Below are 288,358 nucleotides of genomic sequence, written 5' to 3'. Positions count from 1 at the left end.
GTGTAGTTGAGGAGGTTTCGATGAATTTTTTTATATCCTCGTCGAGTTTTTTATTGAGATTTTTTGATGTATCGTCTAGTTTTTTAAGATCGTTAGTTAGCTTGGTAAATCTTTTTATCATTCTGTCCTGAAGATCGTCGTGTAATGCTTTATCGGCCTTTAGAAGTATCGCCGCTGATAGCTCTTTGTCGGATTTTTCTACATCCGCGATATTGGCCTTTAGTGGTAATACAGCTAATAGATCAGTAATATCAGCAATAGATTTTAATACCATCTCCGATTGACGAGTAAATTGACTAATATGATCGCGGTATTCGTCTCGCTTGATTATATCAGTTATTTTGACATTGCTGGTTTGTAATCTTCCTTCGGTATTTTGAAAAACAGCAACTTCGCCAGGGTCCACCTCTGACAGCGATAGAAGATTGTTAATATCGCTCTTGGTTGCGAACTTTGATAGATCGACGTCAGTCACTTCTGCCTTTTCCTTCCTGTAGATAAATCTACCGTAAATATCAACCATGATATTTATCTACGGCGTATTCAAATACAATTTTGTGATACGGACCGGATGATTTTGAAATTGCGTCAAGAACATTAATTGACTCTGGACCGCATATTGGTGGATCGGCTAATGTTTGTGTTGGAAGAGTCGAATACCAAATTGGAAGATTTAGTTTTGACACATAGCTGATAAATTCGTTTGGTGGTGCTAATCCGTACGAGTCAAAGTAAATAACTTCGCGAGGATTAATCGCGTAGGCAACCCAGTGCGTGCCAGGGCCGGTATTTTCATCAAGATTTATTATTCCTGTCTCGGTAGGGTTCGGTTTGTCTGGTAGTTGATCTCGCATAAATACGCCTCTGAAAAATTTTTTTTTTTTTTTCTTTACTTCGCTGATTAGATCTAAATTTGATAGGGGCGTGTTAATCTTAGGCCGGATCCGTACAAAGGGGGTCGTCCTAGCCTTAGGCCGGATCCGCGATGATATTTTTTTTTACCGTATCGTCCTCCTGTAACTTTTTCTATTAATTTTTTAGCCCCGAATCCACCCAAGGCAGATACTGCGCCTGTTATTAATGGAGCCAGTAAAGGAAGAAGAAAGGGAAGAAATCCGCCTATTTTGACCATATCTTTGATTGCGCCTATTGAGAGATTCAGATGAACACCGGAATTCGCTGATTTGGCCTTGGTAAATCTTTCACGTTGACCTCTAGTTAGCGATAGTTTGTTAGGTCCACCGTGAAGTTGATTGTTTTTCAAGGTTAATTTCAAACCGCGTCGCGCTGCTGTTGCTGCTTGGAGCTTTTTTATCTGACCTGGGGTCAGAGTTACACTGACGTGTTCGTATGGCATATTAATAATCTCTTAATCTAAATTTAGAAATCTTTGATTTTAAAGTTACATTTTCTCGACAGGAGCTTCGATGACTCTCATTCTGCCGCTGATGCCTTCCAGGATCATTGTTCTATCGCTGAGGATCACCGCGATGACTCTATATAAATTATTTCCTGTGGTAATTCTGGCTTTGAAATGGATATCAACAACGGATTGCTTTATCAGGTCGAGATGCTCCAGGGAAAAGTAATAGATAGGATAGCGAGTATTAAAATCTAGCTGTGATATTTGCAATCCGGTATCGATATTTTGATCGCGACCCATAAAACTTAGCAATCGATAATACGCGCGAGCTGTCGAATAGTTGGTAAAATTAATTGATATTTCCTCTGATGGTTCTTGTTGGCCATTTACTCTCAGTGACACGTTTGTTGCGTTGATACTATCGAATATCATATGGCTGTATAATTGATGATATCTTCGCGTGTGCAAAAAAGCGATAAAGATATGCCTAGGTGCGGAGGTACCTTGCTGCGATGCAATACGCCAAGTAAAATCACCATCAATATCGGTAGTTATGGAATCTGTTGTTGTTGTTAGCCATGACATGATAGATTTACCGCCTTGGTTCATAAATGACAATAATTTTTCTTCTTCGATTATTGATGGAGTTATCGCTGGCATCCACAAGGTAAATTTGAGTAATTTTACCTGGCCGGTATTTCCCGCATCGAGAGCATTTATCACGTTAGTAGCGTAATCGATATTACCTTCTCGCCAGATAGCATCATCGCTGTTTCCTTTTCTGATAAGTGTTATGGTATGTTTCGCCCCGTAGATAATTTTTCTGAAATGCCTGCAAAATCCGAATATATGGGATAACGGAATAGCACAAGAGAATCTTCTGCGAGCTCCTTGCAGCATAGATTTTCGCGTGGCAAATCCGAGATTATAATCATTATTAGTGCCAACAGGAAGATCTTGGATAACATTTGAAGGGGCTGGATTGGGAGCGGCGCGATCGTTAGGTTGTCTGATGTCAAGTGGCCTACTATCGGGACGATCAGAATTATCTTTGGCAAACATCATACTAGGACCAGCTGATCTAGTAAAATCATCCGAGTATCTAGCTAGGCCTATTATCGTCGTTGCTAAGTCAACATCATTAGTAATTGACTCAATTTCTCTTCCATCAATCATGTAAGTTGCGCTCTTGAATAACGCCATAATACCGTTGTTAACAAATCCGACTCTAAAATCTGCTGCATAGGCGGTATTATCCGCTTTAACAACTTCCCCGGTAACTTCGATATATGCCTCAGATGGAAGAAAATATCTTGTTGTATCGTGAACTTGAATTTCCAAGCGATTAGATGTATTTGGTTCAACTGCATCGTACGAGAAATACTGGAAATCTCGCACGGATGTGTCTCTACCTAGAGGCTCGTCCATGTCAAACACTTCATTTGACACTTGTGCGAACATTTATTATTAAGAATATCATCTAAAACGAAGACCACTGCCTGAAATAAAACTTGTATTAGCAACTTCATTTGCGAGATTTGTCTTAGCAACTTCCTGCGCTATATTTGTCTTAGCAACTTCCTTTGCTAGATCGTTTATTTTTTTATTTGCTGCGTCGTTTATGACTTTGCTGACGTCGGGTGGCATTTCTCTGGTGATAGGTAATTTGACGGGTTGTTTTTTGCGCACTAAATTTAATATTTTACTTTTGACAACATTGAAGCCCTTACTGGCCAAATTACCGATACCAGAAATGGCAGTCTCGCCGATCTTTCCTATTGCTTTTGACGCGAACTGTTTGATCGTGGGTCCGATTTTAGGTATTATTCGCGTAACGAGACTTCCAATGATATCACCGAATCCATTGCCGTGGATATATTTGTACACGGGCAATCGAGAGTTTACTATGCGGACCTGTTGAGGTCTGCGCTGATGTTTGTGAACAATCATGTTATTTCAATTGTGTTGTTTTAATCGATGAGCTCATCGACAAGTTCCTTGTAAATGTGAGAATTGATGATGCCACCGCGGAATAACCGCTGACAAATATCTGAAGCTTCGTTAATTACTTCGCGAGAGTTATTTCCGGCTCGTTTTCCTCCGATTAATACCTCGAGGCGAGATACATCGTTGACAACACTGTCAGGGCAAACGGTATATCCGCTTCCTGTTTTTGGTTCTGAAAATGACGATGGCGATAACGCTTCCTCGAATACTTCTCCTGACGATGTCCCTGACGACGTTAGTGGTGATTCTAAGGGGAGTTGAAAGGAAGGGGCGGGAAAACCCGGGATTAATATATCACTCTTCATTGTAGATGATAGACTTTCCTTTAGCTTCATTAATTTGTAATCACCAACATCCGATATAAATTTTTTAAATTTTTTATCAGAATAGTCTATTGGTTTTCCTAAAGTGCCAAAATAAATTATCGCCAGCCAATCAACTTCTTCGACTTTATCAGCAATAAATCTTCTCAAAATAAATCTTATATTTTCAATAGAATCATCCGCAGCCATCTGAATTTTTGAATCATAGTTTTTAAGTAAATGCAATATGTTCGTGTTCAAATAATTATCAGCGGTTACACTAGTATCAAGTTGTATTGGATGAAGTTCATATTCTTCCTTCATCCTTATATCTTCGGAAAGTTGTGCCTTAGGTTGTGCTGGTTTAACTATCGGTGCCTTAGGTTGTGCTGGTTTAACTATCGGTGCCTGTGGTTGAACTATCGGTTCCTGTGGTTGAACTATCGGTTCCTGTGGTTGAATATCCTCTTCCTGTGGTATTACTTTTCTCTTCCGTGTTTTAGTTTTTTCTCCCTTCTCCTGTTGTTTTCTTTCCTTCGCTTGCTGTTTTATATCTTCCGCTAGTTGCTTATTATAATTATATCTATCGTCTGCTGCTTCTAAAAATCTTCTAAAAAATGGATCCCTTTCACTCGATTGTGTTTTTTCCGCATAAACTTTATATAACATACCATACCAACTATTACGGGTTTTATATTTATCCTTTCCTATTTCAGTCAAATATTCATTTCGAATACTAAACATATCTTCCGCAAATTGACCAATTCGATCTATGGTATACAGTGTCGAGAGCGGTCGTGATATTATTTCCCATCCCTCATCGGTGAATTTTTCTCTTAAATTCTCGATACTAAACTTCCCTTTTTTTACTCCCGGTTTTCCTAATACGGTTTTTCCCTTACTTGTTCCAGAATCAATTGCAGGTTGTTGCCCTTGTGCTGCTGCTGCTATTGCTAATCGATCGGGTAATGTTCGTGATTGTTCCTCAATACCTTTCAACATGGGAAAAATTCCCTTTTTCCTGGTATCTGGATCTTTTTCGTCGCCAAATACAACTTGCTCGATTGTTCCGGTAACTGGCTTCAACCATTTCGATGATTCCTCGGCAATTCCATGTTGTACATCTTCGTAACCACGAACATTTCTCTTGAATAATTGTTTTGTCGGGATAAGCTTCTTTAATGCCGCTAATTGCTCTCGCGCTAATCTGGCAGAATGAGGCTCTCCAACTCTACTAGCTTTCCGACTCATATTATTTTCAACTATATTGTTTTAATGCGAGGTAAAATTAGGATCAGCAGCCAAACTTTTCAAACTTCGTCGACACCAGAATAAATTTCCCCCCCCCCTAAAATCTTTGTCCAGAATCATTGATTTTGTTCACAAAAAATTGCAATCGGTGACGAATTTACGCAAATTATTTTTCGTAGGAAGGCTTATTTTTGAAATCTGAGGCTTCTACGGAGAAAGTTCTCGTAGGAAGCTTTATTTTGGTCTGACAGTCTGGTCTGTAGAACTTCCCTGCTGCTGTAGGCGTGTCGACTAATTAGGGATGAGAGAAGTGAGATCTTCCGCTGGGAGGGACTAATACTTTGGGCGGGAATATGCTTCCTTCTTAGTCATACACGCGCAGAGACCCGTCAGTGAGCTGCAAATTCTCGGGGAAGAGAGACGTATTGTCTAGTAAAGCAGGAAGCTTTCTTATACTCCTTCTTGAGAAGTACAGTCCGTTGTTTTATCGTCCGAGAATGGCAAGGACAAAGCAATAGGGAAAAAAATCTTTAAATTCCCTAAAGATCTAAACTATGATGTATTGTTTATACAAGAGACGCATAACGGTTTTAAAGACAATATAAAAATAATAATGGAAAGTCACCTAAATGGAATCTTATTAATTAGTGATTACGAACACACAGATGTTAAAGGAGGGGTGGCAATTTTAATCAAAAATAAAAAAGGTTTGACATGGGAAAGAATAGAAGTAGATAAGGTTTTTAACGGTAGGATGATACATATTACAATAGAGGATGTGCACATAATTAATATATACATGCCAGCAAATAGGGAACATAAAAACTATTCTTAGAGAATTTAAATAAATATATAGAGAAATATGCAACAGGAAATGTAATTATAGGGGGCGATTTTAACTGGGTGGGAGAAAATATAGATAGGGAGGGAGATCTAGCACCAAACGACATTAGGATCAAACCGGATATTGACTTTTTTATCAAAAAATATAAATTAACGGATGTATACCGAGTGCAGAACTTATTAAGGAAAGAATATACTTATAATTATAAAATAAATAAAGGAAGCCGCTTAGACAAATTTTACTGTAACAACTATGATGAAAATGTATACAAAGAAACGAATATCACAGATTTTAAAATATCCGATCATAAACTTATTAATATGACTGTAATTTTTAAAAATAGAATACAATGGGGGCATGGAAGATGGATGATAAATAATTTAATTTTAAAAGATACAGACTTTATACAAAGGGTAAAGAAAGAGATAGAAGTTTTTAAGAATACGGAATATATTGATATAATATTAGAATGAGAAAAACTTAAAGTCAAACTAAAAAAACTAGCGATTGAACACTGTAATTTAAAAAATAGGAAACTGAAAACAGAAAGAGAAGCGATCATATACCAACTACAAAAAACAAATGCTAAGGATATAGAGACCAATTTAAAAAACAGATTGGAAGAAATAAATAAAATAGAAAGTAGGGTTAGAGAAATTAGGGCAGGGAAATTTACGGGGATATATAAAAAAGCAGAGGGATTATATAAAAGAGAAGAGAAAAGAATGGGGGGAGATAAATTTATGGAGAAGGTCAAAATCAACACAACAACAACAACAACAACAATAATGGAAAAACAGGAAGTTATGGATCATATTAAAAACTATTATGCAACACTGTATACGTCTCAAAAAATATCAGAGAATGAAATAGATGAATACTTACAAGATATACCATGTGAAAAAATTAATGATAATTTTAAACAAATATGTGATGATTTTATATCACAAGAAGAAATTTTAGACAGTATAAATGCAATGAATAAGGGAAAATCTCCAAGGGGAGATGGACTCTCTGCAGAATTCTATATGACATTTAGCGGAGAGCTGTTGCCCATTCTTGAATGGTTATATAACAATATATTTTTAAGAAATAATGAAATGTCGGAAACGATGAAAGAAGGGGTCATCATTTTAATATATAAAGGAAAAGGCGATAGGGAAGAACTAAAAAATTGGAGGCCCATCTCCCTCCTTAATACGGATTACAAAATGTTAAGTAGAATCTTAAGCAATAGGCTAAAAAAGGGGATAGGTGAAATAATAAATGTAAACCAAACGTGTGGGCCCAAAAATAGGGACATACAAAATAACATATTAAGTATAACTGCAATTTTAGAACATGTACAAAATAAGGGACAGAAAGTTGCTATGGTACTTTTTGATCAAGGAAAAGCCTTTGATAGAATAGAGCATAACTATATACAGAAAGTCCTGGAAAAATTTGGCTTCGGAGAACCTTTCCGGAAATGGACAAAAATTTTATATAATAACATAACTTCAAGAGTTCAAAATAACGGAGCCATGACAGAACAATTTGACATTAAAAGATCGGTGCGGCAAGGATGCCCACTATCAATGCTATTATACGTGATAGCAATCGAAATGCTCAGTATCAGTGTAAAACTAAATAAAGGAATTAAAGGTATAAATGTTCCAAATATCAAAGAGGAAGTGAAAATGTTACAACATGCAGAGGTGGCGCTCACCAGATAATATGTACTTTTGAGAGAATGACGTATGTAAGGTGAAGTAGTTCGCATTTAAAACATGCACAGTGGAGAGAATGTTTGCATACCTCTATGCTACATTAATTTAATGTGGATGATATTTCTTTTGGATATTGTACTTTTGGAAATTTTACATGATTTAAGCACACTGCTAACTAAAATGACTGCTCCCTTGTGTTAAAAAATCAGTCTGAATTAGTCTAAAGTACACTATACATAGCAGCTATTAAAATAGGGAAAATGAATTTTGCCAGACTAGACAATACCAGCTTCTAAAAGTGCAATGAATGAATTACCAAATATATAAAATGTAAAAAAAGTTATCGGCTCTTTTTTATACAATTGACCTCTGAAGTTCAGGAAGTGAAAATGACCAAGTAGAGCTAGCACTTTTTTGAAAGGTGCACATTTGAAGTAAGGCCAAGCTGTATACTCTATAACCCATAGTACACCCATCAATCATACACCAAAATAAAGGGAATTAAAGGTTCTTTGCATTATACCTAAGATATACAAGGTCTTTTTTAAATAGCCAGTATAACCAGTGAGGAAAGCCGGGGACATTCTTTTTCTTTAAATTCCTAACCCTATGCAAAATGCGAAACTGTATAGCGCCAACTTAAAGAAAATAAAAAAATGTTTGCAATTATTTTTTTTATTTTCATATAATTATGTATGATGTTCTGAATAAAATGGTACATTCATATTGCATTTAAGCATGAAAATAAGCTAATTATGATCATTTTTCTCTTGCTTACATAATTTGCCATGAGATATGTTTGTGTGAGTAGTGACCTTAATTATGGGGAAATTAGAAGACTTAGAATATAGGAATAGAGTCAACTTAAATTTAAAACTGTTGCAATAAGGGACAGAAATATATATTGAAAATGTTTCTTTTCATTTATTTGCAATGAAATAAAAAAATAAATGAAGAGAAAGTGAATTCGCTTCTTCCATATTAAACAATAGGCAAATATTTTACACTTTGACCTTTGACCTTTATGAAGCTGATGAGTAACCTCCCTTTTCTAACTGTAAATTCATTGTTGATATCTCAGAAATAATTCTGGCTAGTTTCATGTTCCTGTCATTCAGCATAAGATTGGTTGCTATGTTTACAAAATGTAATGTGCTTTCTTAAAATAGTTCACTTTTATCATGGGGGGGGGGGGAGGCTGGACTTGTTAGAGACTCTGACACTCATAAATACTGTTCTGTGGGGAAAAATGCAGGAGAATTATTCATAAGGATTGTTTTAATGCTTGCGACTTAAATGTTTCAGCCATATAAAAACATAATTAAATCATACAAAAATAATACCTACATCTTCTTTATGGTGGCTCTCACCAGATAATATGTACTTTTGAGAGAATGACGTATGTAAGGTGAAGTAGTTCGCATTTAAAACATGCACAGTGGAGAGAATGTTTGCATACCTTTATGCTACATTAATTTAATGTGGATGATATTTCTTTTGGATATTGTACTTTTGGAAATTTTACATGATTTAAGCACACTGCTAACTAAAATGACTGCTCCCTTGTGTTAAAAAATCAGTCTGAATTAGTCTAAAGTACACTATACATAGCAGCTATTAAAATAGGGAAAATGAATTTTGCCAGACTAGACAATGCCAGCTTCTAAAAGTGCAATGAATGAATTACCAAATATATAAAATGTAAAAAAAGTTATCGGCTCTTTTTTATACAATTGACCTCTGAAGTTCAGGAAGTGAAAATGACCAAGTAGAGCTAGCACATTTTTGAAAGGTGTACATTTGAAGTAAGGCCAAGCTGTATACTCTATAACCCATAGTACACCCATCAATCATACACCAAAATAAAGGGAATTAAAGGTTCTTTGCATTATACCTAAGATATACAAGGTCTTTTTTAAATAGCCAGTATAACCAGTGAGGAAAGCCGGGGACATTCTTTTTCTTTAAATTCCTAACCCTATGCAAAATGCGAAACTGTATAGCGCCACCAGATGATTGCACTAACTTTTTAGAGGACCCGAAATCCTTTGAGAACCTTATAAAGGAATATGAAAAATTTGGAAGAGCATCGGGGTCAAAAATAAATCATGATAAAACAGAAATTTTAGAGATAGGCAACTGGCGCGGTAGGCTTTCCAGCATACCAGCCCATATGTTTAAAGATAATGTTAAAGCACTTGGTGTGTACTTTGGCAAAAATGAAGAAAAAGAAAACTGTAAAAAAATGGAAGGTGAGATAAAAAGAAATATCGATATCTGGGCACTTATGCCGTTATGTTTAATGGAACGGGCACAGGTGGCCAAAACATATATGTATACAAATTTGAATTATATTATGAAGTCTACTAACATAAGTAACATAATTTTAAATAATATAGATAAACTTATAATTAAATATATATGGGATTTTAAATTACATTATGTTATAAAAGAAACATTATACAAGGCGAAAGAATCAGGGGGAATAGGGTTACCAAGCCCCATAATTTTAAAAGTTACCAATATTTTAAATAGATTTAAACGACTGAGTGACGAACCTAAATTACCATGGGAGGGGATATATATATATTGGTTTGGTTTCGTTTTGCGGAACAGGGAGGGAATATATAAAAATAATAAATTAATTAAACTTTTAGAAACACCTAGAAAATATAAGAGTATAAGAGATCTATTAATGAAATATAGGGACACAAAAGAATTTTGGGACCAGGACGAAAAACTCTCATATAAATGGATTCGGAATGACATAACCAAAAATATACAAAGTAAAGTTGAACGTGAAAATTTATATGTGAACTGGAAAAAGGCATGGGGGCACTGGTCACAATTAGGATCTTTAAAAATACAAAGCCTCGCCTTCAAATACATGCATGATGCGTGGTTGACGGGAGAGGTTGCAGCGAGACGGCACATGGTCGGAGTACCGCCTAAATGTCCGCTGTGTAAAATAGGAATGTACAATAAAAAACACGTAATGTTATATTGTAAGGAAACAGAAGTTGATAGGAAAAAAATAACTGATGAAATTAACTTAAAGAGTAAATTTAAACCACAATGTATATTATATCTTGATGGTGATTTGAGCAAAGCAACTTTATATAAAATTTCAAGTTTTATTGTTAATAATATTAAGAAATGTGGCCCAATCAAATTTTAACCTAGGGAATACCTCAAGAGGGAAAGTACAGGTAATGATGCCTTGGGGCTGTGTCACACGGCGCTACGCGAAGTGAACAGGCCCATGGCAGAATCTGGAAAAGAAACCCCTCTTGAAAAAAAAAAAAAATAAATTTTAACTGAATTTCTATCTCTTCTATCACTAACAGCAACAAAAAATCTATGTGAATTGAAATTGGATTTTAAACTTAAATTTAGATTTAAAACTAATCTAAAATTTAAAAAAAAGGAAATGTATAAAATCAGAATTTTGGTTTGCAACTCAAATCAATATTAGGGAAAAAAAATTTTTTTTTTTTTAAAAAATAATTTTTTTTTTTCTCTCTCTACGATTGAACCAATTTTGAGATATTTCTAATTAAAAGATAGACCTGTTCCATGGGGGAGAAGCATAATAATTAAAAAAAATGTGAACCCTTCATGGAGCTCAGCCTAATCTTATTAAGAAAGGTGATTTAACACATACATAAGAATCAATAAGATTCAAAAAATAAGGGGATATCACCGTTCTTCAAAATTCAAAACGTATAAAAAGAATTTCCGTTGTATATGAATACGGAATATAATAGGAAAACTTATGCACTACAAGAATTTGATCCAACAAGCTATCCCAACAAAAACACATTATAGCATACATAAACCATAGCACAAACATACAACAAACATGGGATGTAGGAGACCCTAGCAAGGTCACAGAGAAAACGAAAAAGAGGAAGTTTAACCGAGAGGATAATCTAAATCACTCTCGGAGATACTCCTCTATAGATACACTAGGAATTGAATAAATACCCTAACTCCTAAATTCACGTTACAAAAACGATGAAATAATACATTACAACATATCTGGGGGAATACAAAAACACATAAATAATTTATGTAATTAGGAAAGTGGGGGGGGGGCATCTGTCTGGTGCCCCCCCCCAAAAAAAAAAGGACAAAGCAAATGGATTGTATATAGCAGAGAGAGGTAGAAAGGGTTTTTGATACTAATATCTTTGTAATTTTTCATTTAGTAATTGTAACACTTTAACTTATTCCGTCCTGCTGCATAAGATTAATCCTGGCTGGGATTAAGGTGCATCAGAACAGAGTGAACTGTACTTAACATATATATAGACAGTAGCAAACGTTGTTTTTGCCTGTTTATACTTTTGTATCACAGTAAATTAGGATATTCTATAAAACCATTATATATTTTGAGAGCATTGTTCGGCTCCAAAGCCTTAAAAACCAAATTTAAGATTAGGTATAGTAGCATTAGTAGTGTGCGACCCACTTTCGGTTGTACAAATTCAAAACAGAATGGAAATGGATCGGGAGGAGGGACAAGCGGGCCCAGGTGGATCCAAGATCAAACAGTACTTCCGGACCACCATAGAAGAATCCAGAATGATTGTGAACCACCCGGCCGTGTGTCAGACAATAGATTTTGAAGGGGCAACGAATATACCAAGACAAAGTGAGGTACTGATGGCTCTGCACACCGCGGGTGTTGACATTGGGAAGATCGAATCATTGCAGAACGGGGGCCTAAACAAATACGTATCACATCCTAAAGGAAATGAAGCGTTGCTAGAAGGGGAGGAAATAACCATAAAAGGGATGGTGGCGAAAGTATCCAGAACCGCGCCATTAATCAGAAATGTAGAACCACGAGCAACGGAGGTTCATGTGATGAACCTGCCACTGGAAGTCAGCAGCCAAGATCTGATTGCAAAGCTACAGAAAAAATGGGGGTAAAAATCATCACACACAAAATGGCAACCATATGGGGATTTGCCCCAATCAAGTCTGGAAACCGACTTATTTATGTTAGCAGAGAGAACGCTAGGAAAATACTCATATTTTTCTACGTCCTAGGGTTCAGACTAAAAACCTGGTACAGAGGGAGCGAAGAGGAAAGACTGTGCCACCAGACCGGTCACGGACCCAGGGACTGCCCAAGGGGAAATGAACCAATAAGACCGCAAGCTGCAACCTATGCAAGTAAAACAGCGGGTCATGCAACCCCGCAAGGGACACAGCAACAACAACAACAACAACAAAAACTTGCTGAGGAGATATTGAACCTCATCAAACAGGTTAAGGAGGGGAAAGAAGAAGAAGCAACACAGACCCTCCCAGAACTTGATATCACGAAGATCGAGGGTCATAGGACCCTGGAATGGGAGGGGTACTTAAGCCCCAACAAAACCGGCAGAGCCGAGACACAAATAGAAGAAGGCATACCCATGAGAAATCGCTTTGAAATTTTAGAGTAGGAGGAAAAGGAAAACGGAAGCAATTTCACCCCAGGAGAGATCGACATCAAGAAGAAAGCAGAACAAAGAGAGAACAAATATGGAAATAGAGTCTCGTGAAGAAGGAACAGACCCAGGCAGCCAAAGTGAGGATGAAGAAAAGGGGCCAATGGATTCAGAGAATGGACAAGAAACGGAATATGACACTGGAACGGAGGATGAAACAGAGACAAATAAAGAGACAACAGAATCTATCCCGTCATGTATTACGGAATCCAACAGCACAATACAAACAACAGTAACAAGCACAGCTGAAAGTGAAAACACAATAATTTCATCTGATGGGGGTGGGGAAACAAGTGCCCCCCCCCCCCCCACAACTCAATACTTAGTATATAAGTATAAAATTATCTAATAACAATCTGTAAAGTAAATATAAACAAAAAAAAGCAACACCCTGGTAAGAGACAGGAATGGGTGGAAAAAACTTGCAGCTCCTGTCTATAAATGTAAATGGGATAAATAGGGAAAAACATTTTAAATTTCCAAAGGACCTAATATATGACGTTATCTTTATACAAGAAACACATAATGGTTTTAAAAATGGTATGAAAGCCACTTTTGAAAGTTACTTAGACGGAATTTTATTAATAAGTAATTATGAACATACAGATATAAAGGGGGGTGGGTAGCAACACTAATTAGAAATAAACGGGGATTAATGTGGGAAAGAGTAGAAGAAGACTCCTTCTTTAAATGTAGGATGTTACACATTATAATCGAAGAAATACATCTAATCAACATATATATGCCAGCAAATAGAGAACAAAAGAAAGATTTTTTAGAACATTTAACTAAATACATGGAAAAATATGCTACAGAGAATGTAATTATAGGGGATGATTTTAATTGGGTGGGAGAAAATATAGATAGGGAGGGAAATTTGGCACCAAATGATATTAGAATAAAACCGGAAATGGATTTTGTTATTAAAAAGTACAAACTAACAGATATATATAGAGTACAAAATTTGCTAAGAAAACAGCATACCTATGACTATAAAATAAATAAAGGAAGTCGCCTGGATAAAATTTATTGTAACAATTAAAATGAAAATATGCACAGGAAAACAAACATAACTGATTTTAAAATATCTGACCATAAGCTTATAAATATGACTGTAAAAATTAAATGCAGGATTAAATGGGGGCAAGGAAGATGGATGCTGAATAATTCTATTTTAAAAGATGTAAATTTTATACAAGATGTTAAACAGGAGATAGAAAATTTTAAAAGTAGTGAAAATATAGATGTAATGATGGAACGGGAAAAAACTAAAAGTTAAATTTAAAGAAATAGCCATAAAACACTAACTTAAAAAGTAAGAAACTAATAATGGAAAGGGAAGCAATTAGACACCAACTTCAAAAACCAAATACTAATGATCTAGAAACCAAATTAAAAAACTTCTCCGTATTGCTTGTGTATTGATATAACTGGATGAATTCGATAGGAATATGATTTATTTTCACTTCAATCCAGGGCATATGTCAGCAGCGATGTGCTTCCTTCTCGTCTGCCAGCCGTGCCAGCGGATTAAAGACATGCTGAATGCTAAGCTCAAGAGTTTTGAGACAATAAATCATATTCTTATCGATTTCATGCAGGTACGTCTTGATGAAAAGTCGTTCAAGATTGCCGGCTAGAAAGTGGATACACTATGCAGGCACCAAATATTGTCGGCGAATTCCAACTCTTCAATACGACTTATAGTGTGACCCTACACCCAAACATAGATATCCATATATGAAAAATGGGGTGTTAGAGGGAAGTCGGAATAGTAAGGGAAGAGATTACATTAGAAATAATTGTTCACTCTACGATTAGAATAACGATCTTACTCATCACTTCTCAATCGTAAACACTTCACATTCATATGCTCTTTAAGAATAAAAATTCTTTTAACACACTTCATTCATAACCATATACGCACCTCAAAAGTTTCACGATCATAAGCGCAGATTGAATTAACTCCTTTGCCACACTGTTGAATCATAAAGCAATTATCACATGAAATATTGTTGGCCACACATCACATTCATAGCGAATCTTGAATAGCATAAACTGACCACACTACTGAATGACGTACGACGGTCAGAGAAGCTTGACCAAATGTAGCCGCACATCCTAATGCTAAAAGCACTTCACAAATTTCACTTTCCATGAAAGCTGGAATATCAAAAGCCTCACTGAATCATAAAGCACTGCTGGAACTTCTATGGCAGGCACCACTTCCCACTTATCTGTACATATTAAATAACAATCTTGGACGTACTTCCCAATCATAAAGAACTGATGAAGTAACACTAGTTGATGATGATTCACGTCACAGGAGCACATGAAATCAAACTTTTCTCGACCACACTTCACATTGTTAAACATCTCCCAAATATAAAACATCTGGAATTACAATCGCTGAGCACACTTCACATTTATCAAGCACTGTAGTAATACGAATCGTTGACCACACTTGCGAATCACAAAGCACAGCTGGAATTATACTTTTTGCACTTCACTTCACACTGAGATAGATGTACAACATATGGTTGTCCTCAATGATGATCCTTGAATGATTGTTGAAAGTCCAAGCGACACGAGTCCAATAATATTCCTTGAATGAAACTCACTGAAACACATGATTCAGAATGAAAACTGATGTGGAAAAGAACATTGATCACACTTGTTTGCGGAAAGAAATTTTCCATTTACACAAAAACCAAATCTGGGAAGCGGATAGGTGATTTAGCAATACAGTAATACAGTAATATACCTACTACGGTTCAATATACATTGTGAGACATCCGGCGTTTTTGGTATTTCTATTACCACTACGGATAATAAAATGAATACCACTGATACTAGTTTTATTAACAACTACAAGTAATGAAACGAGTACCCTTAATACTATTATTATCACAAACACAAAAAATAATAAAAATGCCAATATTATTATAATAATAACGTTATTAATGCTATGAAAAACAACGCTAATGTTAACTACAATTAAAATGAAAATAATTATGAAACTACTTATAGCAATAATAATAATAATAATAGTAAAATTAATGGTAATAATTGCCATTATTAGTACATTATTGCCATTATTAACATCAATTAATTTTAATAACATTAATTATTAATAATAACATTAACTAAATATTAATAGTAATCATAAATATTGCAATTATTTATTATTGTTATTATTATGTTTATTATTATTATTATTATTATCTAAAGAATTTCTTTAACAAATTGCATGCCCCCTATTAAATAAATAAGCATAACTATGTCGACAGATATATGGACTCATATAGGTACGTTTATCTTTACCAACTGCTCCGTATTGATTGTGTGTTGACATAGTTTGCAATGTAAGCGAGAAGTCCGAGTTTCCTCTAACCCTTGTCACGCCATTTTTTACATTTAGACATATCTGTTGGCTTGTAGTGTCAGAGCATACTGTCTGTCAAAAAGTTGCAATTCGCCGATACCATTTGGTGTCGGCATAAGGTAGCCACTTTCTAGCCGGCCTAGAAAACTTGAACGTGCTTTTATCGCGATATGCCTGCATGATATCGATAGGAATATGAATTATTTTCTCAGAAATTGCGAGCATAGCTATCTTGATAAATGTATGTTGCGAGATTTGTATAGTCATGTGTCTCGGGATGCAAATGGTGAGATCCAGGTCAAATTTCAGCAGGGATGTCCTTCTGTCTCGTCTTTCAGCAGTGTTATCGGAGTAAAGATATTCTGAATGCTATGCGCACAAGTTTTGAGACAACAAATCATATTCTTATTGATTTCATACTGGTAAATCTTGATGAAAATGCGATCAAGTTTGCTAGACCTGCTAGAATATGGCCACCCTATGCCGACGTTGGCGTGTAGGGTCAGAGTCCACTGCCTGTCAAAAAAGTTTGAATTCGCCGATACCATTTGGTGTCGGCATAGGTTAGCTTCTTTCTAGCCGCCGTATGTGGCTAAGGACATCGATCACTCTTGTTTGAGGAAAGACTGCTGGAATGATACTTTCACACTTCACTTCACAACGAGATAGATGTAGAACACAGGATTATTCTCAAAGACGACCTTTGAATGATTGGTGAAAGTCCAAGCTACCCGAATCCAAGAATATTTCTTGAATGACACTCACTGAAACACATGCTTCAGAATGAAAACTGGCTAAGAACATTGATCACACTTGCCTGAGGATAGTCCACTTTGCATTTACACCAAAAACTGGAAAATGGTAAGCGGATAGGTGATTTAGCATTACTGTAATACAGTAACATACCTACTACGATTAAATGTATATTGTTAGACATATGGATTTGATAGGATTATCGCCTGGTAAAATATTAAAGATAAAGATAATGAATGCAGTCATTAAGACCATATGATTCAATCACTATCAAATGGAATGAGAACTAAAGAAGCAGCAATATATACTGTATTATTTTTCAATGGGGCCTGTTGAAGCCAAAGTGGATACAAATGTATTATTTATTTAGGAAAGCTGAACTGAGGTGGTGACGAGATAGTGTATAGCTAGGCAGTTTTCAATTGGGTCAATTTGTTGAGTAGAAACTGTTTCTGCTCTAACAATCAGTCATATTAAACAAAATGGGTTGATTGAATTCCATATTCAAGAAATACGAAGTTTTTTTTTTTTTGGTAGGTACCTCGATTGGATAGGATTATCGCCTGATAAAATATTAATTAGAGATAATGAATACAGCAATTAAGACCATTTTCTTTTCAACTTTGCCAGGCGCAGATCAAAGAATTCCGTGTGTTGGTGTTATTATTTTCTACCAAAATGTTAAAAATACGATCGGTTTTATTCTCTGGGTGGTATCATGTTTAGAAGGATGTCATGTTTACCCCGACCCAGAGTAGCCCAGTTGAAACATATATAATCAAGGTAATTCGGACAGGCCATTATTTGATGTCAAACATTGCCGAAGGCTAGCACTAATCCGTTACGTTAGATTGCCGTAGCTAGACGGGGAAAGCCAGTCATCGGAGTTGCGAAGTCACGATAGCCAATTATCACCTAGGTGTCGAAATGTTTTCCAAGATCAAAAGAAGTTGCCTGAAGAAGTGGGAGTGTCTTAACTTCTTTCCCTGCAAACAGACAGACAGGTTGAACTGGCCGCTAAGACGATTGGACAGGGGCACAGCGCCACCCAATCAGAATCGAGATAGGGGGAGACCTTGATTTGGGTAGAATGATATCCCCGCGTTTTCCGGCAAAAGTTAGTTCGCTGAGAGAAATTACCCAGAGAAGAGGTTAGCGTAACTCCGTATAGCCATTCGTTATTGGCGGGAAAAATCTTAGAGCAGGAAATTCTAAGTAGAAAGCTTCAAATAAGGAAGCTTTGAGGGACAGACCAGTTAAAGTTTGGTCCCTTAGTCTCGGATAGAGAGACGGAGGAAATGAGAAGAAAGGAGAAGAAGGTGAAGTTGAAGTCTGGGAGTGAAATTGGAGGAGATAATAGAGAGGGAAAGGAGAAGAAAGGAGAAGTTGAAGTCTGGGAGCGAAGTTGAAGGAGGAGATAGTAGAGAGGGAAACAGAGACAAAGGAGGAGTTAGAGGAACGGAAAGAAGGAAGAATCAGCGGGAAGAAATAGATGAGTAGATGCAAGGACAGGGGGAAAATCGAACTCACACTGTAAATCACGGGATGAATTAGGCTGTCACTTGGTCGAGGGAAAGACGAGTGATTGGAAGTTATCATTTTAAATTATCACATTTATTAAATTCTTATTGATTTAATTTCATCTTCGTGTTCTCTATAATTTAACCGTCGGCATTGCTGACTGGGGGCTCACAGCTGTAAATCTATCTCGTCACTAATTTAACTTTCTAACCTAACGAGCCAGGGTGGAACTTTCATCATAATTTAATTAAATTATATTGGAAGAACCCCACCCCAATACGTGCAAACGTCACAAAGGAGAATGATATAGTATCTCGTGCTGCAAGAAGGAATCTTTAATTAAAATGTATGTCAACGTGGATATCTATGTGTATTTGCACAGTTTAAATTAAATATTAATTGTTCTTCTAACTGTTCTGTAAGAAAACGCCTTGAAAGTTGTGTAATCAAATTGTAAAAATTTACCCGATTTGCGAACTAATCGGTACTGACAATCTAAATGACCTGTACAGAATAACTAAATGACATGTACTACTTGTCCTTTAACTAAATAATAAAATACAAACATACCAAGATTTAAAAAAAAATATTAATTATTATGCCTGCAAAACGTACCTAATGGAAATATAAATTTCAAGAGTTAGCACTGAGTTTCCTGTTGAATCTGCCATAGCCATAGCTGGGATACAGGTCCATAAATAAAGCAGTATAATTGCTGGAATCAAGTGTTCAGTCAACCAGATGAAATGATCAGTTTAGTTGGGAGCCTACGTTTATATACCAAATATTTTTGGAAAATATGCTAATTTTAGCTAACCAATGCTTGCAAATGTTACGGTTCATTGACTTTGGCGTCTGCGGTTGGCATTTCTTGAGTATGTTAAGTAAGCTACCTTCATCTGATTGCTGCTATTATTGTGACACGTCACTAATTGGAGATCTGAATTCTTAAAAAAAAAAATGATATTTTCCTAATTGAATAGCTTCAGCTCTTTGTTCGATGTTTTGATTTAAGTTTCAAAACTGTATCTGAGATAAGCTCTAAATGTTTTTAATCCTTTGTTCCAAACAGGAAATACAATAATGGAACGTAATTATAGCCCAAAGCAATGTGCTATTGCCGTTTGTGCATTTACGCCAAATATAAATTCACAGATTATTTGTGTTTGCATGTCAAAGTGGTCACTACACATGTGAACCGATTTAAGAACCCATAGGTCACGTCGGTATGTTAAGATGAACAAAATAGTTCCAAACACTTAGCTTCATATTTGTTGATTGTTATTTAAGCTTATTTCATTTCTTCGTAAACAAAAGAAATGTGTTACCGTGTCCTTTTATATAACATAAAATTGACTGTTTGTTAGAACATTTGTTTTGTCACGTTTTCAATTTCTGTAGAACACAGTTTTGCACGTTGCTCATCTTCAATTTTGGAGTTAATTATATTTTGCATATAGTTCTCAATCCCATGATGCCTAAAGAGAAGTGATCGGGTTTCGAAGAACACCGGAACGTAAAGAGGAAATAACAAAATAGACCCAAGTGACCATGAGCAGAAAACAGACTCCCAGTGAGTTCTTGAAGCAGATCATTGGCAGACCTGTGGTGGTAAAACTCAACTCTGGTGTACTTGCCACTTTGGATAACTACATGAACATAGCACTGGAACAGACTGAGGAGTATGTAAATGGACAATTGAAGAACAAATATGGAGATGCATTTATTAGAGGAAATAATGTATTATATATCAGCACACAGAAGAGGAGACTATGATACAGTTAAAAATAAACCTTGTTGGAGAAGACCAAGCATAATATCAGTAAGTCAGTATGCAGTCCGAAAGTCAGTTCCTACCGTATGAAGCATGAGTGACCAAAATGATCTATCACTTGGGAAATGAGAAATTACAGGACAAATACAACATCTTTGAGAATGGGTTGCTTTTACGTGCCATTCCTTCGTTTTCCATATATAAATATGGAGTTGAAACATGTTTCTGTATATATTTTAGATATCAGAGGGAGAATTTTCCATTTGGACTGTAAATTGTGATACTCAGTATTGTGTAAAACATTTGTACAAAGTTTTTAACATTTTCTCTTACCAGCTTTCATGTAAACGATACTTTTCAACAACAGAAGATAGGCTATTGTGAATACATACCACCATTAACACCTTTTGTGACTGAAGGGACAGATGTACATCAATATAATATGTTTTAGTTTTGTAAATTATAATTTGCATATTATTCTTTCAGTAAAATTATGCATATATAAAATTACAACACAATGTTTGTGGTGATTCACCAATTAAATAAGTGAATAAAAAATTGTTCAAAAAAAAAAAAAAAAGATTTGATAATATACATAAGATTATTACAGTAGAATATTACGTGTATGAAAACGTTCATATGTAGGATAAATTCTTTTTATATTAATCTTATTCTACGTCGATTTCTAGTGGTACCGCAATTCACTTTTATCAATGTGCGACTTCGTATCTAAAGAATACGAAGGTATCTTTCCAGTATAGAAGTGCAATTTCCATAGACTAAGAGATCTATTGAGCAATTATTCCACACACACACACACACACACATTTAGTGTATGAATGAACATAACAAATTTCACGATTATGTTGCACGCACGACTGGATCTTTGGTAAATAGAGAACTCATTTGTTGTGTTTGATGCAATAAAAGTTTTGATATGAAGTTGTCTTTTCATAAGCTAAATCTAATTCACAAATAATATTTACAAAGTCCTCTGTCTGTCTGTCTGTCTGTCTCTCTAGTACGTTATATGCCGATACTTGTAGGCCGGGTTCCTTATGGACTGACTATGTGATGGGTCGAGTAGTCCTGGAATCCTTCAGCATACTTAGTAGTTTATAAGCATTTATACGCACATAACAATACAACTCTAATGCCAGTGTGTAATGACATGATTACTGATAAACAGAAAAGGATGTATTATATATTATGACGCACACAAATACAAAAAGTTATTAAATAGCGAAATCAGTTAAGCTGATTCAATAGCAGATTTAAAATTGATTACGGACCTACTCGGCCCATAGCAGAGTTGGCCCATTAACGAACTCGGCCTAATCAAATCAGGCCATTATATGCTTGGTTAGCCTATTGGTCCAAAATTTATATAATACTAATGTGTATGTAATGTTCTTTTTGTTCAATGGCTATTTCATATTTCGCATTCCTTGTATCTTTCTTTCAACGGTCGTTTATGGTGCAACAGAAATACAGTGGAGAAAAAATCATAATCCCAGATTAATTAAATTCGATACTGCGTAATCAACATTTTGAAACTGTCCTTGTCCTGCCGCTGTTAATTATTGATTGAATTTTACGATAGCAATGATCTCGTCTACTATATGTATTAGTAAACATGTGTTGACATGTGTGAATCTAATTACTTCCCATGAATATACCGTAAATTTTGTACCAACAGTAAATATTTTCCATCATACTAAGTTTGTCCTTCTAAGGCCGTAATGTTAAATGACTTAAATATATATTATTTTTTAAAAAAAGATAACCATACAGATAAAGCTATCATGTAAAATTCATATACAATTATTTTTCTAGTATGAACTTTTGTAGCTGCCAGTCTTTGCCCTGTCGTATTCCTTATCGCGACATGAACAGTAATTAAATGTAGTGTTTATATTTATTTATGATCAGCAGTGAATATTCGATGTCATCTTGTCTTGACACATTTGAGTACCCAAAAAGTCCATAGGATGCATCATTTTCCTCTGGACTTTTTTGATGTCATTTAAGGTGCCGAACATATAACAATCAGGATTAGATTGATTTGATTAAGAATATTAATATTTATATGTAAAACAACAAGTTAATATTTAATTTAATCTGAGCATATCAGCCTGCATGACTACAATGATGTATACTTTAAGGTCCGTACGCATAAATCGGTTGACTATTTACAAAAGAATGTATCTCCTCACGGTTAATCAATCCTCAAAGCTTGCATACTAGCAATGCTTGCATTAATTTTAACTAATTAGTTAGCAAATAATAAATAACATGTTTTGATTGCATATTTCTTATCTGATAGCAGCAGGTGTGACAAACCTTACAAGATCTCCAGAAAGATAAACTTTGGTCCAAAACTAACGGTATTGTCTATTGTTCAATAACAACATGTTTTATGAAGCTATACAAGGTCAAGGGTCAGGCTGACTTTGTTGTGTGCCGACTCTATAATGGACCGAGTATGTTATGGGGACATTTCTTAATTAACTTTGCATGGGCCGAATCTGTAATGGACCGACTTTGTTCTGGGAAGACTCCGTTATAGCCCGACATCGTTATGGGTCGAGATCTCCTGCGATCGTTTAAACTATATTTCAGTTGCAAACTACATTGCCACATGATCAGTATAACGCTGATAGGTACAGATTAGTATTAACAAATATTAATAACTAAGTATGAAGTACTTTTATTGGTCTGAGTGCAAAACAGATTGTTGGTATGTACGGGGAGACTTATCGTTTTAATATGGTATACGTTTATCTCTCTAACTCATGCTTCTATCTCATATTATCGTGCCAATAAGTATTTCACGAGATGTAGAAGATTTTAGGATTAAATCACTATCAATATATAAGCTGCACAATCTTTATGGGGAAAGCAGACTTCAAGTGGGGGCGAGTTTAAGCCAAAGCGGGGGCAAGTTAGCAAAAATGCATTATTTGTATGAGGCAAGCTGAATGGAAGTGGGGACGAGTTAACAAGAAAGTGGGGAAGAGTTGGTGTAAAGTGGTGAAAGCTGGTGGGGGGCGAGTTGACTAGAAACAGTTGCAGGTATATAAATGCAAGTAAGAATGTATTATGCGTGATAAAAATATTACAAAGCAATTAAATTGTGTAAATTGGACTTACCAATGCCACGATTCGGAATTTATTTATATCAATAAGTGACACAAATATTATAAAGCCATTACCGCATGCAAATTGGACTTACCAATGCCACGAATCTGACTTTGTCTATATCAATGCGCATCGCTAATAATTGTAAAAAATCATCCCTGAATGACTTCACAATGTTCAGATACACAAATCTAAGAAACCTTTTCAATTCAGTATGGCTAGAACATTTTATACACAACAAACTTAGTTAAATATTGAAGTCTAACTTCATAACGCATATAACTATTCTCCATGACGATCCTTGAATTGTTTGCAAATTTTCAACTGCATACATCCAAGAATGACTACTGAATGATAAACGTTTGAATATAGAACTGAAAAGTGAAGTGCCTTTTAAAGAACTTTTAAGTCACCCTTGCACTTCCTTTCAAACAAAAGTTACCAATGGGGAGCGAGTGCATTCCAAATACTAATGATCACTCAATATTGTCCAAGGTGTATCTCGTAATAATCCCACTACATTGTTAGACATCCGGCAAAACCTGGCAGACTCCAAATTGGTCAAATAACATGTGCAAAATTATAAAACCATTAAAAATTAAAACTAGCACAATTACTACTATTACAACTACTACTGCTAATACTACTACCACTAATAATGTATGTATCTATGCATGTATGTATGTCTGTTTGTATGTATGTATGCATGCATGCATGCATGTATGTATGTATGTATGTATGCATGTATGCATGTATGTATGTATGTATGCATGTATGTATGTATGTATGTGTATGTATATGTGTATGTGTATGCATGTGTGTATGTATGTGTATGCATGTGTGTAGGTGTCTGTATGTATGAGTATGTGTCTGTATATATGTATGTGTGAGTATGTGTCTGTATGTATGCGTGTGAGTATGTGTCTGTATGTATGCATGTGTGTGTGCATCTGTATGTGTGCATGTATGTATGCGTCTGTATGTATATAAATATGTATGTATGTATGTATGCATGTGCGTGCGTGGGTGCGTGCGTGTATGTATGATGCGCATTAGAATCCAAGGTGCAATTGGACCATATTAATTTCTACTCACCACCATAAAGAAACGCAAACTAAGATAGCATGGTCACTTCTCACGCTCAGCTGGTCTGTCAAAGACAATCATACAGGGCGCAGTGAGAGGAAAGAGAAAACGAGGCAAACATAAGAAGAGATGTGAATTAAACATCAAAGAGTGGACAGGCAAGGACTTGGCAATGTCCCAAAAGAGTAGTGTAGACCAGGGCAAAATGGATGGAGGTTGTCGAAAAGTCTTACGACCAGTCAGGTTACAGGAGAAATGAAAAACAAAAAGAAAAAATGAATGTATTACTGCGTGTGTTTGTATGTATGTATGTATGTATGTATGTATGTATGTATGTATGTGTATGTATGTGTGTATGTGTATGCATGTGTGTATGTAAGTGTATGCATGTGTGTAGGTGTCTGTATGTATGAGTATGTGTCTGTATATATGTATGTGTGAGTATGTGTCTGTATGTATGCGTGTGAGTATGTGTCTGTATGTATGCATGTTTGTATGCGTCTGTATGTGTGCATGTATGTATGCGTCTATATGAGCAGCAGAGAGGGCGATCAGACCACTTATGGGGTTGGTCACCCTTGTGTTTGGACCCCAAAAAAATAGTGACCCTTCATAGAGGTCAATACCACGTCTACGATTATTGTTTGTCCTAAACAGAATTGTAGACGCCCCCTCTCTCCTGCTATTCACGTTGTAAAAGAAAATTTTACCACCATATCAAGTTTGATGAATATTTTTCTTTTCATCTGAATCATGGGAATCTTCGGAATCTTCATCTGAATCATGGGAATTTGTTCTATGTTTCATGTAATATTCAAGTACTGATGGTGGTTTTTCTATTTTTGGATTTATGTTCTTTCTGTGTTTATAATATATCATCAAACTTCTGTATCGATCTCCACCGCAATTTTTGCAAATCTGATATAATCCTCTAACGCCGTTGTTACATCTAACACAACTTCGTGGACCAGCATAAGGATTTTTCTTTATAAGATAATTATGTTTTTTACAATATTCTCCACGGCATTTTTTATCACATTTGTTAGTGGTTCCTTGACGCAGCCACGCACAGTTGTTCATTATATGAATGATATCTTTTTAATTAAATTTACACCCCTTCTGCTGATATTAATTAAATCATTATGTTATAATAAAATGGTACATTCGGAATCTGATACTGCAAGAATAGCTCGAGAACGATTAGAAGCAATTAAAAAATTTCTTCCTGTCAGAGACTCATTCAGAAAAAAATCTGCAAGCGCAGCAAGAAGCACAAGTTGAGTATGAAGAAGAAACTAAAAAACTGTTTAAGCCCGTCACTGCAGCTACTGAGAAAGTTACAACTGTCATCAAAGAAGATCTTCTTCCGGTATCAAAACAAACTGCGGCACAAACTAAAAAAATAGCAAGAAGAACTAGACAGACAAGGAAGATTTTACAAGATCTTCCAACTGATATAGCTGCAGCTCAACCTCCACCTGTTGGTGAGGAAATACTTGAAGAAATTGGAAAACTTCGTACTGATCTCGCCGACGTTCAAAAAGAACATGTATCTAAACCCAAACCAGCAGGAGAAAACTTAGAATTAATTGCAAGATTTAACGAAGGAGTTGTTGATGTTATTAGAAATACTGAAAGAGAAAAATTACCTGAGATGATATTAAATAATATATTTGATAAATCTAGTATTTTAAAACCCCGTCATGAGAAAATAAATGATGATAATTTCATTAAAGGGATATATCGCGTATATTACAACAAAAAACAAGCTAGAGGTCTAGAATACGAAAGTCTTGATAGAGAAGTAAAAAGACTTTATAGAGAGAGAGACTGAGACAACTAGAACAAGAAGAATCCTTCCAGTATCAGCTTCCTCCACCTCTGCAACAAATAGAACACCAGGAATCTTCTTCGCCGCAGCAAAGGTTGAAGTCGGAACTTAAAAGGTCTGAAGAGCTACTTAAAAAATCAGCAGAAAAAAGATCACCCTTAAGACTATTTAAGAAAACAACAGAAAAAAGAGAACAGATGTTGGCAGAAAGGGATGATGATGATGATCCTCCGAGCGCTGTTGGAAGTGGTTTTCTGACTACATCGGAAGAAAACAATTTTGTTTGTCCTGATAATATTATCAATGACGTGTCACGGTTAGAAGTTCTCATATGAGGAAAACGTGCCGGAAATAATTCACCAGAAATAATTAATGAAGCAGCTGATATTTGCCAGCGATTATTTCGCGGCGGCATCATGGATATCGGAGTTTACCGAGAACTTATCGATGAATTTGTTGATGACTAGTTGTTAGATAAATGGTAAATAAAAATAAGATGATAATACATAATAATCATCGCAAACCTGTACAGGTCAGAGCGGTAAACTCACGATTACCAATCTATAGAGCTACTTACGGAGATGGACTTGGTGATGTTATTCAGGGATTATTTACAAGGATAGCTCCAAAAGTAGCACCTGTTGCAAAACAATTATCGATGAAGGCCATTGATATTGTTCGTGATAAAGCTCCTGGTGCAATTGTCAATGTTGCTGGTAAGGCGTTCTCGGCGATCAAAGAAAGACTAGCACGATTATTGCGACGAAAACGACAACCACCAGTAAAATTACCAAGTACTGAGGTGATGCCTGCAGATGTCAGTAAAATAATAAATCAAGCTGCAAATCAAAAACTAGCAGCGTTAGCAGATCAAGGACTCGGTGAATCTGGAAATAATATCTCAAGTTTGATATCCGGAAGTGGAATTTCCCGAACGCGGTAATCAACGTGTTAGACGAAAATAATTATAATAAAATGTTCAAGCGCGTATCCGACACAGCATTTGACATGGAAGCACCCGTCCTTAAGGATGAATCGGTACGTGATTATCAGTTTTATTCTTATGACGCACGAGAACCAGATCGACGTGGAAGAATTGATTACAAGTTCATGACACAAGTAGATACTTTTTACCCGCTGATGCTTTTCTTGAGGTAGAAGGTACAATTGTAAAAACGGATGATACTAATTACTTAAATCCAGTAAAAATTGGTTTTGTCAACAACGGGATCATGGCATTATTTAGTAGCCTCCACGTATATGATCGATGGAAAAAATATCGAATCGATTGAGAAAGATGTAGACGTTGCTACAACAATAATAGGGTTGGCAAGATATTCTGATGATTATACAAGATCAGCAGGTCCCACAGTGATGTTTGTGAAAGATAACTCCAATCACCCTGAAAGCGATCTGTATAATATAAGACGACCAAGAAACGATTCCGATACCGCTGATGCTGCTGTGTGGCCGGTGGTTCATGGTTCTAATGAAAATTTCAACTTGGGATTTGCAGAAATATGTTGCTAGAAGGCAATAGAGGTTTTTCATGTACAATTCCACTATCGCATATTTTTGGATTTTGCAGGAATGTTAAAAAGGTTATTTTTGGAGCTAGACACACGGTTGTTCTTGTAAGAAAGAATGATGATAATGATGCTCTGTGGAGACCCGCTGGTGATGCTGGTAAAGTAATATTATCGAAACTTTCACTGTGGATGCCGGTAATGACTCCAACGATTGCAGAAGAACAAAAATTTGATTTCTTTCATGGATGCAGGTGGTAAATCATTGTTGTCATGGTTAACAACAAGCACGGATAGCATGCAAACTAACGTTAACGGTCAGTTTACATGGCATATAGCATCACAACAGGGTGTTTCTGCACCACGACATATTTTTATTGCTTTTCAGGAAACTAATCGTTTAAACTCACAAACTCACTCTGATATTTGACCAACTAGGTCTCACAAATATTTCCTTACGGATAAACGGACAACAGGAACCAACAGAGAATATACAACTAAATTATGCACAAAACCATATAGGACGTGCATATCATCGTTTAATGTCATTTATGGGACGTGATCAAAATGTTGATACTGGGTTGCAAATATTACAATATGATTTCAAAAAATTATATCCGATTTATTATTTTTCATTAGAACATCTTGATCTATCAAAACAATCTGTCGTTGATATACATCTCAAAGCAACATTAAATCAGGTGGTGTTGATTACAGAGCAATCGCGGTCATACTTAGCGATAAAGCCATGTTACTTGAAGGTGGTAGTGGTCGAATGAGAGTCGTTGATGCACCAGTGGAAAATCTTTAATTATTCAGAAAAAATATTATTTATATAAAAATGTCGTATAGTCATGTTAATGTTACTCTGACTCCTGGTCAGGTAAAAACCGCCAACAAATGCGGAACTAAAATATCACTAAAACGAGATCAGATTAGTGGTGGTCCAAACAAATTATCGTTGACAAATAATCAGATTAAACATTTCAATAAAGCCCTGGAATCAAAAACTGGAGTTCAATTTCATCTTTCTCCGAGCGCCATCAAAGACATGGTTAAAATAGGTGGTATATTTCCACTTCTTGCGGCTATTCCAGCGTTAATAGCTGCTGCTGCTCCAGCCGTAGCAAAAGCAGCCGCGTTAGGTGCTGTTGGAACAGCTGCTGGAATGGCACTAAAGAAAGCAACAGGAAATGGATACAAAAAAGGGACGCGGCTTAAGATTACCGGGATCTCGTTGGGGGATAGGCCTAAGGCTTCCACGTTAGACGTTCCAGCATCAAATTTTGATTTACTTGATGCTGCTAAAAAATTAAAAATAAAAGCCTTTAGAGGTGTTTTTATGCGAGATCAATTACCGAAACAACCAAACAAACTCGAAACAGGTATTATTAATCTCGACGAACGTTCCGGACCCGGTACTCATTGGGTATCATACGCGGTTGATCCACGTGGAATCGTTTATTTTGATTCGTACGGGTTAGCTCCACCCGTTGAATTTATCAAGTATGTCGCACCACTTCACGCAAGAACCAGAGTTTGGTATTCAACGCTACCCACACAAACAATGACAGATCCGCCAATATGTGGCCGTGAAGTAATTAATGTACTCGACGCTATATCAAAATCTTCCAAACCACCACATAAAGTTGTGCATGATTACACAAGTAACCGATTCGTTGCGCGTAAAGCGTTTTAAAAAACAGGTCTTATTATAATGGTTGATATTTACGGAAGATCTTCTACCAGTAAGAAAATAAAATCTGACGTTGATCTGTCGAAGTATGCGACTAAAGATGACCTCGCTGATATCATGAACTTGGCTGGAGTTGACCCAGATGAAGTTGTTATTTTTCAAGATCGATATGGTAAACTAAAAACGAGCAATATCAAATGGAATGATATAGTTCGACGAGTACTCGGTGCGGTCACGGATAATATTCCCGTGTTTACTGACAGCGGCAAAATCAGAGATTCAAGTATATCATTTGCAACAATTAGAAATGAAATTGCAAGAAGCGTTGCTAATCGCGTGAGAAACACCGGCAACATAATGACGGGTGAACTCAGCATGAACGGAAATAAAATAGTAGTTTTAAGAGATCCAACATCTGACGAAGACGCAGCAACAAAAAAATACATCGACAACGTGGATGGAAAACTATCCACGCTGCGGGCCGAGTATGATGTTCACGTGGGCGCTTTTGCAAGATTTCGAAGAAATTTTCAAAAAACTGCAGAAGAATTCTTCGGCACTCCGCACACCATTGATATAAAACTCGTTGATATCAAAAGTAACCTAGACACGATCAAACAAACACAGCAAAACATCGTAGCGGGAATTCCTGAGATTGTCAATAAAACCAATTTGATTAAAATTCCAGCTGGAATAACTCCCGGACATATCACAAACATCGTATACACGGTATCATCGGGTTTTGCCACATGGTCACAGCAAAATAAAACTATCAAATATACCGCAACAGTCACTGGCGTGTACAGGCTGTCTGTGTTCAGTGCTGCAAAATTTGAAATATTTACAAGGTTTCCATGGCGTCATTCCACCGACAGGTTTTCCGGGGTTGTATCTGTTATATTAAATAGCAGAACCGAAGAAATATTTATTCTAGAAGCAGCTGATGAGAAATTAACCGCAACATCTTACTGGTGGTGTTTGGAATTTGTGGCTGAAACACCTCAATTGGTTACTGCATAAAAATATATGGACGGTGCACAATACAGGTACAATCAAGCGCGTGAATGGCAGGCGGCGCTAAAAGATCAAGTCGATCAATATACAGTAAAAGTAAAAAAATATCGACGACGATTAGTTATCGTTGACGTGATTGTTTATTCAGTATCCACTGTTGTTGCTGGAACCGGTGTCATATTATCAGCGTTGACAATGATGGCACCAGCAGCTGTAACTATTTGTATTTCAGCAGCAACAACTATTGCAGGTGTGCTTAATATCATCGCAAAAAAAATATGTACTTGCACGAACGAAAAATTATCCGATTACATAATAAAATTACACACAGCGACGGTAGCATACTCGAAATTATCCTCGTTGTTATCAGCGAGTCTTAGTGATGGAATTATATCTGATTTCGAGTTTTCAATGATGACTAAAATATACGACGAGGGTATCGGTATTAAAGATACAAGTATTAATAATGACAGAACTACTCCAGCAGATCGTGACCAACACAACTCCGCCAAAGATAACGATGATCTCGGTAAGTTCGTCTAATCCTGAATTTAGTGTCAACTTTCCTACTGCAATTCCAGTAAAAGAAATAGCACTAGCGCAATTACGGGTATATTACAGCTGGCCAAATATCAGATCAAAATAATTTCATGGTACACCAGCAAATAATTCGCTTGTATTTGCTAGTAAAAATAAACCCGATGGAACACCTGACTGGGTTGTTGTTGGAATACCAACTGGCAGTTATGACATCGAACAAATCAATGAGGAATTTCAGCGTAGAATAAAATCAATAACCGGAAAAGAAGCAAAATTATCAATTAATGTTCATGAACCGACCCTGTCCTCGACGGTTGAAATACATTCTCCCGATTACGTCATTGATATTTATCAATCTTCAATCAGATACGTACTAGGTTGGCCTGAAATTCCCCCGGTGTATGAAGGACCACCGGAACCAACGAGGGGTGATTTTACGTCAAAGAACAGTCTTCGTCATGATATTAAAATGAATTCAGATTGGTTAGATTACATAGAAGAAAAACCAGATTGGTTAGATTACATAGAAAAAAAAAAAAAACAGAATGGAGGGGGAGGATACCTGTATATGATCCTAGAGCTCCTTTTTATAATCTTAATAAACGTATTATTGCTTTGAATATTGATTCTATATTTGCTTCAATAAACTCAGACCATGAAATACAGGTAAATAATTTACGTGATAGTTTTCAAGAGTATTTATCTGATTTGACATCTGCGCGCGATAATATTATTAGGTACATAGAAGTTTTAAATTGTATAGTTAATTCTTCTGAAGTTATCTATAATAGAATTAGAGATACGGTTCTTAAGTCATCAAGCGATTATAAAAAATCCTTCGCAGCCAAATACAAAATACCCGAAGCTGACATTGCAACGTTTAAGTTTCCTGATTATAATCCAGATAAATTAAGAAAATCTGTCAATGATGTCATTGATGAGTTTTTTCCTAAAATACTCGATGCGTGGAAAAAACTAGCACCACCTCCAACTGTTCTTAGATATGATAATCATCCACATGGCGGCGGAAGACACGTATCTCCGGGAATCGTTAATATAACGTCGACGGTCGCGGTTAATCTAGTTTGTGACGTAATCGATGGCAGCTATCAAATAGATCTCGGAAGATCAAATCAGGCTCAACAAGGATACATCCTATACACATTTACACCACAAGTTCCCCCCCTGAAGTTTAATCGTGCAAGAACCAACTAATCCTGTGTATCTACGGTGTCACAATAATATGTTAACACGAATAAATTTTAAGCTCACAGACCACCTTAATCGCTTAATTGACATACGTGGAGAAGAACTTGTGATAAATCTGCATGTGAAATCTTAAATATTATGTAATGGAGTGTTTTTATACACTAAACACGGACACGAGGATTTCTTAACAGTTAGAAGAACATTTGTAACAGAGATCAGACTTACTGCTATATTAAATTCGATCAACTTAAAAAAAAATAATATTTCAAAATAAATAAAAATATTTTTTTTATTACTGATATGGTGATTGGTACAAATTAATCAGATTGTGTGTTTGATACAAATTAATCAGCCTTGCAAAAAAAATTATTCAGAAATATGTTTTTATTTATTTTTTCTGCAAATTTGATCATTTTACATAATTCTAGCCCATCAAAGATCTGCACGTGGTTAGCGTTGACAAGGACCCCAGTTACCAAAACTTTCATTTTCATTATTACTTTGGATCGTTTCACCAGTAACGGGGTTACTTTGGATCGTTTCACGATCTGACATAATTTTTCTTAATTGTCTTATACGAGTACTAATCGTTTTCTTTGCCTCGTACTTCTGGGATAACAGCGATCTAATTCTTTCTACGGCGGCAGAGAGAGGAACGAATTCCTTCACCTGGTTATCTTCTATGGTAGCTAGCGACTGAAACATTGCCGCCTGAATCCGTTTCATGAGCTTGTATTCAGATGATAGTGTGTGTGTTCCCTGGTTTTTACGTTCTTGTAAAATCTAAAAATCAGAAACTATTATTTCAGGATTTAGTTCATCGGATATATTAATTCCATCTTTTTTCAATTTTTTAATAGCAACAATTACATCATTGATATTTTCATGGTTCATTATGTAATATATAAATTTTTAAAATAAAAAAAATTATCCCTATAGAACCCCTATCGAGTCTTTAGCGAGTTCGTCGGGATGTTTCAAGGACAGCACAACATATGCAATGAATGAAGAGCCCTTATCGAGTGTATTAGCGAGCTCAGATTATGCATTGGACGGCACAAACATATAACTTAATTAAGGAAATGTATATATACAATGAAATGGATATATACAATGAATATATGCAAGGACAGTACAAACATACACGCTCAGCAAAATCCCACCCACAATAATTAATCCCGTGGGTGATACGAAAATATGTATCAACCACCGGTCAATATGATGGTTGAATTTTGCTGAGCGGGGGGTTTTGCGGTTCCCCCATTATTATAAAAATCGCAATTATGCGCACCACCGACAAATTGTCAGCCATGGGGATTCGATCCTGGACCGCGAGCGTCACAGTCCAATACCATACTGATTGAGCCATCGAACCTTGTTACAAACATATGTTTCGGAAGTTAATATATAGCTAAGGAACCAATACTTACACTAAAACAGCGGTTTCTGAATAATAACTACTTCTGCATTAAAATAACGGTTTCTGTATTATAACAACAGTTTCTGAATATATAAACAGCGTTTTTCCTAAGCAGACTGCAAATACAACCTGCGAATCAATAACAGCGGTCCTAAGCGGCATGAATACACCTGCAGATCGATTTATACCATAACAACGGTTTCTGTTCTGTGCCTATATTACAGCTTCCTTGCGGATCAATAATAACGGTTGTACATTGTCCTGATTTCTCGTAATGTTGTATGATGGGAAAATATTTAAAAACCATAAATATACTTCTACGAGTAATTAATTACGACGTAATTAGTTAAACTGACTAATTACGATCATGAAAAATAAAAAATCTACGAAGAAAACTATATATTACAAAGTAATCTCCCTTTTATATAATCAAAAATTCAGTAGTATACGATCAGACAGTACTGGGTCCCCTCAAATAATAAATGGTTTTGATAGTTTATCTCGTTAACAATATTGAAAGGTGATTTTCTGTTTATATTTTTTCGAGAAAGCGGTTTTATATATATTTTTTGCCACTTTTTGTACTGAAGACGGGTGAATATCAAAATATTTAGCAGCAGAATATATCGAACGAAATATTATTTCTTCACCAGTTTCTATATTTGTAGCCTTGATCACCCTTCTAGAAACTGTCTTACATCTTCCTGTATTACCACATGGAGAGTTCACGCTTTGCGTGACAACACGAAGGTTGGATAAATTATTGTTTTGAGGATTCCCATCAATATGATCAATAACAAGACCGTCATTGATCATCCCATTATGACATTCATACGTGAATCTATGACACAAATAATGTTTTCTTCCCCAACAGTAAACATTAGATAACCAGCATTAGTAATATAACCAACTGTTTTTTTTTAACCTGCAGTGTCTGATGATACCATTAATATTTGATTCATAGTTTGTTATGGCAGGATGTGGGACAAATTTATTTTGCTCTATTATAATAATATTATTTGTTTAAATCATTGTTTGTCTGAAATGTTGATATATAATCCTCCACGGATTTTATAGCGTTTTCACCATTATTATTTTTTTTGTCATAATATCTTTTAAGTTCTCTGAACCGTTTTCCACCGCACTTTCCACATAATCCTGTTTTTCCTCGCACTCCAATACCACACCGCAGACATGGTATTGGTCCTAGACTTCCTCGTCGTATGTTTTGTGAGTGCATCCAACAAAATTCCTTTCTGCAGGATTTGTTGCATCGATTTACTGAGCCGATCATCAACCATTTGCATTGAGACATTGTATATATATAATTTTCTTTATTTAAATATTTGTTTTAATTATATGAATGAGTTTGAGAGATTATCCCAAACTAGGCCTGTTAAATATAAATTCAACCTCGACAGATTATGTCCAGACTTGCCAGTGCAAGATTTGGTTGATCCGAAAAATAAAAGTCTGATCTCGAAAATTCACGACGCCAAGAAAGAATTTTACACGGATGGTGCATCTCATGCATTGTCAACGTTCAAGATTATACGCCTTGACTCCGTCAAGGAAGCTGTCACGGACGCTACAATGAATGACAAGCGAGCGGCAACTATCATTAACTACATCGCTGAATACGAGGGCAATCAAAAATATTTCTTCAGAGTAAAATTTATTGTATTAACAGAAACAAGTAGTTGGATTATCCGTGACAAATATGATCCTGTCCTTGGTAATAATAAAACTGTCATATTAAGTAAAAATTCCAGACCGGGTCTACTGACGGGTATTGACAAACCGTATTATGAGCGAGCGTATCCTGTAACAGCGGTTATTTATGGAATCTATGAGATAAATAAAAAACCCAACGTTGATAAACTAGCGCCGATGAAATTTTCAAGGTTAAATTGTGTAGCCGAACGAGTAATAGAACACTTTACAAACGCGATGCGTGGAAATGGATTAACTGATTTAAGGCGTGAAAAAATAAACTCGTGGGCTGATTCAGTTAAGGATACCGGTGCTACAATAAAAGATGTTGCTGAACTAGGAAAACTATTAAAATTTCCAATAACCGTAGCGACAATAACGGGAGAGGTACTGTACGAATCGAAATATAAATCGAAAGGAGCTCCAATAAATATTATTGACCATAACGCGCACGCATGGACTAGCGAGGTAACAATATTTCCACGTGATCGAACTGTTAGATTTTACCCCCCAGATAATTCTGGGGCAGATATGAGTATGTCTGACTTTATTAACGAAATAAGTAAAAACGATCCTGTATCGGTATGGTTATTTGAAAGTAATGAGGAAGGTGAATTTGATCAGTTTGTCAGACCAAATGGTGAAATATATTGAACAGAATCCCTCCATGACGAGATGAAAAATCTCGCGGAGAAGTTTTTAGAGTGCAAGCACGCGGAAAATACTGACAAATTACTAACTAATTGTTTTACCGTTCCATCTGTTGCGGCTCATTTCGAGAGAGAAAAAAATTCATGGAAACCAACACGATTTGATTTACTCGAGGACGTACGCGCAAGTTGCGTCGAATACGGACACGGCGGATTATGGAATACCAAATACAATTACAATGATGTTATTTCGGTTGATATGGTTGCATGTTATCCGGGAAGTTTTCTAGGATACGGAGATTGTTCTGTATACTTTAAAAGATTTGGTCACCCTACAAACGAGATGACGCGAGTGGCAATTAATGGACCATTACCTGATTTTGATCTGACTGGATTCGCCTGTATTGAATCATTCGAGTTTAACGAAAATCTTCACAAGATTTGTTATGTTTGGTTTGGTAGACATTTTTGTGAAAAACGTTGGGCACCTATAGTTTTATTACGATATATGCTAGATTGTGCGATACTGACATCGTTGGTGGTCAGTGAGGCGATTATATCATATCATGCACAGACGAAAGTTTGGTTGCCCATGTCAGATTCTGAAGTTATTAGCGAGTGTAAGGAAAAATATCCTTATGTTTCCGAAGATGATATTCCTAAAATTCTCGAGAATAAACTCAAAACCGCAAAAGATCTCGGTAGAAAAATTATAGGTAAATTTACTCAAGGTGGTGCATATGATCATAAAAGACATCACGCACGATTAATTTTAGATGATGCCGAGTACGATTTTATAATCGCTGATACAACAGCGAGAAATGTATTTGTAAATCGAGAAAGTGTTTATTTATCCGACGGAACAAAATTGGGTACGATCGTTAGTTACATAAATGACGTCTCCCCACAGTATGCTCATCTAAGATCTTCCATGTTGGCTTATGTTTCTATAAGTTTATTATCGATGATTAATAGATTTCCTGAGACTGCAGTCAGAGTCGCAACAGATTCGTTTTATATTTCAAGTAAATATTTAGAATCTGTTATGAAATTTACAAGTAATAATGAACGATGGGGTTCGTGGAGAATAAAAAAGGAACTATTACACAATTATACAGAATCAGCAGATGTTCCAATGAGAGATTTTTATCGTAAGGGTAATAAAATATCAGAAATGTCGAAAGCGCCATCATTGAGTGATCCAATAACTAGATATAAGACAGTATATCTCAATGGACCTGGTGGATGCGGCAAAACGACTCGAGCGATTAATGTTTTTAGAAATTCAGATATGATCGTGCTGACACCCACACATAGACTTGCACGCGAGATAAAACAGCGGCAAGTACAATCGTGCACGTATCATAGTTTCTTTCGGTGGCGCGGGGATACATGGACTCCTGAACGAATGGGAGAAAAATATATACCTAGAATAATTATTTGGGACGAGATATGTACGGTGTCATTGGATACATTAAAAACGTTTCTTGATTGGTTGTTGACGAAAAATACCGCTATAACAATGTGTGGCGATCATGGTCAACCGCTGCCTTTTGTTGGACCATCTCCACATGATTGGTTAAAAAATTTCGTTGATTATTACGAGGAAATAGATGATGATCATAGAGCTCTCGATGCAAATTTAAAGGAGTTTAAAAAATTAATCAGATTACAATCAAACAAAATTCAGTGTGAAATAATACGTGGAGTGATCTCAGAGACCTCAATGAGTGATTTTTTAAATTTATGGAGACCCACCGATTTGATCGTAGCAAGCAGAAAAATAATCAGAGACGATTTACAACAGCAGTTATTTCAACTACATAAAGAAAAATACTCAGAATTACCCATACCATTGTGTTATAGACCATCAGATACACGAAAACAGAATATTAATGTTGATATTCCAGGACAGACTGAAAAACAGAATCTCGTATTAAATGATATTGTCGCCGTTGATATCAGTGTGGTCGAAGATGCATTACGCGCTGACAAATCTCCATGGGTGTTGGGATACGCTATGACGATCCACTCGTCTCAGGGATTAACTATTTCTGACACACGAGTCTGGATTGAAGACGATCGCATCGAGTGGTCAAATTTAGTTTATTTAGCGGTATCGAGGGTCAGAAAAATATCTCAATTACGTAGAATTATAATTCCTGAAATCGTTGATAAATTTAACATCATCGATGATGATATAATAAGAAAAAAATTAATCGGATACAAACAATCTGATAAAAAAATAAACGTGACTTTGATCTTGATGTTGAATTTATTATTGAGTTAAAACATCAGCAGAATAATCATTGCACAAGTTGTAATTGTATAATGCTGTGGAAGTATTCGAGTAATGATTCAAGACAATTTACCGTAGATAGAAAAGATAATAGTCGCGGTCATACACGAGAAAATACCATGTTGACCTGTCTTGAGTGTAATCGACGTCGCGGCGCTAGTGCTAGTTAAGTGATCGCGGTGGTAGTTGTGTATCCGCGGGGATTATTTGTAGTTATTCACGTGTAAATCCACGTTGAGGAGCAGCCGAATCTAATCTGTAGATTGCAGGTCTACCTGAGGATCTTGTCACTGTGGATATTTTGTGTGTGGTAACACTCCAAATAGGATCAGTCGCTCTCGCTTTACCATCTTCAAGTTCACCAGGCTCATATAAATATCTAACTGTAACATCACCCAATATTTTTTGTTTTTCAACATCTTTTCGTTGTGTTGGTATATTTTTTTTTTGTAATTGCATTAATGGGTTTCATGTTGGTTGTTCGTGTAATCTCATTATTTAATGCAGCTATCACGCTTGGTAATCTTGCAACCCACTCGCGAGATCTTTTATCCTGAATAAATTCCCTCGCGTATTGATATCCAAATAACCGCTCAGCGAGTGTTCGATTAAATCGCTCAACAATTGCCTGATCACGGTGAATTGCAGTATGACCTCGTCGTATTTTGGTATTATGTTGTTTCATCAACGATGATACTGGACCAAGAAATTCATTACCAGGATCAACCTGTAGTAGCTGTGGCCATCGTAATGGTCCTCGTTGATAAATTCGTTCAAACGCATCGGCTACTTCAGATGATGTTTTCGCTGATAGCGGCTCTGCTTCTTTATATCTACTTGCAACATCAACTACGGTTAACGCGTATTTGTACGTTTTTCTACGCACAGTATCATGCGGTAAAAACAGAATATCAGCTTGATGAACTTCATTAAGAACACTGACATCGAAATACGCGTACTGAATTCGTTTCGGTGGTGGTAGATAAATTTCCATATTGCTTGTTTGGATAACCACGTTTTAGCAGTAGAATGTTTAACCGCTGCTGCATCAGCAAGTTTACCAATTGCTGCTTTGCCCCTCCAGTATCCTCTTGGTGAATAATAAATCGATTCCATTATTAATTACCAGCCCCAAGCGCTAATTTACCTTTCATCAAGGATCTTACTAACCAATTAGCTAATGATTCTCTAATATTTTTATTTTTTATAGAATTTAATGCATGAATTAATTTCACATCTGCAATATGTCTATCTTGTAGATTTTTACTTTTATAAGCTACATCATGAGCGTAACAAGCTCGATCAATAGCGTTTATTGGTTCCTCGCCTAGTTTTGGTTGATCTTGATTATCGAGCCTGATATCAAGTCTGGTACCAGGACCGCAATAATTATATCCTGGTAGATGTTTTTCTCCGCTGTATTTAGCCCATGGAGCACCTGGAAACTTTGACATCAAATTAGCAATATCACCATCCCGCTTATTAGGTAAAAACGAAAATTTCTTTCTACCGCATACAGAACATGTTCCACCATACGCTATTTTTTTATTTTTGTTGTAACCGTAGCTAAATCAGTAGTTGGAGTTTTAACTCTACAACGTAAGCAATATAAATTCATGACATAATATATATATGGATATAATTGATTTCTCAGCAACAAGAAAACGAGAGCCAGTTAAACACCACCCTGCGTTACCAAATTCCATCAGAATGATTATCATAGGACCATCTGGATCGGGTAATACGCAGTTATTACTTAATCTGATAATGAGATGGTTGAAATGGGATAAATTGTATTTAGTAGCACCATCCGCTGATGATCAACGATGTTATGATGTACTTAAAGATTTCAATGAAAACGCGCGATTACTGGATGAGGGTAATGATGTTATAGAGTTTATAACCGATATTGATGAAGCACCATCCGTAGATTCCATAGACGGATTTATTAATAATTTAGTTGTATGCGACGATGTGATGCTAGATAAACAATCAAATCCAGCCAGAATATTTTCCCGAGGTAGACATAAAAATACAGACGTGATCTATGTTACTCAACGATATACACAAATTCCGAAGGTGATTAGAGACAACTGCAACATTTTAGTTGTGTTTAATGGCGTAGACACACACACACTTAGAAATATTCATCAAACTTGGTGTGGTGGTGACATGGATATAATTAAATTAAAAAATTTCTTCTCACGAGCGCAAGCTACTCCACATGGATTTATAACAATAAATTTGCATGATCCAAGAACAAGATATCGTGTGGGTCTTGATAAAATATTTGGATAATAAAATTAAATTTAATTAAAAAGATATCATTCATATAATGAACAATTGTGCGTGGCTGCGTCAAGGAACCACTAACAAATGTGATAAAAAATGCCGTGGAGAATATTGTAAAAAACATAATTATCTTATAGAGAAAAATCCTCATGCTGGTCCACGAAGTTGTGTTGGATGTAACAACGGCGTTAGAGGATTATATCAGATTTGCAAAAATTGCGGTGGAGATCGATACAGAAGTTTAATGATATATTATAAACACAGAAAGAACATAAATCCAAAAATAGAAAAACCACCATCAGAACTTGAATATTACATGAAACATAGAACAAATTCCCATGATTCAGATGAAGATTCCGAAGATTCCCATGATTCAGATGAAAAGAAAAATATTCATCAGACTTGATATGGTGGTAAAATTTTCTTTTACAACATGAATAGCAGCAGAGAGGGGGCGTCTACAATTCTGTTTAGGACAAACAATAATCGTAGACGTGGTATTGACCTCTATGAAGGGTCACTACTTTTTTTTGGTCCAAACACAAGGGTGACCACTCCCTTAAGTGGTCTGATCGGCCTCTCTGCTGCTGCATGTATATAAATATGTATGTATGTATGCATGTATGTATGTATGTATGTATGTATGTATGTATGTATGTATGTATGTATGTATGCATGTATGTATGCATGTGCGTGCGTGGGTGCGTGCGTGTATGTATGATGCGCATTAGAATCCAAGGTGCAATTGGACCATATTAAGTTCTACTCACCACTATAAAGAAACGCAAACTAAGATAGCATGGTCACTTCTCACGCTCAGCTGGTCTGTCAAAGACAATCATACAGGGCGCAGTAAGAGGAAAGAGAAAACGAGGCAAACATAAGAAGAGATGTGAATTAAACATCAAAGAGTGGACAGGCAAGGACTTGGCAATGTCCCAAAAGAGTAGTGTAGACCAGGGCAAAATGGATGGAGGTTGTCGAAAAGTCTTACGACCAGCCAGGTTACAGGAGAAATGAAAAACAAAAAGAAAAAATGAATGTATTTCTGCGTGTGTTTGTGTATGTATGTATGTATGTATGTATGTATGTATGTATGTGTGTGTGTATGTGTGTGTGTGTGTGTGTGTGTGTGTGTGTGTGTGCGTGCGTGCGTGCGTATGTATGTCGCTTATACGAGTACATCTCATCTCATCACAACCATACTTTTGTAACTTCAAAGTCAGGGTTGTACGTTCAAAGCAGAAAGAAAATCGTAGAGTCTCTCACCTCTCGAGTCAGTAATTTGTCAAAGAAACCAAGAACAAGACGGAATGATACAACGGCATTGTATACAACACCTTGTCCCCAGTGAAGGTTAATATGAGCAGAACAAGACAGTGGTCTTTTTGTTTGAATCCATTTGGCTCATCATACTTTTGTTGACCCAACACATATACATAAATAAATACATCATGCATTTGGAACGATCACAAAAACTAACAGACCGCTAACAATTACTATTATGTACTAGATGCGAGTGGTAATGCAGTCTCTACCACACTTGAAAATTACAGATATTAAGGTCTGAAAACGCTGACACATCGAAGTACATTCTAATCAACAACTATGATGCTTTAAATAATACTACATCAGATCTGAACCAAATTATATACAATTATATGAATCGATCATGACATCCCAATACAAAATATGTTTGCTAAGATGCAGATGAAGATGTCTCCACTCTTTTGATTGGTAGTGGTCGAGAACAGATCAAGCTATCCACTCTATTTATATGATATTACTGATATCTCCAGAATGAGTATAGGTTAGTGCTTGAGAACAGGTGGAACTATCTTCACACTGGTGATAATTCGGTCCTGGTGAATATAAGGTGAATATATTATCATGTTAGGATAGTATTGGTTACTATATGGATTTCCACTCTGATAATGGTTTAGCATTCCAGAATAGGTGAAAATATTTACGTTTTGATATGTTAATGCTGAATAGGCACTGTTTCTTAGTTTTGATGGTAAATCAGTGCAGGAGAATAGGTCAAGGCATACCCACTCCGATGGTAAATCAGCGCAGGAGAATAGATGAAGGCATATCCACTCTGATGGTAAATCAGTGCAGGAGAATAGATGAAGGCATAGCACATGGTACATAAATGCAGGAGAATATGTCAAGGTATACCCACTCTGATGGTAAGTCAGTGCAGGAGAATAGGACCATGTATACCCACTCTGATGGTAAATCAGTGAAGGATAATATATTTAGGCATACCCACCCTGATGGTAAATCAGTGAAGGAGAATATATGAAGGGTATACCCACTCGGATGGTAAATCAGTGCAGGAGAATAGGTGAAGGCATACCCAGTCTGATGGTAAGTCAGTGCAGGAGAAACGGACCATGTATACCCCCTCTCATGGTAAATCAGTGAAGGAGAATATATATAGGCATACCCACTCTGATGGTAAATCAGTGCAGGAGAATAGGTGATTGCATACCCACTCTGATGGTAAAACAGTGCAGGAGAATAGATGAAGGCATACCCACTCTGATGGTAAGTCAGTGCAGGAGAAAAGGACTATTTATACTCACTCTGATGGTAAATCAGTGAAGGAGAATATATTTAAGTATACCCACTCTGATGGTAAAACAGTGCAGGAGAATATATGAAGGTATACCCACTCTGATAGTAAGTCACTGCAGGAGAATAGGACCATGCATACCCACTCTGATGGAAAGTCAGTGCAGGAGAATAGGCTAAGCTATCTTCAGGAAAGCTTAGGTTACTTTTGATTAATATGTCAAGCTATCTCCAGTCTGATGATAAGCAGGTGCTTGTTTGATAGATGAAGCTACCTCCACTCTAATGACATTTGGTGCTGAAGAATAGGTCAAGCTATCTCCTCTATGTTGGTAGGTTAGTACAGGAGAATATAAGGTGAAAATAATTCCACTCCGATGTTAGGTATGTACGGAAGAATAAGTGAACATCCACATTTTTCAGATATGGGAAGTATTAGTCCCAAACCCTTCTAACCTGTTATATTGTACTATATTTAGAGACAGGATATACTTTAGTTCCAGACTCGACGTCTTATACTTTGCTATATTAAATTGTACTGTATTTAGAGATAGGATTTACTTCAGTTCCAGACTCGACGTGTCATATTGTACAACATTTAATTGTACTGTATTTAGAGATAGGATTTACTTTAGTTCGAGACTCGACGTGTCATATTGTACTATATTTAACTGTACTATATTTAAAGATAGGATTAACATTAGTTCAGTTCCAGACTCGACGTGTATTATTGTACTATATTTAATTGTACTATATCTAGAGATTTACTTTAGTTCAGTTCCAGATTCGACGTGTCATATTGTATTATATTTAACTGTACTATATTTAGAGATAATATTTCCTTTAGTTCAGTTCAAGACTCGACGTGTCATATTGTACCATATTTAATTGTACTATATTCAGAGATAGGATTTACTTTAGTTCAGTTCCAGATTCGACGTGTCATATTGTATGATATTTAAATGCACTATATGTAGAGATATGATTTACTTTAGTTCATTTCCAGACACGACGTGTCATATTGTACTATATTTAATTGTACTATATTTAGAGATAGGATTAACTTTAGTTCAGTTCCAGATTCGACGTGTCATATTGTGCATATTTAGAGATAGAGTTTACTTCAGCTCAGTTCCAGACTTGACGTGTCATATTGTGCTATACTTAGAGACAGGGTATACTTCAGTTCAGTTCCCGACTCAACGGGTCATATTGTGCTATATTTAGAGATAGGATATACTTCATTCCAGTTCCAGACTCAACGTGTCATATTGTGCTATATTTAGAGATAGGATTTACTTTAGTTCAGTTTCAGACTTGACGTGTCATATTGTACTATATTTAATTGTACCATATTTAGAGATAGGATTTACTTTACTTCAGTTCCAGACTCGACGTGTCATATAGTATTATATTTAATTGTACTATATTTAGAGATAGGGTATACTTTAGTTTAGTTCCAGACTCGACGTATCGTATTGTGCTATATTTATAGATAGGGTATACTTCAGTTCAGTTCCAGACTCGTGGTGTGATATTGTGCTATATTTAGCGATAGGGCATACTTCACTTCATTTCCAGACTCAACGTACCATATTGTGCTTAGAGATAGGATATACGTCAGTTCATTTCCAGACTCAAACTGTCATATTGTACTATATTTAGAGATAGGATTTACTTTAGTTTAGTTCCAGACTCGACGTGTCATATTGTACTATATTTAATTGTACTATATTTAGAGATAGGATCTACCTTAGTTCAGTTCCAGACTCGACGTGTCATATTGTACTATATATAATTGTACTATATTTAGAGATAGGATTTACTTTAGTTCAGTTCCTGACTCGACGTGTCATATTGTACTATATTTAATTGTACTATATTTAGAGAAAAAATTTACTTTAGTTCATTTCCAGACTCGACGTACCATATTGTACTATATTTAATTGTGCTATATTTAGAGATAGGGTATACTTTACTTCAGTTCCAGTCTCGACGTGTCATATTGTACTATATTTAATTGTACTATATTTAGAGATAGGGTATAGTTTAGTTCAGTTCCAGACTCGACGTGTCATATTGTGCTACATTTAGAGATAGGATGTACTTCAGTTCAGTTCCAGACTCAACGTGTCATATTGTGCTACATTTAGATATAGGATATACTTCAGTTCAGATCCAGACTCAACATGTCATATTGTACTACATTTAGAGATAGGATATATTTCAGTTCAGTTCCAGACTCAACGTGCCATATTGTACTACATTTAGAGATAGGATATACTTCAGTTCAGTTCCAGACTCAACGTTTCATATTGTACTACATTTAGAGATAGGATATACTTCAGTTCAGTTCCAGACTCAACGTGTCATATTGTGCTACATTTAGATATAGGATATACTTCAGTTCAGATCCAGACTCAACATGTCATATTGTACTACATTTAGAGATAGGATATATTTCAGTTCAGTTCCAGACTCAACGTGTCATATTGTACTACATTTAGAGATAGGATATACTTCAGTTCAGTTCCAGACTCAACGTGTCATACTGTGCTACATTTAGAGATAGGATATAATTCATTTCAGTTCCTGACTCAACGTGTTATACTGTATTACATTTAGAGATATCATATTATACCTTAGTTCAGCTGCAGACTCAACGTGTCATATTTTACTATAATCAGATATAGGATATACTCGAGTCTCAGACTCCTGTAACATGGCATATTGTACTATAATTCTGTTTTTTTTTCGTTGCTGGTGCAAATGCAGATTTGCATTAAGTACATACAAAAATCGGATAACAACCTATTGCGCAGTTTTCAGACTTTCGTACAAAATATTCATTAAAATGTAAGGAAAGAGATAGTTATAAACATCTTTTATATTTAATGGATAAAGGTTTCTAGAGCCTCTATCTAAATTTGAAATATTTGAAACTTATTATTTTTTCTTGCTCAAGTTATTTTATCTTGATATTTGCCATCATCGTCAATGTTTCCTGCTTAAAATAATCGTCTTCCTATTTAAAAGATGTTCCTTAAAGAGGCCTAGGGATTGAGGGAATTGTGAGCGTGTGTACAGCTGCGGAGAGAATAATCCTCAACATTAAGAACAATTTGATTAGATTTTTATTAAAGTGTCCTTACGATTTTAAAAGTGCGATTTTCGTCTGTCACGGGTTTGTGCGTGCGTGCATGTGTTTGCCGACTATTTTCGAACATAAATAGGCACTTCAAGTTCTTCTAGTCAGAGTCTAATTCAGTTATTCTTACAAACTCTGGAGCTGATATAAATCTTCAATTTTTGGCTTGAAAAACGTGCCAGAGATATTGAGCAAGAGGATCGTCAGCGGGATAAGGAAAAATGCTAAACGTTTTTTTTGAAAAACAATGGAGTCCAAGACAGAGTACAGACTTTGGGTTTGGCCATCATCGCCTGAGTAAAATATGTGCTTGTCGTAGGATTCATTATTCTTTGCTAACCTTCCGGCATTAAAATACCCTTAAACAACCGTCAATGATGCACAAAACTATTTACTGTTTCCGTTTTTGTTCATCTGTACAATGGCACTTAACGTCTAAGCGCAAGCAGACTTGGTTCCAGGCTTTGGTCCTACGTCTCGATCACTTAATTCGTTCCCTCCAGCGGACGCCTGACTTATGGATATCTTTCTTGCTTTTTGTGATTTGTTTATGTCGTACTTGCGGAACTGGAGCGGACATTGGATTTTAGAGTTGATCTTGCCTTCGACGGATCTTTGGATGGGGCGTGCATGATAGAGGTTGAAGTCAGAGGGTACAACGGTACTGAAACTTCCTACCGAAGTGACTTTCTCAGACTCTACTTCATCAAACACCAGTGACTGCAGATTTGCATATCAGTACCCCATCACAATTATAAGGTTGTATGAACCCCAGTTAACGGCTGTATTTGCTATAACTCATACAGGTGGGAAACAGTTCAGGCCGCTTTGAAGGCCAAAATAACATTTCATGAATTCCATTATATCTGTCCAAGGAAAATGCCCCATGTTAAACAATGCGTGATAATTAATTGAACATTCCTTATTCTAGTTTAAATTGCGACACATTGGTTTCTCCCCCTCTAACAACATGCCCGAACATTAGGTACATAAACACCATCACAGTTTGCGCAGGTGAAAGATCTAAACAACAGCATGCTGTCGCGCAACCTTTCCACGATGATTTCATCCTTCTGTAAAAAAGAACTGATCATAAATCCAAGAATGTTTGAGAACCTAAGTGCTCGACAAAACGTCCTCGATGCGTGCTTCTAATCGTCCGTCTCTAGTACGCCTATATCTTCTGTCGCTTATTTTAGGAATGGTCATTTAAAATATGCACATCCATGCAGCACATTAGCCATGTTATGCACGTGCTTATCCGTGTTTCGTTTAGAACTATGTGCTAGTGTTACGAGTCTATGCTCTTAAAAATAGCAGAAAAGAGTGAAGACAACAAGCTTTATAAAATTTAACGAAATTTTTATTTCACTGACTACACAGAAACAAAGATAAGAAAAAAGAACTTACAGTATTTTGAATTAAATCCAAATTGTAATCCAAGAATTAAAACGCAAGTCCTAGCAATGAAAATTGAATCACAGTACAAATCCTGATGAAAATCCAAAATGGAGGGCGTTGACGTATGCAATAGTCAGCGTAGTTCTTACGTGTCAACAGTCTCCTGTTGAATCACAAAAAATATTATTCCAGTTTTTATATTCCGTATAAATTCCGGTAAATATCTTTGTCCAATAATTAATTTAGAGCACTTTTGTATTTCCAGGGAAAACAATTACTTGAAGCATTTGAATTTCAATAATTTGAAGAAAATAAAAATTCAACCCCAAACTGGATACAACATAAAACAAAATGATTTCTCAAGTAATAAGGCACGACTTATAGAATTCTTATCATAACATCAGCTATAAGACTAACTAAAACGCAAACCTGATTCAATTTTCTGGAAATAAAAGAAGCTTTTTTTTACGAATTAACACGCGCCTCAGGTCACGTGGTCCAGATGTAACCTTGAATCAACTTAATGATTCTTGCCCCGAGACAGATACAAACAAAAAAAAAAGTTGTTTACCAAAACTGTCACTGATTGTGAATGTCAGCAACTAGATACAATGTTTCTATTATTATGTATTTACATCAACGAAATAAATTAAAAAAAATAAATAAATCAAGTCAGACAGAACTGAACATCATTCTGACAAAAATCCATAAACAATATTACATTACAATAACATGTAATTGAATAATTTTTTAAAAAAATCTAACAAACAAACAATTGAATTAAATAAACATAACACTATATCTAGTGGTTTACCTATAATGCACATCTTAAAACTCCTAGTGTTGACAACCTCCAAGTGTGGACAACCTCCAACGCGCGAAAATACGGATATGAAATCCTCCTTTTCGATGACCCACTGACTAAACCCTTTTTGCGATAAAACCTCCAATTTTAGTAAGAAAAACCTCCCTAACCCCCCCCCCCCAAAAAAAAAGAAACCATAAGTAGTAGCCAGATTTAATCCGCCTCTATTAATATTGTAATGAGACAAACCACGGACAGTAATTTTATTTTTGTATAAGGTAATTTTCCTTTCGTTAAAGTTTATGTTTGATTTTAAATGTTAGCAAGCTTTGTAACACGGTCTAGGGTCTTAGTTTTTGGGTCATGTGATTCCACCTGGGTATATATACGTGCCAAGAGTGGTTGCAATGGTGGTGTGTTAGGATGTCCCCTTGCAAGCAGTATAACCACCCGCCGGAGCAATCACATTTGGGCGTAGTTCGCCAGACAGGAAAGGGCCAGGCTGGGGAATTTAGAAAGTGAAGGGACAAGGCCTTTCGTCAACAAGGATATTGGCGCTACAAGGCTCGTCCAAGAAACGCGGAAATCTTGCGACAATACACATTTTAATTCTGAAGATATTTCTTCTCTCATCATATCGCACTGTTGGTCTCTGCCTGTGTCTGTCTGTCTGTCTCTCGATAGGGATGCGCGACCAGAACCTTGTCGGCGACACAGTCGACAACTCTGCGACCCAGTCGGCGACTATGGCCAAGTGTACGACCCAGTCGGCGACTCTGCGACACCGTCAGCAATATAGTCGACGAATCTGCGACACCTTCAGCGACACAGTCGGCGATTCTGCGACCAATTCTAAGACTCAGTCGGGGACTCTATGACCAAGTCAGCGACACAGTCGACGATTTTGGGACCCACTCGGCGACTGCGACACAGTCGACGATTTTGGGACCCACTCGGCGACTGCGTCTCAGTCGGCGTCTTTGCGACCAAGTCGGCGACTCAGCGACCCAGTCGGCGACCCGCCAACCCTGACGACGATCATGTCAATGACCCAGCAACACAGTCGACGAAACAGTCGGCGACCACAAGACACCCAGTCGTCGACTAAACGATCCAGCGGCTCAGTCGGCGACAAGAAGCCTCGAATAAGACGGTATCTCGCTGGGGTAGAAATCTGTCGCACTCTGGAGCGCCAGTCCTCAGACAGATTCAGCGGGATATCATTCCAGCTACGAAAGACCTATCATAAAGAGCCCGAGTTAGCGAGACTCGGGATAGTTTAGCCAATTTAGTTTTCGCTACAATATATACCTATTTTTATTTTTACTTATTCTTATTTTTAGAACTTTACCACAAAAATGCCAAGCCTAATTTGTATAGAGACTGTTCCTCAAAGAAACCCTTTTCCGGGAATATCTGTGCTGAATATAAGTTTGTCTGTACAGAGAGAATGTTCTATATATGTAATCGCTATATTTTCCCCGTGTGATATTTAACTTCTCTCTATATATCTACTAAATATACCCCTCCTTTTCTAATACTGTTACAACTCTATGGTCTTAAAATATATAACCGAAAGGAGCGAGAACAAACAAGTTGTGAAATTCAACGAATGATTTATTTCCCTACAGTACAAAGAGAAAATTTTAAAAACTTACATTATTGTGAATTAAATCGCAAATAGTCCTAAACGTTCTATCACGAGTCTAAGTGTATTGAATTCTAATTGAATCACTGTTGTATTCCAAATAAATTCTAATACTGGATGTGCTAATGTGATGTAGTATCACATGTCTTCGTGTGCAAATGGCCTGGAATGTGGAGCAAGGTCAATTTCAAAAGTATAAAACCCACACAAAGGTAAGATATAATCATGGATAAAAGACAAACAATACAAATTAAATATACGAAATATAAATATTACTATCTTACAAACTCCCCGAATAAACCCCTTTCCTGTGAAAATCTTGCATTTTAGTGGACTGATGTTCGTTCTAACAGAAGGTTCTATATAGGTAATCGCTCCCAATTTATTCCTCCTCTGAATATGGCTGCCACTTTCTTCCAGGCTTAATGTTAGGACCTTCATCACACAAGATACCAAGCTTCATATTTTATCTGGACTGTCCCCCAAAGAAATCCATTCCCCGGGGAAAAACCTTCCCTTTGAGTGCGCTTTAAAATAAGTATATGCAAAACGAACGTTCTATATAAGTGGTCGCTAATTTTCCCTAAGGTGAGATATTTAGCGACTACCCATATAAACGTCAAAATTAGCCCGCCTTTTTCAATACCCTTATTGCTTTCTTCCAATCTCTTACTTTTAGAACCTCACGTCCACTTTCTTGTTCAACCATTAGGATTAATCCGTTTGTATTTACGAGAAATGCATGATATTTTATTAACTTGACTGTATGACCTTTAAGTCATTATTATGTACTTTAATGCAAAATAAAAATATTTAAAAAATAGTAAAAAGAAATTTACTAATTATAACCTATGCTTATTTACTTCGTATTTATCAAAGTTTTTATGAAATATAAATAAATTTCAATTTGATGGAATAAACCTCGTTGGCATAATCATATAACTTATTCCGTAAACAGTAAATAAAACCACTGGGCTCTTTCCAAAAAAAAAACACATGTATGAAATGGAAATCCCATCTTGGAAGGAATAACGTACACTATTATCCAGGATGGGCATATACTATTTGAGCTTTATTCCGTATAAGAAGACATGTTTTGATTAATCGCAATAATTTCCATGGATATTTGTACAAATTCTACTGACTATACAAGAATGTTCTTAAAACAATGAGACGTATTCCGTATAAGTAAAGCTTTCTTATACATCGCAATGTTGTCTATTTTAATATTTATACTACTCGTATTTATTCGGTCTTAGAAAAACTACAGTGATTCCTTGCAATCATTTCCACTTGTAAATTACGGTGGAGGGGATAAACGTAATTATTATGGAGAAAATCATGAGGTGTATTATGTTAAGGAAAACTACTTTTCCGTTGCATACATATGGAGATACATTTAGTTTATTGCGTTCGACGTAAATACTTTATACCGCCTTCAGAGTGATTTATTTTCAGAACGTGTATGTGACTCGAAATCATGACGGACCTTTCCGGTATCCTAGTGGTTACTGCGTCCGAGTCATACCAAAGACTTACAAAAATGGTACTAACAGCTGCCTCGCATGGCGCTCAGCATTAAGAGGTTAATGTTAGGACTGGCCGGCCTGGTGTCAGGATAATGTGACTGGGTGGGACATCATGTTACATGTCTGCGGCATGATGCCCCAGTGCTGGACATCACTATAAACTGCCACACTGCAGACATAGTAGCGATATGACTGAAAAATTGTTAAAGCTACGTTAAAATCCTAATCACACACACACACACGAATCATGACGGAGATAATTTAAATAAGGGGACGGGTGTCGTAAATGAATGATCTTTTTTTCAAGAACTGTTTTATGACAACTTTAATGCTTCATTCACCGGCTTAGTGTAAAAATATCATGAAAAATAAAATACACAGGTGAGGTCATAAAAGTCCATATTTTTAATAGCTGTATTAAAACAAAGCATAAAATAGTATTTACTTGGCCAGAGACGTAAGTGTCAGTTCATAGCAAAATAAGTTTATACACCCCACCCAAACATTTATACTGGTAATTTTCACGTCCGAAGGTCATTTTTGTCACCATGTGATGCTCACAGTGCAAACACAAGGCCTTATCCTAGGTGATAATTCTCCAAAACAGTGTACTGATGTAAGTAAAAATAGCTGCCATCCAAGCCGTTTTTGAGATATTCTACTTGCCCCGAACCCACGTGTTTACTGCTATTGGGGGGAGGGGGCTAGCTTTTATTCATAGCTGGCTATTGGTATTTCACTATCTACATACTGCAGAGTAACTATGGGAGGTGTACATGCGTCACATCAGTTTCAAGAATAACACAAGCCCGAAACACCTTATTCACAAGTATATCCATATCTTTAAATAGTAAACAATAATAGCTGCAAAAGTCACAGCATAGTCTCAAATTAAGAAATTTCACAGGGGTCAACCTGCCACCTCAATGTGTGCGACCATTTGGCCATATACATGTACTAGCTGAGTCGTAATGGAGCCACCACTCAGCATGATTTTACCCATATTGTGGGAGTATTAAAATGATCGGGGATTCGGCGTGTCTTGTGCTTTTGGTCCTCGTATTTATACACAGATATAAGTGTAAATTGCTTGATTTTGATTGGTCAGTAATTCTGCCTTGCCCGATGAACGCAGGCACAAAATTCCGACTTTCTAAAAATAGATTAAAAGGCGGTAAGAGTTCAGGACAGCCGTCGCTCTCTAGTCTTTCGTTGTTCCGAAATGGTTCAAGGGGCGCTCAACAGTTAATAGTACTTTTGAGAGAGTGACGTATGTAAGGTGAAGTAGTTCGCATTTAAAACATGCACAATGGAGATAATGTTGGCATACCTCTATGCTACATTAATGTAATGTGGATAATATTTCTTTGGATATTGTACTTTTGGAAATTTTACATGATTTAAGCACACTGCTAACTAAAATGACTGCTCTCTTGTGTTAAAAAATCAGCCTGAATTAGTCTAAAGTACACTATACATAGCAGTTATTAAAATAGGGAAAATGAATTTTGCCAGACTAGACAATACCAGCTACTGAACGTGCAATGAATGAGTTACCTAATATATAAAATGTAAAAAAAAAGTTATCGGCTCTTTTTTATACAATTAACCTCTGAAGTTCAGGAAGTGAAAATGACCAAGTGGAGCTAGCACGTTTTTGAAAGGAGCACATCTGGAGTAAGGCCAAGCTGTATAGTATTTAACCCATGTTACACCCATCAATCATACACCAAAATAAAATGAATTCAAGGTTCTTTGAATTATACCTAAGATATACAAGGTCTTGTTTAAATAGCCAGTATAACCAGTGAGGAAAGCCGGAGAAATACGTTTTCTTTAAAATCCTAACCCTTATGCAAAATACGTAACTGTAGAGCGCTACATTAAAGTAGTTTCACGAACAATTTATACAAACTGAAACGATGCTCTGTCTGGTCACATGATCAAGGTTCCAATAATAGAAATCCTCACTACCAAATGATGCATATGTATGTCTGTATGTATGTATAGGTAGGTACGTACGTATGCATGCACGCACGCACGTATGTACTGTCTGTTGTGTATGTATGTATGTATGTATGTATGCATGTTATTGCTATTGTTTACAATACCTACTTAATCGTTCTCCCCTCCTTCCAGCATTCCCATAACCCTACTTATTCATCAGCACATGCGTGCATAATTACCCTTGTGTGTGTATTTTTATAAATGTGTGTGTGGGGTGGGGTGGGGGTGGTGGTGTGTGCTTAAATGCTTCTAACTACATGCTCACACAAATATACGAAGGTGGGTTGACGGGACAACATAATTCCGCATAATACATAATGTAACTCCTTTCAAATCCTTCAGCAAAAAGACGAAATTTTAACATATATTTTTATTGTGTTTTATCAATGCGACAGGTAAAAACCCATACCCTTTCAAACGGTCTTTCTGTCTGATGTTTTGGTGGAATAACAATACCTGCTGTTTACCCATATTAAATAAAAGTCTGTGAATAATACATACTCCTGCATACTATGAACTCAGTGTGTGTGTGTGTGTGTGTGTGTGTGTGTGTGTGTGTGTGTGTGTGTGATTTGGATTTTTAATGTAGCTCTAACAATGTTTCAGTCATATATCTCTACGATGTCTGCAATGTACCAGTTTATAGTGGTGTCTAGCGCAGGGGCATCATGCCGCAGACATGTAGCATGATGTCCCACCCATTCACATTATCCTCACGCTAGGCCGACCAGTCCTAAAACTAACCTCTTAATGATGAGCGCCAAGCGAGGTAGTTGTTAGTACCATATTTATGGTACTTTGGAATGACTCGACCTGGGTTTGAATCCACCACCACACGCATCCGAGGCGGACGCTCTAACCACTAGGCCACCGGATGTAGTATGTGTATATCGGTAATTATAATTCACGTAAACCAAACGTCATCATAACATTATATTATAACACAGCCCACCAAGTGATGTGTATGTATTGTCATGGATACCAAGTGGTCTAAGACCCAGGGTGCCTGAGTGGATAACAACGGGTGCCTTAGTGGTCTAAGGCCCAGGGTGGCCGAGTAGTCTAAGGCCCAGGGTGACCGAGTGGTCTGAGGCCCAGGGTAACTGAGTGGTCTAAGGTCCAGGGTGCCTGAGTGGTTAATAACGGGTGCCTTAGTGGTCTACGGCCCAGGGTGGCCGATTGGTCTAAGGCCCAGGGTGCCCAAGTAGTCTAATGCCCTAAGTGGCCGAGTGGTTAAACAACGGGTGCCTTTGTGGTCTAAGTGCCATTGGTATTATGAATTGATCTAACGGATGGGTGTATATGGTATGGTCAAATAGCACGCACAGTACGTAATGTGTTCAAAGTTATGTATTATTAACTTAAAAAGTGTCATTTAGATGTTCATTTAGATGTTCATGAGCAATATGTTTTTACAGGAAAATTATTTATATGAGCTAAACTAGACAATTTAATATTGTTTTTACGCTCAATAAATCACGGCATTGAGATAGTATTGGGCTATTACATTGTAAAGATCTTACTGCATCAAGACAAAACAATCGTTTTACATATATATCGGGTCTTACATAAAATGCACTTGGGAAACATCACGATGCCAGGTAATGGGGGATGCCATATTGGTCTTCTTCCAGTCAACCCGGTCTGACGTAGAGTCATATTACACCCATGCCTGTAACCCGACGGCTGTCAAATTTTCAATATGAAAGTATAGTTGTGGTCGGTACTAAAACAGCATAGAGAATTATAAAACATTCATGAAATACATACTATAAAATTACTTATTTACTTGTTTAGATTTTACTTCTTTTCATCTCAACTTTCACCTCATGTACCGCCCAAGTCTATAATTTGGGGTATTGTAAGTCGTTCATTCTTAAAACACGTATACAAATGATGATAAGGACTTGTCGTTAGCTACTTATACAAAATATACGTTACATGAATGCATTCAAAAATATACCAAAGTCGCATACTTTACAAGATGGTACCTCGTACATGTAGATGTCACGATTGTCACTAATCCATATATGTGCTACGATTAATGATTTCCAGGCGTTTCCTCAGAAGGAAAAAATTTCTGCATGTTACTTTTGATAAAACACCGTGATTAACGAGAGAGAGAGAGAGAGAGAGAGAGAGAGAGAGAGCTTGCTGTTGTTGTGTGTTTAACTCTCATTTTAAACACACGATAGCCTGTACATCGTGGCCAGTATAGCGGGTGAAGGAAGAACCTGGGAAAACCCGGTAAGAATCACAAGCTTTTTTACAACCCACATAGGCCGAGCCCAAGACTCGAACCCACACTGACAGAAGTCACACTAGAGATGGAGAGAGATTGCATGTTTTGTGTAATGATTTATGTTAGCTTCGTGACGTGATAAATGGCTCACTGTTCACTACGATAGACAGATAGATAGATAGATAGATAGATAGATGTGTAATGACTTATATTTCATAGTGGAGAGAGAGAGAGAGAGAGAGAGAGAGAGAGAGAGTTGTTGTTATTGGTATAACGCAGTTTGTTTTATTGTTTTATGTTTAACGTCATTTTTTAGCACACAACAGGCTATACATGGCCGCATGTATAAATGGTGGTGGAAGAACCCGGAAATCTCCATTATAAACCGCCAACCCGTGGGAATCTACAGGCAAGCTTTCTCACATGCAAACGTAGGCCCAGTTCGAGACTCGAATAGGTGCGGACAGAGGTGAGATCGGAAAAGGAGAGATATTATGTTCTGTGTAATAATTTATTCTAACTCCATAACTTGATAAATGGCTTCCCGTTGATTGAGAGATACACAAAAAGCGAAATAGATAGCTAGTAGTGTTGTGTAATGATTTCCTCTTACTTCATAACTCGATAAATGGTATACTACTGTTGGCTGTTTTTAACGAGAGACAAAGAGGAATATTACATGTTGTAATGTGTAATGATTAACGATTTATGCTGACACTGCATAACTTGAGAAAGGGCTCATCGTCATAACTTAATAAATGGCTTACTACTGACTAGGAGATATTCCTTTGTCCTCTGGTCACTGTAGCCATTTATTTACTTTAGGATCAGGATGTCATTAAGTGGTCAGAATATATCTGTATACTTCATTACTTTGTCTAAACTTTTAACGTTACACATTGACTATATTTATTGCAAATAGTTTCTAGGATGGACACAACATTGTTGAATTTTTAAGCTTATTTATTTATTTATCTTGCACTTAAAATTAACTTTTTAATCCTTTTCTAGGAGGGGACTAAGTTTATTTTCTTTTTTTCACTCAACTTTCTGTCAGACTAGATTTCGTTTAAAATAACTCGGAATTCAGCTGTTGCCTAACTTTTTGTCGGAATCGTTACAGAACATGTACATAACCTAAAGCAGAATACACCTTAGATGCACATGTATTGTTCTTTTTATTATTATTTATTATTATTACTATAAGAATTAAAATTAATTATATTCTGTAAGCAGCACATGTATCGGAGATGTGTACAATGTACATCTCTGTACATATAACCACTCTTCGATTTTAAATTTGTACATTCAAACACCAGAATTGTGTCATGAAGTGCACAATTTCCCTTAAAGAAATCGTTAGCAAAACAGTGTTATTTATATATCTCACTGCATGTCTATAACTTTATTTCAATTTTCCAAATGCTTTATCTATCTATATATCTATATATCTATCTATCTATTTATATATCGATAAATATGTCCGTGGAACACTATATGCCTGTATGTTTGTCTATGTTATGTGATGTGATGTGATTTGGATTTTTAACGTAGCTTTAACAATTTTTCAGTCATATCGCTACGATGTCTGCAATGTGGCAGTTTATAGTGATGTCTAGCACTGGGGCATCATGCCGCAGACATGTAGCATGATGTCCCACCCAGTCACATTATCCTTATACCGGGCCGACCAGTCCTAACATTAACCTCTTAATGCTGAGCGAGGCAGCTGTTAGTACCGTTTTTGTAAGTCTTTGGTATGAATCGGCCGGGGATCGAACCCACGACCTCCCGCATCGGAGGCGGACGCTCTAACCACTAGGCCACCGGAGCGGTATATGTATGTCTGTACACATGTATGTCTGGTATATATCATAATATGTACATCTTCAGTTAACGTTCGAGATGTATTCATAAACAGGATGCTTGTATCACTACAATATAGGGAAAGCAAGCCTAACGTTCCACGAATCGTGAATCCCAAATTGTACAATGTTTTAATTTTTAGAAATTCTTGGCTGAATACATCTGCTTGTTAGATTTTTACATTGCGAACTGTTCGTGTTGAACAGTATTTCGTTTTAATTCGTTCATAACAGGGTGAGATCAGTTATATTTGTATGTACTTGGAACTGTTGCATAAAATTTTCTCGACGCGAAACTGTTAGCTGTTTGGATTTGCCTAATATTCTTAGCATAAATGGCAGATGTACACACACACACACACACACACACACACACACATTTTTCAAGAAGAGTAAAGGTTTTCAAAAAATTGCCTATGTTCTCTAATGTCCAATACTTTTCCGACAGTAAACCAACGTTCAACAGTTTTTCAGCTAAACGTTCAACGGTTTTTCAGCTAAATTCCAACTATACGGTATTTAAGGAAAGGAAAAGCTGTAACCGGAATCCAACAAGCCGGACCACAAGAACGAGACAACAGATTCCTTGGGTATGTAAAACATCATGTAATAGTAAGGTTTTAAGAGTAAGTATAGCAAAATACATAGGTGTCTACTTTAATTTAGGTTGAAGTTTCTTCTGTAATTTATTTAGTGTTTATTCTAGAATTATTTGTATCGCATTCACAATTTCATTTGTTATCGAATTTTAAGACACGTATAGCTAATACTGTAATTCCAGAATTTAAATGTGGAACTTCAGTTTCTCGTATTATTCTAACATTAGTAATTATTTTCCTTCTGTAACATCATCTAGAATTCCTTTTCATGAGTTTTTGATATGCTTATTTATTCGACATTAGCTCCTGTCATCTGAGAAGATTTGTTTGCAATTCCCAGTTGTATAAATGTAAATGAGTTCGCCTAGACGTCAGGATACATTGCAGTTAAACAATTTCCTTTGTGTTGGGTGATCATTGCTGACCATTTCTCACCACATATCGCATCTTTCTTATTAATTTGTGTGTGTGATCATTGCATGATTCTATTTTCTCTTCACATACCATGATTTTACTAATAATTGTGTGTGGTCATTGGATGAGAACAATTCTCTCTTTATGTCATACCTATTCCATTCTATAAATGTATGTGTGATCATTTGCCTTCAAATATCACACGTTTTGAGACTCGAACTCTCAATCTGATGATTTGGGCTAACATAATTTTCTTCCTGATTCCACACCAAACTTAAGTAATAATGATTCAGGACGTGGTTCAAGGGAGACAACTCTTTTCCGGATTGAAAACATTCACGGTTTTTCTCCCCTGATAAATGTTAACCCGAGCTAAAATTACTGTTATCTGCTTTAATTTTAACTGATCAAGTAGTTTACTGCCCTAGATTGCCCAATACTGTCAATTATAGGAATACAGAGAATCTTATCAATAGTATCACCCCTATCCAAGTATTCACTGAAGAATGATAAATTGAGTATTACGCAAGTCGCACAGATACGGAAAGATGGTGGTATTTTCCACACTGAACATCAGTGATTGCAAACAAATATACAAATCGACCGTACAAGAAATTGTATATTGTCCGACCCAAAGTCATAGTTCACATCTTTTGTTGCTGTATATGTTATTTTAAGTTTGCATCCTGAACAAATGTACATAGTAGGCATACATTGAATGTGCATAGTATGCATACATAGAATGTACATTGTATGCATGCATATATGTACATAATATGCATACATAGAATTTACATAGTATGTATACATAGAATGTGCGTAGTATGCATACATTGAATGTGCGTAGTATGCATACATTGAATGTGCGTAGTATGCATACATAGAATGTGTATAGTATGCAAACATAGAATGTGCGTAGTATGCATACATAAAATGTGCCTAGTATGCATACATAGAATGTACATAGTATGTACACATATAATGTGCGTAGTATGCATACATAGAACGTGCATAGTATGCATACATAGAATGTGCATAGTATGCAAACATAGAATGTGCGTAGTATGCATACATAGAATGTGCATAGTATGCATACATAGAATGTGCATAGTATGTACACATATAATGTGCATAGTATGCATACATCGAATGTGCGTAGTATGCATACATAGGTCGGACTCGCATACTTTTAATCTAGTCGATTGCATAAGGCATCTTTAACAAATAAAGTGGCAGTAGTGTTTGGCGCTGTTGTATTAAAAGGTGTCAGAGAAATAAAGTACCATATTGTCCAAAAGAAGAAAGATAATCAACCTAGCTTTAAAATAGTTGAATTTAATGGATCGGCTTAAGGGCTAGTGGAAGTTCTTCAATGACAAAATAGTTGATTTAAGATGGAAGAATAGTATCACCTCACAAAGTTTCAAAGGTCGGAAAAGTAATACAGGCATAAAAGAGAAGAACCGCACTCTATGAACTTTAAATGTGAAAGAGGTGAAAAATCTTTAATTTTGATTGATTACATGGACAGGAATGACAGTAACACCTTTTTCATGTGATTTTATTCGCATCCTCTCTTGCTACTTTTCCAAGATACCAATGCTATTCTTGTAACGGTATGGCGGCTTTCTGGATTCATGTGACCTCTATTATCACATCATGACGTCACGTCGTCATTGCCTCACTCTGCTGGCGTGTTTTCATGCAGTGTTTTCACAGCTACGCCATGTTGCTCGCGTAAAGTTGTTTTCTTCATACATATGGCCAGTGACTCTTGATCTGGGATCTCAGACGAATATGTCAAGGGAACAAATGTTCTACTGATATCAGAACTTCCTTTTTCTCAGGGAATGAGGTTAGTTATACCATTCATTCAAATCAAAATTCGTTCCACACATCATCGCGGATTTTATTGTATATGTAACTTAGTACATTTTCAAGTCAGCGTCATTAAATGTGGCTTAAAGTAATTAATTCATTTTAAATAATTCTTGTGAAGTGAATTCGCAACTTTGCGCTACATTTAATGACGCTGACCTAAAAATTAGTTGAGTTGAATGTAAGATCAAATTTACCACGCTATGTGGTACGAACTATAGTCAGTATCTAAATATGAGAGTGTTATGTTTTTATTTATAATGTTCCTTTTCCCGAGTGTTTGAAAATCAAATTGAACTGATATGTTCATTTTCCAGAGTGTTTGGAAATTAAATTGACCTGATATGTTCATTTCCTCAGGTTTTTAGAAATGCAGATTGCCTTAGATAAGAAAATATACTACGGCATCTTTATCCTTTGATAGCAAGGAACTACAAACACATTTCTGGGTCATAGGTGATCATGCCATAATTTAATAAAACTGCCTTAAATTGAAATCTGTATTTACGATATTTAATTGGTCAAGTTTAATTCAGACTGGATTTGTATGCAGTCTTTATTTTACAAACATATCTACATATTAACATTAATCTGACAGACTGAAATCTGAGTTTGACTTCAGCATGATAAATCAAACTTTTTTAAAAAAAAGTCCATACCTACATTTTAAGAACAGCAGTGCAATTATGGTGTCTGGTTTGCTCATTTCTGGATAAAAACAGAAACTTCATATGTTTACATATTTTAACGTGAAAGAAGTGAAAAATTACAGGAATAGAAAACACAGCAATACACGGCTTAACTCACGAGCATTCGTGGTATTTGCCCATAGTACCAATGCTATTCTTATAACAATATGAGTTCAGAATCTGGATGTGTATTTAAATATGACTTGAATCAGACCAGTTGAATGCCATAAGCCTTGTCTTAACCACGAAGACGAACGGCCAATTGAATGTCGTAAGTCCAATCATAACCATGATGATGAAAGACAAATCCAATGTCATCAACCTAGTCTTAAACATGAAGACAAAAGACCTATTGAATGTCTTAAACCTCGCTTTAACCACTGAGACGAAAGATCAATTAAATGTCGTAAGTCTAGTCTTAAACATGAAGACGAAAGATCAATTAAATGTCGTAAGCCTAATCAGAACCATGAAGACGAAAGACAAATCCAATGTCATCAACCTAGTCTTAAACATGAAGACAAAAGACCTATTGAATGTCTTAAACCTCGCTTTAACCACTGAGACGAAAGATCAATTAAATGTCGTAAGTCTAGTCTTAAACATGAAGACGAAAGACCAATTAAATGTCGTAAGCCTAATCAGAACCATGAAGACGAAAGACAAATCCAATGTCATCAACCTAGTCTTAAACATGAAGACAAAAGACCTATTGAATGTCTTAAACCTCGCTTTAACCACTGAGACGAAAGATCAATTAAATGTCGTAAGTCTAGTCTTGAACATGAAGACGAAAGACCAATTAAATGTCGTAAGCCTAATCAGAACCATGAAGACGAAAGAGTAAGAATGAGTTCAAGTTCCTCAAGTGTCATTTTAGCATAATAAAGCGAACTATGACTTACAATAGGTCGCACTTATCCTATATTAATTTCCGAACCGTAACCAAAATGTATTTACTGTGCGATATTGGCACTAGTTATAGACTTGACACAGTTTGGAAAATATAAAGATAGGACACAGTTTGAAAAGGTCAATGTTTGCTGAACAGAGCGTTGAATACGAAGGTGATTTCCTTTACTTGTACTCTTCCGTTTTATCCGAATTCCATTACCTCCAGCGCATGGCATCTTTATTTCAGCTTCAGATTTGCTGTGAAATATTCCAGATATTGGGTGCTGGGTGTTTAAACCTTCACGGTACAGTAACAAAAGTAGATTATTTAGTGCACAGACAATTGGAGTAAAAGTCCTGGCCCAAGGATACACCACGGTAGCTGAAACGACCTGTTTTAATTGTATCATTCGAACACTCGTCCCTTAAGTAGCGAGTTTGTCACACTAACCAATGAAGTACCATGACTCCTGACTATATTAGTTGCGTCTTACGACATGCATTTACCGTCTACGGGCATATCCTACATCTAAAAACTCGGAAGAATTTGCACAAAAGTTAAAATATTCTTGCCCCATGTTGCAGAATTAAATTATTAGGTATTATTTAATATTTCGGAATTCCATCATTTACATCCTCACTTTATGGGACAGGTACAACTTCATTTACTGAATCGGTACCTAGGCTATCGCTACCAAATTACCCATGTAACATATTTCTATGACAAAGGTGTTCCTGTTTCCACCTTCTTGGAGTGTTATTGATATAATTTAAGTCACTTACGTTTTGCAGTTTCATAAGGACCATATAATTTAGCCCTAAGAGTATACTGAGATATGAACAGGAGATCCAGACAGAAAACTCGTTTGTATTTCTATTATACCTTTATTTCAGTTTTGGCTAAGTAAAATGAAGAAAAGTTCCTGCTACTGTACAAGCTTCTGACAACTTATATTTGAAATCAGAACATAGCCAAGAAAACTCATCTTGAAATTTTCATTGATCTAAATTTATTTTTCTTTAATAACTTCAAATGGCTACAACTCAAATTATCTTGAACTGAGTAAGTAGCAGCAAATATCAGCTAACAAACACCTTCGCCCCCATTATGTCATGTACCAAAGCAATCATATTCTTCAACGTTTGACAAAATCTTACCAAAGCCTTTTGACTTTCAAGGCGATAGACAGATTTAAACTGCTAGATCCATAACATGCTGGAAAATTCCTGCTCAGAGTGGGTAGTTAGGGGAAGGCCAAAATGTTATAAAAAAAACAAAAAACAAAAACTTTTTCTATGGTCTTAGTTTTAATATTCGTCAAGGAAGTTACTTTTGGAAATAGTGTGGACTCATAGGTGTAGAGAGGTGCATTTCTGATGTGAAATCATGGATGACATGTAACAAGCTGCAGATGAATGATGATAAAACTGAGGCCATTCTGATCACAACACAAAGACTTTCTCATTCACATCCTTTACCTCAAACAATAATTATCAGCAACACTAACATTAAATTCACACAATCAGTACGGAAACTAGGTGTTACTCTGGACAGTACTCTCACATTGCACCAACATGTCATGAACACATGCAATGCTGCATATTTTGAACCGATACGCATCAACTCAATTCGCAAATATCTTTCAGTTGATGCCCCTAAAGCACTTGTGTGTTCATTAGTACTTTCAAGACTGGACTATTGTAACTCAATTATGTCTTGTTCATCTCAATATCTGCTCCAAAAACTTCAAAAAGTTCAAAACACAGCCGCACGGATCATATTTAGAGTACCACGATCAGAGCACACCTCACCGCTGCTCTGTACCCTACACTGGCTATCCATTCGATCCAGAATCAAACACAAAATTTGTTCTCTGTGCTACATTTCACTGTCAGACTCTAGTCCAACATAGCTATTTGACCTCACCCATGTATACACACCAGCAAGATACATACGCTCCGCTTCTGATAATCGTATTCTCGTTATTCCCTCTATGAAAACAAAGTCATATGGACAGCGTTATTTTGCATACCAGGGCCCAGCAACGTGGAATAAATTGCCCACTGAACTTAGACACAAAGACACAGTGATCACATTCAAGAGGGCTCTCAAAGCTCTCTTTATTCGCCTGCAAGAACAAACTTAAAGACCTAATAATGTTTCCTACCTTAAATATTCTCAGCGTGTTTGTTTTTAATATTTTCTAATTTTATGGTGTTTGTTTTTGTAATCATATCATTATATGTTGTTTTTTATCTTATAGGTGTTGTCTAATGTTGTAAAGCGCTCAGAGCTTCTAACAATTAGGCGCTATACAAAGTCCTCATTATTATTGTTATTATTATTATTATTATTATAATTATTATTATTATTATTATTATTATTATACAGGATGATTAAAACATATTGGTTGCCTTGCATGGTCTTGTGTAAGAGACTGACACAGGCTACCATTATCCTGTTAAGTGGTTCATCAAATGCAGGAATAGGTTGCAGATGAGCCTTAGGTATCTTCTAATTAGGATTTCCTACCATTTGACAAGTGTGACAAGACTTACGGTATTTAGAATCATGAATTAGAATTTTCGTTCAAATAAAATTGATTCAAAGTCTTGTGATCAATCTTATTGACTTTTAAATAACAAGCCAAGGGAGTTTCATCGACTAGAAGAAGAATTTAATGTTGACATGAATTCGAAACAACAATTTCATGCTTTTAGTCCACTAGCTGTGGTTATCTCAGGTGGCCTCATTTACTCATAAGGATGACATTTTGCACAAAATAACAAAGTGGAATTTCTGTTGCTTCAATTTAATAACTCTTTGAAACAAACAAGAGATCTCAAGATCTTATTTCTTGTCTACAATGATTGATTGTCTTTTTTCACCCTGATTAGAATCGTGAAAAAAACTCAACAATAGATGCGTCAGCTAAAGTAATAATTTCCAGATCAACTTCATTCTCAGCATCTCTTTTTGCCATTGCTGTGGTAACTGCACTAGCAGGATATAAATCATGGATTACAGTCTCAATATGATCAACTTTCTAATCAACACATTAGTTACAAGCTGATTAACCACAACCTTATGTCCAGCTAGGTAATTGCCTAGTAATAAATGAATAACCACAATAGGAAAATAATTCACTGTTCTATAGTCATGGGTCCTGAGACCAAGTCTGATGCCAGATTGACAAATTAGAGAGGAACATTAACAGAGTCGCACTCTGCTTCCTGAATAAGAATACTTTCTCTAGAAGAAGACTTCTCAGACGAAGGCAAAACACCTGCTAATAAAAGACTAGAAGAGGTTCATGTGTCCCTTAATATATTAATAGGGATAAATTTGACAGAATCACCAACAAGTAATATGGAAAGTTTCGACATAAATAGTTGATTATTCTTCATAGTAAAATTAGACAGGATTACGTTTGACGCAATGAATGTATTGTTTTCAATACAAAACCGTGATCTTGACCTGTCAGAAATAAGACCATTTGGAATAGCTCTGTATGTCTCCTCTTGATGATTTTTCAATCTATAGCAACCATAAATAACGTGCCCTTTCATTTTACAATACGTGCACGTAGGAAGAGATAAGGACTTTCAGATCAGACTTATCACAGTTTTGAGTTCTAAATGTTGTGCCAGATTGTGATTTGGAACAACTCGTATGAGACAGATGATTTTCTTTTCTCACCCAAACCTGCTTAGGGGAAGACATACAGATAAGTGAAACTTTGTGAGTCATGGAATAATCATCATCTGTTTGAGAAGTATTTGTCAAAGTTTCTACCTCTGGCTTATCATTATTTAACTCCTGTAATAATATAAGCTGTCAGAGATTATCGTTGTTTTGATCAGTAGTCTTAAGCTGAAGTTCAAACACTGTTTCTTTATTCCATAGCAAATTCGGCAATGGTTTGACTGGTTTCTTTTCTACAACTCCTGACCGTTTGTCGATATGCCTCAGGTAACAACTCATAGCTCTTCGAGATATATTCTGTAACCAAATACTAATCAACGCTTTGTTGTGTTGACAGTGTGAAATGTCGATATCTAGAACTTTCCCAAGAAGTACACTTTGCAATAACAACGTCCAGTGCTCTCTTGGTCATTTCAAGTTTTCAGCAATTTTTTCAAAGTCAAGAAAATATTCAGTAACAGTCTTTTTCCTGAAAAGGAGGTACTAAATAGACATTCTGATACCATGTAAACTTGAACTTGTGTGTAGGTGGTGGAGAGTTTGCTCCATTTGCCAGCTCGAATGAATTTAATCTATATTGTCCTCTCTCTCTCTCTCTGCAATTGTATTGTCCTCTCTTACTGTTCTCTATGGCTCTCTCATTCCTCTCTCTCTCTCTGTTTGTATTTATTTCTCTTCTTTCTGCATATGCCTCTATTCTCTCTGAATTTGTATATCTCTCTCTCTCTCTTTGCATTTTCATTTGTTTTTCTTTCTTAAATCTTTCTACGTTTGCATTTCCATCTTATCTGAAGGTTTGCTAATTATAATTCTACCTAGGTGTTTAAACTGTAATTCTTTTTATTTTGAATGAAAACTAGATGCATACTTTGTAATTGAACCCAAAACACCTGATTCCAAACGATTGTTTTCCACCAAATAATGAACGAAAATATTTTTTCCCGCGTTTGTTTTTAATAAAAGATCCTTCGCTTTGAATAATAATAAATCCTGGCAAGCTCAATCAACGAGTCCTCTGTCAAAGTCTCTAACCCTTAGGATTTAAACAAAGTTCTCCACCTTTGATGACATTGTGAACGCTTGTTGGTCTCACTAAATACTTCTGAAATATGTTAAATTAAAATTTTTCCCAGGTTCAAAGAGATTTCTGAAGCGATGTCGAATTATATTTAAACGAAAATTTTTAATTTAGCTTAAATTTTTGTTAAAAAATACCTCAGACCTCGGATGACCCCCTAGTTCTGCTATTACTCTGCAGATTTCAACTAGGTAACAGAAATAACAAAAACCAACAAGCTTAGTAAAAACAAGAAACAAAATTATATTTCTAAGATAAAAAGCGAAACGTTTTGTTAATTAAATCCTAAAATAATCATAAATGTTCTGAAACAAGTCAAAAAGTAGTGTTCCGAATTAATTCCAATATTGAATGCTTTGATGTATCAATGGCCTTGATTGAGCTGACGTGCCAACAGTCTTGATGTATCACACTCATTCCAAATCAGAGATTTTGTTCAAAATGTTAGTGTGCACTTTGCAATTCCAAGGAATATGTTTTTAAACAATGATTCCTCTTAAATCGTCTCGTGTGTCGGTGGTTCTTTCCGTGGTATTCCCGGGTTCTTCCTCTACCATTAATACCGGCCGCCATGTATAGCCTATCGTGTGCTGAAAAATGGCGTTAAACCCTACAAAAACAACATAAAAAAATCCTCTCAAATCTTATTTGAACACAATCCTATACGAAATCCAGAAACCGAACGTAAAGGAGGAATGAAATAATCATATTTATTAGAACCTTATTAAAAAATCTAAGATGCAATAAAATGACTAGGATGTTGGTCATATGTCCGCTTCCAAAACCATCTAAATTTCTAAAAACAAAGATTAGACTTTGAACTCAAACATGAATACACAACCTATTTGTGACTTACAAAAAAGAGAAAATAAAACAAGTACGAAACAATAATGGACATATGTCGAGCACACAAAACAAATTTATAAAGGAGATTGTCCCAACTTATGACTAAATAGTTTGCGACTTACTCTACATTGAAAACGAATAAAAAAATTTGTAAGATAACACAAGAACAACAATAAACAAAATACGTATGAGATTTTTTCAGGGATAAAATCTGATCGTATATTGGCTTACATAGTTCACCGGAGTCATTGTCCAAATGCTAAAATTAGTGTAGTGAACCACACATGGTTAGCATTAGAGGACACAATCCTGTACAAGATCCTTTTTGTCAACATATTTTGGACATCACTTTCAACGCCATATTGACAACATTTACTGATATTGTCTATATTGTTTGACTTTTGTTACAACACATATTGTCTTGACCCTGAAGAATATTGTGTCGTGCAGCATGAACAGCATTTATCGATTTATATTATGTAAATATTACATTAATTGCCCATGTTGTTGGTAGATTAAAATTTCATGAAATATGACAAAAGTATTATATATCAAAAACTAAGAGCAGCATGTTTTCCCATTTATCATTGGATCTGAATTTTCTGTGTTGCATTTGCTTTAACAAAGAAACAGACAATAGTATGTATTGACCAATATCCCACGCAGACAATCCAAGACGCTGTACTAATCAGTATTCCAAACTTAGTGTCGATCACGCCATGCGTAATGACCAGTATCTGACGCATATGATCCAACATGCCGTCTGTCGCGACTAATACCCAATATAGACTACCCAACAGGATGTGTGTAATGACCAATACTGCACACTTACTACCCAGCAAGAAGTGAGATATAACACTACCCAATCATACAATATGAAACACATATTGGTCTATTATTCATCGGACAGCTCCGGTGGCCTAGTGGGAAGAGAGTCCGTACCGGATGCGGGAGGTTGCGAGTTCTAACGGCTAGGCGCTCAACATTAGGAGGTTAGTGTTAGGACTGGTCGGCATGGTGTCAGGGTAATATGACTGGGTGGGACATCACGCTACATGTCTGCGGCTTGATACTCCAGTGGTTGACATTACTATAAGCTGCCACTGCAGACATCCTAGCGATAGGATTGAAACATTGTTAAAGCTATGTTAAAAATTCAAATCACACACATATATCATCCATCACCCCCATGTATATTTTCTAACACCTAATTTATTTACATTTTACACACACACACACACACATGAGCACGTAACCAGCATTAGGGCGACATATGTCACAGAGCAGCATTAGGGTGACAGGATGACATCATGTTGTGTTATGAAACAGTAACACATATTTGTATATGAATTCATTAAAATAAATTATAATTTCTATTATCAAGCTTCAATATTCATGTTTAAAACAACAAAATTTATTTTTAAATATAAACACATATTTGTCGCCTTAATACTGCGTCGCTGTAATGCCTACACACAACTGTGATAGTCAAAACATCCTTATGGCGACAAACGTTTCACACACATATTATGTCTAGTTCAGCAATAAGGCGACAGCGTTTCTAATGTCCTTATTGCCATACCAAACACAACAGAAAACTAAAATTATATTTTAAGATCATCAGAATCTTAAATATATGCATTTTAAAACTGTATTACGTATGTGCATCCACATCCTTGTGCCGAGATAATTTTCACATACATATTTTGTCTAACCCAGCATTAAGGCGACAGTGTTTCTAAGGGCCCTATTGCCATGCCAAACAAAACAAAGAAATAAACTTATATTTTTAAGGTGATCAAAATCATAAATATATGCCCTTTAAAACTGTATTACAACGTCTGCTTATCCATTTGCAAACGTTTTTATGTTTAACTTTTTTTTAAAATTGCCCCCCCCCCCCCCTTGCCGAAATATAAGAAAAAGCTTGTATGTGTGAGTTACCCATGCTGGTTCCTCTAGCTAATGGGGATGTTCAACCGACCAAAGACCATTGCCTATGGCGGATCCCCTTCCTCCTGTTGTTTATGTGATTGCCTATGTCCTATGTTTGCTATATGTATATTTGCTATAGTGTTTGTATGCTATAGATGTTACTGTAAGGACGGCATTATGTGATATCATTCCCCTGGTTTTATACTTGTTTTCTTTCTACAATAGGACCATTTTCATTTCTGGAGTTCTTTTTGGTTCTTTATTGCTTTTAAATGACTTTAAGAATGAGAGACGTTTATGTATTCAATCAAAAGGTACAAAATACAAAGAACACCCTAAACTGTATTTTTCTGTTTGCATGTTAAGTTTCTCTCTCATTCTTTTAATATTATTCGAGGGCAATTTGCCTAGCCTGATATAAGGGGTTACACTAACTTTATTTGATAATTGTGCTGCTCCTTATTTTAGGACATGGTCTTGTGGTGCCTCTAGTTTTCATAAAGCTGAAAAAGAAGTCTATAGAAAAAAGGCCGAAAATCAAAATTAAAATAAAAAATAAAAGGGGAGAAATTTCTCCCTTTGCGTCTGTATGTTTATTTGTGTATGTGTTTGTTATTTGTTAGTGTTGTGTTCGTGTATCCCTTATGTTTTTATGTGTTTGTCCATGTGCTGCGTCCGAGGTTTTCATGAACTACTACAAAGCCCTGTTCATTTCATGCTATGTAAGCTCATTACTTCCTCCGGTACGCAGGTTCCATGTTCCCCGTCTGAAAGGCCTGGTGAACCTCTCTAAAGAGATTGTTAATGTTGTGTTAGATTGATGGGTTTCCCTTTTTGTTTTGTAATCTGCGTTTCGAGGTTAGATTACGCTTAGGGAGATACCGTTAAAAAGGAAAGAAAATCAAAGATTTAAAAATTCCATTCTCGCATCCCTGTGTACTTGTGAAATGTGAGAGAGGAGCCTCAGCCGGCGCACGGGCTGGAACCACCCCCTAAGCCGGGCGATGAACTGAGGCCATTCCCCCACAGTGGTCTTCCACAAGGGTGCAGGGAAAATGTTATTTTAGTCAAGCACTTATTTGTTTAATCCTAACTACATGACCATACTTCAACATTGTTTTAACAATATACTCAGTTATATTTTGTATACTTTATCAGATATTTTGTCTAGATATAATAAATTATTTCTTCGGTATCTCCCTTACTTGCATATCTGCATTATGAAGTTAATTCGTTCTACTTTATTATTCGCACATTGAGCTATTGAATGGTATTTTGTTGGGCATTTGGGTATTTCTTTACTATGTGGCGTTTGAAAGTCATTTCGCCCGTAAACCATACATCCTGTACAAATTTAAATATCATACTTTGAACTTGTAAGGACTTTAATTCCCGCCCATGACTTTCACACATTTTCCCAGTTAATCCTCTAGTGTTTTGTTATACTACATATCTTCAGTTTTCAGTGTTTTCACCCGATCCATTCGAATGTTTCTCTCTGTCTCTGTCTGTCTGCCTGTTTGTCTCTCTGTGTTCCTCATAGTTCCTTTTTATCTATATATTTTAAAACTATTTCAAGTATTTTAGTAAAAGGTTGTTTCTATATATATATATATATATATATATATATATATATATATATATATATATATATATATATATATATATATATATATCATGGCGGTTTTCTAAGATAAAACCCAGCCAGTATGTATACAAAGCTTCCAATGCTAATGCTGGATTTTTTAATTCTTTTTTTACAAATCTATTTAAAATATTAGCTAATTAACTATAATTGAATTGGGAAGACTTAATCACCCCTTAGTATTCGTCCTATCTAACATTTCCGTGGGTAGATTTTGCGTTTTGCTGTTCAATATATAATTTTCCAATTGTTTTGTCTAATTCATTCAGTTTTTTATTTCCAGGTCAACGGATTTTATGATATAATTCGTATTACTATAGGCCTATATGTATGTCTTGGTCGCATTATACATAGTGGCGTAAGCATCCATATATCTATATTATCTTTTATCTTTGATACTATATATTTGTAGTTGTCTATTTTTTGCTTTATGGCCAAGGGTCACTCCTAAAGCCTTGACTTTATCTTTTATTAGGTGAGGTGGTAGTCCCGGGTGATTCCCATCCAGTTTCCTATCTTTACAATTTCTGTTTGTCGTGGTTGATCTTGTGGTCTGAATATTTTCAGAAAGTTTCAAATTCGTTTTGCAGGTGCTTAAAGATTTTGCATCCTTGAGAAAGTTCGTGAAATCATCTGCGTATTTGAGCATCTTATACTCATGTTTCAAATTTGGAATGTATATACCTTCTATTTTCGAGTTTTTTCTTATTTTGTGACCCCAGATCTCAATTGCTATTACGTATAATAGCATGGACAGTGGGTATCCCTGCCTCACTGACCTTTGAATTTCAAATTCTTCCGTGATTGCTGTTTATCTGTGCTGTCGCTTTTATTCCAGTGTACAAGATTTCGGCCCATTCCTGATTTTCTTTTCCGAAGCCATAGTTTGTAGTACCTGCTGTATGTTGTTGTGTTCTAATCTGTCGAAAGCTTTTTCTTGTTCAAAGAGTATCATGGCACCCTTTTGACCAGATTAAGGTCTTCCCTATCTCCCTTTCCCTTGTATAATATCGTGATCATTCCCTCCCTCATGGAGTTAGAAAATTTTCCCTTTCCTAAAAATATGTTATTATATAGTGATTCTAATGACATTGTGTTCTGATGACATTACCTCATGTACATATTGATAGTATTTGTATACACTTCAATATATCATCTTTTGGTGAATAAATATTATTTAAATCCCTTATACTTTCCAGATCCTACTCTCCCCCTCCCTTTCTCAATTCTTCCCTCTTATATAACCCCTTTGCCTTTTTGTAAAGTATTGCAAAATTTCCCCTCTCTTATTATCCTCCATCATTTTGCTACATCTAAAATCTCATTTAGAAGTTTCTGTGCTATTTGTTTTTCCTGATCTATCTCTGTCAAGTCTTAAAAAAATTTAAGTTCTTGTTGCTCATTTATTTATTTTCTCTCTCCTGTTTTACAATAATTTAGAGTTTTCTTTTTAATTTTCCATTTTTAGATATCCCATTCATTTTCAATATCTTGGTTGCCTTTATAAAACCCCTCAATCCTTCTGTTATAATGTATTCATATTCCTTTTCCCCTAATATTTTCTTATTTAATTTCCATTGCCTCGCCTCTCCCCACGTTTTCCTTTTCTCTATTATTATTTCTTTATTAACCATTTTATGGTCTTATATTTTACATTCAGTTACTCTAAACTCTTTTATGTATCCCAAGCCTACTATCTTGGTATACACCATATTCATACGTAAATTCTTTCTTTAAAATGTTTAATCTTCTATATGCATCAAACAGTTTGTGGGGTTTTTTTTAATCTTTCATATCCTCCCAAAGTAATTTATCGTTTGGTGCTAAATATGTTTTCCTATCTACATCGTCTTCCACCCAGTTAAAATTCCCTCACATTATAACATTCACCATTGTAATGTCCTGTAAATATGTGATGAGGTTTTTTCCAAAATAAATATATTTTCTTAATTCTTTGTGCGGGAAAGTAAACGTCGACAAAATGCTAGTCTTTAATTTTTATAAGGATTAAACGTTCTGAAAAACCCCTACATGTAGTTGCTGTCATGATACACCTTTATTGTTTCGAATTAGTGTTGCTACCCCACCCCTAGTATCGTCTTGATTATCACAAGTGATTAAAATTACATCCATTTGTTACTCAAATTTCGCTTTTATTTCCTTTGTTATATTATTTTGCGTTTCTTGTATCATTATTATTTCATAGTCCTTAGTTTCCTCTAATAATTTCCCTAATTTTTCTTCGTTAACCCCATTTATATTAATGGTCGCAATCCGGAAGTTTGTTCTTCCTTTCTTCTCCCAGTTTAGTTTGTCTGCCGGTTATAACTTGCTTACTTTTTAAAATGTATTTCTTATTTTATTAATTCAAATGACAGTTGTTAACATCTTGTTGAGATGTTTAATTTGATTTGTCAGTCTCCATGTTTGTTTTCTCCGTTGTATCCGTCACCAAGATATACTGTAATTTTAGTAATAGCTGTTATTTTGATGGTCAGTGGCGCAGGCACTCGTCTATATTGATGTCATAAAAACTATTTTGAGGACCAGTGGCTATGAGTTTTCAATAAAATTTTGAGGATAACAGCAGCAGGGAAGCTGAACAGACCAGAGTTTCCAGCCAAAATAAACCTTCCTACGCGAACTTTCTCTGTAGAAGCCTCGGATTTCATTTTTACGGCCTTCTACGGGAGCTAATTTTCGTGCATTTCAGACCGGATGCATCGGGTGGTCGCGCCGTGTGTGTTAGTAAATATAGCGTTCGAGACAGGAAAAATAAATTATCGGGAATAATTTTTTGTGTTATATTTTTTGTTGCATGGTGGGGCTGCTTTTTCATGAATAAATTTGATCAAGACCAATTCGATACCGACTTCGTGGATCATGAAGATTTATCGTGATGAAACCATGCGGCGTTGCCTGAGCGCGGCTGAACAAATTTTTAAATTTATTTATATCCATGTCGCCGTTGCACCAGGTCTGATGGATATTTCTCAACGTGTGCGTGTCTACGCCATTGAACACAGATAAAATATTGCAATTGTCCCTGATCACCTTTGGAATCTGCGTATATCTCTGTGTCACGTAAATAGCATCGGTGTTCTTGTGTCTGCCACACGAGAATATCCTAGCCGGGTTAGTTTGCTTGTCCAGCATAACATCGTCGAAAACAACAAGATTATTAATATCGCCGTCCAAATTCTCCACGGATGGAGCTTCATTGATGTCTGTGATGAATTCGATTGTGCCTTCGTCGGTATTGTCGCTAAATTCTTTTAACACTTGATAACAACGTTGATCGTCCACGGATGGTGCAACCAAATACAACTTGTCCCATTTCAGCCATCGCATTATCAAATTCAATAACAATTGTGTCTTACCAGATCCAGATGGACCAATGATTATCATTCTGATCGAATTCGGTAATACCGCATGATGTTTCACTTGCTCGCGTCGTTTCGTGGCTGAAAAATCAATTACATTCATGTTACTAGAATACATGGATCTATATTGTGTGAAGTGCCGCAAGCACACAGCTACGATAAATCCGAACGAAATCATTACACGCAACAACAGAAACGCAATTGCAGGGGAATGCGAAGTTTGTAAGACGCGCAAGTTCAGATTCGTAAAAAAAAGAGTAGAAGAACCGGAGGAGACATTGCCGCCTCCTTGACAAATCTACCTGGGACCCCCTGGGCAAAATATCCCGGAGAAAAGCATCTACCAGGATATAATTATTGTGGGCCCGGAACGAGACTCGATATCAGACTTGACGATAATAACCAACCAAATCAAGGCGAAAATCCGGTAAACGCCATCGATGAAGCTTGTTACTATCACGATCTCGCATATCGCAGCGGAGATTTACAACAAAGGCATCTCGCTGATATCAAGCTAATTCACGTACTAGACGCGATTCCTGATAAAAGTTTCAAAGAGAAATTGGCATCCTGGTTGATAAAAGGCGCAATGAAAGGCAAATTAGTATTCGGCGCTGGTAAATAATATGGAGCAGATATATTATTCTCCGCGAGGATTCTGGCGAGGAAAATCAGCAATTGCCAAACTCGCCAAAGCCGCTAAAGTAAAACAATCTGTCGCTGAATCGTGGCTATCAAAACAGGCAATTTGGCAAATATATCTTCCTCCACCTAAAAAAATACCATACGCGAGTTTCATCGTCAGTGTCCCTAATGAGGTCCATCAAGCGGATCTGATGTTTCTTCCTCACGATACCGTCGACGGAGTCACATATAAATACGTTTTGACCATCGTTGATATCGCTAGCAGGTATAAAGAAGCAGAGCCATTATCGAATAAAACAGCAACGGAGATCGCTAAGGCGTTTAGCGAAATTTATTCCCGATCCCCGTTAACATGGCCGAATCTTCTCCAGGTTGATCCAGGTCGAGAATTTCTTGGCGCGGTTACTTCACTGATGAAAAAGAATAACGTTAAAATCCGTCGCGGTATTGTAGGTGTTCATCACAATCAAGCTATCGTCGAAAGATTCAACAAAACGCTCGCAGAACGATTATTTGGATACCAATACGCGCGTGAATTTATTCAGGATAATCGATCTCACGATTGGGTATCAAGATTGCCTCATGTAATTAACGCGCTAAATAACGAGACGACTCGAACAATATCAATGAAGCCTGCAATTGCAATTACAAAATCGAATATACCCCTAAAACGAGATTCCACAATTCAGCCTGTACTAGGTAGCGTCACAGTCAGATATTTATATAAAGAAGGCGAGGCCGAAGGAGGCAGAAAAAGAGCAACCGACCCAACCTGGAGCGTTACAACACACAAAATATCCACCGTAACAAGATCATCAGGAAGACCAGCGATTTATATCCTAAATTCGTTAGCGCCACAACGCGGATTTACCAAAGAAGAATTACAGATAGTCCCCGAAGATACTCAACTACCGCCAGCGTCACTAATGTAGTTTACTCGAATTCGTCCTAGCTGAGATAATTTTCTTACTCTCGACACGGCCAAATATACCAAATTTGACCAAGAAATTCTATCATCGACGATCCAAACTTGACCATCTACGGTTAATCCCTGTGATGAATGTATCGTTGTTGCGTAGCCTAATTTCCACGGTGATTTTTCTGCATTTAGCGCTTCGTTAACAAGGTTAATATCAACAAAGATAATATCGTTCAGGACCAAGTTTTTTTCCTTTCCACATGGCAGAGTAACGTTGATATTTTGTCGCCTAGTATTAGCGGGCCTGTAGCATAATGGTACCTGCATTGTTGGAAATTTCTCACAATGCAGCTTGAATAACATTTCCTGAATAATATCACGAACAATTTTTCTACTAGCAACGATCAGATGATCAGGACGCCACAAATTTAGAAAATCGTTCATCGGAGTTTCATCGATTATTTTCCTCATGACGTCACACTGAATCTTGTTAGGTTGTAATCGAATTAATTTTTTAAACTCGGTCAACAAAATATCCGTCGATCTATAATCAGCGTCAATTTCCTCATAATAATCAACGAAGTTTCTGAGCCATTAGTGAGGAGATTAGCCATCGATCGGAACAGGTTGGCCATGATCGCCGCACATTATCACAGCGGTATTTTTCCCTTCCAACCAAGTCAAGATCGATTTTAGTATACCTAAATTCACCGTGCAAATCTCATCGAAGATTATAATCTTGTTGACATATTTGTCTCCCATACGCACCGAGTCCCATGATCCACCGCTGTATTTGAAATAGCTATGGTATGTGCAAGAATCAACGCCACGCTGCTTTATTTCTCGCGCTAATCTGTGTGTCGGAGTCAATACGATCATATCGGAATTTGCAAATAACTTTATTACTCGCGTTGTTTTACCGCTACCTCCAGGCCCATTTAGGTAACGAATTTGCTGCGTGAAATTGGATCGAGCGCATCTGCGGCTGTCGAAGATTCTATCGAAGATTCTCCAAATCTACCTTGGTGAAATTCATCATGATCTTCAACATCAGCGTCTTCACAATAATCTAGGATATCCTCGTTTTTTATCCTCCAGGTTCCCCATGAGCTACCATCGGTAATTAAATTTTCCAGCCTATCTTGGTATTTTTTATCGATATAGAACGAATCCGTCGCAACCCTTACTGCGATATCAGAAAATTTGTTTATCATCGACAGCAAATTTATACTAACATAGGCGAGCATCGACGATCGTAGATGTGTATATTGCGCTGATTCTCCATCAAGATAGCTAATCACGGTACCTAACTTTGCTCCATCAATGATAATATTCTCTCTGTTGCAAAATATTCCTCGTGATACCGTATCGGCGATTATAAAATCCATCTCCGCATCGTTGATAAACAACCTAGCGTGTCGATGTTTATGATCAACGGATCCGCCCTGAGTAAATTTACCGATTATTTTTCTTCCTATATCTTTCGCGTTATCGCAATCTGTTGGCAGCCACACATCGATCTGTTTCCTGTAAGATATAATCGCCTCGCTCACTGTCAACGACACTAACATCGACGAATCCAGCATATATCTCAATAACACTGTAGGGACCCAGCGACGCTGAGAGAAATGCCTACCGAACCAAATATAACAAATTTTATGTAAATTTTCAGCAAACTCGAACGACGTTACATAAGCGAATCCGGTCATGACAAAATCAGGCAACGGTCCGTTAATTGCTACCCTTGTCATCTCGCTGATAGGATGACCGAATTTAGCAAAATAATCGGCACAATCGCCATATCCAAGAAAACTTCCAGGATAACACGCGCTCATGTCAACGGAAATCATATCCTCGAAATCGTACCTGGTATTCCACAATCCGCCATGACCGTACTCGATACAACTAAGTTGAATATTAGCAAGATATTCGTTCCTTGTAGGCTTCCACGAGTTTCTCTCTCTAGCGGCGTGAGCAGCCACAGACGGAACTGTAAAGCAATTCGTTAGTAATTGGTCGGGATTCGACGAATATTTCACCGCATGATTTCTCATCGACTCGTGTAATATTTCATCCCTGTAAATATCACCGCATGGCAAAATAAATTGATCGTATCTTTCTTCGCTCGAGAATAACCATATCGATATTGGATCAGATGCGCTTATTTTTTTTGATAAATCTAAACATATCATCGGAATTATCCTTCGCAACATCCACCGTGGAAAATTCCACAGGATAAAATTTGACCATACGATCCCGTGGAAATATCATTACCGATTGCGACCACGCGTGAGAATTGTGATCGACAATCTCGATTGGTGCTCCTCGGGATCTATACGGCGACGAGTATAATATTTCTCCAGATAACGTTTTCACCGTGATAGGAAATTTAAGTTTTTTACTCAACGCAGCTACATCGTCCACTGATGCACCATCAGCAACGGTACTTGCCCACGCGTTAATTTTATCCAACCTTAATTGTGTCAAACCAGATCCACGTCGAGCGTTTTTCATGTGCTCGATAACACGTTCAGCCACGCAATTTATCATCGGTGATTCTTTCATCGCAGGTAGGTTTTTCACATCCGGGTTGTTATTTAGCCGATAAATTCCATAAACGACTGCGCTGGCTGGATAAGATCTAGCATAATAAGGGCCATCGATTCCCAATAATAATCCGGGTTTGGAATTTTTGTCAAGAACAACGTTTTTCTTACTGCCACGCACTGGATCTCGTTTATCGCGAATAATCCAGGTATCATCGGGCATTTGTGCGATAAATTTTATCCCGAAGATAAATCGCTCTTCTTTGTGTTCGGTTTTTACATGTTCGATTATTTTCTTAGCTCGCTCCAGGTTCATCGTAGCATCAATGGAATTTGTTTTCCAGGTCGACCAAGTGTGAACCGCTCCATCATCGAAAAATTCTTTCTTCGCTCGATCAACCTCAGGTATAATATATTCTGCCTCATCAAGATCAAATGCGTCCATGATTATATTTTAGACATATGTTTAAATTATAATGAATCAATGCAAGTGGATATTAATCGGTTCAACAAATTTCTGTGACAAATCCTGCAGAGGTGATTATTGCGGCGCTCATACACATGCGATTCGGCGTGGCAGTAAAGGACCACAGCGTTGCTTAGTTTGCCAAGTTGGCACGCGAGGGAAAACTCGATTGTGTCTGGCATGTGGAGGAAAGAATTACCGGGAATTACGGCGATGTTATGAAAAAAGATCCTCGTCCGTTATAACATGCGAAGAAGATTATATTAATCGATTCAAAGCAAATAACGATTTAGACATATAGATTATCATATATGAATCCAAAATCAGCGATTCCAGAATCAACAATGACACACGAGTTCAAATCTCACCCAACGATCGAGGGATACGAGGCGTCGTCCGATGGTATTGTCAGAAATACCAGAACGAAGTATCATGTCGGTAATGTTGATCAAAATGGATATCTCAAATTTACCATCAACAAGAACAAAAAACAAAGATGCATGAATTATTTCTGTCACAGGTTTGTATTTGAATGTTTCAACGGACCAATAAAAATCGGTCTTGTTATCGACCATATTGACGGAAATAAAGCTAATAATAAATTATTTAATCTTCGAGCGGTAACTCCGAGTGAAAATTCTAAATTTGGTAACGGCGGCGGACGACCAGCTAAGGCGGTCAAATCAGTAAATCAAGAAACAAATGAGGAAATTGTATTCACGTCGATGAGTGCCGCGGGAAAATATTTTAGTATTCATCCATCATCGGTGCAACGTGCGGCAGAAAAAATGATCAACGCAGCATTTTCCTACAAAATTGGCGTGTGGATCAAATTTTATTATATTCCGATAATATCCGATTAAAATTAATTAAATATTAAAAATTTATATAATGAACGAGGAGAATATAAACAACATCATCGAGGCCATCGAGGATCTGAAAAATAAAAATGTAAATTTATCTTCAGATTTGGACGCAGGTAAAATCCGGTCCGAATTTGAGACGATCGTCCAAGGAAAGCTCGAATACAGGTACACGCTACCATCTGAATACAAGTTCATAAAGAAAATCCAGATTGCGATGTACCAATCACTTGCGACTGTCAGCGATGATCAAATCGAGGATTTCGTTAAATTATCGACGCTGATAGAAAAAGTAAGGTCGAGTTTATCAGACGAGTACGAGTCGAGAAAAATTACCAGCTCGCGCGTCAGGCAGCTAAAAAAAAGCTGGTCGATGAAAGTAAAATTAAAATCGAAGATTCCTAAAATCGAAAGATTCTGAAGATTCTTGCCACAAAAAAAAAACAAAATTTCAAGAATCTTCGATTCTAATTTTTATTATTTTTTTTATTATTTTACTGAAATTGTGCAATTTTCTTAATTTTGACGGGTATTTACCCCACCAAAAACATAAAATTATATAAATTGCGCAATTTGACGGGTATTTACCCCAGCAGATTCACGAAATTATATAAATTTCTTAATTTGACGGGTATTTACCCCATCAAAAACATAAAATTACACAAATTTCTTAATTTCCCTGATTTTTATTAATTTTTTTTTATTATTTACTGAATTATTTTATTTACCGAAATTGTGCAATTTTCTTGTTTCTGACTACCATTTACCCCAGCAGATTTACGAAATTATATAAATTGCACAATTTGACGGGTATTTACCCCAGCAGATTTAAGAAATTATATAAATTGCACAATTTGACGGGTATTTACCCCATCAAAATTAAGAAATTTTACTAATTTTGAAAATTTCCCTGATTTTTATTTATTTTTTTGGCCATTTTTTTTTGGCGGGCAGATTTTGAAAATCTTAAGAATCTTCGATTCTATTTTCTACGATCTCACCACAAGTTGATACTCAATGTTTCCCCGCGTATATCAAGCAAATTTCCATTCTATTCCGTCAACTTGAAATTTATCCTCGACAATAATCGATTGTGACATCGCAGGTAAAACGGATTCACCGGTTCTTTTATTATCAAATATCCCGGAGATGCGCTAGGTGAAAACGAATATAAGATAAATCCCTGCTGTGCCTGCTCTGACACAGACGAATCCACATTGTAGCTACCTTCAACAACGTCCGCGTGAAGATAAATTGCGATAACTTCCGTTATATTAACGATACCCGGCGAGATATGCCGCCCTTGTCCGGCAGGATCATTATTGTGTCTGAGAATCGATTCTGATTGTATTTTTTTAGTCCACGCGGCATGTAATTTCGGAAATAAATCATCGATGGTATCAACGACGGATTTTCTCATTTTATCAACATCATAATCAGGAAATTTGAAATTTGGTAATGTTTCCTCGGTTAATCCGAATGCTGTCATAAATTTTTGTTTTTCTCCTGAATTTTTGATCAACTTGAAGCTGCTAATAGGAAGAACGTAATCGGCAATTGATATATCGTCGGTTATCGCCCGAATGAACATGCCGTGATAATATTCAACATCATTCGCGAGTTGATTTAAAAACTTCACGTGATAGATAATTTCGCTGCATGAGCCTGATTTATTTAAGATACATTCATGAAAGAATCCCCGCAATAAATTTAAATGTACTTTATGTTCTTGATTAAAATCGTCGATGGTTCTTCTTATCAAGATACCGTCTATGGGGGCTATTATCCTGTTAATGTTGGTAGCGTCGAAGATTTCCACGCCGGGGGGAATTTTAGGAAGAGGCAACCACGAGAGAATTTTGTTGTCCCTGAAAGTAAAAGCGAACACTACCAGGTTAAATTTGTGGTTGTTCATGAGGTTGATGGCATTGTGGATCGTAGTCCTGTGTCTATAATCTCCGTACCATCCTTCGTCGGTGGTAAAATCTGATTTTTTTGGCTCCGGTAGCTCTGGAGGAGCTTCTTCGTGCCAACCTGGAATAATAAAATCTGGTTTTTCTGGTTTTACCAGAGGTGTGATTTCGGGCCAACCTAGAACTGTCCTAATCGATGATTGGTAAATATCGACGATATATGGCGATTTTACCTCGATTATCGATGACAACGTTGGTTCGTGCGCGGATATTTTTATTCCTGGCTTAGCATCGCCGGTTATATTTGATATTCTACTGGTAAGTTCCTTGTCGATTTGCTCAATTTCGTAACTGCCTGTTGGTATGCCAACGACGATCCAATCGGGAGTTCCATCGGGGCGGTTTTTATTGGCAAAAACAAGCGAATTATTCGACGATAATCTACCAAATGATTTCGATCTAACATTGGGCCAGCTGTTATAGACGCGTAACTGTGACAGCGCAATTTCTTTAACGCTAATTGGTGTTGGAAAATCGATACTAAATTCTGGCCTGGTTGAGCTTGCCGATATCAGCGTTGTTATCGGCGGCGTTGTGTTTGTCACGATTTGAGCTAGTTCCGACATTATTGATATTCATTTGTTCAATCTCAGAATAGATATTTACCATCATGGAAAATTCTAGATCAGGTATAACGCCGTCGTTGAGACTCTCAGAAAGCAGCGATGATAATTTCGAATACGCCTCGTTGACCTGGGATAGTTTGCTCGTGTACAAGGACAATTTTTCATTCGTGCATGATGATATTTTTTTTGCGATAATATTGAGAACACCGGCAATTGTTGTTGTCGATGATATTACTATCGTTGCTACGATTGGTGCGATTGTTGTCACCGCGGATAAGATTATACCTGCGCCGGCGATAATTGCACTTACCGCGTACACGGCGACATCGATGGCAATTAATCTGCGTTGATATTTTTTTATTTTTATCTGATGTTCGTCGAGGAGCTTTTTTAACGAATCCTGCCATGAACGCGCCTGATTGTATCGGCAATCCGATGCGGTCATTTATTAGTTAGTTATCTCAACAATTATAGTCGATTCGGATTGATCAATTGTAGTCCATATTGATAAATATTCGAAAATTGCAAAATATACAACTGGTCCTGTGGTGGTTCTATCTGGTGGTGATAGCGTAAATGTTTCCGTGACATTTTCATCTATAGAAATAATAAAAAAATCCGGGATAGTATTCATAAATTTTATGAGCACCTGCTGTTACATTGAAATTTATCCCCGAGATAAGATACACTCGATATACACCAACAATTGGCGCTGTAAAGCTAAATGTGGTATTCTCGGGTGTCCAGGTAAGATTCTGTGTCTTTACCACAAATGTTAAATTACAAGGGAGATTTTTTGTTGCCACCTGATCTGGCGCGTAAAAACGTGTCAATTTTGGAAGATTCAATGGCGATATTTTTGTGTTAATATCGCTAATTTTTGTAGATGCGTCGAGAAGTTTCGTGTTAAAATCTCGAATTTCTCCGTCATATAACGATATATCAACCTTTTGACGCGCCAAATCGCGCACCACGTTAATTTCATCGTTGATTTTAGTAATATCCTCGTTGATTTTTTCTATTTTCTTGTTGAGATCGTCGTGTGATGTTTTATCGACCTTTTGACGCGCCAAATCGCGTACCACGTTAATTTCATCGTTAAGTTTAGTAATATCCTCGTTGATTTTTTTCGTTTTCTCGCTGAGATCGTCGTGTGATGTTTTATCGCTTTTCTGACTCATTACGGTATTTATTTCGGTAACATCGGTGAAAATTTTAGTAATATCTTCGCTGATTTTTCTTACTCTCTCGTTGAGATCATCGTGCGATGCTTGATCGGCTTTTTTCTTTGCTAGCTCGTGTGCGGCGGAGGAATTATCGCCGGATGTTTTTATGTCCTCGTCAATTTTTTACTAAATTTAGCTAAGCCATCGTCGAGTTTTTTAAGATCGTTATTTAGCCTGTTAAGTCTTTTTGTCACTTTGTCCTGAAGATCGTCGTGTAGTGTTTTATCGGCCTTCAGAAGCAACATTGCTGATAATTCGCTATCTCTTCGTTCCACATCCGCGATATTGGCCTTCAGTGGCAACTTCGCTACAGTATCGGCGATATCAGCGATGGATTTTGATACCGACTCTGATAAGCGAGTAAATTGATCAATACGATCGTTATACTCGTCTCGTTTGATTATATCGGTTATTTTCACGTTGCTTGTTTGTAATCTTCCTTCACGGCTCTGAAAAATAGCAACTTCGCCAGGATCTACTTCTGACAGCGACAAAAGATTATTAATATCATCCCTCGTGGCGAACTTTGATAGATCGACGTCGGCTACTTCCTTCTTCCTGTAGAGGAATCTTCCGTAAATATCAACCATGATACTTATCTGCGGCGTATTCAAATACGATTCTATGATACGGACCGGATGATTTTGTAATTGCATCAAGGACATTAATTGATTCAGGACCGCATATCGGTGGATCCATTAACGTCTGCGTCCGAAGTGTCGAATACCAAATTGGAATATTTAACTTTGACACGTAATTGATAAATTCTTTTGGTGGCGCTAGTCCGTACGAGTCAAAGTAAACAACTTCGCGAGGATTAATCGCGTAGGCGACCCAGTGTGTGCCAGGGCCGGTATTTGAATCGAGATTTATTATTCCTGTCTCGGTGGGGTTTGGTTTTTCTGGTAGTTGATCCCGCATAAATACGCCTCTGAAAAACTTTATTTTTTTTTTCTTTGCTTCGCTGAATAAATCTAAATTTGAATAGGGCGCGCTAATCTTAGGCCGGATCCGTACGGAGGAGGGCGTCTTAGATAAAGGCCGCTTCCCTTTTTTTTACCGTATCGCCCTCCCATTATGCTTTTTGCTAGTTTGTCGCCTGCGGCTCGGGCCGCACCTAATCCTATCGCTTTTGCAATTGCCGGAAGAGCCCCGGATAATAATCCAGGAATAGCGGCTAGGAAAGGGAAAATTCCGCCCGTTTTGACCATGTCTCTGATGGCACCTATACTAAGATTCACGTGAACGCCAGAATTCGCTGATTTGGCTTTGGTAAAGCGTTCGCGTTGATTCTTAGTTAACGATAGTTTGTTAGGCCCACCCTGAATTTGATCGTTTTTCAGGGTTAATTTCACACCGCATCGCTTTGCTGTTGCTGTTTGAAGTTTTTTCATCTGACCCGGGGTCAGAGTTACGCTGACGTGTTCGTATGGCATATTAATAATCGTTTAATCTAAATTTAGAAATCTTAAAAATCTTCGATTTTAAAGTTACATTTTTTCGACAGGAGCGTCGATGACTCTCATTCTGCCACTGATGCCTTCCAAGATCATTGTTCTATCGCTGAGAATCACCACAACTGCTTTATATAAATTATTTCCCGTGCGAATTCTGGCTTTGAAATGGATATCGACAACAGATTGTTTTACCAAATCGAGATGCTCCAGGGAAAAGTAATAGATAGGATAAAGTTTATTAAAATCTAGCTGCGATATTTGCAATCCGGTATCGATATTTTGATCACGACCCATGAAACTTAGCAATCGATGATACGCGCGAGCCGTCGAATAATTGGCAAAATCAATCGATATTTCCTCGGATGGTTTTTGTTGCCCGTTTATCCTCAGTGATACGTTTGTTGCGCCGATACTATCAAATATCATGTGGCTGTACAATTGACTATATCTTCGCTTGTGCAAAAAAGCGATAAAGATATGCCTAGGTGCAGAGGTACCTTGCTGCGATGCAATACGCCAGGTAAAATCACCATCAATATCGGTATTTATGGAATCTGTTGTTGTTGTCAGCCATGACATGACAGATTTACCGCCTTGGTTCATAAATGATAATAATTTTTCTTCCTCGATTATTGATGGGGTTATCGTTGGCATCCACAAGGTAAATTTGAGTAATTTTACCATACCGACATTTACGGCATCATTAGCAGCATTTATCGTGTTAGTAACGTAATTGATATCACCTTCTCGCCAGATAGCATCATCGCTATTTCCCTTTCTGACGAACGTTACGGTATGTTTTGCTCCGTAGATAATTTTCCTGAAATGCCTGCAAAATCCAAATATATGGGATAGCGGAATAGCACAAGAGAATCTTCTGCGACCTCCTTCTAGCATGGCTCTTCGCGAGGTAAATCCAAGATTATAATCAGAATTAGTACTAATTATCATATCTTCGATACCTGCAACGGGAGCGGGATTAGCGGCGCGATCGTTGGGTTGTCTGATAAGAAACGGCCTACTATCAGGACGATCAAAATTATCTTTAGCAAACATCATGCTAGGGCCAGCTGATCTAGTAAAATCATCCGAATATCTGGCTAGGCCTATTATCGTCGTTGCTAAATCAACATCATTGGTAATCGATTCAATTTCTCTTCCGTCGATCATATAAGTGGCGTTTTTGAATAATGCCATAATGCCGTTGTTAACAAACCCGACTCTAAAATTTGCTCCATAGGCGGTATTATCCGCCTTAAGAATTTCCCCAACAACTTCGATATATGCCTCAGATGGAAGAAAATATCTTGTCGTATCGTGAACTTGAATTTCCAAGCGATTAGATGTATTTGGTTCAACTGCGTCGTACGAGAAATACTGGAAATCACGCACGGATGTGTCTCTACCTACAGGCTCGTCCATGTCGAACACTTCGTTTGACACTTGTGCGAACATTTATTATTAAGAATTTCATCTAAAACGAAGACCGCTACCCGATATGAAACTTGTGTTCGCAACTTCCTTTGCTAGGTTATTTGCGAAACTTGTATTTGCAACTTCCTGTGCTAGGTCATTTATTTTTTTATTTGCTGCGTCGTTTATAGCTTTACTGACCTCGGCGGGCATTTCGCTGGTGCTAGGTAATTTGACGGGCTGCTTTTTTTTACGCATTAAATTTGATATTTTGCTTTTGACAAAATCGAAGCCTTTACTGGCCAAATTACCAACACCAGAGATGACAGTCTCGCCAATCTTTCCTATTGCCTTTGATGCAATTTGTTTAGCTGCGGGTCCGATTTTAGGGACTACCCGCGTGACGAGGCTTCCAACGATATCGCCTATCCGTTACCGTAAATATATTTATATACGGGCAATCGAGAGTTAACTATGCGGACCTGTCTAGGTCTGCGTTGATGTTTGTGAACGATCATGTTATCTAAATGTGATTGTTTTAATCGATGAGTTCGTCAACGAGCTCTTTGTAAATGTGGGAATTGATGACACCGCCGCGGAATAATCGCTGGCAAATATCTGAGGCCTCGTTGATTATTTCAGAAGAGTTATTTCCGGCTCGCTTTCCTCCTATTAATATTTCGAGGCGAGATACATCGTTGACGACGCTGTCAGGGCAAATGGTATATCCGCTTCCTGTTTTTGGTTCTGGTGTTGTTGGCAATGATAATCGTTTCCTTTGCATCTCTTTATATTCATCGACCTCCCTTAGAAATTTTAAATATTCGTGATCGTATAAATTTATCGGCTTTCTTAAACTACCAAAATAAATTATCGCCGGCCAATCTCCTGATCTGATTATATCAACGAAATTTTCTCGCAAGAATAATCTTCTATTTTCTGGAGTATAACTCGCAGCAACATATAATCTTGCAAAATTATCATTGAGCTCATCGATATTGTCTTCTCTCAAATAATCATCAGCAGGTTTACTGTAATCAATTGATCTTCCTAAACGAGATGCAATTTCTTCCTCAGTTAATGCTCGAACTCTCTCATCCCCAGGTGGTTTGTAATCGCTTGGTTGAACTTTTTCTTCTGGTATTGGTTCCTGGTCGCTCTTATCTTTTTTCGTTTTTGGTTTTTTCTTTTTTTTCTGAGGCTGACTTCTTTCCTTTGGTCTGGCCCCTAATTCCTGTGGTTGAATATCTTCTTCCAATTCCTGTGGTTGAATATCTTCTTTCAACTCCTGTGGTTGAAATTCAAACTCCTGTGGTTGAATTTCTTCTTCCTGTGGTTGAACTTTTTCTTTTGGTTTTGTTTTTCTTCTTCGTGAGGATTTAGGTGTTGTTCTTAGCAATTCCGCCTGTTCCATATTATAATTATACGTTTCCTGTGCAGCCCTAAGAAATCTTCTGTAATATGGATCAGTATCCCTTGCCTGTGATTTTCCCGAGTAAACTTTATATAACATATTATACCAATTTTTACGATTTGCGTATCTTTTTTTCCCTTCATTAGTCAGATATTCTCCTCGACCATTAAAATAATCTTCCGCAAATTTACCAAATTTATCTATATTATAAAGTGTCGAGAGCGGCTGTGATATCATTTGCCATCCCTCCTCGGTAAAATTTCCTCTTATGTCATCGGGATTAAACGGTTTTCCTCCTCCAGGTTTTCTTCCTCCAGGTTTTCCTTTTTTTATTTTAAAACCAATTGCTTTTGTTGGTTGTGCTTGATCATGTTGTTGTGCTAGTATTGCTAGTCGTTCCGGTAATACTCGTGAATGTTCCTCAATTCCTCTCAACACAGGAAGAATTCCACGTTTCCTGATGTCCGGATCTTTTACGTCACCCAAAAAGACTCTTTCGGTTGTTTCGGTAACTGGTTTTAATAATTTCGACGATAAATCGGTAAATTCATACTTCGCGTCTTCGTAATCACGAACTTTTTCTTGAATAATTCCTTTACTGGGATAAGTTTCTTTAGTGCCGCCAATTGTTCTCGCGCTAATCTGGCAGAATGAGGCTCTCCAACTGTACTAGTTTTCGAACTCATATTATTTTCAAGTATATCATTTTAATGCGACGTAAAATGGACCAAAGCAGCCCCGCCATGCAACAAAAAATATAACACAAAAAATTATTCCCGATAATTTATTTTTCCTGTCTCGAACGCTATATTTACTAACACACACGGCGCGACCACCCGATGCATCCGGTCTGAAATGCATGAAAATTAGCTCCCGTAGAAGGCCGTAAAAATGAAATCCGAGGCTTCTACGGAGAAAGTTCGCGTAGGAAGGTTTATTTTGGCTGGAAACTGTGGTCTGTTCAGCTTCCCTGCTGCTGGATAACAAAGGGATTGATCATCGGAAACTGTCTTGAGTAGATGAGAATATATTGCCTGATTTGAACTGAATAAGACAGATGAAATGGCCCAGGGCCCAGGTTTTTTATATTACGTAGGTTTGCAATGTCCATACAGACTTTATTAGGTATCGGGAAGCAGCAATGATTGATATTTCCATACAGGCTGCATTAGGTTCCACGTGAGGGCATTGTTTCACATGTCAATCAAGCTGCATTAAGTGTCGCGTAGCAGCAAGTTTTGGCTTGTCAAACAACAGTTCAGAGATAGAGGTTCGGAAAAATATGAGAATATATACCTGTGAAGCTATTTATGTAAAGAAAATTCGTGGCGCTTTTTTGTGAAACTTTGTTGTTAAGATTTGTGTCATGATTAGTTGTAATAATAATGATAATATTAATGATATATATATATATATATATATATATATATATATATATATATATATATATATAATTGTAATGCAATGACTTCAAGAAAGTTTTTCAAATCCTGCAGTAATTATTAAATGAGTAAAGAGAAAAGTAAAACAAAAACAGAACAAAACCATATGTTGATCAAATCGACAGAGATTTAGCAGGCAAGTAGATGCGTATAAACTTTCAATGCAAAATAGTTTTATTGTGGGAAAAAATTAACATTTTTTTTTTTGTTCAAATATCCGATTGACATTTTAGTATCAAATGCTGAGCTTTTTCTTCGTTCAATAGGAACTGCTTTTTGAGAAGTTATACAACTTCTACAAAAATGAATTATACATTTCCTTTTTCTTCATATAAGAGTACTTTCAACTTAATCTTGTATAGAGTAATAAACCACTTAAAACGTGGTTGTTATAGGACGAGTAAACATTACAAGTACGCAGCATCGTTTTTAAAAATGACCGTCTTTACTTGAATCGCAAAGTGTCGATGATTTGTAGACGTCTGTCAGCTATAAATAGCAATGTAAAATGTATAGTATGCTCTTACTTTAAGATTTATGTGTGCTGAGTCGGCATGAAGTATTAATTTACTGCTGTACAACTGGGTCGTGTTCAAATAATTTGGACCTCTAACAGAGTAGGATATTGCCTGCAACTTTATTTAATGTGTATTTTAGTATAATGGTCCATGTTTTTTTTTGCATATAAAACTCTTTACATCAGTTTAATCTCATACGACGGAATGCAAATATCGGACAAAGTTTGCACAGACTTGAGAGACCGTAAATTTTTCAGCTCAAATATGTCGCCGGAGAATCATGAATATAAAATTCCAGTTATAAATACGCCAAAGTCCTTATCCTTCCGTTCTGATAATGTTATATATATATATATATATATATATATATATATATATTCAACTTTACAAAGTAACATGACAGTGCATCCTTTTCATACAAATCAAGTAAATAATATTGATAACCGGTCCTTTCGTCCTCCACTGTACACCTTTAGTAGGTACATTTTGCACACACACACACACACACACACACACACAGATTTAGTAGGTACATTTTACAAGGTGATCTAGATCTAATTGAAAAATACCATATTTCTGTTAAATCTTATACATGGCTACACTCACAAAATAAAACATAACACAATTTTCGTAAATATTTTCAGTGTTTCTCATTGTTCACTGATCAAGCATGTCACATTATTTGTAATGTAAAATAAAAAGTTTATTACTCTTGCTAAGTTAAATTCTCGAATATTTCTCTTTCTTTCTTTTATTTTTCTTTCTATCTTTTCATTTCTCTTTCGTCGTAATTGAGTTTAGCCGGTAAGTATTACTTCCTGTACATTTTCATTCATTCTCTCTTGTTTCTTTCTAGCTTACTTATATTCTTTACAAGCAATGCAGAAAACAATAGTACACCTCTTTGAACGATTTGATCACAACTTAGATATTTGTTCTTCAAACTTTTAATCCCTTTTGCTCTGTTAATAATTTATCATACACTCTTAATACATCAAATTTAATTCTACCACTGGAAACTTTATAAATGTATTCTTTCTCTTATTATTTAATGTCTGAAAAATTTTAACATGCATAGGCTTTCTATCCTCAGATGTGTTGGTCTCTAATTACCATACTGATGGAGACTCATGTTTATATTAGCATCCGTGTATAATCCATTGACATAGCAATAATTACAGACTATTACATAGGACTAGACAAGTACGGTCTTCGTCAATCACTTTTGTCATCCAATGTTTGAGGGGGATCGACAGGTTTGTGGATGCGCAGGTAGCTTAAGAGGTCGATGTGCGCCCTGAATGTTCTATGGCAGTGTGGACAAAAGATGGCAGCAATGCAGATCGTGGGGTCGTTGGTTAGGGCTTGCCTAGTCTGCCTCCCTTGTTCTGCTGCGGTGTTATGTTCACCTCGCAAGCTGCAGAGAGCCTTTTCCTATGAAGGAGCGCCACAAGCCCTTGTCCTGAGCAGTCGGCTCCCATGTGTCATTGCTTATGCCAAAATCCTTTAATGATTTCTTCAAGGTGTCCTGGTAGCGTTTCCTCTGGCCTCTTTTGGAGTGTTTTCCTTGTTCTAGCTCGCCATACAAAATAACTTCTCGGAAGCTGGCGGTCTGACACGTGGGCTACGTGGTCTGCTCATCGCATATGTGACTCCATGCTACTACTACAATAAATGTCTGTGGTAGAAATGACCAGTTTTCCTCCTTGCATCAAGTAAATAAATATGAGTCAGCTGATGAGAATGACGCTCTACTGTTAAAGAATAAAAGCATTATAAATATATATATATATATATATATATATATATATATATATATATATATATATATATATATATATATATATATATAGATAGATAGATAGATAGATAGATAGAGAGAGAGAGAGAGAGAGAGAGAGAGAGAGAGAGAGAGGAGCAGGAGGGAGAAAGAGGTAGAGATATTGACAGAGTGAAAATTAAATTGTCCTTTTTATGTTTTATCTGTTTGACTGCTCTGGTGGCCTAGTAGTTAGAGCGTCCGCCTCGGATGTGGGAGGTCGTGGGTTCGATCCTCGGCCGAGTCATACCAAAGACTTACAAAAATGATACTTACAGCTACCTCGCTTGGCGCTCAGCATTAAGAGGTTAGTGTTAGGACTGGTCGGACTGGTGTCAGGATAATGTGTCTGCGTGGGACATCATGCTACATGTATGTGGCATGATACCCCAGTGCTAGACATCAGTATAAACTGTCCCACTGCAGACATCGTAGCGATATAACTGATTTCTTTTTAAAGCTACGGTAAAAATCCAAATCACACACACACTGTTTACACAGATATCTTGCTTTCTGTATACATACATAAACTGAAATGACTGGCTTCCTACTGGCGCAAACAATTTCCAGACAATACCATTTCTTTTAACTCTTGAATATGTCAACTTAGCCACTCCAGCAACAATACCAGGCATAAAATTGGCACCATTTTCATTCAGGAGAAAACAGCCACCATTAGAATTTTTTGTAGGAGCTGCAGCGAGAAGAAGAAATCAAGATGGTAGTCACAGGGGCTCGTATCGTTGCTTACAATTTACCTGTCATACATGCACTATACAATAACTACACAGTGTATGTATGACAGGTAGATTGTAAGCAACGATACGAACCCCTGTCTTGGCACTACAGTGGTCAGAGAAATATGAAAGTGAGCTTATATAGTAAAGTTATGCCACAATCGTCTAATTTAAGCTGTCTTCCCCCCCCCCCCCCCCCATTTGCCCCCCCGGCGGCAAACTGAAGGTTTCGTATACGCGTGATTCCATGGAAAAAACTCGTGGCCTATAAAAACACGCGAACGTAATTACGTCCTAAAAGTTTCGTATACGCTCGATTTTCACTCCTTCAATTTGCTTGTTCCGGTCAGCCTGGTGTTTCGGTCAGACTGAATCTACCCGATTATTTGTCCCTGTATGAAATAAACCAGGATGAAAAACGACCCTCAATAAAACTGAAATTTATTTGTTTATTTTTCAAAACTGTCGTTGATTTGGAGAAATGCGCCTCCTGAAATCAGCGCCCTAGGCGGCTGCCTAGTTTGCCTATATGGTAGCGCCGGCCCTGGGTGTGGGGTGTCCTGATTCCTCCCCCCACCCGCTAAAAAAGCGTACATACACATACAGTCACTTGACACTTTAAATTTGATCATCGTTTTCTTCTTGCGCACATTTATTGGGTATTATGCACACTTTCAGCAAACAGACTTTTGCTATGGTGCCGTTTCGAGGAATGTCAAAGCCCTTTTGAAATTTTGGAAACCCTCCTCCCCCAAACACTTGACCTGATCTGGCCCTGAAATGTATGTTAATATAGAGCAAAGAACACCAAACAGACATATAATATCTTGAAGGTCAATGTCTTTATTTACGTATTCACCAATCGCTAAATTTAAGATCTGTGATACCGTAGCACTCTGGTAGAATTATTATGAACTTTTATGATCAACTTCCAGTTTCAAACCTTGCCTTTGATTACTTAAGTTAGCGACTCTTTTCAATAATTTAGGCATATTTTTTTTACGTTAAAAGTTTCAACGAGCTATTTATTATAAGTCTTCATCTCATGAGTAAAACAAAGTTATTTATTACACAAATAATATATAACAATACTAACCAGCGTTCTCTACATGTATGTCCTTCGTACTTTCTAGGTCCTAGTGGTCAACGGATTTACATTTTACGGAAAGAGAAACATTGGTTGTTATATAAATTAAAAACAAAATAAAATATTTGACTGTGTAAAACATTGATAAATATTTTATAAATCTATTGATCTATAATACTTTTTTATATTATTTTTATGATTTATTTATTAAGTTTGTTCCGTTTATGCATTCTTTACCAAACACAAATTTAAGATAACGCTATTTTTAACTACAGCTCGATTTTGTTTCGAACCCGTTTCGAAAAGTTGAGTGTGTTATGTCTTAACAAGGAATTTGATTCGAGATAAAAGAAATGAAAATAGTATATTTTTTTCTTAAATCAATTCAATATATCTGCTCAAAATTTTTCATTAACTTTGAAAAAATAGGAAGCAATTTTAGAAATGTCGCCTTAATAGTTATTTACTGACGGTGGGAGAAAACACAACCTTAACACACAGCTAAATTTTTGCATAACAATATTTAATAAAATCGTGTATATCTTGCATCAAAATTTCTAAATACTAGTTACCGATGATATTGTGATACATGTATACAATTCTGTAAGTGAATCAGTCAGCAAGCTAAGCTACATAAGAATAGCACACATTAGGGTGACACCGATTTTGTCACCCTAATGCTACTGTCGCCACAATGACCACCCAGTGACAATGAACTGTCGCCGTAATGACGGTTTCGCTGTAACACACACACACACACACACACACACACACACACACATAAGATCCAAAACGCCATGTGTAGTGCACAATACCAAAAATATAGAATTTAACTCTTTGATAAGTTTCCTGGATGAGATTAGAGCCTGGTGATAAGTTCCTTGAATACGAATAGACAAGTGGGCCAAAGTCAGTTACCCATTTGAATTCGTTTATAGGCGCCGAGTATATGCATTTACGGTTATAGGGAGGTGATTTCACTAGTTTCTAAGGTGAGAGCCAGGGGAAATAACTGCATGCCTTAGACAATGACAGAGGAACCTCATTATAAATCTCCATCTGACTTGTGTTGAGACGTGGGTTCATGATCACATACATTGATTCTCAGACATGTTGGTCTGATAATTTGGGAGTTTTAATTTCTGTTTTTGAACGTTAGTCCCCTCGCCATCTGGAATGGGTTACGTCAATGATTCAAAGCTATTCTTTACGTCTGGAGATGATACGAATTTAATAAAATGGTTTTAAGTCTTATATTGAAGTATATAGAAGGAGTAGCCTTTTCGATAACAATGCACTTTTTATACTACTCAAGTGCGTCTACGTTATTAGATCGTTTCCTAATCTACAGGTATTTTGGGGCTGATCTTATTACTTGAAGTAAAAGTGTACGTCTATTTGTTATCTTTATAACTGAAGTGCTTGATTTGTCAAAACTAAAACATTTGGCAGCGAAATTGTTCCAAGGTGCATGAATAATTTTACCTTTTAACACATTTATACTAGAAATTTTACTAAGTTTGAAGCACAGTCAAGACATATATATTGTTCTTAGGAAGTCATGAAAGGTGCCGTGTGTTCAGCGACATTTGCACGTGTATGCGAAGCTGATAAATGTGGAGATAATATCAAAATGGTATCTGTAAATTGCTAGATTGTAAGGAGCGTAATTGGCCGCAACGGTGCAGAATGTGTACACGACAGAGATGTATGTATACTGATGAAATGATGTCTCTTTCCCTATTCCTTTTAATGCACTGATGGGAGAACAAGACATCAGCAGTTTTAAACCCAATTTCAGTTTTTGAAAGGAAACCTGAAATAATGTGTTTGAAATAGATTATCTGTGAAAATAAGTGGTCCATTATTTAAGGTTGGCACAAAATAGATCTGTGCCAAAGTTGCATCATTACTGTTGTCAGCACAAAATTATTGACGACAGTGAAAACTGCACTGCTTTATATAGTATCATATCTTATAATGCCTTATTTTCTTTTGACTTCTTTTTTATTTTTAATTCAAAAATGTGGCAAAATCGACAACTTGAGATTGTTTCAAAGGTGAAAATAGAAACGGCTGAAAATTACGTTTAAAGAAGGTCAAATGTAGACATACGTAAGTTATCCCATCCAAAAATCGCATATATATATGACATTTGTTCTTTCTCAATATTTTCAGTAATAACGTTATTCATTCACCTCCACACACACCTCCCATTATAATACGTTAGTATATCTATGATATTTGTCGTTCTCAGTAATTTAAAAATTCAAAACAAATTGTAACACTTACACAATTATTTACAGGCAGCAAGGTGCAATATGTGGTACTAAAATTGTATCCATCTGTCAATTATGTTGAATAAAGTTAGAAAAATGTATCAGATATAAAATTATACGTTTGTTCGCTGTGTGCGCTTTATGCGTTTAAACTATTGTAGCAATGTAGGAATATTACATTTCATAATTATATCATACTAGCTTCATATTATCAGTGAACGTATTCTAGCAGGAAGGAACGAAATACACGTGTACGGTCTTCATGTTTTAAAAATCGTGTTTTTTAGTAACCCCCTTCCCCTTAAGAATAACAAAGCAAGCTCAAGCTTTCCGGAATGTTACCCATCAACTAATAGAAATAAACTGAATAGTTTCCAGATATAATAATCCGAAACACTTCCTGTATATGAGTGGTATATTTTATCACTGAAATAGCTAAACTAATAGCATACATCGAAATATACTTCACAAATGGTTTGTAATTGCTTAATGACACCTTCAGTCATTAAATCAGTGTCAATGGTTAAAGGGAAAATCATTATCAGTCTTTAAAGGATAATTATCAATGTCAATCATTAAAGGTAAATTCAACGTCAATCGTTAAATGGAAAATCAGTGTCAATCTTTAAAGGGAAAATCATTATTAGTCTTAAAAGGATAATTATCAATGTCAATCTTTAAAGGGAAAATCAATGTCAATCTTTAAAGGGAAAATCACTATCAGTCTTTAAAGGATAATTATCAGTGTCAACCATTAAAGGGAAAATCATCATCAATCTTTAAAGGGAAAACCATTATCAGTCTTTAAAGGATAATTATCAATGTCAATCTTTAAAGGGAAACTCATTATCAATCTTTAATGGATAATTATCAATGTCAATCATGAAAGGGAAAATCATTATTAATCTTTAAAGGGATAATCATTATCAGTCTTTAAATGATAATTATCAATGTCAATCATTAAAGGGAAAATCAACCTGAATCGTTGAAGGGAAAATCATTATCACTCTTTAAGGTATAATTAACAAAGTCAATCGTTAAAGGGAAAATCAATGTCAATCGTTAAAGGGAAAATCATTATCAGTCTTTAAGGTATAATTATCAATGTCAATCTTTAAAGGGAAAATCAATGTTAATCTTTAAAGGATAATTATCAATGTCAATTGTTACAGGGAAATCAATGTCAATCGTTAAAGGAACATTCAAAGACCGAGAGTACTAATGTATTGAGCATTAATCCAAATACTTAGTCTTTGGCCGGCCGGGGGTGGGGTTAGGGTGCTTTTTGATACACTCCACGATACAAATTTGATATACATTACCTACTGCTACTGCTCAAACTATGGAAAAAGGAGAAAGCTTACAACTTCTCCTCCACCATCTACGATGTCTTTGGTGTTATATGTGCGTCGTTTGGTGTATCAGCAGCGCATCTAATCCCGCTTAGTTCCCTCTCAATGCACCCTTGACAGATGCAAGCTCCTGTGGTTGTGGACCCCATTTGTCAACGCTTCGACTTTTTCAACGGCCAGTGGGGTCCAGAGGATACAAGTCTCCATATCGACCTCTTTGTGATGAAAGCTATCATCCAGCATTTTCAATTTTGGAGCGACCGTCTTCAAAGTATGGTCGTACTCAAAATGTCAGACAACTCGGTGGTAGTGACTTACCTCCGCAGTCAGGGCGGTACCGAATCACCCAACTCAAAAACTTCTCAAGTACTCTCTGACCCAAGTGTTCCATCCATGCCACGCACATTATTTTCCTTCAAGCTTGACTCTTCTCAGGAGAGCCGTGCAGCATACACCATTAAACAGTTCGATCTGGGAAAGAATTACACGAGCTAAACGGTTCTGTACCTTCATGGCTTACGAAAGACTGTGGCGCGTTTTCAGGAACTGGTGCAAAGTCAATAACATCGTCCGGCTGAGTGTCTCTGTCACGCAAGTAGCTGACGTGTTTCTCTGGCTGTTCGAAGTGAAATAGTTAGCAACGATTATTGTTCAAGGCTGCCCACTCTATGATATCAGACGCGTTCTGTCATCATAGATCTTGGTCATAACAGATACATCACCCACTTGTTGAACAACTTTGATTTGCACTGGCATACACACACATATTTTAAAGAAAGACAAGGGGGGTGCGAAAATTGATGGGGGGGGGGGGCAAAACTTTACTGGCTTGTTAATTGTCGTATTTAGGTTACATCAATTTCACAGCACATGCAAATTCGGGGTGGGTGGGCAAATGCCCCCTGCCCCCCCCCCATGACGTCTCTCCCTCCAATCCTCCATGCAATGCGAGTATCTAGTTACACGATGTTCCGTTTTGCTTAAAAATAGATCCATCTGTCGGCGGCAAGGAGCGGTATTAGATAAGAGTTATTTCCCTTTGTCTATGCAATATGGACAGAAAAGAAAAATTTTCATCTTTTGAGATGGCTGGATTCGGAAGGTAGTGGGACTTACATTCCTAACGTTTGAGTGATCGGGTAAATATTCCAGGAGAAATATAATTTGCTGAAAAAAAATGCTTTTTAAAGAATGAATGAGTTATAATTTCTTCTTCAGAATTCCACATAAAATGTATAGCTTATTGCCTCAGTTCACGTTCCTTTGTTAAATTGTCCCTATACTTGGTCTTGTCTTTTTCATATTGAGAAACTATGTCGTTCATTGCTAAACGGAGACTTAGCACGGGCTCTGGTTAAACTCCCTGAGCACTTTGCACTTTCCTTAGCATTAGTTCATTTGTGTCCATTTTTATCTTCTCCCTCCATTACGGCTAGAGAAAGAAACCATGTTCGTTTTTTTTTTCCTCCTGAACATCAATACTTTTCAATAATATATAATCGACATAAGTATATTCAATTTATTTCCAAAGTGCATTACTTTTTGGTACACAAGACGGTACGAACGTCAAAATAAAATACTAAACTTGAAGATTGGATGCAGAATAAAACCGGGCTTTCACCTCAATGGAATAAGATATCATTTGAAAAAGCTTGGATTTGGAAACTTGTCTTATGGTAATCACACCGCTTGAGGGATCTCTATCGCTGTATAACTTGCATAAAAGAGATAACGTGCGAGGTTCAGTGTTTGTGTTTTCTCGATTTTTAATTCAGCTTCATAGTCCCAATGCCGCCGTTTATCTTAAGCGGCATCATTCTTTCAATCTAACTGATGTTTGGAAGGAAGAAAATAATTTGTTTAAAAAAATAAGCTATCGGATATAAACCATTCTTTGAAATAAACAAGATGTTGGATTTATACGACGTTCAGATATTCAGTTTAGAATTAAAATGGGCCGAACCTTTCATTTAATCAAGGAAGTCTCTCGTAATTCTGGTCTTTTCCGGCGTGCTCCAAAAGTAGTGATGTGACACATTGACTAAGTTCTGCTGCAAAACGTTTGCGAAAATGTCCATTTAATACATAAAACAACCACTATGAACCCTTACAAATTATAAGGAACGCCGAAAATAATAGTATCATTGCACGTAGTCAGAATATGGAATAGTCATAAAATGGCAAATTTAGCATAATTATGCACTGTGGTTTAAGGTAATTATGAGCGTGGGACCGAAGATATCACAACATTTTTATACTATTTTAACAAACATGACAGTAATATAAAAATAAAAATGTGTCCTTGTTGTACAAGTGCACTAAAAGAAATCTCATCCCTGATTGCTCCTGTTGTAAAGCTTTCTTTACAACGTCTTTGTTTTCCAAGGCAGCAAAAAGGTTAAAATAAATGTCAACATATAATGGAGATGTACAGCAACAAAATGAGATACTTTCTGATACCACCAATAATAAAACTGATAAAATAATAATAATAATTGATAAACATTCCAACATTCCCAAAAGAAGTGTTCGACAAAACGTCCGTAATGCTTTGAAGATGCCCTCTCTAGTACGCCTATCTCTTCTGTCGCTCATTTTATAATGGTCATTGAAAGTATGCGCATTCGAGCGACACGTCCGGCAGGTTGTACACGTGCTTACCTGTGTTTCATGAAGGACTATATGCTAGCTCATCCTGTACTTATATTTTGTGTATTCTAAATGTTGGCAACCTTCAAAACAATAAAATACTAATCTCAGATATCCCTATATAATGTCCCTCCCCAACCCTTTTTGCTATAAAATTTCCAATTTCAGCCAACATAAAACTCTTTAATGCCTCCTCCCTCCTTTTTAATATGCCTATTACTTTCTTCCAGACTCTTATTTTCGGAACCTTCATCTCCACCCCACCCCACTCCAAAAGAAATACCAAGCCCCATTTTTTATGTGAACTGCCCCCAAAGAAAAGCTTTTCCCGGAAAACCTTCCCTTTCGTTCGCTCGTTCATACTAAAGGAACCTTCTATGTTGGGGTATATATATCGACTGTAATTAGCACTGCAAAACCGGTATTGTGTTGACGTGTCAAATATTCCCTATGCATAGATACATACCGTTACCAATGTTATTTCGTCACTTCCACACACCACACCGTTAACAATATGTTGATATATCTGATCTGTATCATTCTCAATATTTTCACTAGGAATTCGTACAGGTTTTATACATTTTTTACAATTCTCTCTCAACAGCCTGGTGCAATATTGGGTACTAGAATTTTATCCATTTGTGAAGCATGTTCAATAAAATCGGCCAAATTTATTAGTGCTTAAAGATACGTTTGTTCGTTGTGAATGACATATAGAAAATGATACAGTAACCTGGTACGTTGTCTTTAGCAACGTCATGACGTTGGATATTTATGATGCTAAGTCATGCTTATCGTAACGTAATATTTAGGATAACTGTCGTTGCTATCACACGTTCTTGGAAAGACATTTCACACAATTAGTCGTTGCTTTTGTTCTCAATGATGATGTTTCGAGTTGATATTTATTTTCTAACGCTGGTACATGATACAGGTATCCGTGGTTTTTATTCTCAGCTATTATGATATATATATATATATATATATATATATATATATATATATATATATATATATATATATATATATAAGAATGAAATAAACAATAAATTCACCAGGAGTTGATATTGCTTGTACTTCAGCAAGGAAGAAGGAAACCAACGATAACTCCGCTGCGTTAAAACAGAAACAAAGAATAATTACAACCACCACTACAATGGATACCAATATTAATATTACTACGACTACCAACAACATGATACTTATCAACAGCATCAACATCTACAGTATCACCGCCATTTCAACAACAACAATAAGGACAACAACATTAACAATAATAATTATTATTATTATTATTATTATCATTATTATTACTTTCATTATTAATTGCAGAATTTTGTAGAGTAACATTATTTCCCAGTAATTGTTGTAATTGTTGTAGGGTTTAACGCTATTTTTCAGCACAAGATATGCTATATATGGCGGCCAGTATTAATGGTGGAGGAAGAACTCGGGAAAATCCCGGAAACAACCACTGACCCACGAGAGGCTACTGGTAAGCTTTCTCACATATCAATATTGGCCATACCTGAGACTCAAACCCACGCAGACAAAAGTGAGATGCCAATGATCCGTAACGGTGAGCGCTTTAGACCACTCGGCCACTCGGGGTCACGCCCAGTAATTGTAACGATGAGTAGGGACAGTTGCTTTAATGGGCATTCATCACGGCAAAAAGACCATTTAAAACTAGAGTGTTTGTAAAACATCTCTCTCTCTCTCTCTCTCTCTCTCTCTTTAGTGATATCCAGCAATTATATTTACTTTGGCAATGTAAACCATAAATCCTTTATCGTTTTTAGCTTAGTTTCCTAGACAGTATTAGATGTATGGTTATGCAGTTTCATATGTGAATTCACGCAATGTTATATCATTTGTTAACGCCCAGAAAACTTAAATCGTGGTTGCAATGATCCATTTTTCTTAACATACCTGCTATGTCAAGTCGGAGTATGTTTTGTACTCTTATGATGGCTCGTTCTTACCACATACCATCAAATTTGTATCCAATTATAATCGTAACAGAATAAATGGGAAACACAGCATCGTACTCGTGTCCTCTTGGCTGCTTTTCAATATGATTTTTAAAAATTATATTCTTGTATCAGAATGGTTCAAATTTGTATTGGATTTTTTATGGGCAACAACACGTAATTCTTCACTTTCAGTTTGTAGTGGACGATTAAACCAGCATGCCAATTTTACTAAATTCTAATACATAACATGTTTACGGGTGGTGGTGGTGGTGGTTGTGATCTTGATTGAAATGGTATACTAAGGATGAAATGCGAAAGATGTCCTGAAAATGTGTTCGCAATTAGCTTGGAAAAAATTGGCACGTCAGATAATTGCTTGTATAAAGTAACGTTCATTAGTACCAATATTAATTATAGTAATCTTTGTTGCGATGATGATTACGATGAGAATGACGACGATGCTAATTATGACAAAGATGAAATATCAGTGAGGTCAATTATGATGACGGAAATATGGTAATGTTTAGGGGTTGCATAGTCTTACGTCTGTTGTTTTGTTGACAGTGCTGTTGGTCTAGTCTCGACATAAAATTGCGTAAAGAAGCAGGTAGACCCAATGTCGGCTATCAATCAGGTACTTCATCACATTATTCAGTCACACATACCACATTACTAAATGATCCTGACAGGATCCTGACAAGCTAGATATGTTAGTAACTAATCTCGTAATTCTTCGAGTACTATTATTCTGCCTTGCATATGACGTAGTCCTTTATCTCATCCATATCAAGCATTACACGTGGTGCGTCGCTTGACAGTCAAGCCAGTCAAAGATCCGTACTAGTATAGCTGGTCAATAAGTAGCCTTATATACTCTTGACAGCTACACACAAAAACACAAAAAAACAGAAAACAAACAAATAAAAAAACAGATAATGAATATCTTGAATCTACATGCATCTTCACATCGTCAGTAAACTTTCATCCTGTGAAGATCTTTATCCACAGCTACACTATAACATTGTTTGCGTGTAGGAGGCCGAAATATTGCCCTGGTCCTCATATTAATGTCACTATAAAGTGCACGTGCAGTGGTCACAAATATGTAATAATCCATCAACAGTTATAAGTCTATACTAATGTCCATAGAATTCACGATAATTCCAAAATAGTGACTCAGTCCCAAAGACAACGAGCATTTTCTAATTCCAATGAATAATTTTAATAAATAAATTCCTCTAAGATTATAACTGAACACAACTAATACTGATTCCATAAGATACCGATTTTAAAATAAGAATTAGTAATTCTGACGTAAAGAACTTTATATACATCCCTACTTGACCTATGTCGAAATGATCAATGTGAACAAAAACGTTTGCTTTCATGGGGATCTACATTATTTGTATAGAACTGTCAAAATATCAATATACAATATATGGAATTTGTTACTGCTGGTGATATTTTTTGAATGTCTGAATCGTGTCTTTAATAGGCAATATATATATATATATATATATATATATATATATATATATATATATATATATATATATATATATATAAACTTGTCTTCACATAGCCTTTGGTGTTCGGGGGTTTTAGTTACTTAGAAATTTAATCTAGGTATGACCCTGCGTCCGTCGTGCATTGTATCTTCTATAATTGCTATTTTTAAGTTCTTCAAAACCACATACCTTATTGTGATCCAATTTGATACAGATCATCCTGACACGAAGGGCAATATTGTACAAATGGCAACTGTCTGACTTTACTATAAAAAAAAATTTAAAGCCTTTGAATTAATTCTTCTCAAAATCTGTTCGACAAATTTTGACAGAAAGCATCGTAGCATAAGTATCTTTGGATTTCATACAAACGTTGCCGACCCATCCTAAATATGGAAGCTTTTACAAAATTGGAAGGCCCTTGTTGCTAAATAATACAAGAAGCAATCTTTTTATAGGACAAACATGTCCGAGTTCTCTCTAAACCGATCACTTCTTTCTATTTTGGAATTATGGGATTTCGGACTACATGCAAGATTTAGTTACCTTTAAAATTTAAGCGCTTGACTTGCCAAATCTGAAGATTTTGGCAGCGGAGGTGTTCTGAAAAACATGTGCTCACACATTTCTCAAATTGAAAAACATAAAAGCCTTTTTCTCAAAACCGCTCAACAGAGTTTGACAAAACATGACAGGAGCATTATGGCAATAAGGGATTTTATTTTTACGCAACTCTTGCTCACCAGTCATGATTTTATTATTAACTCGCTCTCAGCTCTGTAGTAACTGGTATTTATGTTGCCTCTTATTATTACCTTTTAACATTACTGAATTTAAATGAAAATGCACAAAGGAGGGGTGGGATTGCATATTCTAAATGATATTGAAATTTTTATGCTTAGAAACTTTCCCAAACTGCTATATTTTAAGGATTTTATTATTTGGACCCTTATTCTTTATTTGATATACCCTTTAAACAATTGTAATCTTTTAACCTATTTACTTATTATCTTGATTACATGTTCACATTGTTTACAGGTTTTCATTTACATGGAAGTGTGGTTGATTGATTGATTGATTGATTGATTGATTGGATTTACGTCGCGTGCGCTCAGAAGTGCATGTGCGACAGGTTTATTCCCGCACAGCGGGATGCTAAATTTTCCTGGGGGAAGGAATTAGCGCCATATCCCCCAGGCGTTTATGTGGTCAAGGAGCACTGCTAATTTAGCCGTCAGGTCGTAGGACTATATGTCTCTAACGACCTGAATGAAGGGCGTTCGTGAGTGGGAATGGGCCCAACACACACTCATGTTAGCAATGAGATGATTTATGTCCATATTTTCTGTACTAGGTGTCGACCCAAGCAGTATGTAACGCCCGTTGCGATTGGTCGCAACGATGACGTCACATCGGGACACCTAGCTTTAGGCGGGTGGAAATTGTTCCACATCTCCGCCGTTATACGATGTCCGAGAGAGGCAAGAGAGCAAGGAACTCGGCAAGCCAGCCATCAGTCCGTACTTAGTCAAATTTAGTCTAGTTGTACTAATGGACAATAACAAAATGCCAATAATGTGTTAGCCACCTGTGCAATTGGGTCAAATCAAAACAAGTTGTAAAATTTTCCTACGTCCTAACAATCGTAAAAATTCTAGTACATAGTGTACGTTGTAGATGCCCTACACATTTTTAATAACTAATATGTCTGAGCGACATATAAAAAGTTTGGTCTCTGTTAGGTCATAAAAGGTTTCAATTTTGAACCGGTGGATTGACGGATCAAGTTAGTGTACATAATAGTTTTATCGAAACGGGATACCAAGTAAAATGGTTCCCTGGATAAGAGGCAGTATTGGTAGCCCTTAGAAGGGCTTTTTTTGTAGCAGAAGTTTCCCATTTTTCTTCTGCTTCTTTACATTTCTCCACAGTCCTTTTTCCTCTCAGGAAATTTCCGGGAAATGGTAGCTGTGTAGCGTAAAAATGTTGTTAACTGCTTCTACTAGCTACTGGACTGGGTAGTTCTTGTAGGCCTCTTGATAGAATTTTGTAAGGATTCTGACACCATAGAATCTCGCTACTCATTTATTTTTGCTTTTATTAATGTTAAGTGTTTCATGCGCGCGTTGCACGCTTGTGTCCGACTGAGGCAAAGGAGGTAGTGACCAGGAAGACAGACGACCATTTGCAGGCAGGAGTCCGCTTATTCCAGGGTACTGGTCTAAATGGATGTATTTGCATGAATTTTGATTTTTGGTTCTTGTGTATTAAATTGTTCTAAAGAGGAGCTAGATTACACTGGATGGAAAACTCTGTGATGCTTTAGTGTTAGTATGGTCTGTATCACAGAATTAGGCCGCAGTATTGCCTTGGCTGTCTTTCTTGTTAGGGCTAGGAAGATAGCAGAGTTTTTTTTTAAATAATATTATTTTTGTTAATTTTTTAAGAATATATTTGGGATTTAAGAACACGGGAACCTTTGCTGAGTTCTGAGGTCCCTGGGACGTATAAAAAGCGCCCGTCTGTCTATAGATATTAATCTGGTTTTAGAGAGTATTTAGGTGGGTTATGTATGTTTTACAGTTTGTTTTTATTTAAGCTAGAGGGACACCCTTGCTGAGTACTCAGGTCCCGGAGGACCTGTCTAAGATGCCCATCTGCGAGTGGAAATTTATTTTTAAGTGAGGTCGGTCTTCCAAAATTTATATAACTATTCTTTATCTATGCCTATTTAACATAAACATTAATCATTAATATATACCCAGTACTGTGATGGCATGTGAACCCTCTAAATAGTTGCATGCCCTTACCAACGCTATTTCGTTAAGATTCTACACGTTCCTCCATTACAGTAAGCTAGTTTAATATGATAATTTGTCTTTCTTGGTTATTGTGAATATTGTTTTCAAAAGAAATTGAAACAAGCGTCAAAAATCTTACACAATTATCTCCTAGCAGCGTGGTATAATATTAGGTAACATAACTGTATCCACTTATGAAGTATGTTCAATTAAATTGGCAAAATTTATCAGAGCTAAAAATGCACATTTGATGGCTGGAAATGATATAGGAAATGATAACGGTTACTAGAGACGACATGCTTATCAACGTCATGACGTCTGATGTTTATGACGTTGATCATTCTCATGGTAATGTAATGGTAAGAGTTACTGTTCCTTATATCAAGGAATTCAACACAATTAACCCTTGTCTTTATTCCTAATGATGCTTATTTATAAAGGAAGAGACCAAACAGGAAATTCCATGCATATGTATTCCTTGGCAGCATTTACAACAAAATACATGCAGCAACGGCAAAACAAAACGAAGATAAGATTCTGCTCCAGATATTACCACCACTACTAATATGTATGACATCACTACAAATATAATTATCAACAACAGCTCTACCACTATTATCAATATTATACAACAACAAAAACCAATAATAATAATAATAACAATAATAATAATAATAATAATAGTAATCCATGATTATGTGGAGAATATCAAAGACTATCCTTGTTTTCGAGTAATGGCAAAATAAAGTAATCAATCCTAATTATGGGTGCTCGCCACGACACAAACTCATTTAAACTCGAATGTTTGTAGTTAGCTTTTCTACTTGAGCCCCCACTTCCCTCAAATAAAAACATCAAACATAAAATGAAAGTAAAATCTGTGTACTTGAGTTCGTGTTCACGATGGCTAAGAGAAGACCAGGGAACAATTTTAGTTGCATATCTGATTTCGTCTTTTCCTGATTACCTCTGTCTGCGTCGGTTCGAGTCTCGGATTCGGCTAATGTGGTTATGTGAGAAAGCTTGCCAGTAGCTTCTCGTGGGTCAGTGGTTCTTTCCGGGGGTTTTCCGGGTTCTTCCTCCATCATTAATACTGGCCGCCATGTATAGCCTATCTTGTGCTGAAAAATGGCGTTAAACCATGCAACAACAACAACTTTTCCTGATTAGCAAGAATATATAATGTTGATGGATGCGTATGTCAACTGTTTGTGTGCTATATTCATGACGTGTATATAAAGTTATATTGAGAGGGTCTTGTGAACGACAGTGCGTGACAATTTCCCTTTGAAATAATGATATGTGGACATAAGTTACTGCCAAGCGGTTAGAGTTGGTAGCTCAAATGTTTACTTTATAAGGACCGTGTCAATTTTAATAAGTCGGAATTCTATCCCTTTGAAGTTTACACCGAGATGGGGGGGGGGGGGAGATGAACGAAGAAAGGTCGAAGTGTTCCGTCACAAAAACTTTTCTGGCCTAAATGTGATAACATTTTAATGCTCAATGCATCCAACTTTAAAGTTCGCTGCAATTCGAAATTCGACACTTCACAGTCGCTGATTAAGGCATTAAATTTGTACATAAAAACTGGCCCCTGCCCCCGTAATCATAATAAGAGCAAGTTATTCCCTTATTAATGCAGTTAGATTAGTGTTAATGACTATACGAGTGATTTATAATCCTCAATAATGCCGTTCAATTAGTTTTCTTAATTATAAGAGTGATAAATAATTTTTACTAATGCAATCAAAATAGTGTTCATGATTGGTTCCAGCGATTTATAATCCTTATTAAAAAATGCAGTTATAATAGTGTTCATGAATGTTAGAGCGATTGTCGTCCTCACTAATGCCGTTAAAACAATGTTCATGATAAATTTAACGATTGAGAATATGCACTACGTTGGAGGTATATATTAAAGGGAATTAATAGCTACGGTAATAGATCTAACTTAATTTACTATTTCAAAGTATACCTAAAAATGCTAAGCTACGGCAAGAGATCTGATTAATTTACTATTTCACAATATTCTTATTTTGGGAAGATAACTATCCTTCATTTAATTGAATTGAAGTATACTAAAAAGCTTAAGAGAAATATAAATAAAAAATTAAAAAACTTATTGCATTTTTATTATTTTGCATTTTTTAAGATACCATATACGGTTTGTCGTTCATCTACATCCCAACTCTGAATACATTCCTATTACATTATCTTTATCTTCCCGGGGTTCGCATTCATACGTCCCGGTACCAGCTACCGCGACAGAGAAAGCTGATAAAGCAATCATAACCCAGATAGTAGTTATACCAGGTTCTTTTATATCATCAATTTAACCTACACGATATGGACGTCCACCGATACATTGCATGTTACCTTGATGCGAGTACCCGTAATGGGGTTCCACGTGTACATAGTATGTTCCTATGTTCCTATGATGCGAGTACACGATCGTGCATTCCAGATCCTGCGTATTTTTTGTTTATATTTGCTTTTGCAATATATTTTACAAGGGGCCAAAAAATGAGAAAAGTATAACTGATTTCTGAGGGTTCTATACACGTATATATTAATGGTATAATTGTCTACCAACATATGATTGGAAGTTGGGTTCCATTGCGATGGTTATACTTGTGTAACTTTTTCCATATTTTCTTTAACGTTTGACTATACTGGAATAAGGAAGTATTACCAAAGTGGCATACTTTTCAACTTTCTGACAGCTCTTTTCAAATAAGTGGCGACCTTCCACTAGGGATCCACCGTAGCTCAGGTGATCGAGAGTCGTATGTCTGATGCTCCCCCAGCCAAGCCTACACGACTCGTGTTCCGAGCAACCGCACTTAACTCCCCTTTCCTTGGCACGATATAGACAATAAATCACATTCGAAAAGACCGTTTATACCAACAAACTAACAGTCTGTTGTGCGGAGTAGAGGGAGTAGAATTGCGAATTGCATAGGAAAACTCGGTTGAAAATGTGGGCGTGAAATCGAAACGCACTTCTTTTGAGAATGGGGTTAATTTTACGTGATACAGAATTAGAAACACTAGTATTTTATCTGGCAACATTCACTAGCACAACTAAATAGCAAACCAATAATCACTAGTAGTCCTCGAGAGCCAGTACACCAAGGGTTGTTAAATACATACAAAGTCATGTTATAACTCGAGTATCTGCTCCATCAGATCACGTCCTACAATTCCACCTCTATACACACGACCTATCCATTTGAACTATGATAACTGATTGAGCAAGAACTTGAACTAACGTTTATCAGTTTACATGTCTGCATTACTCTGTATTGACTGTGTAAGTAGACTTAGGACATCTAATATATCCATCAATTTGTGCGAACTTTGTAGATAGTGTTACCACTCCATAGTTTAAACTAAGTAACATAAAGAGAAGAAAATCCAATATGTTTAGTAAAATTCAACAAATTGTTTGTTTCCTTTTGAATTCAAAGTGACAATTTAGAAGAAAGTTACAGTGCTTTGAATTAAATCCTAAATAATCCTGAAAGTTCTATCACAACTCCAAACGTATAGAGTGTTCATAATTAATTACAGTATGGAATGTGCTGATGTGTCAATAGTCTTGGTTGAGTTATGGTACAAACAGTTTTGATGTATCACATTGATATAAGCCAGAATGTCGCAGACTGTATTCACAATAATCGGAAAATAGTGATTTAGTCAGAAATGTCAATGAGCACTTTGTAATTGCTATGAATAATCTCTAAACAAATTATGTTTGAACACAACTAACAACTATTTTAGAGACTGAACTTAAATTGTGAATGAACAGTTGTTTTCTTTGTTTTCCTCATATGCAGACTATCAACTAACTTATGACACAAAATTTCCTGAACATGGGTCATTTCCAATGGAAATTTTCATCAAAGTCGTAAGTAAGGTGAGGCCTGTTTATTTCCAAGGAGAAAACCAATGTCCTGGAATCAAGTCCAAGTAAACATGCTATGTACAAAAAAATCATTATCTTAAAGTATAATTTACAATCATGGATAAATGATAGCTATGTAAAATATTATTTACAAATAACCCTTACAAAATACAATCATGGATAAAATATAAATTTAAACATATATATATCGTTTGGTATGTACCGAAGTTTATGACACCTTTCAAGCTTTCTCCTCGGGCATAAGTCTTTATTTGCAAATGTAAGCAGGCAAGCTAAGAATTGGAACATTGAATAGTGTTCGATTGTGGCCACGTTTAGTTACCACGTATCTTGGTGACTTATGGACGGGAAAAATGTGTAAAATGTGTAAATTCATGGAGCCAAACTGTGTAATGATATTTGAAACAGTGTACAAGAGGATGACTTCGGATGAGTTCTCACTGTAGAGCAATGATATAATTGCACAATTAAGATAGCTGAATAACAGGACTTGAATCAGTTCTGTTTATTTTATTTCATTTAACACCACGAGAGATGGTGTTAGTGAGGATGTGTGGGTGTGTGCATTATTAGAGTTAAATGTCAATAAATTTAATAGTATTTGTGTATTTTCTGCTGTATGTCTTCCTTGTTTTGAGTGAATATCGCCTGTCCTAAACATTCACCCTTCCCTCTCTTAAGTATCTAAGTGTACAAGACGCATTGACTGGGGGACAGAGACTAATTTACCCATTACATTAAATCGACTGTGTAATTTGAATTAGGACAAAGAAATGAACGCATCCATCAATTTATATCTTAGATATGATCTCATGTAATGCTTTTGCTACCTTTTAATTCTAGATTTGAAGCGAGGTCAATTTGAAAACGAATTTGTAATCTCACCTACCGCTGAGATATTAGTTTATTCACGTCATGTTAGTATTTCCCGTGTGAAATTTCATTCATTCCCTCATGCGAGTTATTGATTAAAATATTGTGTTGTCAAAATTACGCAAGACAAATACTTATAGTTAGGGTTCCACTACTTTAGCTAAGGCCATAACCCCAAGATACACAAAACATCCGGCATCTTAATGAAATAATGCAAAATTTATTAAATCAATTTCATAAAAGAGGGATATGAAACGAAGACGAGAATTCAAGTTAAAGTATTATGGCTATGACATGAAAATTAAATAAATTCAAATGCACAGGAATACATAACAATGTTATATACAAATGTAAATATGTAATGTGACCGCTCCGGTGGTCTAGTGTTTAGCGCTTCAGCCTCGGATGCGGGACGTCTTGGGTTCGATCCCCGGTCAAGTCATACCAAATACTTACAATAGATGGTACTAACAGCTGCCTCGCTTGGCGCTCAGCATTAAGAGGTTAGTGTTAGGACTGGTCGGCCTGGTATCAGAATAATGTGACTGGGTGGGACATCATGCTACATATGTGCAGCATAATGCCCCAGTGTTAGACATCACTATAAACTCTTACACTGCAGACATCGTAGCGATATAACTGATAAATAGTTAAAGGTATGTTAAAAATCCAAATCACACACACACACACACACACACACGCACACACACACACACATGTAATGTAATGCATACCAATGTTATATACAAATGTACATATGTAATGAATAACATACCAATGTTTTACACAAATGTACATATATAAAATAATACATATCAATGTTATTTACAAATGTACATTAAAGTATTGTGGCAATGATATATAACGTAAGTACATTCAAATGTACATATGTAAAGTAATACATAACAATGTTATATAGAAACGTACATATGTAATGTGACCGCTCCGGTGGCCTAGTGTTTAGAGTTTCCGCCTCGGATGCGGGAAAAAGAAGATGTTCTATCGTCAAGAAGATGCCATGAAGTAACACATACTAATGTTATATACAAATGTACATATGTAATATAACAGACACCAATGCTATATACAAATGTGCATATGTAATGCAATACATACCAATGTTATACACAAAGGTACATATGTAATGTAATAAATGCATACGAATGTATGTATACAAATAAATACATACTAATATTTTGTGCACGCATGCTAATCGTACTTAGCTAGATTTGATAATTCTATAGAAATCAAGAGTGTTATTTTTATTATTCCTTTAATGTGAGACAGTACCATGCTGGGTTGACATTGATATGATTACAGAACCATATTTAGGACAGAACAATTATTTATAAGCATAGCGTGAGAAAGAAACACTGGATATGTTCCATCACCGATATTTGGACTGGCAAAATTATTTATATTCGCGCAAGCTTTCTAACCCCCGTTCGATACTTATTTATTTTCAGTACTGGAATTAGTAGCATTATGTGCGATATTTATTATTCGACTTATTCAATAACTTTCTGGATTTTTTTTTTTTTAATGCAGAATCTGTTCAGGTCTTTATCTTTATTTGACTCAGGTTTTACTAAAACTTAACTAGCGGATTGGTGTGTTAAAGTGAGACATGGACATATTTTATTGATTACACTTCTACTATGGACCATATTTTTGGGAGAACTTCTTCGCTGTCTAGGTATCGTACGAAATCAAAACGACCAAGCAAATATACAGCAATTAGTTTCTGACCTAGGCCCTTATCTGCATATAGATACCCCATTTGGTTCAGTAAATTTAAATCAACACACATGACGCTCTCACCATTCGTCTCGCTTGTTTATGAAGCCAAGAACACTTTAATACATTGCAGTCAGCAACTTACGTTATTCTCTTCTATTGCTGATCAGTTTGTAAGGTAAGATCTTAAATGTTGACGATAACCTTTTCTTTAAACATACAAGTTTTTATTTTTTATCTTTTGCAAAGTATTATGCCAGACCACAAGAAGTCATAGACAGTAATTTATGGTAGACTGCGCGTAGTGTTAGGGACAGTAATGTATGGCAGTCCAGGAGAAGTCTTAGAGACAGTAATGTATGGCAGACTACGTGTAGTCTTATAGACGATATTGTATAACAGACAACGTGAAGTCATACAGAGAGTAATGTATAGCAGACTACGCGTAGTCTTAGAGACAATATTGTATGGCAGACTACGCGTAGTCCTACAGACAGTATTGCATGGCAGACTACGCGTAGTCTTAGAGACAGTATTGTATGGCAGTCTACATGTAGTCGTAGAGATAGACTTGATTGGTGGCTGTATTTGTATTTCGTCGTATCCACTTTCCGTGCATACCCTCAAAGTAACCCCTATAATAAATAAGGCACATTCTAAGTCCAATTGTCCAGTTACTATATTCTATTTCGTGTCCACGTCCACTATGTTGTGAACACACTAGGAAACTGGAATTCTACCACATGAACTTATAAAGAACTGATAAAGAATTTTGTCTTACAGCACTATAATATGTATGTATGTATGTATGTATGTATGAAGATACATCTGGCTATTGTCATTGCTTATATTTTTTAGTTCCCAAACACTAAAGTACACTTATTAATATTTATTCTTTTATTCATTTATTTTTTATCCATGAATTTATTTATTGTATCTTACACTATATTAAATGAATGGTCACTGGCATTAAAAGATTGTCCAAATTCAACAACGACAACAGCAGGAAAAAAAACCCCAAAACAAAACAAATAATCAAACCAAACGGAAAAACAAAATTCAATTTACCAATGAACATTGAAAGGACTTATTAATAACGCACTCTACCGCATATGTATTTCTGCATCTAACTGTGATTCCCTCTAATTACTCCCACACCCACACCCTCAATAGGTCTATATTGAGTACGCCGTAATTCTTTAGTGTTGTCTTCAGTTGAATTGATACACATGATCTCGTGTGTGTGTGTGTGTGTGTGGTTGTGTGTGTGTGTGTGTGTGTGTGTATAAATCGAAAAGAAAACATGTACATTTATAGCAAGGATACTTTACACTAGGAACTGATAATCCAAGATGCGCACATATCTGCATTGAATTTCTACATGTATATAAGATAATGTGAATATGCGATGAATGCCGTCATACGACTGCAATGTTTACCTGATACTAGAATTAGAAATAAACGTATTTTATTCATATTGTGCATTTATACAAATTTCATGTCAGCATAGTAGACTGTATATTTCTGATTAAATAGTTGTATAGGGGCGGATCCCGAATACCACTTAGGGAGAGCCGTAGACATATAGGCGGTTGGTCTGAGGAACGGATCAATCAAGGAGAAAGACCCCATGACGCTCCTGCGTTTTAATTGTTTTCAGAATATAATTATATTCACGTAACTGTAAACAAAAATTTACAATATAAAATGTTGCATGTTTCGCGTCTGTTTTTAATGGTGTGGTGCATTCGTTTGATCTCCCTTCGCTGTACTATGATAAACGCAATGTAATTTTAAAAGAAGAAAGAAAGAAGAAGGGAAAGAAAACAAATCAATGCCAACATCAAAATTATTTTCTTATCATGTGGTAAAATGGAAACCTACAAAATCAATTTTTTATATAATCTTATAATTTTTTTAATTTGTTATATAAACCTTATAATCTTATATATATATATATATATATATATATATATATATATATATATATATATATACACACACACACACACACACATATATATCCTCAGCCTTTGAATAACAAATGAACACCTAGACTTGATCATAAAGTTTTTGTTCTTGGCTTTAGAAAACTATCTTGGTTCTTACTCTAGCAAGACATTTATTTTAAAAATTAAATGTAAGAAATATTACAGATCTGTTAACTAAGTACCATGGGCAGTCTGTTTCTGTCCAAATTGTTTCACAGCAACACGGACTTCAATAAAAGGATAAATACTATTTTTGAAATAGGAACTTGAATAAAGAATTGAGGTGATCAAAATATCGTTGTGATGCTTGTAAAAAGATTCACCAACCCACCAATCTCTTCACGCCGAATATGGCAGGAGCAAATAAGAAGATACGTGGCACGTTTGAATAATTATGCCGACTGTCGAAAATTACTTTTAATAGATACCTTTAAACTGAGTCCCATCCTAATGAATGAATAGTTGATTATGTTGACCTTCTCTAAAGGCAAAAGAAAAATTCCTTCTAAAGGACGTAACCAAGAAGTTCACACATTGTCATATTTGCCCTAAATATTAAGTTTATTACTTTCTTTCTTTAAATAAAGTTGTAGACTGTTGTTCTTTTTGTAAAACACATCGTGGCATTACACTATTGTTTATTCTAGGAGGATTTGCACGAATTGATTTATATAGTAGAACACGTATTGAATATCAATGCCAAACTTGCAACCTACAAAACCCTCATACATATAAATTGTTGATATGTACTGATATATAAAATATATAGCAGAGAGGTTTTGAGTCTTGGGTTATACTTTCATGCAGATTTTAAAATATTACTCGGCATTAGATTAACGCTCAATATACAAAAATGGTAGCAAAAGCGGAGTAGCAGTACCTTTATTAATGTAGTTGTCGTCACAGTCATCTCCATTAGCATCACCGCAACACATTACCACAACTACCATCGTTTGGAAAGGTACAAGTCTACAACGCTGTTATGGTACGTTAGCAAAGGTACAGTTGCATTAGTAGTGGTGATTACACTGTTTGATGATATGTTGAGAGGCGATTTGATTATAGCTATAGCAAAAGCAGGAGTGGTAGCACTAGCAGTTGTTGCTATGCTATGGTGGTGAAGAAGAAATGTCAGAAAGAGGACTTCAACTCAAAATAGTTGTATCTGCTGAAATGGCCAAATAGAGAACAAGAAAAGATAGATGCAAGTTCTTGGCTTACTGTCTGAAATAGATGACTGAACGGCATGTATGCAAACTTCGTAGTTTTCCGGTGATAACTGGACATTTAGTCATTCTACCCATTTTTTCTATGTCCTGTTCATTATATACCTGCATTTGTTTGAACAAAGCACATGAAAGAGGTGCACATATTGCAATCGAAAAATACATTAGTCGGGTAAGGAAATATATTCATGACCTAGCTCGTTGCTGTATACTTATGACATTGTCTGCAGTGTTTGGTTGGTTTATAACAGTGTGATTTTGCACAGACGTATAAACGAAACAGACGGTCTAAACTCAAGAAAGGATATAATTTGAAGGATTTATATAAATGTTTTAAGCATCTGTCTTCTTCATATGATAAAACATTGCAAATATACACATTTATATTACCTGTGCTGACAAAGGGGGACTACTATCTAGTCATTGGTTTTGCTGGTTTCAGTCTAACGAAACACATTCATATTCACATCACCTGTGTTCACAACTACCGGAATTCGTATCTAGTCAGTTTATGGAGTTACATTAATTGTGGAAGGCATTTATTTTCCGTTAATAATACAGATGGATAGCATGGTTAAGCTCCGGTAATGATACAGATGCATATCATGGTTGTGTCCCGTTAATAATACAGATGGATAGCATGGTTAAGCTCCGGTAATGATACAGATGCATATCATGGTTGTGTCCCGTTAATGATACAGATGAATGGCATGGTTGAGTTCTGGTAATGATACAGATGCATGGGATGGTTGAGTTCTGGTAATGATACAGTTGCATGGCATGGTTGAGTTCTGATAATGATACATATGCAAAGCATTGTTGAGTTCTGGTAATGATACAGATGCATGGCATGGTAGAGTTCTGGTAATGATACATACGCATGGGATGGTGGCATGGTAGAGTTCTGGTAATGATACATATGCATGGGATGGTGGCATGGTTGAGTTCTGGTAATGACACATATGCATGGGATGGTGGCATGGTAGAGTTCCGGTAATAATACAGATGCATGGGATGGTGGCATGGTAGAGTTCCGGTAATAATACAGATGCATGGGATGGTGGCATAAGTAGAGTTCAGGTAATGATACATATGCATGGGATGGTGGCATGGTTGAGTTCTGGTAATGATACATATGCATGGGATGGTGGCATGGTTGAGTTCTGGTAATGATACATATGCATGGGATGGTGGCATGGTAGAGTTCCGGTAATAATACAGATGCATGGGATGGTGGCATGGTAGAGTTCCGGTAATAATACAGATGCATGGGATGGTGGCATGGTAGAGTTCAGGTAATGATACAGATGCATGGGATGGTGGCATGGTTGAGTTCTGGTAATGATACATATGCATGGGATGGTGGCATGGTTGAGTTCTGGTAATGATACAGATGCATGGGATGGTGGCATGGTTGAGTTCTGGTAATGATACATATGCATGGGATGGTGGCATGGTTGAGTTCTTGTAATGATACATATGCATGGGATGGTGGCATGGTAGAGTTCCGGTAATAATACAAATGCATGGGATGGTGGCATGGTAGAGTTCCGGTAATAATACAGATGCATGGGATGGTGGCATGGTAGAGTTCCGGTAATAATACAGATGCATGGGATGGTGGCATGGTAGAGTTCAGGTAATGATACAGATGCATGGGATGGTGGCATGGTTGAGTTCTGGTAATGATACATATGCATGGGATGGTGGCATGGTTGAGTTCTGGTAATGATACAGATGCATGGGATGGTGGCATGGTTGAGTTCTGGTAATGATACATATGCATGGGATGGTGGCATGGTTGAGTTCTTGTAATGATACATATGCATGGGATGGTGGCATGGTAGAGTTCCGGTAATAATACAAATGCATGGGATGGTGGCATGGTAGAGTTCCAGTAATAATACAGATGCATGGGATGGTGGCATGGTAGAGTTCCGGTAATGATACAGATGCATGGGATGTTTGAGTTCTGGTAATGATACAGTTGCATGGCATGGTTGAGTTCTGATAATGATACATATGCAAAGCATTGCTGAGTTCTGGTAATGATACAGATGCATGGGATGGTTGAGTTCTGGTAATGATACATATGCATATCATGGTTAACTTCTGGACCATCGTCGTAACTCTGATTCCTGGTAATGATACAGATGCATGGCATGGTTGAGTTCCGGTAATAATACAGATGCATGGGATGGTTGAGTTCCGGTAATGATACAGTGCATGGGATGGTTAAGTTCAGGCTTGATGCAGATGTGGAAACTACCAATTGTTTTAGTAAATCCTTGCGTGTAGGATGGTCGTAACTCTCATAAGCACTCTGGTTTATCAATATGTTGAAATGAAAATATTGTTAAGGTTTAAATTTTTTTGGGACAACAAGGAGTAACAGGGTTAGGAACCCTCTATAAATACCAGTCTGAAAATAAAGCCTCTCATGTTTGTACGTTCAGCCATTTACACACAAGGATGTTCCAGTCATCGTCCATAACCAAATTCATCATACCTCTGGATGATATAAGATATGCACCAAGATAGATCACGTCCTGTCATAACTGAACCCTCTAGACTGACTGACAAACAGCACTTAGGACGACGAAAAAACTCGGGAAAACCCCGTTAAGACCTGCCGACCTACGGGAAGCTATTAGCAGCTTTCTCTCATACCCACATTGGCCAGATAAAGACTGGAAACCACGCGAACAGAGGAGAGATGGTGGTGATCTGTAAAGGCTATTGTTTTTGACCACTCCGCCGCTCGGGCCTCAAACAATTTTGATATTTTATACCAGTACATATTTATTTGACATTGTTCTTTTGCACACAAGCTGATATTCCTTGAATAGTTCCTAAATTTAGAAGTAGTTATATACATTGATTTCATCTGGACATTTGCTCTCTACCTTTTGCAGCCCAGGCCTAACATCGCCACTGTATTAGGTTGACAACTCACTTCGTCTTAGAGTCCAAACGATGGTATCCACAGTTCATTTGAAAAGTCACGATGACCACTGCAAGATCACAAGAAGCTATTTGTAGTCTAGTCGAAGATAGGATTCTGGAACTAGAAACGAGAGGTATGTAATAGATAAGTCATATATTACACGCATGATGGTTTTTTTTCTTCTAACACTTTGTTAAATAGACATGGTGTTTCATAATGTCATAAATACAGTTGGTGGAAAGTATATACAGTCGTCAGTATTTCAATAAGTCTAAATCTAAATGACATAGTTATATTTGCTTTATTATTTAAGGTATAATATACGTAATGAAATCTTACAACAAATTTCCACTAGGGCAACATTATAGCATTACCGATATAAACTCAAAGAGTGCGGGGTAGAGCAACAACCGTTCACAACAGTGGTCTGATTTTGTGAATGGATGTAAAGTGATAAATATATTCAGTATAACGACAGTATATATCTAATTATTGTTTTAGCTGTATTATATTAAACGTCATTATTGAAAGCAAATTTGAATACCATTTGGCAATGAAAAACTAATAAAAACACTGCTTTTTACTATGTCGGATTTTCATCATTAGTATTATTGTCAGGTTTTCCCTCTGATGATCATAACGTTACGGTATTAGTATGTTCTTTTAATGTACTGCATTAGTTATATAAAAATAACATGTATTTTCAATGATGATACTTTTGTTAAAGAATAAATTGTGACAGTTTCTACATTGTCGATCAAATCAATGACGGATTTCCATTTACACAAGTAAACTCGGCAAGAAAGCGATTATATTTGTGTCGGAATTTCGCTTCATTTATTTAGCATCACCAGAAATACAAAGTTAAAACCGGACCGATATTAGCTTTATTTCAGCTCTCAAAAACCGAATACAGTGTCCTAGTCCCATCATGTCCTTGTCTTTCCAGTCAAGCAACGTGCCAATGGGGTTTGTTGGCGTGACATGATATGCCATTGTTGTATTGGCCGCTGTTACATGTTTTCATGGGGAACGTGCGTACCCTTGTATAAACTGACTTATTATGCATAGCTGTTAACATGATAGTAGTTAAAGGGGACGATATAGCCTCAATGGAAAATACTTTACAGAATCCCCTGGGACGATATAGCCTCAAGATGTATAGCCTCACGTAGACTTCTATGTTAAAAATTGTCCTAGCACTATTGTCTCAAGGGGGATTGAATATTGGGTCTGTTTACGGACAAAGGAAAGTGGAGTCTGTATAGCATCTGACGTCATGGCATGGAAGATTGGTAACAATGTTGCAACCATGTGAGGTGACGTCACATTACTGAGCAAAGAGCGAATGTACAGGTGTGCACCGGTCTGACCTTCACCTGGAAGAAAGAGGGGAACTTAGATTTATATAACACATACAATAGACAACATACAACAGACAAACACTTATACAAATGACTAAATAATAAAAAACTGAGGCAAGAAAGCAAATCTTTTCGTGGCATATGAGTGGCCCTGAATAGAGGCTTTGGAATTATGTTAACATTGTTTCGTTAACATAGAGGGCATCGCATAGGCTTTCTTCTCTTCGTCAAATTTCTTCTTTTCACTTCTGGTCCGTAGATAAGAACCCTTTTAAAACAACCTTGTCTCTCCACATAAATTCTTCTTTTCCAAACGCTTGTATCCGTGATCCTGATAATTGTCCATGATGATTTCACATACATGGGTAAGTCAGTACGGAACAGAATTGTCGATACGAGAGTAGATGATTCTATGTTGGTCCACATCTTGCGACGAGAACAGGTGAAGGGAATGAACTGAACGGGTTATTTATAGGGGAAGTGAGGATCGAAACGGATTGAGCCAATTCAGCAATCCAAACACGTGTTACAGAATTAAGTCACAACACGGAGTTAGTCTTCCAATCCGAAGAGAGCAGTCTGTGACGTCACATTCCCTATATAGATGAGCTAGCGTATGTGCGCAATCAATCCATGCGACATAGTTTTCAATCATGACGGAACCTAAGAAGACGATGTATTTGGGTGCACCGGCTGTGGAGAAGACAAGTAGACCATGGTCGTGGCAAAGTCTTAAGGCAGTTAAAGATGATTACGTACCTTTCGTGAGTTTGTTTTTTAAACAAACAAATACCTGTAAGTCCTTTTCAGAGCCACTCACTCCTTTCGAAAAGAGATAGTATTTCAATTGCCAAAATGAATTAAAACTCAAAAAACACTTTTTACCTATATTGTATTTGTTTGAGTGCGTGAGTGTAGGTTCCTATTCTAAAAATCAAAAACCAAGAAACACTTACGTTTCATGCCTGGTCTATTCTGGTACAAATTTAAAATCCAATTCACAGCACAACACAACACTTTAAAAAGTTCATAGTCGTCTTCTGTGTCTGTGTTCACTCTCTCTGTTTTTCAAATTTCGTCTCTTTCACAGGTTTTTCATCCACTTTTTCCTCATTTTCTCCTCGTCTTCTTTTCTTCTCGTGTTTCTTTTACTTTCTGAACTTGTCTGGGTTCTTCCATTGGGGTGGATACCTCTTCTTCCTGTTCTGAACCCCTTTCTTTTTCTTGCTCATGTTGTTTTTCTAGGGCAATCTGAAGACCAATGTTCTTTTTCTTGACAATGATAACAGGTATCTTGACTTTTGTCTCTTCTAGCACCCGTATTGCTTTTTTGACGGTCTGGACACTATGAAGACCAATGCCCATTCTTTTTAAAGATATAGCAAGTATCTTGGCTTTTATTTCGAAAGGAGGGTAAGTCGTCCGTCGGTTTGTCTGAAGAAAATTTTCTTATGACACCTCGCAATGCTCTGATCAAAAGTTCGATCTCTGTGGGCTCTTCCATCGTTCTGAGTGAAATGAATATTGGAAGGAAAGTCACACACCCTTGGTCTGCCATGGATATAAAGTGACCCATGCTGTTTAAGTTGTAGTCATTTGACTTTTTGCAGTCAAGATGAAACGATCGCATAAATTAGTGAAGAAAGAGAAAGAAAGTAAGAGGCAGAAACGCGATTTATCGCCTCGTACAAGTAGTTGAAGTCTTGGCACAAATTCATGTCAGTGATTTTGCAGATGACACGAGTGAAACAGAATCCAGACCCACAGAGTCTACACCCAGTCAAAATTCAACACCATTAGTAAACCCTGACAATTGCTATCACATTAGAGAGACGGAAACGCGCCCCTCTAGAAAGATTTCCAAGACGGAAAATACATTCACGTCTATCATCATAATGAGCATTTGGATGTCATTACCAGCATCGCCGCATTCTTGGGATACGGTTATTACTGCGGGAAATGTGACTATGGCTATAACAATCGATATAAACACAAACATTGTGGATCGAAATGCTCAGGATATTTGGCCTCTCAACCTTCTCTGGACGAAGGACAAGATCGAGTGCATTGCCCTACTTATCAGCGCACTTTGTCAGTCCAGCCTGTTACCAACAATATCTAAAGGTACAAGGTTCACAGCAGAACAGTGCTTGTCAACTGCTGAGATTGTATACTACGTGTGGACAAGGCATACGTTCCAATAGTGCCAATTTACTCTTATGTTCAGGAAAGAAACCATGTCACATTTTTCACCAAATAGTGGACTTTGAACACGAATGTTACATTCAAAAATTCCAACCACAACAAGAAGAAGATAACCAGAAGAAAGGGAATTTCATCTTTTTCGATTTCGAATGTATGCAAGAGACTGGCATTCACATTTCAAATTTCTGCGTGGCTCATCGAGCGTGCGAAACATGCATCCAAGAACCTATCCTTAGTCATTACCCTCACTGCAGCAAGATTCCTGGAGGACGCGAAAAAATGTTTCGGGTACCGAACACGCTGGCTGATTTCACCCAATGGACCTTAGACCCCATTGAAGATACGTTAAGCCAAGAGGACATCGAACGTTACGGAGACTGTCATCGCCATGCCATAGTGATGGCTCACAATTTCTCTGGATACGATGGACAGTTTTTTTTAGATACTATACGGTACAAGGCACCGAACGTCCTAAAGTCACTTTGAACGGGGCCAAAATCATATCCATGCCAGTGGGTCAAGTACAGTTTAAAGATTCAATAAGTTACATGTACATGCCTTGAGCCGAATGCCTAAAACGTTTGGAATGACAGAAATGGCCAAAGGTTATTTCCGCACTTTTTCAATACCGATGCCAATCAACGCGCCGTTCTACCCCATTTGCCTGAGGCTCACGATTACGACCCCGACAAGATGCGTACCGAACAACGAGAAGCTTTCTACGCTTGGTACCAGGCTCACGCCTCAGACCCCTTCGACTTTCAGGAGAAATGTTAAAACATTGTCTTTCCGACGTGGACATTTTACGGAGGTGTTGTGGAAATATTCGAGAACTGTTCATGGAACACGGAGGGATTGATCCTTTGAAAGAAGCCTGCACCATTGACAAAGCATGTTCCTTTGTGTACCGTCAGCGATTCATGCCCGAAAACACGCTTGCTGTTATCAGCCCTCAAACGACCAACTTTGTCAAACGTCAAAACTAGTCAAAGCCCTACGCTCGTTACATTACTTGTGCGACAAGGAATACAAATGGATTCAGCATGCCGCAACGGAGGAGGCGAAAAGATCATCAGAAGGTATTCATTGGATGGCTGGGACTTAGAAAACCCAAGAATGGGTACGAGTTTAACGGTTGCTTATTTCACGGATGTCCCCTCTGATACCCAGAACGTAACACTACAAATCAGTTTTTACAACGAACCATGGTATAGGCCACTTGTCAGAGGCGCTTGAAGTTAGAACAGCAAGGATACCAAGTGGTGCAAATGTGGGAACATGAGTATGATCACCGTTTGAAAACCGATCCCGAGTTTGAACACATCGTGGAAAGTTAATTGTTGATGGACCCACTGAACCCGAGGAGAAGTTTGTACGGTGGAAGGACAAATGCCACATGTTTGTTGTACCAAGCCGACGAGGACAAAGGAGAAGAAATCAAATACATGGACGTGTGTTCACTGTATCCTTACGTGTGCAAATATTGTCACTTTCCTGCAGGGCACTCACGGCTGTTAACGGAACACATCGATCTGGCAACATTCGACAATACAAAGGATTGATTAAGTGCAAAGTTTGCCTCCCACAGACTTGCACCATCCCGTGTTACATCACTATTGCCAAGAAAAACTGTTTCCCTTGTGTCGCACTTGTGCCGAAACGTGCAACCCAGACCAACCTTGTCAGCACACCCAAGAAGAATGCGCCTTGACGGGAACGTGGGTCAGCGTGGAATTGTTCAAAGCTCTGGACACGGGATACCAACTGTTAGAAGTGTACGAAATTTACCACTTTCCCAAGACACAAAAATGCCACAAGGTTGACGAGACTCAGAAAAGCATTTTCGCAGACTACGTGGATGCCTTTTTGAAACTGAAACAAGAAGCTAGCGGATATCCTTCCTGGTGCCAGACTCCCGAAGACCAAAACAAATTCAAAGAAAAATACTGGGAGCAGGAAGGCATCACTTTAGACAACATCGAGGAAAAACAAAGGTGGGTGATCGTTTGCCAAAGTGATCTTAAATTGCTTGAGGGGCAAAATGGCACAACGACCGTGTTTCTCCAAGACGGAGTATTTGACGGAACCTTCCCGCTACTTCCAGATGATTAACGACAAAACCAAATACATGAAACACGTGGACGTCGTTCGTGAGGATTTGATCTTAGTCAATTACGAAGAAGATCTGGACTTTGTACAAGCCGACGAATTTGGAAATGTCATCATTGTGGCTTACGTGACAACCCATACTCGCTTAAAATTTACGAAGCTTTAGAACTGTTATCTGATCGCATCCTGTACTTTGACACGGACAGTTGCATCTACATCGATCGCCCGGGTCAGCAACATCCTGACATCGAAGGAGACCGTTTAGGAGCCTATACAGACGAACACTTCGACGAGAAGATTGTAAGTTTTGCTAGTGGCTGTCCTAAAAAATTACAGCTACGAATATCGGGGCAAACAATGGGAATTGCACACCGAGTGTAAAGAGAAAGGATTGCCTCTCAATTATCGCACCAGTCGAGTGGTAAACTTTGGAGTATTGAAAGCAGCCTTTCAGTCTGGAGAGGATGAAAATTCTAAAGTGACTACCTAGGAACCGCACAAAATTGTGCGTTTACCCATTCACCAAATCGTCAGTTGACCCTTGGAAAAGCTGTATCAAATCGAGTACCAGAAGCGAGTGCGGCTTCCCAACCACTTCACTTTGCCATACAGTCACGTCATTTTTTGTCAGCATATAAAAATGGATACTATGCAAGATTGATAGTTCATTGTGTCTACCAAGTCCAAGCGAGAAAGATGAATCCTTTGAAGCAGACATCGTTCAAGTGCAGTGCGATGATGTGCCTTGCGGTGAGAGTGATGCTGTAAAGCATAATGGGAACTTTGTTATCACTACTAATACTACCACTACATCTACCATAGAAAGTGATGTTGTGCGTGTCAAACCTGACGGATGCGAAAGCAATACCATTTGTTATCGAGGACTTTTTACTGCTTTTCAATGTCAGTGTCATATTTCACATGAGGCCATGCGTCTACCACCGTACGAATGCCCTCCAACACTAAGCAAACTCCTGTTGATGGCACCCTGCCTTCATGAACTCGAACCTGTGAAATACGATTATTTGATCCCTGTGTGTTTGCCTGGATACTGTGACTTTGAAAATCGTCTTCAAACCTTCCAAGGAAAATGGCCTAAATATCTGGGGGGACCTGATCCCCGAAGAATTAGCCAGAGCCGGATATTTCTAATTGGGCGAAGGGGATAAAGTCAAGTGCCTCAGTTGCGGTGTGTCACTTCACAAGTGGGAGCAAGAAGATTCGGCATACCTGGAACATGCTCGATGGTCCCCAAATTGTCCCCAAATTGTCACTACCTACCTTTAGTGGGACCGAGTTATTCAAGTGACATACCATGCCCTTTAAGAAACCAGACTGGTTGGGAGTCAAACGTTGGACACCACAGGGACCAGTATTTAAACCCCATTAAAAATAATAATAATCAAGCATTACAAAGCGAACTAACGGTTACTTGTCAGACAAATTCAAAGAAAAAGTCAGGATTGAATTGATCACTTATCATTACCTGTGAAGAAAAACAACACAAAAATGGATACCTGAGACCTTTATTACCTTTGGAACCACAGTTCGTACACTACTTCTTGGAATCATGTCGTGTGTGCTAAAGATGAACTACCTCATCGCAAACCTCAAGACCATCAACCTTATGTCATCAACACGGACGACAGTGATCTCCCAGGAACTCACTAGGTAGACGTGTACTTTTCCCGTGATGGTTGTGTAGAGTATTTTGATTCGTATGGATTGCCCTCTTTGGAAGATGATATCATTGACTTTATGCGAAGAAATGCTCAGACAACACGATTCAATAATGTGAAATTACAAGGCATACATTCCATAGTGTGTGGAAAATATTGTGTATATTTCCTTCATCATCGCAGTCTTGGATATTCTTTAGAACATTTAGTGACTTATTTTGAACGCCACTTTTCTAGAAACGATGAGAAAGTGGATAAATGGTTTTGTGACCATTATGGTTTTCTTTGTCTTTAGCTAGGAAACGTAGTGTACATCAATGGCCCAACGGCTTCCAACTGTGGAAGTCTAACTTCATTTCACAACGTTGTCAACCTTGTCCAAAATAGATTGTTATTAGAAAAAATGTTTGTTGTCCATTAAATTGTTAAGTTAATTTTTTTCTTCAAAATTGTTAATGGTTAGTTATTTGAATAAAAAATGTCATGTTTTGAAAAAAATGCGTTTGTCGTTTGTTTGCCGTTTGTATCATTAACCATGCTCTCTGACTTCTCTATATCCCTTATATCAAACTATTTGAGCGTTCCGACTTTAAACAGTGTATGAATGTTTTCTATCGAGTCCGCGCTTGAACCACATAAAGTGGGGTAGTCTCCAGTCTGACCATCCATTGCTGACTCATCCTCCTATGAAGATGTGCTCAAGATTAGCCAAGCTGAACGGGGCTTACGTGAATTTGCATCGTGTAAGGTAAAGCCTGATACCGAAGCCTGAAAAGATACAGAATGTCAGAATGTTGAAAGTAACTGAAGACCTGATAGAAGAGCTCTTCAGAGAGGAAATAAAAAAGGAGAAAGAAGAATGGACGGGGAAGTGCAGACTTCAGAAACAGCAAAGAGAGCATCAGCAGCAGCAGGAACCTGACAGAGGTTTTGTCGACTGCCGTGTCGACACCAAAGAGTTCTCTTTCCGTAGAAACAGACCCTATGATGTGGGAAAGCCTGCCGCCAGACGAGGGCGCAATCTCAGATCATAAAAGATTACCATAGCTCCTCGTTCACAAAAGAAAAACTTTTCAGGGCTACCCAATACTCTAGAAAAGAAATACGAATTAAATTGCCAATGGTATGTTAGTCAGTTAGAAAAAAATAGAAGTGTGTCTATAAGCACTTCATTCCTTTATCTTTGTTAGAAAGTGTGACTATAAACACTTCGTTTTCGTAGCTTGTCAAATTTGTAATTAATGTTTGTCAGTAAAAAGGTGAGTGAGTGTTTCTTTTAAGACCGCGAGTTCCATGTTTATTTGGGGTAATTATATAGGTAATGTTAGTGTTGGTAACAGAGATGATGTCCTTCAGGTCTGTGCTTGTCCAATATAAAGGGAACGCTTGTCAGTATGTTTACCCTTGTTGATTCATGAACGACAATAAAATGAGTAGCAGAATCGCTAAGTTAATTGAACTTCAGATGCATCTGGAGTATGCCAGGAGAATATGAACTGGCTATATAGGAAATAGCACAGGAAGCCAACATAGAAGAAGAGGAGAAGGAAAAGAAGAAAGAAGAAGAGGAAAAGAGAAGCGAGGTCACCTCCACAGACAGTACCACAACAACCACACCGTATTCAACCAGTGCAATGACCAATATCATTAGAGGTAAATATAGACATTATAAGGCGGCGACAGCATCCTCGCGTATGGCATAGGAGAAGGGGGAAGTTTTAACAAGACAGAAGATTGGGAGAGTGAAGCAAATCAACCTCCCTCAGCGCTCCCAACCACAAGGGTGAATTGGGAGAATGCTTGGAGTAGGAGATATGTCTTTGGTGCCAGGCTGGGAAGATGTCGCCATTAGTCAGATGCATCTAGAGATCCAAAAACACCCCTTTTCAGGGCTAACCAAAGCTCTAGAAAAGAGACACTATTCAAGTTGTCAATTTGTGTGAATGTGGAGCAGTGTGAATATAAACACTCACTCCTTTACTGATGCTAATGTGTGTGTATGGGGTGTGTGTGTTTGTATGAGATCACGTACGTTTGTGTCGATTGTAGATTGTTGGGATTCGTAAGCTCTAACGTACCTTTATGTGGACAGTGGAGTGTGTGGTATTTTACCTTTCCTTCTGTGTGGATGGTATAATTAGGTTTGTTTTTTCTCCTCGTGTGTGGATAGTATATTTTGGTTATGTTTTTGTTCTTCGCGTGTGTGGATATTATATTTGTGGTTAGTTTTTGTTTCTTTGCGTGTGTGGATAGTATATTTTGGTTTTGTTTTTGGCTTCTTCCGTGTGTGGATAGTATATTTCTAGTTAGTTTTCGCTTCTTCGTGTGTGTGGATAGTATATTTTGGTTTTTGATAGTATAATAATGGTTTGTTTTTTGCTTCTTCGCGTGTGTGGATATTATATTTGTGTTTGTTTTTGCTTCTTTGCGTGTGTGGATAGTATATTAGTGGTTAGTTATGGCACTTTTCCGTGAGTGGATAGTAGATAATATATGAAGAGAGAAGCAGGGGATGTTTTCCTTCACGTCCGTGCTTGACAAATATAACGTGAATGTGTTCGTCGTTTGCGTCATTCTATGGAATAACTAAAGAAGATGGCAGCGGCCTCAATTTTATTCAACAGCTTGACGCAGAGTCTGTATTGGATAGAGGATGGCTCGTATGTAGTGGAAAGGCTTGAGAAAGAATGGAGGCATCCAGTTACAAAAGACTTTGTCACAAGGCAAGTAACAAACCTCAAAGTATCCATGGATCTTGTGAAAGACATGACAGAGGAAAAAGTATGTAAAAGTTGGTAACTTGAAAGAAGCCCTAGACATTGTCATGAAAGGAAGGTGTTTCTTGGAAGAAATACTACATTTCTTGGAAGAAATACTACAATGGACAGAGTGGTCTTTTGTAAAATTGGGAATGGACCAGCTCAATAAAGCAAAAGAACTGATGAGAAATGTGTTAACAGAAGAAGTGAAGAAAATAAAAAGGTGGTCAAAGGAGATAAAGGAAGACAATAGAAAGAAAAAAGAGGAATTTGATAAACTAAACAACTGGATCAAAAGTCCAGGAGAAATTCAGAGCCATAGGCCATCCTGACTGGATGCCATAGAATGATGAGAAGAAGAATCAGAAGAAAGGAATATTTGGAAAAGTCAGGAGATGGTGGAGGAAGTGAAGGAAATAGAAGAAGAAGAACCCAAAGGCCCTTTTCAGGGCCACTCATATGCTTCTAACAGATTTGTTTTCTCGCCTCAAAATATTTTTTTAAGTCATTTGTATAAGTGTTTGTCTGTTGTATTTTGTCTATTGTATGTGTTCTATAAATGTAAGTTCCCCTCTTTCTTCCCGATGGAGGTCAGTCCAGTGCACACCTGTTCAATCGCTCTTTGCCCAGTACTGCGACGTCACCTCACATGGTTGCAACATTGTTACCAATCTCCCATACCATGACGCTATAGAAACTCCACTTTCTCTTGACCGTATACAGACCCAATATTCCCCATGTACAATTCCCCTTGAGGCTATAGTTCCGGGACCCTTTTTCACATAGAAGTCTACGTGAGGCTATAAATCTTGAGGCTATATCGTCCCAGGCGAGTCTGTATTGTATTTTACCATTGAGGCTATATCGTCCCTTTTAACTACTCATTACCAACCCTAATAATTAAACATATATTAAACTATCCATCCTAATGATTAGGCATATATAGCATGATCCACCCTAGTGGTTAGACAGATATAACACGAACAACCCTAATGAGTCAATCTTTTGTCCATATTTTCCATAACCACTTGGAATCCGTGTTTAAAAAAGACTGTGCTGTCTGATGTTTCCAAAAATGAGTGAAAATTACTGTGCGCAGTATCAAGACTGTAGTCCAATATTTATAAACAAATAAGCAATACTTGCAGTGTCCTGTTTAAAATGTTATGTTATGTGATGTTTCCAAATATGAATGAAAATGAATGCGTCCTACGTACAAGACCTTGTTGTCTTATGTTTCTATAAATTGGTGAAAATTACTGTGTGCCTAGCTTTTAAAAACCGTGTTTCCAAACTCATGTGAAAATTATATTGTACACGGTGTTGGCTGATGTTCAAAGTGAATTTGAGTGAAGTACGAGTTCGTTGTGTGAGATATCTTCTTTGAACATGATCGTGTATTTGACTTATTAAATATGACATTCTTAATGACTGTGGATACCAAAAATGCAAAGTCGGTAATTTATGTCATACTCTTTAAGTGTGATAAGATAATATCTCTACAGTTTTGTTCAAATGAGTTGACTTTAAAATCAAAACCTAATTTAAAAGACACGAAAGTCAAAAGATTTTGTTCAACCATTTATGACTAACATTTACTTTCTGCAAGTGCATTTTATAAACTGCCTTGCTATGCATACGCAGTCTGTGACATGTACATTAGAACTGTGCAGTGTCCGTGACATTTACTTTAGAACTGTTCATAGTATACGTGACATTGGTTTTATAACTGTGCACAGTGTCCGTGATAGGGGGTTTATAACTTGCTTATTGTTCGTGATATGGACTTCAGAAATGTGCATAGTGTCCGTGACATTGGCTTTATAACTGTGCGCAGTGTCCGTGACATGGGCTTTATAATTGCATAGTGTCCATGACATGGGCTCTAGAACTGTGCACAGTGTCCGTTACATGGGCTTTATAACTGTGCACAGTGTCTGTGACATGGGCTTAATTACTGTGCACAGTGTCCGTGACATAGACTTTAGGCACTTGTCAGCCACATATCTAAATCTGTCACGCAACCCTCACCCGTTCGCATTATACCTCCCATTACATTGTATGCAGGAATAAGTGCTCATATTGATGCCTTGTAAAATATTCAAGAATATTTATGAGTATATTTGTATCATTAGCATATCCCCATCCGATAATAACCATTAGTTAATATTTCGTTACATTGTTTTCACAATCAGGGTTATTAAGTCTTTGACGCGTTATAACAACTAATTTTTTGTGATTAGAACCTCCCCCCCCCACAAGCAAAAAATGTACTGACGGTATTAGTGCACATGGATCCAGCCTTTTTACACACACACACACACACACACACACACACACACACACACACGTTAATACGATATTTAAACTATGTGATGAGAAGAAAGCTTTCTGACAGATATAGTCTGGGTTTTGTGAACTTATTCTGAAGCGACCTAGTTTAAAAATTACAAAATGATCATATCAACATTAAGCAGACGGCAACAAAAAAGAACGCAAGAAGGAATACAAAATAGTCGACTTGTATGGTTGCTCAAGTGAAAGCTTAAAGCCATAAAAGTGAGTAAAGTACTAAAACCATGCTGCAAGATATAAAAGGATGATGATGGTGGTGGTGTTGATTTTTGAAGTTACACTTGTCATTATTATTATTATTATTGCGAGGTATAAAAATTAGTTCAAATTCCAGTTACCACATTTAATTTACTTAATAGATCATGTTATACACATAAAAAAACACCAAACGATCTAAAATGCTAAAGGATCGAATTACTGTGCTAAAATTCACAGTTCATATTTTTAGAAACAGCTTGAATCTGAAATTTATGCAGACTTGTAACTGAATTTCGTAACCATGGATTAGGATAGATATAAGTACAGTAAGGGTTTGTAATCAAATTTTAATGTTGGATGCAAATACACGAAAACGATTAAACAGTCAAAGAAACCCTGAAGAAACACTTTATTACATAACCGATCATTCTCACCATTAATTCAAATGCTAGACAATCTGACATATAACCTATCTATTTTTTATTTGAATTTCTTAATACCATACATACTATTGATTTTATTGTTGCAGTGTATTATATATTTAATTCAATTTCATGACATTACAACTAGCACTAAATTTATATCACACATCAATTCTAACTTTTACCTTCTCCTTCATAAGTGCCTCAGCGAAAGTGGAGAGAACGTTTTCTTTCTATTATTCAAAGGTCTTAACGTCCTGAATGGATAATGAGTATACATAGGAAACTCCAATGTAAAACCATAAATGTATTCCATTATGATATTGTACATTTCATTTTTAACAGTTCCGACATTAAGCTTCTCCTTTGTAAGAGGTGGGAAGTGTGAGGCATATCAGAATTCAGTCACATTTACATTTACTGTAAAAAAAAATAAACTATACGCAGAAGAAGTACTTGCAGCTAAATTTAATTAAAACAATCTAAAATATTTCAAAAATATTAATGACTGTTTTACTGCCTATCCATTGCATAATATCCCCATTAGGCGCTGGATTAGAGCAAAGAGCTTCATGAATTAGCCTGAGTTTCCTGTTTGTTTTAAATCGTTTAATTATTTGTCTACTGCTTGCCACCCCCACCCCCCACGCACACACAATAATCGCGATGCACATAAAATACTTGCTGAAAACAAGCTAACAATGTTCAATGCTTTTTTAGTTAGTTAACATCGATCTTTGTCAACACTTTCCGAAAATATTGTTCTACTCCTTAGTGACGTTTTGACCAAATCGTTTTGTTTAGTCAACTACGGAAACCGTTCTCAAAAATTTAACTCTGTTCCAAATCTTTCACTTCACATTCTGAAACCCTAAACTTATTCCATATATGGTACCCCTGTATTCAATTGTTTACCTGGACCTAGTTTTCAAGCTTTGTGAGAAGGTAATATTTGAGAGCACGAGAACACCAGTGAAAGTTAAAAATAGAACACATAGCAAATTAAATGAAAGTATTCAGTAACTAATTCAAATGCTACGTGTCTGATGCATTACAAACTGTATGCTGGATCTCTTCTCTTCAACTAGTGATATGATCGTCTCGCCGACTTCAAAAGCTAGTTCTCCGGAATGGAGATCCCAGTTGAAATAGTTTTCTTTGGAAGACTTATCATGATGTCAAGTTGGTCTCAAGTGAAAATATAGCAATCTGATGACACATATGGCCGAGCTAGCTGCCATTTTAAAATTATTGGTATCAGCATTCCTCCGAACGGATGGTCATATTAACAAGGGGTTTTCACTAGAAGACTTCTAGTGTCTAGTCGGTCCTAAATAAAGATGATACTGGTTTGATGTTCAACATGTCTTTTGATTGCCACTTGATCTCTGTTAAGAAAACTTTGTACTGTCTTGCTGGTCCTGAACGCAAACGGTTTCGGATGCACACAGAATGGCCACCACAGGGGCCATCTTAATAATATTGATATTGCTAGTCCTTCTTAACATGGCCCATGGTGGCCGAGTGGTCTAAGGCACTCGCATTTTTAGATAATTCATATCTCACCTCTGTTCGCGTGGATTCGATTTTCGGACAGGCACACGTGGGTACATGAGAAGGTTTGCCTGTACCTTCCTTTGGGTCGGTTGTTCTTCCCTGGGTCTTCTTGGGTTCTTCCTCTACCAAATAATAGTGGCAACCATATATAGCCTATTATGTGTTGAAGAAAAGAATATTCAAACCCATGATAATCCAAACTCCTCCTTAACAGGTGGTCATATCCACAGTGGGATTCTTACAAGCAACTTGTTATAATGTTTATTTGGTCTTTACTAAAATATGGTGCCGACCAGAATTTTAATATGACTACCACAATGCTCATCTTTAATAGTTTGTGATTGTCATTCGACCAGGAGGCATATTACATTATCTTGTTGGTCCCAAATGAGCATGGTGCCAATTCGACATCCAGTATGTCCGCCAAGCAGCCAATTCAAAATCTTGTTATGGCTAAGGAATATCAAAGCTGTTCTTAGTATACAGCCGTTAAAGGAAGAAACGGTGATTTAATAACTGGAGATTATTTTAAGCTAGTAGAGCGCCTGCCTTTCTTGCTTTCTGCAAATTATTCTTTAACACAACAACTTAAAACAGAAAATTCCATGAGTACCATCACTTAGGCCTCCAAAACCTGCATGTCTCAATATTGGCTTTGTATATAATCCCCACCCACCATCCATCCGTATGGGAGGAATATAGTTCATATTTCTCTTGTTGAATATTAAGGCAATCACATGGTACACTGTAGTATTCAACTCAGATGCAATAGCATCGTACACTGTAGCATTAAATTCAGATGCCATAGCATTGCACACCGTAGCATTCAACTGAGATGCAACTGCATTGCACACTGCAGCATTCAACTCAGATGCAATATCCTGGTACAATGCAGTATTCAAATCAGATACCATAACATCGTACACAGCAGCATTAAACTCAGAGGTAATAACACCGTACACTTTAGCATTAAACTCAGATGCAATAGAATGGTACACTGTAGCATTCATCGCAGACGTATTAGCATCGTACACTGCATTATTTAACTCAGATACCATAACATCGTACACAGCAGCATTAAATTTAGATGTAATAAGATCGTACACTTTAGCATTAAACAAAGATGTAATATAATGATACACTATAACATTCATTGCAGACGTATTAGCATCGTACACTTTAGCATTATACTTAGATGTAATATCGCACACTGCAGCAATCAACTAGGACGCAATATCACTGTATTCTGTATCATTCAACTGAGATGCATTAGCATGATACACTGTATCATTCAACTGAGATGCATTAGCATGGCACACGTTAGCATTCATTCAACTGAGATGCAGAAGTACTGTACACAGTATCATTCAATTGAGATGCATTAGCATGACACATTTTAACATTCAACTGAGAGCAGTTTATAATCTTGTCATCAGGGTTGACACTTGTAATGCAATCCCGTTATTGGGGATGGAGCTGCTAATTTCAATGCAATATCGTAATCAGGTTTGACAATGCTAACTTATTTCAATTTTAGCAATCTTTATTCAGGGTTGATTCTGCTTATTTCATTATTAACAATCGTGCTATCAAGGTTTATACTGTTCTTTTCAATATTTGCTATCTTACTATCAGGGTTGACGTCGCTTATTTCAATATTAACTATCTGACGCTGCTTATTTCAATGCAATCTCGCTATACTAGTTTGCCGCTGCTTATTTGAATGCCAAAAGTCTTGGTATCAGGGTTGATGCTTATTTCAATGTTAGCAATCTTTTTTCAGGTTGACTCTGCTTATTTCAATATTAAAAATCGTGTTATAAGTGTTGACACTGTACTTTTCAATATTAGCAATCTCACTGTCAGGGTTGAAGCTGCTCATTTCAATGTTAGCAATCTTGTTATCAGGGTTGAAGCTGCCTATTTCAAAGGCAGCAATCTTGCTACTAGGTAGGCTTGCGCTACTTATTTCAATGTTAACAATCTTGCTATCGGGGTTGACGCAGCTAATCTCTACGTTAACAATCTTGTTATTATGGTTGACGCAGCTTATTTCAACATTAAAACAATCTTACTATCGGCGTTGACGCAGCTTATTTTAACGTTAACAATCTTACTTTATGGGTTGACGCAGATTTTTTCAACGTTAACACTCTTGCTATTAGGGTTTTGACGCAGCTTATCTCAGTGTTAACAATCTTGCTATCATAACTGATGCTGTTCATTTCATTATTAGAAATCTTGCTATCATGGCAGATCCCTCAAATAAGGGAGAGAAGTCTTGCATGTGTTTCTCAATCAATCCCATCTTATCCCAACCAATCTTATAACACAACTAGCCTTGACCAAACTCTTATCCCATCCAAACTCTCGTAACACAGGTAGCTTTGACCAAACTCTTATCCCATCTAAACTCTCATAACACATGTAGCTTTGACCAAACTCTTATCCCATCTAAACTCTCGTAACACAGGTAGCTTTGACCAAACTCTTATCCCATCTAAACTCTCGTAACACAGGTAGCTTTGACCAAGCTCTTATCCCATCTAAACTCTCGTAACACAGGTAGCTTTGACCAAACTCTTGTCCCATCAAAACTCTCGTAACACAGGTAGCTTTGACCAAACTCTTATCCCATCTAAACTCTCGTAACACAGGAAGCTTTGACCAAACTCTTATCCCATCTAAACTCACGTAACACAGGTAGCTTTGACCAAACTCTTATCCCATCTAAACTCTCGTAACACATGTAGTTTTGACCAAACTCTTATCCCATCTAAACTCTCGTAACACAGGTAGCTTTGACCAAACTCTTATCCCATCTAAACTCTCGTAACACAGGTAGCTTTGACCAAACTCTTATCCCATCTAAACTCTCGTAACACAGGTAGCTTTGACCAAACTCTTGTCCCATCCAAGCTCTCGTAACACAGGTAGCTTTGACCAAACTCTTATCCCATCTAAACTCTCGTAACACATGTAGCTTTGACCAAACTCTTATCCCATCCAAACTCTCGTAACACAGGTAGCTTTGACCAAACTCTTATCCCATCTAAACTCTCGTAACACAGGTAGCTTTGACCAAACTCTTATCCCATCCAAACTCTCGTAACACAGGTAGCTTTGACCATACTCTTGTCCCATCTAAACTCTCGTAACACAGGTAGCTTTGACCAAACTCTTATCCCATCCAAACTCTCGTAACACATGTAGCTTTGACCAAACTCTTATCCCATCTAAACTCTCGTAACACAGGTAGCTTTGACCAAACTCTTATCCCATCCAAACTCTCGTAACACATGTAGCTTTGACCAAACTCTTATCCCATCCAAACTCTCGTAACACAGGTAGCTTTGACCAAACTCTTATCCCATCCAAACTCTCGTAACACAGGTAGCTTTGACCAAACTCTTATCCCATCCAAACTCTCGTAACACAGGTAGCTTTGACCAAACTCTTATCCCATCCAAACTCTCGTAACACAGGTAGCTTTGACCATACTCTTGTCCCATCTAAACTCTCGTAACACAGGTAGCTTTGACCAAACTCTTATCCCATCCAAACTCTCGTAACACATGTAGCTTTGACCAAACTCTTATCCCATCTAAACTCTCGTAACACAGGTAGCTTTGACCAAACTCTTATCCCATCCAAACTCTCGTAACACAGGTAGCTTTGACCATACTCTTGTCCCATCTAAACTCTCGTAACACAGGTAGCTTTGACCAAACTCTTATCCCATCCAAACTCTCGTAACACATGTAGCTTTGACCAAACTCTTATCCCATCTAAACTCTCGTAACACAGGTAGCTTTGACCAAACTCTTATCCCATCCAAACTCTCGTAACACATGTAGCTTTGACCAAACTCTTATCCCATCCAAACTCTCGTAACACAGGTAGCTTTGACCAAACTCTTATCCCATCCAAACTCTCGTAACACAGGTAGCTTTGACCAAACTCTTATCCCATCCAAACTCTCGTAACACATGTAGCTTTGACCAAACTCTTATCCCATCCAAACTCTCGTAACACAGGTAGCTTTGACCAAACTCTTATCCCATCTAAACTCTCGTAACACAGGTAGCTTTGACCAAACTCTTGTCCCATCAAAACTCTCGTAACACAGGTAGCTTTGACCAAACTCTTATCCCATCTAAACTCTCGTAACACAGGAAGCTTTGACCAAACTCTTATCCCATCTAAACTCTCGTAACACAGGAAGCTTTGACCAAACTCTTATCCCATCTAAACTCTCGTAACACAGGTAGCTTTGACCAAACTCTTATCCCATCTAAACTCTCGTAACACATGTAGTTTTGACCAAACTCTTATCCCATCTAAACTCTCGTAACACGGGTAGCTTTGACCAAACTCTTATCCCATCTAAACTCTCGTAACACGGGTAGCTTTGACCAAACTCTTATCCCATCTAAACTCTCGTAACACAGGTAGCTTTGACCAAACTCTTGTCCCATCCAAGCTCTCGTAACACAGGTAGCTTTAACCAAACTCTTATCCCATCTAAACTCTCGTAACACATGTAGCTTTGACCAAACTCTTATCCCATCTAAACTCTCGTAACACAGGTAGCTTTGACCAAACTCTTGTCCCATCCAAACTCTCGTAACACAGTTAGCTTTGACCAAACTCTTATCCCATCTAAACTCTCGTAACACAGGTAGCTTTGACCAAACTCTTATCCCATCCAAACTCTCGTAACACAGGTAGCTTTGACCAAACTCTTGTCCCATCCAAACTCTCGTAACACAGGTAGCTTTGACCAAACTCTTATCCCATCTAAACTCTCGTAACACAACTAGCCTTGACCAAACTCTTATCCCATCTAAACACTCGTAACACATGTAGCTTTGACCAAACTCTTATCCCATCCAAACTCTCGTAACACATGTAGCTTTGACCAAACTCTTATCCCATCCAAACTCTCGTAACACAACTGGCCTTGGCCATACTCTTATCCCATTCAAACGTGCAAGCAAATACGCAGTATCACTTTCTAAATTTGAATATATGACAACATAGTTTGTAGTCATTATTATAATGTGCGTGATATTTCACCCTATTTGCTACATAATGCAAAATGATGGTTATATTTGGCGTCTAGGAACTATAGTGTCTTCTTGTAAAAAGGAAGTATCGCTATGGTTACGTGACATAGTATGGATTTATGGTTTTATTTTTGTCTTGTTTTTGAAAATTATGTGATTCAGAAATTCCCCTGATACTGAAGGGAGTTCCACAACTTTTAAAAACTGTTAAGTTCTCTAGGAAATTGTGGCTTTTCTTTCACAAAGGAGTGATCCATGATTCGAGCCTATTTTGAGTAGGGAACTTCTAGACAATACATCAACGCATTTTAAATTTACCTATGGATTAAATCTCGCGTCAAGAGACAAACACAACAAGCAAAAAAGAAGACCCGTATTATTTATTATTCAAAAATCTTAAACGGACAATCAATTTGCTGCATATTACTTTCTACTCCATGCTTAATATCCGGCGGAACTCTGGATGACGACAACGATTTAGATGAACATATTTTGGGAACTGCAATCTTCACGAGGTTCCAGGTACAATCCTTTTAATATGAAAATGGGGGCGTTTAGCACCTTTAAATCAAACGAACAGGTCAATGTGCTCTTCACATGCAAAACATCTACGGTTACACATATTAACAATTTAATCGGCGTACCTATATTTTCTAGGTTAGGTGTAATTATCGAAATTACATATGTCATTAGTGAAAATATTTTATAGCAAATAATGCTGAATATAAGAAAAATATATTTTCTAAGTTAGGTGTAAATATAAAATATCATTATTAGTAAAAATATTTTATATCTAAATAATGCTGAATGTAAGAAAATAATTCCAATTTGTGGTATCATTAATATGTTTCAATTTGTGATAATATAAATTAAATTTGCATGCATATCTGATGACTGGTAAATGAAAGCAAATGGCATATAGACTGTAACTAGCACAACGAAATGACAAAAAACGTTTCCAATTATTTGCAACCTCACCATATATTTTAATAATTAGGGAGAAGATTATAATATCTTGTTTTTAAGTGAAAATAAAAGGAAAAAAGAAAAATTGCATTCTGTCGGAAACGAAACAAAATGAGAAAAAGTGTGCTTGGCAGAAATATCGTCAATTATGGAATGTTAAGAACGTATATGGAGTATCCAATTGTTGTACGATATGATGTAATGAGTTCTGTAGCCACATACATTAGGCCATTTCACCATCATTTCACATATCAGCGCAAGTTTGCGCACAAAATGTTGGCAAGTTTCAAGCGGAAGAAAACCTTTCGCGTTCCAAAAATATATCTCTTAGAAAATTTCATAAGTCTGAGAGAAGAATTTGCGTAATATACTCTTTTGTCTGGAGACTAAGGAAATAAGTATACGCACGGGACAGTTTTTTTCATTTCTTTCTTTCTTCTGTAACTCATAACTCATATTACTCCTCCACATTCAATTACAATATATCTGATTGTTCTTGCGCAAGACACGCTACTCAAGTTATCTGAGGATTAAATAACCACAATCAGTAGGTGTATTTGGAATTTACATTACATACCCACCCCCATCATCTCTTAACAATTTTATGAAATTAGGTTACAATAAAAAGCGACTTAATATCGATCACAATACATCCGATGGTTTCCTTTACTTGTATATAATGTGCCTTATAGCTATATAACACCAAATCAACCTAAACCAAGTATTTAGCAAAATGTACAGATGGTTTTGTAAACAGAAAGTATTCTGACGTTTAATTCGCTACATAATATTGTTTTCTATAGACAAACAAATATGCTTGATATAATAAAGAAAAATGAGAGGAACATTGCTTTTCACGCATATTTTTATATTTAACAGAGTTAAGGTAATAGAAAAAGCCCTCTCCCTTCCCAAAAGTAGAAAGGAGAGACAGGAAGGGTACGACTAACCGTAACAACAACAACAACAACAAAAATAAAATCTGCAAGAAAAAGACCTGAACTATTGTCCACATCATCATCACAACAGCAACATTTCGAAAATATCACAACTAACGATCATCGTACATGACTGAGATAACAATGATGATGATGATGATGATGATGATGATGCGTCGGTGGCAATGACCATATGTCGTGCCGTTTGTTACGATTATGTTAATGATTATCTTGATGATGATGAAAATAACGATGATGATGGCATTTTTTAAAAAGGATCCTCAACTATTATTTCATTACCCACACGTAAATCTAAAATTCCAGTTATTTGTTCCTGTTAAAATCTACAATCCAACCTATGAAAAAACAGTCACTGTAAGTTACACCTGACGACCCAATGGCCTTGGCCTTGGCCTTCGATTGTACTGAGAATAACAGTCACAGTAAAGCAGTAATATGCCACTAGACAAAATCACGCCTTTGATAAACGCAACAAACTTAGTTTAGAACTTTAGATCGCGTTTAGTGGATACCGTGGCGTCCTTTTGTAAACGGAAGATTTTTCACAATACGCTGCTTGAAAAAAGCACGAATTATTTTCTTGCGGCGATGGAACACAGGCCTTTAGATGTTATAAGGTTGAACGCTCACACGTCACTCTTAACCGATGACGTCACAATGCAGCCAAACCATAGAATGGTCCCCTTTCGTACATTTACATTATGTTACGAACGCAACAAAATCGTGACCTTTCCTAATTCAAACGGTCACGGATACTGTAAATAATGTAAACAAAATGGCCGATGTGCCCAATTCTATCAGATATTTTATGTACATACTGATTTAAATCAAATATTTATTTGTTATTAGAAAAATAATAAGAGAGACTTTAATTGTAATATTGCACAGTTCAATGTTTTACCTGTTTGACTTAGGGAATGTGTTTAAAAAGGCATGCATCTTTGGAACACTTGATAAATAAATGACGTTCGGGTTTGAAATAAATGGTTAGGTGACAACTATCAAGTGACAATAGCTTGTTAACACATTGGAAGTGCCACGTTTATACTGTTATGTATTGTAGCACAGAAAATGTTTTACCTAATAACTTCCTTTTGTTTCATCCAACCACCTACCCCCAAATCTGCTAGAAATGAACATATGCAATAAGTTTTACGAAGAGACGCATAATTTTCAAAAATCGCTTGGAGTCACAAGATCAAGGGAAAAAGAAAGGATGCTTTACACATTTTGTTGTTGTTGTGCACATAAGATAATATTCCAAAGTTGCCCTGACACAGTTTTAATTTATAAAATGATATTTAAGTGTAAAAGTCCATATTGCCGTTGCTATGTTTAGCTATGCAAAGAGACATTGATACTAATTTGCATGAATTATTCTGATATGGATTTCAAGATGAAGGCTTAATCATTTTATTTCTTAAATCATGTGCAAAATTTGACTAATAAATAAATGGAAGCTTTAAATAATCACAAATTATGAAAAGTAACTCCAAGTGTTTAACTTGTTTTTATTGACTGTAAGCAGACATCGGACCACCTTAATGAGATACAGCTAGCACCAAAAGATAGACAAACATGGCACACGAAATGTAGACCCTAGTGATCGATCGGTTATATTACCTGTCAAGGGGGAAGCATACCAATAAATCAGAGCTCCATACAAACCATGGAAAATCACTTGCGCATTAAAATTCAATGCAAGGTTAATTTGATATAAACAGGGTTTTGGTTAAAATATTCAAGCTATATTTTGAAAAATGGAACAGATTGCTTTAATGGCCTGAATTCTAATCTGATCCTCCATATATTACAAACAAGTCTACAAAATTTGAATTGTCTACTTCAAGTGATTTTAGCTTAAATCTTCATTACTATGTTTATGTCAAAGAATTCCAGATCCCAAATGTTTAGAAATGTGTCAGCAATGCAAACCTACCAAATCGACATGAAAGTCTAACAAGGTTATTTCAATATAATAATAATATGCCTATCAAATTCCATTCGTCAGTCTGAAGTGATTTTCTTCATGTTGCTTGCAAGGTTTTAGCAAAAATAGGCAAAATAGTTGTTGTTGTTGTGGGGTTTAACGCCATATTTCAGCACACGATAGGCTATGCATGGCGGCCAGTTTTAATGGTGGAGGAGTAACCCGGGAAAATCTCGGAAAGAACCACTGACCCACGAGAAGCTACTGGTGAGATTTCTCACATAGCCACGTTAGCCGAATCCTGGACTAGAACCCACGCAGACACAGGTGAGATGGCAGTGATCCGTAATGGAGACTGCTTTAGACCAATCAGCCACTCGGGGCCCCTGACAAAATAGTAAAAATCATTTGCAAATAAGTCAAAAATAAGGTCAGTTACCTATCCCAAATATAATCCTTGAAACTAAGTGTTCAGTTTATGGGGAGAATAAAAGCAAACAACTAGCATTGTTAAAAAGTATACAAGTTCTTTAATGTCAATGTATCAAAATAGGAACATAAGCTATCCCCCTTCAATTATAATTATTTTTAACAAGCATGTTACATATTTCCTGGAATGGGAAGGTGATGATTGTAATTATAGTATGTTAAACAAATTTCTTTGTTTTGGACAAAGGAAAGTGGGAAAAAACTTTTAATGAATAGTCTAAGAATAAGATAAGAAAAATTCATTTATGAAAGGAGCATGTATTTAGATTAAAGCTGGCAATGAAATTGTATTGAACATGTGTTATCTGGAACTGTCATATACTTTTAAAACAGTATGGACATTGGGTGGGGTCTTTAGAACGTCCCCATCTTTGCTAAAATATGTTGAAATATAGTCCAATATGGTAAACAAAACGAGATGTTGTTGTGGATTTAACATCAGGAATATTAAAATACTTTAAGTGCTTTCATTTTATCAAGACTGTATAGCTCCTCTGGAACACAATCTAACAAATGCACAGTATAATATTGGCAAGGGTTGTAAAAAGGAACCATTTAGCACAGGGGTTCGTACAATTATCAGAACATAGCACATGGCTTGAAGATATTGCCACAGTTGTGCTCATGCTAGTCAATAAATTGCTAAAGAAATTTAATACATGGAAAAATGTCAAATAGTTATACAAATCTAAGCCCATCTATGCAATAAACAAATGTAAAATTACTGACAAATGAAATAATGTTATCACACAAGATGCTGCCCACTTTACACTGATCTACTGATATAAGCAGTCTAAATGCATGCTTATATGCATATTATTTTGTCATTTTTTGATTATTTACATGTCAAGAAGCATTACAATATTTTATCTAGATGGTGCAGTTTCACAATTCAAGAGACATACTTTTGTTCAAAGAAATTCCACAAAATAAACAAAACAATGCTTGAAAATCATTTTAAAATTTACTCTTTCTTATATATATATATATATATATATATATATATATATATATATCCCCTTAATTTTCTTGTGCCATGGAGAAGCGGTGTCTTGTCTTGCATCAAATATAAGGGATACTACCTTTTCCCTCGATTCTTGTTTTCAGCCTTGGTCCATTGGATGGGTTTCTTAACATATGACTCCACTGTCAAACAGTTGCTAGAATTTTATAACCAGAGGTAAATCTGTAACTACTCAAGGCATTTCAACAAATTGTTGGACATGCTCAACACTACTTCCCAGTCCTCAAAATATGCAAATTTTACTATTATTGTTTCTGTCCTTGTTCCTAGCAGGGTATTCTATCAGCAAGTACAAAACACTTATTTTCAATGTATTCATGCTCTAAATAGATTGATTACAAAGAGAAAGATTGAACAACTTTGTAAATAATTATATTCTCAGAGCCCTGTGGAGTTCCTTCATAAAATAAAATATTCACCATTTTGCTGTGCTTTTTTAATTTCATTAGCCTCTCTTAAAGTTTTTCTCTTTCATCTGAGACTTGTATTTCTTCTACTTGATTTACTATTTGCTCTCAGTGTGAATCTAAAACAGATATATACTTTCTAGCTGGTGTATGGTATGTGAATCTAAAACAGATACATACTTTCTAGCTAGTGTATGGTATGTGAATTTAAAACGGATACATACTTCCTAGTTGGTGTATGGTATGTGAATCTAAAACAGATACTGTATATACTTTCTATCTGGTGTATGGTTTCACAATGAAACTACATGATATACCTCATTAATTCTAATTTTCATGTCATCAATATTGGATGTTACTTTGACATATTCTAGCTCATCTTTTGTGTCAGCAATCAGATTCAGGAATTGTTGGTATCATATCTAACTTCCCATTCAGTGATACTTTAAAATGTTGATTTTTTCGGGGGGGGGGGGCAATGTCAACAAGCATTCCTTTTATTTGTCTTATGTCAAGATTGATTTATTATTCCCCATTGGGGACCTCCGAAGTCTCGCTGTCGGTTGGCTGACTTACCATGGAAGGATCTGTATTATTATGACCACTTTCACTAAGGCATGTACGACTGGTCATTATTATATTGCCTCTGCTTGACAGTACTAATCACCCATCGATCAGCTGATCAACAAAGAGCGAAACCCCCAGAACATGTCCACTAGACAACAGTAAAATGGTATCACACTATATCCGTATCAGTTATTATCTTGTAATCTGCTAGATTTAGCGTGTCTACCATTGACAACTGCATTTATCATCACTTTCAAACCGAAGACACTGAATGTATAGGACACACGGTACTAATTAAAAGGAAGAATTGTGAACCAGTCTAGAAATGAGTGAACGAATAATAGAGTATTTACGGGTTTGGTGGTCCATAGTAGGTTAATAATGAAAATTAAAATGTTGGTAAAAATATCTTTTGGGAGCTTATCCTATATGTAATTAACAAATTTTTACTGATGCAATTTTAGCATTCTTACAGGCTTGACTCAGGAGTACTCAATAATGAAAGTAGCACCTGATTCATTTGGTGCAGAATCAATAAAATGTGTCTCATGCACATGTATGTAAACAAAATGGCGCGGGTCATATGGTGTTCTCCACACATAAGCTTGCACAAATGTTAGATGTGCACGGAGAATTATAGGTCTCATCATCAGCACCCAAAATTTTAAGTTATTGAATTTTGAATATGATGGTGTTTCCATATGTTAACTATTGGAGTTGAATTAGTACCGTGAGTCCTATATGTGACCTATACTATAATAGTAGCTTGTTGTTTCTATTTTTACCACGTGCATCCAGGGTATCAGTTTGGTGGTTTTTACATATGACAATCATAATGAAGTCTTTTATCATGGTTTGCATGTGATTTTGGAGACAAATTCTGTACAAACGACAGATGGGGATGGTTTTATACACTGGAGAGTGGAAGTAGATAACTCAGGCTATGGGGAAAAGAGCATAGTATGGCCTAATGGCAGAATTTCATATGATGGTGCCCATAGATTGGTCTATATGGTTAAATACCATCTAACACATGTAACAATTCCCCAAAAGGGGGTGGGGGAACATTTGATATGTAAGCCACTTATGTCACAATCACTTATGTAGCTGTACTGATCATTTAATTTTAGAGACACACTCAGCAGATCAAAGCAGAGAACATTGTAAAAATAAGGACTGTCCACAAAACTGCACATGCTGCATTGCCTCAACATTTAAATTGAATTATTATATGTCGAGTCACACTGAATATCAATTATACCTGTCTTATTTCTTATCCTAGAATTAAACTCCTTGACACCTATTCTATGTTCAGCATGTTTCTCATATTGGTACATTACATTTTTGGGCAAACAGTACTGGAACTTGTCTGCATCCCTTTTGTTGAAGAAGCACGGTTGGACATTTTCACTTAAAACAATAGCTTTCAACCATTCGTTCCCAATATAAGTCTGCAAAAGTCCTGTCTGTATTGCATTATTTACACTGGCAGTTTTTCTTCCCCAACCTCTCTTCATACAGCTGAAACATTCTTGATGTATAACTGCATGGTGAAAATACTGCTCTCTCGCACCAAACCATATCTCTTTTTTCTTCATGTACCAAGTCCCATGATAGAAAACCTTTATAGTCAGGGTGTTGCAACTGGTGCTCTCAGAACACATTAATCCAAATCTCGGCATTTCTTTACTGTGCGCATTAAGCGATATGTGTTTTGTTCACCATATATGTTGTTGTGAATAAATGAAAACAAGCTTCATGTCAGAAATATGGTTTTATATTTGAAACAAAAGCTATTTATAAAGCCTACATTGCTCTGTTATTACTATCAGGTAATAGTAAGGAATCATTTAGCTGTAAATTAGAGCTTCCTATTTGGTTTGCCTAATCAAGGTGTATTACCTCTCCTTTGACTGTAATTAAGTGATTGCAAGGTTTGCTTTGTTTCTCTTTTGTTCAATAATGTATGTATTTTTTTAGTTTTATATTAAAAGTAAATAATTTAACACTGCTTATAGTGGAAATTAGCCACATTAATGATTTTGAGTTTTTCTTAACTTTTTATGAGCTTTGGGTAAATGTAGGTATATATTTATATATTAGACAGCTTAAATATGCAATTCAATTATATTACTTAAATGTAACAAGTAGTTTATGCAGTGACATGTTTTATCAGTGTCTGCATATTGCATAGAGACAGTGACTTGTCTTGGCATAACAAAGTTTTTCACACATTTCTCCACCTCCAGCATACTTAATAGCTTGAGTCATAACAGTTTGTGCATACACTTTCTGTCTCCAACATCAATGTCAATATTATAGGAACTTTGGAGCTTTTTCAAATTTGTCTCTTGTTGTCCTTGTGTAACATACCTCATGTTGATGTGTCTTCTGGGTTGATACACATCCCCCCCCCCTTGTTGTTGGGAACATTACCAGGCTTGAAGAAATTACTCTGTCTATTCTTTGCTTCCTCACCCTTCTACATAGTTTTATAATAAAAATTAGCACTATGTTATTTAATTATTCAGTAAAATAAAGCTTATGGAACTTTTCCTTGGGTTTTGTACCATTTTATTAACATTTCGGGGTCATGAATCACATGTGACGATACTTTAAATAAGTTTGGAATGTCAACATCTCTTGATGCTTCATGGGTGTGTGTTTTTGTTTTAGTCACAAAAGGGCAATGGCCTCTTATCATTTTGACCTGTCATGTGGCACACTTATATGTTTTGTTTGGTTGATGTGCATAGGGATGCACTGCATCTTATTTATGTGAGAGTCAGCAAGAAAAGAAATGCAATTTTGAAATTTAAAATATTTAAAACTTGTCTTTTGGCCAGTGAGAGATGAAAATACAATGCGTCATGTAATTTGATACCCTGTGATGTCATACTTGCTGATGTCAGCATACTTGTGTTTCTTTTGTGTAGCATGCATGCCATAGAAAGATATCATGAAGATACAAAGGCAGAAAACAATCATTTTAATAACAAGAATAAGCTGCTAATAAGTACAATACAACACAACAACATGTAATGCGGATGCAATTTAACTATATATATTGGTATCACATAAAATGCTATTGCACTATTATCCATGCACAAGCATGGCAAATTCTTTCTTACAATTATGCTCTAATATGAAGGAGTAAAATACAACTTTTTCTAAAAAATTTAAATCTGGTTATAGGACACACGGTACTAATTATACGGAAGAACTGTGAACCAGTCTAGAAATGCGTGAAGAAATAAAAGAGTATTTACGGGTTTGGTGGTCCATAATTGGTTAATAATTAAAATTCAAATTTTAGGAAAAATATCTTTTGAGAGCTTATCCTATATGTAATGTAAAGAAATATTGACAAATTTCTACTGATGCAATTTTAGAATTTGTACAGGCTTGACTCAGGAGTACTCAATACTGAAAGTAGAACCTGTTTCATTTGGTGCAGAATCAATAACACATGTTTCATGCACATGTATGTAAACAAAATGGCGCGGGTCATATGGTGTTCTCCACACATAAGCTTGCACCAAGATTAGAGGTGCATCAAGAATTATAGATCTCATAATCAGCACCCAGAAATTTTAAGTTATTGAATTTTGAATATGATGGTGTTTCCATATGTTTACCATTGGAGTTGAATTAGTACCGTGAGTCCTATAATAAAGTTTTGCTACCCCAATAGAGCACCTTCGGACAAAACGGAAGTAAATAGAATGGTTCTTGGTTATTGATCTTATTGAACAGGTCTCAAGGTTACAACTGAACGCGGGCGTGTATTAATGCGCCATGACTCTCTATCGTATTCCGAATGAGTCTGAATAACTTGTAACCGGCGTTTGCAGTAGCAGACGACAAAACCTAGAGAGTGCAGAAGTTTACATGGACAAAGGACTTTCATTAAAATCATCAGGGTAGTGCATACATGTAATTTTGAATATCAGATGCAAAATATTGGATGACGATATACCTCGTTATCGTTCTTTTAAAAACATTTATTTTTAAATGTCAAAGGTATAGTAAGCATGCTTGTCTCCGTTAGTGAAATGAAAAACTTGGCAACATCCACTCCACTTCTAATCTTAAAACAGTACAAATTCTCCATAAATTTTAGAAGGAGAGGGGATATTTTAAATAATCGTCTTTTTACTGAGAGAAATGAGTGCTCGTAAAGAATACTGATTGTGTAGACTTTATGTTCTATCTTTTTCTCCATCCATGTTTGTGTCACCACTGTAATGTAACTTTTTTAATCATTTGTTTTTTCAAAAGGAAATTTTCACGATTTTGTCTTCATAGAATTAGAAAACGAATTTACATTTAATGTCTTACCATGTGTACCATCTGAACTGATTATTTTTACTTGAATTATGTGTCTGATTATTTTTACTTGAATTATGTCTGATTATTTTTGCTTAATTTATGTGCATGTAAAACATCTATCTCCGTGTCTTCTCGTTTAGACTGAACACCTGAAATCTGAGCCTAATTTGGGTATGTCCCGGTCCAGTCTTAAAGGACTGTCTTAGAGTAAAAAATCAGCTGTTATTTGTTCATTTATCTGTTGTTATTGTCACCTAGCAAGTATGTCAGAAGTACTTAGTTAAAGGGAGTGAAAATCGATCGTTTTCTATGAATGACTCACGAGCTTGATTCATTTCGTCTAAAAATGAACCCCAGAGCCTATTTGGGTTGAATATATTAATTTGTCTTTTCAAGCACAATAGGCGTTTATGTGGTTATATGGCTGGGACCTCAATGATTTCCGAGGTAGTAAGCAGGGTCCAAAAAGTTCATTGGCGTTGGGGTGGTTCCTGTGGTGATAATAAGTTGCATACATTAATTAATTTGTCTTTTCGTGCCAACAGCTGTTGATATGGTTATAGACTGATCATCTCAAAAGTTTCAAAATTTTGATACATGGGTAGGGACTAAATACCTTGTAAGTGCCAGTTATATATGTAAATTTGTCTTTGCATGTCGAGAAGGTCTGTGGTATGGTTGTTAGTTGGTGATCTCAATAATTCCTACGATGTAATCTAGGGGATAAGTTTTTTGAGGGAGGGATAGACATCGGGCTATTACCTAACGTGGTTTGTATTAATATTTGGTCCACATATCTCATTGGCAATTCTCGTGATTTACTTGAAATTTATGTAAAATCACCGCTACCCCATTAGCCCTACTTTACCCTGACAAATTTAGTTTTATTAAATTTTTCAAACGTATTAGTTAGCAGTAACAGTAATAGTTGCAATATATTACAAAGTAGCATCTATACTATACAAGAAAATAACATTACTTTAATACTATTTTATATTATTCTTATTAGTAGTAGTTAAGAAACATTATGAAATAGCAACTGTCCCAGGAGTAATAATAATAATAATAATAATAATAATAATAATTACAACCATGGTGTCGGTTGCTAAATTTCGACAATGGATTATTGTTTTAGGTTAGAAAGTGATCTACAGATGTTTTGAATTGTTTACTAAAAGTCTATATTTCTGTATTTTGTTTATTCCGTATCCTGATGTAAGTCATTTTTATCCACAGCCGGCCATATACCCGACTACAATGGCGTTGTGGTGATTGAGGACACGTTGCTTGTCACAGACTATAATGCGAGGAATCTCCAGCTTTACAGTCGTCGTGACGGCAAACCTCTGTCTACTTCACCCACACTGGAGTCCCGTCCCTGTGGTGTCTGTCTTATTAGCAAGACGGAAGTAGCTGTGTGTCTGCAGTACAGTAGTAAGATTGTAATCATGTCATTCAAATCTGTAGATGACGTAAAACTGGTCAAAACATTAGATGTAAGCACAGAATTGGATGGATGTGATTCAGTGGTAAAATTGAATTCAGACAAACTCATTGTCAGCGGTTGGAATTTATACTTAGGTGCGTATAAAGACGAGGGCGATAGGATATTGTGTTGGGGCGTTGTATCGATTAAAGATGGACACCTTGACTCAACTCACAATATCTGTAAAGGGGATGGTAGTCACTTGGCCATAAAAGACAACACAGTCTACATCTCGTATCAGACTGATGACTCCACTACCAGAGGTGGTGTGTATGCATATGATATTTTTAATCCAGACACACACAAGTTTCTGTATCAACACCAGGAATTAAAAATACCGTGGTCGATAATGGCTTACAGGGATTGTGTGTACGTGTGTGACTTTAACTCGAACAGAATTCATCAGCTGACAGACAGCGGTCAACTAGTGACCATACACACAGTGTCATCAAGTCTCTATGGAATATTCTATGATGACCATCATGGAGTTCTATACACTACAAACTGGGACAGTAACGTGATTACAGTCTACAGACTGGAGTATACACATCAATCAGGTAATTCCATTTTATTTCCCACTTTGTCCTCACCCGACAACAAAAACTACATACTTCATTTATTTACATTTCCTAATTCCCTTTCATGCTTCAAAATATGAATTATGAATATTACAGTCATAACCCTATTGTAACAAATACATGTATGATAGATGCAAAATAAAATAAAAGTGGAATAAATATAGTTTATATTCTCCCGAGTGTCCGTAAATGTTGTCATTTTCATCGTGCATGAACATATTTATTAATTTTAAGTTTAAATATAAAAGTAGTGTTTTTTTAAAAATTCAATGCAAATATTGCTATAACCATTTCTATTCATTACTGATTGATAAATTGTCTGCACTTTGATTCTCACTACCCAATTTTCATATAAAAATATTAAATCTCTATGGACTATCACAATGGCGGCTGGCTACAAGACTCTCATCTTCACCAGTTCAGACAAATACACATTTTTTCCAGAAGGTGGCGCTTTCACTGATAATTCTTTGCACACGACATGGCACGCTCGCGACATGCACGCGACCGGATCTCATTCATGGTTTAGTAGCATCTAAAATTCCCACGGTTTTTGTATTGATAACACATTCACGTTTATGGAACTGTTAATTGTTGATATTGCATTGTGGAATTATCAAAGAACAAAACACTAATCAGATAACAAGATATTAACGGTAATTAGCTTGACAAATAAGATAGTTTTTTTTAATACAATGTTGGATATTCTACGATATGTTGTTATTCAATGCGCGCCATATTTACTACAACCAGTTTCCAGTTTACGTTTCCATTGAAGCACAGGAGTTTGACGTTTTATCAATAAAGTTAAATGAAATCTCTGACAACACGAAATCATATCGGTACTATAATGGTGATTTTGTGTTGTCAGAGATTTCATATTATTTTATTGATAAAACGTCAGACTCCTGTTATTGACTGATGCAATGTCCTTACATGGCAAATCGAAAAGACGAGGCTGAAAATGAAGATAGTTCTTAGATGTACGAATTCGGCGGAAGATTATATAAATAATATTGTAAAGTAATATCGTAAGATAAGGCCAATATTGTTATTATAATTTTAAAATTAAGAAGTTAGATGTTGAAATAATAGCAGTTATTTATATTGTTTGTCACACATTTACATGTATACATGGCAGTTATTTACATATATTTGAAATACAGTAATAATGTCTACATTACATTTTCATTATTAAATTGATGTCATGATATAGGTCATTGAAATATGAGTTAATTTGTTGTTTTTTTAATGGTGAAGACACTTCTGTATCTGATAAATACATATAGGAACATTTCAGAACGCTGCTCGCAAAGCAGGGGCACTGCCATAGGGCTTCATCTAGTTGCTTAAAATTTGTCCATAAATTATAGATGTACGGTATAATATTATTACAGCATAATATTAATATATATATTGTGATTTATAGGTAAATTATAAGCAACAATATGAACCCCTGTGGTATCTGGATAGAACTAATTTCATACATTTTTAATTGAGATCTAACTGTATATAAGTTGGGAATAGAGTTCAGAATAGTTGGAGACTATCCATAGTTTTAAGCTTTATGTAACAATTGATATCGCCAAACTATAAATAATAGATTTGTATGGTTGATCAGTGTAAAACAGAACAGTTTAGAAAGTTTACAAATTCTTTCTGTGTAAAAACAATTATGGACTGGAATCACTTGAGTGACAGCATTGTGTGTGTGCAATCAGTGGAGAGTTTCAAGACAGTTCTTGAACATTGCTACTAACTTTCTAGTTGGCTCTCTCTTCCGGTGCAAATTCATACTGTAACTGGCCTTGTATACATTCAGATTCCGGTGCAAATTCAAGCCGTAACTGGCCTTGTATACATTCAGGTTCTGGTGCAAATTCATGCCGTAACTGGACTTGTATATATTCAGATTCCGGTGCAAATTCATGCCGTAACTGGCCTTGTATACATTCAGATTCCGGTGCAAATTCATGCCGTAACTGGCCTTGTATACATTCAGATTGAGATTCAGATATAAATGTTTCTAGTGCATGACATATCCAGACCTAATTTGACACTTTTGTTTTATCCGTGCTTTAACTGGGATTTTGCTGTTGCAGTCAATAGTCTGCATGTCTGTCCATCCGTCTGTGACAGAACCAGTCATTACTTTTCGTTCACAATACTTGAAGAATTTAAATGAATTTTTTATATGTAAAGGGTAAATATGTGCTTCTTATTGATTTGAGGCAAAGTTTAACTTGGGGACTGACTCATGGATAATTTAATTTTATGAGGAGGGCCTAAACAATAATCTCACCCCCCATAAATGATCAGCTTTTAATTCCTTTTGACCGTTTGGGAGGAAATGTATGGAAAATTAAATGAAGATAAAGATGTATCACATTTTTTTAATTGATCTGCAGAGGACATTCTTAGAGTTCCTGTTCCAAATATGAGACTATTAGATTAGATTATGTAGGTTTGCTTTCAAAAAAAAAATTAACCTATTAAGATCAGGATGTTATAGGTGTAGGGATATGCATGCATGTGACCATTTGCAACAAATATTTTATATATTATAAATTGTTATGTACTATTGATTTGACTCACATACTTAAGAAAGAAATGTAAAGTTTGTAATCTCTGCAAACTGACAGTAATATTTTACATGGTTACTTTAACTCAGTGTTGCATTTACAGTTATATGCATCTGACAGACATTGATATGAGGCCATGTTCTGTTGCCTTTTGAATTAACAAATCAGTACTTTCAAATCTATGGGAGTGAAAAAGTTAATTTGGAATGGCAACATAAATTTCTTTCATATAGGACGCTTTGCATATTCTGATAGTTTACTATAAACAGATGGGAGAGACCTGTATATTCTAACTGTTGGCAGACCAGGAACTTTTATTGGTGCCTGTCTGGTCTATATGTTAGTTAAACTAGAATGGACCAAGAATTCCAAACTTGGGCAGAAACAGAAATTTTCAGGTTTGGTTCTTCAGTTTTGTAATGTGTGCAGAGTTTGATGTTGTAGAAAATGTAATCCTAGCTATTAGGAATTATTTAATCAAGCTTTAAGTTATTTAAATACATTTTAATTCCCTTTATTTTGATATGGGAGTCATGGGTATAATTTGTGATGGACAAGATACAGATTGGCTGTGCTTGTACTGCTTTGTCATGTTCACTTCTTAGGCAGCAAAGGTAATTTGGAAATTAGAAAAAAACATAAATTTGTTTTAACAATAGTTTATATATATATACACTTTCAGACACTTGTACTGTATAGCCTACTGTGACAAATTTCGCTGTCCCTATTTTAAAACTAGTCAAGTTAAGTCCAGTTAGGTCTATGTGTACATTTTTTGATCGGCTGTTGCCTTAGCTGGTGCCTGATTTTCAGTATTACCACGTGTACATTAAATATAGCCAGAGGAAAGTAGAACAAAGGTATGCCAACATTTATCACCATTATGCATGTTGGAAATGCAAATAATTTCGCTTTAATACCTGCTCCTTTTTCAGAAGCACATATTACCGTAACTTTAGAGCAGAAATCTTATTAGTGCCTGTCTAGTCTACTTCAGTCTACATATCAGTAGATAGTTAAGTATATTTGATTTAAATATATTGATTTAATATATACTAATTTCAATTTAATTGTCAGTTTTAAAAAATTCTATTGTTTTATTACATGCAATTGGAATGTAAATTTATTCACTAGAGCTGATACTTTTTTTGAGAAAATAGTTTTACATTGACTTCGTTTTATAAACACCAGGTGTTGATCTAGATCCTGACCTTAATTCAAAATTAGTAGCAACCATATAAACGAGTTTTATTTTTATTTTAAAATGATTGGTTGTTGTCAATGTCATGATGGGACCATGTGTTTAAGATATAAACAGTTTTTGTTTTATTTCTTAGAGTAAAATGATTGGTTTTTGTCAGGGCCACACTGGGTGTACATGTATTTTAACAAGTACCTAATGTCTATGACGTTCTGGAACATGATCACGTGGCCCACTTTTAGTGGTTTATAAGACGATATAACCTTTGTTTTGGAGAGGTAATCGAAGTAGAAGTTGGGTTGTTACACATGAAGTTGTATGTTGTGCTGTTTGGAGTTATTTCCGATTACTTGGAGTGGAGTTATTTCAAATTACTTGGATTCAAAAGGATTAATTCTGTTATTTTTCTGGAAAATATGCGTGCTGTTGTGAACTGTTGAATAAGGACTGCTTTTATATATAAAAGACTCACCTTTCAAAAACCGGAGTGATAAATCTTGTTTCTAGAAGGAACAGTAGACTTCAACACTAGAGATTGCAGCAAACGTCAGCGTCTTACATCATGGATTCTTCGTCGGGATTCGAACTTGAAATCAGTTGAACATTTTGTTATTAAGACTTCAGAAATTTTATTTATAGATTATTCTTGGATTATCTTTGGATTTGATTCTTGAAAAGATAAGCTCATATTTTTTTATTTTTACAGAATTTTCCAAGGAAATAAATTATTCTTCATTTTTCAAAGCTTGTTGTTTTCACTCTTGTGTTACTGTTTATTCGTGTCTAAACACATAACAAGAACTCTATTGAGATTTAACATTTGTGGTTTTTTCATTTGTGCACAATTGAACACTTATAAATTGCATATGGTGAGTTTTATTGCCAAAGGATTTATAAGTGTTGAGCCATCTAATAACATGAATAAAAATGATACAGATGGAAAAATCAATTAAGCTTAATTTTCAACTTCATACTTTTTAAAATCTGCTTTATTATTGAATATATACATACATACATACATACATACATACATACATACATACATACATACATATATATATATATATATGTATACATATATATATATATATATATATATATATATATATATATATATATATATATATATATATATATATAGGTGTTCCAATAGAAATTCTAAAAATGGATGACAGTTCTATCCAACTTTTTGAAGAAGCTCTAAAGGATGGAAACGAAACTGTACACAGCATACGTGTCATGGTTGTTGGACACATGGGTGTAGGCAAAACAACCTTGGTCAAGCGTTTTCTAGGAGAGGAGGTAAACATTTCCCAGAGACGTAGTACGGAAGGCATAGATGTCTATGTCAATTGCTGTGATGTTTCTTTGTCAACCCATGAATGGACAAGGCGAACAAAAGGTAAGTGGGCATAAATAATAAAAATCATACAAGATTTACCTCTCGGTATTTATACAAATGCCATGTATTTAAAGGTATCATGTTATACTGTTATCTGTTTATCCATCTCTATTTCACTTCCTCACAACGACAAAGGATACCACACTTTGTAAATATGTTGCATTTGGGGCAAGGAACAGACCTAGATGTATCAGTTTCTGGCTTACAAGGTCTGGCATCAGGGTCAAGGTCACTGTGGCTAATGGAGGGAAACTTCACATACAATTAGCAAAAACAGATTTTCAAAATATTGTGTACTTGAAGTAACTGTTCTTTTTCATCTACTGCTTTTAGATATACACAGACAAGGGGGGAATTTTAAGTCTTGATATTTACCTTTTACTACAGGTATTTAGTATTGAATGTTAGTGCATTGCCTTTGTTGTTTGTATAATTATTATACTGTTAAAATTTGCATTTTCCTCCTACATTATTTGTGTGAATGTATATGCTGCTTGCATCCTGTATGCACCTTTTGGCTTTTAGTCACCCTCTGTTGCATGCTAACCTGCTTTGTAACATAGCTACACGGTGAGTGATATCTGTACTAACACCATATAAGCCATTAACCAGGCAGTCTTGGTAGAAGTGCCTGGGGGTTCAGGTTAGAAGAATGACTATTCCACAGCATAGAAATGGCAACAATTTGATCATGAAAAGGGGATGTTTGTGTGCCAGTGATGGGTTGATGATTAGCACCCATTTTTGGGGGCACAGTAGGATTTTTATAAATATTTTGAATAACATCAAAGAACGTGTGAATTTTTAAGCAGCACTCACACCCGTATAGAAAATCGTTAATCAAGCTTACTGCATTTTAATTTTGCTTATAGATATATACATGTATATGTTTATTCTGGTTATGTACAGAATCATACACACTATATAATATTGTAAGAATAACAAAGGCATGTATCATTGCTTAAAATTCAATTATCTATTATACAGGTAGATATAATAATATTTATTACAATAGTACATGTATGACATGTACACTGTAAGTAACAATATGAGCCCCTGTGTATGAATAAAATCTAGTATTACAAAATGGCAATGGTCAGCATGCCATCACAGGGGCTCATATCGTTGTTTACAATTTAACTATCAATCATACATATATTATAAAATAATGCAAAGGAGGACACCTCTCTCCTTTCTCATATGACCTGTTTAAGAATCAATGCCGGCATTTCAAGCTACATTTTGCATAGTGTAATTTGATACTGATGTTTAGCTCAGGCGATTGACTTTGTATGCCATCCAAATTTTGGCTTACTATCATATCTTTAAGGAATGCCAGACCATTTTTGCACGCTACAGCTTGACATGACCATGATTATGCCCGCTTAATATGCAAGTGATATGCTGCTAAATGGAATACTGTCCTCTTATTGGTTAAAAGAAGATTATATCCTGCATTTATTTATAACTTATCTTCAATTGACCAATGAGAAAACACGTAGCAGGCGTTTGATAGTTCTGCAAGTTCATCCTAAAGTGAAAGTTTATGGATATGAGATGGGGTTTTCTTTTTAAATACTTGGAGAGATCTTGTGTTTCGGAATATTGATATGAATAAAGGCATTTATCAAATACCCTTAATTATTACTTTATAAGCAATACAATGTAATAACAATTGAACAATATAAAAATTTAAAGGTCACCCTTTTTTTGTTAAAAAAACTTGAAAGCCATTATTGACTGCCATGGATCCCTCTATTAATTGTAACACCTCATAAAACATCCCACATTTGGTCTTAAAATGTCCAGGTTACATAATAATAAACTCTGTCTCTCCACTTTTTCAATCACTTTATATATCTGGCTATTATCACATATGGGTGTGGGTTTTGGAGTAGGATCGCCACTTACAATCTCACCCAAGCTTCTAATTCCTGTATCGTTGCTTGATACTTTGGATAGTGCTGAACATGCTGTTCCAGGTCACTTTGTTTTGAACAGGTAAACAAAAAAAAAAAAAATAAGCAATAAAATGGTACTGAATCCAGGGCAAATATATTTAATATAAATGTGTTCAATAATTCTGATGTGTTCTCCTATGTGATTTTGACATCTCAGACACTGGTAGTCCCTTCCCTTTGTATTAATGAAATGTGACACTTCAGTCTATTTGGCAGCCACGCTGCATTTGTATTAATAGAAAAATGTAAAGTATTTTGTAATAAATGGATATTTTGCATTACTCTTACATCACTGTACCAGTCAATTGACTCTTGACAGCTACAATGGAGAGAGAGAGGACTGTTTACTGAAAATCTAGCACAGCTTTGACCCATTCAAGAGGGTAGTTTCCTCTACATAGTTTCATTTTGTCATGAGGAATGACCTCTTTGCCATGAACATGAAACTGGATCAGATAATCTTCACCACTAATCTTCTTATTGACCAAAAATGGTCCACAATATGATTTCTGTAACTTTGGACAAACTGCTTCACTTCTTGTTGTGGAGATACCACACCAAATCACCAGGCTGGTAATCTTGGAGTGTTTGTTTCACATCATAATTGTCCTTATGTCACTTGTCTGGAACCAGAAGGTGGTCACGAGCTAGGCTGTGACCTCTCTGTATCTTCTCCTTCATCAGTTCCATATAGACTCCATAGGAAGATAGAGTTTCATTGAAACGGTTTACGCAACTCTCAAATACGATATCTGCAGGTAATCTTACTTCACGGTTCAACATCAACGATTTCGGAGTCATCCCAGTACTCCCTTTTGGTGATGCCCTATATGCACCAGAAATGCAGCCTAGGTTAAAATCCCATTCATTTTGCTCTTTGGAAAGATATGCCCTTATCATCTGGACTAGCATCTTGTTAAATCGCTCCACTTGACCGTTGCCATGGGGATTTCTTGGTGTTGTCTTGGTCTTCAGAAAGATCACAAAGTTCTCAAAAAGTCCTACTTTACTAATTTGGACCCTGGTCACTGGGTATATTAGCAGGACAGCCATAACGACTTATAACTTCGTTCAGAATAACTTGGGTTGTAGTCTCAGCTGTTTGATCAGGCACAGGAAATACCTCCACCCATTTGATAAAATGGTCTGTGACAACTGATATGAATTTGTTTCCTCCTGGTGTTCTAGGAAATGGTCCAATAATTTTCATCATCACATTATCGGGCTAAATTTAGTTATTTCAGGTGCTATGGCATTTATATAAGTTTTGGAAGAGAAGATATTTTTGTGTATAAATGTTCTAAATTTTCTCCATAAAATTAATAACAGTATGTCTATGATAGAGAAGTAATTCTACAGTCTGCTGTTGGATTAGAGGCATATATTTGGGGTCAATGCTATTCAAATGCTATGGTGTCAAGTTACAGTCTTAAGATATGGAAACAATGGACAGTTGGATTATGTGTTTGTAAAGCTAATTAAAATCATTTATAGTAAGTTTGCCTTAATACTTAAACATTAAAATTAGTTACCATTTGAAGGGAAATTTGAACCTCTTTTATTAGGTATAAAGCCCTTAAAATGGAGTTGGGTAGTTATACTTTAATTTTGAATTAATTTGCTCAAAGAGGATAAAGTTGCAATTCATTTCCTACTCAAAAATATATTTTGGGAAATTCTGACATACAGTATGAGTGGGAAAAAGTGTGTATGGAGAGTACATATATTGCTTTATTTTGGATTCTTTGCATTTTGATATGTAGATTAGAGTTAGATAAAGGGTCTGCACCACCTAACACAATCAGATTAGAAGTTTAGCTTTAGAATAGGTCTTGAGGGAATGTTCTCTCTGAAGTCGCTAGGATTGTTTAAAAAGCCAGAACAAACATAGTGCAGGGAGCCAGCATGAAGAACTAGAGGTAACATAATTTCATTAAATGTAGAAAAGAAGAATCCCTCTTGCTTGTGACTAATTCCCCATAGTGCAGTTACATCAAAAAGGTGCTACTAAATCAGCCTATCCATAGGTACACCTACCATCATTAACCCTAATGGTGCTCTTGGACTAGTGGTTGAATGTTTATTTGCTCCACAAACCTCGCACTGTGAAACCCAATTGTCTACATCTTCTCTCACTCCATACCAATATTACCTCTGTAAATTCTTCTCTTTAATTTTCTCTTTCCAAAAATGCCAGTGAGTAACCCATCATGCATCTGGTACTTCCTTCTCTCTGCAAAGAGCTAGGAATGAGTAATTGAGGACACGAAACTGAGCCATCCCTTGTATCAAACTTTCTGATTCAGACAATACCTTGTTTCAAAATAAGGTCATTCCATTGGAGTACGTAATGGCATATAGCTGGACTTGATGTGGCAAGCTCATGTGCTCATTGTCTTTTGTCCTCTTGAAGCCATTTTGAAACTGGACCCATGTCGGAGTTTTATTGCTGTAATTGCTTCATATGAAATGCAGTGAAATTTCTTGACCATGGAACATAAGATCCATTAAAGCTGGTATCATTGTGAGTAGCTTCTCTACTTTATCCATGTATGTTCCACATACAGTTAAACTTAAAGCAACAAAGGACATGCTTGATATTTTCTTGTATTTTCTCTTCAACGTTTGAAGCCCATCTTCAGTCACAGCAGATTAGAAAACTTCATAACTCTGAAGAAGGCCGGAATGTCCTGTAGTTTCGATCTCAATATGTGAATATTTTACCTTGTTTCACAGGAATTACAATTTGACTTTTGTTGTGGTTGACTGACTTGTAGGTCTTTTCTCATCTGACCAGCCTGTAACCCTGCTCTCAACTGACCAGCTTTTAAGCCTGGTCTCTCCCTACCACTTGTAACCTCAGCTGTATCTGGCTGACCTTTAAACCTGGTCTCACCTGACCAATCCGTATTCCTAACCTAACTTGGCTGCATCTGAAACTTGGTGTCACCTAACCAGTATGCCTGAGATGATGATTGTGATATGATTCCTGTCTTACCCTGACATGGAAAACAAGGACGATTCACCAAGTTGAGAACTGCTAGGGCTAACTCCATTCTTTGAGACTCTATGTCATAGGAAGCCAACTTCATCCTTTAAAAGTTCACAAGTCTCAGCTTCAAATTGGCCATCTGTATACATTGCAACACAACTTTGAGTCCTTGCATATATTCACAGAAAGTAGTTCCATACATTATGTTGGTAAAACGCTGTGGCATTACTGTAAACGCAAATAAACCATGCTTGGTCACAAATGCATTCTTAGCAATGTCTTCATTCCTAACTGGGACTTAAAGGTATCCTGATATAAGATCTCATGTACTGAAAAATTTTGGACCTGCAACTGCATAAAGGTATTCATTGAGTCTTGGTTATAAGAGAAACATCCACTTTTGCCACATTATTCAATTTTCTGTAATCTATACATGGACTGACAGTACCTTTTTTCTTTTTGACCAACACAGTTGGAGATTCCCATCATCAGGAGAGTTGGGTTTTCTAATTACACCCTTTCTTAATTAGCAAAATGCCATCAGTACTCTTCTGAAGAGCTGCTTTATGAGTTTTACATTCCCTGTGTCAGTCATGTGTTCTGCAAGATTTGTAAGTCCTAAATCATTCTCATCTTGACAGAAAATATCTTGGAAATCAGTGAGCAGTTTGACTAATTGCTTCTGTTGCTGTTTATCTATAACTTCTTTTTTCTTAACTAGCAAAATTGCATCAGTATTCTTCTGAAGAGCTGCTTTATGGGTTTTGTATTATCTGTGTCAATCGTGTGTTATGCAATATTCATAAGTCCGAAATCATTCTCATCTTGCGATAAAATATGTTGGAAATCAGTGAGCAGTTTGGTTAATTATTTCTGTTGCTGAAACTTCTTATTTGATAATTCTCTGAAAAGGGCTTTTAAATGTTCAGGTACATCTTTTTCTAGGTTTTTCTTTTGTTACTTCCTTGAGCTTGCTTTGCTTTCTTGGTTAGAAATTTCCCTTCATGACAAGTATTTTTTATATAGTCTGGAAGCTTGCTTGGAGTGGTATATGTTGTTTCTCTCCATTATGTTGATTCATCTGGTGGCAATGTCTTTCCCTTTCTCACTTTCATCGTCCTCTAGAACTAACACCTTTATGACCAATCCAGATGTAACTTTCTTAGCAGTACCTATCGCAGCTCCTTGTTTCAGTGAGACTGGCGATAAGAATGGATTCATGACCCTCACCTTTATTGTAGTGGTAGCATTAATATCACCAAAACTGGAAGCCATATCAAGGGGATAACTTTCTTTATATTGCAATGTTGGTTCAATCAAAGTTCAGATGCACCTTCCTGAAGATCATTATTATGGTGATCATCAAACACATCTAGAATCTGTTCATTCAAACCAGGTGTGATGTAATTATCACCTAAACAAATTCTTCTGATTGTTAACAATCTGTTGACACTTATCTCTTTGCCATCATGGATGATTTTATTCTTAATCAAAATAAGGTCTGCTAGCTTCCCAGCAAATCCTTTCAATGCAATGGTACCAAGCAAAACTTCATCTTTGATTTCTTTTCAGCAGTAATGACTTCTTGATCCATCTTGACGGTGTATAGTTCTTAAGTGACTTTACATTTCCCATATTACAGAAGTGATTCTCCTCCTGCGTAAAGAAGACATCCTCTGCTCCTTGATTCTGGTCTTTCAGACTCCTCTATTTTCTTGTATACATGTTCAGCTAGAACAGTATCTACTACAATGGTAATTGGGACTCTCTGTATAGAACCATTAACATACATCCCTTTGACTTTGTTATACCTCTAACAGTATACTGATTTTCATCTTCTGTCACTAGGCCACCATTTTCATCAGTTTCTGAACAACTATATTTTTTGACTGCTTGTGTTTCACTCTTCTTTGAAAAGTCTTGAATAAAGCATCTGTAGTAGGAACATGTATGATCCATGAACTGACGGAGTTCAGTCACATTTTATGGATCCTTCCATTGGAGTAATTTTGCAACGTTATTCGGATCAGGACTATCTCCATCATTTAAGTGTCGTAGGAAGCCGACTTCATTCTTTAAAAGTTCACAAGTCTCAGCCTTTAGTCCTTGGACATATTCACAGAAGTAGTTCTATACACTATGATATCATCTATATAGATGTTTCAGGAAAAATATACCAATCCTTCAATGCAATTTCTGCCACTCATTAAAAAGTTGTGGGATTGTTGGTCAAACCCTGTGGCATTACTGTAAATTCAAATAAATCGTGCTTGGTCGCAAATGCAGTCTTAGAGATGTCTTCATTCCTAACTGGGATTTGAAACTATCCTGATGTAAGATCTAATGCACAGACAATTTTGCACCTGCAACTGCATCAAGTTATTCATTCACTCTTGGTTATAGGAAAAACATCCACTTTTGCCAGTGTATTGAATTTCCTGTAATCTATACATGGACTGGCAGTACCATTTTTCTCTCTGACCAACACAGTTGGAGATGCCCATCATCAGGAGATTTGGGGTCTCTAATTACACTTTGTGTTTTCAGTTTATCTATAACTTCTTTTTCTTAATTACCAAAATGTCATTATTAATCTTATGAAGAGCTGCTTTATGTGTTTTGTATTTCCTGTGTCAGTCGTGTGTTCTGCAAGATTTGTTAAGTCGTAAATTATTCTCATCTTGAGAAAATATCTTGGAAATCAGTGAACAGTTTGGCTAATTATTTCTGTTGCGGAAACTTCTTCCCATTTTCGATTGTCAAAAAAGAGCTTTCAAATATTCAGGTATAATTTTTCTAGGTTTTTCTTTGTATACTTCCTTGAGCATGCCTTGCAACTTTGTTAGAGTTTTCCCTTATTGACAAGTATTTTTTTATAAAGTCTGGAATCTTGCATGGAGTGGTATCTGTTGTTTATCTCCATTATCTTTATACATGTGGAGGCAATGTCATTCCCTTTTTCACTTTCATATTCTTCAAAAGTTAGCACTTTATGACCTATCCAGGTGAAACTTTCTCAGCAGTACCTGTCACAGCTCCTTTTTTCAGTGAGACTGGTGATAACAAAAGATTGATGACCCTCACATTTATTGTAGTGTTAACATTAATATCAGCAAGACTCGAAGCCATCACAAAGGGATAACTTTCTTTAAATGGCAGTGTTGGTTGAATCAAAACATCATATGCATATTCTTGAACATCAGTAGTATGGTGATCATCAAGCACATCTACAATCTATTCACTCAAACCAGATATAATTATCAGTTAAACAAACTCATCTCTTCTGATTCTAACAATCTGTTGATATTTTATCTCTTTGCCATCATGGATGATTTCATTCTTAATTAAAATAATGTCTGCTATCTTCCCATCAAATCCTTTCAATGCAATGGTACCAAGCAAAACTTCATCTTCGATTTCAGCAACAATGACTTCTTTATCCATCTTGTCAGTGTCTTAAGTTCTAAAGTAACATTACATACCCCATGATCCAGAAGTGGTTCTTCTCCTGCAAGTACAAGACATCCTCTGTTCCTTAATTCTTGTCTATCAGACTCCTCTAATTTCTTGTATACATGTTCATCTAGAACATATTTTCAGCACCAGTATCTACTACAAAGGTAAATGGGACTCCCTGTAGAAAACTCTTAATATATATGCTCTTTGACTTTGGTATACCTCTACAATCAGATATATTGACAGATATATTCATGATGGTATGTTAATTGGACAGTTTATGAATTTGATCACTAATGGGACCATTTTCTTTTAAAACCTAGATTCTCTCAAATGGCTAATGGAGTCAGTCCCCATTAGTTTAAACATTTTCTTATGCTGGATGCCCATAATTCGGAGCTCTTTTCTGAGGGTTTATCTGTTGTGGGCTTTATTTCATATCTGCTCTGCTTCTTTGAACATTCACGTTTGAAATGAGAAGGATCATCACAAATAAAACAGACCTTATTGCATGCCTTTCACCATGAAGACCCATCTTGGTAACTTTGTTTACCTTTGCTGACATTATCAGACCTGCTGTAAGACGGTTTACATGAGCTTGGATGAGAACTCTGTGGTAAATTAGTGGTCTATTTATTTATCTATTCTTTTATAACCTCTCTCAGCCTACCCAAATCAATTAAATCTGTCTTTGAAGCTTTCTTCTCACTGTTGCCTTTGTCAACTCTTGCAGATTCTTGCACCTGTTCATGTATGTACTTGATTCTTGTTCTTTCCTGGTGCTGCCCTTGCTACTATTTTCTGTGTAAACTGATTTCATCATCAGCAAATATGCCACTAAGACTTGCAGATTCTTGAATTTGAACTGGTTTATTAAAGACTTTATTCTTGTTCTTACCTGGTACTGCCATTGCTACTCTTTTCTCTGTGGACCTATTTTCATGTTCAATCACTAGGCCACCATCTTATCAGTATCTGAACAACTGTAGTCTTTGAATGCTCATGTTTCACTCTTCGTATTTTTATTCCTATATGTTTCTTGAAAGTTCACTTGTAACTTGAAAGACAGAATCATCTATGTATTTCGGTTGTTTAACATACTCAGACTGAAAGTGATCTTTATCATCTATCATCCCACCAAGAACCTTCTCAGTAAATCTTCTTGTCTGGTATCTTTGTCATGTAGTATATGCCTTGTAATATAACCTCTTTAATTTAGCTGCATACTCTTCAACAGTCTCCCCACATTTCTGGTCTCTGTGACATAACTGCCATATGTGTTTGCAGTTTAAATAATCCTAAATCGACTGGCCAATTCATAACGTGCATACACTCTATGAGACAATTTTCCATACACAAATTCACCTGCAGCACCTTGTAACCTCGGAAGAAATTCATCTAACTTCTCATCCGAAGTCCACCTCTGATCAATGACAACTTCTTCAAATCTATTGAACCCCATATACCAGCTTTCTATTCCAATAAAGGGAGGTGACTTGGGGCTTGCTGCTTTGATAACTTGCAATATATCATATATTTGACGACAAACTTCCCTTTTGAATATTTATTTGGACATGTCTTGATATTGTACTCCTTCTCTGTGAGGATTGATTTGCCTCCCTTTTTTCAGAACGATTATTGTCATCACCTTTCATAATATTCTCAACAGCTGTGTGATATGTAGTCTTCTGATCTCTTTGAGGTTTCTTTCTATCTGCATTAATTGATTTTCTGCAAGCGCTTGCAGTTCGTCTGCAATGCCCGTAGTTTTGGCTACGTCCACATCCTGTGTAGGCTGGTTCCATATACTATCATGAATAGCCTTAGCAGATGCATGGCCCAATTCGGATAATTTAGCATGGCACTCTGGATTTATTCATGATGCCCCTTATGAACACGGCATTTGGAAATAAACTTTTAAACTAGTTTTATATGATATTGAATTTAATATTGTCTTCCATTTCCTTAAAATTACTTTCTCTCAATATATATATATATATATATATATATATATATATATATATATATATATATATATATATATATATATATATATATATATATATATATATATTTGTAATTACTGATGCATGGGGCTCTTGTGTGCACTGGGCCAGATTGGGCCAAAACAGTCCAATTAGCCTACGTCTTGCCCTATGTACTACTTCACATGAAAGCCTCAACCTTTTCCACATCTCTAACCCAAGTATAACACCAGTATAATGAACAGTCACATATAATGATGCCCTCAGATTTGGTGAACTGCTCTGATAACCCAAGGGGCCCCGAGTGGCCGAGTGTTCTAAAGCGCTCTCCGTTACGGATCACTGCCATCTCACCTCTGTCTGCGTAGGTTAGAGTCTCGGATTCAGCCAATGTGGGTATGTGAGAAAGCTTGCCAGTAGCTTCTCGAGGGTCGGTGGTTCTTTCCGGTGTTTTCCCGGGTTCTTCCTCCACCATTAATACTGGCCGCTATGTATAGCCTATCGTGTGCTGAAAAATGGCGTTAAACCCTAAACAACAACAACAACAACAACTGATAACCCAATACATCTTCCCCAGCAGGCATCATAGTGGTCCATTGTGACAGTAGCTTGGGAAGTAGGACTGTTAATAATGTCAACTGAAACTTGAGAAAAATGGTTGTCTATGCAAGATCTTGTATCCGCCATCGTTGTACTCATTTACAAGTAACATTTTCTATATAATTAAAAAAAAATACCTATTGGAAAATATCTTGATTAAACATTTATGATTTTAATGAGGTGATGTTTTAGGGTTAAGACATTTATATGAATATTTAAAAAATGTTTTCTTTTTTGTGAGATTTTTTATATGGCTAATATGTATATCCTGATATTATCAAAATAATGAGAAAGTATCTTTTTATTTAACTCTATTCTTTTGAAAGTGAAGAATTCCAGTTTGAAGAGAGGAAGTCTCAGAAATATGCTGGAAATTCCTGAGTTTCATAAATGTTTTTGTTCTAGGGTTTAACGCCATTGTTCAGCACAAGATATCTTCCGAATACCCATCTTGGTCCTGGTTTGGCACTTGTTTTGCTGTTGTTGTTGATGTAGGGTTTAATGCCATTTTTTAGCACAAGATAGGCTATACATGGCGGCCAGTATGACCGGTGGAGGAAGAACTCTGGAAAACCCAGGGAAGAATCACCGACCCACGAGAAGCTACTGGCAGGCTTTCCCACTTATCCACGCTTAAGCCGAGCCTTGGACTCGAACTCACGCAGACAGAGGTGAGATGGCAGTGATCTGGAACGGTGATCGCTTTAGACTACCCAGGGCCCCACGTTTCGTAAGTGAGGAGTCATCCTAAACTTTTGTGAAGATGCTTGAATTTTGGGGTTTTATTGTGTTATATTTCCTGCTCATGTATGATCCACTAAAGTGGGTGGTATTATAGAAAGATAGACAGATGTAGCTCTACAATGATACCAAATAATCTGTATTTTTTTCCTACCCAAAATTCGCCCGTGTTCGGAATCCGATTTTATGTCCGGATTTTAGACTTCTATCTCTCAATTGGAAGTCAACCTGTTATGAACTGCAAACAGACAGATGAACCTTTGCGAAAAATAGCATAATATGGACATTTGGAATAAAGAGTGGTCTCTATACGAAAATAATGGGTCTGTTAAGCAAAAACAACAAACAATCAGAACTCCAACTTTTACCCTTCTGTCAAATAGCCAATGTTTCTAACACAATTAGGCACTATGCTATTGGAAGATATCTGGAAGTTGGTGTTTTTGGATGTATTCAGAAATAGCTTTCAAAATGTGTTTCTTACTCAAATTGCAAACGAAAACGACAAAAACCTCCAGGAGTTAATGTGTTAATAAGTAATTGTGGCAGGCACTGATTATGGTTCAAATTGAGAATACCTTTGGAATTCATGATCAACTTTTAGTAATTTTAAGGTAAAGTGTTGCAGTTTTAATTGGAAAGTTATTGTTAAAACTTAGGATATATTTGGTTACTTAGGTCACCATGACTTATATCTCATGCTGTGTCTATCATGATATTTAATATTATGTTCATCACTATATTCCATGTTATGTCCTTCGCTATATTTCCTGTTATGCCCATCACTATATTTGATGTATACCCTCTATTAGGTCAGAAAGTGAGGTGATTTAGAAATAAAGAGAGGTTGCAAATGCCTTTATATATTTCTTATTTTTGAAATTCAAAAGCATACCATGGTTACATGCACTTGTGCTATGCATATATAAAAAGCCTACCTATCTATTCAAATTTTAAAACCAGTGCAATAGGAAACACACACGTTTGCACCTTATTTTAAATAGCCAGGAAATCTCAGGAAAATGTTACTTTAGTTTGATGCAACAGTGGCTGATGGGGTTTTGGTGGGCTGATCTCTATGTAGACAGTTCCATTTGATCTGTTGTCTAATATGGCAGCCACAGTACATATGTATTGGTGAAAACATATCCTCACTGCTTATGCTGGCTATTTAAAAAAACCTTTTACATCCTAGATATCGTTCAAAGAAGTTTTAATTCCCTTTATTTTGGTGCATGATTGCTGGGTGTATTATGAGCTAATTATAATATACAATTTGGCCTAACTTCAGATCTGCACCTTTAAAAAAACAGCTGTTAGCGCCATCTGGTCATTTTCACTTCCTGGACTTAAGAGGTAAATTGTAAGAATAGAGCCAATACTTTTTGTTTTACTTTTTATACATTTGGTAATTCATTCATTTCATTTTCAGAAGCAGGTATTACCTAGTGTGGCAAAATTTATTGGGGCCCAGAGTGGCCGAGTGGTCTAAAGCGCTCTCCGTTCCGGATCACTGCCATCTCACCTCTGTCTCTGGGTTTGAGTCTAGGATTCGGCCAATGTGGGTATGTGAGAAAGCTTGCCAGTAGCTTCTCGTGGGTCGGTGGTTCTTCCCGGAGTTTTCCCGGGTTCTTTCTCCACCATTAATACTGGCCGCCATGCATAGCATATCGTGTGCTGAAAAATGGCGTTAAGCCCCATAACAAGAACAACGAAATTTGTGTTCCCCATTTTCATAACTGCTAAAGATAGTGCACTTTAGACTATTTCAGGCTGATAGTTTTAGCACAAGGGATCAGTCATTTTACTTAGCTGTGGGCTTAGATCATTTATAATTTCCACGAGTACAATAGCCAATGAAATTGCAGCCACAGTACATGAACGTAACTTAGAGGTATATCAACATTCTCTCCACTGTGTATGTTGCAAATGTGAGCAACTTCACCTTACACCCACCACTTTCTCAGAAGTTCATAATACATGTAGGGCATCCACTTAATGCGCCCTTAGTATAGTACATAGCCATCACTGTCTAGTCTGGAAAAATAATTTTCCCCATTTTAATAACGGCTAACGATAGTGCACTATAGACTATTTCATGCTGATTATTTTAGCACAAGGGAGCAGTCATTTTAGTTACCTGTGGGCTTAGATCATTTACTATTTCCACAACTTCTTGTTGTTGTAGGGTTTAACGCCATTTTTCAGCTCATGACAGGCTATACATGGCGGTCACTATTAATGGTGGAGAAAACCCCCCGGAAAGAACCACCGACCCACGAGAAGCTACTGGCAAGCTTTCTCAAATACCCACATTAGCCGAATCTGAGACTCGAACACACGCAGACAGAGGTGAGATGGCAGTGATCTGTAACAGAGCGCGCTTTAGACCACTCTGCCACTCAGGGCCGCATTTCCACAAGTACAATATCCAAAGAAATTGCAGCCATAGTACATAAAAGTAACATACACGTATAGCAACCTTCTCTCCATTGTACATGTTGCAAACGTAAACAACATCACCTTACACCCGAACATCTCTCAGAAGCTCGTAATATCACTAGAAAGCCCACTTGAAGAACACATAGGTATTATTACTGTATGATTTAATTTTGGTTGTATGGGTGAAACATTCAAGTCGCAAGCATCAAAACAGACCTGTTGAATAATTCTCCTGTATTTTCCCCCACAGAACAGTAGTCATTAGCATTAAGGTCCCATGCAAGCCCAGCCCCTTGCCTCTTATGACAAAACATGAGGTATTTTAAAAATGCACACTTTTATTTTTGTCAACATAACAACCAGTGTTGTGCTGAAAGACATGAATATGAAACTTGCCACAATTTTTCTGTGATGTCACCAGTAAATTGTATAGTCTTAAAAGCAATGTAGCATTGAGGTTCATGAATGTCAGAGGTTACATTCTTTGTCATGTTCTAACACTAGAATATAGAAAAATGCGATTTTGCCTAGTCATTATTTATTTCTTAATTTCATTACAATTGAATGAAAAGAAAAACTTTTCACACTATATTTCCTACACTTAAATGTAACCGTTTTAAATTTAAGTTGACTTCACTCTTGTGTTCTGAGACTTCTAAGATCCCTATGATTAAGTTCACGACATAGACAATACTACCTGAAGGCATATTGTGTATGTTTGAGCAAAATAAGCATAATTATTTCCTTTATATTGGTGTTTGATTGATGAGTGTATTTTGGGCAATTGAGGATACCGCTTGGCCTTGCTTAAAATATGCTCCTATAAAAATATTGTTTGCTCCACTTTATCATTTTTGCTTACTGGACCTCAGAGGCAAATTGTAATAAAGAGCAAAAAACTTATTATTTTTACATTCATTGCACTTTCAGAAGTTTTCATTGTCTATTCAGGGAAAATGTGTTTTCACTATTTTAATAACTGCTAAAGATAGTGTACTTTTAGCCTAATCCAGGTTGCTATTTTGCGCAAGGAAGCAGTCATTTTATTTAGCAGTTTGCTTAGATCATATATAATTTCCACAAGTACAATATCCAAAGAATGTTCAGCCACATTACATTTCAAACAACTTTTCCTTGCACACACCACTCTCTCAGAAGTTCATAACATCTCTAGAGCACCCGCATATGGCCACCAGTGTAGCCATCTTGAAAATCTTGTTATCGCTATTCATCATAAATGGATGGATATATCAACATGGCGTGTTCATTAAAATACTTGTTATCTTGTCTAGTTGGTCCTAAATTAAATTAATCTCAGTCTATTTTCCATTATGGCCATCACAATTAGAATTAACAACTACGTAACATTTCCAGGTTTGCATTAAGTTCAACTTATGTGGCTGGGCATTAGGAGTAAAATTGAAATTCAAGATCAAAATTTGTTTCACTATGTGGAGATCAGGTGTTTCGGTTTACTTGAAAAACATTGAATTGAAAAAAGAAAAGGAAATAAATCATTTGTCTTTAGATGATTTCAGTACATGTATCATGAGTGTTCAGTTTTGAGTGTTTCACTACACACACACACACACACACACACACACACACACACACACACACACACACACACACACATACATACATACATACATACATACATATATATATATATATATATATATATATATATATATATATATATATATATATATATATATATATATATAAATGAACAGGATAGGTGACATGCAGGAGGCTATTTCTACATTTACTGCAGATTTATGACCAGAGTCACTGCAAGTTTACAATGGATGAAATAGTGCCATGGATGAGTGTCACCTTTTGGTGCCTCCCACTCTGAAACAATCATACAAAAACTGTACAAAATGGCATACCCCGCCTCGCAGATTTCACACCCAGGCAGTTGCTCATATGGCCTACCCCTTATGATGGCCCTGCATATGACAACTGTCATATGACAGATGTGAAGTTAACAATACAATAAGAACAGTTAGAGCTGAATGACATATACAGTATTGCATACTTTTATGGGTTCGTGGTTTAAATGTTGGGGTGAAACATAAGGACAGAATGCAATTAATTGATATAACTGAATAAAACTTTATATTGGGATTTCATGCAAATTAATTATAGTTTCATCTGCTTTGTCTGATAAAGATTGAACATCACGTGTATCAGCAATTCAATTGATTGTTGTCCAAAGATTAATTATTGATCAACTTGTTGGCCCATGGAAATTCTTTTCATTTTTGCCTGAAGGTGGGGTAGCAAGTGCATTTTGAGGTTATTTCTAAATGGACATAGACACAGCTGTTCATTAGTGCTTCATTTAAATGGATGCTTCAGTGTCTAAAATACGCTTTTTGTCTACTATACCATCACCGCATGTTCATAAGGGTGATAATTTGACCTCTTTTTATATCTGCACATCAGACCCACTATTTTATCGTGTCCTGTCCCCATTTTACTCCAGACGTGAAACTTATCATACATTTTTTGCAAAGGGTCACATGGTATGTGGAGTTATGAGTTAAATGGATATTCAAAAGAGTGTAATAAAAGTTGTCAAATACTTTGTCGATGACCATGGATACAATGCATTAAACATTTGTATATATGCAGTGGGCAGAAGACTAGAAGTCACTAATGCCTAATCAGTGTTCCATTTGTCTATATACATATCTCATGAATTGTTTGTACAGAGTTAATGAATATATCACATACTAATTATTTTATGTAAATATAAATGCATTTAATTGATGCCTATATGGTGGAGATACACATGTGACAACATACATTTGGTGGTAAGTAGTTTGATATTTACCCATCAGCTGCAGCACTCGATCTTGTAGTGAGTCTGGAGGAGCATAGTTGCACCATAACATATAGTAGAAGAACAAAATAATGATATGAACTGTATTGTGCTTTCAAATTTCATTACAGCTTGATACCCACCCGGATGCAAAGCAGAATTTTTCAGTATTCAGTGTTCCTTCTGTTTTCAGATTCAGAAAAGGATCACAAACTGCAGCGCCTTGTCAGGGTCCTAAATGAGAATTACCAAACAAGGGGAAGGGTTGTTGATTTGGAACTAGATGCAAGCTCTAATCAAAGGGAAAGAACTGATGAAAATCCTATGAGCCATGTTGCTGATGATGACAAGAATACAGAAGTATTATATCACCATTCTCAACAGCAGAACTTAGGAAAAAATCTGTCATCTACATTTGGTCTTCAAGAAGAGTCATCTTCCACTGTAGTTCAAAGCAGTCTCACTCAGTTTGAAACGTCTGGATCAAAGCCTGGAGAAAATGGTGCCACTGAAAATGACATGACAGATCCATTAAGGGAAATGTTAAAATTGTTGCAACAAAATCCCGATAAAGCAAAACAAGATGTAAGCAAATATGCACATTTGACAATGTTGGACTTTGCAGGGCAGTACGCCTTTTATACAACACATCAATTGTTCCTGACATGTCGTGCCATATATCTCTTGGTTTCAGATGCCAGTAGAGAGGTCAGTGATCTTGTGGAAGACGAGTGTTACTTTGACAGTGAGGGGATAATGAAGTGCAAAGTTCATGGTGAGTTGTGTGCTGTTTCTAGCTAAATACACCGCAAAATGTGTCATTTTTGTTCCAGATGTGCTGCTGCTTTAATGTTATTATTCACCTTCTTTGATTAACAGGTTTCCTCTCCAACTACACTAATGATTTTTAAAAATCAAATTTTATTTTTCAGAAATTTTTTAGATAAAATTTCACCCAACAATATTTTAGTATACTCCACTGTTTAAAAATTTAATTAGCAGCAAGTTGGCTAACTACTTGAGAAATATGTAATGCCTAATTAAAATGCATTTCCAGTAAAGCTGGTGGATGAAGTCTTATTTGGTCATTTTTCCACAATCAAGACTTGAAGGATAAGAATGAAAGTCAGTTATTGTTGCAAGCACCATATTTTCTTAATTAAGTTGAGCTTCACATATTTTCATATAAATTTAGGTAATAGAAACAACATTGTGTCAGGGACTGAATGTTATAAAAATATCTTGCCAATAAGTACATGAACTTCATTCTAACATTGTTTACATAATCAATGATGCTTTGTATTCTGATTTTTTTTCAGACTTAGTTGAGGTTTGGATGAATTCCGTACATTCATGTGCACCACCCGACAAGGAAAACTTGAATTCTGCAAAATCCCATACTTATAAGGTTATCCCGCCACCAGTAATTTTAGTGGGAACACACATTGATCAAATCACACAGGTATTTAAACCATTTTATCCTGTTTACCAATTTCAACTGCACTACTTTATTCCTAAGAAGCAATTCTAAATACATTGTGGTCAAATGGAGCATCATACAGCAACAGCAGCAGAAATATTTGTATATGCTCCTGTTCAATGTAACGGTTTGTTTTATTAACAAGTTTGCTCCAGATTAAATCATCCCAAATTAACTGAAAGTAACGTTGTGTATCGGCTTCTTCTGGGTGTTGAACAGTTACCCCTTCTATCAAATTAAATGATGGATGCAACTTAGGTGAAAAATCATCTCGGACCTATTCCTCTTGAAAGCCATGAAAGTCAGCTTCATTCTCAGAATCACTGTCGAAACGTGCATGAAGCCAAGCATCATCTCTTTCGTCAACTTGATTCAATTCTAACCCATCATTAAAGTCAATATTATCATCAGAGTTATCCAAATCGCCAACTTTAGTGTCGCTATCCTTACAATCTGGTTACATCTGAGTTGTCATCCATCATTTTATCGATACATTTTCAAGCCTACAATTTCTGTTCCAACCAGGTTTTTTTTTTTAAATTTCACTGCACATGCATGCTTTAACCGTTTCCAGTGTTGGTGAAGAAGTACTCAAATATTTGCAATGTATAACACATGTTTCTAGAGGCACTACACACATACATAGTAGAGTATGACCGTAGTCATATCCAGAATAAAATGAGATACTACGACCACAGAAATACTCAGGATAGAATGAGGTATTACTACCGTAGTCATATTCAGGAAAAAATGGGTTACGTTTGTCAGTAACACCATGAAGGGTTAATAATTCATAAATAATTACCTTATTTTGTTGATATTAGTATTCTTTTGGAGTTCATGAAGCTGCAGTATTATGAGAGTCAGAGAACAGGACAGTTATTTCTTTGACTGGACTCTTGATTTACACAAGTCTTACTATACATGTACTTAGGCTAAATTTTCATGATTGTTAAATTCGAACCATGCAAGTTTCTGAAGTTATCTGTTAGTAAGAGTAAGTGGAGTAACTATTCATCCTTTTTTAATAGCATCATAATCACAAATGTGGTCAGGTAAGCACTCCTAAGTTGTTATCTTGAAAGATTCATTATGGCATGCTTGAAATATATACCTGAATAAGTTCCATTCCCCCACCTCTTTGACAGCTCATATGCATCTGGAATAACATCAAGTGAAAGCAAATGCAACCCACCATGCCTTCTCAGTTTGACTAGTCAGAGGCAAGAAGAGCTTATGGAATTTGTTGTTGTCTGTTATTTGTTTGTCCATTATCACAAGTTTGTTATTGTTTTTACTTCTAAAGTACATGGAGCATTGCTCTGAAACCTTACATGTATTTTTATACGATGGTCTATTGGACCTTAATGAGAAAAGTGCTGTTCTGACATCGAGTATGGTAGCCATATTGCTATTTTGAAAATCTTATTGCTACTTCTCCTGAATGGATGGTCATATCAGCGAAATCTGTCTCTAATAGGAGTGGGATCTAGTCCATGAGGCTTTAGTCTTGAATGCATGATTGTGACAAAAACTGACTTAATGTGTCAAAATTGATCATATTTGCAAGATGTAACTGTTTTTGTTAAGCTACCCTCACCCCCACCCGGTTCAGATAACTATCACCTTTCACGGATGGAGGGGAATATTACCTGTTGTCAGTTTTAAGATAGAGGGTCTTCATTGCTAGTGATAGGGACTTAACGTTGAATTATCTGTTACTTTTACATTTCCACGCTGTAATTTTAGAGCCATTCGAGAGCCATTAGAGCTGAATGGGTGAAATCTGGTGTAACTATTATTTATCATAACAATTGTGTCAAGTACCAAGATGGCAGTCCTATTAAAAGGCCAAGGTTAAATGTAAGTATCAGTACTACATTATCTGCTGTTTCGTTGCATTCCAGAGATGCCCATTCCCTAAGTCGAATCTAATATTTTCTTCTAAGTTAGCAGTTGGATGCACATAATTAAGTAACGGACGTAATTCCAGTCTGATTCCTTTGACATTTTGAGCACATGGAACATCTTTTTTACATGGGCTTTTGAACTACTTGTGGTTTAGGATGCACCAGTGACTTTCAACACATTTGTTGTCGTTGTGCATTTTATCAGCCATTCCGAAGTATTATATTTGCTTTTCTTCCCCAGCCTTTGCATTATTTGAATTATTTCTTTTGTTTTGCTTCCAATTTTCAATAATTTTGGTTCCTTGATCTGAAAGGCTGTACTTTTGTTCTTTCCCTTTTTAGTATCAATTTTAGGGTATACATCATCAACATTTTTCTAGTTTCCAGTGGTTTTGTTTTGTATTTTCCTTTTCACTGACATATTGTCACATAGTGTGGATAAGTGTGGTGAGATAGGAAAATACTTGTTTCACTATTACTTCTCTCATTTATCATGTATTGGTTGTAGAATGTCTGATTTGTTACTTTTGGTCAGGTGGGCTGTGAAACTTTGCAGAAAGTCCCAACACTTAGACCTCTTTTTTTGTTAATAATTCAGAATGAACTCTGTTCCCATTACGGATCTGGACCACATCCTGTTTTAGGGAAGTTAAATCATTCAATCACTGAGAACCAGAAGTGATTTCTTTGGTGTGAAGATTGCTAAAAGACACAGGATCCCTGGTGCTTGAAGTAGTGAAAGATGGGTCCCTTTCCCTTGCCAAGGCCTGCGGTAGATTTGCACCTTCCCAGGAAGGATGAACATCACATGCAAGGTAGTCATAGTACCAGTGATTGATTGTGTACCGGGAAGAGTAGTGGTCATGCTTGGATAAATCTCCAAACTGGTTATTGACTGGTGACATGTGGACAGGTAATGGTAATGTAAATCTCTTTTTAATCAATGGGGTATAAGAACTAGTCACCAGTCATCATAAGGCAACCAGACACTGAATTTTGATTGTCAGTCAGGGGACTGACCAGATTGATACCTCCCTTGACTCTATGATACCGTCTGATTCCTGGGATAGGGAGTTGGACTTTGTTTCACTTTCTCAGAAAGGGGTAGACCGGTATCACATCTTCCCTATGGTCTCATTTCTCTACTGGATTTCTTGAGTACCAAAATTTACACCATGACATGGGAATAAGGAAACACTGATATAGATAAAAGCTGTATTGACAGTTTACTCCAAGGCTTGGGGTCAGTGATTCCACATCCCTCATAGGATAACTAACAGAGCTCGTATTACCTGCACCCCTAGTAGATAGTCATGGGACGATGAAAATATTTATTTAATGTATCTGTGTTCTCTCACTTTTTCTGTAAAGTGTTATTTTTATGCACAGTCCTCTATTGCATTGGGCATAGGTTCAGGATAATGGTGTATTTTCCATTCTAGTGAACTCTAATGAGTTCTTCCTTATACTTTAGGTTGGCCAAATGGTCTAAAAAATTCTTTCTGCTGGTGTTCTCGCAGTAAAAACAGTTGTATATGCCATGGAAGGAAGTCTTCAGATTCCTCTCCTTTCTGTAAGGATGAAGGCATTCGGCCCCTGGACTTTCACCCTCTGCCGAATATCCATCTTGGTCATGGTTTGGCCCTTGTTTTGTTGTTGTAGGGTTTAGTGCCATTTTTCAGCACAAGATAGACTGTACATGGAGGCCAGTATAAACAGTGGAGAAGAAACCAGGAAAACTCCGGTAAGAACCACCGACCCATGATAAGCTACTGACAAGTTTTCTCACATAACATATCCACACTTGGCCAAATGCAAGACTCGAACCCACACAGACAGAGGTGAGATGGCAGTGATCCTTAACAGTGACCGATTTAGAACATTGGCTACTTGGGGCCCCCAGCCCTTGTTCTTGAGGTTTGGTTGGGCAGCATGGATGATGCATTGATCCATGTTACATTAAAGGAGGATGGCCAGCTTTATTTCTGGAAGCATTTTCATATAAACATTTTATAATTTGATAATGCTTAATTTATGATCACTGTTGAATATTACCTTGATTTAATCCAAATTTGGAGTGCTTCTTTATAAAGATTGATACAAATCATAAGTTCACTTTATTTTTCAATTTCCAGGATATGGAATCAAGTCTATTAAGCTGATATTCATTTTTCAATGTAATTATGAATAATGATCAGAGATGATGCAAAACTAATGGGTAAATTAAATCGGGATACAAACATATGGTTGTAGCAATCATTCTCCATTCATTCCACATTCCCACCACTTTAGAATGTATAAACAGTAATGTTTGCTTATATCGGTCTGATGCCAAATATTGCCAATGATCAAAAGTTTCTCCCCATTTTTATTCAGTGGAACTTTTTCTCACAATTTATCATGCATCATCATCTTCTAGTTACTACATGAAATGAACATGTTTGCAAGGACAGTTAGCATGTCATGTGATTGACTGGTTTTAGTCTCATTCATGTTCAGTTACATTTTGTAACTTATGAGAAAGAAGCCACTCAGACTAAAATACCATTTTAATTTGTATGCATAATTGTCAATGGTAATAATAACCAGGAAACAGAAATCATGACATTTATGAATTAATTGATATGATCAAGATATTGGATGACGTTGAATGACCATTAGTTAAGCCTTAATCGTTTTTTAAGAATTATGGTAGTATAGATTATGTATAGATTATCATTAGATAATTTATTAGCATGTTGGAACAAATGTTAATTAGTCATATTCATTAAGTTTTTGTCAGGTATTTGGTTCATATCACTGAATGATGGATGACTTTGAATGACTATAAATTAAACCTTAATATTTAGTAAGAATTACAGTAATACCTTTTTGTATGGATTTACAATTAGGTAATTTACTTTCATGTTGTAATAAATGTTCATGTTTTTAAAAATCAACCAATATTCGTGAGATTTACGTCCATGTATTTAGAAATCAACCAACATTCATCAGTTTTATGTCCATGTATTTAGAAATCAACCAACATTCACGAGATTTCTATCAGGTAATTGCTAATATCGAGATGGTCACAGGTTGAGTTTGAATGACTTAATTACGCCTTTTATCTTTTTAAAATTTTTATCAAATTAGCTTGACATAAAGTTTGCGAGTCATTACATAGGTTGTATTTTAACAATACAACATAAGCCTGCTTATGGAAATTGTCAACTATTGAGTTATGTATAGCAGTTAAGAGATGCCAAACTTGGGCCTCTTGTCATTACAGTTATAAAGTAAATTATTTTCTGTGTTTTATGATCATTAGCTGAATGTACATACAGTATGAATAAATCACGTTCCTCCATCATTTTTCTTCATTGTCATTGGTTTTTGAATCATGTGAGGATTAGATGTACAAAAGTATTTAATGTCTTTCATTTCCATGATTTAGATATAATTATTTCTTTATCCGATGTGCAGATGGATGCAGTGTATGACAGAATTCCAGGATTGCATGAAAATCACTCTCAAATGTTTTAGTGGCTGGACGTGAATGTTAGGGCATTTTATTTGAGTATGGATTTTTATGTACATGAGGGTGTGAAGTGGGATGCCAGAGAATTGGGGCATATTTTATTTGGCCAAATTGCATACCATACCACTAGCTCCTTTTTTATTTTCAGAACTTGCCGACAATCGTTGGTAATTATGGAGGTCAGATTGACATGCCTGTTTTTCCAGGTGGTAACAACCCTGGTCCAAGAAGCGCTATCCAGTATGATGTGCAGGCACAAAGGGTAAATTGGTCTTCACTTATATCTTTGTATCTTGGCAATAATCTATGGATGGGTCACAGGATGGTGTCCATGTCCTTACATAAGTTAGCTTATTCATCTCTATGGATGGGTCATATGATGCTGTCAATGTCCATACATAAGTAACCTTATTCATCGCTATGGATGGGTCATGGGATGCTGTCCCTTTCCTTACATAAGTAAGTTTATTCATCTCCTTAGATGGATCAATTGGGATGTTGTCCCTGTCCTTACATAAGTAAGTTTATTAATCTTCTTAGATAGGTCAATTGGGATGCTGTCAATATCCATATGTAAGTAAGCTTATTCATCTTATGGCATGCTAATGTCATTCATCTTAGTTGCTGACAGCTTGCTGTTGTCAGTTTTGTCTTTATTCTTATGGCATGCTAATGTCATTCATCTTAGCTGCTGACAGCTTGGTATTGTCAGTTTTCTTTAATCCAAAAGGCATGCTTAATTGTGTCATTGATTTCAGTTTCTGACACCTTAATATTGTCAGCTTTTTACTATTTTAATAGCATGATTGCGTGTCATTTTTCAGAGTAGCTGATATCTTGGCATTGACAGTTTCTTTATGATAAAGAGCATGCTAATGTCATTCATCTTAGTTGCTGGCAGCTTGATATTGTCAGTTTTATTTATTTCAGTGACATGCTAATGTTATTCATCTTAGTTGCTGACAGCTTGATATTGTCAGTTTCTTTATTTCAAAGGCATGCTAGCGTCATTTTTGAGAGTTGCTGACAGCTTGGTATTGTCAGTTTTCTTTAATCCAAAAGGCATGCTTAATTATGTCATTGATTTCAGTTTCTGATACCTTGATATTGTCAGTTTTTTATTATTTTAATAGCATGATTGAGTGTCATTTTTCAGAGTAGCTGATATCTTGGTATTGACAGTTTCTTTATGATAAAGGGCATGCTAATGTCATTCACCTTAGTTGCTGGCAGCTTGATATTGTCAGTTTTCTTTATTTCAGTGACATGTTAATGTCATTCATCTTAGTCGCTTACAGCTTGATATTGTCAGTTTTCTTTATTTCAATGGCATGTTAATGTCATTCATCTTAGTTGCTGACAGCTTGATATTGTCAGTTTTGTCTTTATTCTTATGGCCTGTTAATGTCATTCATCTTAGTTGCTGACAGCTTGATATTGTTAGTTTTCGTTATTTCAAAGGCATGCTAGCGTCATTTTTCAGAGTTGCTGACAGCTTGGTATTGTCAGTTTTCTGTAATCCAAATGGCATACTAAATATTGTCATTGATTTCAGTTTCTGACAGCTTGATATTGTCGGTTTTCTTTATTTCAATAGCATGATTGCGTGTCATTTTTCAGAGTAGCTGACATCTTGGTATTGTCAGTTTTCTTTATGATAAAGGGCATGCTAATGTCATTCATCTTAGTTGCTGACAGCTTGATATGTTAGTTTTCTTTATTTCAATGGCATGCTAATGTCATTCATCTTAGTTGCTGACAGCTTGATATTGTCAGTTTTCTTTATTTCAAAGGCACGCTAGCGTCAGTTTTCTGAGTTGCTGACAGCATGGTATTGTCAGTTTTCTTGAATCCAAAAGGCATGCTAAATATTGTCATTGATGTCAGTTTCTGACACCTTGATATTGTCAGTTTTCTTTATTTCAATAGCATGATTGCGTGTCATTTTTCAGAGCAGTTGACATCTTGGTATTGTCAGTTTTCTTTATGATAAAGGGCATGCTAATTATTGTCATTCATCCAAGAAACTAGAACTAACTCAAGATACCGATGCATTCAGTTAGAGCCTGTTAGAATGGTCATGCTTTTTACAGTTTTATAGTTTTTGATTGTTTTTGGTGGTAGTAAATTGATAATTTAATTAGTTCTTGGTGCTAGTAAATTGATGATCTAAGTAGTTGTTGGTTTTGTTTGTAATCATATCATTATATTATATTTTATTTTAGGTGCTGTCTAATGTTGTAAAGCGCTCAGAGCTTCTAAAGATTAGGCACTGTACAAAGTCCTCATCGTTATTATTTGCATTACTATTAGTATTATTATTATTGTAGGTAGTAAATTGATAATTTAAGTAGTTTATTTCTGCAAGATAAAATTGAATATTAAAGAGGAAATCTCCGATTTTCTTTTTAGCAGCATTATATTTGCAAAGCAGCACAATGTTTTACTTAAGCACACAGGTACTGCATATTGCGTTACAATTAATTAAGTTGTCTAGTGATTGTGAAGGATGCATGAAAGAAGAATAAAATTCCTAATGAAATACAAAATCTTCTCTACAGTGCACAGTAATTGACTATTATTATCAGCAGTAGTAGAAACATTTCTACCTTGTGCATGTAACTTGTAATACAATCCTCCATTTCCTTTCAAAATAGTAGTGCAACTTGTGTCTTGGCAAAGAAAAGACAGAAAGGAAATGATGAATATTATTTCAGGGTGGAGGCTGTTTTAAAGGCTTTTACTCTTGCAACTATTTTCTGGTTAGGTTTGAGTTGGCTTTGTTCATTGTTTTACAGTACAACACTATAAGTATCTTACTTAGAGATAAGATAATTGGAGTAAAGTACATTTGCAAAGACAATTCATGGTTGGTAACCCTGAGATCTTTTATAGAGAGAAGCAAAGCTCATATCAACTTTTTTGACTTCATGACATAAGAAACAGGTTTTCCAAACCTTACAAGTCAGCTTATAGTCTAGTAGATTTCAGAATTGCACAGCAGTTTAAATAAAATAATTGTTATAATAGAAAGGTAATAATAATAACATTAAGATAACAATAATGATTATAATAATAAAAGTTGCAACTTTGAAATCAGCAGTGACAAGAATTCAGAATTAAATAAGACCCCCTTTTTGATCAATGGATGCAAGTTGCTTAGTCATGTTCTTTTCAAATAAAAATTATCATGCCTTTTTCATGCCTGGGGGCTAAGACGTGGGTGCTTTTGTCATAATAAATATACATGACAACTGTACCTTAATCCAAATTAGGTGTTCTTCTGTGTATAAAGATTTAAACATTGGTCTATATAGTTATGACTTCTCTTTTAATATTGTGTGAAGTAGAATCAGTGCGTTTTAACAGATATGTAACAGCAGAATTTTGTGAATGCAAGATAACCACTCACACATGATTTTGCAGTTGGGTGTTAAAATTGGCACATCTTATAGTCACCTTAAGAATATACGCTTATTGATCTATTGTATTATATTCAGAACAAGTGATACATAGTTTTGACTATGGAATCTTATGTATTTTAGGGTATGAGATGGGAGTATAATGGAGGTGAGGTATACTTTTATATGGACTAATTACATACCAGTCCACTAGTTCTTTTTTGTCTTCAGAACTTGCAGAGTATGCAAGCATGCATACTTTAATTGCATTTTTGATGGTTGTAAGCAGCTAGATATGAGTTGTAAATGCTTTGATGCTTGAGAGGGAGACTTTTTGTTTATTGGTACTGACTGCTTTTAGTAGTGTAAGAATTTGAGATACCAATAAGTTTGATCAAAACATGTTACAAAGATAAAATTTGTAGCTCTGGTTCAGGAAACCATGTCCAGCTTGATGTGCATGCATGCAATTTAAGTTGTTCGTCTTATTTATTTCCACAATTTAATTACATTCTTGATGGTTGTAAGCAGCAATATAGAATAACACCATGCTTGATTCATGAAAGGAGGATTTTCGCTTTTTATGGACCACTTCAGCACAGTTGATTAGATATAATTGAAGGGATTATCTTATAGATATGAGTATTGTCTTTGAAGCTGATGACTTGGTATTGTCAGTTTTCACTATTCCAGATGGCATGCTAATTATTGCCATTCATTTAAAGCTACAGCTAGGTCAATACACTACAAATCATAGTCTTGTAGAAAGTACAACTAGGTCAATATACTACAAATCATAGTCTTGTAGAAAGTACGACTAGGTCAATACACTACAAATAATAGTCTTGTAGAAAGTACAACTAGGACAATATACTACAAATCATAGTCTTGTAGAAAGTACAGCTAGGTCAATATACTACAGATCATAGTCTTGTAGAAAGTACAGCTAGGTCAATATACTACAGATCATAGTCTTGTAGAAAGTACAGCTAGGTCAATATACTACAGATCATAGTCTTGTAGAAAGTACAGCTAGGTCAATATACTACAAATCATAGTCTTGTAGAAAGTACAGCTAGGTCAATATACTACAGATCATAGTCTTGTAGAAAGTACAGCTAGGTCAATATACTGCAAATCATATTCTTCTAGAAAGTAATGCTAGGTCAATATACTACAAATCATAGTCTTGTACAAAGATGCTATTTTCTTAAAATGGTTTCTGACAGGTTTTGATATTTGTCAGTTGATAATATGACATTCATGTAGTTGTTGCTGGAAGATAAAACTTCACATTTAAGAGGAAATCTCTAACTGCCATTTTAGCAATACTACTCCATTCTCAAAAGGGCAAAGTGTAAGGTAACGCCAAATACTGTTCACTAGCTACTGCCTTCTTTTAAAAACGGCAGACATAGTAAATGAAATCACAGAGATTGTTCCATTCAAAAGCTGGAAAAAATTATACCAGTAATTGAGGTCGGCCTAAAAGAAGACGAAATTAAAATCTGAATGAAATTGAGAAATTTATTTAATATCCAATGTGTTAACACTAATTAGTGATTGTTTATTTTATCAATAGGATTCCTTCCTTATGAATATAATTGATAATGAATCAATTTACTGTCAATTAACTTATTACTATATAACCTACTTGTATTCATGTACTACCATGGTGTGTCCTTATGCAAGGCCATTTAATCCAACTGCCTCATCACTAAATAAACTAACTGTGTTCATGTGCTACCATGGTGTGCCATTAGGCAAGGCCATTTACTCCAACTGTGTCATCACTAAATAACCTACTTGTGTTGATGTGCTGTAAAACAATACATTAAAACCAATCCAGACAAATGTTACAGGTGTCAAATACTTGATAGTTTTTGCTGCATGAATCTTAATCTTTTTCTTTCTGTCTTTCCTTAGCAAAAAAGCAAAGTAGGTTATTTAGTGATAAGGCAAGTGGAGTAAATGGCCTTGCATAAGGACACACCATCGTAGCACTTCAACACATGTAGGTTATTTAGTGATAAGGCAGGTGGAGTAAATGGCCTTGCATAAGGACACACCATGGTAGCACATCAATACATGTAGGTTATTTAGTCATAAAACAGGTGGAGTAAATGGCCTTGCATAAGGACACACCATGGCAGCACATCAACACATGTAGGCTATTTTGTGATAAGGCAGGTGGAGTAAATGGCCTTGCTTAAGCACACACCATGGTAGCACATCAACACATGTAGATTATTTAGTGATAAGGCAAGTGGAGTAAATAGCCTTATGCACTGTGGAAGCTGACTATGACTGATCCTATCAACATTGCTACCTGTACTTGTGTCAACTTTCATGGGTGGATTATACAATAAACATAGGAGTCTTCAAATTGAACAAATTCACAAATCCTCTTGGAAAGGTTTATAGCAATAATACTACTAATAATATTCACAGCAACAAGAGGAACAACAGTGACAACAATTTATGATATAGAAATAAATCACTCTTTTGATACATTTGTAAAGTGTCCGTCTTGAAGAATAATTATTATGCCACTTAATGATGCAGTGGGACCGGGACACTTTTCTCATGAGAACATATCTAGACTTCCTTGATTAAATTCAAACATTGGTTTGCTTCTGTGTATAGCTATTGCAATTTAGGCCCAAATGAGTTCATTTGTCTTCATTTGTTCTTGGTATAGAAATAATGTGATAAAACTGATATTAATGTCATTTCAAATTATTATGAATCCTTGTTTTAAACTAACTTGTATATAAAATCAGGGTAGGAACATGTATACATGTAACTGTCATTGTCCATAAATTCCCACTGCTTTTGAATATATAATTGATGATGCTTATTTAAATCTGACATCAAATTGCTCAAGAACAATCAAAGGACTTTGCCTATTTTAGTACAATTGTTTTCAATTTTCCTTCTAAATCGAGAATATGTGACATTTTGCACCTTTTTGCAGAAATTTATTCCTGCATAGGCAGTTGTAGTTACTATACAGAAATGTTTACAAAGGTAGTTAGCTTACCATGTAATTGACAGATTTCCATTTGGTACCCTTTCAAGTAAATTTTCAAATCTATGAATGATAAATAAGGTAGCAAAGTTAACATACTATTTTATTTTAAGGCATCCTGACATCATGCCAACTTTACCTGAACCATACAGTGCTTGTCAGCAGTTGACTTTTGTCATCTTGATAAATATCAGTTGTAATAATAACCAGTAATTATCAAACTAACATAACATCAAAGAGCACACAAGTGTAACAATAATGAGATTATCATTACTACCACATTGTATAGATTAAAGGTGGGTACTTTATTGGTTTGCTGGAATAAATATCCATTTGTAAAATTTATAAATCAACAGCATACATGAGATTTGTATCAACTAATTGGCTCAACCTGATTTAAATCAGATCTCCAGAGTCCTACGCGAACATCTGACAGTGACCACACATTGGTTATGTTTTGATGACCAATGTTATTACCATAACTGTTAATTTTATCAGCCAATCAGACGAAGTCTTATATCTTCATGTTAAGAAGACTGAGCAGTATGGCTGAAAAGCATCAATGTGTCAAGTTATTTTATTTACCTTAAGATTTCTGAAAGATGCAATTTCATTGCCTGTTTCTAAAAAGCACCAGAATATGAACTGTATGCTGTCTTGCGGTCAGATCTTCAGGTACAACAGCAGAGATCTGATTATAATCAGATTGCTAATTGGTTATATCACCGAGATATTGGATGACATTGAATGACTATTAGTTTTATCTTTACATATTATACAAATTATCAAAGATATGGTAAAATAGGTGAAATCAGCACGACATAAAGTTTGTGAGTTGTTTTACAGGTTGTGTTCTTACAATGCAACATAAACCTGCTTAATAAAATGGTCATCTGCTAGGTGAGAGATATCACACATGGGCCTCTTGTTATTATAGTTGATGTTTGATTCCTTTTGCAGTTGTATACAGCATCCTGACATATTTTGTTTCGCAATGTATTAGGGTGTGCTGTGAAACTTAATATATTTTATGGTCATTATTTGAATGTGCTTCTCATATATTTTGGTATGACTGTTCTTTTCATCATGCTATATATGAAGGAGTATATTGAACACTACATGTCTCATAAATGTAAAGGTTTGCAAGGAAACTTGGACACGATGTCATCTCAGATGTTGTTATAATCTTGCAAGTGTAACTTGTCTTACAACTGTTTTGTATGTATTGCTTTGAAGATAGGTATACTATCATTATTTGTATTTATCTCCATTTTAGGATGTTTGGTGGGGTGCTAGAGAGATGGGTATATTTGAAATGAGCAGTTGCTTACCATATCAATAGCTAATTTTATTTTCAGAAATGGCCGAGTATTTTTGGCAATTTTGTACGTCACATTCGCAGGATTGTTTCTCCTGGTGGTAACAACCCTGGTCCAAGACAACCCATCAAGTATGATGTGCAGGCTCAACAAGTAAGTTAATGGTTACTTTAATTTTTGTATATTAGCTATATTCTGTGCATTAGCCTTGGGATGGTCCCATTGGCCAATATGTAAGTACTAATCAGTACATCACAACGTTGTCAATGTTCAATGCTGTGTCTTGCCTTTTGTTCCCTGTGCTACGTTTAGCAAATGGTTTCTAACATAGTTTGATATTTGTTAGCTGGTAATTTAATGACATGTAGTTTGTTGCTGGAATATAAAGCTGAAAATCGAAAAGAATATCTTTGTAAGTTTAGTACAATCAGACCCACTTATCTCGACCTCGGTAATCTCTTGAACGTGTACTTAGAGCATTTTAATCTTGTCCAAAAAATCCTTTGTTATGCTATTTGTTCCCCGCTTATTTCGATTCCTGTTAAGTTGATAACCCCATTATACCGGCAAATATTTCGGTCTGACATAACACGTGGACCCATACAATTCGACGAAGTGCAATTTTTAATGTCCATCTCTTAGAAATTTTACAAGAAATGATTTAGTGTTTTCTTTACTACCAGTACCTTGTACCGGCATGGATGGAAAAAGCTGGTACAAGACAAAATTGTACCAGTACTAATGCTGAAATTGAAGAGCAAATCTCTGCCATTTTAGTAACACTATTCCAGTATCAGTAGGGTAAACTGATAGGATACACAAAAAATACTGCTGACTGGCAACTGCCTTTGTATTTAAAATACACACATAATAAATAAGAAAACAGTTCCTGCCCTTCAAAACATCCGTCATGGAATGAATTTAATGGCTGCATAAAAGAAAATGAAATACAAGTTTGAATGAAATTAGGGAATTACTTTAATGTCCACTGTGCTCACACTAATGATTGCGTATTGTTTTTGTAACAATAGGATTTCTTGATTATGTATATAATCTACTTCCTTTCAAAGTAAGACATTATCTGTAGTATGTGTGACAGAAAGAGAAAGTTGAACAATTCTACTGGGAAAATGTCTCTCAAGAATTTGAAATGTGAAATATCCTTCTGGCATGGATTTTTTTCCCTGTTATGCAGGATATCAACACAAGTAGGTTAGTTAGAGTTGAGGCAATTGGAGTACATGTCCTTGCCTCAGGATACACCATGATTGTTGTTGATGTTGTGGGGTTTAATGCCATTTCTCAGTGCAAGATCGGCTATATATGGTAGAAAGAATAACTGGTGGAGGAAGAACTTTGGAAAACCCCGGGAAGAACTACCAACTCATGGAAAGATACTGGCAGCTTTCTCACATACCCACATTGGCCAAGCGCCATACTCAGATCCACACAGGCAGAGGTAAGAGGACAGTAATTGGTACAGGTGAGCTCTTTAGACCACTCAGCCATCTGGGGCTTCCACACCATGGTAACTGATCTTGACTGATTTCATCAAGAGTGCCACCTCAGCTCTTGTCAAATTCTATTGGTAGATTATACAAGCAACACGGAATGTATCATGTTTGCATTTTCTCAGTGCAATATTGTTTTTTGTATCTGTTTGCAAGGGAATGAGAAAAAGAAAAATAATAAAGCTTGTACTGGAAAAAAATGTGTTAAGGAATTCACATATGTAACAGAAATGTCTGGTTGGGTTTGTTATTTTATGGTACCTTAACACAAGTATGTTATTTAGTACTCTGTCAATTTGAGTATATGGCCTTACCTAAGGATAGACCATGGTAACAGTGTAATCTCAGCTTCTGTCAACTTTATGGGTGGATTACACAAGAAACATAGGAATTTTCAAGTTCACATATATTCATGCAAATTTTCAAATTTTAAACCAATATTAATGGTAATAATAATCAAAAGAACAAGAACAGCAGCAACAACAATTTGTAAATAAAAATCACACGTTTGATACATGTTTGTAGTTTCCATTTAGGGGTGTAATTAACATCCCTTTTAAATGATGGGGTGGGGTGGGGGACAATCACATTGAGGACTATTTTTACATTGAGGACTATTTCTAGTGTATCCAAACCTTGGTTTGCTTCCATGTATAAGAAGTAAAACATAGACCAATCTGAGGTTATTTTATTCTTTTCTGGTGTTACATATGTAATTAATTTGATACAATTTATAGTAATGTCATTTCAAATTATTATCAATAATCATCAATCCTGGTACAGAACCAACTAGTAAATAAAATAATGTCCATTAATTCCATTTTCCCCCGATTTGGAATGTATAAATGAAGAGTTCATTTAAATCCTTCTGAAATGAAATTTTTAAAATGGTCAAAGGACTCCCCTAATTCTAGTTAGTTAAATTATTTTCACTTTTCGTTCTAAACTGAGAATATCGGAAATATTGCACCTTTCTGTAGAATCTTATTCTTGCATTAGCAATTGTTGTTAGTACATCAAAAAGAATTAGTGTTTACAAAGGTAGATAGCTGATTAGCCCAATTCAGTCTGGTACTCTTTCAATTACATTTTATAATCAATAAGGAAAGACGTGAGAATGTTAATGTACCATTTTATTTTTATGGCATCCAGATGTCGTAATGACTTGAGCTGAACAATACTATGCTTGTCAGCAGTTGGCTTTTGTTATCCCGATCGAATGCCTTCTTGGTGAGGTCCATAAAGGCCAGGAAGAGGGGTCTGTGTTGTTCTCTGCATTTTTCCTGCAGTTGCCTGACGGAGAAAATGATGTCGATTGTGGACCTCTCTGCTCGGAACCCTCACTGCTACTCTGCGTACACTCTGTCAGCAAGCGTCTGCAGTCCGTTCAGGATGAAGCGTGCGAAATCTTTACCCACGATGCTGAGAAGTGATATGCCCTTGTAGTTGTTGCAGTCGCTTCCGTCGCCCTTGTTCTTCTACAGGGTTATGATGTTTGCGTCTCTCATGTCCTGAGGCATTGCACCCTCGTCCCAGCACTGGCAGAGGAGGTCGTGCAGGTGTGTGAGCAGCACGCTACATCCGCACTTCATGACTTCTGCTGAGATGCCATCCTTCTCTGGGGCTTTACCTAAGGACAGTTTCTCTAAGGCCTTCTTTAGTTCGGCTACAGAAGGTTTCTCGTCCAGTTTGTCCATGAGAGTGAGGTTTTCAATGGCGTTGAGGGCATCACTGGTCATGTGGTTCTCTTTGAAGTACAGTTCAGAGTAGTATTCTACCCAACGCTCCATCTGCTTGCCCTTGTTGTGGATGGTATCTCCTGTGACAGACTTTAGTGGCGCTGTCACTTTCTTCGTGGGACCCATTGCTTTCTTTATGCCATCATACATGCCTCTGATGTTTACGATATCTGCTGTTGTAGCCAGTATTCATTGGCACACTGCCTTGCTAATGTCTGCCCTTTGCTTCTGGTAGACCTGTATGCCTGTAGTGTCTTCTGGCAGGGGATCACTTGTATTGCAGGTGAAAACTAAGACGCTCTTCTAAGGCTGGCATGAGTGTGGCAGAGTTAGCCTGAAATAAGTCATTGTTTTTTGATTGCTTCTTACCAGAGATTCGTCTGGCTGTGCTGTACACAGTCTCTCTGATGTGATCCCATCTTTCTTTGGCACTGCCGTTTGGGGGTTCTGAATCAAACGTCTTGGAAAGAGCATAGGCGAATTCCTCAACCTTGTCTGGATATGATGTTTTCCTCACATGAATGCGTTGTTTACCCTCTTGCCTAGAGTGGTGGGTCTTCTTCAGCTGGAGCTTCATTTTGCAGCACAGCAGCGAGTGGTCGGTGTCGCAGTCAGCACAGTGGAAGGTACGGGTAAAAAAGCACACCCTTCGTGGCTAAACGTCTTGTAATGATCAGTAATGATCAAGTCATGCTGGTGCCAGTGTTTAGACCGGGGATGCCTCCATTACACTTTGTGTTGTGGCATTGTCTGAAAGAATGAATTGGTGATGCTGAGGTCATGGTACGAGCACATCTCTAGAAGGCGCTTCCCATTCTCATTCATCTTCCCAACGCAAAACATGCCATACAATAGGGTCAAGAGTCATGGTTGGCATACACCCTAGCGTTTAAGTCGCCCAGCAAAATCAAGTTCTCTTCCTTGGGAATTTTGTCAATGAGCGAGTTTAACTCATCTTGAAACACATCTTTGGTATCTGTGGAGGCGCTTAGTGTGGGAGCGTAAACGCTGATCAGGTTGACAGGCCCGTTTGTGGTGTTGAGGCGGAGCGATAGCAGTCTTCCATTTCCTTGTTGGCAGGGTTCTATCATCCCTTTAAGCCTTACGCACCCAGCAATGCAGTCGAACTGTGCCGGGACGGCACCTTATTCGCTGGGGGCTGCCCAGTCTGAGGCGGGCGGTAGCTGTCCAGTGAAACCTGTTGGTTTCTCCCACCATCAGAAGCAAACCCTGGAATCTGGCTCTACACCAATCGAGCGGTGACTTATAACCGGTAAACTGCTGCTTCCCATGTTGTGCTGACACTGCGGAGCGAAGCTGGAGTGTCCTCTGCAGGGCGCAAGCCTGGGCAGGATGATATGGAGAATCAACTGTTGCGCATGCAGCTGATCCCCCCTCTCCAGGCAGCTGATGGATCCAAGGGAAAGGACAAGCCGATATGTTATGGCACCAGCTGCGTCGCAGGAGCTGCCAAGATGACACTGAATTCAATGCCAAGTCGCCTTAGGGACTCTGACTCCGGATTTTCTGTTGGGGTTTACTCCCTTAGCCTTTCCCATGAGAGGGTATAGTCGCAATGCAGCGAAGGTTTGAAATCGGAGTTTACCTTCTCCTAGATGGGCGACCAACCAAAGTTAACGAGCCCCATCTGCCCGAAGCATCTGGTTTTGAGGCGCCAGAAACTCGCCTGTCATCCCATCTCCAGTCAGCTTAAACAGGTTCCGCCACTCGTGAAGGCCTGGAGCTGGATTTGGTTGTCAGAGGCTGTATCAGACGCAACCCATTGGGAGATTTCCAAGGGAAGAGGGTACGTATCACCCATATCCGCCTCTGGCGATGACAACTCTTGGAACCATCATGCTTATAATAGCAAGGAAATAATGTATATGCAATGATTTTACATATTAAATAACATAGCCATCAGTTGTTGTTTTTTTAATGAGATTCAACTATATGCAAAAACTTCTACCTCCTATATTTGAAATAGACTATAGTTATATGAGTCTTGTTTACTACAAGTTGAAATACTGACGCATTTAATACCATCTTTGACAATTTTGCCAAGCTTCTGGTTTAAATTCCTTATGAAATCACATAAAGCATATGGTCTTATTTTGCAATTCCTACAGAATTTTGCAGAGAACCACTGTATAAAATCTCACTATGGAAGTATTTCGGGAAATTAACAATATTCAATGAAGAAAACCCAAATTTGTACAGAAACTTAACAACTATTCATTAAATAATAATTATCTTACACAGAACACACTTTCATGTAATGACATATACAAAACATAATCTTCTACAAAACATATGACACTTGGCAGCAGAAATCAAATATAGGGATGAACTGAAAGTGAATCTTAGTGAGGTCACTACCGTAAATGAAGTAAAACACTGGATTCGACGTAACAGTAGCAGTGATGAATACAGTCGCTGATCACATGGTCTAAACAATATAAAGTAAGAAAATTATATAAAAGATAAGGGTATTTATAAGAATTAGCTTCATTCATTGCCAACAAATTGTATTGCTGATCTTTCATAAAGACATGTTCATTACATATTGACCAGGCCCTGCACCCACTACCTGCGATGCCATAAACAATATGATTGAATCAAGTTTTTTGTTTCTAAATCATGTGCTAAATAGCAGGCACACATAATATTTCTTTCTTCAAACATGTTACCTGATCATAATATCTTAAAAGAACTACTATTGCCTCACAAATACAGTTCTTCCAGGCTGAAACATTTTAGCTAAAAGTCTAGAAGTTATCTGCTCACCTGGGTGCGGGTTAGAATGAGCTCCTCTTGCTACAGGTATGGCGCCAAATGATGTGGATGCTTCAGTCACTACTTATGCTTTTGCCAAGTCACACGCTCTCTTAAGACGGAGAGGCCTCGCATTCCAATACCAGTATAATGAAAGTGGATGTTTGCGACTTTAGATCCAGTTGGAAGAGATTTTGCTTTGAAAGGAATACACTCCATCTTTAATTTCCAAATCTTCTTTCTTTCTTCAGTGGGAAAGTTCTGTCTTTATAATATCATGGCTTTGCCTATTCAAACACTTTGGCATCCTTGAACAGATCATTTGTTCATCACCTCACATTGCACTGGATGTACTTAAATTATCCAGCTCTGGTCTGTGATAAAATAAACTCGTTCACTGTTGCTGAATAATATTCACTATCACTGGATACATACAGATAGATTTTCTGTGCTAATCATAGTGTCCAGTTCATAATTGTATACATGATGTTTCACTAATTGACAAGCACTATAGTGCACCTTGAGGGATGATGATACCCATGCAGATGTGATTTCAGTACAGGATTGATTTTCAGAAGGATAACACTTACCACATAGTTGATTAGCCATGAAGCGTCAAGCGCCATCATGCTCAGAGACAGATCCAGCCTCTCCTTCACCTACAAAGCTGAATAAACCTTTATTGACAGTACCAATAAGTTGTTTATCACTTGGGTTTGACACCATATCACTTGGTGGGGGAGTGAGATGGAGAGCGACAAAGTCAACAGTGGAGGGATTTTCAGGGAAATTCACAAAAGATCACAAGGATTCTCCAAGACACATGCCACAGGGAAGTAATCCTACTAAATCTACAACCGATGAAAACTTCTGTTCTTCCAAACAAAAGTGAACAGGAGGCATACAATTTGTGATTGTTTGTGACAGCATTTCTCTACATGATATGGTCTGATATAAAAAAAGACATCTTCTTCTCACCATCTTTATCACAGATCCAGGTATGCTGAAGACTTCCTTTCTTCCATACCAATGCCAAGTGGGACATGATTTGTGACAGTGACCTATTGACCCTCAATGGATTCAGTCACATCAGCACACCTCCTTTGTTTAGCTTTTCCTGAGATACAAAGTCCCAATCGAATCACTGATTCAGAGCCAACACATTTCATCAAAATATCAATGACCTTCTCCAGAAAATGGCAGGACAAATCATCTATAATTTAAATGCACCAATCTGTTTCTGTTTATATGGGCAAATTACATTCTTCACCCGGTCATTGACCTAAGCAAACTCAATTTATTTGTGCCCCATGGTTTAGGATGAAAACACCACAACAGGTTCTAAATTCCATCCAGGAGGGAGAATACACAATCAGTGTGGAATTACAAGATGCATCCTGATTCACATGTCTTCCAGGAAATTTCTGTGAGTTGGCTACGAAGACGATGTTCACCAGTTCAAGGCACTCCTATTTGAACTCGACATATTTCCCTTGGTTTTCACATGATTGAAACAGGTAAAGGTGAATTTCTGGCCCACCTCAAAAGTAGAAACATCAGAGTACCTGAAAGACATTCTACAAAAACATTGACTTGGATCTGGAGCAAGTCATGATATCACTTGTTGCTCTCTTTCTCAATCTTGGCTTTATTGTCAGAATACAGCAATCTGGCTTAATACCATCTCAACATTTAGATCATCTATGGAATGGGGTTCAACGCTCAGGTAAGCAGAGTGTGATTCCCTCAGGAATGAATATTGAAACTCAGTATAATGGTGGTTTCCTTGCTTATATAGGACAATCTCTCCGCCTAAAAACTTCTTCAACTGCTGTGTTTGCTGAATGTGCCAGCAGATTTCATAGTCCTAGATCGCCAGTTTATGCACCCAATACAAATGATTGTGTTGTCCCAGTGGAAGCGGAGATTTTGCACCTTGCACCAACGTCTCACAATCTGAACAAACACAAAGTTCCATTTAAGTGCACGGGCAACCACACTTGGCTCATGCCGGGTTTACCCTTGCAAGTACAACATAAGAAATCACATTTATGGATGTGTGCACATAATCCAGTGGATTGTGGCCTCTCATGATTGTCATTTACAATACATTCTTGAGATGAAAGCCATTTTGAATACCTTTCATTGGTGGCAAGAGGAGCTACATGGGAAGAGACTTCTTATTCTGTCCAACAGTGCCACAGTGGAACTAGGTCTTGATTGGGATTTTCTAAAGTGGTTACTTGAGTAACAAATAGGTGTTCATGTTTGTCATATCCCAGGCTAATTAGAGAATATAATGTTCTCATTTTCCCTAGGGTTTTCAAAATGCAAACCTCCCCAACTTTTGTTTCACCAGTCACATAAAGTTTTCAGAACCAGTGGTGGAGAGAATCACTGAACCACGATGGCCCTCCACTTGAAAAGCATACAAAGACAAATGGAAAATCTTCACACTGGTGTGTGCCAAAGAAGGCACTTTACCACTGCAGGCTTCAATATCTCAAACACTTTTAATGTCCTACTACGGCTCCTTGAGGAGAAATAATGAGTACCAGTCATAACCAAATGCTACCATTCCGCGTGTTCTGACATGATGCATCATGATCGAGAGAAGATAGTGGACAAAAATAAATCTGTCTGCTCTTCTAAATTTGACAACACGCACATCCAAATATGTTGGCTCAAAGTGATGTACTAGTCAGTCTGAACAAGATACCATTTGAGCTACTGTAAATTGATTTACCTCACATATAAGCAATGGTAGGTATAATCAGCAGAATACATGCACTATTGGTCAACACAAACTACCGATACTTCCGACAAGATGGGTCAGTATTGCTCATGGTAGTTCCTGCTTTCATTGCCATGAGCAGGCTCCCATTTGGAGGAAATAAGATTTATGTAGTAAAATCCCTGTCTGCTCTGGACATTTCATCTTGAGGCTGTCTAAGGACCTTATGCGAACTCTGAAGTGGTATTTAGGAAGGTCCAAGCCAATGCATCATGGGAGATCATGCCTCTTCTTAATCACCAAAGAGTGGGGGAAAATGGCATATCAGCCAGGACACTTTCATCCTGGATAAAAAGTTTTTTCCTGCTGCATATCAGGAACTAGTCTCAAATCAAAAGAGTTTGCTACACATATTGACTCTTGAAGTCAGGGCATTCACCACAAGCATTGCATTTCGTTGAAACTATTCCAAAACTGACATATCTGTGTCATGGGATGGAGATCCGATTTCTCCAACCTCTTTCTTGGAGATCATTCATCTCCAAAGGCTGAAACTAATCTGATGGGACCTATATCTATGGTGCAACAGATAAATTCCTGGATCATTGAACAGCTTCATAAGGATGTTGCTTTTGATTGACATGCAGGAGAGAAAACTTCCCCATTTCAAGTCACTCTTCAACATATGGAGTCTGCTTTCTAGTAAGGTTATCTAAAAGTCATCTCACATACCTTAAAAGACTAGAAATGGCCTCCCTGGTGGACGGGGATGTAACAACTCTCCACTTCTTACATATTCTCATAAGTTACTACTATTGGGTAATATATTTGAAGAAGAAACCAACTTTCTGTAGAAAAATGTGTTTCTTCATTAATGCTTATTACTGGTATAATAGTACCCAATCATAATACGCATTCCCAGTTTTCCCACAGTTAGATCCATATAGAAAGCAAGCCTTATGGACTCAGGGTACTAATGATATTGAAGAATCAATCTACAAATGGGTGAAGATACAATAGAGTATATATGAGTTTGGCTGGCCAGGATTGGTTGATAATGAAAATTAGATTTTGGTGAAAAGAATCTTTTGAGGTCTTATTCTAATTATACCTGGAAAAAAAAGAGATACCTTGATTCACTGTTAGAATTTCAGAACCATTGCAGACTTGATCTTAGAAGTCTCGTTAATGAAATCAGCACCTGACTCTTTTGTGCAGTTTAAAAGCAAATGTTGCAAACACATGTACATCCAGAACATGCAGTGGCTCATATTTATCTACATTTAAGCTTTTTAAAGGATGTGTATATAATGATAAATATAAGTTCTCTCATGAGCACTCAGAAATTATACGTTATGGAATGTATAATATCATACTGTTCGCATTGGTTTTCTATGGGAATTGAATTAGTATTATGGGTCATATAGGGAAAAACAGATCTACAGTGATTCCACATATGCATGTACAATTAATTTTACTGTAAATGGAAAACTATGGTTCTATTTCTGCAACATGCAAAATGAATACCGTTTTATACCTAAGAGTGACTTTCAGTGAGACAATGAACAACATTTTATACATGGCAACTGTTGCCAGGAAAGGGGAGGAGTGTGTAGAGTTTAGAATTTGTAGATTTGGCTATGCTAGGAGGAGTGTTTGGCACTTTGGTTAATATATATGCAGTCAGATATATCAGTTTGATACAATTTACCATTGATAGAGTAATTATGGACAGCAATGTGATATTTAATAGTTGTGTTTTGGAACAGTATGCTACATATAGGATAACTCATGTCTCTACCACCATTCTTAATTGTGATGAACCCTCATTATTTTGTGTCTCAACTTTTCATACAGTGAATGTCTTGGATTTTCATAATTTGTATTCTAATTGGTTTATGTCTACCTTACACTGGTTATAAATGATGTGTGTTTGGGGGAATTTCAGATAATGTATGTGATTTAAATCAATATTACTGTATTAACACATGCACCCATATATGGTCACTTTAACCGTTTACTGACTGGTTGCATAATATGACAAGGTTGATAACATATTTCAATCTTACATCGAAGATAACTAAATGGTGATAGTGAAAAAGTAATTCTTGTTGAGACAGATTTATTTTAGTATTTTTTCTGATTTTCTGAAATGAAGCTTAAATAAATGTTGCCTGAAATATCTTGTTGGTATCGTTGGTGTACAGGAACATGCAATATAATTTAATATTCACTGATGTAATCTTTGACAAGCAAAACTATGCACACTAGTTACTGATATATTCTGCTGCTATTCTTATGCCTGTCAAGTAAATCAGTATTGAATATACGATTCATATTAATAATGATATTGAAGAATGTGAACCAATCTAGAAATGGGTGGAAGATAAAATAGAGCATATATGGATTTGGCTGACCAGGATGATACTACTACTACTACTACTACTAATAATAATAATAATAATGGTTGATAATAAAAGTAAGATTTTAGTAAAAATAATCTTTTGAGAGCTTATCCTAGCTGTAACTGAGAACAAAAAAGATATTGCTTTATTGATTGAATTTCAATCATTTTACAGACTTAAGTTTGGAAGACCCTTTACTTAAATCAGCACATGACTGTAAGTGTGGTATTGAATGCTGATGTTTTTTTAAACACATGTAAATCTAGAAAATGCCACGGCTCATGTGATTTTCTCTATGCAGGAGCTGTCATCAAGGATGTGTCTATATTGAGCAATATACGTTTGATCCATGAGCACTCAGAAAATTTAGGTTATTAATTTTTTAATATCATGGTATTTGCATAGGTTTACTTTGTGAACTGAATAAGAACCATGAGTCCATCTGTTCCAATAGTAATTGTTGCTTGCACAACATTTGCTGCCATATCCTTATCAAGAGGAGATCACTCTACCTGCATTCTAGTTTGGTAGGTAAGTTTTAGCATTTTGGTTCAATGGTGTTAACCTGGGAGGGCCAGATTTATGAAGTAATGGTAGTTCTCAGAAGGTATAATGATCAGGTAAATGTTATTAAAGAAACATCTTACTAGAAAAACTGGATTCTTTATTAGGAATGTTTTGCTTGATCCTGATTTGTATTATAAGGTTAAAATTTTGAAGCAATGTTATATCCTTTAGATTCTTAAATGAGATATCCTTTAGATTGTTAAATAACCATACATATGTTGAATGTCATATCCTATAGATTATTAAATGACATATCCTTTAGATTGTTGAATAACCATACATATGTTGAAGCAATGTCATATCCGATAGATTATTAACTGACATATCCTTTAGATTGTTAAATAACCATACATTTGTTGAAGCAATGGCATATCCTATAGATTATTAAACAGTTGTACACATGATGATCCATTATGATTTTGTTCCAAGCGATTTTTAGAAATATTTGGTTTTTCCTATTGGATTGCCAACTGCTTCAGCTGTTTATGTGAATGATGTAGCATCTGTAAATTATTATTGAATATTTTACTTTTTATATGCATAAAGTTATTATTTTCAAATATTTGCTGGAATTTTATTCAAACTACTTGTGATGAAAGGTATTGAAAAATGGCAAACAAACAACCATCTAAGCTGTAGTGCATTTTCAGCATTTCAACAGTAACAAGAATTATTAGATTAATGCTGAATTTAACATGCAGTTCTATATTGGTTTGAGACAATGAAAGAGTTCACATTGTTTAATTCTGTCAATGTGATGTTGACTTGGATTAGTCATTCACCAGCATTGGTAATACCAAGAAAAATAATTGCATTTTAGTGTTGGACATTGGATATAATTTTATAACTGGTCATAAGGTTCTTCTGATCCATGATCATATTTTAATATGTTACAAATCCACATTGTGTCACTGTTTGTCATTTCAAGTCTGAAACAGATGGAATGATGCAAAACTGAATTTCAATATAATTAATCACACCGTTACAAATAATTTGTAGCTTTAGTTAAAGTATTGATAATTAATTAATCTGAACAAAACTAATTGGAATCTAACAAATATGGCATACTGCTTTATATTGATTAAACTTTGAAATAAATTGACTTTTACAATTCCACAACTTTGTTTAAAAGAGTTATAGCCAATCATAACCAATTAAAAAGAAAACTTTACCAAGGCTTGTTCAATGTGAACTAAATTTGGTATGACACGGATGAGTTCCATCTTTCTACATCATGGTACAAGAGGTATTATGGCTCTTAATTTGCGTGCTTCCTAATGTTTAATAACCTCCAGAGAAAATTATCACAAGCAGAGTCCTTTTTTTGCTTCATTTCCAGTAGCTCTAATCTTTGTGTTGACATTGATGTTCATATATTTGGATAAGTAAAATAAGACATTTGTTAAGGTCCTCACTCAATATTTTTGTCAGAAACCAATAGTAATTTTATCAGTCCATTACAAAGAATTCCGAACAAGACTACTGGTTCCAAAAGTATTACCAGACATCAGCTGCAAATATACACAACTGAACAATGTAATATGTGAGAGCAAAACCTGTGGGATGTATTAACACAATCATCACCATACAATGGCATGTTTCAGCAGTGGTCTTGGGCTTTATGTTGCTCAATTTGTTGCACTCCTATGGGACACTCAAGGCGGATTTCTTGACTTGTTCTTTTTTATTTACATCTTTATTTTTATCAGATATATCTAATGAATAACTTGAATAATTCCAAATTGGGGGCAAGGGGGCTTTCCCAAAAATAATTATTATAGATTGCATCCGTTTATATGTGGAACAACTGTGCATTCTGTTTTACATTGTCTTATACAACTCCTTGTCGTTGTATATTTGAAACTTGTATGTATTTACCATGGTATGTTGTGTGTGTATTTGCTGGTTATTACCTTTAAATATTTTAAACACAAAATGTATTATTTAATTACAGATGATAGCTTATTCATATAAATTTAATTGTCCTTATTGAATTTTTAACTAGAAATTATAAATTGGAGTTACGGAGTAGGTGGTGGGGTGGCAATGGGTGTTTATCTCTAGTGTGTATTGGCCAGAATTTATACACAAGGACATTTTGACACTGCGTGTAATTGTAGATTGGCATCTGCTTATGTAAGTTGATCTTTTGGCACTTAATTGTCTTAAAAATAGAGACTGAAAATTGGGGATTAGGGCTGTAATAGGGTTATTAATTTTTAGCATTGGAGTACAGAAACAGGATTTCGATTAAAAGAACAGACTTAGACTTCATAATGCTTCTTTAATTAAAGAATATCGGCATGTCTTTCTATTGTAATTGTATGGTGTTTGTTTTTGTAGTCATCTTTTTTGTATATATTTTTATGTGTTATCTAATTTTGTAAAGCGCTTAGACCTTCAAAAGATTAGTTTCTTTACTAAATGCACATTATTATTATGATTATTATTGTTATTATTATTATTATTTGGATAACGTGTATTAAAACCACACTTATTATGTAAATAAAGTTCATACTCTAAATTAATTGTTGTTGTTGTACGGTTTAATGCCATTTTTCAGACACGACAGGTTATACATGGCGGCCAGTATTAATGGTGGAGGAAGAACCCTGGAAAACCCAGGGAAAGAACCACCGACCCATGAGAAGCTCCTGGCACGCTTTCTCACATACCCGCATTGACTCTAAATTAAATGTATCTGTACTCATGTTGTTTTATCTTGACATTGGGACAATCTCAATGCTTTTCTATCCATGATATCAAGTTCATACATTATGACCATGACAATCAATTTTGTGCTGCATGTCTTTGGTATCTTCTGAAAATGTTAACTCAGACATATAACACAATATTTTTACCAGGTTTGGGATGATGAAGTTTTTCTAACGAAAAACAAAGATGGTTTCAATATTCACCAGTTGAAAGAAAGCTATGGAAAGAAGAAACGGTCTTATATTGCATTCCAGGAAATGTTTGTACTGGTATACAACTTTGTAGATCTATTGATTATGTCATCAAGTCAACATGGATATAAGGAATGCAAACTCAGTTAACATTATCTAATGCTCATGTTTTCTTATTGTGGGTGACATGGAAGGAAATCACTACATGTACAGTTTTACAGGTACTAAAATTGACTGAAACTGCAGGAAGGCATTATATCTCTGAAATGATCTAACATTTCATATCATTCTCACCCTCAAATAGTGTTAGGTGCAGTACAACTGTACGCACGAGTGTTGAGACTAAATCAATCTAATTCAGATAAATTATTATAGAGCATAAAGACAACAACAGTTTATTATGGTGATATATTAGTGCTTAATTTGTTTATAAAATGAGTGATTGACACACTTTCGGTAGTGTCTAAGGGAGACAACCAAATGGTCAAAAAGTAATAAGTGGGTTCATCATCAGACAATGCTTGCAAATATTTTGACAAATTGGCTTTATAACAACCAAGAGTTTATCAATGTATAAGTACCGTATATAAATAATGTTACCTGTTGTTCTTATAAAGGAGATCGGTTGTCTCTTAATGTGAATTGTCTTTCCATTTCTAGGATTATTGTCGTGAACGTGGTCGGAGATACTTAAAGGACATCCGCTCTTATCTAAAAGACAAACTTACCATAGTTCACCTGGTTGATGAGGACTTTGCCATCGACAACACAATTGTTGACAGCAAATTGGAGGAGTTGAAGAGGAAAATTGTAGAGGTGGCATCACAGCAGTCATACTGGGGAGAGAAGATTCCCACTCGTTGGTTTCTTCTGGAACAGCAGCTGATGAGGCTCAAGGACGCTGGTGTTAAGGTATACATTTAAACACATGATTATCATCAATATTTGCCATTTCTATGAAACCTTTGGATTATAGGGCATTTCAGGTTTGACTTTGTTTTGTCTTATTGCTCATGACAAGTGAACATTGAATTTGGATGAGGAAACTTTTGTATCCATGAGTTTGATGTGGCAAGCTGCTTGAAAGGTTTAGCACTCTATCAATTTATTCAGTTTAATAAACTCAATGTTGAAATGTGAATTTTGTTAGACATGATCTGTCTAAAACATAATCTTTTACAAAGCTGTTCAATTTCCCTATAACCACCACCAACAAAACAAATTGCATGTTTCTTTGGCAAGTGACAACCAGACCTACCTTTTCAACTGAATGGACAAACGTTTTGAAAAGTCAGTGTCCACTCTTGTACATGCATACATTAAAATGTCCGCCATGGGCTTTTTGGATGGACATTGTCACTATTTATGAGAGGTTGCAATTGTTTTCGAATTTAGAGAATTAAGAGTATTTTCCAAGTACCCTTGTAAGTTTTGTCTTTGTCTGAAATGGCTGTGTAGTCTAAAGTGTTCACCTTTACTGATCACTGTCATCTCACTTGTCTAAATGGGTTTGAGTCTGTTGCTAGGTCATTGTATATGTATGTATGTATGTGAGAAACATTTGCCAGTAACTTCCAATGGGATGGTAGATCTTACCGGGTTTTTTCTAGGGTCTTCCTCCACCATTTATGATTGCCACCATGTATAGTCATTCCTGCACTGGGAAATGGCATTAACCCAAAAGAACAACAAATGAAAGATATGAAACTTACATTATATCATTATACGTAGGTTAGAGAGTACACGAATTCCAACTGGTTAGCTGTATGTACAGAATTGCTATGTCTTCCGCTTCAGTCGCTGTATTGAGACCTGTGAATGATGTATGTGTATGTGTGTGTGATTTCTGCCATTGTTCAAATGCATAATTAGATAAGCTCACTAAGCATTCATTTTATGATTTCATTTTAACTTGTTGGGTATTATAGACTATTTACTGTCTCTTGACCCACAATACAATTCATATTTCTTCATATTATATATGTCCAGATGAACAAGAACATGATCCAATGTTTAGGTCCTTGTCCTTTTGCATAGGACAGTACAAGGCTTAGCTCTATTGGTCATGGAGCAGAAGAGCTTATGGAATGGACATTTGTTTGTATTAACATGGGATTTTCACCAAAATACTTCTTGTGATGTCAAGTCAGACCTGCATGAAATTGGTGCCACTTGGACATCCAATATGGCTGACACAGTGACCACCTATCTTGAAATATTGTTTTTTCTACTTGGCCAAAAATGGAAACTTATATTATCATGAGAATTTCATCAAAATATTTTTTAAAAATCTCCAGTTGGCTGGCAATAAAAAAAGTATTCCAATATGGTCACTATGGTGGCCGTATTGGAAATCTTGTTTTAGCCACTCATAAATATCGACATATGATTTCACCAAAACACTTCTTATGCTGTTTAATTGGTCCAGAATGTGAAAGGTTCCAATATTCTATCAAATATGGATGTGATGATGGCCATCTTGAAAATCATGTGATCAGTTCCCCTCATAAATGGATGGTTATATTGGGATGGTAAAGTTTTATGACACTGTTTGCTTTCTCCTAAATAAACTTTCAAAATGGCTACCACAGTTGCTAATTTGGAATCTTAATGCTCAGTATATCAAAGATGGTTTCAACTCAGAGCAGAAGGAAAGAAAAAAGTTGTCTTCTATGCAGGCAATAAAGCATCACTCTCTTGAGAGATTATTGTTCAAGAATTTCATTTTGGGTAACATTTTACATCATGCTTGTTTTTCTCATGCATAGTAGAGATGAACAAATATCTACAGTTGCTGCATTTTGATCATCTGTTTAGCTATGCATTGATCCGAGAATATTTCCAATGGAATGCTTTATGTTAGATCCACTAGTTCTTTTGGGTAATCAAGGGTCAGTTATACTGCAGAGAGTCCACGTGTAGTACAAGAATGGTTTATAGCATTTAAAATATATTACCAAATTCCTCTTGCTTGTAAAATTTCCCAACTAAAGCATTATTTGGCTGCAACAGGTGATTGTCATTGCTACATGAATTAAATAGAAAACTAATGTTTTTGCCCAGTAGGAGATCTAGCAAGAATTCATTGAGCTCAGTGGCTATTAAATCTAGTTTCTGAAATTGTAATAGAGGTCAAAGTGTATTTCACAGACATGATGGTTTTGCATAATGTTTGCTCTGCTGCATCAGATCACAGATTTGAAATTTTCAAATGCAGGTGTTTCCTAAGGCTACAGTGGTAGTGTATTACAATATGTTATTATGCTAAAAATTGGCCTGTCTTATGGAAGACTTAAAACCTACCTTACTAAGGTCTTAACATTGATGACAAGGCTGGATAAAAGATCAGCTGCACAGGTAAAAAGATGGTCTTGTAGAGTTTGCAGGTCTGGAAAAATTATCAGAACACATAAGACCATGGTAAAGTGTAGACAACTTGATAGATGTAATACTTTAGAATTACTTTAGAAGGAAATGCAATCAAATTTAAAAACTGTCATAATAAATCAAAAGTTATTTGTGTTTTACTTTTGTGGATTTGAAAGTATCATTCTACACAAACTGTAATTGTGCTATGCATGAAATACAACTATCCCGAACAATGTAAACAGTTAAGGACATTGTATCATATTTTTTTGTGTGTGCTTGAAATTAGCTTATAAATGTTACAGACCAATAGTTTGCAGATGTGTTTATTCCAGACCTGGCTGGCCTGGTCCGAAAGGCTAGCATATCAAATGTTAAGACTAAACATTGGCAAAATATGTGTTCACAAATGAAGATGAGAAACATTATCAGTCAACATTTACCTGTCAAATGTGAAAATGAACACAGAGGTCATGCTGGTAAAAATCCAAAGGTTTTGACCATGATTAATTGACTCGAATGTATAGAGCCAGCAAATAATGTAATCAAAATTTACTCCACTAAACAATCAAAATAAGTCCATTTATTCATTAAAAATGTATCCCACTAATCATGCAAAAGATATCTAACTATGCATTCAAAAATTATCTATGAATTTAAAACATTTCCCACCATTGATTCACTTAAACACTTGACTAAGAATGAATATAAATGATGATAAGTTCATTCAGACTTTAGTGCAGATAAATGTTGACACTAGCTGTCAAGGCATGTCATGAACTGAACATTAAATTGTGCCAACACCTTATTGAGATGATCCCGATGAACTTACACAAGTGACTCCACTTTGCACACTTTATACTTTATATGATTCAAATACTCCAGTCAATCAATCTGATCACGTTATATCCTTCCATTTATTCAGTCGGATCACTCTATATCCCTCCAAGTATGCTGTACAGTCAATTTGATCACTTGATATTTATATTCGATGCAGAATAGTGTTGTCTGTAACAAACACTTGCTGTAGTTGATGGATAGTTGATGCTGGACAGTGTTGTCTGTAACATGCACATGCTGTAGTTGATGGATATTTGATGTCGGACAGTGTTGTATGTAACATAAACATGCTGTATTTGATGGATCTTTGATACTGGACAGTTGTCTGTAACATGCACATGCTGTAGTTGATTTATATTTGATGCTGGACAGTTTTGTCTGTAACATGAACATGGTGGAGTTGACGGATATCTGATGTTGGGCAGTGTTGTCTGTAACATACATTATACATATGCTGTAGTTGATGGATATTTAATGCTGAATAGTGTTGTCTGTAAAATGCACATGTTGTAGTTGATGGATAGTAGATGCCAGACAAAGTTGTCTGTAACATTCACATGCTGTAGTTGATGAATATTTGATGCCAGACAGCGTTGTCTGTAACATACACATGCTGTAGTTGATGGATATCTGATGCCAGACAGTGTTGTCTGTAACATACACATACTGTATTTGATGGATGTCTGATTTATGACACTGCAGCTTGTAGCACATGCTATTGTTGATTGCACATGTTGCTGTTGATGTCAGACAATGAAGTATGTAGCATCAATGCAGTATACATGACATATAATTGAGGTGATCTACCCAAGCTGTATTTGTTTATATGGACAAAGTCATCTGTATTTTATATGGAATATGCATCCATTTGTTGATGAATATTGGTAAATTTATCTGTGTAGCTTGAAACAAATATGTCCAGTTGTTGATGGATACAGAATGGACTAATCAGCTGATTAAACTGGTTGTACATTCCTTGAATACTGTCAGCATCATCTGTGTACCCGTGGTATAAACATGCAGTGGCGGATGGATGCAGGAAGTACAACACCTCACTGATATCATCAGGAAATGTAATAAGTTCACTTGGATACTGGCAAGGTTATTAATGTAACCTCCTGCATACACATTCATTTGCTGATCAGTGCTGAACACATTACTGATGTGATCCATCTAAACTGTAAGCTCACTCAGAAATAAGCAAAGTTCAATGAAGATAACTACATCTATTTGAATATTGGCAAGGTCAAATTAAATGTATATATAAATGTAAATATTGGCAAGGTCACTTAGCATCCTATATCTTGTTAATTGGTGATTATATAATAAAATAACAATTTTTAAATCAGTTGAATATATTTATCATAAAATTCAGCAAATCAAGCAAGTGCTTTGTCAACTTGCAATTGCAGGTTATTTCTCGCAGTACCGTGGAAGAGTTAAACAAGGAAGGAACTGTCCAAATAAAAGAACGTGAAGAATTGGATCTGTTTCTTAAATATCTACATGAAACAGGAACAATCATCTACTTCAAGTAAGATTACTAGTTTTAGTGCTACAAATACTTGCTTGCAGTAGATTTTCTTATTGGTAAGTTTAAGCTATCAATTTCAAACAGGATGCAAAATCACTGATAAAGTTATTTACATCAAACTTTATGAAACCTAAACATTTGTTAAAGCTGCAAATAAGAAAAAAAAATCTTTATACATGTATTTATTCTAGCCACCAGTGCACAGTATTGCTACAGCATTGGACACATAATTCTGGATGCATGGGTTTAAAACCAACCCAGGTCAGCTTAATTGATCTGCCTCAGTTTACCCATGGGAGAGACATTTTGCTTTAATTTCTTCAAAATGATGTAGGAAATACTGCCATTAAAATGAAGAATAACGTTGGCATATGACTAGGTAGTAATCTTTTTTATCTATACTGTGAGAAAAAGGATTGTATTCATTGAGATAAGCCAGTTCTCCAAAAATATTTTGACTTCAAAATATCAGAAGAAAGAATAAACAAGTCTTACTTCTATACGTTTGCAGCCAAAACTTGGCTCCAAAATGAGATTATATTTTTTTAGGATGAAAATTAGGGCATCAGAATCTACTGGTATCCTAGATACAGTAAAATCAAAGTTACCAAGCTGAAATTCTCCATCAGTAACTCAAATGTGAAGGGTCTGTAAACATTTGCTGCAGCAAAGGCACGCACTGGTTAGCGAGTTTCAGAGTTTGGTTAACAGTTGGGAGTAATGATGAGTAGGATGCTTAAAACATGTGTTTTTACACGAGCAATAAAATCTCCTTGTCCTTGACAATTATTAATTTGATGGACTTTAGTATATATGGTTATTATACTTGAAGAAGTTAATTAATGTCAATATCTGTGATCAATAATTGAGACTTTGAACACAGATCAAGATACCATGCAGTATTCACACCATTGTATATAATTAGAATCAGAGTTGATCCCCTTTAAGGAAACATGTTCAGATCAAAGCTTTGTAGTTATCATAGCCTGCCAAAGCTCAACCCATCAATACCGGGTAAGTTCTCACGATAAGAACTTTAAATGTCACTTAATCAACCTGACATTTCAGATAAAAGCATCATCATTATGAAGGTTGCACACATTAGACAACACTCTAAGGAGGGTCGTTCACATTGTATCCCATCCAAATGAGGTTTGTACATATTATATCATATCCTAATGAGGGTTGTACACTTTATATCCCATCTTAATGAGGGTTGCACACTTTACATTCCTTCTTTATAAGGTATACATAATTTATATCCCATCCTCATGATAGCTGTACACATTATATCCCATCTTAATTAGGATTACCCACTTTATATCCCATCTTAATGAGGATTACACACTTTATATCCCATCTTAATGAGGATTACACACTTTTATATCCCATCTTAATGAGGGTTGCACACTTTACATTCCTTCTTTATAAGGTATACATAATTTATATCCCATCCTCATGATAGTTGTACACATTATATCCCATCTTAATGAGGATTACACACTTTATATCCCATCTTAATGAGGATTACATATTTTATATCCCATCTTAATTAGGATTACACATTTTGTTCCCATCTTAATGAGGATTACACACTTTATATCCCATCGTAATGAACATTATATTCTTTATATCCCATCCTCATGATAGGTATACACTTGATATCCCATCCTAATGAGGGTTGCACATTTTGTCCCATCCTAAAGAGGGTTACACACTTTATATCCCATCCTGATGAGGGTTGTGCACTTTATATCATACCTGTATGATGTAATTGGCAGATGGAGGGATTTCTAGAGTTTTAGTTTCCAAACTGTTAAAGGTATTTTAGTCAAACTTTGAACATATATCATCAAATATGGTAACCGCTACTATAAACACAGACAAAAATTAAATGACTTCGCTGAAAATGTTGATCAGAACCAACCTTGAAAGAAAACACCCTAGTGCTGAAGAAAAAAAAATTACTGAATATAATTATACAGCCGTTGAGAGAAATAATTCTGTCATGAAGGCCATTAAAAACATGTTAAAAGATATCAAACATGGTGACTGATGCTAATTAAAAAAATACCGGTACCTTTCAACAACTGCTGAAAAACTTAGAGCAGAATTGAACTATATTTGACAGAAAGCTTGCTGGCTGCTGAATACTTTTTATTTATTAAATATGCCATTATGATAAATAAAAAATATTGTAAACAATTTCTTGTTGAAAGTCATTGAATTTAATTTGACTATACTTGAAAAAACAAAGTAATTACCATTTTTTTTCTGTCAAAGGCAGGGAAGTATTCTTTGATGATGTCTGTTGTGAATCACAGAAGTTATGCAGAACGATCCCACTTACAGGAAACATAAAGACAGTGTACTCATAGATGAGTCATCAATTGCAATAAGACAGACATAAATTAGCAAAATAATACTTCTTCGGGAATTGAACAATCTTTAGTATCAAACTGAAGAATAGTGCATGGTATAACAAATGTATTAAAATTTAACAAAAAATTAATTTACTTGATAAAATCTGTTCATTCTGTAACAATTTTTAATTCTTAGGAGATTTAATAGAAACCATAAATATTCAAATAAGTAAAATAATTAACAATTATCAAAATATTTTCTTAATACTGTATATTGTTTCATTCACACCAAAGATGATTATTAATCAAACATGATGTAGGAAAATTGGCTACTCGATTAAGGCAGACCACATTTTGGGACTCACTCCCACAACGGTACAGGCAGAAGTCACTAGCCTAATTAATAGACTGATCCACTACTGATCCCTTTGAACGCATCGCAGTGGTTTTCATAGCATCTCAGTTATGACTATCTGAATTAGACCCAAGGATGTGGATATGGATGGATCCATGGATTCATAGCAACTGCACAGATTAGCTTAATTTAGTTGGTTAGTTTTAAGTTTGATTATGTAAAGATTATAACTCAGGCCCTAGTCACCATGAACCGGAATCCAAAATATAATGGTGGTGCATATATGTTAAGGGTGTTGCTAAGAACAGTGTCAAAGTCTATGAGTTGGGAACTTCTCTCCAGGGGCAGGAATAGATCCGAATGTAGTATAGATGTACACATTCTAAGGGCGTGACTATGAACATTGTTGATGTATATAAATCATCACCAGGTGCAGAACTATAATGCACATGTGTATTCCTTTAAGGTATGTCTAAGTTTATAAATCTAGTCACTAGACTGCGTACATTATTTGTCTCTTTTATGCAGAGACAGTAAACACACACACACACACCTATATATATATATATATATATATATATATATATATATATAGAGAGAGAGAGAGAGAGAGAGAGAGAGAGAGAGAGAGAGAGATAAACATTAATGATGCCAGCAATAATACACAATGTAGGAGCTTTGTGCTCCAAGCTTCTCTGTTTTCTGCACAGTTTCATTACATTTGCAAATTTGCATTCCTAGCTTGGCATATGTCAAGCAAAATAAGAATCAGTATGAGTGAAGAAATTGTTTGTGCACAGTAACTTTAGTTCTCCATATTGCAGTTACCAAACTTTCTGATTGATTTTGACTTGACGTAAGGAAGAATCATATAATAATTGACCTTGATGGAAAATGGAAGTAACCGTCCCTTTTACGGGTCAGAAAGTCAAATATCAAATGTCTGCACAAACGATGCAGATAGTTAATGAACATATAGAAGAATATTAAATTCTGGGAATGCAAATGTTATCCGAGCATGACAGAAAATATGTTTATTAATGGCATGCAATCTAATACATGATGGTACTTAATATTTAGAATGGGCATGAATTGAAATTATTTTTACTCAGATCATAATGTTGTATGTAAAGTTTTTAAAATTTTATTCTGATTTATTTATCAGAAATAGTAATTACAACAATTTAGTTAAATTATCCACAGTGAACAATGTATGTTTGTAGGTAGGTGGGTAGGCAGGTAGGGAAGAAGATTTGTAGGTAGGTAGGTGTAAATATTAATTGTTATTATCCTTGTGAAAAACTGAAATCAGAAAGAGAAGGGTAAAACAAAGATTAGTTCATTTGACTTATTCCCTTAAGCATGAAGGTTAGATTTCATCACATGAGAGAGTCTTACAGTATTCCAAATCATATGACATGCTACTATTTTGTTGTATACAATATAAAATAATCCCTACTTAATTCCAAATCTTGTGAAATACGGCCGTAACAGAATAGTCATTACCTAATTCCTAATCAAGTGAAATATAACTGTTATACATCAGAGAAGAATCATTACTTAATTCCACATCTTATTAAGTAAAACACTGCTTTTTTAAAAAAACTAACTGAATAGTCATTACCTAATTCCTAATCAAGTGAAATGTAAATGTTATACATCAGAGAAGAGTCATTACTGTACTTAATTTCACATCCTATGAAATACTCTTTTGCAGCATTAAAGTATTGAGAGACAATATTGTATTGGACCCAAAGTGGTTGATTGATGCCCTGAAACTCCTCATCAATGCTCATCCTAGCCTACCAGAAAGCCCTGCTGAAAATGGCCTTCAGTCAAACAGCCCTGCTAGGAATGATGCTGAAAATAGCCTTCAGTCAAACAGCCCTGCTGGCAATGATGCTGAAAATAGCCTTCAGTCAAACAGCCCTGCTGGCAATGATGCTGAAAATAGCCCTCAGTCAAACAGCCCTGCTGGCAATGATGCTGACAATGGCTCTCAGACAAACAGCCCTGCTGACATTGCCATCACACACAAATGGTCTGACTTCAAGGACAAAGGAATTCTTTCCCCAGATCTCGTCGGTTTGTCCATTTATTACATTTTGTTGCCGGCTTTAAATGTATGTGTCTTATTATTATCTCCTCACAAATGAAATTGTTAGAGGGATATAGCATTATTTGTCATTCATTTGTTCATCATCAGTGTTACAAATAGGTAATTTGTAACAGATGACTAGGGTAAGGAGCTTGTCAAGGAAGAAATATATCACTGCAGGTTGAATGAGGAAATGGCTACTAGAGTATACCAAGTCTGCTAACAAATTTGTAAAAAATTTAGTTGGCAATGTAAACATTTTCCTTCATTATACAGCCCTGGAAGTGTAGTCCAATATGCCTGATCAAACGAAAATAAGGGACCACTGGATATGATCTAGAAATAAAGATCGCTTAAGTATAATAATAATAATAATAATAATAATAATAATAATGCATAAAACAGTGATATTTTAATGAATGGTGATACCAGCAATTGAAATATACATATTGCGGTACAAGTTGATGAAATATATTTGGTATTCACACTGAAAAAAGTAAATTGTATTTCTTTTTTACTTGTTCCAGAATCATAGCTTTTAAGATCAGGCTGATTATTTAGCACCCCTCCCTAAACTTGTTTGTCTATATATCTTGTGTTTATAGAATACTCACATAAACATTAGTGCTAGTGGTTATAGCGTCCGTCTCGGATGCGGGAGGTCGTGGGTTCCATCCCCGGTCGAATCATACCAAAGACTTACAAAAATGGTACTAACAGCTGCTTCGCATGGCACTCAGCATTAAGAGGTTAGTGTAAGGACTGGCCGGCCAGGTGTCAGGATAATGTGACTGGGTGAGACATCATGCTACATGTTTGCGGCATGATGCCTCAGTGCTAGACATCACTATAATCTGTCACACTACAGACATTGTAGCGATATGACTCAAACATTGTTAAAGCTACGTTAAATTTCCAAATCTCACACACACACACACACACACACACACACACACACACACACACACACACACACACACACACAAACACATTAATATCAGTGTCTTAAGAGAGCATTGGGATTGGGATCATGTAACCTGTATTAGTAATAACTGTTTTGACATATTTTAGAAACTGTTCGACCCTACTTTGCCATAAAGCAAGCCTGATTCAGCAATGAATCAAACTAGGCTTGTCATAACTGTTAAGGGATTTGTAGGTTATACTCTACTGAGGTGTGAACATTTTCAGGTCAGATTTCTTACGTGAAGCTTAATTTTGATTGTTTTTATAATTTGGTTTAAGTTTAATTGTTCCAGCTTAATAAGTGATCATTTATTGTTGCAGATCATTTGCTTTTGCAGGTATCTTTTTTCAGTATATAACCACTAATGTGGCATCTTTAAAAAATCTCTCCTTGTGAAAATACAAAGACATTTTTCACATATGAATGTACAGGAATGAACAAATATTAATTAATTTGCCAATAATGATCAATATTCACACTTAAGTATACAATAAAACTATATCCCACTGAAAGTCAGAATGTACATTAAGCATTAGATAATGGCTTTATTCTGAGAAACATTGAAATGTCGTTGATGGACAGTTAATGTATTATCTGAAAAGAGTTGCATTGTTGTTTTTATTTATATAAATGCACCATTGCTAGACTGTCATCCATACCACTAAAATCAATTTTTTTAAAAAATCAATGCAAATAAGAGGCCCATGGGAGATCAGTCAGTGTATCCCCTAGGGGTGTAAACCTGCGTATAAACAATAACCTGATTGCCAAAATGGGGGTCAGGTAAAAAATGTTGTTGTCAAGAATGAAATTTTCATCTGACCCATGACTTATTCATCTTGAGATAGGATATCAACTACTTCCTTTACTTACTTTCTCAATCTGAAATTTCCAATTTAACAAATATGCACATTAATCATTATGTTTACTGTATATGTTATAAACTGTGTGCTTTAATCGAAATTATTTTACTTATTCCGAGAACACATTTATCCAAAAACATAGATGTTATGGTTCATCGCTTTTTTAGTAAGATGCACTTAAATGTTTATGTTTTTCTTATGGCAGCCAAGTTAAAAAAAACTAATAAAAACAATGACATCCCCACTCGCCCTGTAATCCAAATGACACATTTTGCACTGTAAACTTACTGATTTCTTTGATGTGAAGAATATCTCGGGTAATACTATATTATCCAAATAAACTGTGGTGAACAAGGTAAGCTTCTGCAGATTCGTAGACTCTGTCATGAAAGGATTATTCACTTCTGCAGTCTTCACGATCATGTGAATGTAAATCACACGGATAATCCTGATGGATGTGCATTTTTCCATTTTTCGTTAAAGGTATGAGCCACGGTTACTCTGCTGTGTTCTGCTTTCTTTCACTTTCTTATCTGGTGATTTGAGTGGATGTGCATAAAGGGAAACATTCATCGATGGCTCACCCTAGTTTCCATCTACACCCTCAGGTGGAATTTTTAAGCGGTATATGGTAGAGGCATGCACTTTCACACACATGTAGCTGGGCTCATTCTCACTGACAATGCCAGCACTGCTCACACCATCACATGTGGTCACGGGTGTTTTGAAATAATCCTTTCAAATAGGTTTTTATTTTTAAAAGGGACAGGTGGTTAAATGACAAGCATTGATGTACCTGTGAAAAATGTATAGAACGTTTTCAGTTGGCAATTGAACCAATCGCTTGAAATAATAACGTCCATTACTGAAGTTAACATTGATCTTGGCCCATAGCAGACTGCAAACGTCAAAAGTGTGATATCAAACAACTGCTGAGTCACATTAAGGCTTTCACAATGAATTTAGCTGGAAATGTCCCCGTGTTATGGATGCAAAGAACAACTTAATCTAAGATCTGAGCACATTTGCCACCAAAGCAGATTTGACAGAGTTTGCATTCGATTTGTTGCTAACGTTGAACTGGGATACATTGTGATTGTTTTAAAGATCAGACTAGAAAGCCTAAAACATCTGAAGAGGAGGCTGCAGTAAAATAATATCCGGATGCAAAGACCGCAGAGTTGCCCTAACCACCATGTATAGTAACATAATGAAATATTAGCTTGGGCAGTAAGCTTTGAGACATATATAATCATGTGCATATTTTTGATAGAGCTAAATATATTAAACGTTTGCGAGGCTGGATTGCATTTAATAATTTCATCATGGGTGAGATCTGATACAAACAATAGGAAATACTATTCTGCTTTACCAGCATTTAGATAACATACCATTGAATGTGTTAAGTCATTTCAATATCTTTGACATTTATGCAATATTAGCATCAATACGTACTGGATTAAATTGAAGAATACAGTAGCTTGAAACTCACATAATGATGTCTGGATATTCGATTCACTATTTCTTACATGTTACTGCATTAACATGTTGACTGCACCACCTTGCATAAAAACACTCGGATATACTTTCTACAAAAATGCAGTGGAATTCATCTCTGAACCCATGGCTGCATTTACCAACAGTAACAAGGATGCACTTGTCTGTATAACAGTTCTTGGGTAAAGACATGGATGATAATTTCAGACATAATTCAATGGTGTAATTATTTTACTTTTACATGAATATAATGCCGCACCACAATCACAAGATATTATTAATTATTAAATGACAGTCATACCAGAAATAAAGAGTAATTTTGGGAAGTACATATGCATGTTGCACCTTATCAAGTTTGGCCTGTTAAATATTGATCCTATTGGATTAAATTATTATTATAAAAATTAAAATTGACTCTCAATGTTACCAGTATGAGAAAAAACCTGAAGTAGACTGACAAATGCAAAATGAAATCTCAAAGATAACCACACTACTCAGGAAATACAAATGCATATGGATGGTCCCAGCAGCTATTTGCAGAATTGTTGCAGCATCACTGTTGTTCTGATTGTAGTATAAATCATCACTGTGGCAACTAATAAGAGTAAACCAATTAAAATTGTTGTTGGAACCATATAAATAGTAACCAGTGTGACTGGCAACACTGATAAAATCATCTCATTACGGCTGTTTTAGGTCCCTTCACAACAGTACAAAGATGTTTCAGTGGAATTAGTAATATGTTCTTGATTTTTATCGACACAAAAATAATTAACATGGTGGAGATCAAGACTGTGTTGACATAAATGGAAACCACCAGCAACTGTGAGAGCAGGTACATAAGTGGGTGTTGTAAATTTACAGTAATAATCAGGTAAATGTTTTGTCGTTGTATGTGCATGTGTAGATGCATTTGCAACTTGCCACATTGCAGTCTGAAAGGTGTGTGTAAAAGTTATAATAATGGCATAGTTGATAACTGTTTTAGGTTAGAGTTTTGACTCTCCTCTTGCATAAGTGCGTATTAATAGATTTTACACCTATGTATGTATGAATGATATGAGAACAAAGTCATCAGGGTGTTTGAAATTTGTGACCTACAACAGTGGGAACAATACATATCATGTCTTGAATGCATTTAACTGAATATAATTTCAAAAACATGTCACAATTTATATGCTATTAAATGATAAATATAAAATAACTTTCGCTTGTTTTTCATAGATGCTATCTGGACAAAGGAGAAGCATCCTCAACTTCATGCCAACAAAGATCACTTACTGATGATAATGGAACAACTAAACATCATTGCCAAGCCAAGGGTATTCAGTGAGATTGGGGAGAAGGTCAGTTGCTATGAAGGTTTGAGTTTTCTGTTTTGTTATTTGAAATTGTCCATGTCGTCAGAATATAAAATGTTTAATATGAAAATAACAATTGGAATAAGGGTACTCTAGTTGTATGAATAAATATCATAAGCAATTCATAACAATTAAAATTAACTGATAATTGGTAAGCAGGTAATCATATTTTAAACGAATTATTTGAAAATATAACTTACAACATATACAGAAGCAAGCTACTTTTAAATACTGAACCTGTGCAACACATTTTGTATTACAACTTTCTAAAGGATGCAGTTATAAAATTTGCTATTTTTATATATTTTATATATTTTACTATATTGTGTAACAGAGTTAATTCCTAGTGCATCCATATGCAGCTATTCTGGTCTATTGACCTTGAAAGTACCTGAGGAAATATGAAGGGATATAACTCTCATTCTGATAATGGGAGTAAATTAATGCACTTGCATCTCGAGATAAGGTTTGATCGCTTCTAAGTAGCACTTCAATAATGCCTGATCATTTCAGTAGAATATGCTCACCAGAGGGTGTAGGTTAAATATATTCTCAAAACAATGTTTGTGTTTTTTGTTAACAAAGGAACATGATTATCAATACAATGCAGGTTTGTTTCATCCTTTGGATCTTCTAAAATAGCATTATAAAAAGACCCTCCAGACAATCTTTTTTCTCATCATTTGATTTGGTTAAAGTAATTAAGTTTGACAGGTAATTCTTATGCACAGTGTTAAGAAAGATACATGCGCACGCATATTCCACTATTGATTCTAATTAATATTATTTTATTTTATATTTTAGCCATTAATAAATTGCATGAAAGCAACTTTTAAAATCAGTAAACATGAAAAGAACGGCATGAATGGAGACTGAATGTGAGCCAGCAAAATAATCCGACCACCATACCAGAAATAAGTAAGAGAGAACAACACTAATTGATCAAAATCATGACAACAATACTGATTTGCTGGCAATTTTAAAGCTATTACAAGACATAATAAATTTAAATGACCTCTCAAAATCTGCTGAAATAATGTGTTCAGATTTATTAGAAAACACACTGGCTTGAAGGATATTTGAATTTTGTACCAATGATACTGTTTCCCATAAATTATCTGTGCCATTAGAAAAAAAGTAAACACTTCTTAAGAATCACTTATATAATTTAACTACAAGCATATAGGGAGATGGGGCTTTGAGAATGATATCAAGAATGCAGATTAGCCATTTAATGGCTGTCAGAAATTCTTCTTAGAAACACAGTCACAAAGCTATACAAGCTTTATGGCATGGACAAGCATCTGTTGTGTCATAACGTCACATGAGTTTATGGTGCCAACATCCACTTTGTTGTAAGGCCAAATGAGCTTAATGGTAGATTCCAATACATCCAGGAATAAAAAAATAAACCATAGCGAGCTTTATCATTATATCTTAGATTTTTGTGGTGTTTGGGCAATTTGAAAGGAATTTTCTCATGAAAATGATGAAACAATGGATCATAGATTGATCTACCATTCAATATGGCTGCTGTTTTACACATATCAAAATATTAAATTAATTGTTTTGTAAAAGCTGATAAGCAGAATTTATATAAATATGACCAAACATCACTTTAGAGTAGGCTTTCATTGTTAGACAATGATGCCAAATCTAATACCATTTCTAGTAATATAAATTCCTTTCAAATGATTTTTCCATAAAAACGCAACAAAATTAGAACAAAAGTCACATAAAATAAGCTTTTAAATTTATGCAGATTGTATCAATCTGCGATCAAGATTTGACAGCAGACAAAAACGTAAACATAAATTATGGTGCTGACACAGAATTATTGGCTTACTGTTCTTGATTTTGGCTCTTAGGCAGGTGTCAGACATGTGAAGAATCTCTGGCCTACTTGGGACTTTTTGTTTTAAATAATGCCAGCCAATTATCAGCTATTGATGATGTTAATAACAACACCTTGAACAACTTGTTTCTCTAAAATAGTAGAAAAGAATCTAGCAAAATTAGACAAAGTATTCTGGAAGATAGAGATCTTAAATTTATATGTTAATAATAATCCCTTTGGATCTAACGTGGAGGCAGTAATAAAACAATGTAAAGAGTTTCTTTTCAGAAACCACATAATTAGACAAACTATGATAGCATTTTGGCATAAAGGGTTTTCAAAATTTTTACAATGACACTAATCGGTCTTTAAATATTGTCACTAATGAGTAAAATCATTTCCATTGTAAATTTATCTCTTTAAAACTGCTCCAAATATAACCAAATCTCAGAGAAAGCATCCAACCATAAAATGCATAAAATCTACATCATGTGACCATATTCCGTGTTAATTAGGAATGTTATTTATATTATGTAAGATCTTATCATGCACGTTAGTGACTTGAATATTTAGCCATATGTCAGAGAAAGCAACCAGCCATAAATGGCCTGTCAGTAAATCTCCACAAGTATAAGCAGGATAAATGTATTCAGAATGTTTTGTTTTTCTTTGTTCAATATTATAGTTCATATTACCATGTAAACTATTAGAGTATGGACTTTTTTTTCTTACATTTGTTTTGCAATGCCTATGCCACTTGATACTGGCTTGTGAACACTCAGTAAGCTTCGTCTCTGATCATATTTTTTAAAAGTAAGCATAAATAAATAAGAACTTCGCTGAAAACAGCCATATATTACAACATAGCATAGTAATAATGTGATCTTGCCTCCGACTGGCTGAGCTTGTGAACACTCTAGATACCCTTTTGTAAGAATAATAATAGCGTTCCAATGTAAGCGATGGCATAGTCCTCATATGTAGATGTGGCCCTTGTGTAAATATGTATATTCACTCACGTCCCCATTTCGTCATGCATGCATACACAGTGCTTTATTCTGGTTTTGACACTTGAAGTCCATCAAAGTTGAGAGTTTTGTTTCAGTCAATTGTTCTGGTTGCTTTTAAAACTTAATACATTCTAAAAAAAACCCCATGAAATTCATGTTTATACAACCATTGCTGTAATTGATAAATATGGTGAGAATTTAAGAAGTGTTGGCAAAATGACATTGCACCGTTTGATGTTATTGTGTTTTTTAACAGTAAACATTCGACATGAAACTGTACATCCAATATATTCTTGCTCAGAAAATGACAATATTCCTGATCTTACATTTTAACTTAAATTAACCAATAAAGGCGTATACTGCCTATAACTGGCTTGTATATCACTTATATTTGAAACGGACATGAGGTATGGAATATTATTGTTTAACTTGCACTATTCTTAAATAGACAGACATTACATTTATTATGCAAAGTATAAGTAACTTTTGTATGGATCTTCTAAGTTGCATACAAGTCAATATAAAGTATTGCCACAATGGATAAGCTATCATGATATGGCAAAGAGTATAGAGGCTTATGCTGTTTTGACTTAATTGGTGAATTTGCGTAATGGAATTTGTGACTCTTGTCTAAAATTATAACTATGTTTCATAAATACGTATGTGAACATGAAACAAACACCAGAACTACAAAAAATATCATTTGAATTTTTTTATTAAGGTAAACATTAAAGCAATTCTATGCAAGTGTTTTGTTAACAATAATGAGTAAAATGCATCTTATGACACTCAGTGTATAGCGGGAGGTAATGGGTAAGAGTTATCGAACTAGTCTACACAGTATAGACAGGATGAAGTATTTTCATCTTTGGGGTGGTTGAATTTGGGAGGTAGTGCTTATATTCCTTATGCTAATGTAATCAGGGAACCATTCGAAGGAAAAACAAAGCATCTGAGATTAACTGACCTACTTCAGTCATTGAATGTACTAGGCTGATCCATATGAAATACTGTTATTATTTTCTAACATTACCTGACCAGCTTCAGTCTTTGAATGTACTAGGCTGATCCATATGAAATACTGTTATTATTTTCTGAGATTACCTGACCTTCTTCAGTCATTGAATGTACTAGGCTGATCCCTATGAAATACTGTTATTATTTTATGAATAGGATATTCAAGAATAACGAGTTTCGTTTACACTCATATTATCTGGATGTATGGAAAGTACTTATTGTTAAGTGTCAGACAGATTAGATTCATAATGGAGAGGGATATTTACAAGTTTTAAATGCAAATAATTACAAGCATATTGGCAGGACTACTGCAGGAGGTGTCATATGTGTTCAGATTTCCTAAGAATTATTGCACAGTACAAAGCATACAAAATAGTGATTCGATAAGTTCATTATTTTGGTCCTTTGATAAGTCTAAAACTCTACTATTTTTTGTTCTCACACCCGTTACATCAATACTTGCACATAAGATTATCACTTTGGTACCGTGTTGTCCTGTACATTTCCCATTTTGTGCTTCTTTTATTCCAGTAATATTAATAAAAATAACTAATTGTAAATATAAACAAATGATAACAAACAACAATTGTTTACTAATATTTGCTATATTGGCATTAACATGTAACATACACATATAGCTGATTGCATTTACATGTAAACTATATACAGGTCAGTAATTGCATTACATGTATGCTATACACATATCACTAATTGTATCGCAGGTAAACAAATTAAATACTATTATTTTGTGAATATGTAGAATTTAATAGGAGAACTATTATGATGCATTACAATGCAATACAAATGACAAGAGTGCAAATGTGATAGCTTGCTACTACAACTTCAGCACTAACATAAAATATTAACAGTTTAGTAGGGATTCATTGTATAATTTTCCCAACTTGTTTCTTTGATAATAGTATAATATGAGCAATGTGTTTAGATCCCGAAATTCTGCATACATCGCAATTATGAAAAGTTGGATAGTTTTGGAAAACTACATACATAATTATGGTAACTTATTATCAAAAAGCAAAATCTTAACCAGCATAAACTGTTTACCATTATTTTCTGTTATTATACTACATGTAAACTTTAAAGATATCACTAATTACATTATCCTCATCCAAATTAGAAAATTACATCCTCCATTTAGATGGAAAATTCTAGAAAGACTAGAGCTAGAAAGAACATAGCAGCACGGCATAGACTCTTACGCAGTTCTTCTCCGCCATTCCTTGGATGCCATTTTCAGTCCTGGAAAATGTCCTGTTTTCATTTCGTAAGATGCTCTCTGGTATTCAGATATTTTTCACTATTATTTTCATTATTCAGTCCATTGTAAATTGAAGATTTGCATAACCTCTTTAGAAATATTTAGTGTACTATCTTATCAATGTTATTATCCCCTTGCCTTTCTGGTTGTGTTAGGGTAAGCAATAGCAATTCATATTGGAACCCATATTATTGTCTTGTATCATTTAATATTTCTGTAAATTTAGGATGATTAATAAGCATCCTGCAGTTTGAACTCCCATGAACATATTTTGATAAAAATGTAAAACATGAATCTATTTTGTAGTACTTTCCATCTTTAGGAACTTTTCCTGTGCAGGAACAGTACTATGTCACATAATGGGGGAATGTTGGGGCAAATGAGTGCTCCATGGTAGAAATAACCAACTAGTCCTTCATGTACACCTCATGCATGCAGGAACGTATATTCATTATGTTGCCTTTTGTTTGATGAGTTTTGAAGTGTTGCCAAGAGTAGGTTCACATATAATGGATAAAGAAAGGCTCTCATTTCAACTTGTCTGCCTGAACATAGTGCAAATGACTAGGAAACTGATTTTTAAGAGACCAGTTCCTAAAGGGGGAATAAATCTAGCAATACTACAATGCAGAAACTAAACCAGCAGTGACAGCATACACATGGTCTTTTTCTTTAGATAAACTGTACAAGACTCTTGGATTCCTAATGGCTGGTCTGATGCAGTCAGGCCCAGGTGGGGTTTGAGCCAGGATCCTTTCTAAGGAAGTAACAGCACTGGCTGAAAGTGAGTGCCTTCACTCATTCACCCCCACCTCATTAGGACACGATCAGCACCCTCTCTAGCCCCTTGGTATAGTGTTGATGTTAAGCAGATTGTTCATTCCTAATAGTGGATCGTGATCCATACGTTCAGATGAGTTTTTCTCCAACAGATCAGAGTCACCTGACTCTTCGTATGGGTTGCTACACACTGCCCGGTCTGTTTTGATTGGGATGGCAATTTGATTAGTATTCCCTCTTAGTCCTTGTCCCTTTCAATCTCCAGTGATATGTGGGAACATCCGTACCAAGAAAGCAAACATCTTTTCACTGTCTTTACACCATGGATGACCCTACCACGATATCACAACATATCAGATGTGGAAGGTCATGGACGAGTATACTTTGCTGTTGTGACGCCAAACAAAAGGAATGGTGCTGGTCCGCTCCTTAGCATGATCTAAGAGAATGAGGACTGTAAAAGGCTTGCAGGTTCAGACAGTTGTTCTACTCTTCAGAGTTGGGGCACAATATTAAAGCTAGAAACAGCCACATCCTCCCATAAGGTATGCTAGCAAGGGCAACACCACCATTCTTCACGAGGAGTTAGACAAAGAAGTTAACCCCTACATCATTATCGCCCATACTTAGGAGAGACATTGGATTGCACGAGTCCCAAGAAGCAGGGGCAGGACACTGACGTTCTTTTGTTTCGATAGATTCTTGGAATATCCATTGAAGATGATTCCCCCTTCTCCTCATGTATCCTGTTTCTGCCGACCTGTTGACTCTAGCAGTAGGGTAGAAAGAGATATGGTTTTTTGACAAGTCAGTAAACACGGTTTGCCACCTAATGTCCATTTTTGTGTCCAAAAGCCTTTGGATGTGGAGGACAGGAAAATCCTTTATAGTTTGAAAAGACTCTACAGTGACATCAAAACCTTATGCTTTTCAGTACAGCCTTGCAGGCCAATTTTATTGTTCTGATGGAGGATTCCATCTCCAGCAGCATTTCAGTACTTGTTGGATGCAGTTAGTAAAACTTGAGGCATGCCTTGTCATATGGCACAGCCGCTTCACCTCCACAGGGAGATTGCCCTGGATACTTCAAATGTCTAACTGGAGCATAGTAAGAAGCTAGATAAGGCTGCTTTGTTGAAGGCAGAGGTGCAACTTTGAAGTTTTATTCTCTTTATGACATCGCAGGACCAGATCATGGAATAGTGACAACAGTTCCTTAGATCCACTTATGTCCCATAAAAACCACATAGAAAGCATGATTGTCCAAATTAATTTCAGGGGCTCTCCACAAAGTTCTTTAAAGGAATGCAGGCTCATTTGAGGAAGCATTTGTCTTGCCATAACAAGTTAGAAGGAAGATATTGGTATTCGCTCTAATGAAAGAATATTACTGGTTTTAGTTTCAGGAACAGCTTTTTTCTAGCAATGATCCTCTTTCGTTATTTACCACTCAATTATGTTTGACTTAAAGAAAGGCATACACATCATTCTGCATAAGGGCATAGTAGCGATTGTATTAAATGACAGTTGTAAGAAGTTCTTGATATCCCCAGTATCAGTTGTATATGTGCTAAAGATGATCAAGGCAGACATTTTGTCCAGTTAGTTTAGTATGGTGCACTTTAGATGCATCAAGGAGAGAATACAATGAACGAAGCGTTCCTATCTCCCTATTAAAAGCTCCACTGATATTTTAATATCCACCATTTCCAGGTGAATCGTCCTCAACATCAGGAGAGCTTATCCATGTCTGACTAAGACGAATCTTCTTTTTATGGAATGAATCTTACTTTCACGAGAATTAAAGACCATGAAATTTGCAACTTCATGGGGCCTTCTAACTAATTTATAATGTGAGGATTTTATAAAAGCCTAATTGGGCAGATATATAACAGATGAACGGCATTATATTCCCTTGGGCCCAATATGTGTGGTACAAACCATGGCCCAAGCTGATACTAACTTATATGAGTGGACCTTCCTATCAAAGTGTGAATATACTGTGTAATGCCATTAGGCATCCACCACACTGACAAGTTCAACAACTTACTATGACACTTGAGAGGGGCTGAGTGTATAGAACGAATGGAACATTACTGGCTGTATATTTAATATATTCACCAAAATTTTGTAATGCAAAATATTACACTGGATATATTGCTGAACTGACAATTAATTATGATTGCATACATTTATATAAAAAGGTAATATCAATTCTTAATTGAATAATGGTTATTGAAATTTATGTTGACTAAAGGTAATATACTGCTGTATCTCATTAAACAATTGCATTGAGGATGGTTTGATAAGAATTATTTTTAAATGGGTGTCAAGTAAATTTGAGTAAACATTAACTTATGGTTGGTTTCACAACATTTTCATAAGCTTTTACACTGATATTAATAAAATAATCATGTTTAAGATAAACAGAAAATGAAAACTCTTGCCATTGATTCAAACATTAGAACAATATCCTATGGTCCAACTCATGCACTATACATAACTGCATATTTGAAACTATATCTGTATATATATATATATATATATATATATATATATATATATATATATATATATATATATATATATATAAACTATTATTTTAGGAGGAGAAATATTTCCTTATGCCTTGTGTGCTTCGTCAAAAATCTCCCAGAGAAGTTATCTCCCCTGAACAAGATGAACGTATGGTGAGCACACCGGTCTTGTGCTATATCTTTAGAGGGAAGTATCTACCTCCACCCATATTTCACAGGCTAATTGCTGCCTGTGTAGCTCACTGGCCAGTAGCCAAGAAGAAGGAGACATCAGAAAATCTTATTTTCTGTGGTTGCTGCATTTTTGATATTGACCTGTTCCATAGATTAACATTGCACTGTAGGAACCATATTGTTTTTGCAAGAATAACGAAGAAGGTGATCGATAAAGCCAAGACCCCCGATGCAAAGTTGTGTACAAGAGTTAGAAAATTCATTACTCTGAATCTCTCCAAGATTACCTCTTACCTCGGCCAGAACTTACAATTTGGGTTGTCGATACAGTGCCCACCATCTCAAGGTGTCTCGGATAATGACATGGTTGGTTTTTCGCCATTGTTTGACATGCGGATTGCAGACGAGGTATGTAGTTGTTCAAATGTACAAAAAAAGAGCAAAAAACTATTATATTATCTCCTTTTCCTAATGTAATATTTTGCTGTGCTTTTGTCTAGTCATGCATGGGTGATAAACTTGGACATTGCTTGTGTATATAAGTGCCCAGGCCATAAATTAAGTCACATTACCCAATCACAACAGTTCCTATTGGATAGGGTTGTAATGTAATATCATGTGATGTTTGGCCTGTGACTGAAGAAGTGTGATAATTGTTCTTAGGGACCTATTCCAGACACAATGGGAGATACGTAATGTCATGAAGTAAATTCTTGTTGTTAAACAATTCTAATTTAACAATTCTTCTTCATGATATTGACCTTTAAATAAATTAGTGCTCTAAGTATAATGTATGAACCTGACTATTTATCATATAATGTACTTTATTTATATTAACCAAAATATATTAATGTTGTTAGCAGTCTGAGAATTTGGCATGTGATCTGCTCATGTGGTCTAATTCATGGTAATGTGTATTGACCTAAAACAAATTCCAGTAATTGATAATCTCTGAACTGGAATGTATCATGAGATCAATGCATTACAATTCAGTAGCCGTGTTGTGAAGATTGATTTGCATTGAAGTAATTATTTATAGCAGAGCATCAAGTTGGTCAGAATAGGGATTAACATTACATTTCTGGGGGGTCAGTTTTTAATAAGTAGACAATGCACATTTAGATATAAAAAAAAATATTGGCATGATTTCCCTTCACTGACTTTATCCCATCAAGATAGAAATGAAAGTTAGAGTTTAGTTTTGATTAAATAATGTTCTTTGAATGAAGTGAACCAATCAATGTTAAACCCCATTTTGTTATGGAGAATTCCTCCTAGTAAAATATTTGGATGATTGCCATGAAATTTTGCATATACATTTATTCCATTGTCTGGTTGATTCTAAATGACAATGGTACTCCTTTGCATTCAGTGTGGCAACCACATCAACTCTCTTTCTACACCACATATGGTCATAGTATCATGAAGTTTTCAATAAAAGATCTCTTATGATATATAATAAGCTTCTCGATGAAAATGGTGCTGATCTGATATCCAGTATTTTGACTACAGTGGCGTTTACATATACAATGGTATTGTGACTAGACAACTTGTATTTAATTCCAGTCGCAAGCCAGGGATCTGACAATTGTTTTAAGTTTCAGCATGTTTACTCTTGCTTATGGCTGTTAGCATGTTAATATCATTAGGTGTGAATGACGTTTTTTCAGTTCACAGTTCATGAATGCTTACCTTAAATTGCATTTTGATGTTGTATCCATGATACAAGATTTAAGGTCAACAGATTGCATCCTGTACCTTTTAGTCATTTCTGGAGCATGCTAGTTCACCTTGTAAAAAAATAGCTTCTTGCCAAATGTATGACGTTTGAGTTGAAGATTCTTTCAAGACTGTGGGTACAAATACTTAAAGTACAACAATAATAATTTCATCTTTGACTCTGTAAGCTAGGACAGCATCAATCCCTTTGATAATAACAAGCTTGTTGAATTAGGAATCTTAACTTCAGCACACTCCAAATATAATTGCAAATAATGGAGAAATCAGGGATAGTGAGTATAGATTTAAGGTAGCTGCAGAAGTAAACAAAACAAACAAACATTATCCTAACAGACAAGTACGTATTCATTAAAAACTTTAGCGTAACACTATTATGGTTTAAGGTTCAATGGCTCCAACCACTCTGTAATGTTTAAACCCTTCTAGCTAAATTGTTCAATGTATAAACTGTGTTCATCAAAAATAACAATCATTTAAATTTTCTTATGAAAACACTGATTGCAACTTATACTGTTATCAGTACGTCTCATTGGAGAGTCATGCTGACATGGAGGTTTCCCTAATTGACCTTAAAAAAACATATCATTAGTTTTAAACGAGCTTGGTACCATTCTAATATCCAGTATGTTCGTCATGGCAGCCATTTTAAAAGCATTTTTGAGCTAATACTCTTGAATGTAAAACGATTATAACACAGAAAGACATCTTATGATGTCTACTAGGTCCTAAATGAAAAGGATGCATATAGAGCTTTAAATATGGCTGATATGTTGGATATAGCTGCTATGTTGGCCATCTTGAAAATAATGTAATCACAACGTCTTAATGATTGATTGTAATGATTTGGGGTTTTCACTAGAACATGAATTATGTTATCATGATATATATTTGGCCCTTAATAAAAATGGCACTGAACTCACATATAATATTAATGGAATGGTGGTGGTGGTTGTTGTTTGGGATTTAATGACATTTTTCAGGGCATGGTTTGGTATACACGACAGCCAGTACATGTTTATATGTTTGGTTAGAGTATGAATCCCGAAAACCCGTGGTAAGATTCACTCAGTCGTGGAAAGCAGAGGCTGCCCTAGTAACCATTTTGACATATCGTGTTTACTAAAACAAATTGTATTATATCTAGTTGGTCCTAAATGAAAATGGTTCTGGTCCGGCATACTGTATCCATGAAGTCAGTGATTTTGAAAATTTTCATATCGCAAGTCTGTTAGAATTTATGCTGGTACCAAAACGGAGTTTTCACAAAAATATCTCCAATTTTGTGCAGTTATACATTAAATGAAAATGACATTGAGCTGACATATAATAAAACTGTCATGTTACAATTATTCCAACTGAACAGATGGTCCATTGGTATTAACTTTTCACTAATAATCTTCTTATTATGTCATGCATGTCTTATAAATGATGCTGACCTTACCTCAAATAATGTTGCCACAGCAGTCATATTAAAATTTAATTGTCTCTACACCACGTAGATGAATGTTTATTGGTTTTCACCAAAAGACTAATTGTGATGTTGGTTCTAAATAAAAATGGTGCAGTTGAAGAACAATGTTGGTACAGTGTCGAGGGATGTTGGTGTCACAAACATAACATGTGCCATAAAACTGGTCAACTCTGGTGCTATAACTTACCTTATTTTTCAGATTACATTAAAGTACGTTCATGTAAGAACATAATTGCTAGATTTGCTAATGCTTATTGATAACTTTAAATTGACTTTCGGTCTTGCAGAGCAGATGTACATTATATACACAGGCTACCCATTATCAGTAGTGAACAAAATGTAGTCCATAGCTGGTATGCTAGATACATTATAAAAATCAACAATCATATAAATCAGATTAAAGGGATTGTAGGAATCTTAAACTAACCTAAGAATCTCTTTCAAGACAGTACCCTTATGGCACATTAGTATCACGCATGTTATCAAGTATGTTATAAATAAGTGGGCCACTCGTTTGCAGTGCAGTAAATAGCTGATACTAATACATATAGAAAATGGAATGAACTGAAAAATCTAACAATAGCTAAGTCATATAATTTAACATTTAGTCTTAGACCTTGCATCAAAGAAGCTGATAGTTTCTCAATTGGTCAAATGGAAATAAGGACTAAATATTTTCTAAAGCAAAAACTTCAGCTCACCATGAAAACAAATTTGAGAAATCACAATTTGGGCAAACATTATTGGCATTTCCCAGTATGTTTTTTTTTTTTTTTAAAGACTGTTTTTGCTGATTGCAAAGTAGATTTTGATGAATATATGAGTCACATATGTTCATAGTTTATCTTCATCGGATAGACCCATCAAGGGCCCCATGTGGTCACGTGGTCTAATTTGCACACCTTTACTGATCCCTGCCATCTCTGTTCACTTGGGTTTGAGTTTATAACTATGTCAATGTGGATATGGGAGAAAGTATGACAACATCTTCAATGTATTGCCTATCATGTGCTGAAAATTGTGCACATTGAGTCCATTTGTGGATATGATAGTAATTTGCTTTTTAACTTGGATTATATTGAGTTTAATCAGACATGAAACGGAAGCAAAATTCATATTGAGTATTACATATTTTATTTAGCTGCATGTACTGACGATCTTTTTAAATTTTAGTGCAACGTATAGGCTATCAAAGATTACATCCTCGTTGTCTTTTTTAACTCTATATAAATGGTAAATGTCATCAGTTGCACATACATGGTGAATTTTATCAAAGTAAAGTGCAGTGTTATTTTTTAAGTTTTGCTGTACTTTTGGTTTATGTGCGATTTCACAGTGCAGGATAGGCTATATGGCCGTTAGTATAACTGGAGGACGAAGAGCTTGAGAAAACATTGGCAAAAACCACTGGCCCACGGTGGGTTACTGGCAGCTTTCTCAAAATTCCACTTTGGCCAATCCTTAGGCTCGATACCACACGGATAATGGTGACATGGCAATGATCGCTAAAGGCGAACACTTTAGACCATTTGGACCCTCCAGGGCTCCATTTATTAATCTTTTTTTAAGCTTATTTAATATCTGAATTGCTGATATTACATCATTAGTTAGTCCACTTTGGTACAAGGCCAAGTTAAAGTATGGTATGGCCCTGTATACAGTGCATGTCCATCCGTTTTAGTACACATGGCATAAGGCTATGTTAAGTTAAGCTTATGTTATAGCCATATATCACTTGCCTTTCTATCGATGAATAATTGCTAGTCACTACTCCATCCGTCTAATTTTGGATTTAGTCTCAATTAAACTTGAAATATAAGCATACATCATCAAACCGTTGGATGAGCTCCATTATGAACAAGCTTTGCAGATTTTGCATTTGAATTTTGTTCGCCTGTTAGGCCATATCCGCTAATGGTATGACCCTACATATGTTGCCTGTCCATCCATTTCAGTACAGCTAGCCATAAGGTCAAGCGAGCTTATGTTACAGCTCTGCGTCAGTTGCATTTATATCGATGACCAATTTTATGTCACTACTATAGATGTCAATTTGATTTAGCTTCTATTAAGCTTGGACTATAAGGTTGCATCTTCAAGATATTGTTTTAGTTATATTATGAGCAAGCTTCATATATATTGGATTTGGTTACTTAAGCTTGTCACCACTCAAGAGACCATATGTCTGATACCATTGTGGTCACACTGGGCAATCAGGCTGGTATTATAAAGGTGTTTAATGAGTTCAAGGATGTTCAAAGATCTACATATATTAATGAGTTGACCATAACCTCCATAATTATTTGTACATGCAAACAAAACACAAGTACATTCACTATCTTACAATTACACTGTCACACACCTATGCTATTACACAAATACATATACAATGACACACATATAAACATTATCCCACATATACATACATGTACACATTATCAAAGTTAAGAAAAGCCTTATACACATTCGTACACATACATACAGTATCACAAACATGGATACATATACTATCACAGTTAAGAAATGGCATTTTGCCCGTGCCTCAATGCCAATACAGTTTGTATTTATTCTTCCGGGGAATAGTGTGTTGTCACAATAATCCAAAATAGTCATGTGTATCAGTTACCATACCATGCTATCCTTTAATTATTCCATCATTTTTCTCAGTGAGATCATGGCAATGTGAATTAGCATGTTAGTTCGTGAGAGATAGATTATAGATCATATTTCTCGCATCATTAGTTAGAATCCTGGTTGTTATGGTTTATAACATAACCTATTTGATTGTATTGGTATCATTATCAACAAATTTATTTCACATAATCATGTACATATTTGCATAATATGGAATACAGAAACTAGTTTCTCTGTGTGTTGTGTGTGTGTCTGTTTATGTATGTGTTAATTAAATTTAATAGTTTGAGTACCACCATACTTTCTATTTGTGAATTTAGGGTGTGTCTGTGTGTGTGTGTGTGTGTTCATACTATTTTATAATTGTAGTATTGGAGTCCCAGTATAGATTTCATATTGTGAGTATAGGTTGTGAAAATCGTTCAATCTCGTACAAAGTGCACCAATATGATTCACTGTTTCAGTTGTGTTTCTCACTACTTTCTCACTACTACCAACATTGATTCACCCTGAAGGTGAAAATAAGAGGACACTTCATCCCTGTCAACTGACTGTATTACAGTACCACTATCCAGAAACTATTTAACTAAATAATATTCTAGTTAACGAGTTGTTTGTCAATTCCATCCTCATTGTAAGTAAAAGTAGTCTCTATATAATCCTGTCGACCAAAATTCCAACATTTATGCTGCAAATATTTTTCTTTTGATTTTAGCAATAAATGCCTCATATAATTCCATCGTGATACTATTTATTTATATAGCAATTGTTAAAATTGTACACACATTTCATAGAGTCTTTTGCATGTTTTACATTAGCATGTTGATCATCTGACTTTTCATCTGATCGTACATTTAGTTATTTAAGACATTGGTCTTGTATTAATATTGACCTTCCTCTTTCTTCAGGGTCATGATCATGATGAACCCATAACACCTGATCACATGAATCATGCTCGACTCTGTGTTGCTCTTGTAACTGTTTGTGGAAATGCCATTAGAGAAGTCCTACGCACCCAAGTTCCTGCACCACATCAAGACATTTACAAGGCAATCCTAGCCTATAAAGCCAACCTGATAATGAGACAAGGAAGACAGCTTCTTAATCATGATCAAATTCAGCTGGTTTTCCCAGATCCCCATGGGCAGAAAACAGGAACATTGGACCAGTTTGATCTTTCCTTGCTATATACTCTAATCAGAAATGTCAGCACAGTGACTGCTCCATTAACAGGCTGGGGAAATGATCCTCAAGATCAACCAAGGGACACCTCCTTAGGAGCTAGTGTGGAGCGAATTCGTTTATATAGGAATCATATCAGTGGTCATTCCCCAGATGGAAAGATTAGTCGACATAACTTAGAGGATTACTGGAACAAATTTGAAGCTGTGATTCATGACATTGAAGCTGTAATTGGTGGACAGATGTGGAGCCAAGAGTTAGAGAAGCAGAAGAGACAGGTGATATCCATCTATGAAGCCTGTTAACTGCAAATGAAAATCATGTAGCATGAGTAACGAATACACAGTGTAAGTACAATGCGAATTATATTGTGGCAAAGCGCTAATAATTAAAAACGGGGATGCATGGTTGGTTTCAGAGTTACCATCCTGTTTGATTGTAAAACCTTTAAACCTTTATGGATGCTAAATGAGATTTTTTTAACAGCAGGATATCAATATTGAGTGTGAAACTCAAGGATACATTTGGGAGGATTCAAAGCAGATTATGAATATTGAGTATGAAACTCATGGCAGTATTTGTTGACATAGATGTGTATCCCCATTTCTTTCAAATATCAATTACCGTGTCATTGTATCATGTACACACAATATTACATCGCTTTTTATACAGTGTGTAATGTTACATGGACATAATATTATATCACCGTTTTATATATTGTCATATCATGTGCACATAACATTGCATCACAGATTTATAGTGTCATGCTGTATGCATATAATCTGACATCAAAGGTTTATAGTGTCATACAGTTTTATAGTGTTTCATATGAACATAACATTAGATCTGTTTCATTACAGTGTCATATTATATACACATGCATATTATATCCACATAATACTGTATTCAAGTCTTGTGTCATATTCCATGCATGTCATATTACATCACAGCTTCATACAGTGTCATATTGTATGTACATAACATTATATCACAGTTTTATAGTGTCATTCAGCTTTATAGTGCTTTATATGATGTGCACATTATATTACATCAGTTTATTTAGTGGTGGAAAAATATTAGTTTCCTAATTTGTTTAACTGCATCATAAAGCATTCATCATTTATAGAGATTTTATTTTCTTATATTAAAAATGTAAATTTGACCACAGTGAAAGCAGCTGATGGTACTACTGTTACAGGAATATTGTGTTTAAAAATGTTTGCTTTGCATGCATGTTTTCTACCCCTTTTCATACAGTAAATAATGTAAGGTTCTTTTTTGTAAGTGGACATCAACTTGTCTTGATTACCGTAAGCAATGACTCGATCATCGCCATAGAAGCTTTAACAATGATGTATGTTTTATCTATATTACTTTGATGTGTAAGTGGATGCTGTGCCAAATTGTACTAGTACATATACATTTTAAGTTGATGTGCGTTGCAGTGGAGATTTGTACTAAAATATAATATCACATACATTTTACGTTGATGTATGTGGCAGTAGAGATTTGTGCTAAATATAATATAATTTACATTTAACATTGACGTGTGTGGTAGGGGTGATTCGTGCTGAAATGTTATATCACATACATCTTACGTTGATGTATTTAGCAGTGGAGGTTTATGATAAAATGTAATATCACTTACATTTTACGTTAATATATGTTGCAGTGATGTTTTTTGCTAAAATGTAATATCACTTACATTTTACATTGATATATGTGGCAGTGGTGGTTTATGCTAAAATGTAACATCACGTATATTTTATGTTGATGTTTGTGGCAGTGGATGTTTAACCACATGGTACTTTGACATGCAGATTACAGCAATGTTAGTGGAAGTTGATGGTACTGCTGTATGACAGCTACATTACCTTGGTATCAGCAGAAGTGGATGTTCTGCCAAATGGTATTGTGATATTTACATTACCTTGAAGTTTGTGGAAGTGGAGGTTTACGCCAAATGTTACTATGACATTTACGTTACATTGCTATTTTTTGGAATTGGACGTTTATGCCAAATTGTACTATGACATTTACGTTACCTTGATATCTTTGGAAGTGGATGTTTAGGCTCAATTTTTTTACTATGACATTTACATTACCTTGACACCTGTGGAAATGGATGTTTTGCCAAATGGTAATATGACATCTATATTCATGTGATGTGTGTAGAAGTGAATGTTTTGCCAAACGATAATATGGCATTTATATTTATTTGATATATGTGGAAGTGGATGTTTTGCCAAATGGTATTATGACATGTATATTCATTGGATGTCTATGGAAGTGGATGTTTTGCCAAATAGTAATATGACATCTATATTCCTCTGATGTTTATGGAAGTATACGTTTTTGCCAAATAGCAGCATAACGTCTGTGAGTATAAAGAAAGTATGATGAGAGCTTTTATGATCAAAGGACACAATTACAATTTGCAGTGACTAATTACATAGTTGGCATGGAAAACTAGACAGAAAACAAAGTTTCTTTTCACACATAATATAAGAGCATGGAGTTTGTTATATTTAAATACTGTATCACAGTTCTAGTGTTTCACTGAGCCTACATTGTTCAACGTTCCAGCAGTCTCTGTGAATTTCTTAAAGTGGTAACTTTGACAAGAACTGTATGCTTTTTCAGGTTTGTCCTATAAGAGGTATTGACTCTGTGGAAGACTAATGCTTGACTGAATCCCAGGCACCAGCAGAAACTCATTCAGAATACATGATTCAATGCCAAGTGACACAGACACATATCCATATTTAGGACCCAACGTCTCACATAATCCAGTTCCAAGAGACACAGTCATATGTGGCCACAATTAGGACCCATCATCTTGCATAATCCAATGCCAATAAACACAGGCATAAGTGGCCATAATTAGGAACAAGCATCATCCATGATTCCATACGAAGATAAACTAATGTCAGTGGCCATAATTATGTCCCAATATTGTGCACACAAGATACACTATTGTCTATAGCTATAACTATATAATTAGGACCCAGTATTGTAAATAATCCCGTTCAAGATACACTACTGTATATCGCCATAATTACATGACTAGGGCTCATTATTGTAAATAAGCCCATACCAAGAGATACTACTGCATGTGGCCATAACTAGGACTCAGTATTGTGAATAACCCTATGCCAAGAGACTCTACTGTATGTGGTCTTAATGAGAACCCATCATTATGCATAATAGAATAGTTATATTTGTATAACAGACTATATGTGTATTTGCATCATAAATATAGTTATATTATTATTATAGACAATTCCTGTATAGGTATATTTAATAGACTGAGTATATTTGTTTAATATATTATATGTATATTTATTTAATAAACTATAAGTATATTTGTACACTATAAGTATATTTGTTTAAAAGAGTACATGTATATCTGTTTAACAGACTATAGGTATATTGTGTAGGATAGACTTGATGACTGTTTATGTTTATCCATAAACATTGTGATGATACTCTTTCTTCTGGAGAAACTGGAAAGCAGGTTACCACTTCTGAGTTACAGAGAGAGTAAGCTTATATCTTAATGTTAATATGATCGAATAAGTATTCTTGGATAAATATATTTTACATTACAAATGTGATGTCATATATTAAATGTTATCAGTCAAACCTTAGCTTAGATTTATAGTCGCTAATAATTTAACCCAGAATTCAGTAAGCTTTTATCATGCGACACTTCCAAAATTGATTTGTGTCTTTAACATAAATATCTGGACCCTCTGATGTTCCAGAATCCGACCCAATAAATTTGTTCTGACCATAAAGCAGAATTACCAAAATGAGATAGATGAAAAGATTCCAGGTTTTCTGAATCTTGTGAATGACCACATTTCATTTTGTTCACGGTTATAGAGAACACTCTTTTAGTAAGGCTGAAACAATTCACTTGTTATATGTAACAATACAATTCACAATACACAGCCTATAATGCATTATTTATTGATATCTATCTATGTTTCGAATCTTTCAATCTTTAGAAAGTGGTTGTTGTACCATATTGTATTTGGTGACATACTGGCGATATTTTTCGTATACAGATTAGTCAGACATACATATACACAGCATCTCGTTATATACCATCCTCATCCATGACAAGACTGCAAAACTACTTTACAAGATACTGTTAGTTTTTAGTGATTTTAATTCAGCCATTAAGGTCATTTCAGGCTGCTCCATTTACTCAGATGCATGACTTACACAGCAGGTAATAAGCTACATTACGTTCTGATTTGTCTATAATTGTTTATAATGGACTGAAACAGATGATAATCACAAATCATGATTTACTATAATCAATTTTACGGCATGATAATAAAATGATTCATTATATACCCATATCTAATGAATCATTGTATTCTCATGCCGTAAAATTGATTATAGAATCAAATGAAATGGCTCCTTTGTGTTGAATATGCAAATGGGATAAGCAAATTAGCACAGAATCAGCAATTTGGGTGATGAACCACATCATCCTGTGCTATTTGTAGAAGAGGAGCCGGTGTTATCGTTATTTTGTTTCTTTTTTACTGGCAAAAATGAGTGCTTGTGCCTGTGACATAAATTTTTAATTTAAAGAATAAAAAGATAAATTACTAATAATTATTTATGACTGCTGAATATTAATTAATTATTAATTAATATTATTAATTAATATTGAGTAACGTCTTGTATTAACATGTATATCATTATGTAAAAAGTTGTGGTGTATCGATACATTGATGAATAATTTCACATCAATCACTTAGATGTCATATTTCTCAAAGTACTTATCACCTAATGTATATCGACTGAAATTATGATCCAATAAAGGCTAACTTGGCTGTTTGCTAATCACCGACAGTTCATATTCACAGCAAATTAGATAAGATACATACACAATATTTAAATAATTATAAAAAGTATATATGAAACTGCATTCAATATTGTCTTGTTGTGTAATACTGATATCGTTTCTCAAAAGAAAGAAAAATTATCAAGCATAATTCCCTTTTGGCAAGTGGAAGAACAAAAATCTTATTCTGACACACAAATCCATTTTTTTTATTGAGAAGGAAACCAAAACCATTCATATTTTGTTAGATAACAGTGTGACAATTATATTTTACAAACATCGAGCAACATCAGGCATCTTGTTCCAAGATGATATCAATGTTCTTTATTAGAATAATACAAAAACGAATAAAATTTCATCGTAAGCAGGTAGGTTTAAATTGCCACAATCAGTTGGATTTTCCACCATTTTATGGTCATTTTACTTGAGGGAATGAATTTCATATAGTTATACAACACTTTTGTCAGTTGGATTTTCCGCCATTTTCTGGTCATTTATCCATGATATATCCACTCTATATGGTTATACAGTACCTTACCATTATGTCATTTTGTGTGAGAGATCCCATTTCATATGTTTGCCTATGTTATCATTTGTTTCTGACATTACTTGGGATTTTAGTATTTTATTCAGATGTATACAGTACAATGAATTATTCCATGTTTTTTTTTTTTTTTAAATTAGCAAATTATCTTCTCCACAACCTCTTTGTATTTATTTAATACCTTTCCTTTAATAGTGCACGTGAACGTTTAATCCATATAACCTAAATGTTAATGTACAGAATCATTCTACTCGTAACTAAGCAAGACGAATAAACAGCATACCTGGTGAAAATTGAGACGTTTGTGTGTAACCAAATACAAACGGATTTTGTTTCGATACCTTCCTTTTATTAACCCAACATGAGATGGAAAAAGGTTGATATAAAATGAGCCATGCCACCACATGTATGCGGCTTTAGACGTGCACGAGAAAACAGTAGAGTGTAACATACAACTTAATACGGTTATATACAGTGATTTATGCAATTTATTTTAAATATCACCAGAAACACCTAAGAGAGTCTAAACCTGTAGAATATGTAAGCACTTTAAAATCGCATTAAAGAACACGAAGAGGCATTGGCCTTAGGCAAATTTGCGCGCCTTCACTCTAATGTCGGTAGCTCAGTGGCTAGCATTCTGGACATATATGCTGTAACACTGGGTTCGATTCCCAAGTTGGTAGGGCTAAAGAATTTACTCTGAATGCCAAACAAAATGAAACAAATCTAGGCAAAATACTTGTGTAATTTCACAGTAGGATTCATAATATTACCACAGCTGTGTTTACCAAGCTGCATAAATAAAGGATACATTGGCCTCAACAATATCAACAGTGTTTTGATATTGTCACCCTTACAGAGACTTCTAAAGGAATATTCAAAATTAAGTCTCTCTACTCAATTAATTACTCACAGTTTGTAACATAAAAATACATGATATTGTAAATTTCCTAGCTACTGTATTGATTTTGGTGTGTGTACTCTTGTCCAATTTTTGAAACGATTATTAATGTATGCATTTCATACACACACCATATTTTCCCTGAATCATATATGTTTACATATAATTGTATCAAATCGTTAATTTTGTGCTGCTATCCATGTAAATTTTTTACCGATTGGATTAGAAGGGCTTATTCTGAGTTATGACAACCTGTAGACTGTGTAGTGGTTGACCTATAACCTTGGGCTTATTATCACAAAACCACAGATGTAATGCAACAGTCTGTTATGTACACTGCAGCCAAATAGTGAATTAAATACTTAAGAAAAAACATATTGGAACTGTTTTAGAAAAATATATTTACAATGCACAAAGTAATTATTAATTATCAAAACATTTTTGAAAGAGAGAGAGAGAGATAGGTGGGGATGGAGAGATCTAGACTGTTTGCAATGATTTATTTATGCTCAGTCTATAATTTTTCATGACTAAGGTTTAGTGTTTATCTAGAGGTAAATTTGTTGTGTGTGTATATGTTCTGTTTGAAGATATCAGGAGTGACAATATTGCATAGGATCTATAAATAGCTATGATGAAATTACCAATAATAATATTAATAGTAAACATGTTGACAAGCTTGGGCTTCTTTGCCAGTGGACAGGCTGGTCAGGTGGGTTCTTAGAAGAATTAAATAATTTCCTTTTGGATAGGTTATATCAGGTGGGTTTTACGAGGAGAGAGTTTTGAAGTTGTCACAGAGGAGTATTAGTAAAATTGATTTCCACCTCTATGCTTGTATATAAGTAAGTACATCTGGACAATCTGAGTCATATTTCTTAAGGTCTTGTTTTAACATTGATTTTCAGATGTATTTCATGTTGTGTTTAGATATGATCTGAGATGAAATATTCAGTAGAACTACCAAATGCTCATTTTACTCAAATACTATTCTGGCACTACAGTTAATTATTCATCGGAGGTCCCAAAAGTGCCATTTTGATACGTCAGGAACGTTCAATGCAGATTAGTTTGATAATTATTTTGGATTCAATTCATAATATTTTATGTTCCTATTTCATATTTATTTTATAAATTTGGTAATTAAATTATTCATGAGGTTGTATTAAATGTGATGGTTTTGCTTTTTCTGTTAATTAGTTTATGTTGGTTTTGCTTTTTCTGTTAATTAGTTTATAACCATAGAGTCGTGACATCATGTATAATATTTTATATCGGAAATAAATTTTGTTAATAGTAAACTGCATTCTTTTCTACAACTTATTTACATCGGTTTCTTCAGCTTATAAAAATGTTATCGCAATTATGTTTCCATATGTCTCTCTGTATCTTTATGTTCATATATTTGCGTCATCTTATATTTTAACAGGTAGTGAATAACATTTCTTATTACTGATTTATTTTTAAAAATGGAAACAGTCTTTACGTGCATGTCAACTACAAACTTATAGTATTTGTTTGACTTCTAATGACAAGTTATAGTTAAAGTAAAGAGGACATAAACACTTTTTTTATTTTCTCACTGCATCGTTTGAAAAAAAACAATGTCGCGCGAAAAATAAATGTCGAGTCTATGATTACCGCTTAATCAGTAGAACAACAGTTTTCATGTTTTTTGTTTTAAAAAATGGAGGGATGTTTGTTATCAAGAAGACTTGCGGATATATCGAAGATGTGGGTATATGTCCAGAGTGAAGCTGTGTGGATAGTTCTAGAAACAAAAGCGTGGGTATAGGTCCAGAGCAAAGATGTGGGTGCATGTCCATGTCGAAATGTTGGCATATGTCGAGACAAAATTGAAAGTAGAGCTGGCTATGTGGCCAGAGTGAAGACGTGGATAGTTCAAAAAACAGGTTTGTGCAGTTCTTGAGAGAGAAGACGTGTGTATAGACAAAATATGCTATATTTTAAAGAAATCACATTATATTTATTTAAATTTTTGTTTCCTCTGCATCTATTATGTTGCCTTATAACCATATGATGTATTTCATATTATTTAAAATATATATGTAAATAACGCACATACATACATACATACATACATACATACATAGAGAAAGATAGAGAATTCAGCTGGATACATACTTGGAAGAGAAAAACAGACATGTGTACGTATATAGGTAGATTATGGTATAGGCAGAAACGATAATGGAAATAAATGTTTTGATTCCTGACTAGTGCATTGATTTATTTATGCTCAAATTCAAGATTTGTGAACACTTATTCAAACATTTATTCAACTACTTTCGAATCCTCGACGTGCATCAACATATGTATGAATCCGACTTTTGAGAATGAGTTGAGATTACTTATTTTCGTCCATGTCATTGCTGGCCAAACAGTATATATATTCACCTGTGATAAACACGTAAACTATGTATCATAAACGCCGCCTGTGGATTACATTTTCCGAACATAATCACGCTTTGAACGAAATCCTCCTTGTAGTTAATCGCTGGAGACGAATGTCTGTTTTTTTTTTAAACACTCACCTGTTAGATAAATCTCACGTCTTGTAAGTTTAGCAACTGACACCTACTCGACATAAAAACGGCGACATGTATCAAAGCAATCTCTGGAAATATTTAGCAAACGGCACGAGGCTAACACTAAATGTACACAAATAATCCGATTACAATGTTGCTGACATGTTAAATTATAAACACTTGTTCCTTATTTTTCAAACTTCTGTTTAAATAGCAAATATTAGTATAATCTCCTCCGCTGCTTATGATAATGCGAGACTGACTTTGGCATCGACTGCAACATGGAAATGACATAAACAACAGATGAAAGAATATTATATTATATTATATTATATTATATATATATATATATATATATATATATATATATATATATATATATATATATATATATATATATGTGTGTATATATGTATATATTGTGGCGGGGTTGCAAGATGTGAAACTTGCAGAATTCAAAGCTTTAGAAACTGAGCCGTGTCGATAAATTAGTTCGCACATAGATACTGTATTGTACCCAGATACACAACTTATCTACAATACCGAAACATCACATTCACAGTTAGTATCTATACAATTGGAGTTCCTAGCTTTACACAGACTATCAATACTATGGAAACATACCTTAAACAACCTATCTATACTATGAAAACGATACGTTTATACAATTTAACTATTATTTCATGTACATTTATTAAACCAGCACAATTGCTCACGACCAAATTTCTTTAAACCTGCAATTATTATTAATAAGATAAAATGTAGTATCCAAAAGTAGATTATCTTCCAGTTACACTAATAATACGAAATAGAAAATAATGTACAAGATGCAAGAAATGTCCCAAGTTCTACTAGTTAATCAACTATTGACTCAATTTTTGTGAAAAACAAAGCAAGTGAAGAAATGTTTCTAGCATACTTTAAATAGATAGGACTATACAATTTTCTCATTGTGATTCAAATGGAGACTATTGATATTAAGTAGATCTTATATGCACTGATAAAGGTTGAGGGTCTGGTGATCTTTGGAATACAAAGTCCGCTAACTTATAATGATCTTATAATGATCTATCAGATAAAGTAAAATATTTCGTGTTAGCGTTAATGATAGACACAGATTCCAATTCGAAAATGTGAAACTCATAATTTGATTGCGGACCTGAAATCGAACGAAGATTACCTCATGCTAATGTCTATGAGAGATCGTTTATGTCAGAGATCTCGTTTTAAATTAGATTGACAATTTTCCCCGAGTATGATAGGCATTATCGTGTGTATATGCATATAATGTTTTGTTAAACTCTTGTCAAGCCATGGAGGGAATAATTCCATCCGCAACAATGTTGATACGCAACGGAAGTATAGATAACACAATTGCACAATTTATATTTTCTTCCTGTTAAAATAATAATCCCCAGTCTCCCGCATTCCACCTCTACCCCACATAATTCCCGTCAAAATAAAACACCCCTGTCTGCCCCGCATCCCAAAGATAACCCAAATAATTCCCGTCATACTAGTGGGTTCGAGGAGAATATATTATTATCCATCATACATGTAGTATTAGTCATCCTACAACCAGTATTATTCATCATACGTATAATATTCGTCATGATACATATAATATTATTCATCATACTTGCAGTATTGTTCATCATGCAATGCTAGTAGTCATCACACGAGTAGTGTTAGTCAGCATGCACATATTACTAGTCATCATACATAGAGTATTATTGATCATACAATTAGTATTATACATCATACAAGCATTATTAGTCATAATGCAAACATCATTAGTCATCATACATATTAGTCATCATACAGATAGTATTATTCATCATACAATTAGTGTTAAGCATCATACAAACAGTATTATTCATCATACAAGCAGTATCAGTCATGATACATATATTATGAGTCATCATACACAATATAAGTACTCTTTATAACAGATTGTAGCCTGCTTTTCATTTATCTGCATGTTTGTGCAATAACATTTTAAAGAACTAACGATTAAAATTTCCAGATAGCCCCGCCAAAATAATTCATAGAAACAAATGTACAATATTGATAATTTTCTTTGTTTAAAATGTATAGCACCATGTTATTTAAGTATACCATATATTGAGTGTTTATATGTTTTCCCCCTTTATTGAATTAACTCTTTCATTTTGTATGTAAAGAATGATGAGTCAATAATGCAAGGTCGTTTCTATTAGGACAGGTGTTAATTCATGTGCTTCTTAATATCGATTCCTAATAAAACCATAATCTGATATTTTCCACGTTTTCTTTTCTTTCAATGTTGAAAATAACTAAATATACTATGGTTGCAATTTAAAATCTAATACTGAGAGAACTTGCTCCTATAAAAATATTCCGGTCTCTTCAACATTCTATCCCTACCCCACATGATGGAAATGAGTTTAATGTTAAAAGTGTACAACGATTTTCTCAGCATGTGTGTCTTTAGATCATGACCAGCACCTTTACCAAATTTCATGGCGATCTACTGAAATAATGTGTCTAGTTGTGTTCAAGGAATGTGTGGCAGACGGAAAGACTAAATAATGATGTAGTGACACGGAGATTAATATGATGCAGTGACTTAACGTGTGAAGCAGTGACACAGAGACTATGTATCATACAGTGACTGAAAGAGTAGGTATGTTTCAGTGACATAAAGTCTAAGAATGATGACATGACAAAAATACTATGTATGATGCAGTGACATAAAGACTAAATAAGATTCAGCGATGGAAAGACTAGGAAAGAAGCAGTGACAGCGAGATTAAGTATGATAAAGTGACCGAAGGTCTATGTATGATTGATTGACATAAAGCCTATGTATAATTGAGTGACATAAATACTATATATAATGCAGTGACATAAATACTAAGTATAATTGAGTGACATAAATACTATATATGATCCAGTGACATAAATACTATATATGATCCAGTGACGTAAAAACTAAATATGAAACTGAAGAAAAACCTCTAAGTATGATGAAGTGACAAAAATACTAAGTATGATGCAATGTCATATAGACTAAGTGTGATGCAATGACATATAGACTAAGTGTGATGCAGTAACATAAAGATCAAGTATGCAAAAGTGACTAAAAGACTAAGTGTGATGAAGTGAGAGAAATACTAGTGTATGATGCAGTGACAAAAAGGTAAAATGATAGATATCGGAGGTGTTCACTATTTACGATTTAAGTCAATGTTTTGACTGAACAGGAAACGTTCTACACATGCAACAGACCAGCGTTGGAAGCATCTCGAGTTAAACAAGATGTCAGCATCAAACATAAGCATGTGACATCTCAGCTATGGCTGCTTGTACATCCACCCCTGCCAGAAATCGTTGAGGCTTGTAAAGTGTTTGCATTTTGTTTCGTTGTTGCTATAGTTGCTGGTCATTGTGATTACTGATCCAAGTCACTTCATCTGGAAATGGAGTTCCAATTAAACCACTGCTAGGGGGCTTGGACGGCGTTGCAAGTTCTATCGGTTCTGTGCTGTATTTCCAAAAGGATTCTATTTTCATTTTTTATTTATGCTTCATGTGAATAAAATGTTTGTGCAATTCCTCCGCCGTTAAAGCTTTTCAATGATAAATAAGGCCATATTTAATATGACATTTTTTTAATGGAGGCTTTTATTAGATTCCTCCTCTGACTTGATGTACGTCGATTTTGGAGTACTTTATGTTGGTCAATGGATGACAGGTCAACGCAATGCGGATCTGACAGAGTGAAGCATGAATTTAACTTGTTTGGGAATGAATCCATAATCCTGTTGAATGAGGTGCGTTTGAAATGGTGGGAAACATAGCAGTAAAACCTTCCACTCCTTGCAGAAGTAGCCAGGAAATGCTATGCATTCCTGCAACTTCCGTGCCTCTGAGAGTGTCTTTAGTACAGCAAGAGATATTAATACTGCAAAAGAAGATTGCTTTGAGTTCATTCTCTGCGATATGTTAATTTTCCTCAAGAAAAATAAACAATGATTCATTTAGTGCCTAGCTAAAATAAATACAAAGATAGTTCAATTGTTTGAGACTCTGAAAACAATGCTCTTATTTAAACAAACCAGAGACAGAGTAGAAATGGCAGTAAGATTTATATTTGCTGATCAGTTAGTTGTTTTTGAGATGTTTGTAGACCTGTTTCATTTAGATGTTAATTTTATCTTTCAGCAAAAGGACATACAGATGTACGGATAATGCTACATATTAATATAAATGGTATCAAAATACCTAACATAGTTTCGTCTGTTACACTATGTTTGGATAATGACAAATGCTAGATTAAATGGGATCAGTGCAGTAAGAATCACCCAGATGAGAGAGGGTGCGGTCCCAAAATTTACATCATACTTGTGAAAGTTTATAAGAAGGCGTCCGAATTAAGTTTCGCACCTTCGTTTCTGAGAAAAAAAGCTCACCTAGGTGTGGATGTAGGCAAGATATGGGGAACATATGACAAAAACGTGAGGTTTCATTCAGTGTGCAACGATAGGGGAAGGCGGGCGGAATTTCTTGTCATGCTACTGAATGGAAGCAGAATCTGACCACCTGTCTCTTTTGATACAATTGATTAGTATAAAATTGTAGTCCGTCGTAGTGAACAGTCCTACTACATATCATTTTGTAAATACTAAATTTCACCATTAATTATAGGTACCAAATATCTGTACGGATATCAAGCTTATATCCCGATTCACATAATTGTTATTTACATTAATTTCATTTATCTAGAGTATGTTTTTTCAAGACAAATTAGTAACTCCATTTAGTCATGATAGCCAGTCTTTGTACCAAACATCGTTCACAATCATTTTTGGTAAGTGGCCACATGATAGCAACATTAAAAACACATTTACTGCTGACTACTGGCAATATTAGATGCAAAAACAGTTTTTGGTTATGGGAACATATAAGCTTGTTTTAATTTGTATCTTAGTGAATCGTTTAGTCGTTGAGTCCCTTCAAAGTATAACTGTTCATACTTGACAAAATATTTTGAATAAATAGATCAGTTCTACTCAAATTTTAATGAAAAACATCATTATAGAATGGAGATTACAAGGTCACTGAGTTATCAAGAACACAAACAGAAATAATTCAATGACTAGAAAACATTATGTGACACTGTAAACACGTTTGATTAAAATAAAACTAAACACAGTCATATATTGAACATTATATATATATATATATATATATATATATATATATATATATATATATATATATATATATATATATATATATATATATATAATAAGAACAGTATATACTACACACTAGTATATACAAAAATAACAAAGAAATGGCAAACATTATTATTTAAAAAGGGCCAAATCTACTTCTAACATCCGCGAAAATAATTATTTTGATTCAATACAGTCTTTGTTTCTGGAATATTTGTATTAATTTAATTGTTTATCCACGAAAGGTTTTTAATATATTTGCTTGGCACATGGCCAAAACATACAAATTGTGGATGCACCTATATTAACCATTGAGACGGACCTTGATATATTTTCATTATCAAAACAATGATTAGCTTTCGCATATAAATTACGTTTCATGCATGTCTCTACGCTAATTCTAGACTCAATAATTGAAAATATATCCTAATATGTACGCTATTCTTATCATATCTTATTTATTTCAGACAAGCATCATATGTTATCATTATTCATAGACACAGATTGGAATTCTTAACAAAATAACACAAGCCATTTGAATAAATATGTACTTACTAGTCATGAGTCATAACATTTAAATGAATTTCTGTAATTAGTAGTTTAAATAAATTCGTGTACTTACTAGTCATGAATCAAAACATGTAAATAACTTGATGTACTTAGTAGTCATGAATCAAAACATTTAAATAACTTTGTGTACTTACTAGTCATGAATCAAAACATGTAAATAACTGTCTGTACTTAGTAGTTATGAATCAAAACATGTAAATACATTTCTGTAATTAGTAGTCATGAATCAAAACATTTAAATAACTTTGTGTACTTACTAGTCATGAATCAAAACATGTAAATAACTTTCTGTACTTAGTAGTCATGAATCAAAACATGTAAATAAATTTCTGTATTTAGTAGTCATGAATCAAAATATTTAAATAACTTTGTGTACTTACTAGTCATGAATCAAAACATGTAAATAACTTTCTGTACTTAGTAGTCATGAATCAAAACATGTAAATAAATTTCTGTAATTAGTAGTCATGAATCAAAACATTTAAATAACTTTCTGTAATTAGTAGTCATGAATCAAAACATTTAAATAACTTTGTGCAATTAGTAGTCGAGAATCAAAACATGTAAATAACTTTGTGTACTTAGTAGTTATTAATTAAAACATGTAAATAAATTTCTGTAATTAGTAGTTTAAATAAATTCGTGTACTTAGTAGTCATTATTCAAAATATTTAAATAAATTTCTGTAATTAAAAGTCATGAATTAAAACATTTAAATAACTTTATGTACCAAATAGTCATGAATTAAAACACTTAAATAACTTGATGTACGAATAAGAGACAAGATGACCGCTTGAAGCAGCTGTTCCGTTTCTTAGTGCCGTTTTCATGATATTTGTGCTTGTTCCCTGTTTTCATCTACGTTATTGTGTTCATTATGTATTGGCTGCTAAATTCGTATGTGTTTCTTCATCTACTTGTTTTGGAAATGAAAACAATTAGACTTTTTCTCAGCCGTCGTGATTCACTGTTTTTGAACAAACTGCCATCACGTGATACTCTTCAGTCAACCCGTTTAAGCTACGATGGACCCTCATTAGTTGCTTTAAATGATCACTCCTTGGCTCTCCACACTACATTGTGCTCTAGTCTAAACGAACTGGGACTGCATTCATCATTACCTAAATTTAAACAGAAGCGAAAAAAGAAACGTTGTTTCAAAGCTGGCCGGGTAAGAACAGGCAGATGAATCCCAGGTTATCTCCCTTATTTCGTCACGACCATTAAAAAAATTGGACCTTTCATTTAGATAACCTAATTAAAATCCATATTAATTCGTCAACCTTTGAGTCGATTATCCAAGAAATACATCTGCGCATTGCATTATTCAATTCCCAGTCAGTAGGACAACCGGAAAAGCGCACATAAATAGTTAATTGTATCAACGACCAAACTGTTGACATATTTTTCCTGACAGAAACATGGCTAAAAACATCAGGCTATGAGCCCAAGTGTGCGGATCTAACACTCACTGGTTGCTCCATCAAGTGGTTCCCCCGTAATTTTCGCGGAGGTGGAATTGCTGTCCTCACCAAGAACTCCATGATAAAATGTCTTAACTACACCAAAACATTCAATTTGGACCACATATCGTTTGAACTAGTCCAAACCACACTCACGCTGAAGCAAAGGTCAGTCTATTTTTCTTGCCTATACCGCCCTCCTCCTAGTACAAAAAACAAGCTGGCTGACTCTCTTTTTTGAGCAGTTTCCGAATCTCCTGGACTGTGGAAATTGGATAGGTGGCAACCTGATTATTCTCGGAGATTCCAGCTTTCACTTTGACTGTCCCGGAAACTCAGATACATCAAAACTCATAGATGTCATTAATGTTTTCAACCTAAAACAGTCCGTTAACCAACCCACCCTAAACATGGTCACATCTTAGACTGGATTCTTCATAGACCTGATGATAACATTATACGGTCTTCCAAGGTATCCCATGACCTTGCATCAGATCACCTCTGCATTATATGCCATCTTGACGTATCAGTCCCTAACTATCCACCTTAATCTGCTACTAAGAAAAACCTCCGTATGATAACTAGACCAAACTAATGCACGACATCCAAGCTAACTTAACAACGTGCTTACCTCCTACAACAGAAAAACTCGATAACTGTTTGCGTTCATTGCTTGACAAACATGTCACAGCTACAAAGTGCAGAGTATCAATTCAAAAGTGTTCTCCATGATATAGCAGTATTAGGAACCAGCTTCGTACTGCTAAAAGAGACCGCCGTAAAGCTGAGAGGCTCTGGCATTCCACCAGACTCACTATTCATAAGCAAATCTATGCAGTCGCTAAGAAGAATGTCACAAATATAGTCCATGCAGTTAAATCAGCTCAAGACATGGAAAGTTACAGCTGCAAAGAGCTCTACGAGAATTACTAACAGGCTAATGTCAACTAACAAATCAACACCACTTCCAACTATCTTCTCTCCAGTCGACCTTCTGGACATGTTTGCAAATTTCTTCCGTGACAAAGTACAAACCATTAGAGATAATCTTGACACCACAATTTCAATTGACTCTTCATCACCATACAGGCGGGATACAGAATTTGAGCGGCAACAATTAGCAGCATTTGAACCTGTCTCTATGGATTTCGTATGTACAATCCCGATGAAGAGTGCACCAAAGTCATGTGAACTTGATCCAATTCCAACATCGCTGCTGCTTGAGTGCTTAGATCCAGTATTGCCTTCACTAACTGATGTTATTAATACCTCTCTCTCATATGGGGAATTCCCATCATTTTTCAAAGCTACCACTGTAAAGCCTCTGCTCAAGAAACCAACACTAGACCATAACGATTTAAAGAACTACGGCCCAGTTTAAATTCTCCCATTCATATCAAAAATCTTATAAAGGTTGAACTATCCCATCCTTGTATCTCATCTCTATTCAAACAGTCTTTTTAGCAGTGTACAATCTGCATGTCGCCCTTGCCACAGTACTGAAACTACTATTATAAAAGTAGTTAATGACATTCTCTCTGCGTTGGATAGCGGATAGAGTACAGCCCTCACCCTCCTTGATTTGACTGCAGCATTTGATACAATAGGCCATGATATATTACTTCACCGTCTCCAGCATGTATTTGGCATGCATGATACAGCATTACTGTCGTTCAAGTCCTACTTCGTCAACATTAAACAAAATGTATCTGCAAATGGAATACGCTCCAGCCCAGTTGATGATATATGTTGTGGTGTTCCACAGGAGTCAGTTCTTGGACCTGTTCTCTTCATTATGTACACTCAGTTGCTCTCAAGTGTCATAGATCATCATGCAGTGCCTCACCAATTGTACTCTGATGATACACAAATATACAAATGTGGCCACCCAACTATAGTTGATGCCACCATCCAAGGTGTAGAGAGGTGAATTTCTGATGTGAAATTATGGAACAAGCTGCAGATGAATGATGATAAAACTGAGGCCATTATGATCACAAGACAATGACTTTGTCAGCCACATCTTTTATCTCAAACAATAAATATCAGCATCGCCAACATAAAATTCACACAATCAGTACGAAACCTAGGTGTTACTCTGGACAGTAGTCCCACATTGCACCAACATGTCATGAACATATGCAAAGCTGCATATCTTGAGATGAGACGCATCAGCTCAATTTGCAAATATCTTTCAGTTGATGCCCCTGAAACACTCATGTGTTCATTAGTACTTTCAAGACTGGACTATTGTAACTCAATTCAGTCTGGTTCATCTCAATATCTACTCACGAAACTTCAAAAAGTTCAAAACTGCTCGGATTATACTCAAAGCACACCCCCGTTGCTCTGTACCGTACACTGGCTATCCATTCGATCCAGAATGAAACACAAGATGTGTTCTCTGTGCTACGTTTCACTGTCGGACTGTAGTTCAAACATACCTCACTGATCTCACACATGTGTAGAAACCAGCAAGATACTTACGCTCCTCTTCTGACAATTGTATACTCATTACTCGCGCTATGAAAACAAAGTCATATGGACAGCGATCTTTTACATACCAGGGCCCAGCAAACTCGGAATGAATTGCCCACTGAACTTAGACACAAAGACACAGTCATCACATTCAAGAGGGCTCTCAAATCTCACTTATTTCGACTGCAAGAACAAATTTAAAGACCTAATAACGTTTCCTACCTGAAGTATTCTCAGCATGTTTTTTTTATTTTTAACGTGTTTCTAATTTCATGGTGTTTGTTTTTCTATATATATATATATATATATATATATATATATATATATATATATATATATATATATATATATATATATATATAATGATTTAAACAAATTCAAATGGCTAATGCTTAGTTATACAACTTCCTGTAGCAAAGCCTGCGTAAACGAATTATGTGGAACTCACATACAAAGCGTACGTAGAGGGAGTTCAGAATCAAACCCGTGTTTGAACTGTGGTGTTGGGGTCAGAGAAGAAACACAGTTGTGTGTGCAATATGGTGGTAAAAAATACAGAGAGCTAAAACGATATACGATAATAAAATAACACCGGCAATGACAATGTCATAAAAACGCTTTGAATTCTCTCGCCAGATTCTCGAACTACTAATTTAGACAATATTGTTATATAAATGGAGCAAAATAAATTTGTGAAGCATGCTATTATCAAACATTATGAGGCGTCTCGTGATGGTGTAATTATGAACTGTTGACTAAAATAACCAGTAGGTTTTTTAAATAATAATGGTTATCTAATGGTTGGTGTTGATGGGAAGAAAAATTATTTTTCTTATAGGTTTGTGTACGAGGGTTTTCACGGAATAATCGAAGACAGACTTGTATCGATCATATCAATTCAGGTCCAAAAAATAATTCCTTGAGTAATTTGCGGGTCATTACACAAAGTCAAAATTGTAAATTTGGTGGTACTGGTAAATACAAAATAATTGCAAAATGGGTAGTCAAATCCGCAAATATTGAGATATATGTAGAAATGATATTTCGATCAATGAATGCATCCGGCAAACGTTTTAATATTTACATCCTTTCGGTTCAGCGCGTTGCGGATAACATAACTAAATCGGCGTTTTCGAACAAATATAATGAAAAAATAATATTTCAGTGTCTCAAATTGTGCTAAATACAAACACGCCTGATGAAAGAAAATAATTATGTCAGGTAAAAGATAGAGCGATTAAAAAGTTAACTTGCCTGTGTTTTACAACGGTATTCGCTTATAAATAATTTATTTTTTCTGATTAATTTTTCCCATCGTGTTGTGCAAATAATATAACCAAATCGGTATTTTCAAAGAAATACAAAAAAGGTATCTTACTTCAGATTATAATTCTATTGTAAGATAGAAAATGCAACGTCACTGACTTTGTCATTGGACTAAGTCAAGGGATATAGCTCTGCCAGATAGAGTTAGAGCGTGTATCTTATAAATAATTTGTATTTACTGATGAATAGTGTTTTGTTTGGTTGGTTACCAAAGAAACATTATCGTTATTTTTCTGAATATGTCAGGTTTATTGCCTCCTCTAGATAATAATTAAGAAAAAGAAAATGACAAACAACGAATAATCCACGCCCATTGTGTGAGCTACTTTTGGGTTTACTAATATTCCTTAGCTTATATAGCATATTACCCGTTTATTATTCGGGTTCTCTCCAAGCTCGAATTTCAATGAAAAAAGTACACCCTCCACCATGTCACCACGAGGTGGGTGCACTTTTGCCCTCCCCGGTGTTGATTATGGGGAGGGTTTGCTGAAATATGTTGAACGTACAGAAGGACCCTGTATATGTATCGTGCAGTCCATAGAGTTAAGTTATATAATAAGTTAGTATTGTGCAGTCCTTAGAAATAAGATTGATAATATTATACGTTGTGCCGTTCTTAGAACTAAGATTGCATATACTGTAAATATGCTGCTATATGAACTGTGCCGTCATTAGAACTAAAATATACTGTCAATATGTCCTATCTCCCTCTGAATTTGCTAGAATGTCGTTTGGCAATCTGGGATGTTCACACGGTATTTGTGCCGTCCTTAGATCTAAAATTTTATATGCTGTATATATGTACCATCTAGGCTTGCTAGAATGTCGTTTAACAATCTAGGATTTCACACGGGGTTTGTGTTGTATATATATTTCGTATCGCCCTCTGAATTTGCAAGAATGTTGTTTGGTAATCGGGAAGTTTACATGGGAGTTGTGCTGTCTATATAAATAATTTAGTGTTGTGTAAATATTTTTTATTTTAAACGGATATTTATTATATAATGAATTTCGAAAATATTAATGATATTATTTATAAAATTTTAAAAAATACATAATAGTGGTATAAAAATTACTGATTCTGAGAAAATTATTTGTGATTTTGAATCTTTACAACAACGAAAATTTGAAGATAGATATATACTACCAGCCGAAGACAGATTCATTAAGCTAATTCAGCAGTATAAGTTATAATCCTTGGCAGCAGTCAAAGATGCAGAAGTTGAACAATTCGTATTGAAAAAATAGATCAGAATTATCTCAAGAATACGAAACAAAACATATTGTGAATACACGTGTAAGGCAACTGAAAAATGATTATGTCTGCATGTAACTCTTTTACTGGAAAAAAAGTGAAAATGAAAGCGCTATCACCAGTGACCATAATCATTGTTAAAGCACTCTCAGTAACAGCTAAGCAAAGTGGAAGTAGTAACGGGTTGTGAAAATGAAAGAAATTGTAACAGATAAACAAAAGTCGATGATGAAGTCGACGACAGAGCTGTTGGGGAAATAATTCATTTCTAACTATAGTAAATAATATTATTTTTATTTCTGGTAATACTATTTATTCAGAATCAGATTATGATGTTATTTTTTTTATCGATAATCTGAAGAATTTGACTAATAATCATAATACATTTTATTACTATACCTATCAATTTGATGGAATCGGTTAATAATCATAACACATTTGAGTAATACACCCATCAGTGTGATGAAATTGTTTGATAATCTGAAACATTATGGGCAAAAACCCATCAAATACATAACCTCTCACGTCTTGTTACATTATACAATGCCCCATGATTAAATCAAGGAAGAATTATTTGTAAAACACCAAGTTCGACTCAGAAACAGATCTTACAAAATGCTCTACGAACATGAAGTGATATGATCTTACATATAGATTTAAATTCAAAACTTCATGTCTCAAATCAAGGTGTCCGGTTTGGTTAGTAAGCTTGAAATGTATCCATGATAATAACGAATTATGACATCGCAGATAAACCGGATTAATGGTTTCTTGTACGACCAAATATCCGGGAGGTACTTGAGGTGTAAATGTATATAAAATGTATCCCTGCTGAGCCTGACTTGATTGTTCAAGATCTATTTGATTGCTGCCGTCAAATGCATCACATACAAGATTGACTACGATGGTTGATGTTATACTTAAATGTACCTACTGGCGGCCGGGGCTCCTTTTCTCCATGACCTGACGATTTTATGAGAATATGCGATGTATGATGTCGTTGAGTGATTTTTGTTTAATTCGTCGGTGTTAAATCCTGGTACTATAAGATTTGGTAATTGTTCTTCTGTGATCGTCTGGTGTCTTAGAAACAACTTTTTAAATGCTTTTACGTTGGTGTATGGTTACATGATCACTCCAGTCAATCACAAATACAACGATATGTTTATTGATAAACTCGAGGTCTGATGCAACATGGTTTAGATGTTGTATTGACTCAATGATCTGTTGTTTTATACCATCGTTGTAATTTTGTGCAACACTGGAAAATAAATGTCGGAGTTTATTACTTACTTGTTCATGCTGTTACTTAATGACGTCGGAAAATGATTTATTTTTCGTCGATGAAATATTTTTATCCTCGTGAGATATATCGTCATGATATAATAACCCAGGATGTCTTGTAGCATCAAACATAGTAATATAATAAGATATATCTGTTATGTTCCATGGATAAGGTTTTCGATACACTGGAAGTTTCATAAATATTTTTTTATCCGTGAGGAAATCATCTTGGTTTGGTTCTACTGGTCCTTGATAAACAGGTGGTATCTCTGGCCATCCTAATACTGTTCGGATTGAAGATTTATATATATATATATATATATATATATATATATATATATATATATCTAAGGCATAATCAAGAGACTTTATTTATATTGCGGCTGATAATGTTGGTTCGTGAACAATTATAGCTATTTTAGATACCTTCTCCATGATATATTTAATTCTGAGCTGAAATTCAACGTTGATTTTTTGGACTTTATAGCTAGTGTCTTGATAGCTGTCTGTCATGGCCTGAAAGAATACAAGTGTCTTTATAACTAAGTGTCTGTCATGGCCTGAATGAATACAAGTGTCTTGATATCTAAGTGTCTGTCATGGCCGGAATGGATACTAGTGTCTTGATAACTAATTGTCTGTCATGGCCTGAATGAATACTAGTGTCTTAATAACTAATTTTCTGTCAAGGCCTGAATGAATACTAGTGTATTGATAACTAAGTGTCTGTCATGGCCTGAATGAATACTAGTGTCTTGATAACTAAGTGTCTGTCATGGCCTGAATGAATACAAGTGTCTTGATAACTAATTGTCGGTCATGGCCTGAATAAATACAAGTGTTTTGATAACTTAGTGCGTTGATAATTAAGTGTTTATCATCACTAGTAAATTAATAGTGGGATATATGTTTGAAATCCAAAACCCATATCTGAATACGTTATGATCGGCTCATCTATCTTGTCTTCTTAGCAATAATGACTTATAACTTTGTCTTTAAACATTTTTCTCTCACGTATGTCATGTATTTGTATAGTTAAAATGATTGTCACCATCATCATTGAACACCATAGGTTTTATATGTTTCGTCTTATTTGTCATGCACCCAAGCAGTAATTAAACACCTGAACACAATCAGTATATATGTAAGCTATGGGACTATAATTGAGTTGGGCTACACATAAAACCGTTATGACATGCGTTTAGATGTTTTGCAATGTCCTGGATATCTTCAATGGTGAATAGAACTTGCATAAAACACTTATCATATGGAACATGTCATTAATGTCATATTGATCGAAATGCCTGCACTTAACATTTGGTGTTCTGAACTTTCGCATATAGAAACAAATTTTAGTCCTAAAGAAATTACTGTTATGTATCGTATATTCTGTAAAGACTTTTTATATTTCAAAGTTTTTCTGGTCCACTGGACTCAATTCGTTACAGAACATCTTATCATGAAAATCAATATCGAAATTAAGCCAATCCACTGGACTTAATTCGTTACAATCTTATTATGAAAATCAATATCGAAATAAAACTGTCCAATTAAACTCAATTCGTTTTTGAGAGTATCTTTTCATGAAAATCAATATTGAAATTAAGCCAATCCACTGAACTCAATTCGTTATAGTGTATCTGATCATGAAAATCAATATCGAATTAAGCCAATATACTGTACATAGTTCTAATCATGAAAATCGATATCGAAATGATGCCAATATATTGGACTCAATTCTTATAGATTATCTTATCATGAAAATTCCTATCGAAATAAAGCCAATCCACTGCACTCAATTCTTCAGAGAGCATCTTGTCATGTAAATCAATATCGAAACGATGCCAATCCACTGAACTCAATTCGTTATAGAATATCTTATCACGAAAATCAAGATGGAAACGATGCCAATCCACTGAACTCAATTCGTTATAGAATATTTAGTCATGGAAATTAATACCGAAACGATGTCAATCCACTGGACTCAGTTCGTTATAGAATATCTTATCATAAAAATCAATATCGAAACGATGCCAATCCACTGTACTCAGTTCGTTAAAGAGTATCCTATCATGAAACTCGATATCGAAATGAAACGAATCCACTGGACTCAATTAATTACAGAGAATCTTATCATGAAAATCAATATCGAAATTAAGCCAATCCACTGGACTCAATTCGTTACAGAGAATCGTGTCATGAAAATCAATATCGAAATGAAGCGTTATATGCAAGTGGTTTAAAGAGTGTGGACATTTAACTCAATGGCAACTACTGGTTCTTCTAATCTGCAAATTTCCACATTTCATAGGCACGAGACATCTAAATACCATCTACGTGCTAGGTAGTCATAAACACATTGAACTGGATACCAACTTAAGCCTGTAAAACTCTTCTTCAAGAGTACAGAGATGCATTTGCAGACTTTACTGTCCTAGCTGTAATTGTGTTGGTATCACCAGTGACATCTGTGTCATGACAGATAGGCTTCGGTGTGCAGGGAAGGTCCAGAATAAAACGTAACACCTTAACATTATTCAGGCGAGTCAAAGTAGAGGACCTAGTGTGGATAAATACGTTCCAAAGCCATGCATGATAAACCATTCTAACATAATCACGGTGGTAATCCACCCATTTTTATACGCAAGGTATGTTACTGGCATTTACTTTTTCCTATCGCCAGCGGTTTTATATGTGAGCGGTTTTATATGTGCGTGTTTGCTGCGCCTGAGCATCCTAAGATGGTAAGGGGCTATCCATTTAGTACGTACGCAAAATTCTGGCAAACCTTTACCCCTCCCCCTCCATGCACACATGCGTACGTTTTAAAACCCCTGTCCCACCTGCATACGTATGCTTGACGCTCCCCCACCCCACGAAGTCTAAGTAAGGGCCTATATTTAATCCAAGCAGAAACGATCAAGGATTACTAATATTAACGTGTTTAATAAAACAGATAATCCGACGACGTTGAATGTATGGCTTCATCAAAGAAATAAGCTGCGTAACTTTAAAACGTTTGTCTAGCGTCCACTAAAATTCAAATGCCGACTGAACCCAGTCGAATAGGTTACATATTAGACAAATTATTATCAAGGTTCCCGCCCCTCCGTTTCCTATGCTTACGTACATTATCAGTAGACCCCGCCCCATACGCAAGCATATGCATTTGGGTTAACCCCCTCCATGCGTACGTACGAAATGGACGGCACCTAAGCACTTCCCGTTTATGACCAGTAGAACTAAAACTAAAACGAACGATGGAGCATACACATGTAGTCCCAAGGAAATTACTGAATAAACAGGGTTCGTTTCCCATGTAATGATGTTTATTTTGACAATAATGCAGGCGATAATTGCTAGCTAATTTCGTTGGAAATTATTCGGCTATACCCACCTATTTTCTATATCAGTCTTGTAACACATTTGTCACATAATACACATTCCCCCGTTTTCTACATCAGTCTTGTAAAAAATATGCCACATCATAAGCATCCACGTGTTCTACATCCGTCTTGTAACAAATATACTACATCATAAGCATCCCCGTTTTCTATATCAGTCTTGTAACAATATGTCACATAATAAGCATCCCGGTTTTCAAGATCAGTCTTGTAACAAATATGTCACATAATAAACATTACCCCGATTTCAGAATTAGTCCTGTCACAAATATGTCACATAATAAGCATCCCCAATGTCAAGATCAGTCTTGTAATAAATATGTCACATAATAAGCATCCCCATTTTCAAGATTAGTCTTGTAATAAATATGTCACATAATAAGCATCCCCATTTTCAAGATCAGTCTTGTAATAAATATGTCACATAATAAGCATCCCCATTTTCAAGATCAGTCTTGTAATAAATATGTCACATAATAAGCATCCCCATTTTCAAGATTAGTCCTAAAACAAATATGTCACATAATAAGCATCGCCGTTTTTATATAGTTAAGATTGTCTACCAAAAATAGGGCCAAGGCAACTCCCTGTCATTCTGTAATTGATTTCACAGGTGTGTCTATGTGTATGTGTGGGGGGGGGTGTGTGCGCGTGTGTGCTTGTGCATGTGTGTTGGTAATCAAAGCAGTTAAAAGTGTTGTTACGTAGCGATTACAAGATAGGCTAGGTAATCAAGCTAGGTAATTAACTGTAAGTAAGTGTTGTTACGTAGCGATTACAAGATAGGCTAGGTAATCAAGCTAGGTAATTAACTGTAGCTAACTTCAGACAGTCTCGCGTTATCCATAATATGAGCACTGTCAGCACGTGCATGATGGAAAATATTATCAAAGCTATAAACATAAATGACGTGAAAAGAACAATATTTGGATTTATCTCTCATTTTCTGTCGATTTAAAAGAAATATTTTGCACTTGGTTTAATTACTTCCGATCCCCTCCCTACCTTAATAGTTATCAATGGGCATGCTATTTCAAGGTGGTAAACTGTCCGTGGGGCATGCTATGTGACGGTTGTGAATGTAAGGATTCAGCATTATCAAACGACGTTAAAACCCGATTTTTCCTCATATAACTATTTGTAAACAAATCACAGCGTCTAACTGACAGAGTATTTAACGACTTTTTTCTATGGCTGAAGGATATTCTTTGATTTCTCAGACACATAATATGGCAAAAGAATATGATACGGAATAAGATAAATTAATCTTTTAACTTTGTTCTTGTAAGAATTAATGCACTTTAATTATTGATCAATTGTTTGACTATTACAATCAAATAAAAACTGGCATTTATATAAAACACGACAAAACAATAAAGAATTCTTCTTAAAAACATGTAATTTTATCTTTTCCTTGGTAAAGGAGTGTACCTATAGTAGAAAATTCATTCCGTGACATAAAATTCGTTTGAGATTAATAATCATTATACGTTTTCATTCTTTATGATGTATTGCATATATAAATCAAATTCTTGTTCTCGGTAAACGACACTACTCAAATTGAATGAAAGAAAGAGAAAAAAACGAATAATAAAAAGAATACGAATCTTTCCAATGAATAAAACATTTTTATTCTTTACTTTATAATGGGTTACTGGAATGCATGAGTGAAAAAGCTGATATTGCCACAGTGGCCATAAAAGTGGTATGTAAGCAATGAGGAAGTGCCATGCAATGTTCCTAATTCAAACTCCAAGCAGCACATAGGATTTAAACATTGGATTATTTTCAGAACCATCGAGAAATTCGGGTCTGTGGGTATTGATTGCAAACCGAAGTGACTATCAATATTTTTATGTAGAGACTGAAACACAATTTGATTGGAAGCTTGCCAGGACCACAGACGTTACGCTTAAATAAAGAGAAACAAAATAACAAAGCGATATGATAATCGGAAAATTCGCTATCTTTATAATCTGACAATTCTTACATTCTGTCGGATTTGTCTACTCTGTGATAATGCTACCCCCACTCAAAAATGACCATTTTGTTAATCCGAGCATTAAATATATTAATAAAATATATCGCTTCTGTTCCGCATGAAAAATCATTAATGACCTAAAAAGGCACAATTAAAAGCATTGTACATAGGAGATAAATTTGTTAAGCCACTGTTGTAAATTATTGTAAAGTTTCAGAACTATTTTGTGCCGATCTGTAGTGTTAACCGCATTGTCATTCAATGGAAAAACGTGCACTTAAAGGTGTTATGCATTTGAAAAAATGAAAATGAAAAGGAAAGTCCACGTATTATGAAAAAAATGCAAGGACAAAGTTCTGTCGTGAAGTGGAAATCGTTGATAGTGTCATTCATGGGTTCTCCACTAGCGACAATCCACTCCACTTCGCTCGTACAATATTTCCTTCTGTATACTCACAACAGTAGATATTGTCTTTATCTGTTGTATAACTAACATATTTTGAACATGTTTCCGGAAAACACTTCTATTACATTAAATGTATTGCAATAAAATATTGAAACATTCTTCTAGGATATATTTATATTACAATACACGTATTGCAACTATCATTCAAATAGAGTTCTTAAATATTATAAAACAAGACATATACTTATGGCGCCATATCTCTGTCAAGATTACTACACTGATCAATAACTTACCTGGCTGTTTCTAAGTACTAACAAATCTTTTTTGCAAATATTTCGATTTCAAGTTGATTGCTTTCAAGAAGATAAAGTAAATTTAAGCTATAAATCAAGTTATTTATAGACTCAAGACCGAAGTTAACGTTGTAAATGATCTGTAGTCGTACTTGGCCTACTTCAACAAAACCACTCCATCTTGAAACCTGTTGAATACAACATTTGTTCCCCCACAAATACAATATATATATATATATATATATATATATATATATATATATATATATATATATATATATATATATATATATATATAAAGAGAGAGAGAGAGAGAGTTATAAATATACACCAGACAGAACGGAAAGTGCTGTCTCTGGATTCAATAGATGAATGCTTGATAATATTAGGCAGAATTAATATTTAATACAAATAATATTATCATGCAGGTTGGATAATTTTTAATTCGTACTCTACGGAGATCCGAACCCAGGTCCACGGGTAATCGGCACTCATCGCCTTGCCTGCAAACATAATCCCATATTCCCTCACGACGAAGTGCACATCACCAAAAAACGAGGCTACTTAATCGGTGTTATATGCACTCGTGTGTAGCGTAACTGGGTTCGAATCTCCGTAGATTACCAATTAAAAATTATCTAACCTGAATGATAGTATGTTTGTATTATATATATATATATATATATATATATATATATATATATATATATATATATATATGTGTGTGTGTGTGTGTGTGTGTGTGTGTGTGTGCGTGTGTGTGTGTATAATGAATACAATTCGTGCGCCAGCTAGTCTAATTAGTTATTTTCTTTAACTAACAATATAAACAATATGAAATAAATTGTTGCATAGAACTGTGTACATTTAATTTGTAAGTATAACACAATTAATGTTATGTATCATGTATTTGTTATCTAAGTCTATTAAATAATCATTGTCTTTTTAGTATATTGATGACCTAGATAATACGGACAGGGGCTTGGTACAAATTAAATTAAGAGCTATAGTAAATGGATATATGGATGGGTTTGGGATGGATGTGAGTGTAAAGTTTGTAACATCATAGGTAGTAATATGAGGCGATTCAGAACTATATGATAATTATATATGTGTCTAAAGGTTTACGTATGGCGCACACCGCTTCGGTGGCCTAGTGGTTACAGCGTCCGCCTCGGATGTTGGAAGTCGTGGGTTAGATACCCGGCCGAGTCAGACCAAACACTTACAAAAATGGTATTAACAGCGGCCTCGCTTGGAGCTCAGCGTTAAGAAGTTAGTTTTAGGACTGGTCGGCCTTGTGTCAGGATAATGTGACTGGGTGGGACATCATGCTACATGTCTGCGGTATGATGCCCCAGTGCTAGACATCACTATAAACTGTCACAGACATCGTAGCGATATGACTGAAAAATTGTTAAAGCTATGTTAAAAATCATAATCACACACACACACACACAGACACACACATATGGCTCCGGTATGAAAATGACCATATCTTAACATTCGGATGATAATATAGGTTACAAAAGGTAATTAAGATGGGAATGGCACCATTGATTATAATGAAAAACCTAATTTTAACTTTTGGGCCGTGATAGTCCGCTTCTAAGTTTGAAAAGGCATTGGGTCGTAACGGGAAATGTAATGTTAAAACGTTTTAGATCTTATCCAACACCCCTATTTGTTATCTTATCAAAAACATACGCCACTATACAGCAGCCACTGTTTGATTGCTATCCAGCACATTATCCAAGGAGAAGTCAAGAAGTGTTTATAGACACAAGCTATAAATTACTGAGGCTAGAGGCAAAAACAAATTGGAAAATTAAAGATTATAAATGGGTCTATATTTTTGTCAAGTTGTATGTACTTGCAATTTTCACACAAATGGTCTTTAATAATTGTCAGCACACTATTTCCATTGCATAACTGAACATTATACTACAGAGTCCTTTGTTCGTGGGGCATGCTTTGTAAAGGGGGTAAACTGTCCACGGCACATGCTATTTGTGCTTGTAAGCGAAGGATTCAACATTATCAAACCACGTAAAAGCCAAATTTGTCCTCATATAACTATTTAAAAATAAATCACACCCTCTAACTGACAAAATACTGTCATGCTTTGTTTTTTTTTCTATGGCGAAAAGGCATACTTTGATTTCGCATACAAATAATACGGCAAAAGAGCACTGTAAGACTTAAGAGAGATGAATCTTTTAACTTAACACTGTTTTTGTAAGACTTAATACACTTTTATTATTAATCAATTGCTTAACCATTACAATCAACCTAATTAACATTTAAACAAACCAATACATAATTTTTATTAAAAACCTGCAATGTTACCATCGTAAAATGTGTACCTGTAGTATAAATATAATTCCATGACATCCAAACCCATTTTTTGATATTATAAATCAGTATACGCTTTTATTTATTATGATAAACTGCATATAAAGCCAACTATTTGTATTGCACAACGTTACTATTGAAATTGAATTGAAGGAAACTAAGAAAAAGAGGAATAACGAGACCATGAAATTTTCCTATGGATAAAACCTCTTTATTTTTTACTTCCTAATGGGATAAGTTTTTAGTCTGAAAAAGATGATATTGCCAATTGACGATAAATGTTGTATGTAAGCTATTAGTAGGTGCCATGAAAAGTGCTTATTTCAAACAACATGTAGGTTTCAAATATTGGATTTGAAAACTATCGAGACATTTGGGGTATGTGGGTGTCGATTGCAAACCGAAGTGACTGTTGAACGTGACTGCAGAGGCTTGCTACATAATTATAATGCAAGCTTGCCAGAACTACAAAACGTTCTTCTAAATAACAAAGATACATCCTAATGGGAAACACACTATTTTTAAACTTTTGGGTTTAAAGTTGTTACATTTTGAAGGCCCTCTGATTTGTCTACTCATTGATGATGCTTACCACACCCAACAATTACCACTATATCGATAAAGCATGAAACGTATTAATGAAAAATTATCGTTTCTGTCTTCGTATGAAAACAGCCATTAATTACACAAAGGCGCCATTTAAAATATACATAGAACATACATTTGTTAAGTCACTGCCGTAAATTATCGTAAAAGTTCAGAAATATTTTGTATTGATGTATATTATTATCTGCGTTCACACACAATGGAAAAACATAAAAGTGAACGTTTTGTGTATTTGAACTAAATGAAAATTAAAACAAAATGCACGTTTTATGAATAAATAGTAATCTATACAAAGTTCTGTCGTGAATAGGAAACAGTTTGTAGTGTCAATCGTGGTTTCTCCACTCGCGATACTACACTCCACTTGGCTTTTTAAAATAGTTTAGTCTATGTACTCAAAAGCGAAAATATTTTCTTTATCTGTGATGAAACTAACAGATTTAAACATGATTCTGGAATGCACTTCGAGTACAATTCTTGTTTTAGAACAAACGCAAGCAAACAGTCTTCCAGAATATATTTCTATTACAATACACGCATTGTAACTAACACATTAATACACGCATTGCAACCATCTAACTAAAACACACATAGATTATATATTAATATTGCAATACATGTATTACAAATAAAACAAATAAATGATTCGAGAACATACGTCTACAATAAAACATTTAAAAGACGGAGATAGTAAATTCATGGCATCAAAAGCACGCCCGAAATACGCTTCCATTGCATTGAAGTTAGCAGCTAATGTACTTCTTAACACATTAAATGTCGCACAAAAGACGTTAAAATTGGTTTTAAATTGATTTTTACGAAATGTCATACCTTTTAAAAAATAAGTTGTAACAAACCAAATGTGCTTTTATACGCCTTAGACGTATATTCAAATGCTTGCAGTGCATGTTTAAACGCCTTAGAAGTATATTCAAATGCGTACAGTGTATGTTTAAACGCCTTAGAAGAATATTCAAATGTATGCAGTGTATGTTTACACGCCTTAGAAGAATATTCAAATGCATACAGTGTATGTTTACACGCCTTTGAAGAATATTCAAATGCATACAGTGTACGTTTACACGCCTTAGAAGAATATTCAAATGCATACAGTGTATGTTTACACGCCTTAGTATTATATTCAAATGCGTAAAGTGCATGTTTAAACGCCTTAGAGTTATATTCGTATGCGTACAGTGCATGTTAAAACGCATTACGTACAAAATCTAACTCGCTAGTTAATCACGTTTTATGACAACAATGGTCTATGCTAAACCTCACTCACTATTAATAAATAGCCTCTGATACCTTGGAAGCAGCGTGTTTTTTCTAAGCATGTTGGTGTTCTGAAAAGATAAATCTGGAAAGCATTTGGTCAATGACCAAAAACCATTACAAGATTGTAACTTAATTGTACACATTGATTAGCATGCAACGTGTACGTGTAGAGTACAAATGAGAACCTCCTCTGTATGTATCTCGCAATTACAAGTAGCCGTGGTAGAAAATGAAGTTAGTAAAAGCAGCAATAGTAAAGTTATTGTTACTACTAGTAATTCATCTTACTTAGATATAGCACCAAATAGTTTTAGTAAAAAGACAAGTTAGTATCAGAAGTAGTAGTAGTAGTAGTAATAGTAGAAGCATTGTTACTACAAGTAATAATCGCAGCAGCAACTGTATCACTTTTAGTATATGTAGCAATAGCATTGGTAGAAGACGAAGTTAGTAACATTAGTACTAGTTGAAAAGAATGCTATTAGTAGTAATATGATTTGCAGCAGTACAGCTAGTGGAAGTAAATGACAAAGAAAGGAATAGCAGAATTAATAGTGTACGCAGACGAGGCAGACAGGGACCAACACATTCAAAATGTAGAAGATATTAATTAAAACACCGTATTTTGCAGTCGCAGTAATTTATTATTTATGTTTGTCACTACCTTCAATCCTTTTGCCTTATCATGTGCAAGACTAATCTCATTGCACGAGATACACCTCTCCCAGGTTGACGCTTTAAAATCCCTTTGCTGATAAGACTAAATTCTTCCAGGTCAGGTCAACTTTTATGATGTAGTTTGTTGCTATGTATTTGAGAAATTATCTGCAGTGATTAGTCCTTTTTTTATAACTACAAGATTCATGTTACATGTGCGCACAGACGTATGAATTTTCCTAAGGTCAATGAATGAAATGACAATGAAATGCTTTATATTGAGCCGGTACAGCTAATCCCTAAATTTATGATGCCCGGGACTATCGTTTTATATTATCTGAATTGCATATTTAAAGGGTATCTTTATTTTGAACTATAACAGTCATGATCAGGATACACATTGACTCAGCGTGTCGGACTCTCGAACAGAAAAGCTCATATTGGAATCATTCACAGATCAAGCCTGGACGGCCGTCATTGTTTCTCTGTAAATAGCCTGTCATGTGCTCATGTGCTGCTAAACATCAAATAGTAAAGCATAGTAGAATGGTCAGATGAATTTTAACGATTATTTTACTTTTGATTTTTCATATTTCAAGAAGTAATTAATAAAGAGTGAATAAAATAGCAGACAATTCTGGATTTGGTAACAGATGACCTTTTCGCTACTAGTCTAACACAAGAATAGAGATATCAACCAGATAAGTCGATATTACAACATTTAAGACGTTTTATCACCTGACGTACTCAAACATTATTCAGGTTATTTGACTTACAAAACAGGTCAAAGTAGTGAGTAGTCTTTAAGCAATGAGTTCCGTTAAATACGATATGAACCATGATGGTATATTGATTTACGTCTGTGTTAAATTTTCTTTAATGCTGTAAAGGAATAATTATTAGATTGATAAATAAATCAAATAAGAAGAGAAAAAGGCACAAGTGCCAACGAGGATCGAACTTAGGACCACTAGCACCAAATTCAGGGATAAAGAACACTATACTTATACCAGCTGAACTTGTAGTCTTACATACCTTGAGCACTACACTTAGGCACCATAGCATCAAAACATTCACCCGCAGAACCATTGCAGTTTAGCCTGCATTTACTAGAATAGAAGTAGAAGTCAGTAGAGTTAGCTATATATGTAATACTACTAGTAGCAATATAGCATCAGTGGCATTAGTAGTTAGCAGTAGAATTTTGGTATTAGTGGCAGTAGTGGTAGTAGAAGAGGAAGAAGAAGAAGTTAGTAGTAATAGAAGTAACACAAAAGGTAACGGTAGCAGCAGATGTAGCCATAGAAGACATAGTAGGAGTACAATTAGAATAAATAATACCACTAATAGTAATCTCGGTAATAGTAGTAGTATTAATAGTAGTAGAAGAGGTTAGCATCGGAAGCAATTTCTGAAAGTAATACTGCTAGTAGCAATAATATAAACAGCTGTATAAATAGTAGAAGATGAAGACATTACAAATATATTGTGTGTATCTGATTTGTTTCGTGTATTGGCTTTTTCAATGATTATAGATGGTCAGGGTAATTTTGTAAACAACATATGACATAGCTAATTTGTTTTCTATAACTGTACATTATATTTTAAGATAATAATTAAAAGTAGGTAAACATGTTTACTTAGATTTGTGTTCAGCCTAGTGAATTACTGACCTACTAGATATTTACAGTGTTTTTTACTGAAATGGAAGTGAAATAAACAACCTTGTTTGCAACCTCTGATGCTCTGCAGATGAACTTTTGACTCTCATCTCGGTCCTCCTATTGTGGCCTAGGTTTTCACATAAACGTCGTTTACATCAGAATTAGTTATTCCTATTTTAACATCTGAAGTGGAATCAGTCATTTAGTTGTTTTAAATTAATATTTCAGATGAATTATTTATTTATTTAAATTACTCTTAGGAATTACAAAGTTATTTAATACTTACGGACTAAGTTAATACTCTGGGATTACTATAAGCTCACATAAAGAGATTTTGGATTATACCACTGTGCTACATCACGCCTGTTAGCACATACACACTATTCCAAGCTATTAGCAAATCAGCACATCCAAGATTGTAACCCATACGGAACACCACTGAAATTATTCTTTTGGAATACTTCATATATCCGGACTTGTGACATAACTTTTAGGACTATTTGGAATTAAATTCGCAATACTGTATGTTCTTTTTAAATTTTCACTTGGTATTCTCGAGAAATACATTATTTCTTGATTTTATTCAACTTATTGGTTTTCTTTCCTGTTAGTTAAGGTCATTATAGTCGCAACAAATAGTAAAGCTAGTGCTAGTAGAAGTAATACTAGTGGTAGTAACAGCAGCAGCGGCAATGAAAAAGAGGAAAAAGTTAGTAGTATTAGTAATAGTAAAAGTATTTCAAGTAGTAGTAGTAGTAACATCATAATCACTAGGAGGAAAAGTACTTGCAGTTGTGTAGGTAGATGAGCGGTTCAAATATTGAACCTAGGCAGAGAGATACAGACAGATGTAAAGTATGGATGACATTTATGCAGGCATTGTATTTTGCTGTCACGCTAATTTATCAGTTATATTTGTCAAGACAGTCTGGCCGTCTGCCTTATCATGCAAAAGGCTAATCTCCCTTGAATAGGGCACACATATATCAGGTTAACACTTTAATCTTGTACTAAACTTCCTCCACTGACGAGACTAAAATCTAGCTGGGTTAGGTCAATTTTGTATAACATACCTCGTTGCTACGTATTTGAAAATTGCTCCACAGTGGTTGATAGTTTGTTTATAACAACAACAAAATGTAGTCTGAAAATGAGACATATAACTTAAGATCAAAGAGGGTACAGACGTTATCTCAAGAATCTTACTTTTTAAGGGATTTATATAATTGTTGTAAGTATCAGTTTTCTATACAATTTTACAACAAGTATAATTTTGAAATGATATAGTGTCAAAAGGAATAGTATTTATATTGCCTGTACTCACAGATGTGTGAATTTATATGCGATCGATGCATTAATTAAAATTTAAATTATATGGCATTTTGTGGAACGGGGAAGATTAGATTATATTATCCGGATTTGTATTAAAAGCGCATATAGTTGTTGGAAAATACTAGTTGTGATGACTCAAATGTTAGCATGACAGCCACTCGACCCGAAGGGTACGGGTTCTGATATTCTCCCATCATGTGGTGATATGCCGGCAAACAGCAGATTAGTAAATTGAACTGCATCAAGAATCAACCGAAATTTATTATCATTTTCACTTTTGTCTTTAATTAGAAAATTGTATTACATAATAATCAACTTAAATTTACTTACTAAAATGTTTACCTTAAAGTATGCATGTTTCTAGAACGAATTAAAAACACTTGTACAAAATAACAGACAATTTCGGAGACCGTTCTGATAGTTCCATAAGCAATGAATTTAGTTCATAAAGATCTGGAATGAAACTTCTTAGCATCGTGGTAGCGCTGTTATTTAGTTATGTGCTATATTTTTCCGATACTTTGCAAGAAATAATTATCAAATACACAGCTAAAACCTATAACAAAAGAAGACATCAAGGTGACTCTGAGGATCGAACTGAGGCCATTAGTAGCAAATTCAGTCAAAATATCACTAAACTAACAGGTCTGGACCTGCTGGGCTTGTGGCCTTACATACATTGACCACTGCACTTAGGCACGCCTGTACCGTAACACTCACCCCGAAATATCTCACACTCAAAACGTACTCCTCAAAGCTGTCTCACCTATCGCTAGTGCCACAATGCAAGTACTGTATATAACATAGCTGCCCAATGCCTGAGGACAAGGGATATATCTTCACTCTTTCCGTAGCGTACAATACGTGCTCGTAAGTAACTTCCCACTTAATCGAATCCCTAACACGTATTTAGTAATTGACAGATTTTTAAAAGAAGTCAGAAATTATGAATTTTTTACAACCAAACTGATTGTTAATGCTAGCTACTTGATATTTTTAACAGTTCGTCATTCAGTAAACTTCTGACAATATAAAGATAAAAGGGGATTTAGCCGCTCAAAATGATTTGGGCCACATAATTAATGGTATCCGCAAAATAATCGATTTAATATTGAATAAATATTCTTTCTTCAAAAACAATTTGTATTTCCTAAAGAATTAGAAGACATTTATAGAAATTACGTGTATACAGCGGTCCTTTAAAGTAAAAAGTAAAGTCCCTCATAAAAGTCTGGTATGGTCATGGATCACTTATTTCAGTATAATGTGACCTCACTTATAAGGTCGTACACTCGTAAGGCTTCCCTGAAGTGTTTTGTTGCGAGGGACCATTGTTTGCATTAAAAAGAGTAAGCATTTAAAATAGTTACACTTAATACAAAGATGTCAATGAGATTTTTAGGGCAAATATTTATTATTGTTGCTATATTTTATATTTTCCTTCTCCTCCTGTCTTCCTTCTCCTCCTGCTCCTCCTCATCATACCGATTTAATAAAACATTTGAATCTTTAAATTTTAATATGCCTCAAACCATTATTATCAACTGTTGAATTTACATATATATAGATCATCTCGGTCTGTAACTCTCTCTTTCACTCATATACACACACGCACAGGACAGTCGGTATATTCCGATTACGTCCTTGCAATAATGGCAAATATGTGCAACACTTCGCTCAGCTCTAACCTATTCATCAGCAAAACTTTTGACAAGGAGTTCGCAGTTCACTGGGAACAAAAATTACACACTTGCTCTGTTTTATAAGGTATTCAAAAATGAGAGAAATAGCAGGTCTGAAAAGGTGCCTTTCACTTCATAAGGTGCACAAGCTGCATGTGCTTGGGAGTTTATATTCTCCACTAGATTTACTAGATTTACACTAGATTTACACACGTGAACACCTGGTCACGTGCAAAAGATGTAGTAATGTTAAACTTTGTTTTACTATGGGGGTACTTACAATAACATTCCTATTTTTGTAAAGTCTGCTAACTACTTGCAATAAAATTTCCACATCCGTGATTTTCAAAAGATTTCCATACAGTGTTTTGCTCTCACACTAAATTATCAGTTATGTTTGTCAATACTGTCTACCTGTCCGCCTTATCATGCTCACGACTAATCGCCGTGAATAACATACACCTCTCCCGGGTTAACATTAAAGTTTTGCACTAAACTTCCTCCACTGAGAAGACTAAAGTCTGGTTGGGTTGGGCCAATTTTGTATAACATAACACGTTGCTATGTGCTTGAAAAATGCCCCACTGTCGTAGGTAATTTGTTTATAACAACAAGAAAATGGTGTCTGTGAGAATGCAACATGCATCTTAACATCAAAGATAATGCTAATGTTATTTCGAGAATCTTTTTTGAAAAGGATTTGTATAAATGATGCAAATATCAGCTTTAAAAATACGATCAATGCATAAATTAAAATTGAAATTGTATAAAATTTTGGGGAACGGGGAAGATTAGGTTATATTACCTGGATTGGTATTACGAAGGCTTATATAGCTTTTGCAAAATAATAGTCCTGATGACTCACATGTTAGCATGTCGGATTCTCGAACAGAAGGGTGTGGTTTCGGATACTTCTTAATCCATACCGGGACTTCCACCTTTGTGTCTCTCTACTATCCTATCATATGCTGATATGCCGGTAAACACCGAATTAGTAATCTGCATTGCGTACGAATCAACCGAATTTTTTTATTATTATTATTATTATTATTATTAAATTGTATTGCATACGAATCAACTGAAATGTATCATTAATGTCTTCACTTTTAATTAGTAAATTGTATTGCATAAGAAGGAACTAATATGTATTATTATTAGCTTACATTTATGGATGAATACTTCTAAAATGGATTAATAATAAAGTGTACCAAATAACAGACAAATCCCGTAACGGTTTGGTAAAGTTTTGAATATTCTTTAAGGCATAAATTCAGTAAAGGAAGATCTGGAATGGAAAATTTGGGCGTCATATTATTTACTTCTATGTTACATTTTATCAGATACTTTGCAGGAATTAATTATCAAATATATAAATACGTAATACAACAAGAGAAGATTGCAAGGTGACACAAATGATCTAACTGAGGCCATCAGTAGCAAATTCAGGGAAGATATCGCTAAAATAATAGTTTTGGACTTGTGGGGTTTGTAGCCTTACCAAATAGTGTCCACTGCACGTAGGCATACCCTAACCGTAACACTCAACCTCAAATCTCTCACACTCCTGGAATACTCCTCAGAACTATCTCACCTATAGCCATTGTCACCATGCAAGTACTGTTGAAATAGCTTCCAAACGTCAGAGGACAAGGGAGTGAATTTAACTGTTTTTGTAGCGTGCAATACGTGGTTGTAAGTAAGCTCCAACTTACTAGAATCCCATAAAAGTATTTACTAACTGGCATATTTTTAAAAGATGACATAATATATGAACTTGTTATATGCTATAAGATTGTTAATATCAGTTACTTTATATTTTCAACTGTTCGCCATTTAGTAAACTTCTGGCAACAATATTATGATAAATGTTGATTTTGCCTCTTAAAATTGTTTGATCCATGAAATAATTATCTCCTACAACGATCGATATACTATTAAACGAATATTCTTTCAGCAACAATTTTGTTTTAATTTCCTAAACAATTAGAAGAAATGAATATAAATTTCATGTACACAACGGTCTTTTATTATACATTGGCTCGCTAAATTAACACCCTTCATACATATCTGGAATGGATCACCTATCTCAGTATAAAATGACCTCACTTATAAGGCTGTACGCTCGTATTTCTCCCTGAAGAGTTTTGTTGATAGGTACCATTATTTGTATTTAAAATGGAAAGCATTTAAAACATTCACATTTAATAAGGTTGTCAATGGAATTTTAAGGCGAGAATTTATTATTGTTGTTATTGTTTATATCCTCCTCTTCACCATCATCATCATCATCATCATCATCATAATGATTTTATTGAATTGTTGTTATTGTTGTTTTTGTAGGGTTTAACACCATTTTTCAGCACACGATAGACCATACATGGCGGCCAGTATTAACGGTGGAGGATCATTGAATTGTGGAGCGTTTGATTCTCTAACTATTAATATGCCTGAAGCCATTATAAGTAACTGGAGAATTTACCTTCTTCGATTAATACATATATAAATCCTTTCTGTCTCTGTCTCTATCTCTCATCTTTCACTCGCATACACACACATGCACATGAAAGTCGATATATTTTGATTACGTCCTTACAATAACGACAGCTATGGGTAACACTTCGCTTTCACTCGGATTATTTATGTTTCTGTCAATCTCTCATCTTTCACTCTCGTACACACACACGCACATGAAAGTCGATATATTTTGACTACGTCCTTACAATAACGACAGCTATGGGTAACACCTCTCAGCTCTGGTCTATTTATCAGCAAAATAGTTGACAAGAAATTCGGTTTGCACTGTGAAAAAGATTACACGCTGGCTCTTTTTGACTTAATCAGGTGTTCAAATGGATGACATAGCATGTCTGAAAATGAACCTTTCACTTACTATGGTTCTCATACTCCATGCGGGTCGGCTTTTATGTCCTGGAACGCTTCAACTAGAACACCAGATTTACACACATGAACGCCTGGTCACGTGCAAAAGATGTAGTAATTTATACAAAGCAAGTAAAAATATGTTTGTTTTACTATGGCAGGTATTTACGATACAAATCCTGACATTCTTTAAAACCTGGTAGCTACGTGCATTAAAATTTCAACCGTAGTGAGTTTTAAAAGATTGCCATGCAGAGGGATGGTATGATGTAGACAATGAGAATGCCAACAATATCTAACTAATGCAAGTAATATTGATGGTAATTCTCACCTATAATTAACAATAAACAAGCACTGCAAATAAGATTGATGCTTATTCTCACAAATAAATAATAATATATAAACACTGCAATCAAAAATGATGCTAATTATCACATATAATTAAGAACTATCCAATACGGCTCACACTCTTTAATTACCAAAAATGACTAGTCACAATATCATAGCAAAATGACAAGATGTGAAATTTCTCAATCTGAGATATCACAAGTCTTTTCAAATGTGCCCTCTGCTGACTATGACAATGATGAATTGATTCTCAATACGGCTAATACAAATCCTCAAATGCCCTCAAAATACAATTTAGAATGATAGATGTCCCATAGAAGATATTTTCGGATTTGAAAATGTATTCATTATGTTCATGAATGCGTACCGGACAAAACGCAAGCATGTCAAATCAACAGGACAGGAAATCCGCAACGTTCTCATCAAACAATTCATGACTATATAACAAGGTCTTGCCCTGAGGCTCATTCGGGTAGAACTTGTTTTTACACTAAATCCCAAAGTAACATTATCACTTGAAGTTTATTACACTAATGCCTTGTTCTGATTATACGGAATACGCAAGTACAATAGTCTTAATAAGAACGAATCGATGCACTTGATATGTATTATATTCCTACCATATCCTCCTATTTCCTTTATTTTATCACTAATCTGCATCTATACGGTGCAAGGCATACAGTGGAATACACAAATAGAAGAGGCGAAATGTACATTCCTGACCTAAAAATGAAAGCTCTCTCTCCCTCTCATATCGGTGTTTTGATAGAACAAGACATTATTGGTCAGCAGTGATTAATACAACAGGACTCATTATTACATCAATGTTACCCAGTTTTAGATGATTACGTAACCGGTAATATCCTGGGTGCGCACGTCGGCGGTGCAGTTAGATTGTTATTAAGAGTGCTGTTTCTTTTTAGGATTAAGCTGCTGAGAAAGTTCAAACAATGTTGAAAATTGAACAACTTAACGAAACAAAATGCATTAGACACATATAACGTCTGGATGTATGATGCTTACACTTGTACCAACGTTATCATTCAGCTATTTGTCGCTTCAAAAGCACGCCATTTCTTGAAAATTCAACAAATTGGAAGCTCACACATACACAAACACACGTTTGATAAGTTCTGATAAGTTCTGATAAATATTTGTTCATGCTGAATATTTTCCGCCTAAGGGACTTACCCGGTACTTTAAAATGATTATCAATATCCCCAGTGCATAAGATATTCGGTATAAATAAAGGAGCCCCCCATCCCCCTCCATCTCACCCCTCCATCCACCGTTTCTATTTAAGGCAATACCTACCTTGAACTGTTACGTACATGCACTTAAAATTGCACTCGGAGTGAACAATATATATTATGGTGTTTTAATGGATGCAAGACATGTTAAGGCTTTTAAAAGGACGCAAGATATATTTTGGTGTTTGTTTTAAATGGATGCAAGATATATTGCTTTTTTTTAATGGAGGCACCATCAAAATGTAATGTCAGGAGCCAAGAACATATAATGGCAGAGAGGGACAATACAAGACTTTTATAATTACCTAAGTGTATTTAATCATTGCTTAGTGAGTATTTGAAATCAAAGGCTCGAATTAAAACAAAAAGTTTTCGATTTTTCCGATTTGGAAACTTAGAGTATGGTACAGTGATACAAGAGATGGGATCTCTTACACATGTTTCAGTTTAGCTATGTGTACGATACTATCGAACATGATTAAAATCATATCTCCACCATCATACCTGAAACAGCAGGGATCTGATCTTAATCAGATTCCGATACTATCGTTATACATATCGTATTGATGTACAGTATCGCGAAATAAAAGGGCATACGATACCCAGCTCTAAGCACAAAATGGAGGATGTGGCAGTTGTAATTAAAACAGTATCGACATGGTTGTGGCAATGATAACTGTACTTTTTAAGTGTATGTGCTTAATAGTAAAGGGCCACAATGGGTAATCGTAATCTTAATGAAGTAGTATTGACATGGTTGAGGTAATGATGGGTAATCGTAATATTAATAAAGCTGCAGCAATAGTAGTAGTAGTAGTTGTTGTTGTTGTAGGGTTTAACGCCTATTTTCAGCACAAGATACTCTAGACATGGCGGCCAGTATAAATGGTGGAGGAAGAATCCGGGAAAACCCCGGAAAGAACCACCAACCCACGATAAGCTACTAGCAAGCTTTCTCACATAACCACATTGGCCGTATCCGAGACTCGAAACCACGCAGACAGGGCTGAGATGGCAGTGATCAATAACGGTGAGCACTTTAGACCATTCGGCCACTCGGGGACACAGTAGTAGTAATAGCATCAGTAACAGATGAAGAAGACGGTGCATAAAGTAGTATACGTGATAGCAGTTGTAGTAGTACTAATTGCAGTAGCTGCAGTACTAGTACTAGTGAAACAATAGTAGCAATAGTAGCAATATTACTAGCATTAGTAATAATATTATCAGTCGTAATAATAATAATAATAATAAAAGAAGAAGAAGAATAAGAAGAATGTGTTTGTGGGGTTTTAATTTTTAACGTAGCTTTAACAATTTGACAGTCATGTTTCACACTGGGGCATCAAACCACATACATGTCCCACACAGTCACATTATCCTGACACCAGGCCGACAAGTCGTACTACTAACCTCTTAAAGCTGAGCGCCAAGCGAGACAGCTGTTAGTATAGTTTTCATGCCTTTGGTATGACTCGGCCGGGGTTCGAACCAGTTACCTCCCGATCTGAGGCGGACGATCTAACCACATAGAGCACACAAGCTTTCAATAATAATAATGATAATGATAATAATAATAATCAGTAGTAGCAATCGAATTTCTAATACTACATGTAGGGTGTTAGCACTTAAATTCTTCTTCTTTTGGCTCTGCAATTCTTTTAAAATGACAATAAAGATAATGCAGAGTTATAGAGACAGGTGTACACACGCATTGGAAACTAATGATTATCCAAATTAAAGCACTCATAACTAGTGAGCTCACGTCTACTTGGACAGAATAGCTTGTCCTCAGTGGGGTTCACATAGGGGTAATGAAACAATAAATGTGCAGATTTGACACTAAATATATAAAATTGTAATAAAATGTAATTATCTCGTCGGGAAACAAAACGTTAAATCAAAATGATATATACTCTGTCTAAATGTTATACACGATAGTGTAGAACACAAATGATCACGTTTGTTTGAAAAGGATGATTGGTGCATAGATGCACGTATTTTGTTCTTTAACTGACATTTGTACGTTCATCTTTCCGCTTTTGCCTTCTCATTTATATGATAACTTTGGATTTTTATATAGTTTGCTTTCAAAGGTCACTCCTTAGAAATGTTAGATTGATAATTTGATAAAGAAACATAAAGTTGTACTTTCAATGCATTGCAAATGCTGATTTTTGCCAATGGTCACATATTAAATTAGTAACTCAAGTGTTTGGTGTGGTCTCGGACGGAGTATTATTTTGTCGAGTGCACGTATGAACCACCGACATCTCTCTCTCTCTCTCTCTCTCTCTCTCTCTCTCTTAGCCACAGCAACACAGATAAACACAAGCAATGACATTTTGACATCTGTGGCTAACTTACAAACATACGTACCTGGTATGTGAGGTCAAGAAGACATACAGCACAGCTTGGTTTGCTATTAAAATTAAAAGTTGTTTGTAATTTAAAATAACCAGCATGGATATTTAGTCATCATCTTTGTAACAAGTACATCACACCCAAACGAATCAACCTTAATAGTGTCTTGACCTGTACGGACAAATTGCCAAGAAAAAGATCAAAGCCTTAATTACCATACAAGCTAATAGTAAATCACTGTTATATAATGATTCGTTCATCTCGTGGCAACCATTTATCATTAATTCATATTTTCACTTATCCAGAAAAACTAGTCTACATCTGTCAAACGAAAGACTAATTTTCAAGCTTTTTTTGTCTAAATGTTTAGTTCTTTACGCATATAAAATGTATACATTTAGACGCTTTCCGTTTTTTTAATAGGACAAAATATTTTCTTAGATGTAAAAAGAAAAAAAATCATATTTGTTAAAAAATAAAGTATTTTAATACATATAACATATTTTTGCATACGTGCAGTACATTTCACTTATGCAAAATTCTACAAATACTCTGTAAAATCGGTTGCACAAAGGCATATAAATCATTTATTTCACATACGATCAAATTAATTTCACTGAGGTAAAATATCTTGTTTACTTATTGTGGGTGTCAAATTCTTGTTCACTTAGGTAACATTCTTAGCTTTCCAGTTTCGTAGCTAATGGCTATATATATCTGACCTTATGGTTGTTAATATTTTGTTGTTGTGTCGGCTACCCAAACAAGATGTGTTAAGTGTCCAAATTTGTCACAGTTGTATACTTTCTCTCCACAAATTGCACATTTGGAATATGTCCCTATGTCGGAGTTGTTATTTGCATTTAAGCATCAAGTGTTGACGTGATAATTTAATACTGGTATATGAAACTTATAATCCTAATACACAAGCTACCATAGAGGTATATTATATTGATGTATGAATTTTGATCAAGCTTTACTACTATTTACACTTCGATGTTGATTTGTTTTAATCTAAAAATAATATAACAGATGCATGGAAAGTATTCTGGGCACATGACAACATTCATAGCAACAGGATGACTTCCTAAAGTGAGCTCATTCGCACCTTCGAGGTCAACACGACAAAATGTATTCCGATAGCTGCCAGTAGCTGCCATTCAGACCACCTTGGCTATTTACAAGATAAGGATTGACCGAGAGTTTATGAATGCATGGAGATATTATATCACTTGTAACTTCTCTTTCAATCATCGGTGAATGCAGTGGTACAAATAGCCGAGGTGATCCGATTAGATTGCTCTTTCGTTCTTGGAGAAGAAATTTCCAATTTCCAGCGAAAAAGATATGGTTTTTCTGTAAATTACTACTCCGACATAAATCAGAGGTATATGTCTGGTTTCGCATAAATCGTCGGGGTGGCTCGAATGAACTGGACGTATAGCGCTCACACACGGGTGAAAAAATATCTGTAACTTCTCTAATCCATAATTTGTTACATAAAAAAGAAGACAATCGCACCAAAAGGGACATTCACATACCCTGCCTTTCTAGGCACATTTAATGTTGAATGGCATTTAATATGTGTTTATTGAATTAGCCTTATATTGATTCTTTTCAACACTTGTTATGACCGGAAAGAAAGAAGTACATTATGCTGGGGGGGGGGGGGGGGGTCACTCCAGCTTAATTTAGTTACTTGGCTAAAAAGGCTGGCATTGGAAAATATTACCTAGCTAGCCGGCTGTATCTGAAAATAGATACACATTCTCGAGATATCCTAGTCCTAGTCTCTTAGTCCTAGCACAATCAGAATGTATTTTAATGAAAATGTTATGATAATATTATTTTATAAAAATAAATGGAATGAAAAGAACTATGAGTAGACTTATCTCTCATTTCGGTGGATTCAGAAGAATTCGCTACACTTAGTTTAATTGCTTTGCATTTTCTCACTATGGTAACAATGATCAGTTAAAGCACTGTGTCACACTTCCGGTGCTAGGGAGACCGCAGATAACTATTGTCCGCTAATTTTAGTGATAGTACGGAATCTTCGAAATTTCTCCCATCGTGCACCTCGCTGATGTGAAGCTACCAGCCTATCATCGAAGTTATGGGACAAGTTTTGTTGGAATTGGTGTCTCTTCTGTGCGAATTACATCAATGGCAACCTATTCAAGAAGAAAGATTTGCTACTTACCAGCCAATGACACTTGCTTGCTAATTTAGGCCAGGTACCAGTTAAAGCATGTGCGAGTCTGTTATTGACTCTTTCTCTAGCCTGCACCTCACACAACCTTAATCAATTTGTAACGCTACTTCACTCAACGTTTTAACCCTCGTGGCGGATCGATCTGTCACATTGCACGCTAATCGACGTATCAAGGAGTTCAGTGCCCCTTCTCTTAGTAATGAACGTATCATGCCTCCAGTTATAAACTACTGGTTTTATGAACGCTCAGTCCAGATACACACCCAGACAGCGAGAGAGTTCCTTTATGTTACTGTGAACATTCATTGATTCATTGCATTGATGGTGAAATATACGCACCTGTGTATACTGATATAATTCCTTTTCCATGCCTTTTCCATGCAATGATAGTGAAATATGCGTGCATGTGTATTTATTATTGGTAATTTTATTGTCCGAATCTTATTCATGAAAACAGTAAATGTTTTTGCCGATAGTAATACGTGCCGTTTTTAATACGTGCCTTTATGGCAATCCTAACCTCAAACCATCTAAGAGAAAAGAAGTACTGATTTTCAAAGAGTGCTTCCGTTTGAAAGGAACGTTTCTCATTTATACAAGATACATTGGAAAGTGTTGTGTAGCGCGTTACATTTCAAATGTATCAAGCTGATTTTCTAACGCGTTCGTTTTGCCATTATGACGTAAACAGCCACTGATAGACAAGTTTATTTTATAACCAATACATAGCATAATTCTATGTGAGAGATGCCCCGTATGCTTAGTTATTTCGTTGGTTTTAACATGTTAGACTATTAATGATATACATCCTTTATATACAATCTAACTAAAATCAGATCTCCACAGTCCTACGCGGAAATCCCACAAACAATGAAAGCAATAAATTTTAGGTGACCTATGACATACCCAGACCTCTTAATTTTAGTAGTTTTTCAGATAAAACGCCTGAAAGTCCTATTAGAAAGAACTATCGCTAGCAACGATATGTTCCGAACGATGTGAGTCACTTTCATTAGTTTTAACTTTGCATTTTGAGTCACGAATCAGGAGGTCAACAAAACATAACCTTTTGTTGGGGTCCATCAGATGTCCACGTAGGACGGTTGAGATCTGATTTCAAAAAGACCGCCGTAACTTAAAACTTTTGGTAAGTATACTTATGTTATAAGAAAATTAATAGCATTTTCGAACTATTTTTGAATGTTGATATGACAGCCTCGTGCTCTTAAAAGTATCAGCTGCAATCCCCGTTTATTTTTAATAACTTTTAGAAAGCAGATGACATCAAATTAAATATTGCTCTATTTGCTTAAGGTCTATAAATCCCACTTGGATCGGATGTTTAGGATCAACAACTTCTACTTGAATCAGTTGTCAGTTTGTCAGCCAGTGACGCATATTCCCACCGAGGTTCAATACTAATTCAGAATGTGGATCGCAGCCTTTGCATGTCTGACAATGTATCACAGTGGAAACGAAATGTAGTGGCTTATACCTTTATTTATTAAGTTAGAAGGCTATGCCTGCACTTTTTGGATCAAAGAAACGCGTTCAAAATCAATATGAACTTGTTAAATGTTATTTTTTTCTGACGCGTTTGTTCATCAAGTTTTTGACATGAGGGGTCTTGAATAATTCTCATCTCACCCTTTCTTGCCATTTTCCCCACTTAACTGTTTTGAAGAGACTCCACCGTTGAATATATATGGATTAATTTAGAGAAAAGATATTCTACTGTTTAACTGATACAGAATATTTTAATAGAGACTCTACGGTTTAACTGATACAAATTATTTTAATAAAGATAATCAACCGTTTAACTGATACAGAATACTTTAGCAAAGACACTCTGCCATTTAAATTATACAGAAACTTTAGCTATGATCTTTTGCAAAGGCTAATCTCCAATACTTTTATTTTTAGCAAGTAAATAATATGATAAACTAGCATGATTAAGATTACCTATCACTTGCCTTTAATTAATCTCTGTGTTCTTGCAAGACATAGTGCGATTGTGTTAGCAATAAGCTGCTTGCACATTATAACAAAACAAATTTATATTAAATATAGTAATGTGTCTATAATGGACAATGATTCCATGAAACCCAAACTCATTAGAAATTACCATTTATTATCCGTTATGTTTTATTATGTAATTAACATAGTGAAACGCGCTTAGAGGCTGCGTTTGGTTTATACTATTGCAATTAACACATTGAAACTGAAACGTGCTTAAAGGCTGTACGTCTACGCTAAACAGTATATCTAACAATTCACACGTTGACACATGCTTAGGGACTCTACTTCCATGCTAGTTGACTCAGTTTCAATTAACACACTGAAACTTACTTAGAGACTATACTTCTATGCTAAATCGTATTTCTACGCTAAAACATACTTCTGAGCTAAATTATGTTTCTACGTTGAAACTCACTTCTACGACAAAATATATTTCTAACGCGTTAGAAATCATCTCTAACGTGGTAGAAGTTTTTGAAAAGGAGATGGTAGATTCATAGCATCAAAACACACACGCAGTACACGCTTTTAATGCAAAGTACATAACTTTTTAGGTATTTCGTCCTACTGCGTTCAATATTGCAATGGGAGCATTCTTATATTTTTGCCACGCTGTACACACGTATCTTGTGATACGTCTGACGTACTGTACAACCGGCATCTGATACCTTTGCTATATTGTACACACGGACTCTAATACGTGAGGCACATTCTACAAGCACGATAAGGACAAAGCTAAACGGAATACAATAAACAGATTTGGCAAGAACCTTAAAACCATTAAAAGGTTGTAACAGTATTTCACAAATGGATTAAGATGAAGCACAGCAGAGAATCCGTCAAGTTTATTTTGACTTTACTAATGGCGGTGGTGGAAGACTATAGTATAAATAATAATGATGGTAGTAATAGAATCAGCAACAGTAGAAAATAACGTTCGTAACAGTATTAATGGTTATAATTAATACTATTGATATCAATAGTATGAGCATCAGTAATGCCAGTGAGAGTAGAAAACGAACTATTTAGTATTAGTAGTAATATTAGAAGTGCAGTGAGTAAGAACAAAAAGCAATAGCTAAAGTAGTAGTAGCAGAAGACGATATGGTTAGCAGTGGTACTGTTGATCGTAGAAGTAATATTAGTAGTAACAGCAATAGTAGTATTACTAGTAGTAGAAGCATAACAGCAGTGAAAGCTGTAGAAAAAGAATGAATAGTAGTAGTGCATGTGGTAGTCAATGCAGTTAGATTTGTGAGTCTACACCAAGCCTGGTTTGTTGCATGGAGCTAAGCGCCATTTTTCAGCTCATGATACATGGCTGCCATTATATTTGGCGAAGGAAGAACACAGAAAGAACCACTAACCCACCTGAAGCTACTGGCAAGCTTTCTCACATAACCACGTTGGTTGTGCTGAGATTCGAAGATACGCGGACAGAACTGAGATGTGTGAGCGATCAATAAAGGCGAGCGCTTTAGACCAATAGACCTACATTCAGAGAAGGACCGAAATATACAGACTTTGGAAAATATTTATGCAAGCATGGCGATTTCCTGTCACAGTAATTTATAATATATGTCTGTCACTATCGCCAACCGATCTGCCTTATCATGTACGAGAATAATCCACTTGAAATATATTATACCTCTCCCATGTTGACACTTTAAGTTTGCACTAATGTTCCACTGATAAGATTTAAGTCTGGCTGGGTTAGGTCAACGTCATATGACGTAACTCGTTACTGTGCACTTCAAAAAATCTCTTTGCATTGCTTGTTCGTTTTGTTTATACCAACAAGGCTTTGTCTGGGATGTAAGACCAGTATCTTAAACTGAAGGGAGTGCACAATTTATTAAAGGATCTATTGCAAAAATTAATTCAGGAAGTTTATTTTCAAGGGATTTATAGACACTTTGTAAGTTTCAGTTGTCTGTATATAATTTTGCAAGAATGTATATGTTTCTGGTATCGTATATATTTCTTAACGATCAACAGTATTCAATTTACCTGTGCTCATATATGTGTAAAAAATGTATGGGATGCCAGCAGCTTCCCGTGGGTCGGTGGTTCTTACCGGAGTTTTCCCCAAGTTCTTCATCCACCAATTAATCTGGCCACCTTATCTTGCCCATCTCGCGCTGAGAAATTGCACTAAACCCTAAACAACAACAATAATAATAAATATGTTGTAGTTCCATTATTGCGCTTTTAAAAAAACAATTTTATTCTGCAAAAAGGTAGCCATGACTAAGAGCAGTGATAGTTCATTGGTTAAGGTGACGAACTTTATACTCCATGGGCACCTTCCGCAAAGCTCTGGAATCACAGGGATGTTGATTTACATACCATGGGCGCTTTCAGTAATATGGGCGCGGGAATATGGAGTCAAATACATTTGCTGCTTGCATCAATTTACATAGAAAGTTCCATAAATTCGTGGACACGCTTGTATATAAATTAGTATTATTATTATTGCAAGTCATTTAAAAATGAAGTGCATGTGCAATGTTTAAAATAACTATGGCTGAAATCATATATGTATTTAGTCTAATTTATTTCAGGACCTCAACAAAATAAGCATTGCATAAATCATATATTAACTAAGTCAACGTTACTATAGGACCCCAACAAAGTAACCATGACTGGAATCATAAATTTATTAAGTCAAATCTATTACATGACCCCAACAAAATAACCATGACTGATTTCTTATATACGTACATCAAGTTAATTCTATTATAAGACCCCAACAAAATAACAATGACTGAAATTATATATTTACTAAGTCAAATCTATTACAGAACCCCAACAAAATAACCATGACTGATTTCATATATACAGTACATCAAGTCAAAACGATAAATTATTGCAAACACATCAATTGTCATCATACAGGAGGAAGAGAAGATAAGGTACACAAAAATCATCCATGATGTAAATGTATTAATTCAACATGTCAAAGTAGACGTCATGATAATCATTCTGTTTTTTTTGCTGATATACATTACGACGTTTACATTTAAAATAAACAAAATCTAAAATCATATTCACATATTAAATATTTGCTCGCAATTTCAGGGAATCGTTTAACAATAATAATAATAATACGATGATGATGATGATGATGATGATGATGATGATGACCATTGCGACAACCAGGATAATAGTAGTTAAAAACAATGTTGATAACATAAGGGATGACGGTGATGATTATATAGCTTTTGCTGATGATGTCGTCGTAGGTGATGATTATGACGATGATGCAAATTTATGTTTTTCTTTGGGCTATTCTTCACGTAAAAGGTAGCGAGGTAAATAAATGTCTAACGTTGTTAAATTAGTTATTATACTGGTAGTATTTTGTTTTCTGCATTATTACGGCTCAGAGAGACTTGACAATATTATGTAATACCCTATTTTGTACTACATTCAGCATACGTGTAAAACTTCACACACACACACGCGCGCGCGCGCGCGCGCACACACACACACATACACACATCTATCTATATTTACATAGTGCGTAAGTTTGGAAATGTAAATTGGCGAATGTGAAGAAAAAAAAATCCGTATACAAATTACAACACATGCGCTTAGGAAACAATATACATATGTGTATTTTACTTGAATTGTTTTGAATCTTGTAGCCAAAAATAAAATAGTCATATTTTATTTTTGGCATTTAGCATAAGTTTAGTTTAGATAATACGTGTATTTGTCCATTTTAAAAGAGTTTACACAACTTCAAATTAGATGACAAGTCTGTTTTTTTCATGGCTGCGCCATTCTGTTAGTATTCCATTTTAAACGGATACGCAATTCCGTTAGTATATCTTTTTTAAATGCATACACGTATGTCATTGTGCCAAATCACGGACTGCATTTTCCAAAAAGACTTAAAGCTGTATATATTATACGTCGATTTATTCTCAAAACATATACTTTCAACGGCTTAGATTCTAACGTACTTTAATCTTTAATGGCTACGAGTTTGACGTACTGTAGGATTCCACAGGTTTGATTTTCATGTACTGTAATAATATGTTACTGCATTTGTATGGGAAAATATGAACGAGACTTTTGGATGGAATACTGCACGAGCTTGGGAGTGTAGTATATCTTTCCTCCAATACGAGTTCATATTTTCCCATACAACTGCAGTGACCTTTTTATTATATGCTCATTTTTTATTCTACCTAGGGCTTAATTATGTAAACAAAATACACTACAAGAAACAGAATGTATGCCGCATTCCAAACTAAATACACAAGCGCATATTCATCATTACACAAATCAACATTATTACTGCGCAGATAACTCCGCCCAGATAAATTTGAACTTAGTCGTGCGCTCGACATAACTTTCGAAAGAAAATGGCGTGTCTAGTTAAAACTGAAATTTGGAGTCATATTGTGAATGAATGTGCATTGCAACAACTTTTCAATTTGATCTGGAATGAATAGACTTTGGTATTTTCTCGATTCCAGGAAATTTCGTGATTATGGACTATATCTGTATGTGATAATTCCACATGCAATACATGACATTGAAGAAGCTAGTTAGAAGTTTGTTGACATTTGCAAATGTGTTTCAGTTTCTGTCATTGAATGTTTGAAATTATAATGTGGGTAAAATATGAAGTCTTTGAATTGCAATTATCAAAAGACGCTATGGAATTTAATGTTTATTTCATTTTGAGTGCAGGAAGGAGGATGTAATTGCAATTATCCTCGAAATTACAGTACAATTTCGAAATGTGTAATCCAGATTGAGATCCTGTGACATGGCTCATGTAATTCGGATTTGCAGAATTAAGAAAATACATTTTG

The 288,358-nt window shown here is 35.7% G+C and overlaps 1 protein-coding gene and 1 pseudogene across 1 annotated transcript; both read left to right on the top strand.

Annotated features, from left to right (window-relative positions):
• The first annotated feature begins 19,980 nt into the window (after positions 1 to 19,980).
• Positions 19,981 to 21,105, top strand: LOC149784587 (U6 snRNA-associated Sm-like protein LSm6 pseudogene; annotated as a pseudogene).
• A 92,295-nt stretch (positions 21,106 to 113,400) lies between these two features.
• Positions 113,401 to 241,891, top strand: LOC149784586 (uncharacterized). The gene is made up of 15 exons (XM_089932652.1): positions 113,401 to 113,497; positions 119,452 to 119,616; positions 151,111 to 151,917; positions 156,863 to 157,123; positions 174,327 to 174,908; positions 175,453 to 175,595; positions 181,189 to 181,302; positions 188,831 to 188,944; positions 204,089 to 204,340; positions 209,047 to 209,168; positions 213,604 to 213,971; positions 218,536 to 218,657; positions 227,199 to 227,711; positions 234,057 to 234,677; positions 236,974 to 241,891. Exons 2-14 carry the CDS (start codon positions 119,544 to 119,546, stop codon positions 234,633 to 234,635), a joined length of 4,050 nt encoding a protein of 1,349 aa, XP_089788778.1. The 5' UTR covers positions 113,401 to 113,497; positions 119,452 to 119,543; the 3' UTR covers positions 234,636 to 234,677; positions 236,974 to 241,891.
• Positions 241,892 to 288,358: the final 46,467 nt, after the last annotated feature.

The sequence above is a fragment of the Sinohyriopsis cumingii genome, chromosome 14, assembly GCF_028554795.1.
Source record: "Sinohyriopsis cumingii isolate HCF-2022 chromosome 14, ASM2855479v2, whole genome shotgun sequence".
Taxonomy (NCBI): Eukaryota; Metazoa; Mollusca; class Bivalvia; order Unionida; family Unionidae; genus Sinohyriopsis; species Sinohyriopsis cumingii.
Note: the sequence above shows the minus strand (reverse complement) of the source record. Positions and strands in the feature narration are given on the sequence as shown.

What these genes read in the sequence shown, in the direction of transcription:
- LOC149784586 (XM_089932652.1), top strand. Translation starts at nt 119,544, where the DNA reads ATGACCACTGCAAGATCACAAGAAGCTATTTGTAGTCTAGTCGAAGAT. An exon ending in ACATTGATCAAATCACACAG is followed by an intron (nt 175,596 to 181,188) that starts GTATTTAAACCA and finishes TTTTATTTTCAG; the next exon opens with AACTTGCCGACAATCGTTGG. An exon ending in TCAGTGAGATTGGGGAGAAG is followed by an intron (nt 218,658 to 227,198) that starts GTCAGTTGCTAT and finishes CTATTATTTTAG; the next exon opens with GAGGAGAAATATTTCCTTAT.